General features: G+C 45.7%; 4 protein-coding genes across 12 annotated transcripts; 2 read left to right on the top strand and 2 right to left on the bottom strand.

Moving 5' to 3' along the window:
- Positions 1 to 36,004: 36,004 nt before the first annotated feature.
- On the bottom strand, positions 36,005 to 38,408 carry LOC137437458 (gem-associated protein 7). Of its 5 annotated transcripts, XM_078766856.1 has the most exons (3): positions 38,305 to 38,368; positions 37,475 to 38,193; positions 36,005 to 37,226 (listed from the first exon to the last, which is right to left on the bottom strand). In XM_078766856.1, exon 2 carries the CDS (start codon positions 38,154 to 38,156, stop codon positions 37,524 to 37,526), a length of 633 nt encoding a protein of 210 aa, XP_078622982.1. In that variant the 5' UTR covers positions 38,157 to 38,193; positions 38,305 to 38,368; the 3' UTR covers positions 36,005 to 37,226; positions 37,475 to 37,523. The 5 variants fall into 5 exon arrangements, with proteins under 5 accessions (XP_078622982.1, XP_078622981.1, XP_067987903.2 ...); XM_078766855.1 differs by lacking the exon at positions 38,305 to 38,368 and adding an exon at positions 38,383 to 38,408 and having other exon boundaries at positions 36,005 to 38,193; XM_068131802.2 differs by having other exon boundaries at positions 36,005 to 38,193; positions 38,365 to 38,394.
- Positions 38,124 to 179,398, top strand: MTR (5-methyltetrahydrofolate-homocysteine methyltransferase). Of its 3 annotated transcripts, none has more exons than XM_068131796.2 (33): positions 38,124 to 38,162; positions 39,675 to 39,951; positions 44,904 to 45,106; positions 45,224 to 45,313; positions 45,644 to 45,806; positions 52,535 to 52,641; positions 53,361 to 53,420; positions 53,614 to 53,708; positions 58,543 to 58,643; positions 58,940 to 59,001; positions 60,433 to 60,500; positions 62,158 to 62,237; positions 81,773 to 81,885; positions 84,351 to 84,491; positions 85,360 to 85,545; positions 90,977 to 91,156; positions 91,400 to 91,516; positions 135,113 to 135,253; positions 135,352 to 135,441; positions 145,634 to 145,783; positions 146,001 to 146,108; positions 147,057 to 147,157; positions 147,266 to 147,333; positions 151,207 to 151,327; positions 151,588 to 151,669; positions 151,833 to 151,931; positions 156,336 to 156,411; positions 159,617 to 159,772; positions 173,036 to 173,232; positions 173,334 to 173,534; positions 173,685 to 173,877; positions 174,011 to 174,123; positions 176,629 to 179,398. In XM_068131796.2, exons 1-33 carry the CDS (start codon positions 38,124 to 38,126, stop codon positions 176,725 to 176,727), a joined length of 4,077 nt encoding a protein of 1,358 aa, XP_067987897.1. In that variant the 3' UTR covers positions 176,728 to 179,398. The 3 variants fall into 3 exon arrangements, with proteins under 3 accessions (XP_067987897.1, XP_078622979.1, XP_067987898.1); XM_078766853.1 differs by lacking the exon at positions 38,124 to 38,162 and adding an exon at positions 39,503 to 39,582 and having other exon boundaries at positions 39,798 to 39,951; XM_068131797.2 differs by lacking the exon at positions 38,124 to 38,162 and adding an exon at positions 39,503 to 39,582.
- Positions 179,399 to 183,459: 4,061 nt separating this feature from the next.
- LOC137437456 (radial spoke head protein 4 homolog A) lies at positions 183,460 to 238,823 on the bottom strand. 3 transcript variants are annotated; one of them, XM_068131793.2, is made up of 9 exons: positions 238,596 to 238,823; positions 237,059 to 237,281; positions 229,361 to 229,640; positions 218,603 to 218,767; positions 212,192 to 212,367; positions 211,852 to 212,013; positions 195,233 to 195,365; positions 194,971 to 195,088; positions 183,460 to 183,896 (listed from the first exon to the last, which is right to left on the bottom strand). In XM_068131793.2, exons 1-9 carry the CDS (start codon positions 238,682 to 238,684, stop codon positions 183,659 to 183,661), a joined length of 1,584 nt encoding a protein of 527 aa, XP_067987894.2. In that variant the 5' UTR covers positions 238,685 to 238,823; the 3' UTR covers positions 183,460 to 183,658. The 3 variants fall into 3 exon arrangements, with proteins under 3 accessions (XP_067987894.2, XP_067987895.2, XP_078622974.1); XM_068131794.2 differs by having other exon boundaries at positions 194,975 to 195,088; XM_078766848.1 differs by lacking the exons at positions 211,852 to 212,013; positions 212,192 to 212,367 and having other exon boundaries at positions 229,329 to 229,640.
- A 16,157-nt stretch (positions 238,824 to 254,980) lies between these two features.
- On the top strand, positions 254,981 to 257,732 carry LOC137437455 (ADP-ribosylation factor 6). The gene is made up of 2 exons (XM_068131792.2): positions 254,981 to 255,086; positions 255,235 to 257,732. Exon 2 carries the CDS (start codon positions 255,455 to 255,457, stop codon positions 255,983 to 255,985), a length of 531 nt encoding a protein of 176 aa, XP_067987893.1. The 5' UTR covers positions 254,981 to 255,086; positions 255,235 to 255,454; the 3' UTR covers positions 255,986 to 257,732.
- Positions 257,733 to 271,458: the final 13,726 nt, after the last annotated feature.

The following is a 271,458-nucleotide window of genomic DNA, read 5'->3' as shown; positions in this document are numbered from 1 at the left end:
CTTCAATTTCAGGGAGGAGATTTAAACGAGAAAGTGGTGAAGAAGAAGAAGAAGAAGAAGGAAAAGATTATGTGATTGATGATGTTGGTGTCATTGACTTTAGTTAGTTTTTATTTGTAAATAAATGGAGGAGAGAGTGAAGGCATTCCTTAGGATTCTTTATGTTTTAAAAATAAAGATTGAAATGTATATGTTGAAAACCAAAAAGGTTTTGATACTCTGTCGGAATTTTTCTGATAAATAAATATGAGTTATTGTCTCAAATGTAAAAAGAAAACTAAATCTAAAAATATCTCTTATGTTAAAGCTAAAAATAATAGAGTTTATCAAAAAGGAATATGTCAAGTATGTGGCTCTAAAAAGTGCCAATTCATCTCTCCTAAAAGAGGAGGAGACATACAAAAGTTTCTGTCAGGAAGTAAATTTACAACAACTGGAATTCCAGGGGAATTACACCTTCCAGGGTATTCTTTCTGTGGTCCAGGAACAAACTTGGATAAAAGATTAGATGAGGCTGACAATCCTAAACCTTGGTCTAAACCTACAAATAGGGTTGACGAAGTGTGTATGAAGCATGATATTGCTTATGGGAAAACCACTACGTTGACTGAAAAACATAAAGCCGACAGCGAAATGTTGTATAATTTGTCTTTGATACAAAATCCAACGTTGAGAGAGAAAGTTGATAGGTTTATTGTGAGAAATTTGATAAATGCTAAATTGAAACTTGGTCTTGGTTATTCCTCAAAAAACTATTAGGCTCTAATGATGCCATCAAGACTGAGGAGCTTTTGGCTGAAGAATTACACAAACCTATAATCACAAAGTTTAAAAGAAGGAAGGTTTATTCTAAATACACTGACCACATATGGTCCGCTGATTTAATTGAATTGAATAATGACAGGGGATACAGGTATGCTTTAACCGTTATTGATTTGAGGAGTAGATTTGCCTGGGTTGTCCCTTTAAAAAATAAAAGGGGTGATACTTTAATGTTAGCCTTTAAGCTAATATTTGATCGGGATAAAAGGAAACCAAAGAAGTTATGGACTGATGAGGGAACAGAGTTCTATAACAAAATATTCATGAAATTTCTTAAGGGGAAGGGTATTAAATTATACAGCACCTTTAATGAAGGAAAGGCAGTTGTTATTGAGCGTTTTAATCGTACTTTAAAAGAGAAATTATATAAAAAATTCACACAACTCGGTTCTCAAAAATGGGTGTATTTAATTCAGGATATTGTAGATAATTACAATAATACAGTTCATTCATCAACACAATCAAAACCATCAGAAACATTTACAAAATTAGAATATGAAAAGGAGATTAATTTGAGAAAGCCCAAGTTTAAAGTTGGTGATATTGTAAGAATATACAAATGGAAAAGTCATTTTGAGAAAGGTTATACACAAAAATGGACTCGTGAATTATTTAAAATCATTGATGTAATGGATACAGTCCCTTGGACCTACAAATTATATGATTTAAATGGAGAAGAAATCTTGGGTTCATTTTACTCACAAGAATTACAAAAAACACAAGTAAGCAGGTAATACCCTTGAAAATAATAAATAAATAAATAAAATGTAATGGGGATACGTTTTTAAATCTGTGAACCCCAAACACAGAATCCCACAACTTTTTAGTTGGGGCTTAACTTTTGTGTGTGTATAATGGGGATACGTTTTTAAATCTGTGAACCCCAAACACAGAATCCCACAACTTTTTAGTTGGGGCTTAACTTTTGTGTGTGTATAATGGGGATACGTTTTTAAATCTGTGAACCCCAAACACAGAATCCCACAACTTTTTAGTTGGGGCTTAACTTTTGTGTGTGTATAATGGGGATACGTTTTTAAATCTGTGAACCCCAAACACAGAATCCCACAACTTTTTAGTTGGGGCTTAACTTTTGTGTGTGTATAATGGGGATACGTTTTTAAATCTGTGAACCCCAAACACAGAATCCCACAACTTTTTAGTTGGGGCTTAACTTTTGTGTGTGTATAATGGGGATACGTTTTTAAATCTGTGAACCCCAAACACAGAATCCCACAACTTTTTAGTTGGGGCTTAACTTTTGTGTGTGTATAATGGGGATACGTTTTTAAATCTGTGAACCCCAAACACAGAATCCCACAACTTTTTAGTTGGGGCTTAACTTTTGTGTGTGTGTGTATGTGCGAGTGAGTCATAATAATATACAAACCCTAACCCAACCCAAGCCCTAACCCAACCCCATCCCTAACCCAAACCCATCCCTAACCCAACCCATCCCTAACCCAACCCCATCCCTAACCCAACCCCATCCCTAACCCAACCCCATCCCTAACCCAACCCCATCCCAAACCCAACCCCATCCCTAACCCAACCCCAACCCTAACCCAACCCCATCCCTAACCCAACCCCATCCCTAACCCAACCCATCCCTAACCCTCACATTCAAAATCCCAACCCTAACCCAATCCCATCCCTAACCCAACCCCAACCCTAACCCTCACATTCAAAATCCCAACCCTAACCCAACCCATCCCTAACCCAACCCCATCCCTAACCCAACCCCATCCCTAACCCAACCCCAACCCTAACCCTCACATTCAAAATCCCAACCCTAACCCAACCCCATCCCTAACCCTCACATTCAAAATCCCACCCAAACCCTAACATAATCTTTCTTTTCTTCTTTTTTAAATACGTATTTCTTTTTTTTTTTTTCCTCTTCCTCCAATTCTGTCTTTCAAGGCTTTTAAGTTTGAAGAAGTAGAAATGGGAAGAAAGAATTTTCCAGCATTTTCTTCCTCGAACTTTCTTGATATTGCTTAAATCAAGCGTCATTAAATAAAGAACATTGTTCATTGCTTTAGAATCCAAAGAGTCTCCAAGAGGAACCCCACAGGTAGAGTCTCCAAAATAAAACCAACTTTCCAAGTTCCCAAGGTATAACCACATTCCTGTTGAGCCTCCAAGATAGGTATCACATTCCGAGTCATCAAAACAAAACCCCCATTCCGAGTCTCCAAAAATATAACCATCTTTCCAAGTCCCCAAGGTAAAACCACAATTTTCAGAAATATTGGGGGTTTCCGTGATAAGTCTCACATAGTATAACTGCGGACCATCAGGGAAAACTTCCCTTTCCCAATTTTTTAGGGTTTCTATGATGTGTCTCACATAGTATAACTGCGGACCATCAGGGAGAATTCCCATTTCACAATTTTTTAGGGTTTCTATGATGTGTCTCACATAGTATAACTGCGGACCATCAGGGAGAACTCTCCTTGCCCAATTTTTTAGGGTTTCTATGATGTGTCTCACATAGTATAACTGCGGACCATCAGGGAGAACTCTCCTTGCCCAATTTTTTAGGGTTTCTATGATGTGTCTCACATAGTATAACTGCGGACCATCAGGGAGAACTCTCCTTTCCCAATTTTCAGAAATTTGTGGGTCTCCAATGTATGACTTGTATTCTGGCTCATCAAGGTAGAACTTGTTCAGTGGGTTTTGTTTTGATAACTCACAACAAGTATCATCATGGTAAAACTCTTTTTCAGGATTTTGTGGATCTCCAAGGTATAACTCTTTGGCTGGGTCATCAAGGTAGAACTCGTTCTGGGGGTCTTGGTTGTTCAAAATGTCTTCAAACAAAAAAATAACTTCATCCCAAGTTGTGTTAAAAGCAGAATTTTCATTTCGTATCTCAGATACAATTTCCTGTGAAAGAAAATAACAATGTATTAATTTAATACAATATTTTTTATTTGTATAAATCAAGCTCTATGAATATTAAAATAAACTTTGTTAACTCTTACACGAGTCTCATCTTAAAAAAAAAAATTAAATAAATAAATAAATAAATAAACAAACTTACCTCCATTGATAAGAGGTTCGAGTCCAGTTCATCAATCTGAAGGTTGAGTTCTACACAGGTAGTAGGACTCCATGGAATAGCAAAGTTATCCCATTCCATTTCGGCATAGTAGTCCATTCTCAAGTGAAGCAGAAAGCGTGTTTGAAAAAGCCTGTGTGGTCGGTGCCTTTTATAAGGACTGGGTGTGTCTTCCTGTGGAAATTCCCTGGGCGTGTCTTAACTGGAAATGATGTGATGGAAATTCCCTGAAAATGATGTAATGTATTACCTGGAAATGATACAATGCTGAAGAGTTTATAAAGTGGGTGGGACTTAGCAAAAGTGGGAGGAGCTTAGCAAAAGTGGGCGGGGCTTAGTAAAAAGTGGGCGTGGCTTAACAAAAAGTGGGCGGGGCTTAGTAAAAATGGGCGTGGTTTACCAAAAAGTGGGCGGAGCTTACCAAAAAAATGGTATGTGGCACTGGAGGCGCTCAAACAAGAACATTGAGGGAGGTTTACCATTTTATCTTAGCTCAGTTAAAATATCTTAATAAAGAACCAAACTCAAACATATTTTTTGTTAATATATTAGATGGTGAAGAGAGTTGTAGGAGAATTAAATTATTTCCCACGCATAAACAAATATTTGTAGGGTCGTTGTTTGAGTGGGTTATATTCACCAGATGATATTAAGAGTAAAAGGTTAAAAGGTCCATGAGGTCAGAAGGATCACAGGTGTTTAAGTGGTCTAATGAATAAGGATAACATGTCAAAAGGTTAGAAGGTTCGTAAAGAACAGGGTGAGAGAAATATAGGTGTTTAGGGGCAATGAGGGAGGGAAAGAATTAATATGGAAGTGAATGGGTCAATGTTTGAGTGGGTCAAAGATTAATCTGCCAGATGATATGTAGAAGAAGGATGATAGGTCTATAAGAGAAAACAAATATTTGTAGTGTTTGAGTGGTCTAATGAACAACATTAAGGATAGGTACTACAGACAAAATGTTCATAAAGATGAGGGTGGGAGAAATAGAGGTGTTTATGATTTTTGAAAAAGACAAGGGGGTAAATGACATTAGATAGGGATTTCCCATGTTAAACGGAGGTGTCCCAGAAGCAACATTATTACACTACTACTATCACAAGTGCGAAAAGTGTTTTTTCCACACTAATACAAGTGCAAAAGTGGTTTCCTGCACCAACACAAGTGCAAAAAGTGGTTTTTCAACACTAACACAAGTGCGAAAAGTGGTTTTTCAACACTAACACAAGTGCGAAAAGTGGTTTTTCAACACTATCACAAGTGCAAAAAGTGTTTTTTCCACACTAATACAAGTGCAAAAGTGGTTTCCTGCACCAACACAAGTGTGAAAAGTGGTTTTTCAACACTAACACAAGTGCGAAAATTGGTTTTTCAACACTAACACAAGTGCGAAAAGTGGTTTTTCAACACGAACACAAGTGCAAAAAGTGTTTTTTCCACACTAATACAAGTGCAAAAGTGGTTTCCTGCACCAACACAAGTGTGAAAAGTGGTTTTTCAACACTAACACAAGTGCGAAAATTGGTTTTTCAACACTAACACAAGTGCGAAAAGTGGTTTTTCAACACGAACACAAGTGCAAAAAGTGGTTTTTCAACACTAACACAAGTGCGAAAAGTGGTTTTTCAACACTATCACAAGTGCAAAAAGTGTTTTTTCCACACTAATACAAGTGCAAAAGTGGTTTCCTGTACCAACACAAGTGCGAAAAGTGGTTTTTCAACACTAACACAAGTGCAAAAAGTGGTTTTTCCACACTATCACAAGTGCAAAAAGTGTTTTTCCACACTAATACAAGTGCAAAAGTGGTTTCCTGCACCAACACAAGTGCGAAAAGTGGTTTTTCAACACTATCACAAGTGCAAAAAGTGTTTTTTCCACACTAATACATGTGCAAAAGTGGTTTCCTGCACCAACACAAGTGCGAAAAGTGGTTTTTCAACACTAACACAAGTGCAAAAAATGGTTTTTCAACACTATCACAAGTGCGAAAAGTGTTTTTTCCACACTAATACAAGTGCAAAAGTGGTTTCCTGCACCAACACAAGTGCGAAAAGTGGTTTTTCAACACTAACACAAGTGCGAAAAGTGGTTTTTCAACACTAACACAAGTGCGAAAAGTGGTTTTTCAACACTATCACAAGTGCAAAAAGTGGTTTTTCCACACTAATACAAGTGCAAAAGTGGTTTCCTGCACCAACACAAGTGCGGAAAGTGGTTTTTCAACACTAACACAAGTGCGAAAAGTGGTTTTTCAACAACTAACACAAGTGCGAAAAATGGTTTTTCAACACTAGCACAAGTGCAAAAAGTGTTTTTTCCACACTAATACAAGTGCAAAAGTGGTTTCCTGCACCAACACAAGTGCGAAAAGTGGATTTTCAACACTAACACAAGTGCGAAAAGTGTTTTTTCCACACTAATACAAGTGCAAAAGTGGTTTCCTGCACCAACACAAGTGCGAAAAGTGGTTTTTCAACACTAACACAAGTGCGAAAAGTGGTTTTTCAACACTATCACAAGTGCAAAATGTGTTTTTTCCACACTAATACAAGTGCAAAAGTGGTTTCCTGCACCAAAACAAGTGTGAAAAGTGGTTTTTCAACAGTAACACAAGTGCGGAAAGTGTTTTTTCCACACTAATACAACTGCAAAAGTGGTTTCCTGCACCAACACAAGTGCGAAAAGTGGTTTTTCAACACTAACACAAGTGCGAAAAGTGGTTTTTCAACACTATCACAAGTGCGAAAAGTGTTTTTTCCACACTAATACAAGTGCAAAAGTGGTTTCCTGCACCAACACAAGTGCAAAAAGTGGTTTTTCAACACTAACACAAGTGCGAAAAGTGGTTTTTCAACACTAACACAAGTGCGAAAAGTGGTTTTTCAACACTATCACAAGTGCAAAAAGTGTTTTTTCCACAATAATACAAGTGCAAAAGTGGTTTCCTGCACCAACACAAGTGCGAAAAGTGGTTTTTCAACACTAACACAAGTGCGAAAAGTGGTTTTTCAACACTAACACAAGTGCGAAAAGTGGTTTTTCAACACTATCACAAGTGCAAAAAGTGTTTTTTCCACACTAATACAAGTGCAAAAGTGGTTTCCTGCACCAACACAAGTGCGAAAAGTGGTTTTTCAACACTAACACAAGTGCGAAAAGTGGTTTTTCAACACTAACACAAGTGCGAAAAGTGGTTTTTCAACACTAACACAAGTGCGAAAAGTGGTTTTTCAACACTATCACAGGTGCAAAAAGTGTTTTTTCCACACTAATACAAGTGCAAAAGTGGTTTCCTGCACCAACACAAGTGCGAAAAGTGGTTTTTCAACACTAACACAAGTGCGAAAAGTGGTTTTTCAACACTAACACAAGTGCGAAAAGTGGTTTTTCAACACGAACACAAGTGCAAAAAGTGGTTTTTCCACACTAATACAAGTGCAAAAGTGGTTTCCTGTACCAACACAAGTGCGAAAAGTGATTTTTCAACACTAACACAAGTGCGAAAAGTGGTTTTTCAACACTATCACAAGTGCAAAAAGTGTTTTTTCCACACTAATACAAGTGCAAAAGTGGTTTCCTGTACCAACACAAGTGCGAAAAGTGGTTTTTCAACACTAACACAAGTGCAAAAAGTAGTTTTTCCACACTATCACAAGTGCAAAAAGTGTTTTTTCCACACTAATACAAGTGCAAAAGTGGTTTCCTGCACCAACACAAGTGCGAAAAGTGGTTTTTCAACACTATCACAAGTGCAAAAAGTGTTTTTTCCACACTAATACAAGTGCAAACGTGGTTTCCTGCACCAACACAAGTGCGAAAAGTGGTTTTTCAACACTAACACAAGTGCGAAAAGTGGTTTTTCAACACTAACACAAGTGCGAAAAGTGGTTTTTCAACACTATCACAAGTGCAAAAAGTGTTTTTTCCACACTAATACAAGTGCAAAAGTGGTTTCCTGCACCAACACAAGTGCGAAAAGTGGTTTTTCAACACTAACACAAGTGCGAAAAGTGGTTTTTCAACACTAACACAAGTGCGAAAAGTGGTTTTTCAACACTATCACAAGTGCAAAAAGTGTTTTTTCCACAATAATACAAGTGCAAAAGTGGTTTCCTGCACCAACACAAGTGCGAAAAGTGGTTTTTCAACACTAACACAAGTGCGAAAAGTGGTTTTTCAACACTAACACAAGTGCGAAAAGTGGTTTTTCAACACTAACACAAGTGCGAAAAGTGGTTTTTCAACACTATCACAGGTGCAAAAAGTGTTTTTTCCACACTAATACAAGTGCAAAAGTGGTTTCCTGCACCAACACAAGTGCGAAAAGTGGTTTTTCAACACTAACACAAGTGCGAAAAGTGGTTTTTCAACACTAACACAAGTGCGAAAAGTGGTTTTTCAACACGAACACAAGTGCAAAAAGTGGTTTTTCCACACTAATACAAGTGCAAAAGTGGTTTCCTGTACCAACACAAGTGCGAAAAGTGGTTTTTCAACACTAACACAAGTGCGAAAAGTGGTTTTTCAACACTAACACAAGTGCGAAAAGTGGTTTTTCAACACTAACACAAGTGCGAAAAGTGGTTTTTCAACACTATCACAGGTGCAAAAAGTGTTTTTTCCACACTAATACAAGTGCAAAAGTGGTTTCCTGCACCAACACAAGTGCGAAAAGTGGTTTTTCAACACTAACACAAGTGCGAAAAGTGGTTTTTCAACACTAACACAAGTGCGAAAAGTGGTTTTTCAACACGAACACAAGTGCAAAAAGTGGTTTTTCCACACTAATACAAGTGCAAAAGTGGTTTCCTGTACCAACACAAGTGCGAAAAGTGATTTTTCAACACTAACACAAGTGCGAAAAGTGGTTTTTCAACACTATCACAAGTGCAAAAAGTGTTTTTTCCACACTAATACAAGTGCAAAAGTGGTTTCCTGTACCAACACAAGTGCGAAAAGTGGTTTTTCAACACTAACACAAGTGCAAAAAGTAGTTTTTCCACACTATCACAAGTGCAAAAAGTGTTTTTTCCACACTAATACAAGTGCAAAAGTGGTTTCCTGCACCAACACAAGTGCGAAAAGTGGTTTTTCAACACTATCACAAGTGCAAAAAGTGTTTTTTCCACACTAATACAAGTGCAAAAGTGGTTTCCTGCACCAACACAAGTGCGAAAAGTGGTTTTTCAACACTAACACAAGTGCGAAAAGTGGTTTTTCAACACTAACACAAGTGCGAAAAGTGGTTTTTCAACTTAATCACAAGTGCGAAAAGTGTTTTTTCCACACTAATACAAGCGCAAAAGTGGTTTCCTGCACCAACACAAGTGCAAAAAAGTGGTTTTTCAACACTAACACAAGTGCGAAAAGTGGTTTTTCAACACTAACACAAGTGCGAAAAGTGGTTTTTCAACACTATCACAAGTGCAAAAAGTGTTTTTTCCACAATAATACAAGTGCAAAAGTGGTTTCCTGCACCAACACAAGTGCGAAAATTGGTTTTTCAACACTAACAACAAGTGCGAAAAGTGGTTTTTCAACATTAACACAAGTGCGAAAAGTGGTTTTTCAACACTATCACAAGTGCAAAAAGTGTTTTTTCCACACTAATACAAGTGCAAAAGTGGTTTCCTGCACCAACACAAGTGCGAAAAGTGGTTTTTCAACACTAACACAAGTGCGAAAAGTGGTTTTTCAACACTAACACAAGTGCGAAAAGTGGTTTTTCAACACGAACACAAGTGCAAAAAGTGGTTTTTCAACACTATCACAAGTGCAAAAAGTGTTTTTTCCACACTAATACAAGTGCAAAAGTGGTTTCCTGCACCAACACAAGTGCGAAAAGTGGTTTTTGAACACTAACACAAGTGCGAAAAGTGGTTTTTCAACACTATCACAAGTGAAAAAAGTGTTTTTTCCACACTAATACAAGTGCAAAAGTGGTTTTCTGCACCAACACAAGTGCGAAAAGTAGTTTTTCAACACTAACACAAGTGTGAAAAGTGGTTTTTCAACACTATCACAAGTGCAAAAAGTGTTTTTTCCACACTAATACAAGTGAAAAAGTGGTTTCCTGCACCAACACAAGTGCGAAAAGTAGTTTTTCAACACTAACACAAGTGTGAAAAGTGGTTTTTCAACACTATCACAAGTGCAAAAAGTGTTTTTTCCACAATAATACAAGTGCAAAAGTGGTTTCCTGCACCAACACAAGTGCGAAAAGTGGTTTTTCAACACTAACACAAGTGCGAAAAGTGGTTTTTCAACACTAACACAAGTGCGAAAAGTGGTTTTTCAACACTATCACAAGTGCAAAAAGTGTTTTTTCCACACTAATACAAGTGCAAAAGTGGTTTCCTGCACCAACACAAGTGCAAAAAGTGGTTTTTCAACACTAACACAAGTGCGAAAAGTGTTTTTTCAACACGAACACAAGTGCAAAAAGTGGTTTTTCAACACTATCACAAGTGCAAAAAGTGTTTTTTCCACACTAATACAAGTGCAAAAGTGGTTTCCTGCACCAACACAAGTGCGAAAAGTGGTTTTCCAACACTAACACAAGTGCGAAAAGTGGTTTTTCAACACTATCACAAGTGCAAAAAGTGTTTTTTCCACACTAATACAAGTGCAAAAGTGGTTTCCTGCACCAACACAAGTGCGAAAAGTAGTTTTTCAACACTAACACAAGTGCGAAAAGTGGTTTTTCAACACTATCACAAGTGCAAAAAGTGTTTTTTCCACACTAATACAAGTGCAAAAGTGGTTTCCTGCACCAACACAAGTGCGAAAAGTAGTTTTTCAACACTAACACAAGTGTGAAAAGTGGTTTTTCAACACTATCACAAGTGCAAAAAGTGTTTTTTCCACACTAATACAAGTGCAAAAGTGGTTTCCTGCACCAACACAAGTGCGAAAAGTGGTTTTTCAACACTATCACAAGTGCAAAAAGTGTTTTTTCCACACTATTACAAGTGCAAAAGTGGTTTCCTGCACGAACACAAGTGCGAAAAGTGGTTTTTCAACACTAACACAAGTGCGAAAAGTGGTTTTTCAACACTAACACAAGTGCGAAAAGTGGTTTTTCAACACGAACACAAGTGCAAAAAGTGGTTTTTCAACACGAACACAAGTGCGAAAAGTGGTTTTTCAACACTATCACAAGTGCAAAAAGTGTTTTTTCCACACTAATACAAGTGCAAAAGTGGTTTCCTGTACCAACACAAGTGCGAAAAGTGGTTTTTCAACACTAACACAAGTGCAAAAAGTGGTTTTCCCACACTATCACAAGTGCAAAAAGTGTTTTTTCCACACTAATACAAGTGCAAAAGTGGTTTCCTGCACCAACACAAGTGCGAAAAGTGGTTTTTCAACACTATCACAAGTGCAAAAAGTGTTTTTTCCACACTAATACAAGTGCAAAAGTGGTTTCCTGCACCAACACAAGTGCGAAAAGTGGTTCTTCAACACTAACACAAGTGCAAAAAGTGGTTTTTCAACACTAACACAAGTGCGAAAAGTGGTTTTTCAACACTATCACAAGTGCAAAAAGTGTTTTTTCCACACTAATACAAGTGCAAAAGTGGTTTCCTGCACCAACACAAGTGCGAAAAGTGGTTTTTCCACAATAATACAAGTGCAAAAGTGGTTTCCTGCACCAACACAAGTGCGAAAAGTGGTTTTTCCACACTAATACAAGTGCAAAAGTGGTTTCCTGCACCAACACAAGTGTGAAAAGTGGTTTTTCAACACTAACACAAGTGCGAAAATTGGTTTTTCAACACTAACACAAGTGCGAAAAGTGGTTTTTCAACACGAACACAAGTGCAAAAAGTGTTTTTTCCACACTAATACAAGTGCAAAAGTGGTTTCCTGCACCAACACAAGTGTGAAAAGTGGTTTTTCAACACTAACACAAGTGCGAAAATTGGTTTTTCAACACTAACACAAGTGCGAAAAGTGGTTTTTCAACACGAACACAAGTGCAAAAAGTGGTTTTTCAACACTAACACAAGTGCGAAAAGTGGTTTTTCAACACTATCACAAGTGCAAAAAGTGTTTTTTCCACACTAATACAAGTGCAAAAGTGGTTTCCTGTACCAACACAAGTGCGAAAAGTGGTTTTTCAACACTAACACAAGTGCAAAAAGTGGTTTTTCCACACTATCACAAGTGCAAAAAGTGTTTTTCCACACTAATACAAGTGCAAAAGTGGTTTCCTGCACCAACACAAGTGCGAAAAGTGGTTTTTCAACACTATCACAAGTGCAAAAAGTGTTTTTTCCACACTAATACATGTGCAAAAGTGGTTTCCTGCACCAACACAAGTGCGAAAAGTGGTTTTTCAACACTAACACAAGTGCAAAAAATGGTTTTTCAACACTATCACAAGTGCGAAAAGTGTTTTTTCCACACTAATACAAGTGCAAAAGTGGTTTCCTGCACCAACACAAGTGCGAAAAGTGGTTTTTCAACACTAACACAAGTGCGAAAAGTGGTTTTTCAACACTAACACAAGTGCGAAAAGTGGTTTTTCAACACTATCACAAGTGCAAAAAGTGGTTTTTCCACACTAATACAAGTGCAAAAGTGGTTTCCTGCACCAACACAAGTGCGGAAAGTGGTTTTTCAACACTAACACAAGTGCGAAAAGTGGTTTTTCAACAACTAACACAAGTGCGAAAAATGGTTTTTCAACACTAGCACAAGTGCAAAAAGTGTTTTTTCCACACTAATACAAGTGCAAAAGTGGTTTCCTGCACCAACACAAGTGCGAAAAGTGGATTTTCAACACTAACACAAGTGCGAAAAGTGTTTTTTCCACACTAATACAAGTGCAAAAGTGGTTTCCTGCACCAACACAAGTGCGAAAAGTGGTTTTTCAACACTAACACAAGTGCGAAAAGTGGTTTTTCAACACTATCACAAGTGCAAAATGTGTTTTTTCCACACTAATACAAGTGCAAAAGTGGTTTCCTGCACCAAAACAAGTGTGAAAAGTGGTTTTTCAACAGTAACACAAGTGCGGAAAGTGTTTTTTCCACACTAATACAACTGCAAAAGTGGTTTCCTGCACCAACACAAGTGCGAAAAGTGGTTTTTCAACACTAACACAAGTGCGAAAAGTGGTTTTTCAACACTATCACAAGTGCGAAAAGTGTTTTTTCCACACTAATACAAGTGCAAAAGTGGTTTCCTGCACCAACACAAGTGCAAAAAGTGGTTTTTCAACACTAACACAAGTGCGAAAAGTGGTTTTTCAACACTAACACAAGTGCGAAAAGTGGTTTTTCAACACTATCACAAGTGCAAAAAGTGTTTTTTCCACAATAATACAAGTGCAAAAGTGGTTTCCTGCACCAACACAAGTGCGAAAAGTGGTTTTTCAACACTAACACAAGTGCGAAAAGTGGTTTTTCAACACTAACACAAGTGCGAAAAGTGGTTTTTCAACACTATCACAAGTGCAAAAAGTGTTTTTTCCACACTAATACAAGTGCAAAAGTGGTTTCCTGCACCAACACAAGTGCGAAAAGTGGTTTTTCAACACTAACACAAGTGCGAAAAGTGGTTTTTCAACACTAACACAAGTGCGAAAAGTGGTTTTTCAACACTAACACAAGTGCGAAAAGTGGTTTTTCAACACTATCACAGGTGCAAAAAGTGTTTTTTCCACACTAATACAAGTGCAAAAGTGGTTTCCTGCACCAACACAAGTGCGAAAAGTGGTTTTTCAACACTAACACAAGTGCGAAAAGTGGTTTTTCAACACTAACACAAGTGCGAAAAGTGGTTTTTCAACACGAACACAAGTGCAAAAAGTGGTTTTTCCACACTAATACAAGTGCAAAAGTGGTTTCCTGTACCAACACAAGTGCGAAAAGTGATTTTTCAACACTAACACAAGTGCGAAAAGTGGTTTTTCAACACTATCACAAGTGCAAAAAGTGTTTTTTCCACACTAATACAAGTGCAAAAGTGGTTTCCTGTACCAACACAAGTGCGAAAAGTGGTTTTTCAACACTAACACAAGTGCAAAAAGTAGTTTTTCCACACTATCACAAGTGCAAAAAGTGTTTTTTCCACACTAATACAAGTGCAAAAGTGGTTTCCTGCACCAACACAAGTGCGAAAAGTGGTTTTTCAACACTATCACAAGTGCAAAAAGTGTTTTTTCCACACTAATACAAGTGCAAACGTGGTTTCCTGCACCAACACAAGTGCGAAAAGTGGTTTTTCAACACTAACACAAGTGCGAAAAGTGGTTTTTCAACACTAACACAAGTGCGAAAAGTGGTTTTTCAACACTATCACAAGTGCAAAAAGTGTTTTTTCCACACTAATACAAGTGCAAAAGTGGTTTCCTGCACCAACACAAGTGCGAAAAGTGGTTTTTCAACACTAACACAAGTGCGAAAAGTGGTTTTTCAACACTAACACAAGTGCGAAAAGTGGTTTTTCAACACTATCACAAGTGCAAAAAGTGTTTTTTCCACAATAATACAAGTGCAAAAGTGGTTTCCTGCACCAACACAAGTGCGAAAAGTGGTTTTTCAACACTAACACAAGTGCGAAAAGTGGTTTTTCAACACTAACACAAGTGCGAAAAGTGGTTTTTCAACACTAACACAAGTGCGAAAAGTGGTTTTTCAACACTATCACAGGTGCAAAAAGTGTTTTTTCCACACTAATACAAGTGCAAAAGTGGTTTCCTGCACCAACACAAGTGCGAAAAGTGGTTTTTCAACACTAACACAAGTGCGAAAAGTGGTTTTTCAACACTAACACAAGTGCGAAAAGTGGTTTTTCAACACGAACACAAGTGCAAAAAGTGGTTTTTCCACACTAATACAAGTGCAAAAGTGGTTTCCTGTACCAACACAAGTGCGAAAAGTGGTTTTTCAACACTAACACAAGTGCGAAAAGTGGTTTTTCAACACTAACACAAGTGCGAAAAGTGGTTTTTCAACACTAACACAAGTGCGAAAAGTGGTTTTTCAACACTATCACAGGTGCAAAAAGTGTTTTTTCCACACTAATACAAGTGCAAAAGTGGTTTCCTGCACCAACACAAGTGCGAAAAGTGGTTTTTCAACACTAACACAAGTGCGAAAAGTGGTTTTTCAACACTAACACAAGTGCGAAAAGTGGTTTTTCAACACGAACACAAGTGCAAAAAGTGGTTTTTCCACACTAATACAAGTGCAAAAGTGGTTTCCTGTACCAACACAAGTGCGAAAAGTGATTTTTCAACACTAACACAAGTGCGAAAAGTGGTTTTTCAACACTATCACAAGTGCAAAAAGTGTTTTTTCCACACTAATACAAGTGCAAAAGTGGTTTCCTGTACCAACACAAGTGCGAAAAGTGGTTTTTCAACACTAACACAAGTGCAAAAAGTAGTTTTTCCACACTATCACAAGTGCAAAAAGTGTTTTTTCCACACTAATACAAGTGCAAAAGTGGTTTCCTGCACCAACACAAGTGCGAAAAGTGGTTTTTCAACACTATCACAAGTGCAAAAAGTGTTTTTTCCACACTAATACAAGTGCAAAAGTGGTTTCCTGCACCAACACAAGTGCGAAAAGTGGTTTTTCAACACTAACACAAGTGCGAAAAGTGGTTTTTCAACACTAACACAAGTGCGAAAAGTGGTTTTTCAACTTAATCACAAGTGCGAAAAGTGTTTTTTCCACACTAATACAAGCGCAAAAGTGGTTTCCTGCACCAACACAAGTGCAAAAAAGTGGTTTTTCAACACTAACACAAGTGCGAAAAGTGGTTTTTCAACACTAACACAAGTGCGAAAAGTGGTTTTTCAACACTATCACAAGTGCAAAAAGTGTTTTTTCCACAATAATACAAGTGCAAAAGTGGTTTCCTGCACCAACACAAGTGCGAAAATTGGTTTTTCAACACTAACAACAAGTGCGAAAAGTGGTTTTTCAACATTAACACAAGTGCGAAAAGTGGTTTTTCAACACTATCACAAGTGCAAAAAGTGTTTTTTCCACACTAATACAAGTGCAAAAGTGGTTTCCTGCACCAACACAAGTGCGAAAAGTGGTTTTTCAACACTAACACAAGTGCGAAAAGTGGTTTTTCAACACTAACACAAGTGCGAAAAGTGGTTTTTCAACACGAACACAAGTGCAAAAAGTGGTTTTTCAACACTATCACAAGTGCAAAAAGTGTTTTTTCCACACTAATACAAGTGCAAAAGTGGTTTCCTGCACCAACACAAGTGCGAAAAGTGGTTTTTGAACACTAACACAAGTGCGAAAAGTGGTTTTTCAACACTATCACAAGTGAAAAAAGTGTTTTTTCCACACTAATACAAGTGCAAAAGTGGTTTTCTGCACCAACACAAGTGCGAAAAGTAGTTTTTCAACACTAACACAAGTGTGAAAAGTGGTTTTTCAACACTATCACAAGTGCAAAAAGTGTTTTTTCCACACTAATACAAGTGAAAAAGTGGTTTCCTGCACCAACACAAGTGCGAAAAGTAGTTTTTCAACACTAACACAAGTGTGAAAAGTGGTTTTTCAACACTATCACAAGTGCAAAAAGTGTTTTTTCCACAATAATACAAGTGCAAAAGTGGTTTCCTGCACCAACACAAGTGCGAAAAGTGGTTTTTCAACACTAACACAAGTGCGAAAAGTGGTTTTTCAACACTAACACAAGTGCGAAAAGTGGTTTTTCAACACTATCACAAGTGCAAAAAGTGTTTTTTCCACACTAATACAAGTGCAAAAGTGGTTTCCTGCACCAACACAAGTGCAAAAAGTGGTTTTTCAACACTAACACAAGTGCGAAAAGTGTTTTTTCAACACGAACACAAGTGCAAAAAGTGGTTTTTCAACACTATCACAAGTGCAAAAAGTGTTTTTTCCACACTAATACAAGTGCAAAAGTGGTTTCCTGCACCAACACAAGTGCGAAAAGTGGTTTTCCAACACTAACACAAGTGCGAAAAGTGGTTTTTCAACACTATCACAAGTGCAAAAAGTGTTTTTTCCACACTAATACAAGTGCAAAAGTGGTTTCCTGCACCAACACAAGTGCGAAAAGTAGTTTTTCAACACTAACACAAGTGCGAAAAGTGGTTTTTCAACACTATCACAAGTGCAAAAAGTGTTTTTTCCACACTAATACAAGTGCAAAAGTGGTTTCCTGCACCAACACAAGTGCGAAAAGTAGTTTTTCAACACTAACACAAGTGTGAAAAGTGGTTTTTCAACACTATCACAAGTGCAAAAAGTGTTTTTTCCACACTAATACAAGTGCAAAAGTGGTTTCCTGCACCAACACAAGTGCGAAAAGTGGTTTTTCAACACTATCACAAGTGCAAAAAGTGTTTTTTCCACACTATTACAAGTGCAAAAGTGGTTTCCTGCACGAACACAAGTGCGAAAAGTGGTTTTTCAACACTAACACAAGTGCGAAAAGTGGTTTTTCAACACTAACACAAGTGCGAAAAGTGGTTTTTCAACACGAACACAAGTGCAAAAAGTGGTTTTTCAACACGAACACAAGTGCGAAAAGTGGTTTTTCAACACTATCACAAGTGCAAAAAGTGTTTTTTCCACACTAATACAAGTGCAAAAGTGGTTTCCTGTACCAACACAAGTGCGAAAAGTGGTTTTTCAACACTAACACAAGTGCAAAAAGTGGTTTTCCCACACTATCACAAGTGCAAAAAGTGTTTTTTCCACACTAATACAAGTGCAAAAGTGGTTTCCTGCACCAACACAAGTGCGAAAAGTGGTTTTTCAACACTATCACAAGTGCAAAAAGTGTTTTTTCCACACTAATACAAGTGCAAAAGTGGTTTCCTGCACCAACACAAGTGCGAAAAGTGGTTCTTCAACACTAACACAAGTGCAAAAAGTGGTTTTTCAACACTAACACAAGTGCGAAAAGTGGTTTTTCAACACTATCACAAGTGCAAAAAGTGTTTTTTCCACACTAATACAAGTGCAAAAGTGGTTTCCTGCACCAACACAAGTGCGAAAAGTGGTTTTTCCACAATAATACAAGTGCAAAAGTGGTTTCCTGCACCAACACAAGTGCGAAAAGTGGTTTTTCAACACTAACACAAGTGCGAAAAGTGGTTTTTCAACACTAACACAAGTGCGAAAAGTGGTTTTTCAACACTATCACAAGTGCAAAAAGTGTTTTTTCCACACTAATACAAGTGCAAAAGTGGTTTCCTGCACCAACACAAGTGCGAAAAGTGGTTTTTCAACACTAACACAAGTGCGAAAAGTGGTTTTTCAACACGAACACAAGTGCAAAAAGTGGTTTTTCAACACTATCACAAGTGCAAAAAGTGTTTTTTCCACACTAATACAAGTGCAAAAGTGGTTTCCTGCACCAACACAAGTGCGAAAAGTGGTTTTCCAACACTAACACAAGTGCGAAAAGTGGTTTTTCAACACTATCACAAGTGCAAAAAGTGTTTTTTCCACACTAATACAAGTGCAAAAGTGGTTTCCTGCACCAACACAAGTGCGAAAAGTAGTTTTTCAACACTAACACAAGTGTGAAAAGTGGTTTTTCAACACTATCACAAGTGCAAAAAGTGTTTTTTCCACATTAATACAAGTGAAAAAGTGGTTTCCTGCACCAACACAAGTGCGAAAAGTGGTTTTTCAACACTAACACAAGTGCGAAAAGTGGTTTTTCCACACTATCACAAGTGCAAAAAGTGTTTTTTCCACACTAATACAAGTGCAAAAGTGGTTTCCTGCACCATCACAAGTGCGAAAAGTGGTTTTTCAACACTAACACAAGTGCGAAAAGTGGTTTTTCAACAATATCACAAGTGCAAAAAGTGTTTTTTCCACACTAATACAAGTGCAAAAGTGGTTTCCTGCACCAACACAAGTGCGAAAAGTGGTTTTTCAACACTATCACAAGTGCAAAAAGTGTTTTTTCCACACTAATACAAGTGCAAAAGTGGTTTCCTGCACCAACACAAGTGCGAAAAGTGGTTTTTCAACAATAACACAAGTGCGAAAAGTGGTTTTTCAACACTATCACAAGTGCAAAAAGTGTTTTTTCCACACTATTACAAGTGCAAAAGTGGTTTCCTGCACGAACACAAGTGCGAAAAGTGGTTTTTCAACACTAACACAAGTGCGAAAAGTGGTTTTTCAACACTAACACAAGTGCGAAAAGTGGTTTTTCAACACGAACACAAGTGCAAAAAGTGGTTTTTCAACACTAACACAAGTGCGAAAAGTGGTTTTTCAACACGAACACAAGTGCAAAAAGTGGTTTTTCAACACAAACACAAGTGCAAAAAGTGTTTTTTCCACACTAATACAAGTGCAAAAGTGGTTTCCTGTACCAACACAAGTGCGAAAAGTGGTTTTTCAACACTAACACAAGTGCAAAAAGTGGTTTTTCCACACTATCACAAGTGCAAAAAGTGTTTTTTCCACACTAATACAAGTGCAAAAGTGGTTTCCTGCACCAACACAAGTGCGAAAAGTGGTTTTTCAACACTATCACAAGTGCAAAAAGTGTTTTTTCCACACTAATACAAGTGCAAAAGTGGTTTCCTGCACCAACACAAGTGCGAAAAGTGGTTCTTCAACACTAACACAAGTGCAAAAAGTGGTTTTTCAACACTAACACAAGTGCGAAAAGTGGTTTTTCAACACTATCACAAGTGCGAAAAGTGTTTTTTCCACACTAATACAAGCGCAAAAGTGGTTTCCTGCACCAACACAAGTGCAAAAAAGTGGTTTTTCAACACTAACACAAGTGCGAAAAGTGGTTTTTCAACACTAACACAAGTGCGAAAAGTGGTTTTTCAACACTATCACAAGTGCAAAAAGTGTTTTTTCCACAATAATACAAGTGCAAAAGTGGTTTCCTGCACCAACACAAGTGCGAAAAGTGGTTTTTCAACACTAACACAAGTGCGAAAAGTGGTTTTTCAACACTAACACAAGTGCGAAAAGTGGTTTTTCAACACTATCACAAGTGCAAAAAGTGTTTTTTCCACACTAATACAAGTGCAAAAGTGGTTTCCTGCACCAACACAAGTGCGAAAAGTGGTTTTTGAACACTAACACAAGTGCGAAAAGTGGTTTTTCAACACTATCACAAGTGCAAAAAGTGTTTTTTCCACACTAATACAAGTGCAAAAGTGGTTTCCTGCACCAACACAAGTGCGAAAAGTAGTTTTTCAACACTAACACAAGTGTGAAAAGTGGTTTTTCAACACTATCACAAGTGCAAAAAGTGTTTTTTCCACACTAATACAAGTGCAAAAGTGGTTTCCTGCACCATCACAAGTGCGAAAAGTGGTTTTTCAACACTAACACAAGTGCGAAAAGTGGTTTTTCAACAATATCACAAGTGCAAAAAGTGTTTTTTCCACACTAATACAAGTGCAAAAGTGGTTTCCTGCACCAACACAAGTGCGAAAAGTGGTTTTTCAACACTATCACAAGTGCAAAAAGTGTTTTTTCCACACTAATACAAGTGCAAAAGTGGTTTCCTGCACCAACACAAGTGCGAAAAGTGGTTTTTCAACACTAACACAAGTGCGAAAAGTGGTTTTTCAACACTATCACAAGTGCAAAAAGTGTTTTTTCCACACTATTACAAGTGCAAAAGTGGTTTCCTGCACCAACACAAGTGCGAAAAGTGGTTTTTCAACACTAACACAAGTGCGAAAAGTGGTTTTTCAACACTAACACAAGTGCGAAAAGTGGTTTTTCAACACGAACACAAGTGCAAAAAGTGGTTTTTCAACACGAACACAAGTGCGAAAAGTGGTTTTTCAACACTATCACAAGTGCAAAAAGTGTTTTTTCCACACTAATACAAGTGCAAAAGTGGTTTCCTGTACCAACACAAGTGCGAAAAGTGGTTTTTCAACACTAACACAAGTGCAAAAAGTGGTTTTTCCACACTATCACAAGTGCAAAAAGTGTTTTTTCCACACTAATACAAGTGCAAAAGTGGTTTCCTGCACCAACACAAGGGCGAAAAGTGGTTTTTCAACACTATCACAAGTGCAAAAAGTGTTTTTTCCACACTAATACAAGTGCAAAAGTGGTTTCCTGCACCAACACAAGTGCAAAAAGTGGTTCTTCAACACTAACACAAGTGCAAAAAGTGGTTTTTCAACACTAACACAAGTGCGAAAAGTGGTTTTTCAACACTATCACAAGTGCGAAAAGTGTTTTTTCCACACTAATACAAGCGCAAAAGTGGTTTCCTGCACCAACACAAGTGCAAAAAAGTGGTTTTTCAACACTAACACAAGTGCGAAAAGTGGTTTTTCAACACTAACACAAGTGCGAAAAGTGGTTTTTCAACACTATCACAAGTGCAAAAAGTGTTTTTTCCACAATAATACAAGTGCAAAAGTGGTTTCCTGCACCAACACAAGTGCGAAAAGTGGTTTTTCAACACTAACACAAGTGCGAAAAGTGGTTTTTCAACACTAACACAAGTGCGAAAAGTGGTTTTTCAACACTATCACAAGTGCAAAAAGTGTTTTTTCCACACTAATACAAGTGCAAAAGTGGTTTCCTGCACCAACACAAGTGCGAAAAGTGGTTTTTCAACACTAACACAAGTGCGAAAAGTGGTTTTTCAACACTAACACAAGTGCAAAAAGTGGTTTCTCAACACTATCACAAGTGCAAAAAGTGTTTTTTCCACACTAATACAAGTGCAAAAGTGGTTTCCTGCACCAACACAAGTGCGAAAAGTGGTTTTTGAACACTAACACAAGTGCGAAAAGTGGTTTTTCAACACTATCACAAGTGCAAAAAGTGTTTTTTCCACACTAATACAAGTGCAAAAGTGGTTTCCTGCACCAACACAAGTGCGAAAAGTAGTTTTTCAACACTAACACAAGTGTGAAAAGTGGTTTTTCAACACTATCACAAGTGCAAAAAGTGTTTTTTCCACACTAATACAAGTGAAAAAGTGGTTTCCTGCACCAACACAAGTGCGAAAAGTAGTTTTTCAACACTAACACAAGTGTGAAAAGTGGTTTTTCAACACTATCACAAGTGCAAAAAGTGTTTTTTCCACAATAATACAAGTGCAAAAGTGGTTTCCTGCACCAACACAAGTGCGAAAAGTGGTTTTTCAACACTAACACAAGTGCGAAAAGTGGTTTTTCAACACTAACACAAGTGCGAAAAGTGGTTTTTCAACACTATCACAAGTGCAAAAAGTGTTTTTTCCACACTAATACAAGTGCAAAAGTGGTTTCCTGCACCAACACAAGTGCGAAAAGTGGTTTTTCAACACTAACACAAGTGCGAAATGTGGTTTTTCAACACTAACACAAGTGCGAAAAGTGGTTTTTCAACACGAACACAAGTGCAAAAAGTGGTTTTTCAACACTATCACAAGTGCAAAAAGTGTTTTTTCCACACTAATACAAGTGCAAAAGTGGTTTCCTGCACCAACACAAGTGCGAAAAGTGGTTTTCCAACACTAACACAAGTGCGAAAAGTGGTTTTTCAACACTATCACAAGTGCAAAAAGTGTTTTTTCCACACTAATACAAGTGCAAAAGTGGTTTCCTGCACCAACACAAGTGCAAAAAGTAGTGTTTCAACACTAACACAAGTGTGAAAAGTGGTTTTTCAACACTATCACAAGTGCAAAAAGTGTTTTTTCCACACTAATACAAGTGAAAAAGTGGTTTCCTGCACCAACACAAGTGCGAAAAGTGGTTTTTCAACACTAACACAAGTGCGAAAAGTGGTTTTTCCACACTATCACAAGTGCAAAAAGTGTTTTTTCCACACTAATACAAGTGCAAAAGTGGTTTCCTGCACCATCACAAGTGCGAAAAGTGGTTTTTCAACACTAACACAGGTGCGAAAAGTGGTTTTTCAACAATATCACAAGTGCAAAAAGTATTTTTTTCCACACTAATACAAGTGCAAAAGTGGTTTCCTGTACCAACACAAGTGCGAAAAGTGGTTTTTCAACACTAACACAAGTGCAAAAAGTGGTTTTTCCACACTATCACAAGTGCAAAAAGTGTTTTTTCCACACTAATACAAGTGCAAAAGTGGTTTCCTGCACCAACACAAGTGCGGAAAGTGGTTTTTCAACACTATCACAAGTGCAAAAAGTGTTTTTTCCACACTAATACAAGTGCAAAAGTGGTTTCCTGCACCAACACAAGTGCAAAAAGTAGTGTTTCAACACTAACACAAGTGTGAAAAGTGGTTTTTCAACACTATCACAAGTGCAAAAAGTGTTTTTTCCACACTAATACAAGTGAAAACGTGGTTTCCTGCACCAACACAAGTGCGAAAAGTGGTTTTTCAACACTAACACAAGTGCGAAAAGTGGTTTTTCCACACTATCACAAGTGCAAAAAGTGTTTTTTCCACACTAATACAAGTGCAAAAGTGGTTTCCTGCACCATCACAAGTGCGAAAAGTGGTTTTTCAACACTAACACAAGTGCAAAAAGTGGTTTTTCCACACTATCACAAGTGCAAAAAGTGTTTTTCCACACTAATACAAGTGCAAAAGTGGTTTCCTGCACCAACACAAGTGCGAAAAGTGGTTTTTCAACACTATCACAAGTGCAAAAAGTGTTTTTTCCACACTAATACAAGTGCAAAAGTGTTTCCTGCACCAACACAAGTGCGAAAAGTGGTTTTTCAACACTAACACAAGTGCGAAAAGTGGTTTTTCAACACTATCACAAGTGCAAAAAGTGTTTTTTCCACACTAATACAAGTGCAAAAGTGGTTTCCTGCACCAACACATGTGCGAAAAGTGGTTTTGCAACACTAACACAAGTGCGAAAAGTGGTTTTTCAACACTATCACAAGTGCAAAAAGTGTTTTTTCCACACTAATACAAGTGCAAAAGTGGTTTCCTGCACCAACACAAGTGCGAAAAGTGGTTTTTCAACACTAACACAAGTGCGAAAAGTGGTTTTTCAACACTAACACAAGTGCGAAAAGTGGTTTTTCAACACTAACACAAGTGCGAAAAGTGGTTTTTCAACACTGGAACCGATGAGACACAGCATCAGAGGAAGACAAGGCGAGACGATCTCTAAAGGAAGTGCAAGACCGTTCGGCAGAGGCAGCAACACAGCAGTCTCAGCCAGGATTGGCTAATACCATACCTGAACCATTATTCCTTCGTCTGAATGTAACTTTTTGAAAATTAATTAATTAATTAATTAAATAATTGAAGAATTGAATAATTAATCGATTCATTGATTCATCAATAAATCCAAAATATCCTTTCAAGCCACATCACTTGGTCACTGTCGTGTCCATATATCAGCTTCCTACCTCAAAAAGAGCCCAAGATATTGCCCAGATGAGAAAGGAAATAAATAAGTACTTAATTCATCGCTCATAATTAAATAACTAATCAATGAAATGATTATTCAAAAAACAAAAGATACCGTTTTTGCCAAAGCACTTGCTCACTGTTGTGCCGAAATTTCAGTTTCCTCGCTCAAAGGGTGGCTGAGATATCGCCTGGACAAACAAACAAGAAACCCGAGTGAAAACTGACTTCACCCTTTCAGCGCGCGTCATCGCCCGGCCCCCTTTGGTGCCCGGCGATGACGTCATGCAGCGCCTGGAGATGGAATAGGAAATGAGGGGAAAAGAGGGATGCACAACAATCAAAATTACATGTATAAAAAACAGCCTTTATGGTCTTCCGAGGATCATGAGAGAAGCTTTCAGTGGTTTGTCGTTAATTTATACACCTTTCATTTATAGATCATCCATTATATACAACAGATCACTTACTGCAAGTGTGTTGCAGTGTGTTGGTGTGTGAGGCGAGGAGAGGTGTGTGTGTGTGTGTGTGTGTGTGTGTGTGTGTGTGTGTGTGTCATGCTTTCTTGTGGAGTTTTACTGGAGCTTTCTGATGTGGAGCGTGATACACCAAAATGATCGTTATGACCTCCCGAGTTGATGAGGCGAATTACAATTCAGCTACCATGGGCCTCCAAATATAATCTGGACCGGGCTGCTACAAAAAATTTTCGTGATTCTTCACCATTGAGAGATGAGACCAAAAACAATACATAGCAGCATATCTCAAAAGGTTGTAGACAGATTCGGCCAAAACTTGGTAGAGAGGTTGGGTGTGTGACGAGGATAAATCGATTCGATTTTAGTGAAGCAAATACCTTTTTGGCGGGCTCAAACCTGGTCTCACCTTGACCTCCGGTAGACCCCATTATATCACAATTTTTTTTAATGCCGTGAACAAATTTGAGTTGCAGCATACCAAATATACGATAATTTTAGCCAAGTTTGGTCACAATCCCATCAGCAGTTTCGGAGAAAAAGTTGCATATGTTTACTGACGGACGGACGGAGGACGTGCCATCGCATAAGCTCCCTGGAACTACGATTCAGGTGAGCAAAAAACTGTGGACGGATTATAACAAAACTAGATGGATGAGTTGGTTAGGTGACAGTAAAAAGTTGTTGAAAAAAAGAAAAACTTGTGGTTCTGATTAAAGCTGAATAACCTGTTTGTTTCATCATCAATGTTGTTTTATTTTGCGGATTTTGATTAGGTCAGCTAATCCATCTCAAACTATAGTCCGATGATGTAATTCCCATGTGCTTCACGGTTAAGGTGGCTGGCTTAAGATCTTCGGGTCTTGAGTTTGAGCGCCTGTCTTGATGAGTCTTTGCCATTTATTTAATTGCAATTTAACGAGTGGTCTTGATGAGTCGTGTTAATGTTGGTGATAACGGCAAGTTTGATGAATCCTTCTAAACTGAACTGTTTGAGCTTTTCATTTGATTTTTGGGTCTTTAGACTGTAGTATACGTCCGGCCTACAAAAGGCTCCATTTTCTTCATCTCCGAGACAGACTACAGGGAAAATCTAGCGGAGGGAAAATCTAGATATGAGGAATACTGTTCATCTGCTCCGATATTTGACAATGATCTGTTTTATATTTATTGTCTGCAGAAACATTTTGATGCACAGCAGTTTCAGAGTCGGCGCATCGATGAGAAATGGAGGCTGAAATGCGACGCTGCACCAACTATTTATTTTCACAAGAAATATCTCAAGCCAAGAAAGTCTCATAAGAAAAGAAGCACGAATGAGCTTACGACACAGAGAGTTTTCAAGAAGAAAGCCATCTTGCCAGACCACTCTTACTGTACTTCCCCACCAGCAGATTCCTCACCGAGGGAACGTAAGTTTTCATTAATTAGGCCTGCTGGCTTTTCCTCTTTGATAATGTTCCTGTTCTTTTGAACAATAAATAATAGATATGCAAGAATCCTCTTCAATGGAGGACTTGTCAGAAATAAGACAAAAATGTTAAATAACAAGAAGTAGGCACAAACAAGTGGTCTTCCGAGACCCTATAATTTGACATCACGCTCATGATAAAACAAAATGGCGTAAAATGACAAAGTCTTGCCGCTCCCTTTATCTGCGGTTCCGGTTTCCTATATTGAACCCGCAAAGCATGATGGTTTAATGAAACCCCAAACACTTGTTTTCATTTACCCATTGCTTGGCAAAACTGAGCTTGAGCCCCATGTTGTAGTTTAAGCAAGACCGCGCTGTAGTCACACTGCGAAAAAAATCCGGTAACAGGCCGATTGGGGAACGCATATCTAAAGCGATCTTGAACAGCGCACTTGGGAAACATACATTTAATGCGCTATAAAAAAATTAACTCAACACCTCTCATCCATGACAGCTTCCACTTCCGTTGTATCAGAACGAGCTGATTAATCACACGGCCATGGATTGTTTAACCACAATATGGGGCCGTTCAAAAATTATGTAACTATTTTTTAGGGAGTAGTACGGCAGATAGGTGAAATATTTGGGAGAATTGTGACTTTGATGATACAAGCATGAGAGTTGGCACACAGTCAGAGTATGTCCTAAGGAAGATATTTGGCTTTAGGGCCATCACAGATTTGTCCTGTGACAACAATGGCGGCCATTTTTCAAAAAAGGACAAATCTGCGATGGCCCTATAGCCAAATATCTTTCTGAGGACATACTCTGACTGTGTGCCAAATGCCATGCTTGTATCATCAAAGGCACAATTCCTGCACCTATCTGCCATACTAGAGGCACATACTTTACTAATAATTTATATTCGACATTGGTTTGATTTTTTGGGGGGGTCCGCCATGTTGAGTAACACTCGACCCAAACAAAGACAATGGAAATCTGATGCAACAAACCCGGGCAGTGTATAACCAGCAGAGGCCTACAGGCCCGATGTCTTCGGCCCACCAGAAAACCAAGATGGTGGCCATATTATTTTGTGTGGGTGCCATGGTGGGTGGAGTCGAGGGACAAATGTGGGTGGGGTCTGGCTGCTGCCTGACCAATGGGTGCATATTTAAAGAATCGACCCCCAATAAGAACCACAACAACAACAGCAACAACAACCACGCAGAGCTCTTGCAGACCTGCATTGAAGGAGGTAAAAATAATAAAAATAACGTTAGGCACACGAAGTGCTATCCTCTCATTAATTTTAAATCCTCATTATTTTGTTATGAGTAGTTTGTTTGAATGAAAAAATGAATGATCGTTTTAACGCCATTTTCTCCGCGGGAGCGGGGGTTAGCCTTGCGGGCCCCATGACAATCATGGTTCCCTGTTTGAGGCAATGTTTTTATTGACGAGATTGATTGACAATGATTGACGAGAAGAGGAAGAAGTTCAAGGAGTGGCAGAAGGCGAAGGGTACGGGGGCAGAAAAGGAAGAGCATGAAAGTTATAAGGCAGCCAAGAAGGCTGCAAAGAAAGAGGTAGCAAAGGCGCAGGAGGCATGTAGGAAAATGTTCGGAAAACGCTTGGATTCAGAAGAGGGTCAGAGAGCGGTATTCAGGATTGCAAAGCAGATAGCGAAAGAGAGGTGTGATGTGATGGGGGTGAGTTGCTTGAAGGATGAGGTGGGACAAATCATTGTGGACGCAGATGGAATTAAAGGAAGATGGAAAAGATATATGGAAATGCTGTTGAATACAGAGAATGAATGGGATGGCAACATAGAGAGTAACCCAGTTTTAGGACCGGCAGAGAAGATAACTGAGAAGGAAGTTGAGGAAGCGATAAAAGCAATGAAGGGTAGAAAAGAGGGAGGGCTGACGGGAGTTGTTGGAGATCTGTTGAAGGCAGCAGGAAGTTGGGGTGTGAAGAGAATGACAGAGATCTGTAATCTGGTGGTGAAAGAAGGCCGCATTCCAGTGGATTGGGAACTCAGTACCCTCGTCCCTCTATACAAGGGGAAAGGTGACCCTCTGGAGTGTGGCTCGTACCGGGCGATAAAGTTGTTGGAGCATGGAATGAAGGTATTGGAAAGGGTGTTTGAGAGGAGGATAAGGAAGAAAGTGAAGATCGACGAAATGCAGTTTGGATTTATGCCAGGAAGAGGAACGACAGATGCGCTTTTCATTGTGAGGCAGTTGCAGGAGAAGTACATGGATAAGAGGAAGAAGTTGTTTTTTGGGTTTGTTGATCTGGAGAAAGCATTCGATAGGGTTCCACGCAAAGTATTGACATGGGCATTGAGGAAGTTAGGAGTGGAGGAATGGTTGATCAGAGTAGTGATGGCAATGTACAAAAGAGCACGCACAGCTGTAAGGACGAAGGACGGGAACAGTGGTGAGTTTGAGGTGAAGGTGGGAGTGCATCAGGGGTCGGTACTAAGTCCACTACTATTTGTAGCTGTGATGGAGGTGCTGGCTCAGACCGTAAAGGAGGGTTTACCGTGGGAGTTGTTGTATGCAGATGATCTGGTGTTGATTGCGGAAAGTATGGATGGACTGAAGGAAAAGATGAACAAGTGGAAGGAATGTATGGAGACAAAAGGTCTGAAGGTGAATATCGGAAAGACAAAGGTGATGGCAAGTGGTAAAGCATGTGGTGAGGTGGAAAGAACTGGGAAGTGGCCGTGTGCTGTGTGCAGGAAGGGTGTCGGAGTGAACTCCATTCAATGTACAATGTGTGCTGAGTGGGTTCATCAAAAATGTAGTGGTCTGAGAGGGTCATTAACCAGTGTGGCAGCTACATTCAAATGTAAGGTGTGCACAGAGGGAGCTGCAGATGGAGGAAATGTTGAGTTGGATCTTGGAGACGGCGTGAAGCTGGAAGGTGTGAAAACATTTTGCTACCTCGGAGACATGCTGAATGGAGAAGGTGGATCAGACTCGGCAACGGTTGCTCGAGTGAGATGTGCATGGAAGACGTTTCGGGAACTGAGTGGTGTGCTGATGAGGAGAGTGTCGCTGAAGCTGAAGGGAAAGGTGTATGCTGCATGTGTGAGAAGTGTTATGATTTATGGGAGCGAGACATGGGTAATGAATGTAGAGCAGCAACGAAGGCTGGAAAGGGTGGAAATGCGAATGGTTCGATGGATGTGCGGAGTATCGTTGAGAGAGAGGAAGACAAATGATGAATTGCGAAAGATGATGGGAATATTGCCTGTGATTGATGCTGTGAAGAGGAACAGGTTGAGATGGTTTGGTAATGTATTGAGGAAGGATGAAAGTGACTGGTTGAGAAGAGTGATGGAAGTTAATGTAGAAGGAAGTAGAGGACGGGGAAGACCGAGAAAGACTTGGCTAAAGACGGTGGAAGAAGAAATGCGGGCAAGGGGGTTAACAAGGAGAGATGCAGAAAATAGGGCAAAATGGAGAAGATTGTCATGGGGACCGCAAGGCTAACCCCCGCTCTAGCAGGGAACATGGCCTTAAAATGCATGTTGTTGTTGTTGTTGAACCACGCTTTGTTTATCACGTACAGCCATACTCGAAAAATCTGAATTGGCCGACGTTGGGGCCAAAAAGCATCCGATTAACGGCCAATACGACGCCATCTTACGACGCCATCGTATTGGCGTCTGCTGGGTGAAGGCGCAGCAAGCCGTCCGCTGATTGGACAGTCGAAGGCGACAGCAAGCCGTCCACTGAGTGGACAATCCAGAGCATGCATTCCGCCATTTGTGCCGGTGTCATCGATCGCGGTGTGTGCTAACCTCATCAGGTGGGTTTAGCATAATTTCTTCCATATACTGTGATAACAACGAAGTGAAACCGATCAGCAGCCCATCAATATCATATAAAGCAATAAATAAGGCTTCAGCTTCTGAAAGCTTAAAACAAAGTGTACTTCGCCGAGTGACGAAACGTAGGCGTAGGCCTAGGCCCTACCTATCCAGTTGTGTTTCCGTTGTGGCCATGATCTCAACAAATGGCGTAGGCCATGTGGCGTCGGGTAGGTCATGATCAGCCCCCCCCCCCCCCCCTTTCGTTTCACCAACTCCTGCATCCGCCACCGTTCATGATTATCAAAGTAGGCTTTACCCTGTTCACGATAAGGTAGAAATCAGTGAGTTGTATACGAAGAGATAAAAGGATGGCATTGACTTCGAGACGGTACGTGATATTTTCAAAAGTATATCGTAGCGTTGTCCTTTAAGTAGATTGCAATAAATACGTTGTTCATATACGCACTCTTCATTCTCATCTTTCTTCCTAACTCTTACTCGGACAAGGAAATCCCCTATGCCATCCATAATGGTACACTATCCATACACCACATCCTCCCCTCCGTGGATGTTCCACGGGTTTCGGCGAGTAATAACATAATCGTCGAATAAATCGATATAGCAAGCGTTTGCTGAATCTCATCAATATGAGAAGCGATATAGTGAAGGAACTGCGCTCCAACGCGAGTTGAAAGAATTGACGCGTCCAAAGACGGAATTCGTCCGAGTTGCTTTATTGAAACAAAACAGCTCAGGTATTCTAACAAGCCCGTTTATCGGGCAACAATATATATACACATTTATGTCGGGAAGTTTGCCCGGCAAAAGCTATACCGGGCATGCCCGGGTATCAAGGGCGAGCCTTGGAAAGGCGAGTCTGGACCTGCCCGGGCGTGTTTGGCTGCGGCCTGGCAAGTCGAGGCTGGGCATGCCCGGGCGCTCTGGGCGAGCCCTGAAAAGGCGATAGCGGGCATGCCCGGACGCTCTGGGCGAGCCCTGGAAAGGCGATAGCGGGCATGCCCGGACGCTCTGGGCGAGCCCTGGAAAGGCGATAGCGGGCATGCCCGGACGCTCTGGGCGAGCCCTGGAAAGGCGATAGCGAGCATGCCCGGACGCTCTGGGCGAGCCCTGGAAAGGCGAGAGCGGGCATGCCCGGGAAAGACGAGACCGGGCGTGCCCGGGAGGTTCGGGCATGCCCGGGAGAGGCGCGTCTGGCCGTGTTCTGGCCGGTGTAAGGCGATTATGTACATCCAGCGGTAACCGCTACAATAGCAAGATATAGAAAATATAGATATAACAAATCGATATATAGATATATAGGCCTATCGATATAATCGATAAAGCATAATAATCGAATAATATATGATCATCGAATAATAATAATAACAATAACAACAATCATCGAATAAATCGATATAGCAAGCGTTTGCTGAATCTAATCAATATGAGAAACGGGGTTGAATGAGGGTCCGCATTATATGTGAAGAAGATGAATGAGGAAGTGGTTTTTTACTTTTTTAGGAAGAGAATTTATGGAGATTAAGCAAGGCACCTTTATTTTTATGCCAACGCCGACAAAGTCGCCGGAAGCATTATGTTTTTGGGTTGTCCATTTGTCCGTCCGTCCGTACGGGATAAACCTCGTTTTTCTCAGCAACCATATGTCCGATTGAGAGAAAAACTTTGAGGGTAGGAAGGACACCCATGCAGAATGTTTTTATGATAATTGTGACGTCTTAGGTCACGTGGTATGGCAGCCATCTTGGATTAAATGCAAATAATTAAATTATTTATTGGAAAACACTGAATGGAAAAATTTGAAACTTAGCACATTGTCAAGTACTCCCAATGGGGAACAAAAGAATGATAATGACATCAGAGGGAAAGTGGTATAAAAAAAACACCTTTAGAGGCCATTTTTCCCCGCAAAGCGGGGTTTGGCCTTTTTCGGGCACCGTGGTTGTTGCCGGTTTTTTGGTCCCCTTTTTGAAGCAATGTTTTACGGCCGGATGCCCTTCCTGCCGCCAACCCTGTTTGTCGCCTTTTACGACAAACAGGGAATTACCAGTGAACTGGTACTCAATTAGCCGACCTCGGAAGGATGAGCAGGCTGAGTCAACCCCCCTGGCGTTAATTCAGCGATCGACCGGGATTCGAACCCAGGATCCTAGGATCCTAAGCTGGCACCCTAGCCGCTAAGCCAACACCAGGCTGCATATGATTGGTGATAAAGAACACGATGGTGATGCAGTGGTTCCATTCACTGAACAGACATGGGGAACAGCTGCTGACATAGCCCAAGCCAGAGAACAGTATCAGAAGAGATCAAAGTACCTTGTTATATGTCAATCCTGTCAAATATGTCAAACAGGGAAAGTGGTATACCAGCCAAAAATGTTTTAATCTAATTCCTTATCCTAAAAATCAGAAATTTCATGCACATGATCTGACCCATTTGTATTGAAATATTAAATTTATGACATCATAGGTCACATGATTTGGCAGCCCTATTGGATTGAAGGAAATATTAAATAATTATATCTGTTAATTATTAGCACCCTTTTGATGTGAAATTTTACAAATATCATCTAACAGAACCGTTGCATCTAGTTTGAAAATGATGTCATAGGTCACGTGGTTTGGCAGTCATCTTGGATAGAAAAACGAACCGTATCCAATCGACACGAAACTTCACAAACGTGATCCCCTACTCATACAAATGCAGAACGATGGCATCTACCTGTTGTGGGACTATGCGGAGGCATGTTGGCGACACAGTGGCATTGTTCTCGTTTTTGTACGATTTGGATGATTTGGATTCATGGAGTTTGGAATCAACGTGGTGGATAAAACATCTTTGTAGGGAGAGGTAAAAGTGGTTATGTTTACTTCCTGAGAGTGGTTTCATTGAAATCCGATCTCAAGTTCACAAAGAAGGATTCCTGGAAGATCCTGCTCTCCGTGCAGGGATAACCAACGTCACGTGTTGACATTTGCAGCTTTGACACGCATGTCCACATACCCATAAAAAAAAAATTAATAAAAAAAATAATGAAATTTTGGATCACAAACACTCCTGGGAATTACACGAAACCACCATATAGTCCGGTTCACAATGTCAATAAAAAAAACTTCTTCAAAATTTATGGAGATTCGCAAACCATTACATTTTTGAGAAGGTTATGGCATCAGGAATCTGCAAATCAATGTTTACATTTGCGCAGATGCCTGCATAGCCGCCATTTTGGATTTTCAAAATGTCCGCCATAAATTAAGAATTCCCGAATATCTCGGCTTGTATTTGACGTAGAAACTTCATTCTAAATGCTAATCCTATGTCTCCAGGCCCAAGGAATCCAAAGCTTATGTGAAATTAGTTATTATGACACCAAAAACCAAGAAAAGAAGAAGTTTGTGAAATTATGTTTGTATTTTCATGAAAAAGAGCATTTTTGTTTCACTAAATGTTCACCGAATGCACTGTACGACGAATTGCACTAGATGGTGTGCACGGCGCCTGAAATACGCAAATACCTTGTGGCTTAGCCTTGGAGTTGTTCGGCTTCGGGTGCGGGTAGAGTTAGGGGAACTTGTCCGGCGTTATGGTTGGGTCTCGCGATGATTCCAGGACTTTTGCGTTTGCCCTGTATGACAAGTTGCAAGAGATGCCATGGACGGCGCCTGAAATAAGCGAAGTCGTTCACGGTTCTGCACAAACAGGTTCCAATGGCTGTGTTGAATGTGTTTAACCTGGTGAATCGGCTGAATGCGTTGAACCTGTTGTACATCCAAAGTACATCATAGTACGGCACATTGGTGGACATTACTAAACGTTGCAGAAGTTGTCGGTCTGATTGACACTCATGGGAGAGCATGGCTTCAGGCTAGTTCTGATTCGTTAGGCCTTCCTGAGAGATACTCTCCCAGGATTGGCAAAAAAAGAAGAATTTTTTTATTAAAAACTTTATCTTCCAAGTGTTTGACTTCCTCCTTCCGACCATCGCCACTGCAGTAACCGTGCACCGTTATTCATTTGATTTAAACAACGATAAAGATTGTGGGGGTACAACACCAGCAGTAAACACACACGATGAGGTTCGGTCGGCTGTTCATCCATCGTACATGGGAAGTTGCAAATCTGCAGAATAGATGAGCAGACATGAGATGAAACATCTGGATTTAAACATAGTCACGTGAAAAATTAAGCACACCCCATGTAAAGTTTTGACTTTTAACATATTTCAACATACAGCTATTTGATCTTCATTTCAACAATATTGATAGATAAAGGTGATATAACATAACAAATATCATGAAACATTTACATTTTGTAGTTCATTGTATAATTTAAATAAACATAAATGCAAATTTAGCATGTTGAAAAAGTAAGTACACCCCTACATTTATCACTCCTTCAAATACCTAAAATTAGAATCAGGTGCACCAGCTCAGGTGCAAATGATTAGAACATCGTTAGAGAGGATCTTGGAGGAACCTGTCTTATTTAAACCTCAGACATTTAGTTTGGTTTGCTCTTTGTTGTTGAAGTGTGCGGCATCACCAAGCCTAGATCAAAATAACTCTCTGAGGCCTTCAGAAAGAAGGTTATAGATGCCTACGAGTCTGGGAAGGGATTTTAAAAGATCTCCAAACAATGTGAAATCAATCATTCGACTGTCCAGAAGATCATCTAGAAGTGGAGAAGATTCCAAACAACAGCCAACTTGTTCAGGCCAGGCCTCACCAGCAAGTTCAGTCCGAGCGCAGACCGCAAGATGCTGAAAGAAGTCTCTAAGAACCCCAGAATGTCATCACGGGACCGACAGGTAGCTCTTGCCACTGTTGATGTCAAAGTGCACGAGTCTACCATTAGAAAGAGGCTGCACAAATTTGATCTACATGGGAGGTGTGCCAGGAGGAAACCTTTGCTGTCCAGAAAGAACATCAGGGCAAGACTAAAGTTTTCCAATGAACACCTAGGCAAAGACCAGCACTTCTGGAACAATGTGCTCTGGACAGATGTGTCAAAGGTAGAGATACTTGGCCACAGTACCAAAAGACATGTTTGGCGAAAACCAAAGACAGCATTTGACCACAAGAACCTGATCCCAACTGTAAAGCATGGTGGTGGAAATATTATGGTTTGGGGCAGCTTTGCTGCATCAGGGCCTGGGCAGCTCACCATCATATAATCCACTATGAATCCTACATTGTACCAGAGGGTGCTAGAGGATAATGTGAGCACATCTGTCGGAAAGTTGAAGCTCAACCGAAGGTGGACCTTGCAACATGACAATGACCCTAAACATACCAGTAAATCCACCAAGGAATGGCTGAAAAGAAAGAAATGGAGGGTTCTGGAATGGCCAAGTCAAAGCCCGGATCTAAATCCGATGTTGTGGAGGGATTTGAAACGAGCTGTGCATGCAAATGTGCATGCTGTGCAACAATTTTTTGTTGAATAAATTATTGCAAAGTCAATTTTTCATTAGTTTTTCTTCAATTATATCACCTTTATCTATAGATACTGTTTAAATTAAGATCAAATATTGATATGTCCACATAAGTTAAAAAGATTTTTAAAACATTTCATGGGGTGTACTTACTTTTTCCACATGCGAAATTTGCATTTATGTTTATTTAAATTATACAATGGACTACAAAATGTATATGTTTCATGATATTTCTTATATTATATCACCTTTATCTATCAATATTGTTCAAATGAAGATCAAATAGCTGTATGTTGAAAAAGTCAAAACTTTACATGGGGTGTACTTACTTTTTCACGTGACTGTACGTGTTATCATAAAAGCTCGGGTCGACGAGCATTCCTTGTTTTACGATATTTTACCTTCCGGTTGATAATGCAAGGCCTTTCTCGTTTCTTCATTTCAGGCAATACTTCATGCCGGCCCTTGCCTGGAGCAACCGTGACCTTCTGACCGCAGCATTTTCGGCAACACACGAGTACATTCATCAAGGGAATGAGTTCAATACCTCACATACACCACTTCCGCCACCGGTCAACCTGCCATCTTCCTGGATTGAAAACACTGGAACACGAGGTCACAGCTGAGGGAAATCTATTTATTATGTACATAGGGGAACGGATTGGGATAAATTGTGAAAAGCAAGAACGAAAGATAAAACGAATATGTGGGTGTGGGAGTCGGTGTGGTGCTAGATGCCTGTTCGGCCTCAGAGGCTACTAGGCCTGTATAATGTTGACATATGAAGAAGAAACCACAAGGGGTCGGAAATAATGAAATCACGAGAAATCAATTGATGACCCTTCAGAAATACCTTTTTGTGCGTGCGCACAGAACACCGTCAGCGTAAAATCAGAGAAACGTTTCTACGATTCAAATCTCCTATTGAATGTATGTATAAATAAATATTTATCAGCTGTAACGGCATGCGAATGATTATGGCAGTTATGATTTATGGGAGCGAGACATGGGTAATGAATGTAGAGCAGCAACGAAGGCTGGAAAGGGTGGAAATGCGAATGGTTCGATGGATGTGTGGAGTATCGTTGAGAGAGAGGAAGACAAATGATGAATTGCGAAAGATGATGGGAATAGAGCCTGTGATTGATGCTGTGAAGAGGAACAGGTTGAGATGGTTTGGTCATGTGTTGAGGAAGGATGAAAGTGACTGGTTGAGAAGAGTGATGAAAGTTAATGTAGAAGGAAGTAGAGGACGGGGAAGACCGAGAAAGACTTGGCTAAAGATGGTGGAAGAAGAAATGCGGGCAAGGGGGTTAACAAGGAGAGATGCAGAAAATAGGGCAAAATGGAGAAGATCGTCATGGGGACCGCAAGGCTAACCCCCGCTCTAGCAGGGAAAATGGCCTTAAAATGCATGTTGTTGTTGTTGTTGTCATTGTAACGGCAAATATTAAAATTGTGGATTTTAAAAACTTTGTTTTTTCAAAATTTGCATTTGTCTTGAGAATGTTTTATATACTTGTCATGCATGTTATACGTCTTTTGGGACTTCCTGGCAGTACGGACACTCGTCCGATCAGGTCGAACGTCCCAGACACGAGTGTCACAAACTCAACCTGGGGCCGGCCTGTCCCGTTCGGTAAGCAAAGGTTTCTCACGCCACAAGATCATCGAAGAAATGGAATCTTTCACACATTTCCATTGGGATTGGAAGCAAAAATGCTGTGAAAAGCAGGAAGTCCAATAAGGTAATAAAGTGGCAATGCTTCCTCTTCTTCCTCATTATTTCCGAACAGAAAATATTTCTCGACCTCCCCTCTGCCACAGAAAAGGCGGTCCTTGGAAAGAAAAAAAAAACCAAAGTATAATGTGATAGCAGAAGTAATGGGAACACAGACTTGTGATAATGAACTGAACTGCGAGGGATGGCTCGTGGCATCAAGAGGTGCAGCTTTGTTCAGAGCAAAACACACCTGAGAAATCGACCCAATAGAGCTCAATATTTAAACAGGTATTTACTGGATTTGGGACTCGAATGGGAAATCCACCAGAAATATATACAAAACGGACGAGGTAGAAACAGTACCGAGGTGTCCGATAAGAGGAGCGACCATGGCCACACCCACGGGTCCACGTCAACCCACGGCGGCCTCGGAATCTGCAAGCTGCACCTGGAACACGATGACGTCACTCGCGCGCAGCAGAGCTGCCGGCTGTTTGCCCAGGGGCGTCTCCAGGTCGTGAACGGCCACGCTGCTAAAAGGTACATCGGCGCAGGTGAACCGGGCGCGCATGCGCAATCGCTCGTACATGGTGAACTCGGCGGGCCGGCCTCCGAGGGCGAGCAGGCAACGCACGAAACGCTCACGCAACGTCGCACGCACCGCACGATCGTCAGATCGTGCAGAGTCTGCGTGACCCGCACCCAGCCCGGGTAGAGTGAACAGAGCCTTAAAGCGAGCCGAGCTCGGGTCAAATCCCTTTCCTCCTCCCTGTCCCCGTGGGAGCCGTAATATCGGCACCGGTCGGGGAAAGCTGCAGGAAAGCCTCGGACGCTGATTGGAAGCAGACTCGCTCTCTGTAGCACACCCACCGTCCCGCACCATCAGCACCACCCTGCCCGGCTCTTCGGCGCCTCCGAGGGCGGCGTTCGCTCCGTCTGGTGGATCCTCCGTCCGTACGGCGACCGTGAGAATCTCCACGGCTTCCCCACCCTCGCCAGCTCCATCACTTCCATGCGCCTCGTTTTCCTCCAGCACCCCAGCCATCCTTTTGTAGGTTGCGTTTACCACCTCACACAAGGTCCTGCACACAAAAGGCCTTTATAAGTACGATGAATCACCACAACACCTTCAACGGTAAAATAACAAATGAGGCGGTTAAAAGCAGTGACAAGGGCAAAGAAATAAACAGTACGTAATTATAGGCTACTTGGCGCGTAAATGTGTGACTGACAGGACAAGTTAGTAAACTCACACGTGCAAATGGTATTACCTTGATTTTGCCAAGATTAAGGTTTTTCTTCAGATTTAGAACAACAGTAACACACATATAACACTGAATAATCAATAACTTTATCATCAAAGTACCTTATTTTCCAATCAAAGCGAAAAACTAAACGACAGACCAGCTGAACTAAACTGACATGTGTCAATACACCATCTATTGTCAAGCCGTTATCTGCACCGCCATAATCCTCAAGAGATGATTTTAAAAAACGAGTATCGAGAAAGAAGAGATAAAACAATTAGGTAAAGGGTGCACGAAGAAAAAATAACAATAATGGGAAGATGGTAACTCAAAATACGTCCAACAATTCCGAACCATTTTTCCCCTCAGAAAGGGAATGTTTTTAGGATCAGATTGGAAAGTCCGTTTTTGTTCCACCTCGTATCAGAATATTATTTTAGTGATTGGGATTTCAGAATGAACGGTGTATCTATTTTATTGAAACATGTAAACAGTGCTCCGTTTTCTGTTAACATACACCGCTCACTTTGCCGCCTTCGAGTAAACAAACCAATGGGTCTGGAAGATATAATTATGCAGTAAAAAACAGTAAAGAAAAAAATAATTATGAGGAATCAATAAATGGTTGGAGCGGCCGCTTTGAGTTTGGGGAGTCGACGGTTCGAACCCGGTCGATTAATACCACAGACTTTATAAAGTGTCAACTGCTGCTTCATTTATTGATTCTCAGTATTAAAAGGGTAAAGAACGGACGTTTGTCGGAACCATAGGTTGGTAATCTTATACTAGCCTAGGCCTTGGTGGGCCCAATGGCCTTGTTCGTTGACGTTCCTTGTTGTTTTAATTATTATATATTTATCCAGGGTTCACTTGGACGAGTCCAAATCAATTACACGGAACTCGGTGCCATTTCAGCGTTTTGCAATGTCCGTGACCGCAAACATCATGGGATGGAAGCGCTCAAGCATCTTGATAACCTAATCCTCTTGAAGCTGTAAATAGATGGCAGCCCCCAAGTTCTTTCAGCCAATGAAAATAGATCTTTGGGGGGAAATGTCAACATGTACAGCCAATCAGGGAGCGAGTCGGGAATGAGGTTTGGACTCCACGGGAGTTCGCCGTCTGTCTTTCAGTTTGGCGCAGCCTGAGTGGACGGATTCGGCTTTATCACAATTTTTTAATATTTCTTTGCTATTGCCCATGCTTCTTCGGACTTTACCTCAAGTATTTATTTTCTCCACATTACCTTAACTTCATCATTATTTTGTGCTTTTCTGTTCCACTTCGCATTTAAACTTTTCCTTTGTAACGTCCAGCCCTCATCCCAGATTCGCTCCGCCCTCGTCCCGCATTCGCCCCGCCCTCATCGCGGATTCGCTCCGCCCTCATCGCGGATTCGCTCCGCCCTCATCGCGGATTCGCTTTGCCTTTTTCTTCAGCCCCGCCTCCATCCCGGCCTCGCCCCGCCTCCATCCCGCCTTGGCCCCGCCTTCATCCCAGCTTCGGCCCGCCTCCATTCCGGGTTCCCTGCTTTGGCCGCTCCACCGCACCTGTTCAGCGTGAAAGCTTCCACCATGAGTGTCTACCTACAGGGTAAAAGCTTTGCACACTGTGTTCGTTGATGTTAAGCGTATTACAAGATGTACACGTACAAATACCTACTGTATTAATATTGTAATTTGTCCATTATGTCAGCTTCACATCTAAACAGTTATATTAAAGCGCGGCGTTACGCGCGCTGCTTGTGAGCAAGGAAGGAGGAAGCGGACAAGCGGTAACATATAAACGTCTTTATTGTAAGACTACACTGTAACACTGTACTCCTCCGGGCTGGTCGCCCGGGGTATATCATGAGGCCACGCCTACCCCTCGGGCGTGGCCACCGCCCACTTGGTGCGTGGAATGATGTCACCACGCCAGTGGGCTTTTGTGTCCGCCACACGCGCCCCCCCAGAATTCCCACGCACCTGGAGGGCCAGTTTGCGGGGCAGACGAATGACCCGGCCGAAGCGCCCCCTGGCGATCGGCGGCGTCCGGGGTGCAGGGATGCCAGGTGGGATGCCCCTGGCTGCTCCTGGGATGGGTGCAGGACCGGGGGGCGGCGGGGCGGTGGGGCTGGGCGGTGCCGGGGGTCCGCCCGCAGGAGGGCGGCCCCGACGTGGGGGTCGGGCCACTGGCGGTGGATGGTCCACATCGAGGTGGGCCGGCTTGAGGCGGTCTACCGAAACGCGGTCAGGAGTACCGCCGATGTCCAGGGTGAAGTGCTTCGCCCCGGTCTCCAGCACGCGGAAAGGCCCGTCGTACGGGGGCCGCAGTGGTGTCCGATGGGCATCGTGGCGGACGAAGACGTACTCCGCCGTGCGAAGCTCCGGGGCGACGTGCGTCGGTGGGTGCCCGTGGCATGCCGTTGGCACCGGGGCGAACCTCTGGGCGGTCTCTTGCAGAGCGGAGCGCTGCTGTGCCGCGGACCATGGTGCCGTGGAGTCGGGGAGGAACTCGCCCGGCACCCGCAGCGGTTGCCCGAAGACCAACTCCGCCGCGGATGCGCGCAGGTCCTCCTTGGGCGCCGTCCGGAGGCCCAGCAGGACCCAGGGGAGCCTGTCGACCCAGCCGCCGTCGCGGAGGGTGGCCCGGAGCGCGGCCTTCAATGAGCGGTGAAATCGCTCACACAGGCCGTTAGCCTGGGGGTGGTAGGCCGTGGTTCGGTGCAGCCGGACCCCGAGCCCCTGCGCAACCGCCCCCCAGAGCTCCGAGGTGAACTGGGGGCCGCGGTCGGATGAGATGTCTGAGGGGGCGCCGAACCGGGCGACCCAGGTGGCGATGAAAGCCTGCGCGACATCGGCCGCCGTTGTGGACGCCAACGGCACGGCCTCCGGCCACCGGGTGGTGCGGTCCACCATGGTGAGGACGTGGGTGAAACCCCGCGAGGGGGGCAGAGGTCCCACCAGGTCCACGTGGACGTGGTCAAACCGGCGTTCCGGCACCGTGAACGGGGCCAACGGGGCCTGGGTGTGCCGGTGCACCTTGGCGCGCTGGCACGCGAGGCATGTCCTGGCCCAGCCGCGGACGGCCTTCCGGAGGCCATGCCAGACGAACTTGTCGGAGATCAGCCTTTGGGAGGCCCTCGCGCCCGGGTGGGACAGGCCGTGGATGGCGTCAAACACCTGGCGCTGCCAGCCCGCGGGCACAATGGGGCGGGGACGCCCGAGGGAGACGTCGCACAAGAGGGCCGCGCCCGCGCCGTCGAACGGCACCTCGGTGACGCGGAGGCCCGTGATGGCGGTCCGCAAGGCCTGGACGTCGGGGTCAGCGGCCTGGTCCGCTGCCATCCGGGCATAGTCGATGCCGAGGTGGACTGCGTGGGCGACGGCCCGGGAAAGGCAATCCGCCACCGGGTTGTCCTTCCCCGCGACGTGCTGGATGTCCGTCGTGTACTCGGACACAGCCGAGAGGTGACGCTGCTGCCGGGCCGACCACGGCTCGGTGACCTTGCCCATCGCGAAGATCAGCGGCTTGTGGTCGACGAAGGCAGTGAACGCCCGGCCCTCGAGCAGATGGCGGAAGTGCCCAGGTGAAGTCCGAGCAACTCGCGGTCGAAGGTACTGTAACGGCGTTCGGGCGGGCGAAGCTGCCGGCTAAAGAACGCCAGCGGTTGCCAAGCTCCACGCACCCATTGCTCGTGCACCGCGCCCACCGCGTAGTCCGAGGCATCGGTGGTGAGGGCGATCGGTGCATCGGGCGCCGGGTGCGCGAGCATGGTGGCGTTAGCCAAGGCGAGCTTCGCGCCCGTGAACGCCGTGTCCATCTGCTCGGTCCAGGTAACGTCGCCTTTGCCCGGCTTACCTCGGAGAGCTTCGTGCAGGGGGCGCAGGAGCTGGGCGATACGGGGCAGGAACCGATGGTAAAAGTTCACCATGCCCAGGAACTCCTGCAGCCCTCTGATCGTGCGGGGGCGCGGAAACCCCTTCACCGCCTCCACCTTGGCCGGCAGGGGGACGGCTCCGTGCCTGGTGACACGGTGCCCCAGAAAATCGATTGTGGCGGCGCCGAACCGGCACTTTGCGGGGTTCACAATCAGGCCATGCTGGCCCAGGCGTTCGAAGAGCGTGCGGAGGTGGCGTAGGTGCTCTTCGCGGGACGCGCTGGCGACGAGGATATCGTCCAGGTAGACGTAGACAAAATCCAAGTCGCGCAGGACGCTGTCCATCAGTCGCTGGAACGCCTGAGCCGCATTCTTCAGACCGAAGGGCATGCGCAGGAACTCGAAGAGTCCGAATGACGTGATGACCGCCGTCTTCGGGACGTCCTCCGGCCTGACGGGGACCTGATGGTAGCCGCGTATGAGGTCCACCTTCGAGAAGAAGGACCTGCCCGCCAAACGGGCGGAAAAGTCCTGAATGTGGGGGACGGGGTAGCGGTCGGGAGTCGTGGCGTCATTGAGACGGCGATAGTCCCCGCACGGTCGCCATCCCCCGCCGGGCTTCGGCACGATGTGCAGCGGCGACGCCCAAGCGCTCTCTGAGCGCCGAACGATGCCGAGTCGCTCCAGGGTAGCGAACTCCGCTTTTGCCACCGCCAGCTTCGTCGGCTCGAGGCGGCGTGCCCGGGCGTAGACCGGTGGCCCGACGGTGGGGATGTGATGGGCCACCCCGTGCTTGACGGCCCCCGCCGAGAAGGTGGGCCGCGTGAGGGCCGGGAAGCCGGCGAGGAGGCGGGTGAATGCGTCCGCTGCCGGAAGCGTACAGACCAACGTGGCCGGAACCGAATCGTTCGGCAAGCCGCTTGGCAAGCCGCTCGTTGAGCTGGGCAACGCACATGCGAGCGAGCTGAACGTCTCGGCCTGGACAAGCCGTCTGCGCTTGACGTCGACCAGGAGCCCATTAGCGCACAGGAAGTCCGCGCCAAGCAGTGCCATGGGCACGTCGGCGGTGACGAACGTCCATCGGAAAACCTGCCCTCCAAACCGCAGAGAGAGGCAGCGTTTTCCGTACGTACGGATGGGCGTCCCGTTCGCGGCAAGCAGCGCGGGGCCCCCACCCGCGGCGTGCTTGTCTGACGTGCCGGCGGGAATGACACTCACCTGTGCTCCCGTGTCGCACAGGTAACGGCGCCCGGAGAAGGTGTCCGTTATGAACAGCAGGCTGCTCGAACGGCCGGCGCTCATCGCCACAATTGAGCGCCGGCCCGGGCGTTTCCCGACCCGTTGAAGGAGCACGGCGGATGACACCGCCGAGCTTCGTGGCCGAACTTGGCGTGGAACCAGCACCAGGTGGTGGAGCTGGAGGAGCGCGGCTGGCTCCGCCAGGCCGGTGGAGTCGACGGGTTTCCCCGCGGTGGCGGTTTTCGCCGCGGCGGTGGGCGGGGCGTGGCGGCGTTCACGAGGTGCGTATCAGCATGCTGCTGAAACTCAGCGTGCTGTAGAAGATGATGCTGTGGAACAGCAGCGTCGAAGGCCGTGACGGCCACGCCAACGCTCGCCCGCGTGTCCGAAGCGGCGAAGTACTTGTCCGCCTCGGCCGCCAATGCTCGGGGTTCCGTTAGCCCGGTCCCGGCCAACGCGAGGCGAACCTGCGCTGGAAGTTGGCGACGGAAAAGCGCCCAGAATAGCGAACCGGGGGCTTCGTCGCCCAACAGTGACAGCATATGGTCCATTCGGACCGACGGGCGCGTCTCACCGAGCTCGGGGAGATCCAGGAGGCGGTCGGCCCGTGCGTCGTCCGTGAGGCTGAACGTGGCTAGGAGTAGCCGCTTGAGTGCCTCGTACTTGTGGCCGTCCGGTGGGTGGCGATTGGCGAAGGACGGACACAACTCGAGCGGCCGTGCCGGGCCCGAGGGAGGCGACGACGTGGCAGTAGCGCGTGTCATCGCCGGTGAGGTGCCGAAGCTGAAATTGGGCTTCGGCCTGGACGAACCAGACTTCGGCCTGAGCCTCCCAAAATTCCGGAAGTTTGACGAAGGCGGCCATGGCGATGGCGTCGCGTGTGGAAGGATCGCTCCGGCAGATCCAACGTCGAGGGTCACCAGTAAAGCGCGGCGTTACGCGCGCTGCTTGTGAGCAAGGAGGAAGCGGACAAGCGGTAACATATAAACGTCTTTATTGTAAGACTACACTGTAACACTGTACTCCTCCGGGCTGGTCGCCCGGGGTATATCATGAGGCCACGCCTACCCCTCGGGCGTGGCCACCGCCCACTTGGTGCGTGGAATGATGTCACCACGCCAGTGGGCTTTTGTGTCCGCCACAATATAATGTATTGCAGCTGAATAAATTTCACTTTAATAGTTAATCTGCACACGTGTGTTTCTCGTGGAGTGGTAGATGGAGGGATACAATGGATGGATGAAAATCGTGAGATTGAGGGATAGCGATTGGTTGGTTCAATGATTAATATTGTTCAGTGTTCGTAGCAAGACAATTTTGACGTCAACATGTGAACAGTTACTGCTGTTCTTAGACAGAGCTTAGACAGAAGACATTGTACAGTTCACGATATACAAGGATGTCCTGAAACTCGTGGGGTCCACGTGTTGTCCTCCCGCTGCAGGTGATTCGGAGGCCGCTCTGCTGGAGCTGCTACGACAACGGGTGCTCGTGCTTGATGGTGGAATGGGGACATGTCTGCAGCAGTTCAAGCTCCAGGAGAGTGATTTCCATGGGAGCGAGTTCTCTGAGCACAAATGCAACCTTCAGGGAAACAATGACCTTCTGACTCTCACCCGTCCCGATGTGGTCCGCAAGATCCACCGGGTGGGGGAAAAGTGCTGGAAACCTGTCACAAATGGCTCGAGATGTTACTAGGTCGAGAAAAATACTGAACTTTCTGAGTCTGTTCATGTAATAACATGTTGTGGTCGTGTGTGGCAGGATTACCTGTTGGCCGGAGCGGACATTATTGAGACAAACACGTTCAGCAGTACGAGTGTCGCACAGAGCGATTACCAGCTCTCTCACCTGGTCAGTCCGAGCAACTCGTTGAAATTGCTCACTTCAGTGACACGGATAAGATAATTTTTGAAACAGGAAATGGCCATTTGGCCCATCGCACTCATGTTGCATCTCAAACCCAAATCCAATACGATGTGGGAATGGGCAATTCACCAGAACATAGTAATACACAAATAAGTAGACAATTATTATGGACAAGTGTGTTTGTGTTTGTCGTTCCTCCATTATTATTATTTTTCATAATCTTGAAATAGCTATTGTGTGGATGACACCGTCATGCGGCACTTTCTGATCACCCCATCCACAATGACCTTTTCACTCCTCGATGCGCGTGCGCAGGCATACCGACTGAACCTTGAGGCAGCCGACTTGGCGAGGCGTACGGCTGATGCGGTCTGGGCCGAAACGGGCCACAGGCGCTTTGTGGCCGGGGCTATGGGACCAACCAACCGCACTCTCTCCATTTCACCGTCTGTTGAGCATCCAGACTTTCGCAACATCAGTAGGTTATACTCGTGATGGAGTTTGGGTGGGATCACATGGGAGGGGTCACATGACGGTGTACAGCTTTTTGAGTTGACATACAATGTTTCAATGTGGCATGTGACGTATGACATTAAAAATGTCAAATGCATGGGTGAAACGCCTTCCATATAGCACGGAACTCACTAACTAACAATACTAACTTCCATATAGCCAGGCAGCAGAAAGTCTGCCTTCGTCGATAAATTTGGAAATAGAGTCCATTGTTGGCTTTCTCTTCACCATTCCCTTCTGTGAACTTCACGGAAAATACCGAAATGCCATCTTTACATTGCATGAAGTAAAAACGCGATTCTGCTGCACACAAATACAAAACCTGATAATGTCTGTTGGTCACGGTGAAGTTTGTGACCACTTCAATCCCAGACCAATACATCTCACCAACGAACCTTGACGCAGGAGGGGACCATTTGGCCCGTAATGCCTGTGCATTTAAATCAAAACAAAAATCACATTAAATTTAATCGTCAAAACAAACGGCCTGCCGGGGCCGCCCAAAAGTCGGGCGTGAGGGGCGCGTCCACTAATGGAACGCCTCTCTCTTCCCAGATCGAGGGCCACGTGGTCAGGAGAACCTCGTCCCTTCTGGTTGCCCTGCCGTCCCGCCGTGGGCGCTGGCAGGGTGTACTTCAAACTAAGCTTAAGTGTCAAGTGTTAAGTTCCTCCTTGCCCTCGCAAGGGAAAGGCTAGGGTCAAGCTCTTCCAAATTTCCAAACACTAGAAATCGGACGTCTCAAATTAATTAATCATTTGTTAACACATCTCAGTCGCCCGCGACCTCTCTAGCGCGGGCGTCGAACCAGTTCATTCCCGGTGCGGCCGGGCCGAATATCGGCCCGGACGTGGCTGAAGCCGTTGATTCCGCCGTAGCCCGCTAACGCGTAGGCTCGCGCGTCCCCGGTCCGCCTGGGCTCCGCGGGTGCCCTACCGTGCCCGGCACTGCTGATCTCTCTTGCTTCCGGGAGTAGGTGCCGGTGCCCGGGGACGGAGTTCGCTGTCTAAACATGGTAGCGCTAGGCCAGTGGGACCGCCGGGACCCACGTGCACTCACAAGTTGTTCTGCGCGTGGGCGGCAGTATCAGACTGGGGCGCCCAAACGCTCCCCGGCTAAAGTTCATCCTGAAAGCGCCCACATTGTGCGGACAAACCAAGTCAAGGGCCACGTGGTCAGGAGAACCTCGTCCCTTCCGGTCACACTGTGCCTATCGGCCGGCCTCGAAGACCGAAATTGTGACGGTGTCACCCGAACATTAAATGATTAAATAAATTAAATAAATTAAATAAAATAATAAATCAAACACCACATTAAATAAATCTGTCGGGCTCTCAATTCAGTGATTCAGGAAAACCCCTCCAGTTTCACGAGTTTGAAGGGGTAGTGAGTGAATGCTCTGGTTTTGTACCCACCCTCACCCCCCTCGCCCATCTCCCACCCTGGCCCATGCATATCTGGGCCCAGTGAGAGGTAAGTTAATGCTCAAGCAGGCAAGTATGCTGCAAAACTGTGAAGGCTAATGAAAATTTGGACCAAACTTACCTCAATTCAACAAGAATGTCAATAGATTCCTCCTTTCTGTCAAATATTTATACTTTCCTTTGTGTGCCCCCCACCTCGTGTCCTTAAAGGCTTTGTGCCGGGCGATATCTCATTAAAAATAACAATAATAATACAAAAAGGGCCTACTAGTGTATCAAAAGTCCTTGAAAGGTATGTGGTATTCAGTGTTCATTAATTTTTTAAGATAATAAGATGCTGTGCACCACCTTTAGAGGCCATTTTCCCCCACAGAGCAGGGGTTGGCCTTTTTCGGGCACCGTGGACCCCTTTTTGAAGCAATGTTTTATGGCCGGATGCTCTTCCTGCCGCCAACCCTGTTAGTCACCTCTTGCGACACACAGGGAATTACCAGTGAACTGGTACTCAATTTGCCGACCTCGGAAGGATGACAGGCTGAGTCAACCCCCCTGGCGTTAATTCAGCGATGACCGGGAATCAAATCCAGGATCCGAGGATCCCAAGCCGGCTCCCTAACGTCATAATAGGATGCTGTATTAACTGAAAATAATCCTCCCGGCAATGGATGTTCAGGTGAAATAAACCAAAAATTCCAGTAATCTCTGTGTGTATGTTTGTATGTTTGTATGTTTGTATGTTTGTCTGTGACCGCTGTTTCTCGACAACCACGGGTCCGATATACTTGAAACTTGCCAGGTATATTGCTGGGGACCCGAGGATGTGCCTTTTCAAGGTTTGAAATTAATCGGACAAGTAGTTACCGAGCTATGGCGATTTAGCCGTTCGCCGTTCGCTTTGGCGTTGCGAATGGACCAAACCATTTCATGTAAATAGAGGGGGGGGTTCTGTGGTCGTTGCGAATGGACCAAACCATTTCATGTAAATAGAGGGGGGGGATTGTCACTGTACTCGCAAGCCGTTCGCCGTTCGCTTTGGCGTTGCGAATGGACCAAAACATTTCATGGACCAAACCATTTCATGTAAATAGAGGGGGGGGATTGTCACCGTACTCGCACCCACGTACCCACGTACCCACGTACGGGCATTGCACCCACGTACGGGCATGCCCTAGTAAACCAAATTCCTCCAATTATCACGTTTTTATTTGCTTAGTTTTTAAGTGTTGTCGCCGCTTCAGTATTGGGCTATATCCGTCCTTCCATCGAAAATGAAGAACCGTTCTAACCCACCATTTTTTATTCTAAAGGGTAATTGTGATGGGGTCGAAAGGGTAATTTTATAGGGTCCTAAAGGGTAAATCTAATGGGTTCTAGAGGGTAATTATTGAGGGTGATTCTGGAGGAGGATTCTAGAGGGTGATTCTAAAGGGTAATTCTAGAGTAAGTCTATAGTTCAATTCTAGAGGGTTATTCCAGAGAGTTATTCTCGAGGGCAATTCCAGAGGGTGATTCTAGAGTTTACTTCTAGAGGGTGATTCTAGAGTTTAATTCTAAAGGGCGATTCTAGAGGGTGATTCTAGAGTTTAATTTTAGAGGGTGATTCTAAAGGGCGATTCTTGAGGGTATTTATGGAGTTTAATTCTAGAGGGTGATTCCCAAGGGTGATTCTAGAGAATAATTCTAAAGGGCGATTCTAGAGGGTATTTCTGGAGTTTAATTTTAGAGGGTGATTCTAGAGTTTAATTCTAGAGCATAATTCTAAAGGGTGATTGTAGAGGATGATTCTAGAGTTTAATTCTAGAGGGTGATTCCAGAGGGTGATTCCAGAGGGTGATTCCCGAGGGTGATTCCAGAGGGTGATTCCCGAGGGTGATTCTCGAGAATAATTCTAAAGGGCGATTCTAAAGGGTATTTCTGGAGTTTAATTTTCGAGGGTGATTCTAAAGGGTGATTCTTGAGGGTATTTATGGAGTTTAATTCTAGAGGGTGATTCTAGAGAGTAATTATAGAGTGATTCTGGAGTGTGATTCTAAAGAATAATTCTAGAGGGTGATTCTAGAGTGTGAATCTAAAGGGTAACTCTTACACGATTTTAGCTCTTACACGAGCCTCGATTCTGTATACTAAAAAATGAATTTAAAAAATTAATAAATTATTGAGGGTAATGCTAGACGGTAATTCCAAAGGGTAATTCGAATGGGTTGTAAAGGGTAATTCTAAAGGGTTATAAAGTGTAATTCCAAAGGGTAAATCTAGGGGTTCAAAACTTTAATTCTTAAGGATTCCAAAGGATAATTTGAAAGCATTCTAAAGGGTAAATCTAAAGGTTTTCATTCATTTCTAGGCTGTGCCTATTTCATTTTTAAAATGCCAAACTGAACCGCTTACTTCGGACATGGGTGCAACATTTTTTTGTTTCAATTTGGACACAAATACCCCCAAAATGACAAAAACATTGACATGAATTTTTCAAATATTTCGGGGGATTCATGCCACCAAACCTCACCTAGTATGGAGTTGTTTTTCTCGCTACATTCCTTTTTTACACTGCGCTGAAAAGCGAGGTTAAGGGATCGGTCATGTACATGCATATGTATGTACGTATGTGTATGTCCGCATGCTTAAAATTCATTTTCTTGGCATCTGTTAGTCTGAGTGACACGGATTTTTACGGTGTAGCCCATAGGTCAAAGCCATCTAGAACAGTGTTTTTCTGTCTGTATGTATGTGTATATGTCCGTATGTATGTATGTATGTCCCTCACAAATGTACGCCAATCAGAGCTGAGGATCTGGCCACATGACAGGGGTGATGTCATTTTGACACCGCCATTTTGATTTCTATGCCATTCAGGCAGAACATATCGTCAACCCTGTCATGCATTACAATCTGCAAGCTCCTCTACCTTTAAATTTTTCATTCAGTGTGAAACACAAACAAACCGATTGTGAAAATGACCATCAAATATCGAAAGCATAGGCATTACGGATCTTCCAACGACACAGTACGTATAGGCCTTCGGCTTCATGCCTTCATCCCTCACCTTCAGGCCACTTCGGACAAATTAGCCCAGGTTTCTTAATACAGTAGTATCATTTTCGTAATAATAATAATAGTAATAATAATACAGTAAATATAATCGTAACGCTGCAATCCCTTTGTCGTGACTGCAAAGTTACTGGATTGAAGCTGTGTATGGTTGGTTCATTGTTGACTCGAAACATCCAGAATAAACCAGTGTCTGGATGCAATTGCTTCGTTTCCATGGTGACAGATATCTTGGAGACTTGCAGTACTTCAAAAAAAAATTAAATACTTGCATTATTTGCTAACTGGTGTCCCCACCCAGGTCATACTATCCTCTTCAACTAAAGTATCAAACATGCCCGGCTACACCGCTGTTAGACTTTCGGTCTTGTTCACCATAGTATGCGTCTACCCATGTATAATTGTTATGATATCATAGGTATCTATGTCTCTGAATCCGCTCCATGGAAAAATTGAAACATGGCACATTGTAAATAACTCCACATGGGCAATAAGTGATGTTAGCAATAACATCATTGGTGCCTTCGTTATGACATCATAATTCAACAAGTTCAACTCTTCGCCAGATCAGTTTGTAATTTCTTGAACGTGATATACGCAACAATTATATTGGAGAATGAAATTTATGACATCATCGGTCACGTGGTCAGGCAGGCATATTTGATTAAATTTTAAATAAAATTTGTGTTTTATGTGTCGGTTGCCTTTTTGTGTGATTAATATTCGCTCTTTCACGAGCCTCGATCTTGTATACAAAAAAAACAAAATAATTAACCTTAAAAAACAGAACAGTTGGCTCACACCAAGTTGACTGCGCAGGGTAAGTATTCTATGAATACCATCTAGTTTCAAAAGCTATGCAGTATCACCCGTGCAAATGTGTTTGAGAAGGTTGTCATTCTAAAATACGCAATTTGGTGTGTGGCTGTGTTTTTGACCACAATGTATTCGGTCATTACTTATCCAATCTCAACCAAGCTTGACAAGCCCACTAAGGGTCACATGATGGAGGTTGTAGCGACTTCATTTGCCCCTCTCCCCAAGGGTTTTTTTTCCATCTTGCACGAAATCCCTGTTAAGATGTATATACGTGTTAAGATAGCTTATCGTGACATTTCTCTATGGCCGCTTCTAATAACAAAAGTAATAACAACAATAATGGTAATAGCATCATATTAATGTTATTACAAAACAATATCAATGCTATTAATTTCAATCCTGACAAATCTCTCACTCTGACTTTGTCTCTCCGAAAAGACCGTCTGGAAAACCCTCCCATCTACTTTCTCAAAACAATGCTCTCCAAGAAGTTCTGTCGCTCAAGCTTTTGGGTCTCACTATCTGCCATGATCTTTCCTGGGAAAACCACATTTCCAAGCTGGCCTCCAAAGCCGGTCGCCGACTGGGCATCCTCCGTCGTGCAAAGTCCTTTCTAACCCCCGTTAAAACACCCCAAATCCACCTCTTTCAATCTCCAACTTCTTTCCTGAAATTCCGAGTAGTGTTAATTTGCTTTATACCGTGTACCCCTTCCCCCCCCCCCCCCCTCTCTCTTCCACAGATCTGCCGATATCCCTGTTCTCTGCTGTTGTTGTGCTTGTATGTTTTCCACTCCCACCCCCTTGTCTCCCGCTCCCTTATTTCTTATATGTTTTATGGGTCTGTGCCTGTTCTCGTGTCGTGTTAGCTCTTACACAAGCCTTGGCTCTGTATACGAAAACCCCCCAAAAAAACAACAACTAAAAAAAACCCCTACCTGAAGGAATATTATTATAAAACACAAACACGTATGATTACCTTTAAAAACAGTCGCTACCTGCCACGTCTGTCGAGAGTGGGTGCACTCGTCACTTAAATTGGTTATCTTCATGTCCTCCCTCCCCCCCAATTCTCTCCCTGGGTGTCATAGAGGAACTTGTGCAAATATTACATGGGTGTGGGACAACAGTAAGATATGTCGGTGTACTCTTGTATGAATTACAAGGATATTTATTAGACAATGCGATTTGAACATTGTATCGGCATCATGAGCTACGTGCTCCAGACAAGTCGAGCCATTTTAACCGGACACGTTTTCTTTTTTTCTAACTCTTCTATTCCTTCAGATGTCTACTTGTCCCTCGTATATGGTGACGAATGAGTATGAAGATGCGTCAGTAGTAATAACATCTGTTGTACGATTGATTATATTGACCAGTTGCACCATCTTTCTTTGTATGACAGCATTCGATGAACTTGTTGCTGCCTACTCGGAGCAGGCACGAGGCCTGCTCGATGGGGGAGTCGACATCCTGCTGGTGGAGACGGTGTTTGATACCGCCAATGCCAAGGTGGGATGGATACCGCATTTACTCCTCAGTCACATTTGCTCTACGGCTAGGATACGGCGGCCGTACCCCCCCTAAATTGACAGAAACGTGCGGCGGCCGCAGAATTTCTGAGGTGGCCTCAGGGTGGCCCTAGGGCATATGGCTATCTTTTACAGGCCGTAGTGGTCGCCGTGGAATTATAGCGCGGCGTTATAACTTTTTTCATTTCTAGGTCGGCCGTAGCAATTCGACAAGCCGTAGCCATGACAACTGTAAGTGCTGTTATACATATGAAAAAGAACTGGTATATATACCCACTCGTTACCGTCCGTCTGGCCGCACGTTCGCCTTAGGGCCCCCCTGCGGGCACCTTGAGGCTACCTCGCGTCTGCCTTGAAAATTCTATGGCCGCCACAGGGACGCCCTAAGGTCACCGTGCGACATCAAATCAACGACCGTACGGCACCCCAACGTTTTCGGTCTCCACAATTTCTAAATACCCCGTGCGGCTACCCGAAAAATAAAAACATATGTGACTGCTACATTGTGTGACCGTGGAAATACTGCGGCCGCCCTATAATTGCTAGTGGCCGTAGATTTTTTACACCCTACGGCCGCCGAGCCAAATGTGACTGAAGCATAAATCACTCCTTCAAGTTGGAGAGGACAGGTGGGCAAACCGACGCAGAGGACGAGCCCCATGGCGGCCTTTAGATGATGCGTGCTTTGTGTATTTTCAGGCTGCATTGTTTGCTCTGCAAGTACTTTTCCAGCAGCAGTACAAGTCAAGGCCGATATTTGTAAGATTTTGAACACCACAACATCCTGAATGGTGATAAAATGTTGAAGAGAAATTGATGTACAGTGCCCTGAAAATGGTTTATTTTGATGTTTTCGTTATTCGATAATCACATTGCTTTGTCCTTCATACATTGATATCATCGGAAATGTCAGAATTAATTATCGTGCATGGTGTGCGTGCTTGTCCGACAGGTATCCGGGACGATTGTTGACAAAAGTGGGCGCACGTTGTCCGGGCAGACTGTGGAGGCATTTGTCATCAGCATTTCTCATGCTAAACCACTCTGGTGAATGCTTTACTATCGGAGGGTCTTCCGTTATTCAAGTCAAGACCCGTAGAGATCATTACCTCGCACACGCAAAGTGAAAAGCCAGGTTAAACAATTGGCTCATTTATGTCTGTTTGTCTACAAATGTCAGTTTATGATCGAGGGACAACTTGATTTCAATTGGAATTCATATTTTGAATACGAATCGGAAAATAAACCTCCCGGTTTGAGAACGTGCTTGTGCAGACAACTCCCGGTTTGAGAACGTGCATGTGCAGACAACTCCCGGTTTGAAAACGAGTTACGTTCCTGGACCCTGTTCTCAGAGCGAAATGGGTCTGAAACCCGAACACACTGGAAATTGTTTGAAACGAACATGTATGTATATACCGTAACACTATATACATATATGTACATATATCACTATATTAATCAACAAAACAATGCAAAAAGTCATGAAGGACAATTAAAAACCATAAAGAGTGTAGTATGTAAAGGAAGTACAGCACAATAATACATGCATATGGACATAAAACAGTACAGAGGAACTTGGATAAATATATGTACATCAATCAGTCATGCAGACAAAATGGCATCCTTTGTTGTGGATATTCTTTGACCGAGAGTTGTCTGTACTTTGGCTCTGAATTTGACCCGATCGCACATGCACGGAGAGGAGATAGATGATCTTTACACACTGTCTACCTGTCTGGCAGTCAAACAAAATTGAAAATCATTCAAACAGGAAACTTACTGTTTTAAGCTCACCTGGAATGAAGTTCAGGGGAGCTTATGCAAGGCCGCGTCATCAGTCCGTCCGTCAGTCAGTCCGTCCGTCCGTAAACACTTGAAACTTCTTCTCCGAAACCGCTGATGGGATTGTGACCAAATGTGGCATAAATTATGTATTGTGTTGTGACTAAAGTTTGTTCACGGCATTGAGAAAATCGAAGTCTAAGGAGGTCTATGGGGGGACAAAGTGGGTCGAGGGTTGACCCCCAAAAATAGATATTTGTTTTCTTCTCAGAACCTACACACACGATTTCGATGAAATTCCACAACCCTCATCACCCGTGATGTACCAAAGTTTGTTTCTGGCATTTAAAAATTCGGGGTCTGAGGAGGTACACGGAGTGGGAGGGGGTAGGGTTGCCCCCCAAAATAGGTATTTTTTAGTTTGTTTGTTTAAAGTTTTATGATTATGTTGGTATGATTCTACATGCTGCCCTGTCTTCTCGAAACCATTTAAATTCGTTTAAAATACCTTTAGTCAGTGCAGTGTACTGTTTATTCTAACAGGTGAGCGCCAGGTGTATTGCCCCTATGTTTTAAGGAAGTCATAAAGGATACAAACAACAGGCACAGATAACTATTGTAAAGTATTAAATAAGGTGGTGTAAAAGATGCTGCATCAGCGGTGGTAAACTAATGCAATGTTTTTGTCTATGACCTTTAAAATCTTTATTTTATTTCAATTAAATGATATACTTAGACTGGAGGCACAATTCGCCTTTTTGGAAATTTCAAACAGATTCCGTTGAACTGAACTTGGAGAAAATATTACGGCATTTTATGTCATCACAACCAATCAGATTTGCCGCTCGTAGACCCCGCCCAAGTCCTTGTTTTTCAAGACACCTGGGGTAAGGTGTTCGACAAACTCTCTCATTTCTACGAGGTTTTTAATTTTCAGAGTCTTAGTTCGTAACATAGTAACTTCGAAAATGAAACAGAGAAACCAAGTAAATGAGGATGATATACATCGTTAGTGGATAGTGATGTGTACACGTGGCTTTTGTATCACTCACATTATGTATAGAATTACTAGTACCCGACTTCAAAGCCGCAATGAGCCGGCGAAGCCAAAGCCTCTTGCCACTATTTTACCCATCACGATGGCATCAGTAGGTTAGGTAGTTGGTAGTAGGTAGGTGTAGTAGGTACCGTACCTATTTCAAAATGACACCATTTGCATTCTGGATGAGATTAAAATTTATAAAATTTCCTTCTTGATTAATTCGGTGAATTCCGTCTCAACTCCGGATATTTGCGGCCGTGAAACACTATCCCCTACGGCCGCGAGATTTCTAAAAAATAATTCTTCGTCGATTTTAGAATATTTGACGCCGTTTTCAGCCTCCGAAACGCGGTAATAAGCTTTTTTGAAATATTTTTTCAAATGCTCGAATCTCATTGGTTCCGGTGTTTGGTGACGATTTTCGTTGAAGATAACCAGGCCCGTGCGGGCCCTGGGAACGAGGTTGGTCTTAAAGTATTTTAATTACAAATTAGAGGTGCATAAGATTGTGAATCAAACAGAGACGGGTGAAACAAACTCCTATTGAACTTTTTCGCAATTTTTTAATGCATACTTCCGCATCCGCAAGATGGCGGCCTCCATGGAGCGATTTGGTGCGTCAAAGCTTCGAAATTCTCAAAGGATCCAGCAAAATCTGGTTTTTCAATATAATACGTACGCGTTCATTCACAACACCGGCTTTGCCGGCTATAAACGCGTACGTATAAACGACGTCACAGAGGGCTAAAATGAAGCATTCAAATAAGCCAATAGAAAGGAGGGTATTACGGAGAATAAAGGGGAACGACAAAGCGAAGAGGAAGAAAGGAATTCACATTGGCAACATCATTTATGATGGTTATGGTCGTAAAAGGTTTAGTCAGCGAACAATCCACCAAGGTATAACTTAGTAGGAGAACACCCTGTGGTGGTCCAGCTCCCTGAAGGAAGACACACTTGATCAATTGCAACATGCTGCTGGTGAGTGCAAGAAACAGGCAGCCATGGTCAAAGGGGGCTGTAGCAGGAAGGTGTCTCAGTAGAACGGGTTGTTCGATCGCACCAAAGCATTCACAGTGTAGTATAGATACGGATTAAGATTCGGCACATGTGTTTGTTTTGTATTTGGTAGGATTGTGGCCAATATTTCATTGCTGGAGTGAAGCCAAAGTAATGGTGAGTGAGAAGAAAGCTGGGATCGAGCGGTGTTTCATGGAGATGTAACTGAGCAGCTTTTAGTATGCAGGGTTATAAAATAGCTAAACTAGATGGTATTCATAGAATACTTACCCTGCGCAGTCAGCCTGGTGTGAGCCAACTCTTCTGTTTTTGAAGGAGTTTTCTCTTTGATCCAATATGGTTGCCAGACCACGTGACTGATGACATCATAAATTTATATTCTCTAATTTAATTGTTGCGTAGATCACGCTGAATAAATTTCAAACTGATCAGACTAAGCGTTGTCCCTGTCAAATTATGACGTCATCGTTAACAACACTTATTCCCCCATGCAGAGTTCTTTACAATGATCCACTTTTCAATTTTTTTTCCATGAAGCTGTTTCGGAGATAGAGACGTGCAACGTTTTTCGGTTTTTCCAAGATGACACCTGCACTAGTGACCTATGACGTCATAATTATCATGAAAATATTCTACAGGCGAAGGCGCTCCTGGGGTGAAAATTTCGTATCCATCAGGCCAACTGTTGCCAGGAAAATGAATTTTAAAAATGCAGACGTATGACATACATATGTACGTAACCGATCACTTAACCTCACTTTACGCTTCGCGAGTGCAGGGTAACCACAGAATTCATAGAACACTTTACCCCGCACAGTCTTGAGAACAGGAGAAAGGAGACGGGTCTTTGAAGCTCTTGCTATGTGTTTCTGAGCATGATCTATATATCCTACAAGTCGCCATTTGGTCTGATATTCCCCAATGCTGAGAGCGTGGTGAGCAGCATATTTAATTGGTCAAGATAACATAAAATGGCATCATAGTTTGGCCCAGTATTGTTAAACTTGAGGTTTTTGAAAGTGCCAAGCAAGTGATTTGTGTTCTACAGTGTTCAAGTAAATAATTCGATAGAAATAAAATAGTTTCTAAAGGCTGTCGGGAAAAAAATTATTCGGAAGTTTACCGCCATTGACGCACCATCTTTTACATCACCTTATTTAACGCGTTAAATTAGTTATTTGAACCTGTTGTTTGTGTCCTTTATGACATCCCTAAAAACAGGAAGTTTCCCTTTCAAAATGATTTTCAATTTTGGTTGGCTGCCAGACAGGCGGACACTAAAACATCGAGAAGGGCACTCGGTAGAGCGCATACCTCCACCAGGCTGAACAGTTTAGGGTTTGTATCCCACTGATGGGCCAGATCTGGATTCGGACCTGAACAAAAATCTGATCGGCTTCTTCTTGTCAACAAACCAACCCTTTCACCAAGTTTTGTCATAATCCGTCGATACGTTTTTGCAATATATGTATCGTTTTTGGCCCTATCACTCAATGGTAAAGAATTGTTTAAAAACATTTAAATTCTCATATCCGGATCCGGATCTTCACTAAAATCGAATCATTTCGTCCGTGTCATGTACCCAACCTCTCCAGCAAATTTCATCCAAGTCCGTCCACAAAGTTTTGAGATATCCTGTCCACAGACAGACAGACAGACAGACAGGGGAGAAAAGATGACCAACGCCCACCTTCGGTAGCGGAGGTATTTACCTTAGTTCTTTATGTGCATACACCCTTGGAACAAGATTCCATCCCATTTTCCAAATGCAGAGCCAAAGTGCGGCTAAGCTGCAGGTGCGCGTTCTGAATAATATTCCGATTGGTTCTACAATGTTGAAGATGTAACATTCAATCAAGTTCTGTGATTCCTTGATCATGGACTGACGTCTGTAGGCAGATAGACAGAGTGAAGCAATAGTTGGAGTCAGACATATAGGTGGTGCAGGTGATGAAGGTAAGGAAAGTCACCACCTGTACCGCTCCATGTCATGGCTCTGATGATTAAACCCGTTTGATTTGTCCGATTATACAGTGTGGGCCTAAACTGCGCACTTGGGGCTGTCGAGATGAGACCATTCATCGAGGCCATTGGGATAGCGACCAATGCATACGTCATCTGTTACCCCAATGCAGGTAAGGGTCAGGTGAGGCCTGTAACAGAGCATCGCTCTCTTTAAACTGAATTCACGTGTGTTGGTCGTTGTACCTTTTTTTAATCCATCCGTTCATTCTTGTCCGTTTTCCTCTTCTTTTTCCTCTGTTTGCATCTGACTGCTACGTCCACACCTCTTCTTGTCCCGCCTCTACCTCTCTTCATTCAGGTCACTGTGATTGGCTTGCTAACTGATACGTGCATACAAATTAAGTGTTACATTTTAATTTCTCTTTTGGTTGTTTTTTCTTTTATGATCATTATTACCCAATCACAGGTCTCCCTAACACATTTGGTGATTACGATGAAACGCCGGAGGTTACCGCTACTCACCTCAAGGTAAGCTGTCTCTCTTGGGCAACCTTTTCTTCTCGCACATCGTTCACAACATCACACTAAATCTCAATTACATTGTCATATTTAATTTACTCACTTTTGGTGCCATGTATTCTTTAGTTTGGGGAGGGGAGTGCTAAATGTGAGAGGGTAAGGAGGAGAGGGAGGTGGAGGTAGAGAGAGGAAGGGAGGGAGGAGGAGAGGGAGGTGGAGTTGGACATGGCGAGAGGAAGGGAGGGAGGAGGGGATGGAGGTGGAGGTGGACATGGAGAGAGGAAGGGAGGGAGGAGGAGAGGGAGGTGGAGGTAGAGAGAGGAAGGGAGAGGGAGGAGGTGGAGGTAGAGAGAGGAAGGGAGGGAGGAGGAGGTAGAGAGAGGAAGGGAGAGGGAGGAGGTGGAGGTAGAGAGAGGAAGGGAGGGAGGAGGAGAGTGAGGTGGAGTTGGACATGGAGAGAGGAAGGGAAGAAGGAGGGGAGGGAGGTGGAGGTAGAGAGAGGAAGGGAGGGAGGAGGGGATGGAGGTGGACGTCGACATGGAGAGAGGAAGGGAGGGAGGTGGAGGTAGAGAGAGGAAGGGAGGGAGGAGGAGAGGGAGGTGGAGTTGGAGATGGAGAGAGGAAGGGAGGAAGGAGGGGAGGGAGGTGGAGGTAGAGAGAGGAAGGGAGGGAGGTGGAGGTGGACATGGAGAGAGGAAGGGAGGAAGGAGGGGAGGGAGGTGGAGGTAGAGAGAGGAAGGGAGGGAGGAGGACAGGGAGGTGGAGTTCGACATGGAGAGAGGAAGGGAGGGAGGTGGAGTTGGACATGGAGAGAGGAAGGGATGGAGGAGGAGGAGAGGGAGTTAGAGGTGGAGAGAGGAAGGGAGGGAGGAGGTGAGAGAGATGTAGGTGGAGAGAGGAAGGGAGGGAGGAGGGGAGAGAGGTGTAGGTGGAGAGAGGAAGGGAGGGAGGAGGGGAGAGAGGAAGGGAGGGAGGTGGAGGTGGAGTAAGAGAGAGAGGAAGGGAGGAGGGAGGGAAGTGGATGTGGACAGTGGAAGGGAGGGAGCAGGAGAATGAGGTCATAAATAGATGATCTTTACCCACACCACACCACCCTGCATAACACCCCTTCCTGACGAGACACATTCCACCACCACTTCCATTAAGCCAAAGGAAGACCCATTTAGAATGTGCTGAACGTAGTTATGTGGTGGCACGTGCTTTCCCTACCACCTCCTTACATCCATGGTCCATTTGTCTCACTGTCTCTTAAACAATAATTGTTTACAATACCTTCTCCTTAAGACCACGTACTAACCTTTCGCCTTTCAAGTTCAAGTAAATGTTTTCGGAACAACAAATTGGAGGCATAACACCTGTTGTCGCAAATGGTGGAAAATGTAATCCAGTAGATTGTCATCCGTCCTCTCCATGAATCCCCCACCCTTCACCTCCTCCCAGGCTTTTGCTCAGGATGGACTGGTGAACATTGTTGGAGGATGTTGTGGAACGACTCCAGAACATATCAGGTGATTTCATGTCCGCACTAATGATCCCGAGTCCTCCGATCTGCACCAAAGATGGTGCTTTGCATCCCACACTTCATCTTTTCATACCTGCACATCCTTGTTGTCCCACGCTTTGCTAACGCGTACCTTTGCTCCATTTTATTGTCCTATAAGCTACAACTATACCTGCATATCCTTACGTGGCACGTACCGCCATTGCTACCTGTGTGTTGTCTTCAATTGTAGTAGACTTCACGATCAATGGAAAAGTGGAATCTGATTCGAGGAAGAATCTCGGTTTGTACCTTGGCAGGTGGTGCTAAAGGGAGTTTTATTCTGAGCTTTCTCTAAACCAGACTCGGTGACGTCATAGTTAGAGCGTCTGCCCTGAGTCTGGGAGGGCAGCGGTTTGAACTCGGGCCTAGTCAGACCAAATCTTTTTTTAATGGTACGAGCTGCTTCCTTGCTTGATGTTGACCACTTAGAAAGATCAAGCACGGACAAACAACCATAGGTTGGCAAACGTAGCGCAGACTTTATGGACTGAATGGCCTTCACCTGTGTTAAAGTTCCTCGTAAGGTAACTCGTCTATTATTATTATTGTTATCTTTGTCGATTAGCTCATGCAACTTTGCTATGACGAGCTGTATCCTTATTTTCATGAAACAAGTATATGACTTTACATTTGCTTACCTGGCCACGTGACCAGCCACTGAATGAATAAGGCATCGCTGAATGAATTACATCATGACGCGTTTGGATGTCGCGGCATTGGGGTGTTAATGGGGGAGGGCAGTGAATACACCTGAGTATGATTGCTGATACCTTTAAAAAAACTTGTAAGCTTGCTTTTAAGAGTGGTACTACTGAAGAGAACTATTGTCGTGACCACTAGGCCCAAACAGGTGGGATGGCAAGCCATGTGTTGCCTTAACGGTAAAGGTGGCTGCCCGGAGATCTTAGGGTCCTGCGTTGTAGCTCCTGCCGGGCCGTTGTAAATAACACCAGGTGGGTTGACTCAGCCTGTCATCCTTCCGAGGCCGGCACAATGGGTACCAGCTTACTGGTAACGGGGGCACTGCATCAGCGGCACCGCCACGCCTCCAGAAAATGATGCCACGGGCTGCATATGAAATACCAATCTTTGCTGCGATGGATAATCTATGGGGGAAGAAAAAGAAAAAGGATTCCTGGGAGGTCCTGCTCTCCGTGCAGGTGTAACCAACGTGCAGGTGTTGGCATTTGCAGGTTTGACATGCGTGTTCATGTACCCATGAAAAAAATGAAACAAAAAGGATCTCAAACATTCCCGGGACTTACCCGGATCCACCATAGTTGGATTTTATTGAAATCCGTTAATCCGTTCTCAAGTTATAACACGACAGACAGACAAACAGACAAACAAACACAGACAGACAGACAGACAGACAAACAGACAAACAAACAGATAGACAGACAAACAAACAGATACAGACAGATAGACAGACAGATAGACAAACAGATAGACAGACAGACAGACAGACAGACCCGGCTCCTTTTATAATATAGATTTGTGAACTTGGGCCTTTTTGCATGCCTTGTGTATAGACGGTGCATCGTGGAGCATGCTGTGCTTTGTCATTATTAACACGTTACCTGTAGTTACCTGTAGTAATGGAATCTTATTTGTACGGTCAGGGCAATAGCAAATGCCGTGAAGACGTGTTCACCACGAGTGCCAGGCCCAGTCCCCTTCGAAGATTACCTGCTGCTTTCAGGTGCTGCTCTTCTGCAAATGCAAAAACACACAGTAATACGTACAGGTACTGCTTGATGTGTGTTTACAAACATCCAAATACCAGACTATCGGTGATGCCAATTGTTTCACATATCGACTTCCCTATTGCACCTTTTCCATGCACCCAATGCAGGTCTCTCATGGTAATGTGGTTTTTAGAGCTGAAAAATTTCCCATAATACCTGCTGCTTAAATGTTGTGATCTTCCATGTGCAGCACAAATCTGTGGAGCAGCATCATTGGCTGAGGGTGTGGAGCAGCATCATTGGCTGAGGGTGTGGAGCAGCATCATTGGCTGAGGGTGTGGAGCAGCATCATTGGCTGAGGGTGTGGCTGTGCCGCCGATGCAGTCTCCCCTTTAGGATAGAGCAGGAAATTTGCGATTAGCTCGCCTACTCTTCGCGAAGGACACCTTGGGATCTTTAACATCCACGAACTAATGGCGACAGATGAGATGCCGGTTAACGTCCATCTTGCGGACGGCACACACATTGATGAATCAGCCTGACTGCGAAACACCAGGGTGACAGTTTATAGCTGGGCCGGGATTCGAACCCAGGATAGACAACTTACAGGTGAATGTGCAGACCTCCAGGCCATCCTGCCAGCCCAGTGTTGTAATTATAATCAATAACTGTTGTTCAAAAAAGAAAAGTCAACTTGCACATGTAAACAATTTTGATCTACAGTATCTATATGTCCAAGATATCTATGTATTTATATTTATAGGGCGAATTGCAGTTATTATAGGGAGAGTTTAATTGATTATAGGGAGAGTTCCTGCCACTGATGTTCCGATCGATCAGGACTGTGCCAAAGAAGGCACCGGCCATCATTACCTGATGACCGTCGCAAGGTTCGCAACCAAGCACTGAAGGCGAACGGGGAACCTGCTATGGCGCCCGAACCTGCTACTTATAAAGGGGCGCCCCACATCTGGCAAATAAAATACATTTACTTTTTCATGTATCTGTATCAATCAAATTGGCGCCGCTTTATATGAACTTTTCTAGAGCATTACTTGGTTCCTCCTCAGAACACAAGGGTAGTCCAGCACGCAAACGAGATTTTTTTTGAATGTCCCTTATTTTGTATTGTTTGGCATTTTCTACAAGTTATGGAATGTCCCATCTTTTCTATAGTTTGCCGCATGGCACATCCCATATAAAGGGGCCTTTTCTATGCCCGTAGCATTTTACCCAATAATATATATATGTATCTATCTACAGTCATGTGAAAAAGTAAGTACACCCCATGTAAAGTTTTGACTTTTTCAACATATTTCAACATACAGCTATTTGATCTTCATTTCAACAATATTGATAGATAAAGGTGATATAATATAACAAATATCATAAAACATTTGCATTTTGTAGTCCATTGTATAATTTAAATAAACATAAATGCAAATTTCGCATGTAAAAAAGTAAGTACACCCTTGGCTCCAATATGTGGTATTGCCCCCTTTGGCAGAAACAACCTCAAGGAGGCGTTTCTTATAACTGTCTACCAGTCTCTGACGTCGACTGGGAGAAATTTTTGCCCACTCCTCCGTGCAGAATTCTTTCAGCTGTGCAATGTTTGAGGGGATTCTTGCATGCACAGCTCGTTTCAAATCCCCCCACAACATCTCGATGGGATTTAGATCCGGGCTTTGACTTGGCCATTCCAGAACCCTCCATTTCTTTCTTTTCAGCCATTCCTTGGTGGATTTCCTGGTATGTTTAGTGGCATTGTCATGTGCAAGGTCCACCGTCGCTTGAGCTTCAACTTCTCCGACAGATGGCCTCACATTATCCTCAAGCATCCTCTGGTACAATGAAGAATTCATAGTGGATTCTATGATGGTGAGCTGCCCAGGCCCTGATGCAGCAAAGCTGCCCCAAACCATAATATTTCCACCACCATGCTTTACAGTTGGTATCAGGTTCTTGTGGTCAAATGCTGTCTTTGGTTTTCGCCAAACATGTCTTCTGGTACTGTGGCCAAATAGCTCTACCTTTGACTCATCTGTCCAGAGCACATTGTTCCAAAAGGGCTGATCTTTGCCCAGGGTGTTCATTGGCAAACTTTAGTCTTTCCCTGATGTTCTTTCTGGGCAGCAAAGGTTTCCTCCTGGCACACCTCCCACGTAGATCAAATTTGTGCAGCCTCTTTCTAATGGTAGACTCGTGCACTTTGATATCAACAGTGGCAAGAGCTACCTGTAGGTCCCGTGATGACATTCTGGGGTTCTTAGAGACTTCTTTCAGCATCTTGCGGTCTGCGCTCGGACTGAACTTGCTGGGGCGGCCTGGCCTGAACAAGTTGGCAGTTGTTTGGAATCTTCTCCACTTGTAGATGATCTTCCGGACAGTCAAATGATTGATTTCAATTTGTTTGGAGATCTTTTTAAATTCCTTCCCAGACTCGTAGGCATCCATAACCTTCTTTCTGAAGGCCTCAGAGAGCTCTTTTGATCTAGGCATGGTGATGCCGCAAACTTCAACAACAAAGAGCAAACCAAACTAAATGTCTGAGGTTTAAAGAAGACAGGTTCCTCCAAGATCCTCTCTAACGATGTTCTAATCATTTGCACCTGAGCTGGTGCACCTGATTCTAATTTTAGGTATTTGAAGTAGTGATAAATGTAGGGGTGTACTTACTTTTTTCACATGCGAAATTTGCATTCATGTTTATTTAAATTATACAATGGACTATAAAATGTAAATGTTTCATGATATTTGTTATATTATATCACCTTTATCTATCAATATTGTTGAAATGAAGATCAAATAGCTGTATGTTGAAATATGTTGAAAAAGTCAAAACTTTACATGGGGTGTACTTACTTTTTCACGTGACTGTATATATACTACTGGTCAAAAGTTTTTGAACACCTCAATTTTTCCAGTTTTTATTGAAATTTACGCAGTTTAATGTCTCAATGTTCTCTGAAAATGAAGCATAGAATAAATAAACAATTGGAGATAAAAAAAATAAATCATAGAATCATTTTGTTTAACAAAATTTAATTTAAAATTTTAACTCGGCAAAGTAGCCACCTTTTACAGATAAAACCACCGAACACACTCGTGGCATTCTTTCTGCAATGGAAATCAAATATTGTTCGGGAAGTTCTTCCCAACACTGTTGCAGAAGTTCCCACAAATGTGTTGCACTTGTAGGTTGCTTTGCTTTCACCCTTCTGTCCAGATCATCTCAAACCAGCTCGATGGGGGTTAAGTCTGGAGACTGTGCTGGCTATTCAATGATTTGAAGCCTACCGTCTTGTTCTTTTCCTCGAAGGTAGTTTTGACATAGCCTGGAGGTGTGTTTAGGGTCATTATCTTGCTGTAGGATGAGCCCCTGACCAACTAGGCGTATACCAGAGGGTATTGCATGGTGCTGCAAAATGCTGTGGTAGCCCTTTTGCTTCAGGGTGCCAGTCACTCTGTGCAAGTCGCCGACTCTGGATCCAGCAAAAGAGTCCCAGACCATCACGCTTCCTCCTCCATGTTTGACAGTTGGTGTCACACACTGAGGAACCATCCTTTCGCCGACTCGACGGCGTACAAAAACCCTGCGTGATGAACCAAAGATTTAAAATTTTGATTCATCCGTCCATAAGGCCCCAGTCACACCGGCCTGCGACCAGGTTACGACCTAGCTGCGACCGAAAAATGTTGGAATCGCGGGCAAATCGTAGAAAGAGCGTGCGACTGGTCGCAGAGGTCGTTGGTGATCGCCAGACCAAAATCTGTTGCAGCAAGGTCGATGGTCATGTTCAAAGCTTCTGACCTGCGATTCCCAATCGTAAGAGGTTGCAGACAGGTCTTATATGGTCGTACCACCAGTCGCACATGGACGCACCACCAGTCGTGCATGATCGCGGGTCAAGTAGTCGCACGATTGGTCATGCTACTGGTCCTGCCACCTGTCGTACGACCTCACGATCGGTAGTGCGACCAGTCACGACCTGTCCCGACTGGTTGCACGACCTTACGATTGGTGGTACCACCAGTCTTTAGCTCGCAGCTCGCAGTCCTTAGCTTGCCAAGGCTGTGCACGTTTACCTCAAGCACTACTACAACAACGTCGGCAGTGTCCCATGGCAGGATAACATGATATAGGAACTGTTGTGTGAATGCTGGAATTTTGATATTTTTTTTGAGATATGTGTATCATATATTATATGCTATGTGTATGATCTATTTTTGCATATCTATTTTGCAATGAACTTGTACAATAAACATGCTATTTCATGGTATGTCAGGAGAAAAAGTAATAATTAGTTGTCTTTATTGTGTGTGTATGGTCTGAGTAATAAATGACTGGTTTATATTACAATGGAAAAAATTCTTATTTTAAGTACAAATGAAATCAATACACGTATACACAAACAAAGTTCTTTGTCAAAGTACAATCTTTAACACAATAAAGTAATGTGCAGAACTAAGCTGCCAGGCCACAGCTCGCTTCTTGGGAGGCATAGCGAATTATAGTTTCAGTTGAATAGTTCGACGAAGTGTACTCCTTGAGTGGTGGGTGACTACTGATGCTGACGCTGCAACTGGCTGCGATTGGCTGCGATCGATCGTGCGAGTGGTCGCACGTCGCCACGATTGATCGTATGATCGGTTGCTGATCGCCACCACTAGTCGCACGATTACCTACGATTGATCTTGCGATCGATCTTCTCCAATCGTTGGTGATCGCACGACCACGCGTACCACCAATCGTACGATGACCTGCCACCAGTCTTAAGAGCAATCGCAGTATGCGATCGCAAATGGAGATCATAGCAAACATTGCCGATTGGTCGTACCTCGGCCAAATTGCCACCAATCGCACGATCCAGAAAACGTACGATCCAGTGTGACTGAGGCTTAAGACCTTCTTCCAGTTTTCAGTAGTCCACTGGTGGTGCTTCATGGCCCAGGCAAGCCTCTTTTTCTTATTTTGCCATCTTAGCAATGGCTTTCTTACTGCCACTCGACCTGTCAAACCTGCAGCTCGAAGTCTTCTCTTCACAGTGGAAACTGAGACTTCCTTACTTCGACCAGTGTTAAGCTGTGCTTGAAGCTGTTGTCCTGTGAGCCGCCTATCACGCAAGCTGTTGACTCTCAGAAACTTGTCTTCTGATTCTGTTGTGACTTTGGGTCTGCCAGACCTCTTCCTGTCTGAGTTTCCTCCAGTTTCCAAGTGCCTTTTGATGGTGTAGGAAACTGTACTCACTGACACCTTGGCTTTCTTTGCAATTTCTCTAAAGGAAAGACCTACACTTTTAAGGGTTATAATGGTCTGTCTGTCTTCCTTTGTTAATTGCCTTTTTCTCACCATTATGACAGCAATATACTACTTCCTGCAGTGCAATATTGTCCAAATAATGCTTCAGAAGGTGTAATAACGGTCTGTTTCAATACTGCTTTTATACAGACAGGGGGTTTGTAATCGAGTAATCAGCAGAGGGACACCTGTAGGAATTGTTTGCATCAACTTTCAAGGCTTCATTTACTTACATTGCTGCAGAACAGCTGTAAGTTGTTAACCCATTACTTGTTCCCTGAAGAAGGCCTTTTTTTACAATATAACTGTGCAATTTACATTATTTCCCCGTTTTTGCGAACCTAAACTTTTTTTTTAACCTCGAGCAGTTTGCTTCCCTTTGTACCATTTCAGGTTATTCACTGGACAATAAACTACGTAAATTTCAATAAAAACTGGAAAAATTAATGCATTCTAAAACTTTTGACTGGTAGTGTGTGTGTATGTATGTATGTATGTATATATATATATATGTATGTATATATATATATATATATATATATATATATATATATATATATATATATATATTTCTATATATATATATATATATATATATATATATTTCTATATATATATATATATATATATATATATATATATATATATATATTTCTATATATATATATATATATATTTCTATATTTCTATATATATATATATATATATATATATATACAGTGGAACCTCGACTTATGAGTGCCCCAACTTACGAGTTTTTCGAGATACGAGCCGTCACTCTGGCAGTTTATTGCTTTGAGATGCGAGCCGAGATCCGAGTTACGAGCTTTCGCCACCCGGTCACGTGGTTATCTTGCCGTGCACGTACAGTATCTCTGTCGTAGTATAGCGCTGCATTTTAGTTTTCGCATTTCGGTTATTTTGAGTTTACGCCGCCAGGTGGGCTCCGGTCACGTGGTTATCTTGACGTGCACGTACAGTATCTCTGTCGTATAGCGCTAATGATATATAACGCCGCCGATAATGATATGATAATTTATGATAATCTATGCAGCACGACGTGGTCCTCACGTCACACAAGGCGCCTTTGCCGGCGCAAAACGGCTCTCTCAGGGTCAAACTCGGTATCGTTTTGAGCGCACGGTTCAGACCTTCAAGAAAAAGTTTATTTTGTAAAAATCGAGCCACGCGTTCAAAAGATATGACCGATTTTGTTCGCCGGCACGTCGGCGCTCGAATCGAATCGAGTTAAAACGAACACTGCCGTTGTCGGGTCCGTCTGAGACAACCACCGGGCCTAGAACGCTGGGACCGGTCTCGTTGGATAGGCCTGGATCAGATCTCGAAACGCTGGAAGCTGCACCTCTCTGTGATAATCTTGTGGACCATGACAAGAGATCGTGCGACACGTGGTTATCATGCCGTGCAAGTACAGTATCTCTGCCGTCAACTTGTTCAGAGTGCCGGCGATAGCTCGCCTTCTCTTTGTGGAAAACACGGTGAGATCCTTAACATCCAACAACTAATGGGACGCAAACGGGGCGCCCAGTTTAGCGGTACACACATTGATGAATCACCCTGCCTGTGATTCACCCATGACAGGTTATAGCTGGGTCGGGATTCAAACCCAGGCTGGACAGTTTAGACTTTAGAGTCAAGTGTGCGTACCTCCAGTCCAGGCCATCCTGCCAACTTGTATGCTGCATACAGGTGAAATATAAAGCGCGAGATATTTTTATATATACTGTATATTTAAAAAAAAATTGGTGTGTTTTTTGGCGGGCTGGAACGGATTAATAGCATTTCAATGGGGAAATTTAATTTGAGATACGAGCAATTTGAGTTACGAGCTCGGTCACGGAACGGATTAAACTCGTAAGTCAAGGTTCCACTGTACTGTATATATATATTTCTATATATATATATATATATATATATATATTTCTATATATATTTCTATATATATAAAATAAAGTTTTGGTTTGTTTGTTTGTTTGTCTGCACGCGCTAATCTGAACGGTGAAAGATAGAAGGAAACCTCTGACACAAAAAATGTCGGGACGGGCCCCAGGAAGGTTATAGGCTAGGTGGCAAGGCCGCCTCGGCTGGGCTGGGCCCATTTCGCAATTAAAATCTGAGCTGAATTATAGTAGTCAATCTTCTACGGCCGCGAGTAAAAGCTGAATTAAGTGAATTGTAGTTGTAAATTCATTCAAAAAGAACCCGGGCAACGCCGGTGCTTTCAGCTAGTATATATATAAAAGAAAGTTTTTGTTTGTTTGTCTGCACGCGCTAATCTCCTGAACAGTGAATGATAGGAGGAAACCTCCAAAACTAAAAATGTCGGGACGGGCCCCGGGAAGGTTATAGGCTAGGTGGTGAGGCCGGTTGAGGCCCCCTTGGCTGGACTGGGCCCATTTCGCAATTAAAAGCTGAGTTGAATAATTATTGTAGTCAATCTTCTATGGCCACGAGTAAAAGCTGAATTATAGTGGTAAATTCATTCAAAAAGAACAAAAAATGTCGGGACAGGCCTCCTGAAGGTTATAGGCTAGGTGGTGAGGCCGGTCGAGGCTCACCTCAGCCAGGCTGGGCCCATTTCGCAATTAAAAGCTGAGCTGAATTATTGTAGTCAATCTTCTATGGCTGCGAGTAAAAGCTGAATTGTAGTAGTAAATTCATTCAAAAAGAACCCGGGCAACACCGGGTGCATTCGGCTAGTATCTATATATATAAAACACAGTTTGTGTGTGTGTGTGTGTGTGTGTGTGTGTGTGTGTGTGTGTGTAATGTTACCGATAGACTCCTAAACGGAGAGGCTCATGTACTTGATATTTGGCACAGACATGGCCATTGAGCCTGGGAAGAACATGGCCGACCTAAAAATTTATTTCATAATATTTTTTTACCATATTTTTACCTCAGCGCATTTCAGCAAGGAATATTATGCACGGAATCTGACCGGTGGCAGAGCAGCGCGCTGATTCGCTCAGAGCGATCACGTGATGTTCCTTGCCGCCATTAACTCAGTTACGCGTTCGCACGTATTTCAGAGCGAAAAGCGATTGCGTTTTTTCACATTTCAGCGAGGAACATTGCCATTCACACCACATAGGTTTTTTTTCTTTCATCTTTAGATCCATATATTTTTTCAGCGAGGAATATTATGCACAGAATCTGAATCGGTGGCAGAGCAGCGCGCTCATTCGCTCATTCGCGCTCATTGATGACGATCACGATCACGTGATGACGCGATCACGTGATGTTCCTTGCCGCCATAAACTCACAGCAAGTAGCAGAGATTTTAGCATGATTAGCATTTAGCATGATTTAGCATGATTTAGCATAGATAGTAGCATGTTTCACATAGATTTTTTTTCAGCGAGGAATATTATACACGGATTCTGACCGGTGGCAGAGCAGCGCGCTGATTCGCTCAGCGATCACGTGATGTTCCATCCCCGCCGCCAGTGGCTTCACTTTTCACGGAGTATGAGCGTTCTATATATTTTCAATTCAGTGCGCCCGACTCACTCACGTACTTGATTTGTGGCATAGACATGGCCATTGGGCCTTCACGGTGTAATTTGTGCGAGGCTTTTGTCCGAGTGAGCTTGAGTCGAGAGGGCGAATGTACGGGTTGGGAATGTACGGGTCTCCCTTCCCCCACCCGGCAACGCCGGTACTGGAGGGCGTCACAGGATCGGCGAGTCTCCAAAACCCGCTTCGTGCTGTTGCGAAGATTCAGGACGATGTCGCGATTGTTGTGCTGCTCTCCGACCATGAGAACTGCAACGTCATTGTTGACTGGCCCTCCCCTTCCCTCGCCCTTCCCCCTCCGTCCTCCCCTCCCCCTCCCTTCCCCCTCCACCCTACCCCCTCCCCTTCTCCCCTCCCCTCCCCCTCCCTTTTCCCCCTCTCCCTCCCCCTCCCCCTCTCCCCCTCCACCTCCCCCTCCCCCTCCCCCCTCCCACTCCTCTCCTCTCCCACTCCTCTCCTCTCCCATCCCTCCCCCTCCCCCTCCCCCCCTCCCCTCCCCCCTCCCCCCATCCCCCTCCCCCCTCCCTCCTCTTCTCCCTCACATTTATACACGGAATGCCGGGTACTTCTCCCCCCTCTTCTCCCCTCCCCCCCTCTCCTCCCCTCCCCCCCCCCCCCCCCGTTCCCCTCCCCTCCTTTTCCCCCTCCCCTCCCCTCCCCCGCCCGGCAATGCCGGGTACTTCTGCTAGTATATATATATATATCGAAACGTCGAGAAGTTGTTTGTTTGCTCATTAAAGGTTGCAGAACTAAAAATGGATTTATTTGATTTTAATCCCAACCGCAAGTCATTATTTTATTTATATATATATATATATATATATATATATATATATATATATATATATATATATATATATATATATAATATATATATTATATATACAGACTTGGCATTTAATATGGAATATTATTTTTGTGGGGGTGAACCTACTTTTCAAGATGACTTAGAACCAAAAGTTCATTGGAATTATGTTGAAATTATTCTAGATTTTGTTAATGTGACCTTTAAAAGAAACAAAAACCACATTTGACATTTCGAAGCAAATAAATTGATCCTTGAAAGTGATGTAAACTGATATCGAACTCAATTCACGGACAGTTCCGTGTCAAACTTCTGTACGTTTTCCAGAAGTATCTCTTTATTTTGCACATTAGCCAAAAAAATTTCAACAAAAACAAAAGCTAAATTATGACTGGGATTACGGACAGTAAAATTACAGTTCAGTACTTCGTGTAACCCCCACGATCATTCAGGAGAGCACATACACGTCGAGGCATGCTCTTCACGAGATTTGCCAAGGTTTGGACAGGAATCGCTTGCAATGCAGTGACAATAGTCTGCTGCAATTCACGCACAGAGGCAGGCTGCTGGTCCAAGTGGTCGATTTGATGCGTTAATTCTGCCCACAAGTTCTCTATCGGATTCATATCCGGGGACATGGCAGGCCACTCCATATGCTCTACACCACGGTCAGCAAGAAAGTGTTGGATCATGCGAGCACGATGAGGCCGTGCATTGTCATCTTGGAAGACAAAGTTTCCTCGAAAGGCTGCACGAGCAAATGGAAGCAATGTTTCTTCCAGAATGACCCTGTACTTGAACTGGTTCAGGTTTCCATTCAGAACAACCAGGTCAGTTTTTCCCCCTGCATGAAAAGCATCCCAAACGGTCACCCCACCACCTCCAGCTTGGACTCTTGGCACTATACAATCTTCGTTGTGGGCTTCATGCACTTGGCTGCGCACTCGGACGCGGCCATCTTGACGATAGACCAGAAATCTAGAATCGTCACTGAAGGTCACGTGATTCCAGTGTCCTGGCTGCCATTGACGGTGCTCTCTGGCCCACTGCAATCGGCACTGGCTGTGTTGTCTGGTCAGGCGTGGCTTTCTCAGGGGATGCCTGGCACGATAGCCTGCTTGAACCAGTCGTTGGTTGACTAGCCTTCTGGATACAGGCACATTTGTCAATTGCTGCCACTCAGCCATAAGCCGATTAGCTGACTTGGTACTGCCATTGCAGACTAACCGGTGCAGCTGGCGATCATCTCTCCTTGTGGTTCTGCGTGGACGTCCTGGCCTCGGTATTGGAGTAGGGACACCCCTCTGAGCATTTCGTTTCAGGATCTTTGACACCTGACCTTGAGTGATGCCATACTTCCGAGCAATAGCACGCTGTTTCATGCCAGAATTTCGTAAAGCCACGACTCCATGACAAACAGCATTGTCAAGTTGATGGACCATCTCCAGCGGAAGCGGCAATAACTTTTGTAGACGTGCAGCAGTTGTTTTCCACTAATACAGAACGCAACAACCCTTATATACCCGATTGTGAAGCCAATCGTCAAATGTACCTGTCCATACATTTTGTCACGCCACCTGTGATATAATCCTGTTATTGACTTCTTGCTGCGAAAGACAATCAGTGACATGGTTCTTTCAACAAAGACATCACCGAAGGGTAAAAGAAACTCACCAGATTGATATACTGAGTTCAGAAAGTAAACCCAAGTCAAGAAAAAAAAAATATTCCATATTAAATGCCAAGTCTGTATATATATATATATATATATATGTATATATATATATATATATATATATATATATATATATATATATATATATATATATATATATATATATATATATATATATATATATATATATATACACATACATGTACATTGTACACATATACGCACACACAACTTTGAACTCTTATAGCACCTTCTTTCAGCAACACGGTACTTCTTCTTGTCTTCCCAGAGAAATGGATCTTTACTCTGCAGGTATGGACCACTTGCTTGGCCATGTCATTCCCCTGACCTGTCCTCATTGGACTTCATTTTATGGGGCTGTATAAAGTACTGTTTATTCATTAAAACCACATTCTTTGGAGGGACTTAAAGCTCGAATCACGAATGCAATTCCTGAAATTATTCAGCAGTAACTGGAGAATGTTTTCAACAAGCTGGAAAATCGGATTGAAAGATGGCGGATATGTTTTAGCTTACATTTGAACTGTGTTGAGTAAAAACTTTCATGCATCATTTATAGTTTGTTTCTGCCATGTGTCCATCAAACGTTGTAAAAGTTGCACAAGGCCTTTATGAACCATTTATAGACCATTTATACTTGATGGACCATCTTTACGGACATCCTATATATTGTTACAGACACGACTTTGATGTTAAGGTGGGCCGAGCGGAATGGCCGCCGTGTCCGCACAAATTACCCGATTGTACTCGAACGTCGACGAAGCCGCGCTACGCTGGCTCAATAGGAAAGAGAAGACACCCGGCTGGGTTATAATGACACAATACGACACCAATGTTTCAGTTCTCAAGACCTCCGGAGGAGATTATATTCGTACGGAAAGGTCAGATTACAGGGGCTAGAGTTATAATCACAGAAAGACAGGCACTTAGACACACTCTTATATTAACCCCGGACAGACGACGGACAAACGGGACAAGGCTGACTCACACGGGGGTTGATGAAAAGGTCAGCGGGTATCGATGGCTCAAGGTGCACTCTTGGCTCAAAGCAGGGTCCAGTCCAAAGATGCGGGGAGGTATCGTCGCGCTGGGGGTGGCGGTGGCTTCCTCTGCTCTCCGTAGTTCAGGCGCATCTGACTCAGCGCTCGCAGGTGGCTTTCCTTCTCCAAGCTGGGTGCGCATCTGACGTCACGTCCGGCAAGCGGCTGCGTATATCCGGCGGGGAGTCACACGCCCTCGGCTCGTTAGCTCCGCCCAGATGGAATCGGTCCGCCCTTCTTATTGGGTGCGGGGGGGGTTTACCAGGCTCCGCCCTTGATGAGGAGCTGACAGCCAGCCCCTTCGTGGTAACCCCGTGGGGCGCATGGATAATGGCGGCTAACCGAGCCGGAGGGAGGACGCACACTCCCCGCGCGCGCCGTTGTTGTAGTTGTTGTTGTTGTAGCTGTAGTTGTTGTTGTTGTTTGGGGAAGAAGATGGGAGGAGGTATGGGAAGGTCCTAAACTCACTACTGGTGCCATATAATCACATTCTGGTGCAACGAAGAGTCATAATTAATGGAAACGAGGCCTTAACTGACATAGATTAAGAATAACTAGGAAGATGTCCGAAAGTTGTCTACGTGTGGTGCGGTGGACCTGGGCACGACATTTAATGGGGGAATAAGGGGAAGGTCGGCTCTACTGATTGTTATTTACATGCAATGGGACTAGGGAATGGGGGACTGGGGAAAGTTGGGGAGTATTGGAGAAAATAGGGGAATATTTACAAGCGGATATGGAGGCCAAATTCCATATTCGCAACATTGCACCCTTCTCTACCCTCGGGGCGTCCCGACCCGATAAATTTTTACCTACTTTAGTGTGGCACGCAATGTAGTTCCCTCTACTATTAACTCTACCCTGAGTGCGACAGTTTTACAGATATTCACAAATGAGTAAATATGTCCCCCTGCGACGTTGCACCCTTCTCCTCACAGAAACACACCCACAGGATAACCGAATCCGGAAAGAATTCTCAAACTAAACATACAGCCGGTAGGGAGCATTATTTACAAGACTATGCTGCTATTTACACTACGATCCAGGACCTGTTTTTGGAGGAACACATGCAGATGTTATGCATAGAGAGAGCGCGCTTGCCAACATCGATACACCAACCCACGAGTGCTCTGTGGCCGACGGCCTTTAATAACGTGCAGAGCACCCTTCCCGAGCATCAACAGCACCACCCCACCACCAATCGGTGCAGTCACCATTGTTCATTGGAATAAAAATAACTTCAACAACCCCTAACCCTGCAGGTGTCTCTTGCTCTTCTTGTGGTGCACTTGGTGGTGTTAACTATTAGTGGTTCACCTGTATGGCATAGGTGCCACGTTGATCCATAGGTCCATCCCCGGGTGGTGCTTGGCCGCAAACGAACTGCGGTCCATTGTGGGTGGCCACAAACATTGCGGTCCATATGGTGTACCGATCCAGGCAGCGAACAGCGAAAGTGCAGGCCCACAACTGCGCAGCCAGCACCTCTCTCTCCTCTCTCTCTACCCCAAAGCCAGATCCTCGGAGGTGGGAGACAAAAGAAACAGACAAGTGAGTAAGGTGGTAAGGGCGCAAAAGTGCACGCAATGTAAGGTAATGCACACTGGGGGCACATGGGAACCAGGTGAGACAGGTACGTTCCTATCGTACGCCCCCCCCCCACCAGGTAACCTACATGGCCCCTCCCTTACCCCTTACTGCATCCACACAACACTACACTACTCATAAACATCTACTTTACAAATCAACAAACATCCCTACTGTCTTCCCCGTTCCTCCCATATACCAAATTCGTCTTCTCTCCCTCCTAACCAATCAAATTTGCCATTTTCAACTCTCATCAAAATTTGCCATCTCCAACTGAACATCAAAATTTGCCATCACCAATTCATCATCAGTCCCTCCTAGGGAGGGAGAGATGGAATCACCCCAATGTCTCATCCACGTCGTGATGCGTCTCACAAATCCTCACAGCAATCTCATTTCCTGCAACAAACAAAGAAAACACAGGTGTGGAGTCATCATCATCACCACAGGCAAGTGGCTGCGTATGGTGCGACAGGTTCATCAATCCTAACTATTTCCTAAATGACTTTAACAACTTTACACTACCCGGGGTCTTTCTCCGGCCAAACCATTGGCCCTCTTACACTATGGGTTCTAAAAACCAATTCCCATTGGCCAGACTGTGGTGCTCTTCAATTTGGGGTCTCACTCCCCCGATTCATCTCCCGGTGCCCTCGTACAATTTCTGGGCTGCGACGTGTACCTCTCCCAGTGGGTCTACCCACCTGCACACCTCCACCACTGCAGTTGCCTCCGAGCTTACCTGCTCCTCACCCTAACCTAACTACCTGGGGAAGGCCCTCTGGCTCTCTCCCCACTCCGTGCCCTCTCTGGCACTGGGCTGCCCGATCCACACCCGGGATCCTCAGGCACCCACTCACAACTACCGGCTCCCAGAGCCCACCTGCGGCCTCACCTGGCCGACATCCTCACAGTGGTGGAGTGCCCAACCAACTACACACACTAACAGGCTACACGCCCAGCCATTTCCACAACACTAATGCACCCATTCACAACACCATTCTGCAACCGCACCACAAATGCCAATATCCAACCACAATTTACCTGCACCCTCTACCTAACACTTACACTACCCGCCCCGGGTGCTCGTGAAAGGGGTCCACTCTTCCCCCATCCACACCTTCGCACCATGCACACCACTCCGTACCACTCACTCCAACTCTCTCCACACACCTGTACTTGCACACCTGTGCTCTCATTCTTGGTGCCGCCTGCACCCTTCTCTCCCCAAGCGCATTCGCGCTGATCCACACACTCACTACTCACTCACTGCTCCACACACCTGTCCAGTTGCACACCTGTGCAATCACACCTGTTCCATCCTCACACACACGGCATCATCTCAGCTAACTACTCCCTTCTGAAACTTGCGCTTCCCAGTCGTCCCTTTAAACTATTGCGCTCCCACGTCATTATCATCCACACTAATCTACCTGCGTCCCCACTACAGGTATCAGTCACTAACTAATCTTAACGTTACCTAATGTCAATCTTCGCTAGATCCCTACACACCATATCCTAACCCACCCGGGCTAGTTTTCACTGCCATACACCCCATAAGCTATTGCTCCTTTGCCCCACGCATGGGAAGGATGGTGGATTTGCCATCCCACCACATCGGGGGTCTCTCACTACCAATTTTGCACATCAAATTTCAACAAATCAAAAATTTGCCAATCACTACTCATCATCTGCCAATCACTACTGCCAATCCCTTGCCAATCATCAAATTTTGTTTTTCTCTAATTTTGGGGCCAAAACACTAACCTCATCACCCAGTCTACTCACTACTGCCTCTCGGTGCGCCAATTCCTGTCCAAAGCCCGGCTTCGTAAAGCCAAGCAATGGATGCTGGTTGTTTTGTGCCAGCGGCTGGATGCGTCCGGCACTCGGTGCAGGGACGGGGGCTTACCCGTGCCGAGATCCCACACACCACCTCGGCGTGGAGCCATCCAATGTCCCGATCTCGACCTGCCGGCGCGTCTCAACAAAACGTGGTCGCCATGACGACCCTTTCTATCGGGCTGCCAGCTCCGCCTAGTGGAGCCTGGACGCGACCGTTCAAAGCGAGGCCCGGCACGCACCGAGGGCCTGCTTCGGCTAAAAGTCGCTCTAACCTCTAACCCGTGTAACGTCGATGCTTCACCTGGACGCTTACACCCCGCAGCCCGTTCCTTGCTCACACATCCAGCTGTGCCCATGCTCCTCGTACCCTTCCTTACACACCCAGGTACACTCATTCCACTCACAGCCTTGGTCACACACCTGACCACCGAACACTTTGGCACACATTCGTCGCTCGCACACCTCACCAATACACCTCTTCGCGCCCCCTCCTCGGTCACCTCCTCTGTGACAATCACAGGTGTGCTCTCATTCGCACACCCAACCACGTGCCTCACCACCAACTCCAGCGTGCATTCCCACTCACGCTCTACCATTCCAGGTGTGCATCCTTCCATCCCAGGTGTACATCCTCGCTCACCTGTCACAACTAACTCACGCTCCATGTCACTCTCACTACTTTCACCTCCACTCGTGACAACGCACTCACCCTTACTCTTGACAGCACACTCTTTCCCCATGCACCTGTCCGTCACACACCTTTCTCGCGCACACTCTCCCGTTACACCCTCTGTAACACTCACCACAGGTGGACACTCTTCCTTACTTCTGACAGCGCACTCTTTCCTCATGCACCTGTCCGTCACACACCTTTCTCGCGCACACTCTCCCGTTACACCCTCTGTAACACTCACCACAGGTGGACACTCTTCCTTACTTCTGACAGCGCACTCTTTCCTCATGCACCTGTCCGTCACACACCTTTCTCGCGCACACTCTTGCGCACACTCTCCCGTCACACCCTCTGCAACACTCACCACACCGCGCTCCCATGTGCTCCCTCGCACACACGCTACGACCGACTCACTCTCGCCAGCACACTCACTCCTTGGTACACACTTTTTCCTCACACACCCCAGAGTCGGACTTTCTTGCACACCTCCATTTTCGCACACCAGACCTGTCGCACACTTCACCAACGGCCTCTCACGAACATCCGGGTCTATCTCGACCCCCAAGCTTATTAAATCACCTGGCGCATCATACGCACGACCATATTGGTCACCACTTACACCGGGTCCTCTTTCTTTTCGCTTCTCCTCCATCACCTGCGAATCCCTCATCCGGTTAATGAGCACATCATCACGATTCGAACACAGACTTTGGACCAATTCTTTTACTTCCTCCTTTATCTCTTTCTTATCCTCTCTCCGTCGCTTTTTAATTTCGCTCACCCCCTCTTCCACTTCTTTCTGTGTCGCTTTCAACCCTCCTAATACCGCAGTGTTCCTTTGAACCTGCTCCACTAACTCCGTCTGTCCCACCGTCAGCTGCTCCACCTCCTGCGTCAGGTCCTCTATGCCCCCTTGTAACTTTACAGTCCCCTTTCTCACCTCCTTCTCCATGTGCTCCTTACAGTGCCTCACCTCCTCGCGCACTCCTCCGACCCCCTCACTCACACCTCTTCTAATCTCCTCTCCCTCTACCCCATTTTTCACTCCCTCTATCTGATTCTCCTGGGCAGCCATTCTATTTTCTACCCCCATTAACCCATTTTTCACCTCCTTTATCCCGTTGTCTAACCCCTCAAAATTTTTGTCTACCTTCTCACCAGTACCCCTCGCTTCGTCCCTCATTACCCCCATCTGGCTTCCCATTACCCCCAATCGCTCACTCCGAGCCCTCGCTTCGTCCCTCATTACCCCCATTTGGTTTCCCATCCCTTTGAAATTATCGTCTGTTTTTACCATAAAGGCCATCATCTGTTTCATAAACAGGTTCCAATTCATTGGCATCTCGGGTTCGGCTACCGCGACCACGGCCGCGGCTAAATTTGGTGCCGCTACACCCACGTGCGCGACCACGCTATTTTGCGACCCTGCCGCCCTCACTGCTTCGCTCTCCTCGCGTCCCTCAATTTGGTCCTGGACCGACCCTGCTTCACTCTCCCCTACCGGACCCCAGCCGTCTTGATCCGCCATAGCGCGACTTGCAAAATTCGAGTTTCGTAAAACAAATACAAATTTCGGCCGCTCCAAATTTTGGCCAAATTTTTTTTTCCTCTATTCGTTTTTTTTTTTTTCAAAATTTGGTCGGGCCTCGAATCTCACTCCCGACACCAATTGTTACAGACACGACTTTGATGTTAAGGTGGGCCGAGCGGAATGGCCGCCGTGTCCGCACAAATTACCCGATTGTACTCGAACGTCGACGAAGCCGCGCTACGCTGGCTCAATAGGAAAGAGAAGACACCCGGCTGGGTTATAATGACACAATACGACACCAATGTTTCAGTTCTCAAGACCTCCGGAGGAGATTATATTCGTACGGAAAGGTCAGATTACAGGGGCTAGAGTTATAATCACAGAAAGACAGGCACTTAGACACACTCTTATATTAACCCCGGACAGACGACGGACAAACGGGACAAGGCTGACTCACACGGGGGTTGATGAAAAGGTCAGCGGGTATCGATGGCTCAAGGTGCACTCTTGGCTCAAAGCAGGGTCCAGTCCAAAGATGCGGGGAGGTATCGTCGCGCTGGGGGTGGCGGTGGCTTCCTCTGCTCTCCGTAGTTCAGGCGCATCTGACTCAGCGCTCGCAGGTGGCTTTCCTTCTCCAAGCTGGGTGCGCATCTGACGTCACGTCCGGCAAGCGGCTGCGTATATCCGGCGGGGAGTCACACGCCCTCGGCTCGTTAGCTCCGCCCAGATGGAATCGGTCCGCCCTTCTTATTGGGTGCGGGGGGGGTTTACCAGGCTCCGCCCTTGATGAGGAGCTGACAGCCAGCCCCTTCGTGGTAACCCCGTGGGGCGCATGGATAATGGCGGCTAACCGAGCCGGAGGGAGGACGCACACTCCCCGCGCGCGCCGTTGTTGTAGTTGTTGTTGTTGTAGCTGTAGTTGTTGTTGTTGTTTGGGGAAGAAGATGGGAGGAGGTATGGGAAGGTCCTAAACTCACTACTGGTGCCATATAATCACATTCTGGTGCAACGAAGAGTCATAATTAATGGAAACGAGGCCTTAACTGACATAGATTAAGAATAACTAGGAAGATGTCCGAAAGTTGTCTACGTGTGGTGCGGTGGACCTGGGCACGACATTTAATGGGGGAATAAGGGGAAGGTCGGCTCTACTGATTGTTATTTACATGCAATGGGACTAGGGAATGGGGGACTGGGGAAAGTTGGGGAGTATTGGAGAAAATAGGGGAATATTTACAAGCGGATATGGAGGCCAAATTCCATATTCGCAACAATATATAATTTTTGATTCCATGTAAAGCCCTGTTCAAGTGTTCTTGTTTTTAATGGAAGCGCTCACTCTGCGTAGTCTTTACGTTTGTGATATTTTGGTTGGTTACTATGGAAACCAGGGTGGCTCTTACCTGAAGTAACCTGATGAGATGATGAATGTCACAAAAATGCTACCTTGTGGGTTGTTATTAATTATGGGTTTATCTGTTTGCTGTTTGCCCATATTATTCCCTGCTGAGTTATTTCCTTGGTTTTCAGGCTTGGAGCCCTTCCGCATTGGGCCTTACACAAACTTTGTGAACATCGGTGAGCGTTGCAACGTGGCTGGCTCTCGGAAGTTTGCTCGCCTCATAACCAAGGGAAAGTATGAGGTTAGGAGAACGGAAGCTTATACGAACATTACTGAAATATCAAAAATGCACTCAAATTTTTAACAGGGTAAAGTGAAAGCGATATTTATTTATCAACAAAAAATGATCGAGATGGAGATGCAGCTTTTACAGAGGATGATTGTGGATGAATATTGCCATGATTGAGGCCTGTAATGCACTAATTTCTTCCTGCCCATTGAGCCAGGATTTCCTTTCCTTTGAGCAGATTCCATACCACGGCTATGTCCTGTGGAATCGATGTCGACCGTCATCGTCCTTCATTGCAGCTTGAACTCACGAATTACAATGTTCACTTAAGAAACGTTTAAGTGAATGAATGTTTTTATTTCTGTTTTCTATAAGTAGAAGTAATAGCCGTAATTTAGAAATAATTATATATTTATACCTATAAAAGGTAAAAATCTCTGTTTTCAGTTTGAACACTGAAAAACTTCAAATAAACACAGCCACTGGGCTTGGGGGAAGTGACTGAACTTATTCAAACAAACACATTCGCCGAGCTTGGGGGAAGTGACTGAACTTATTCAAACAAACACATTCGCCGAGCTTGGGGGAAGTGACACAACTTCCCGATGCACTCTGGGTACCAGTAATGCCATTTTTATGACTTCTATTTTTCTCTCCGCATTCAGCGGAGCAATTGGGAAGAAATTTCATCCTCCCTATTGATGCCAACCAAAGAGGTTTATCCATACCCTATCCTTTAAATGCTCGATGTCGAGCAAGGAAGCAGCATGTACCATTTTCGAAGTATTTGGTATACGTCAGCCATGGTCAGAATCAAACTACCAACCTCCCAGACTCAGAGAGGATGCTCTAACCACTGCACCACTGAATCTGGTAAAGTGAATGATAGAAACCCCGTTCCAGGTTCACGCCAAACAAGGCAGTAAGGGGGACAGCCTATGGCATCAGGTTCTGTAATGCTCATTAGTTTAGTTAGTAGGTTGGCAGGTCTCTTGACCTCCTCTCTGACAAAAGTGTAACAAAACACATTTCCTTCACCAAAGGGTTAAAGACTAGGGCCTGGTTGCATAAAGTATCCTTCAGGAAAAATTTTAGGATTTCCTTAAATTTTCCCGTAAGGACATCCTTAAGTTGAGGATGGTTGCATATATGAATATTCCATAATTTTTCCTTAAACCCTTCCATAAAGCTAAGGTAACGCCCTCCCCCAAACCCCCCCCCCCCCCCCCTCCTTCCTTAAACACGAACCTTTGAGTTTCCAAAAGGTGATCTTCATGGAAATTGGTCACAAAGAAGATGATTATTGGACCGCGACACCAGATTTTCACTGTTTCATAACATGCAGAATATTTTGCGTGTAGTTCCGTACTCCTATTTCACTTTCACCATTCTCGGAAAGTTTCCAAACATTTACTGCGCACATATTACACATTTACAATAAAATGCACAGTGAGAATCAAATGAATTTTCACAAGAATCGTTTTATTCCTCCTTCATCCGGAAGCACGTGTTCCCCATGCAACATATAACAAGTGTCATTTAAAATCACGTGTTCATTACGTGTTCTTGGTTTCGGATGAGGCGTCTTAACTCTAATCTGATTGGTTGTCTGGCATAGCAACGGCTCCTCAGGATTTCCTTTACCATAAGGAAATCCTTAGATAAAGGAAAAAATGGACCTCAAGGTAAATCTTTCCTAAACCCATAAAGTGCGCCGGGCCACGATTATGGGTGAGACGTGTATGCAAATGAGTTTAAACTGACATATAGTGATGTTTCTTACAATATATAATACCCGGAGTAACTTATGAAAGGTTTCTTCTAATTGGTGGAGAAAGGCTGATGATAAAAAAACATTTCTGGCCTAATATCCAGTAAATCCAGCACTTTATGGGTTATGGATGAGGGAATTTTTGCAACCGGGCCATTGTTTTATCAGTTTCTGGTGTCGTGCTGTGATAAATGTCCTCTTTGTGACCAATTTCCATGAAGAGCGCCATTTTGAAAACTCAAAGGTTCATGTTTAATGATGAGGTGATGCTCCCTTAACTTCAAGGAAGGTCTGAAGGAAAAACTTGAGGAATATTTGTATATGCAAGCATCCTCAACTTAAGGATGTCCTTCAGGGGAAATTTAAGGAAGTACTAAAGTAAATCCTTAAGGATGCTTTATGGAACCATACCTAGTTTCTTTCTCCATAAACTGTTGTGACTTGGATCGAGTATTCAAATTCGAACTATCTGGAGTCATCCATAATAAAGGGGAAATTGTCCTTTTTGTGACGTGAATACAGATATGTAGTATAAGATTGCTTGTTTAAGAAAATGTACTACCTGACTTTTTATGGGTCTGTATAAAATGGAGTTTTTATGAGGTGTACTATAAGGAACTTTATAGTTTTTTTTTTGTTTTTTTTTCAGAGAAATCAGATATTCTTTCAACTTGCTCAATATCCAGCAAATTCCACTGTTCCACAGGAGGCCTTAGCAGTTGCAAAGGCCCAAGTGGATTCTGGAGCCCAAGTCCTTGATATCAACATGGACGAAGCGATGCTGGATGGTTGCCAGGCCATGGAGCGGTTCTGTCGGCTCATCGCTACCGAGCCCGATGTCGCACGGGTAATGCGTTTAACGGAATGATAAATTATTCTCTCCAGCTGCTTTGCCTGTCAATGGATTTATATTTCACTTCTGTCGTTCAGAAATGTTGTTGAGCGGGATGTCTGATCCATTTACTGATCCCAAATTGCACTTGCCAAACTTCTGACAGATTTTGGATTCTTACCTTATGTCTCAGAATTGACCGTGTCAGAGAGACCTTCACCTTCTCTCTTTGCATTATTTGTATTATTTGTTATTACTAGCTGGCATTTCCACCCTCCGAGTGGGAGTGCCCTTCTTGGCCCATGGCTTCGTGTTACTATGAACATATTGTTATTGTAAAATAAGGGTTTTTAAAACAACAACATTAAGGCACCATACATATTGAAGTATTTACACGCGATTATTTACCCCTTGGTACTCAAAGTACCCGGACCGTACCCGGCCCCAGGGTTTATCGTAGCTGGGGCCGGAGTATTGCTGGAGTCGGGCTAAAGTACGTGCTCGTCTGCTGGTGCCTTGGGTGGCGACTTTAGGCCAGTATTGGGGTTGGAAGCAGAGGTAGAGCTGGGTTTGGAACAATAGGTCATAGGCCCAAAAACTGTTAAATGTCAATTTTGGCATGTTGGTGGCGTTCACGCTAGCTCCATTATAGTAAGATATTGTTAATTTTTATTGTTTTGTATCATCACTTGTGTAAAGTATATAATTTAATTTTTTGGCTTGCTTTGAAATTATCTGTTATATATCTGTAAATGTGGTGCTTTTGGGGGCAATAAGTGCATATCCCTCTGCAGACATTCATTAATGGTGAAAGTTGTTCTTTATATCATAAGCTATTTTATCGTTGATTAATTTGCCCCTTGTGTTATTCTTATCCTGGCAGGTGCCTTTGTGCATCGACTCCTCAAACTTCTCTGTGATCGAAAGCGGACTCAAGAACTGCCAGGGGAAGTCCATCGTGAACAGCCTGAGCCTCAAGGGTGGTGAGGAGAGTTTCCTGGAGCAGGCTGGTATTGTGCACCGATACGGGGGTGCAGTCGTCATCATGGCCTTCGATGAGGATGGACAGGTAAGAACACGATTTTCGTCTGCCTGTAATCCCTGTATGGCCCATAGTTGTTTTTATGCTGACCTGGCTTTTTGTCTCTGTCTACCTGTCTTTGTCAATTAGGCTCAAGCTCGGGAGATGTTTTTTTTGGAGAACAAGGCATTTTTTTCCTCGTTTTCTTATTAGTTGTATTTGCACTCATTTGTTGCATGCACAAGCGTTATTTTTTTATCGTCGTTGGTATATTTTAAAGTAAAAACAAACTTTTTCTTTCTCGTTTTCATTCGGATGTATATCAGGAGAGATGAAACCAAAGTTATTTACCCAATGTTAGTTGTTACAGCAGACCACGTGTGCATGCTCAATGACTGCCTTGATTCCGTTCCCCCAAAATGGTTACGTTGCAATACGTGTCATGGATGGATCAGCAAATGGCTTGTGGTCATGAGATTGTTTGCGATATCTTTCCGGCTTTATTGATGTGATTGTCAAAACAATCAGAGATGTATCGGAGTCCTTGCAATACCGAACGTACACCACAAATGCTATAGCAAACCGAGGGTTGACGTTCAAAGTGTTGTTGTTGTTTTCTTCTACAGGGTCAAAGGCTCGTGTTGAATGTGTTTGAATGTTTATTTTGATGTTAGAGTTGACTTGCTTTGGTGGTCGTCTCTGTGCTCATTATTCCAGGATCCCTCGAGCTTCAAATCCCATACTACTGTTTATTTGTCCATGGTCAACTAATGTCCTTATAATTAATCTAAAAGTACACTGAGGTCTTCACGTCCTTGTCGTACACGTAATCAGTGGCGTAGGCCTCAGATTGGGCCACCCCAGAGTTGGGTTAAACACAATTTTGGGATGGGAGACAATATTTTCATGAAGCTATATTGACCGAGTGATGTTACAAAGCATTGGTTCGGCCGAAGCAGGTTCTTGGCCAAGGGTCATGCGAGGCAGTTTGTCATCCCTCTCATAAAAGTACTTAGGGCAAGAATTTGGAATTTGTCCAGGGTGCCGACGATAGCTCGTCTACTCCCTTGCGTAGGACACCGTGGGATCTCCAATGTCCACCAACAAATACTGGCAGATAGCTGGGTCAGGATTTGAACCTAGGCTAGACAGCTTAGAGGTGAGTGTGCATACCTCTAGGCTATCCTGTCAGCCATAGGTTATATTATACAGTATAATCAACACTACAGAGTGGCCACAAAGCCCCTATGCATGCAGTTAGAATTTAGTTAGAACTTATCTGAATGCTCCCCTCCATTCTCCGCACAAATTTTAATTTTGCTCCATGTTCTTCTGGACATCTTCCATGTTGAGGGTTTGAGGTCATAAAAGCAGCTCCTGACAGCTGTTTTGAGGTCTTCAACTGTTGTTAGGCGGAGATGAGAAATTTCCTCTTTCACAATGCCCCAAAGTGAGTTGTCACATGTTGTTAAGTTCGGACTTCGAGGAGGCCACACTATCTCAGATCCACGTCCAATCCATCGTCCACTGAATTTGTCGTCGAGATATTCTCTAACTGCGAGATCATAATGTGTTGGTGCACCATCTTGTTGCAGGATATCTGTTGCCCCGAGAACTCTCTCACGCAGTTGTGGAACAAACCATGTCTGAAGCATCTTCAAATAAGCAGTGTGATTGACACTTGTATCGAAAAAATATGGCCCTATCAAGTGATCTTCTGAAATTGCTGCCCACATCATGACATGAGGAGGATGCTGTTCAATTTCCTCATAAAAATGAGGATTTTCTTTGCACCAAAAATAAACATTCCTGGATCGATTGCTGAGGTAAATAGCACACTCATCCAAAGAAAATACGCTTACTCTTGATTTAATGGTGGGAAATCGCTGCAGAAGAGCCTTGCTCTAAATCAAGTCAAATCAAGGACACTCCCTGTTGAAAATGCCTTCTCCTCCGATGCCCACATCATGTTGCGTGTAGGAGCTGGCTTATCGAATCTCTGCGAAAATCTTGTCCTTATGTCTACTAAACTTGCTCGTTCTCATGCGCGGTCATGAACCCAAAGACAAGTAATCAGCCTCTCTTCTATCGTGTACTCACTGGTGTCCGTCATGCTGAAGAAGTACCTGGAAAATAAATAAGTTAAAGAGGACACACTATTATGCATAGGGACTTTGTGGCCACTCTGTATAAATAAAATTAAATGTTTAACTTTAGTTAGAACTTATCTGAATGTTCCCCTCCAAATCCTTCCTCTTCTCCAATGGCTTGATCTCCAATCATCAATTTGGATTCAGACCAGGTCATTCTACTCTGGACATGCTGCTTCTGCTGTCTCAACAATGGATGGAGGTCCTCAATGCCAAACAGGAAATCAGAGCTGTCTCCCTTGACATATCATGTGCCTTCGATACGGTCTGGCACCCCGCTCTGGTCACCAAACTCTCCTCCTGTGGTATCCATGGAAATCTCCACGCATGGCTGGCGGACTTCCTCTCTGGTCATAGTCAACGTGTGGCCCTGAATGGATTTCTCTCACCTCCCCTTCCTGTTCAGGCTGGAGTTCCCCAAGGCAGTGTTCTGGGCCCTGTGCTTTTTCTGGTCTTTATCAATGATCTCTCAGACTCTCTGGAAAATCCTCTCTATCTCTTTACTGATGACTCCACTCTCTACAGCTCCATTCCTCTTCCCTCAGATCGGCAGTCTGCAGCCTCCTCACTCTCTGAAGACCTGGACAAAATCACAGACTGGTCAAACAAGTGGAACATGTCTTTCAATCCTGACAAATCTCACACTCTTACTATGTCTTTCCAAAAAGACCGACTGGACAACCCTCCAATCTACTTTCTCAACAATCCTCTCCAAGAAGTTCTGTCGCTCAAGCTTTTGGGTCTCACTATCTGCCAGGATCTTTCTTGGTAAAACCACATTTCCGAGCTGGCCTCCAAAGCCAGTCGCCGACTGGGCATCCTCCGTCGTGTGAAGTCCTTCCTTGGCACACCTGAGCTCCACACCACATACAAGGCTTTCATCCGCAGCTCAATGGAATACTGTTCTCCCCTATGAGCCGGTGCTCCTGCCTCACACCTAGCTCGGCTTCACGCTGTTGAAACCAAAGCTTTCAGATTCATTGGAATCTCCCACGATGAAGCTATCTCCGAGGGCCTTTCACTCACTCACCGCAGGCAGGTTGGTGGTCTTTCTGTCTTCTACCGACTCCTATTCGGCCTAGCTCCCCCAGCTCTATCTGTGCTCTGTCCCCCAAATATTCCTACAGGTCGCACAAGATCTGCCAGCAACCCTCTTCTGAAATTGCCAAAATCAAGATTCTCTGCTCATCTTCACTCTTTCATTTCTCTTTTTTCCCGCCTCTGGAACAAATCAATCAATTTTCCCGCCTCACTCTCTTCAATCCCACTCCTCCCTCCATGTCTTTAAAACAGCTGTTCACCACCATCTCTTCTCTTCCCCCATCCAAAACCTTGATCTTTTCTACCCCCATTAATTCACCCCAGATCCACTTTTTTGAAATACCGACTTCTTTCCTGGAAGTCCTAGCAGTGTCCATGTGTTTTAGACATCTCCCAACCCCCCTTCCCATTCCTCCTTCCCCAAATACCTCTCCCACCCCCCCCCCACCCCCCATGCCTCCACCCCCCAAGCCCTCTCCCTCCCACAGATCTCCCGATGTCCCTGCTCTCTGCTGTTGTACTTGTGTGGTTCCCTCTCCCTCCCCATCTTGTCTCCCGCTCCCTTTATTGTATGTTTTGTGTGTGTTTTTTTATTTTTGTGATTAATGTTAGCTCTTACACGAGCCTCGATGTTGTATACAAAAAAAATACAAAAAAAAAAACAACCGGAACCAGGACATTCAACTACCCCTGGTTCAGCCAGCCGAGCCATCACACGGGCACATGAGAGGCGTGAGGCCCCACCCCACGGGGTGGTGATTCGTCCGGTAGTATAGAGCGATGTGATGGCGGCCACTGATTGGAGCATGCGCGGACGTCATCGGATGACGTAAGAGCCCGGGGGGCAAAATAACTGTGCACCGGCATTTTCCACATCTTGGGGTCCCGAGTTGATGAAAGACTGTCGTGGCTCGTGTTCTCTCTTGGCTTTGGGGTTTTTACAAAATGCGGTGGCAGTTCGTGCACTCGCTCCCTCATGCTAGCTTCGTGGCAGGCGGACATTGTTACCTCTGGCTCTCGGCTGTGCCTGGCTCGTGTGCGCCTTTGTGAGGAGAACCTTTCGGAGCTTTGGGGAGCCTTTGCTGCATTGAAGGAGGGGAGGCTGTGCTACTTGGTGCTCTTCGGGGGAGCTGGGGACTGTGTTCTGCTGGCTAGCCTGGGATTGAACGCTGAGACGTTTGGCTGCCTGCGGCACGGCGTGCTCGCGTGATTGACCGGTGCCATTGGTTGAGTGCTTCGCCGCATGGTCCTCTCGTCGACCGATCCCATCAAAGTGCTCGTCGAGACCGGAGCTGAGTATCAAGCAAACACACCTCACAACATTTTGTTACTTTCGTTATTTTATCATCCCCTTGTGCTGTTTTACGAGTCCGTATGGAGGCGCTCCATTTAGGATTTTAGTTTTACCATGCATTTCTTGTTCCCTGGCATTCTTTTTTATTAAACCCTTTTATTGTTACATTTTAATTCCGTGTCGGTTTGAGTTGATTATCGTGGTTCGAGGACATCCAGTGGAATCCGTGCAGGTAAGAGCCTCACTACCCTTCGCTGCCCTCCTCCCCTGCACGTATTAACACCGCCATAGTTGGATTGAACACCTCGGAGGTAAGCTCGATCGGCTATTCGTCCCCAGGGGTATTCACCCCCGGGAACATGACAAAATAAAACCAAACAATGCAAACGGTTGTCTTGTTGTAAGCTTCTGTCATTGGTCACTGGAATGGCACTAAGGAAGTTGTCTTTGTTTTGTTTTATATTAAAGTTTTTTTAATTGTTGATGCTGCTGATCAGGTGGTGCATTTCCACTGCATTGTAGTGAACTTGTGATATCAGGAAGTGTCTGAAGTAACTTTGTTCTGTTCTGGAAAGGCAGCACAAAGTTTGTCTTTATCCAGACCCTACACGCTGCGTCTGTATCACTATGGTTGCTCTTTAGACTATAAACGGTTCACAAAAAGGAAATTTGTCAATGAAGTAATAATTTTGTTGTTTTTGTTTCTGATTAATGCTTCTCCTGTGAAAAGGGCAACTCTTTGTATATTCTTTCACATCCTTGCACTTGATGAAATGTTTCCTTTATAAATAATCTGAGTTCCTTTACAAGGAACTTCAGTGCAGCAGGGGGCCACTATCTTGTGCAATGGTTGCCAACCTATGGTTGTTTGTCAGTGCTCTGAGGTACATATACATATACATATGTAGTGATATATGTAACTACATACTGTACATATACATATATGAACTCTGCAAACGTTTTGGTTTCTGACTCGGACATTTCGACCCAACAGGCCACCGACACTCAGCAGAAGGTAGATATTTGTTCTCGTTCATACCACCTCCTGATTAACCACCTTGGATTTGAACCGAACGATATCATTTTTGATCCCAACATCCTGACCATTGCCACGGGAATCGCAGAGCACAATGGATATGCCCGAAGTTTCCTCGACGCAACGCGGGAAATCAAGGTGAAGCTTTTCCATAACATCTAATCACATGGGTTACCTGTGGCATGGCCAGATGGTTTAATTTGACCGTTTGTTTGGCTGCAGGTTAACACAATTTGCTTTCTCATCAAGCATGTTGTGATTAAATGCGGTTTTTTTTGGGTTTTTTGGTCGTGTAATAAAGATGAGAGATAATTTTTTTTGGTACACTAAGTCGAGCTCGTATAAGAGCGGAAGTGGTTTAACTTTGGACTTGTTTTCCAGCTCAATCTTGGAGGAGCCAGGGTGAGTGGCGGTATTTCCAACCTCTCTTTTGCATTCCGTGGGATGGATGCTGTTCGAGAAGCCATGCACAGTGTCTTTCTCTACCATGCAATCCAGGTATACCCACGCCCATGCATGCCCAGGGACACCCTGCCATGCCAAACATATACACAAACTGCCATAAAATCTTTTATCCACTTTACTTTTATATGGTGTGTGTGTGTGTGTGTGTGTGTGTGTGTGTGTGTGTGTGTGTGTGTGTGTGTGTGTGTGTGTGTGTGTGTGTGTGTGTGTGTGTGTGTGCGTGGATGGACACCTGGATTGTGCTTGCATGCTGCAGGCAGATAAATGCGGAATGTGTGCATTGTATGAGCTCTTTGTTTATGCACAGTCCAAGCTCAGCCCCTTTCCCAGCTAAGGAAGTGAGGCTTCACCGGTCAACTGTTTTTATGGATAGTTTAATCCATGCACGTTTGCAGTTTTGTGATATTTGCACGTTTGCAGAGCGGCCTGGTTGAAGCCTCCGGGTTGGAGGTGATGCTATGGTCTGAGCTGTGCAGACGTTATTGTCTGCGCATGCACAGAGATCGGGAGGAGTGCTCATCACGCTCCATATATCATATATATTGTTGTGGATCTGCCGCCGGCCTTCTCCCCTTATCAAGGGGGGATTAATCCCCTTTTCTTTACTGAACTGGCGCGACCCGAGACCTATTACGTCCCTTCCGGACAGCGCCAAATAGGGTTTCGGGACCAAATTCGCTCGTACCTAAGTACTAGCGCTGCCCTGGAAGCGAGGAAATAAGCCTCACACGAACCACGTGTGATGGTGATATGCCGAGCGGTTTGCGTACACGTGATCCGCGGTTATAGATAGTGGAACCCGATTCAAGCGGTTTTACCCGTGCCACGCTTAGTCAATGGAGAAATCACAAAGACGATCGAATTCAGAAGAAAAGGAAGAACAAATAGATTTAATTATGATGCACGTATTTACAGCTCAGGACGAAGAGACACAGGGAAGCTTAGACAGTCTTATGCTTAATACCCCAGGACAAACGGGCCCGTCTCACACACACTCACACGGGGTTTGCAGATGGGCAGGATGATGTTCTCCAGCGCCGCGGTGGTCGTCCAGGATCGGCCCCGTCTCACTCTCCACGGTCCCCGGCACGTCCCGCGAAGATGGAGGTAGGCGAAGGCAGGAACTCGTATCATGTCGCTCGAACAAACGGGTAATAATCTCAGGGCGAACGGTAGAGGGCGGACTTTGCGCGGCTGGCGGTTATTCAGCTGCATTCACTCGCTTTGGCTGAACCGCGCAAGTTATAACCGCCCTGGCTGCGCCGACGTATTCCTCGTAACCAAGTTCATACAGTGCGGATGATTCTCTTCAAGCGCGTCTCCCTTCTCAGCACTCAGCACTCACGACTTCTTTCAGCGCACCTCTCCCAATTTGACGAGCGCCTCTCCCTTCTCATAACTTGACGAGCGCGCAACTTAACTCCCGAACTCAACGAGCGCGCAACTGCTCAACTTGACGAGCGCCTCTCCCTTCTCATAACTGAGGTGGGGGCTTCGCGCGATCGGTTTTATTGCCACGCCCTTAGCCCGATCGATGTTCCAACCACGCCCTGTGACGCAGTGCTGCAGCCACATGCTGTGAGCCCTGATTGGTGACTCATGCTTACCGTCCCCACTGCCGCCGTGCCGACCTCAGCCCTCCTCCACCTTCCGAGGCCCACCTCGTGTTAACTCGCGCCCAGCATAACCAGGGCTTTTTAACCGCAATGGATCGAGCCTATGGACGTGGAATGGTTTGTAGAAGTAGGGCCTATCCTCCTGTCTTTACAACAACGCAGGATTAACATTGGAAGGGGCCTACTCTCACATATACTAAGACATAACTATACTACAAATGAGGCTACATGTTGCTCGTGTGACTAACTATGGGGGGAAAACCTTTAACCTTTATTAAATTTACTGTACAAATCTCAAAACCGCAGCAATATATATACATATATATATATATATAATAATATATATACGTATATATATAATAATATATATATATATATAATAATATATATATATATATATAATAATATATATATATATATATATATATATATATATATATATAATAATATATATATAATAATATATATAATAATATATATAATAATATATATAATAATATATATATATATATATACGTATATATATATATATATATATATATATATATATATATATATATATATATATATATATATATATATATAATATATATATATATATATATATATATATATATATATATATATATATATATATATATATATATATATATATATATATACAGTAGTGACCCCTAATTCCGAACGCCCCTCATCTCGAACTACTCTAATTCCGAACCGTAAATTCGAGAAAATTTTGTCCCTAATTCCGAATGTATTTCTATAACCGAACCGCCAACATAGCGTTAGCGTCGTTCATATTTCCCGCCGCGAGCGTCGAGATTTTGAAGGCTTTGAAGAACCTATTGTGCCTGCTATTGTAGCATTGGGTCAGTCCATGGGCTTGGAGGTGAGTGAAGAGGATGTGGAGGAGTTAGTGGAGGATCACAACAAGGAACTCACCACAGAAGAACTTCAGCACCTCCACAAGATGCAGCAAGAAGAAGTGGCAGTGGAAATTTATTCAGAGGAGGAAGAGGGAGCTAGTGGTAAAATTTCCAGTGCTGAAATTAAAGAACTGTGCTTCCATTGGTCTAAAACACAGGCCATTGTTGAAAGGTGGCACCCTAATAAAGCAGTGGTTAACAGGAGCATTAACTTGTTCGGTGACAATGTGATTGACCACTTCAGAAAAATTAAGAAAAGTCGCCAACACCAGGCAACTTTGGAGAGGTGGTTCTCTAAAGAAAGCAAGCCTAGTGAGCCCCAACCCTCTACAAGTGGTGTTAAGAGACAAAGAGAGCAAACACCAGAAGCACAGTCATCTGATGTTAGCTTGGAAGGTGCCTCACCTTCCAAGCAATAAAACCCTCTCCCTCCTTCCTCCTCTCCAGCTTCCACATGCACCATCAGAACTCTCCACTAAGGTAAATGCAGTTATTTTCATGTTAGTACATTTATTTCTTGTTTTTATTATTATTATTATTTGATATTTAGGGCATTTACTCATCTTATTTTACCTTGAATCATGTGTATTTGCAGTTAACAGTGTCTTGATAATGGATTTTTGGGGTCCAGGAACGGATTAATTCCCTTTCCATTATTTCTAATGAGGAAAATAGTTTCTAATTCCGAACTTTTCCCAATCCGAACTTCCGCTGGAACGAATTAAATTCGGATTTAGAGGTCCCACTGTATATATATATAATATATATATATATAATATATATATATATATATATATATATATATATATATATATATATATATATATATATATATATATATATATATATATATATTGTTGCGGTTTTAGAACCCACACTTTTTGTAAATAAATAACTTGTAAATGTGACATTAAAGGTTAAAGGTAGCACCCTTAGTTAGTCCACAAGCAACACGTAGGCCAGCATAGAACTCAGTTATTTCATTATCATGTGTTTTAGATCAGGCCGTGTTTCCAATAGTTGAATCTGCGTTGCATCAATCAAATAAGGAGTAGGCCCTTCTGTTCATTTTGCGATGTCCCTCTGCAAGCAATTCTGTTACGCGCCTTGGTTAGCGTTCGCTCAGGCACCGCCATTGACCATGCGGTCAGGCTTGAGGAAGAAGGGGGCGGGATGCCAATAACAAGGTGTGGCCACGTCAACTCACCATCAAGGCGTGGCCGGTAAGCCCCCACCAGCCAACCAGGGCTGATGTAAGATCACCGACGGGCGTGGCCTTTGTGGAGCACGGAGTGATCTTGGCTCGCGTTATAAAAGCGCGTGCGCAAAGCCCTTTGACAGGACTGCGTGGAGACGGCTGATTGAAAAGGACTATTGCGAAAGTCGTTTGTTGAAGGACTGCTTTCTATGGTACTGCGCAGAAGAACCTTTGTAACGGGACTGATCCAGGAGCGCACATTGCGTAAGGACTCACTCGCTGGCGTTATAAGAGAACCTTGGAGAGGGTGCGTTTGGCACAGCCATACAATTATTACGTACGCTGAAGCATCCCAGCCCCCCCCCCACCCCCCGCTATATGTAAGGTCCGCTCGCGTCCAACGATGCACGCGAAGCTGCCTGCCGGGTTTTCGCTCACTGGACGGAGTCGACTGGAGCCTGGACCATCTACCTGGACCTTCCACCCTACCAGCTACAATCTCCGTGTGAGTGCGTATGTTTGTCTGGGGTCGTAGAATAAGACTGTATAAGACTGCCCTGTGTCCTTCTCCTTCTTCTTCTTCCTGTACATTCTTTCCTTTCCTCTTCTTTTTGGTTTGTAAATAAATTACCTTGTTCTTTCTTGGTTTTCCCGAATCCAATCGCATCCGTCCTTTCTATCAATTGAGTACCTGTGGCATGATTAGGAGCGGCTCAGAATCGGGTTAGTCATTGTTAACGGCCTGAGTCGCGGCTCGCTTCGCTCGGCGTGTCCACTAACATCGCGGCTCGGGCGGGGCACATTTCCTCGCTTCCTGGAAGGCACTGGTAATTAGGTAATAGGAACAATTCGGCCTACCACCCTATTCAGCGCTAACTGGAAGTGACGTCATAGCTCCAGGACCCGGGATGGCCAGCTTAAAGGACAAGGGAATTAACCCCCCCCTTGATAAGGGGAGCGCCGACCCCTGAGATCCATAACAATATATGTATGTATATATATATGTATGTATATATATATATATATATATATATATATATATATATATATATATATATATATATATATAATTATATATATATATATATAATTTTATATATACTAGGGCATGCCCGTACTATATCTATATCTAAAATTATATCCCCCCCCCCTCTATTTACATGAAATGGTTTGGTCCAAAGCGAACGGCTTGCGAGTACGGTGACAATCCCCCCCCCCCCCCCCCCCCTCTATTTACATGAAATGGTTTGGTCCAAAGCGAACGGCTTGCGGAGTTTGGTAAAGAAATCGCCATAGCGTGCACAAACGCGCAGGAAAGCGAAAGAATCGCAAATTAGTTTTAATTAGTTTTAAAACATAGTTTAACGCCAACATAGCGGCAACATAGTTTGCCAACGTGAAATAAATGAATACGCTCTCAAATGTGCCGTCCGAGGCAGAGTCTGTTCGCCACGTTCGGCACACGTGATAACTCGCTGCTCTCTGATTGGTTGAATCGTTTTTTGGACATAGCTCGGTAACTACTTGTCCGATTAATATGAAACCTTGAAAAGGCACATCCTCGGGTCCCCAGCAATATACCTGGCAAGTTTCAAGTATATCGGACCCGTGGTTGTCGAGAAACAGCGGTCACAGACAAACACACAGACAAACACACAGACATACACACATACACACACACACACACACACATACACACACAGAGATTACTGGAATTATAGATAGATAGATAGATAGATAGATATATATATATATATATATATATATATATATATATATGTATATATTGTTGCAGATTCGGAGTACGGCGCTCCCCTTACCAAGGGGGGGAGGGGGGGGGGGTTAATCCCCTTGTCTTTTACACTGGCCGTCTCAGATCCTGAAAAACTATGACGTCACTTCCGGTCGGTAGTAGCCAGGGTCATTAGTCAATGAACTCCCAAATACCTGCGTACTAAGACCGGCCGTAAGCGAGGAGATAATTTCCACCCGAGCCGCAGCGTTAATGGATACGCCGAGCGAAGCGAGCTGCGACTCGGGCCGTTAACAAGAAGACTAAATCCGATCCTGAGCGGTTCTGCCAAATCGTGCCACGTATATCAATTGGGGACAGGACGAAAGCGATCGGATGAGAAGAAACCAAGGGGTAAAGAAAGAACAAATATGGTTTATTTTTACACTAGAAGAGGAAACGAAAGGGCAAGAATATACAAGTAGAGGAAATAAAAGGACACCGAGCAAGCTTAGACACTCTTAAATATCACGCCCAGGACAGAACAAACACACTTACACGAAAGGGTAGTAGTGGGAAGGAAGAGAAGGTTCATGCGGATGGTTGGGTGTTGAGGTCCGGCTCCGGTCCAGTCGAGTCCGGCTCCGGGTGTTGACTCGTGCCGTGGCGAGAACCTGGACAGCAGCAAGCACGTACCGTTGGCGCGCGATCGGACCTTATGCGTGGCGGTGGGGTAGTCCTTCGCACGGCCGTATGCGCAATTCTATATAATTGATGGTGCAATCTCGCCCACCTCCGCGCAGTCCATGCCCTCTCTTTCTCCTCTCTGTGCAACGACCTCTCACTCCCAACTCCCAACTGTCGAAGTAGTCCCAAGTGGCGCTTATATTGGCCGATCGCGTATCAAGCCCCCTGGTTTTAGGATACGCCCACCGGTGAGCTCGCCTCGGCCCTGATTGGTCGCGAGGGCTCACCGGTCCGCCCCTTGAGGAGGCGTTGAGGGGGCCACGCCTCATTCCTGGCGCTTGGGTAACTCCTCCCCCTTCTTCTCCAACTCTGCCACGTGGCTTATGGCGTCTTTAGACGGGCGCTGCGGCTGGCAGAGACGCGCCATATAATTTGGAGAGGGTAAAGCCGCAAAATGAATAGGATGGGAATTTGAGAAGGGGGCCTCGGTTATTTGATTAATGCAACACAGAGTCAAACTATTGTGAACAGATCCTTACCTGAAACACATACTAATGAAATAACTAAAGAAGATCCTATGGTGTTCTACGTGTTGCTCGTGGCCTAACTAGGGTGCTCTCGTTTAACATTAGAAAATGGGGATATTTACAGGGGATTATTTATAAGGGATTATTACAAATATTTACAAAGTGGAGGGTTCTCAAAACCGCAACACAGCACCCTCATTTCCTCCAGGGCCGTCCCGGCCCGAAAGAACTTTGACTTATTGTGACACTCGGGTGTGGTAACCCTCTACTATAACTTCACCCTGAGTGCGACATTTTAAAAACAATTAAGTATGTCCCGCCTGCTACGTTGCATTCTATCTATCAGACTCATGCCCACAGGATAACCGAATTACGGAATTAATTTTCAAGCTAAACATTGACGGTGGGGGGGCATTATTTACAAAGACACTAGTTTGGTATTTACAACGCGAACCCAGGACCTGTCATTTTGGGAAACAAAAGAAGATCTTTCGAAAAGAGGAAAGGCATGCACTGCACTGCACCGATACCACCAGCACCAATTAACAAAATAAGCACCAAAAGCACCAAAGCACGAAAAGCACCATCCAGTGCACAGTCATACACTTCAATATAACACAAAGCCTTGTGACGTCTTCTCAGCTGGGCCGATGGTTCGGGATGTTTTCTTTTCTTGCTGCCTATTTGATAATAAAGCAAAAAGGGGACAAAACGCGTCCACTTCTTTTAATTACGGCCAGCAGGGGCCAACTAAGGGTGGTCCACCTGCATGGCTTAGGTGCCACCTCAACCGTGGTCCGCAAGCAAGATTTCCACTGGCCACAATGGCCGGTCCCCAGCAGAGGTGCCAGGCCCCAAAATGTGGGGTCCATAAGTGGTGCTTGGCCACAAAAACGTGTGGTCCATAAAGTGGTGCTCGGCCACAATGTGTGGTCCATAAAGTGGTGTACCGGTCCAGGCAGGCAAGCAGCGAGGGTGCAGGCACACAACTGCGGGCACCTGCGCACTCCCCCCGGGCCCAAAATGAACAAATCCATGAGTGGGGAAGGAAGACAAAGCAGGGTTAGCGGGGTGCAAGGGCGCAAGAGTACACATCAACACAAGGTAATGCAGAGGTGAGGTGCGCAGGAGAGCGAGCCGAGAAAGCTCGTCCCTACCGTACGTTCCCCCCCTGTCACCTAATCTACCCTTGCCCCTACCCCGTATTTACACAATTTACAAATTCGTCGCTAACGTCCTGTCTTCCCCATATCTCCCCTAATCCAAATTCGTTATCAATCCCTCTATATCAAATTTGCCACCAATTCCAATTCCTCATCAATCCCTCCTAAGGAGGAAGAGATGGAATATAAACAATGTCACCCCACGTCATGATGCGTCTTACATCCCAGACATTTGCAAACAATGGTGGTGTGGAGTCCTGTCACCTTAGTGAGTGGATGCGGATGGTGCAAAGAGACTTTCAATCCTAACTACCTTCTAAATGACTTTAACACTTTTACTCTACCCGGGGTCTTTCCCTGCCAAACCATTGCCCATTTTTACTCTATGTGGTTCTAAGAACCGAACTTCCATTGAACATACCGTGGTGCTCACCAATTTGGAGTCTCACTCCCCCTATTCTACTCCCTGTGCCCTTGCACAATTTCCGGGCTGGGTCGTGTGGCGCTCCCAGCAGGTCCGCTCACCTGCACACCTCCGCCACTGTAGTCGCCTCCCGAGCTTGCCTGCTCCGCTCCCTAACCTAACTTGGGGGAGGCCCTCTGGCGCTCTCACCCCCTACCGCCCTCTCTGGCGTCGGGCTACCCGGGTCTGTCCTCCGGATCCTCGGGCCCCATTGAACAACTACTGGCTCCCAGAGCCTACCTGCGGCCTCACCTGGCCGACAGACTAACAGCGGCGGAGTGCCCATTTAATCACACACACTAACAGGCCACACGCCCAGCCAATTTACTCCACTAATGCACCCAACACAACACTTCTGTGCAACTACTCGCACCACAGATGCCAATATCCAACCACAATTTACCTACTCCCTCTACCTACTTTTAAACTACCCTCCCCGGGTACTCGTGAAGGGGTCCATCCTGTCCCCATCCACTCCTTTCGCACCAACCACTCCACTTCACGTATTCCACACCCCACTCACCCCACACCATCCATTCCATACTCCATTTATTCCAGACCATTTATTCCATGCAACCATTCTCCACACACCTGTATTGCACTTGCACACCTTGCAAGCCAACACACCTGGTGGCACTTGCACCCTCCTTTCCTCCAGGACCATTCACTCAATACAATGCAATGACACACATCTCTCACGAGCATTTCTTCACTTCATCACCCTCACCACAAACACATAGCATCATCTAAGCTGACTACTCCCTTTTGAAACTCGTGCTCCCCGTCTTCCCTTACACTATGCACTCCCTCGTCGTTATTATCCAACTAATCTCTCTACGTCCCCTCTACAGGTATGATGTCGCTACTTAAATCTACAGTTACCTATGGTCATTTCTAAACCTAACATTATAACCTAACCCTCCCGGGCTAGTTTACACAGCCATACCCCATAAAATTACTGCTCATGTGCCCCCAGATACGATGTGAGGGATGGTAAATCTACCATCCCTCTACACCATATACCATTTCCCATCAATTTCCCTACTACCATCAATCGTCCACTTCACTCAGAGCCTCTCGGTACGTCATTACATTTTCAAAGCTCGGCTTCGCAAAGCTGAACAATGAATTCGGGTGGTTTGTCTGCTGTAGGTTGGGTCCGTCCGGCATTCGATTCTGGGGAGGAAGTTTACTCGGGCCAAGGCTCAAGGCACCATCCCTACGCAAGGTCTTGCGCTGCCAAGCGCGATGGCCCAGCCTTGCCCGGGCGGAGCGCCGCCACCACAAGGGGGCGCTGCTCCGAGCCCTTCTCCTTCCCCTCGAACCGGGCCGCCCGCTTTGCCTGGCAACGCGCGGATTCGACCGTGCAGGGCGGGGCCCGGCCCGAATCGTGCATGATGCTCCGAACAGGAGCGACGCGACACCGATCCCCGCCGGCTCCCGCAGCACACAACGAACACCACGCACCGAGAGCTCGCGTCGGCTACCTGTCAGCCTAAATGCTGTCCCGGTCAACGTCGATGCTTTACTCACATGCTCACACGCATACGCGACCCCTTTTACACTCACATTCGCACACCAAGTCGTCCTCTCGCCTTCCATACACTTCAGGCATTCCATTATTGCACTTTCCCTTCGTGCATTCTCTTCCCTACTCGCACCTACACACTCAGGCGCACTCATAACGCTCACGCACTCCTCGCGTGCACTCTCCCCCGTTACGTACTCCGTAACCACCACGGGCGTGCACTCTTCCGTTACATCCCCTGTAACACTCCCCATCACGCGCTCCACAACCAACTCAGGTGTGCCTCCTCACACACGCTCCTCATCCGACTCACACTCCTGGTCACACTCACTCCTACTTCCACACTCTGTATCGCATTCATCACACATACACTCCGACGTGCGTTCGCTCACGCACTCGGTATCACACTCTCGCTCCGGCGCCATTCGCACACGCGTGCCATTGCCATTCACACAGCGCACCACGGACCTCCTACGAGCGCCCGGGTTACGCCTGCATCCCAAGCGCGCGAAAAATCTTTTCGCGGCAAACACTTTCCTGCCAAATCTCTTAGCCCCATATATCACCAGACTCACCTTTGGGATCCTCCTCTCCACACGCACCTGCAAATCTTTAGAAGGATTAGCAAGCACAGCATCAGGATGCGAATACAGACTTTGTGTATATTCCATTTCTTCACCCCGTGAGTGCTCTCCTAAGACTTGTCTTGTCTTTCCAATTTCCACTATTGCTTCGGTTATTTCTTTTTCTTTTTTCTCGACGACCGCTGGCTCTATTAAAATTTTCTTTTCTACTTCGGCGGTCGCCGGCTTCCCCATACCCCGGGTCGCGATCTCTACCCCGGTCCACGTAACTGCGCTTTGCTCCAACTCGCTTAACCCGCGCTCCTCAAGCCGCACTACCTCGTCATGTACAAATGCGCTTTTCCCGCTCGACCCGCGGTCTATGTTCTCCCCCAATGCTTTTATTTCACACCTGGATTCCTCCCTCATCTTTTCCCCGTCGCTCCTCCATTTTTTCATGTTTTCATCATGCTTGACCATTAAGGCCCTCATTTCAGCCATAAATAATTGCATGTCTTTAAGCGTTGGTACAGTCACAGTGGGCTCGGCTGCCGTGGCCATGTGCTAGGCGCCGCCATTTTGTGCGCCTGCAACCCCCACTGCTACACCCTCTTCAACCTCCTCTTCCATTACTCCCAATTGTTCCCTGGGGTCCTGGGTTGCCTCTAACCCTTCTCCTACCCCCTCATTCTCCCCTACCGGCATCCGATCGCCTTGATTATCCATGGCACGATACAATTTGGTTGTTAATAAAAATTTCAGCCGCTCGTAATTTTTTGACCAAATTTTTTAGATGGATTAAAATTTGGTTCGGGTCCCAAATCCCACTCCCGGACACCAATTGTTGTGGATTCGGAGTACGGTGCTCCCCTTACCAAGGGGGGGGGGGGTTAATCCCCTTGTCTTTTACACTGGCCGTCTCCGATCCTGGAAACTATGACGTCACTTCTGGTCAGTAGTAGCCAGGGTCATTAGTCAATGAAGTCCCAAATACCTGCGTACTAAGACCGTACACTAGAAGAGGAAAGGAGATAATTTCCACCCGAGCCGCAGCGTTAATGGATACGCCGAGCGAAGCGAGCTGCGACTCGGGCCGTTAACAAGAAGACTAAACCCGATCCTGAGCGGTTCTGCCAAATCGTGCCACGTATATCAATTGGGGACAGGACGAAAGCGATCGGATGAGAAGAAACTAAGGGGTAAAGAAAGAACAAATATGGTTTATTTATACACTAGAAGAGGAAACAAAAGGGCAAGAATATACAAGTATAGGAAATAAAAGGACACCGAGCAAGCTTAGACACTCTTAAATATCATGCCCAGGACAGAACAAACACACTTACACGAAAGGGTAGTAGTGGGAAGGAAGAGAAGGTTCAGGCGGATGGTTGGGCGTTGAGGTCCAGGTCCGGTCCAGTTGAGTCCGGCTCCGGGTGTTGTCTCGTGCCGTGGCGAGAACCCGGACAGCAGCAAGCACGTACCGTTGGCGCGCGATCGGACCTTATACGTGGCGGGGGGGGGGGGGGTGGTCCTTCGCACGGCGTATGCGCAATTCTATATAATTGATGGTGCAATCTCGCCCACCTCCATGCAGTCCGTGCCCTCTCTTTGTCCTCTCTGTGCAACGACCTCTCACTCCCAACTGTCGAAGTAGTCCCAAGTGGCCGCTTATATTGGCCAATCGCGTATCAAGCCGTCTGGTTTTAGGATACGCCCACCGGTGAACTTGGCCGTAAAACATTGCTTCAAATATATACTGTATATATATATATACAGTCACGTGAAAAAGTAAGTACAGCCCATGTAAAGTTTTGACTTTCTCAACATATTTCAACATACAGCTATTTGATCTTCATTTCAACAATATTGATAGATAAAGGTGATATAATATAACAAATACTAGCGGGGTCACCCGTGGGAATCCCACGGGCATGGATGTGTGTGACATTTCGACATATTGAGTTATATGCTGCACATTCATTTTTACAAAATGGTTACTGGCAAGTCATCAGATCCAGAAATGGTGTGAATTTAGTTATTTCACATAATATGTGACCCCTCACTCCTCTCCACCTGACACTCTCCTGTCTCCACCTGACACTCTCCTGTCTCCACCTGACACTCTCCTCTCTCCACCTAGCACTCCTCTCCTCTCCAAACCCTCACATCCCTCTCCTTTCCAATCCCTCACCTCTCCAATCCCTCACACTCCTCTCCTCTCCAATCCTTCACACGCCTCTCCAATCGCGCCTCACACTCCTCTCCAATCGCGCCTCACACTCCTCTCCAATCACGCCTCACACTCCTCTCCAATCGTGCCTCACACTCCTCTCCAATCGTGCCTCACACTCCCCTCCAATCACTCCTCTCCAATCGTGCCTCACACTCCTCTCCAATCACGCCTCACTCCTCTCCAATCGTGCCTCACACTCCTCTCCAATCGCGCCTCACACTCCTCTCCAATCGCGCCTCACTCGCCTCTCCAATCGGCTTTCCCCGTCTCGTTTCTCTCCTTTTTCTCCCGTCTCGTTCTTTTTCTTGCTCCAAATCGGCCCGTCGGAATCGGAAATCGGCCCGTCTCGCCCGTCGGAATCGGAAATCGGCCCGTCTTGCTTTTGTGCTTGTGCGTAAATAAATTGTGTTCATGACACCATTTCTGGTGTTGGGCTAGCGGCTAGGGTGCCGGCTTAGGATCCTGGGTTCGAATCTCGGTCGATCGCCGAATTAATGCCAGGGGGGTTGACTCAGCCTGTCATCCTTCCGAGGTCGGCTAATTGAGTACCAGTTCACTGGTAATTCCCTGTTTGTCGTTGAAGGCGGCAAAAAGGGTTGGCGTCAGGAAGGGCATCCGGCCGTAAAACATTGCTTCAAAAAGGGGACAAAAAAACAACAACTACCACGGTCCCCGAAAAGGCCAACCCCCGCTTTGCGGGGAAAAATGGCCTCTAAACGGTGGTTTTTACACCATTTCTGGATCTGATGACTTGCCAGTAACCATTTTGTAAAAATGAATGTGCAGCATCTAACTCAATATGTCGAAATGTCACACACATCCATGCCCGTGGGATTCCCACGGGTGACCCCGCAAGTTTGCATTGACGTTCGTCGATGGACTCGTTCGCCCGTCTCATTCGTTTTCTTGCTGCATCCTGTTCAAGTCTGCGTTCTTCATCGATCGTCTCATTCATTTTGGAAATAGAAGTTTCCACGCAGCGCATGAATTGTCACGATCCTCAAGAGGAATTTGTCTCGTAATCATCAAATGATAAATGGCAAGTAAATTATATTGTGGAAAATTAAAGATTTCAAATAAACCTATTTAAAGTGTATTCGCACATAACTAATTTTAAAAAACGAAGAAATATCTCTCGGTAATTTCCTGAAACATATTTTACTTCCGGCTAATAATGTTGAATTAAATAAAAACGAAGAAATATATGTCGGCATCATTGTTGACGTTTTTGTGACGACTGTCATCAAACGAAAAAGTAATATATCTTAACGGAAAAGCAAAAGCGAATTTTTAATATATATCGACACGTTGCCGTCGGTGTCATGTTGGGCGGTGTATGATACACCATGACGCGATTTTTAAAAATATATCTCTGCATTTTCCCGCGTGTGTGGAATGTTCTCAATTATTGCTGACACCGACTCCAAAACCATCGATAAAAATGAAATCATATGGTGAGTTAGATTGGAGATAAAGGCGTGAGAGAGACTCAATGGCCTTGAAGTTACAGGCATTTGAGAATTCATTTCGTTCTATAAACGGCAACTTTCATCGGATTTTCTTCTCGTTTTTTTTCAACCGAGTCTAAAACTATGTTAGCGACTGTGAAAAATGAAATGATATATCGAATTTAAAATAGATATCGACACATTGCCGTCGGTGTCATGTTGGGCGGTGTATGATACACCATGACGCGATTTTAAAAAATATATCTCTGCATTTTCCCGCATGTGTGGAATGTTTGTGGAAAATTAAAGATTTCAAATAAACCTATTTAAAGTGTATGCGCACATAACTAATAAAAAAAACGAAGAAATATCTCTCGGTAATTTCCTGAAACATATTTTACTTCCGGCTAATATGTTGAATGAAATAAAAACGAAGAAATATATGTCAGCATCATTGTTGACGTTTTTGTGACGACTATCATCAAACGAAATAGTAATATATCATAACGGAAAAGCAAAAGCGAATTTTTAATATATATCGACACATTGCCGGCGGTGTCATGTTGGGCGGTGTATGATACACCATGACGCGATTTTAAAAAATATATCTCTGCATTTTCCCGCGTGTGTGGATTGTTCTCAATTATTGCTGACACCGAGTCTAAAAGTAAAACCATCGATAAAAATGAAATCATATGGTGAGTTAGATTGGAGATAAAGGCGTGAGAGAGACTCAATGGCCTTGAAGTTACAGGCCTTTGAGAATTCATTTCGTTCTATAAACGGCAACTTTCATCGGATTTTCTTCCCGTTTTTTTTCAACCGAGTCTAAAACTATGTTAGCGACTGTGAAAAATGAAATGATTTATCGAATTTGATTTGAAATAAAACTGGGGGAGAGCAAGACACCACGGGCCTACAAAACAGGACTCAAAGCTATGCGAGTTAATAAAATGGTGGATATTTGTTTATAGCCACTCCCAGAATGGGTGGAGCTATGGGTGGAGCTACTCTGCAAACCGAGTAAGCCACACCCCGGACAGACACCCAACAGATAGACAGACAGACAGACAGAATCATCTACGGCTATTATAATATAGATCATGACACATTTACATTTTGTAATCCATTGTATAATTCAAATTAACATAAATGCAAATTTCGCATATGGAAAAAGTAAGTACACCCCTACATTTATGACTACTTCAAATACGTAAAATTAGAATCAGGTGCACCAGCTCAGGTGCAAATGATTAGAACATCGTTAGAGAGGATCTTGGAGGAACCTGTCTTATTTAAACCTCAGACATTTCGTTTGGTTTGCCCTTTGTTGTTGAAGTGTGCGGCATCACCATGCCTAGATCAAAAGAGCTCTCTGAGGCCTTCAGAAAGAAGGTTATAGATGCCTACGAGTCTGGGAAGGGATTTAAAAAGATCTCCAAACAATTTGAAATCAATCATTCGACTGTCCGGAAGATCATCTACAAGTGGAGAAGATTCCAAACAACTGCCAACTTGTTCAGGCCAGGCCGCCCCAGCAAGTTCAGCCTGAGAGCAGACCGCAAGATGCTGAAAGAAGTCTCTAAGAACCCCAGAGTGTCATCACAGGACCTACAGGTAGCTCTTGCCACTATTGATGTCAAAGTGCACGAGTCTACCATTAGAAAGAGGCTGCACAAATTTGATCTACATGGGAGGTGTGCCAGGAGGAAACCTTTGCTGTCCAGAAAGAACATCAGGGCAAGACTAAAGTTTGCCAATGAACACCAAGGCAAAGACCAGCACTTCTGGAACAATGTGCTCTGGACAGATGAGTCAAAGGTAGAGCTATTTGGCCACAATACCAGAAGACATGTTTGGCGAAAACCAAAGACAGCATTTGACCACAAGAACCTGATACCAACTGTAAAGCATGGTGGTGGAAATATTATGGTTTGGGGCAGCTTTGCTGCATCAGGGCCTGGGCAGCTCACCATCATAGAATCCACAATGAAATCTTCATTGTACCAGAGGGTGCTTGAGGATAATGTGAGGCCATCTGTCGGAGAAGTTGAAGCTCAACCGAAGGTGGACCTTGCAACATGACAATGACCCTAAACATACCAGTAAATCCACCAAGGAATGGCTGAAAAGAAAGAAATGGAGGGTTCTGGAATGACCAAGTCAAAGCCCGGATCTAAATCCCATCGAGATGTTGTGGGGGGATTTGAAACGAGCTGTGCATGCAAGAAACCCCTCAAACATCGCACAGCTGAAAGAATTCTGCATGGAGGAGTGGGCAAAAATTTCTCCCAGTCGATGTCAGAGACTGGTAGACAATTATAAGAAACGCCTACTTGAGGTTGTTTCTGCCAAAGGGGGCAATACCACCTATAAGAGCCAAGGGTGTACTTACTTTTTCCACATGCGAAATTTGCATTTATGTTTATTTACATTATACAATGAACTACAAAATGTAAATGTTTCATGATATTTGTTATATTATATCACCTTTATCTACCAATATTGTTGAAATGAAGATCAAATAGCTGTATGTTGAAATATGGTGAAAAAGTCAAAACTTTACATGGGGTGTACTTACTTTTTCACATGACTGTATATTGTTATGTCGATGGGGTAAAGGAATATCTAGAGTCAGGTAGATCTGAATAGGTAACATGCTTCGTCTGTCGCGATAAGGAATCAACCTTGGAATAAGTTCTGTGTGTTTAGCCCGGGTTGTCGGTTAAGGAGTGTACCTGTGAACATACCAGGATGTTCATGTGCTAGGTAGTTGTAGGGACTGAAGATAACAGCCCTTGTGTGTCACACCTGGTAATCAAACCTTTGTCCCTTATGGCAACGCACACCTGTAAACACTTAGGTAGGCCCTTTATTGCACACAGTAATTAAATTCCCTTCCCTGACAATGACTTTGGAAGAAAACGGACAGGAAACCAGGCCAGGACACCGCCGATGATGGCTGCCGCCGGTCGCATCACGAACTTGCATAGGAAGATGCCCAGGAGGCCTGTGATTGGTCAGCGTGGTAGGCGCGAACCTCCAACCAACCAGTGCGGGAGGCACGAAGACACAACTAAGAAGGAGGTTGTTCATTGGAGGGTAGTCGCTGGAAGGTTCGGTGGCTGGCGGGAAGCTACGCGACGCTGATTGGGGAGCGCGCCAAGATTGACGTCACCGGGAAGGTTATAAAAAGAACGCGCTTGGCTCGGAGCAGCAGCGCTCTTGGGTTTTCTTAGCGGTGCAGTCGCATTCCTCCCTGTGGCTTTCCTCGTCAAGACACTGTTCTTTCTCCTGTCTCTCCTCACGGTGGATCTCGTGTGGAGATCGCTGGCAGTGCTTTGGGCCGCGTGGTGCTTTTAGGGCGTTGGACGTGTGGTGCTTGGAGCGGTGCTCGGTGCTTTGGAGCTTGGAGCGAGGGACCTCGTGGTGTGCCGCTGAACAGACGAGGCCAGTGGCGAGCGGATCGCTCGAAGCCTGGTGGCGCACAAGCGGGGGCCGGACACCAGCCGCGTTGGTCGACTGATGCAAGACGACAAGACAGATAAGGACGCACCATTTCACAAATACACGACGAACGTGTTTCTTTGGTAACTCATTCCCTCGTCTCGTATCTGCAATCTGGTGTGTGGGATCCCAATTTAGATTTAGAATTAGTATCGCGTTTACCTGTCCCTACCTTTTATTTCAATAAACCCTTGTATTATTTTCCATTCCCTGCAAATCTTGTGCCCGTTTGAGTTCGTTCCCCTTCCACAGTTACGCGCTCCCGCTTCTTCCTCTTCCCTTCTTCTCTTCCCGCGTTTGATAGCACAATCCGTGTTTGGTCATCGCCTCAAGTAAGTCCGTTTTGGTCCATCCGCGGTCCCTGGTATTAACCGGAGGGTCCGTGTGACTATATATATATATATATATATATATATATATATATATATATATATATATATTGTTGTGAATATGAGAATGTTTTTTTATTTTGTTGTGGTGGTAAAATGTTGTAAAAGGTTGTTGTAAAAGGTTGTTGTAAAATGTCACCCCTCCTCCCTCCGTTGTGGTTGTATAAAGGTCAAAGGGCGTTCCCGTAGTTAGTCCATAAAAAAACATACATGCAGGACACGATATATCTTTTCTTTTGATAGTTATCTCTTTTTCTGTGTTTTAGGATAAGGCTGTGTCTCCCATTAATTGAAATACTCCATTGCACCAGTGAAAGAGAATAGACCCCCTTTCCTTCCCATCCCCAAAAATCTCCCTCTCCCTCCCCTCCAAAACCTCCAATGACCTCATATTACATCCCCTCTCGTCATTACTGAGCCCCCGATTCCCAATCACCTCCCCTCCAATAACCGCCATTGACCACGAGGCTCGAGTCAGGGAAGAAAGGCGTGTCTCCACCTCGTCAGAGGAGGGGAGGGGCGCGCCCGCCCGTCGTCGTCCGGGGCGGAGCCCGAGGGTCGTGCGACCAGCCAGGGCCGAGGTGAGCACCCCGATGGGCGTGTCCAAAGCGCCGGGGGCGTGATCGCTGGGGGCGCTATAAAAGGGCGCAACCGGAAGTGGAGCAAAAAGAAGAAGAAAGAGAGATGCACTCTGGGTTGGAAAAAGAAGGGTTGTGAAGAGAGGAGGAGTTGGTTGCAAGGAGTTGGTCACAGTCGGTTGCCAGAGAGAGGAGTCGGTGGTGAGAAGTGAGAGAAGCAAGAAAGAGTTGAGGGTTGAGGGTTGAGGGACCAGACCAGTGAGACAAGTCCTGGGAACGCAGCGGACGGAGGCCGCCGCAGCAGCGACACCCGGCAACCGCCAAAGGGGGCCTGAACGGCGGTTTGGAGCAGGGCCAACAAAAAGGAACGGCGGCTGCCAAACGCACGATTGAGCTGCAAGACCCCCCCTTGGACCTTTCCTCTCCCGCCAGCCATCCACCTTCTGCCATCCCTGGCATTCCCCGCGTGAGTCAGCGTTCTGTTTGTTCTGTCCTGGGATATAAGTTAAGTCTGTAGGTAAGCTAAATTTGCACTGTGTCACCTGCGTCTTGTGCTTGTAAATAAACGTGACATCTGTCTTTTTGCTTGTGTGTAAATAGTAGGAATAAATGTAGTAGTATTTCAAACCTTTTTTTGTCTCCGTTTTCCTCTTGCATTGCGTCGCTTTTGTCTTTTCCCTCATTGAGCAGCTAGGGTGCGATACAACCAACGTTCGGGTGGAATCGGGTGAGTTTTGTTAAGTCGCGGTTTTAAACCACCGCTCGGTCTATAACATCCTAACCGCGATCAGCAACAATTGGTGTCGGGGAGTGAGATCGACCCGGAGCGCGCTTCACGCGCTCAAAATTATAAAATATCGAAATTTGTTTTGTTTTAAAGGAAAAGCCCGAATTTTGAAATCGCGCCATGGCTGTCCAAGGCGACGGGATGCCGGTGGGAGAGATAGAGGGGTTAGAAGTAACCCAGGACTTCGGGGAAGAAAGGGAGGAGGAAAATGGCAATGTGGTTGCGGGAATTTCAGGTGCACAAAATGGCGCTCTCGCGCACGTGATTACAGCGGCGCCAAATTTAGCCACGCCCATGGTCGCGGTAGTCGAACCGGAGATGCCAATGGATTTGAACCTTTTTTTTATACAAATGAAGGCCCTTATGGCCCAGAATAGTGAGCGATTGGAGGGCCAAATGGGGGTAATGGGGAACCGGATGGATGCTCAGAGTGAGCAATTGGGGGTAATGGGAAACCAAATGGGGGTAATGGGGAACCGGATGGATGCTCAGGGTGAGCGATTGGAGGGCCAAATGGGGGTAATGAGGGACGAAGCGAGGGGTACCGGTGAGAAGTTAGACAATAATTTTGAGGGGTTAGACAACGGGATAAAAGAGGTGAGAAATGGGTTAATGGGGGTAGAAAATAGAATGGCTGCCCAGGAGAATCAGATAGAGGGAGTGAAAAATGGGTTAATGGGGTTAGAAAATAGGATGGAGGACAAATTGCGGGAAATAGGGGAACAATCCGCCCAGGAAATCGAACAGATGGGGAACCAGATGGAGGAAATACGACGAGGGGTGAGTGAGGAGGTCTCGGGGCTACGCGAGGAGGTAAAGCGAGGCGAAAAGCGTATAGAGAAAGAAGTGAGGAATAATACGGCTAAGTTACAAGGGGGAATAGAAGATCTGACGGAGGAGGTGGAGCAGCTGACAGAGGGACAAACTAAGTTAGTGGAGCAGGTTCAAAAGAACACTGCGGTACTAGGAGGGTTAAAGGCGACACAAAAAGAAATTAAAAACGAATTAATAGCGACGCAGAGGCAATGTCAGATGGTACGGGAGGAACTGACAATGAGGGTGGAAGAGGTGACAGAAGCAATGGAGACGAAGGACCGGGAGGTAAGGACGCACGTAGAAACGGTCACGGTAGCCTTAGAGGACGAACTTGAGGAGACGCACCAAGAAATAAAAGAGGTTAAACAAAAATTAGAGGAAGTGGGAGAAGAGGTGAGTGAAATTAAGAAGGGACGGACAGAAACTAAGAGAAATCCAGGAGGAGGTGATGGAATATGTGCAAGGTCGGTGCTCAACTCATGATGTGATGCTCACTAACCAAATAAAGAGTTTGCAGGTGGCAAAGGAGGTGCGAAGACGAAGTACGGAGGTGAGTGGCAATGTATATGATGTGAGGAAAGCTTCAGTCGGCTTGGGGATTGGTTTGGATCCGGGTGTTCGTGAAAGGCCGTTGGTGAAGTGTGCGACAGGTCAGGTGTGCGAAAAGAGAGGTGTGCGAGAATGTCCGACCATGGGGTGTGTGAGGAAAAAGTGCACGCCGAGGAGTGAGTGTGCCGTCAAGAGTGAGTTGGTCGAAGCGCGTGTGCGAGGGAGCACAGGGAAGCGCGGTGTGGTGAGTGTTACGGAGGAAGTAACGAAAAAGTGTGCGCGGGAGGACGCGCGAGAAAGGTGTGTAACGGACGGGTGCATGAGGAAAGAGTGTGCTGTCGAGAGTAAGGGTGAGTGCGCGACCGAGAGTGGAGGTGAGAGTAGTGAGAGTGAAACGGAGCGTGAGTTGGTTGTGACAGGTGAGCGAGGATGTACACCTGGAATGGAAGGAAGCACACCTGGGATCGTAGAGCGTGTGTGGGAAGGCACATTTGAGTTGGTAGTGAGGCACGTGGATGGGTGTGCGAATGAGAGCACACCTGTGATTGTCACAGAGGAAGTGACCGAGGAGGGGGCGCGAAGAGGTGTGTTAGTGAGGTGTGCGAGCGACGAATGTGTGCCAAAGTGTTCGGTGGTCAGGTGTGTGACCAAGTCGGTGAGCGGAGTGAGTGTACCGAGGTGTGAAAGAAAAGGTACGAGGAGAATGGGAACGGCTGCATGTATGAGCAAGAAAGAGGTAGCGTATGCATGTAAGCCTGCAGGTGAAGCGTCGACGGTAACCGGGTTAAAGGTTAGGTCGACTTTTAGCCGGATCGGGCCCTCGGTGCGTGCCGGGCTTCGCGTGCCGCGAGAACCAGCGGAGATCCGAGCCACGGCGGGTTCGAAAGGACCGCCGTGCGCGATCCACGCTGGGCCTCGCGTGGAGCGGCCGCGTCCGGGCTCCACTAGGCGGAGCGGGCAGCCCGATAGGAAGGGTCGTCATGGCGACCACTTTCTATTGAGACGTGCCGGCAGGTCGAGATCGGGACATTGGATGGCTCCACGCCGAGGTGGTGCATGGGATCTCGGCCCGGGTAAGCCTCCGTCCCTGCCCCGAATGCGGGACGTATCCAGCCGCTGGCACAAAAGAACCCGCGTTCATTGCTCGGCTGTACGAAGCCGGGCTGTAGATGTGAATTGGCGCACCGAGAGGACCTAATAAGTAGACGGGTGATGGTGATAGTGATAGTAGTGATTTGATACAAAATTTAGAAAAGTGAATAGAATTGGCAGTAAATAGAAAATTTTTGACTTGTGGAATCTGGACGAAAAAATTGATAGTGAGAGACCCCCGATGTGGTGGGATGGCAAATCCACCATCCCTCACAGAGTGGGGGCAAATGCGCAATAGTTTATGGGGTGGCTATGACAACCGAGCCAGGGAGGGCTTGGATAATGATAGGGATCTAGAAGAGATTGACATTAGGTAACGTTAAGTTTAGTTAGTGACTGATACCTGTAGTGGGGACGCAGGTAGATTAGTGTGGATTATAATGACGTGGGAGCGCAATAGTTTAAAGGGACGACTGGGAAGCGCAAGTTTCAGAGGGGAGAAGTTAGCTGAGATGATGCCGTGTGTGTGAGAATGGAACAGGTGTGATTGCACAGGTGTGCAACTGAACAGGTGTGTGGAGCAGTGTATGAGGGAGTAGTGGTGATTGCGTGTGGTGTTGACCAAATGGTCCAGGAAGAAAGGAGGGTGCAGGCTGCAGGTGGCACCAGGTGTGAGGGCACAGGTGTGCAACAACAGGTGTATGTGGCTGTGTGGAATAAATGGTAGTGTGGAATATCTGGAGTATTGGAATGGATGGTCGTGGAGTGAGAATGGTGGAAATTGTGGAGTGGAGTGGATGGTGCGAAGGTGTGAATGGGGGAAGAGTGGACCCCCATCACGGATACCCGGGGCGGGTAGTGTAAGTGTTAGGTAGAGGGTATAGGTAAATTGTGGTTTGGATATTGGCATCTGTGGTGCGAGGTGAAAGAATGGTATTTGGATGGGTGCAGTAGTGTTGTGGAAATGGCTGGGCGTGTAGCCTGTTAGTGTGTGTAGTTGGTTTGGGCACTCCACCACTGTGAGGATGTCGGCCAGGTGAGGCCGCAGGTGGGCTCTGGGAGCCGGTAGTAGTTGTTGTGGATGGGGCCCGAGGATCCGGAGGACGGACCCGGGTAGCCCAGTGCCAGAGAGCACCATGGGGTGACAGAGCCAGGAGAGGGGCTGCCCCCAGTTAGATAGGTTAGGGTGAGGAGCTAGGTAAGCTCGGGTGGCAACTACAGTGGTGGAGGTGTGCAGGTGGGTAGACCTGTTGGGAGAGCTACACGTCGCGGCCCAGAAATTGTGCGAGGGCACCGGGAGATGAATCGGGGGAGTGAGACCCCAAATTGAGAAGCACCACAGTTTGGTCAATGGGGATTGGTTGTTAGAACCCATAGTGTAAGTGGCCAATGGATTGGCAGGGGAAAGACCCCGGGTAGTGTAAAGTGTGTTAAAGTCATTTAGAGGATAGTTAGGATGAAGGATCTCCTCGCACCATCTGCACCCACTCACCGGAGGTGACAGGTAACTCCACACCATGCCATGGTTTAATTATTTTTATGATGCAAATGTTTGGATTGTGAGACGCATCATGACGTGGGCGTGACATTGTGCTTTGATGTTCCATCTCTGCCTCCTTATGAGGATTGATGATGACTTGATGATGGCAAATTTTGAAGTAGAGGGATTGTGGAGACGAATTTGGTATAGGGGAAATATGGGGAAGACGTGACAGTAGTGACGAATTGGTAATGTGTAGGTTTTGTACATATGGGGTAAGGGCAAGGGTGGGCTAGGTAACAGGGGGGTGACGTACGGTAGGGACGAGCTTTCTCACTTCGCCCTCCGTACGCATTTCGCCTTGCATTGCCTTTTTGATGTGTACCCTTGAGACCTTACCCCTCGCTCATCTGTCTTGTCCCCCCTTTTTGTCTCCCACATGAGGACCTGAGCGCCGTTGGGCGCCGAGGGGAGCGTGCGTGGGTCGGCCATTGTGCGCCCGAGATTCCCAGAACCAGCTGTCTGCATCGATGCACCACATTATGGCCCACATGTTTGTGGCCGAGCACCACGTATGGACCCCATGGGTTGGGGCATGGCCCCTCTGCTGGAACCGGCCATGAGGGCCCGAAATCTTGCTGGCGGACCTTGGCCACAGGGCACCGATGCCCCACAGGTGAACTACACTAGTCGGCCCTGTGGGCCATAAATAAAGTAAAAATGGACACGATGGGTGCATTTCATTTTATTGAAAATAGGCCGCCAGTAAGCAAAGCAAATGAAAATGACAACAACTGGAAGAAATAATAATAACCAGCAGAGGGAGCCGAAGAGCAAGAGACACCTGCAGGGTTGGGTTTTTTGGTTTTATTTTATTCATTGAACAATGGTGACTGCACCGATTGGTGCTTGGGTGTGTATTGGTGCGTTTTTGGGTGCTTTAATGGTGCATTGATGCAGAGCAGACTGTCCTCCCCCCAGAAAGAACAATTACAGGTCCTGGGTTAGTTTTGTAAATAAAAATAGCGTCATTGTAAATAATGCTTCCCACCGTCAGTGTATAGTTTGAAGACCATTCCGCAATTCGGTTAACTGTGGGCGTAAGTCTGTTAGGCAGGGTGCAATGGAGCAGCGGGACACATTTATTTATGTTTTAAAACCAGTCGCACTCAGGGTCAGGTTAAAAGTAGAGGGAACTACACCTACATGCCACACTAAGGTAAAAGTAATAGGCCCGGGACGTGCCTAAGGGGAGGAGGGTGCAGTGTTGTGAATATGAGAATGTTTTTTTATTTTGTTGTGGTGGTAAAATGTTGTAAAAGGTTGTTGTAAAAGGTTGTTGTAAAATGTCACCCCTCCTCCCTCCGTTGTGGTTGTATAAAGGTCAAAGGGCGTTCCCGTAGTTAGTCCATAAAAAAACATACATGCAGGACACGATATATCTTTTCTTTTGATAGTTATCTCTTATTCTGTGTTTTAGGATAAGGCTGTGTCTCCCATTAATTGAAATACTCCATTGCACCAGTGAAAGAGAATAGACCCCCTTTCCTTCCCATCCCCAAAAATCTCCCTCTCCCTCCCCTCCAAAACCTCCAATGACCTCATATTACATCCCCTCTCGTCATTACTGAGCCCCCGATTCCCAATCACCTCCCCTCCAATAACCGCCATTGACCACGAGGCTCGAGTCAGGGAAGAAAGGCGTGTCTCCACCTCGTCAGAGGAGGGGAGGGGCGCGCCCGCCCGTCGTCGTCCGGGGCGGAGCCCGAGGGTCGCGCGACCAACCAGGGCCGCGGTGAGTGACCCGGTAGGTGTGCCCTCGGAGTCGGCGGCTTGATTCCAGTGTCCTGGCTGCCATTGACGGTGCTCTCTGGCCCACTGCAATCGGCGCTGGCTGTGTTGTCTGGTCAGGCGTGGCTTTCTCAGGGGATGCCTGGCACGATAGCCTGCTTGAACCAGTCGTTGGTTGACTAGCCTTCTGGATACAGGCACATTTGTCAGTTACTGCCACTCAGCCCTAAGCCGATTTAGCTGACTTGGTACGGCCATTGCGGACTAACCGGTGCAGCTGGCGATCATCCCTCCTTGTGGTTCTGCGGGGATGTCCTGGCCTCGGTATTGGAGTAGGGACACCCCTCTGAACATTTCGTTTCAGGATCTTTGACACCTGACCTTGAGTGATGCCATACTGCCGAGCAATAGCACGCTGTTTCATGCCGTAATTTCGTAAAGCCACCACTCCATGACAAACAGCATTGTCGAGTTGACGGACCATCTCCAGAGGAAGCGGCAATAACTTTTGGAGACGTGTAGCAGTTGTTTTCCACTAATACAGAACGCAACAACCCTTGTATACCCGAATGTGAAGCCAATCATCAAATGCACCTGTCCGTACATTTTGCTACGCCACCTGTGATATAATCCTGTTGTTGACTTCTTGCTGCGACAATCAGTGACATGGTTCTTTTAACAAATAAATCACCGAAGTGTAAAATAAACTCACCAGATTGATATACTGAGTTAAGAAAGTAAACCCAAGTCAAGAAAAAAAAAAATCCATATTAAATGCCAAGTCTGTATATATATAATATATATATATATATATATATATATATATATATATATATATATATCTATATAATTATAAAATTGAAATCTTGCGTGTTTGTGTGTAACATTCGATCGGTCCGGGGGCGTGGCTTACCCCTTTGAGAGAGTAGTAATATCCACCATTTTATTAACTCGCATAGCTTTGAGGCCTGTTTTGTAGGCCTGTGGTGTCTTGCTCTCTCTCCCAGCTTTATTTCAAATCAAATTCGATATATCGTTTCATTTTTCACAGTCGCTAACATAGTTTTAGACTCGGTTGAAAAAAAACGGGAAGAAAATCGCGCCACGTTGATATACGAAAATACACCGCCTAAAATAACAGGCATACAGTATATATCTTCGTTATTTCATTCAACATTATTACCCGGAAGTAAAATATGTTTCAGGAAATTACCGAGAGATATTTCTTTGATTTTTTTTATTATTTATATGCGCATACACTTTAAATAGGTTTATTTGAAATCTTTAATTTTCACAATGTAATTTATTTGTCATTTGATGATCGGCAAAAATATGTTTCAGGAAATTACCGAGAGATATTTCTTCGATTTTTTTTATTATTACCGCTTCCATCTGATTTCATTTTTATCGATGGTTTTAGACTCGGTAAAAGAAATAATTGAGAACATTCACGCACACACGGGAAATTGCAGAGATATATTTTAAAAATCGCGCCACGTTGATATCCGAAAATACACCGCCTAAAATAACAGGCATACAGTATATATCTTCGTTATTTCATTCAACATTATTACCCGGAAGTAAAATGTTTCAGGAAATTACCGAGAGATATTTCTTCGATTTTTTTTTATTATTTATATGCGCATACACTTTAAATAGGTTTATTTGAAATCTTTAATTGTCACAATGTAATTTATTTGTCATTTGATGATCGGCAAAACGATAGCACAAAAACAATACTATTTGCAGGAAGAATGTCGTATCAACCCTCCGACGGCGCTACGGACGCGGACAACGAATCACACCTCACGTCTATGGACGCGAATAGCAACATTCCTTCAAGTTCTCGTGCGGAAGCAGTATCTCCGAGGGGTGCTGAAACAGACGATGGGAGATCACGACGTCTTCAGCAGCAACGAGAAAGCCAAAGGAAGAGACGACATGCTGAAACGCCTGAGCAAAGGTCACAGTGCCTTCAGCTGCAAAGACAAAGGGCAAGGATGAGAAGGAGTGCTGAGACGGAGGAGGTGAGAGCGCAGCGTCTTCAGGAGGAACGAGAGAGAGTCAGCTTGCGAAGGGATGCGGAATCTGCAGAGGAGACGTCACAGCGCCATCAAGAGCAGCAAGAAAGAGATCGTATGAGGAGAGATGCGGAATCTGCAGAGGAGACGGCACAGCGTCTTCAGGAGCAGCGAGAAAGAGATAGGATAAGGGAAGTTCTTGAGACAAGGCAGAGAAACGCGCAGAATGCAAGAAATTTCACTTCTGCTGACGTCGGTGCGATGGACAAGATTTGTCCACATTGTAGAGCGCTTCTTTTCCAAGGTGAAACAGCTCATTTTTGCTGCACGAATGGAAAGGTGTCCTTGGGAAATCTGGGACCTTTACCCCATCAATTACACAATCTGTTTGCCGGCGATGGACCCACAGCGAACGAATTCCGCAGGAACATCAGACAATACAACTGTCTATTTCAAATGACATCATTTGGAGGAAGCCAAGTTTCTCCTCGGCATGGTGCATGGAGCCCATTGGTCATAATTCAGGGTCAAATACATCATCGTATCGGTTCCTTCTTGCCAAATGCGGATGAACAACCGAAATTCCTCCAAATTAATTTCTTAGATCCACATGACAGCGTACAGTTGAGGATGCGGATACTCACCAATGCTGGTATTCACCGTGATGTAGTTGGAGCATTAGAGACCGTGCTGAGACAAGTGAATCCTTACGTTCACTCGTTCCGCATGGCACGCGAGGAAATAGGCAATTTGCCAGAGGCGTTCGTTCTTATTGATCCCAACAGGAGACCAGCTGGTGAACATGAGAGGAGGTTCAATGGTCAAATCGCTGATGAAGTGGGTGTCGTTGTGAAGAATACTGTCGATCCTCAAGCTACAGCGCGTCACATTGTATTGAAAGCAAGAGGAGGAGCGCTGCAAAGTATTTCTGAGTTGCACCATTCTTACGACGCACTCCAGTATGTTCTCTTCTTCCCATTCGGAGATGACGGATGGCAGCCCGAAATGAACATGACCAATGGCAGGAGATTGACTGCCATGAAATACTACTCCTACCGAATAATGAACCACGAGGATGAGTTCAACTACCTCCTCAGAGGGGGGCGTCTGTTCCAGCAGTATCTTGTTGATATGGCAGCCAAAATGGAAGGCACAAGATTGGCGTTTATAAGACTGAACCAGGCATCGCTGAGGTCTGCTACATACAGTGGCTTCACTGATGCTCTCAATGACAATGACGATTTGTCCAACATCGGACGCCGCGTACTACTGTCATCGACATTTGTAGGGGGGCCGAGGTATATGATGGAGCGATGTCAAGATGCCATGATGTACGTAAGAAAATATGGTAACGCGACCTACTTCATCACTATGACGTGTAATCCAAAGTGGCCTGAAATCTCCAATAACCTGTTTCCTCACCAAAGTGAGAACGACAGACCGGATCTCATTGCGAGAGTGTTCGAGTTGAAGAAAACGGTGTTCATTAAATACCTCACTGGATCAGAAGGCTTCTTCGGGAACTGTATCGCTCACGTTGTGTGTGTGGAGTACCAAAAGCGAGGTCTCCCTCACATACACTGTTTGCTGTGGCTCGATGAAGCTTCAAAGCCGAGACCACAAGACTATGATCGATTTGTACAAGCTGAAATACCAGATCCCGATGAAGATCCAGAGGGACACAGACTGGTGTTGACGCACATGATCCATGGTCCATATTGTTCCACAGCAACTGGATGCTGGAAGAATGGAGCATGCAGACACAGATACCCGCGGTCATATGCTCCGTACACACGGTGCGGAGACGATTCGTACCCCATATATAGAAGAAGATCCCCAGAAATGGGAGGATTTGAAGGGCACCAAGAAGGGAGGCAACGACGACCTGTTACAAATCAGTGGGTTGTTCCCCATAATCTCTATCTCCTGAAAACGTTTGATTGCCACATCAACGTTGAAATATGCTGCTCTATAAAGTCGATCAAGTATATACGATCAAGTATATATGTCGATCAGTGCATACGATCAAGCTACGTATGCACTGCGCACAAACGACGAGATAATGGAGTACTTGACGGGTAGATACATTGGACCTTCAGAGGCTGTTGCCTCCATTCTTGGATTCTCAGTCCATGACAGGAAGCCGGCCGTTATCCGTTTAGGAGTACATCTGCCAAATGAACAACAGGTATTTTTTGCTGGGAACGTTCGTGAACAAAGAAATAATCCCAATATGGCCAAAACCACGTTGACAGAGTTTATGGATCTTTGCAGACGTGACCATTTCGCTAAGACACTGTTGTACGTGGATGTTCCGAGATTCTATACATGGACCAAGAAGAGATGGCAACGAAGAAAACAGGGCAGACCGGTGGAGGGCAACCCTGGAATGTTTGAGGATGACATATTGGGACGAGTTTACACTGTTTCGCCGCGTACTGGTGACCTGTACTATTTCCGACTACTCCTCCACCACGTGAGAGGGCCGACTTCGTTCGAAGTCCTGAGAACGTGTGATAATGTCATTCTACCCACATTCAAAGACGCTTGCAGAGAAATGGGTTTGCTGCAAGGAGACGCTGTCTGGCGCGAGACTCTGGAGGATGCTGAGAGGACACGCCTTCCCAGACCCATGAGGGATTTGTTCGTTGTGCTCCTCACACAAAGTGAAGTCGACAATCCATTGGATCTATGGGAACGTTTCAAGGACGCTATGGCTGAAGATTATCTTCTAGCTCATCGACGATCTGCAAATGATCCCAATATTGCCATCAACGAGTGCCATCATGACTTGGCTCTATCGTATTTGCAGCAGAAACTGCAATTGTTGAACAGAACTGTTGCACATTTTCACTTGCCGACTCCAACGACTGTTCTTCGTCATGAAGGGATTGCCAACATTCACCTACTGAGAGAACTCCAATACGACACGGAGGAACAACAGCGAATCGTAGACGAAAGGCAGCTTCTGCTCAATGATGAGCAGAGAGTTGTCTATGACTTTGCGTGCGGTTGCATCCGCACGAATCAGTCATCAATTATTTTCATTGACGTGCCTGGAGGCACAGGGAAGACGTTTCTTATTAACCTGATTCTCTCTAAAGTGAGAGCGAGTGGAGAAGTTGCCCTTGTGGTGGCCTCATCTGGCATAGCTGCTACCCTCATGCCTGGTGGAAGAACAGCGCACTCAAGGTTCCAAATCCCTCTGACACCGAGGGAAGATGGCGTATGCAACATCGATAAAAATTCCACTATCGCAGACCTCTTTCGAAGTACAAAACTCATCGTGTGGGATGAGTGTCCTATGATCAGGAGAGAGAGTTTCGAGGCTGTGGATCGCACGTTGCGTGATGTATGTGACAAAGACGAGCCTTTTGGAGGGATCTTGACGATATGCTGTGGTGATTTCCGTCAACTTCTGCCCGTGGTGAAAAGAGGGTGTGATGCTGACGTTGAGAATGCGTGCATAAAGAAGTCCTACTTATGGCAGAGCTTTGGAATGTTTCACTTGAGAACTAATATGCGACTGACCGACGGAAGTGGGCAGTTTTCAAGATTTTTGCTCGACATCGGCGAGGATAGAATCGAGAAAAATGCGGATGATGAGATAGATTTGCCAGAGGATATACTGCTGACAGCGAGTGGGCTCGATGAGTGCATCGATACCATATATCCATCATTCGCCAATCCGATGGAGGTTTTTTCAGCAAGGTCTATATTAGTGCCCCTCAACGATATGATGCGAAACATCAATTCAAGATGCATCACAAGGTGTCCTGGTGCTAGCAAGGAGTATGCTGCGTTCAACAGTGTGACTGAGGGTACTGATGCGACGCACTTCCCAACGGAATTCCTAGAATCCGTTGAAGTCTCGGGATTGCCGCCGCACAACCTCGAGCTCATAAAAGGATCCCCTATCATTTTGATGCGGAACTTGGACCCTCCGAAACTTTGCAACGGGACGCGCATGATTGTTGAGGACATGCTTCGAAATATTATAGTTGCGAGGATCATAAGTTCAACGTTTGAAGGCGAAACTGTAATGCTCCCTCGGATCCGACTAAATCTGTCGGAAGCTGAGGATATCCCTTTGCAGCGCTGCCAGTTCCCCATACAATCCTGCTTCGCAATGACGATCCATAAGGCGCAAGGGCAAACTATGGAGAATGTGCTGGTCTACCTGGAGAAACCGGTCTTACAGCATGGTCAGCTGTATGTGGCACTCAGTCGAGGGAAGAGGAAAGAGAACGTGCGAGTTTATGTAAATGGAGGATCGTCGACAAAGAACATCGTCATCAGAAGTGTCCTCTGACAACAAAATCGTGGTAGTCCACGGGTCGCGTGTTTTTTCTAAAAAACAAACAAACAAAAAAAAAAAACACGTGATCGGAGATAAGGGCCGAAATCACGTGTCACAGATAAGTGATTTAGAACGCTGGAGAGGTGAGCCTTATGGCTTGCTGGCCCAAATAATCTCCCTGATGATGTCCAGCGTTCGCTTTAGTTCTATTCTCATATCTATTCAAACTGATTGACCCAACGGGTCATGGGTCATCTAGTATATATATATATATATATATATATATATATATATATATATATATATATATATATATATATATATATATATATATATATATATATATTGTTGCGGATATGGGATTTGGCCTCCATCCATATCCGCTTGTAAATATTCCCCTATTTCCCCAATACTTCCCAACTATCCCCAATCCCCCATTCCCTAGTCCCATTTTCTGTAAACAACACTCTGTAGAACCGACCTTCCCCTATTTCCCCCCTTAAATGTCGTGCCCAGGTTCACCGCATCTCACGTAGACAACTTTCGGACATCTTGCTAGTTATTCTTAGTCTATGTCAGTTAAGGACTCGTTTCCATTAATTCTGACTCTTCTTTGCACCAGAATGTGATTGTATGGCACCATTAGTAAGTTTAGGACCTCCCAATACCTCCCCGCATCTCTTCCTCATGGAACAACAACACCAACAACAACAACAGCGGCGCGGCGGCGGCGCGGGGAGTGCGCGTCCTCACTCCGGCTTGGTTAGCCGCCATTGACCATGTGCTCCGACGGGGTTACCACGCAGGGGCTCGCTGTCAGCTCCTCGTCAAGGGCGGAGCCCGGTAACCCCCCCGCACCCAATAGGAGCGGCGGACCGATTCCATCTGGGGCGGAGCTAACGAGCCGAGGGCGTGTCACTCCCCGCTGAGCATGCGCAGAGAGGGGGAGGTGACGTCAGATGCACCCACACCACGGAGAGAGAAGACGCCACCTCGAAGCGCTGAATACCTCCCCGCATCTCTGGACTGGACCGAGCTGTATCCTGTCCCTGAGCCAAGGTGCACCTTGAGCCATCGAATGCCTGCCCTTCCTTGCCATCAATCCCTGTGTAAGTCAGTCTTGTCCCGTTTGTCTGTGGTCTGTCGGGGATAAGATAAGACTGTGTCTAAGTGCCCATCTTCTGTGCTTTACCTCTGACCGTGTAATCTACCCGTTTCTGCATCACCAATATTATATCCTCCTCCGGAGGTCTTGAGAACTGTACCCCTTGTGTCGTGTCATTTAACCCAGCCGTTGTGTCCTTTCCATCATTGATTTAGCATAGCGCGACTTAGTCAACGTTTGAGTGGAATCGGGTAAACTGTGCGAACACGGCGGCCATTCCGCTCGGCCCATCATAACATCTTAATAAGTCGTGTCCGTAACAATTGGTTGTCAGGAGTTGGATTCGGACCTGGGACTAAATTTGTTAGGCCCAAATTTTGGAACACCAATTGTACTATTACAGTAACAATTGGTGTCGAGGAGTGAAATCGGACCCGAAGCGCGCTTCACGCGCTCGAAATTATTAACGGCGAAATTTGATTTTGTTTTACAAAAATAAAAACCCGAATTTTGAAGGTCGCGCTATGGCAGATCAAGACGGCTGGGTTCCGGTAGAGGAGAGTGAGTCAGGGTCGATCCAGGACCAAATTGAGGGACATGAGGAGAGCGAAGCAGTGAGGGCGGCAGGTTCGCAAAATGGCGGCCTCGCGCACGAGGGTGCGGGCGCGCAAAATGGCGCCTCGCACATACATAGCTCCGGCGGCCGCACCCGCTGCACAAGTGGGAGGGATGGCCCAAATGCAGGCCCTCATGGAGGAATTTATGGTACAAATGCAGGCGTCCCTCAACCTGCAGAAGGACGATATGAGGGCTAATAGTGAGCAAATGAGGGCTGATAGTGAGCGATTGGGTGAGCGATTGGAGGGCCAAATGGGGGTAATGAGGGACGAAGCGAGGGGTACCGGTGAGGGGTTAGAACAAAGGATGGGGTCCAATAGCGAGAAATTGAGGGAGGACATGGGGGCCCAGATCGGAGGGTTAGGGAGTAGAATAGAGGGATTAGGAAACAAATTTGAGGGATTAGACAATAGATTAGGGGAAATACAGGAGGGGTTAATGGGGGTAGAAAAAAGAATGGCCGCTCAAGAGAATCAAATGGAAGGGATGCAAAAGGGGTTAGAGGGGTTACAAAAAAGTATGGAAGGCAAACTGAGGGACATGAGGGACCAAGCGGAAAGGGAAGTTAAACAGATGGGGCAGCAGATAGAGGGGGTCAGAATGGGGGTAGAAACTAAATTGGATGCTCACAGGGAGGAAATGGAGCAGATGAGGGTGGCATCTGGGCAGGAGATGCAAGTGATGGGAGAAGAGATCAGGAGAGGTGTGAGTGAGGAGGTCGGAGGAGTGCGCGAGGAGGTGAGGCACTGTAAGGAGCGCATGGAGAAGGAGGTGAGAAAGGGGACTGTAAAATTGCAAGGTGGTATAGAGGAGTTGACGCTGGGACTAGAACAACTGACAGTGGGACAAAAGGAGTTGGGGGACCAGGTAAAGAAGAACACAGCGGTAATAGAGGGTTTAAAATCGACACAGAAGGAGATGAAAAAGGACGTAGGGGTAATTAAAAAAGAGTGTCAGACGGTACATGAGGACCTGGCGAGGAAAATGGACAAGGTGGTAGAGGTGATGGAGGTTAAAGAGCGGGAGGTGCGGGAGCACATTGAAAAAAATAAAGTGGAGTTAGAGGAAGAACTTAAAGGGGCGCACGAGGAGATGAAGGAGGTGAAGCAGAAATTAGAAGAAGTGGAAGAAGGGGTGAGCGAAATTAAGAAGCGACGGAGAGAGGATAAGAAAGAGATAAAGGAGGAAGTAAAATAATTGGTCCAAAGTCTGTGTTCGGATCGTGATGATGTGCTCATTAACCGGATGAGGGATTCGCAGGTGATGGAGGAGAAGCGAAGAGAAAGAGGACCCGGTGTAAGTGGTGACCAATATGGTCGTGCGTATGATGCGCCAGGTGATTTAATAAGCTTGGGGGTCGAGATAGACCCGGATGTTCGTGAGAGGCCAAGAGTGAGGTGTATGGCTGGTCCGGAGGGTATGGAACGAGAGGTGCGAGGTGTGGGTGAGCAAGGTTGTGGTGGTATGGAATGGGTAGCGGGTTGCGGAAGTGTGACCCATGCATCGACACCAACAGGGGTAGTTTTTAGAGGGACAGGGGAGGCACGAGAGCCCCTTGGGGGTAATGTACTGTGGGGGCCCGGCCGGTTCGGCCCCGCGCTGACCCCGCAAGGGGCGACGCACGGGGTCCGGCAGGCGGGCAACGACTCGCATACGAGGTGGTCCCACAAGGTCCCACTCGCGCCGTATGACGGCAAGAGTGATCTACGCGCGTACCTGGCGCAGTTTGACTGTGTGTGTAAGGGCAACGGTTGGGGTGAGGACGAAGGTGGAGTACACCTGGTGGCCGCATTGCGCGGCGCGGCGGCGGAGGTGCTGACGGCATTACCAGCGGGTGCTCTCACCCTGCCAGCCCTCCGCGACGCCCTAATTAATCGATTCGGCATTGAACAGCAGAGCGAGCTTGTTAAAGCTCAGCTCGCGCTGCGAAAACGCAAGCCCCAGGAAGCCATCGGGGAACTTGCCCACGACATTCGCCGCGCAGTGGGGATCGCACATGCTAGCATGGCAGCGGATTCCCGGGAAAGCCTGGCGCTGGACCATTTTATCCAGGCCCTCCCGGATATTGAGCTCCGGCAACAGCTCGCCATGTGGCGCCCGCAGACTCTGAGCCAGGCGGCTGACGCTGCGGCCCGTTGGGAAGCAGCGAGGCCCCTGGCCCAGGGGAGCGAGCGTCACGCAATGGCGGTCCGCCAGGTGGGACCTCCGATGGAGGGCGGACCCCTTAGGGGGCCCGCCCCCGACATGAGTCCTGACCTGGCGGGCATGGTCCGGAGGCTGGTGGACCAGCGCCTGGCGGAACCTGGACCATGGCAGGCGGCCCCGGAGGTGGCCCGCGGTGGACCACGAGCGGGTAATCCAATTCGGACCTTCAGGGGGGAAAATTTGGAATTCCGGAGACAAGCACCTTATCAGGTGAGGTGCTATACTTGCAACCGTCTGGGTCACCTGGCGCGGCACTGTCGAGCCACGCGCCGGGATGATCCCCGGCGGTTGGGGTCCTTAACTCCGCCCAGGGGGGAGCGGGTTAGCCGACCCCAGACACCCCCCCGCCAGACCCCGGAAACTAGAAGGCCTTACACCGGCGAGCAGGCGCCCCCGTGGATTGCCTCGGCTTTAGATGCCGAGGCGGGACCCAGTACCTCTGAATAAGGGGGGCTTATTAGTGCCAGAGGACTGGGGGATTGATGAGCGATGGGCCCGGTGGGTAAGGGTGGCATCCCTGCCACCCTTCCCATAGGTGGGGGCAAATGCGCTGTAGCTTATGGGGTTGATGGCAGTGAAAACTAGCCCCGGTGGGTTAGGTTATATTGTTAGGGATCTAGCGAAGATGACATTAGGTAACGTTAAGGTTAGTTAGTGACTGATACCTGTAGTGGGGACGCAGGTAGATTAGAGTGGATGATAATGACGTGGGAGCGCAATAGTTTAAAGGGACGACTGGGAAGCGCAGGTTTCAGAGGGGAGTAGTTAGATGAAATGATGCTGTGTGAGAACTGGACAGGTGTGTGGAGCAGTGTATGAGTAGTGAGTGTGGTGGATCAGCGCGAATGCGCTTTGGGGAGAGAAGGGTGCAGGTGGCACCAGGTGTGAGAGCACAGGTGTGCAAGTACAGGTGTGTGGAATATATGGAGCAGAGAATGAGTGGTGTGGAGAGAGTTGGAGTAAGTGGTACGGAGTGGTGTACATGGTGCGAAGGTGTGGATGGGGGAAGAGTGGACCCCTTTCACGAGTACCCGGGGCGGGTAGTGTAAGTGTTAGGTAGAGGGTATAGGTAAATTGTGGTTGGATATTGGCATTTGTGGTGCGGTTGCAGAATGGTATTGTGGATGGGTGCATTAGTGTTGTGGAAATGGCTGGGCGTGTAGCCTGTTAGTGTGTGTAGTTGGTTTGGGCACTCCACCACTGTGAGGATGTCGGCCAGGTGAGGCCGCAGGTGGGCTCTGGGAGCCGGTAGAGTTGTGGATGGGGCCCGAGGATCCGGAGGACGGACCCGGGTAGCCCAGTGCCAGGGAGAGCGCCAGAGGGCCTTCCCCAAGTAGATAGGTTAGGGTAAGGAGCAGGTAAGCTCGGAGGCAACTGCAGTGGTGGAGGTGTGCAGGTGGGTAGACCTGCTAGGAGAGCTACACGTCGCAGCCCAGAAATTGTGCGAGGGCACCGGGAGATGAATCGGGGGAGTGAGACCCCAAATTGAGAAGCACCACAGTTTGGTCAATGGGAATTGGTTTTTAGAACCCATAGTGTAAGTTGGCCAATGGATTGGCAGGGAAAGACCCCGGGTAATGTAAAGTTGTTAAAGTCATTTAGGAAATAGTTAGGATTGATGAACCTGTCGCACCATACGCAGCCACTTGCCTGAGGTGATGATGATGACTCCAGACCTGTGTTTTCCTGGTTTTGTGTTGCAGGAAATGAGAATTGCTGTTGGATTTGTGAGACGCATCACGACGTGGATGAGACATTGGGGTGATTCCATCTCTCCCTCCTTAGGAGGGACTGATGATGAATTGGAGATGGCAAATTTTGATGTTGAGTTGGAGTTGGAAATGGCAAATTTGATTGGTTAGGAGGGAGAGAAGACGAATTTGGTTTATGGGAGGAACGGGGAAGACAGTAGGGACGTTTGTTGATTTGTAAAGTAGATGTTTATGGGTAGTGTTGTGTTTTGTGGATACAGTAAGGGGTAAGGGAGGGGCAATGTAGGTTACCTGGTGGGGGGGGGGGCGTACGGTAGGAACGTACCTGTCTCACCTGGTTCCCATGTGCCCCTAGTGTGCATCACCTTGTATTGCGTGCACTTTTGCGCCCTTACCACCTTACTCACTTGTCTTCTTCTTTTGTCTCCCACCTCCGAGGATCTGGCTTTGGGGCAGAGAGAGAGGAGAGAGAGGTGCGGGCTCTGCAGTTGTGGGCCTGCACTTTCGCTGCTTGCTGCCGGGATCGATACACCATATGGACCGCAATTTTTGTGGCCGCCCACCATGGACCGCAGTCTTTTGCGGGCAAGCACCACCCGTTGATGGACCTCTGGGTCAACGTGGCACCTATGCCATACAGGTGAACCACTTATAGTTGGCCCCCCTGACGGCCACAATTTAGAAATGGACGCGGTTGGCGCCTTTCTTTATTTTTAAGGAAGCCAGAACACCAAGTGGGCTCCAAGGCAAGACCAGCGGCAGAACATCGGCCGGCTGCGACACCACCGGTGATTAATGAACAGTTTATTGGTGCACCGGATGGTGCTGACTGTACATGATGGGGTGGTGCTGTTTGGTGCTGGGATGGGGTGCTCTGCAATTTATTAAAGGCCGTAGGGCCACAGGGCACTCGTGGGTTGGTGTATCGATGCTGGCATGCGTGCTCTCTCTATGCATAACATCTGCATGTGTTCCTCAAAGAACAGGTCCTGGATCGTAGTGTAAATATCAGTGTAGTCTTGTGTAAATAATGCTCCCTACCGGCTGTATGTTTAGTTTGAGGATTCTTTCCGCGATTCGGTTATCCTGTGGGTGTGTTTCTGTGAGGAGAAGGGTGCAACGTCACAGGGGGACATATTTACTCATTTGTGAACATCTGTAAAACTGTCGCACTCAGGGTTGAGTTAATAGTAGAGGGAACTACATCTGAGTGCCACACTAAAGTAGGTAAAAATTTATCGGGTCGGGACGCCCCGAGGTAGAGAAGGGTGCAATGTTGCGGATATGGGATTTGGCCTCCATCCATATCCGCTTGTAAATATTCCCCTATTTCCCCAATACTTCCCAACTATCCCCAATCCCCCATTCCCTCGTCCCATTTTCTGTAAACAACACTCTGTAGAACCGACCTTCCCCTATTTCCCCCCTTAAATGTCGTGCCCAGGTTCACCGCATCTCACGTAGACAACTTTCGGACATCTTGCTAGTTATTCTTAGTCTATGTCAGTTAAGGACTCGTTTCCATTAATTCTGACTCTTCGTTGCACCAGAATGTGATTGTATGGCACCATTAGTAAGTTTAGGACCTCCCAATACCTCCCCGCATCTCTTCCTCATGGAACAACAACACCAACAACAACAACAGCGGCGCGGCGGCGGCGCGGGGAGTGCGCGTCCTCACTCCGGCTTGGTTAGCCGCCATTGAACATGTGTTCCGACGGGGTTACCACGCAGGGGCTCGCTGTCAGCTCCTCGTCAAGGGCGGAGCCCGGTAACCCCCCCGCACCCAATAGGAGCGGCGGACCGATTCCATCTGGGGCGGAGCTAACGAGCCGAGGGCGTGTCACTCCCCGCTGGGCATGCGCAGAAACGAGGGAGGTGACGTCAGATGCGCCCACACCACGGAGAGAGAAGACGCCACCTCAAAGCGCTGAATAACTCCCCGCATCTCTGGACTGGACCGAGCTGTATCCTGTCCCTGAGCCAAGGTGCACCTTGAGCCATCGAATGCCTGCCCTTCCTTGCCATCAATCCCTGTGTAAGTCAGTCTTGTCCCGTTTGTCTGTGGTCTGTCGGGGATAAGATAAGACTGTGTCTAAGTGCCCATCTTTCTGTGCTTTACCTCTGTACCGTGTAATCTACCCGTTTCTGCATCACCAATATTATATCCTCCTCCGGAGGTCTTGAGAACTGTACCCCTTGTGTCGTGTCATTTAACCCAGCCGTTGTGTCCTTTCCATCATTGATTTAGCAAAGCGCGACTTAGTCAACGTTCGAGTGGAATCGGGTAAACTGTGCGAACACGGCGGCCATTCCGCTCGGCCCATCATAACATCTTAATAAGTCGTGTCCGTAACAATATATATATATACACAAAGAATTAAGTTAAGCACCCCCCCCCCCGTTTTTTTACAACCTCGCACATTACAAGGTTGTTGTCGTCAAAACAGTGTAATATACCCATGATATTGCTATATTTTCTGGAGAAGTGATATTATGGTCACATAAAAACATAACAATCATGCCGTTTTCAATATTTTATTCTGAATAATTTAAGGTGAAATTTATTGGGAATTTTAGGCATCTTTTCACCTCAATTTAAGTATGGAGCTATAGGTCCATCACGGACAGTGTGGATGACGTTTATGTTTTCTAACGTACAGTCATTGTTCTGAGAAGACCTCTAGCGATCTTTGCGTCAATAACGTGTGTAGGACCCACGTGATCGGATCACTGACTCAACCCTACGTCTCATAGACCCTGTAAGCCGTCGTATGCGTTGCTGTGGCAGGTTGTTCCATTCCCGATGTAATGCACGTTCCAATTCATCCAGATTGGCTATTGGAGGGACCATCGTACATATACACAAAGGAATACATATACACAAAGAATATATATTAGGGGGTGCTTAACTTAATTCTTTGTGTAGGGGTGCTTAACTTAATTCTTTGTGTATATATTGTAATGAATTTGGAAGGTGTAAAGAATGTGAGAACTGGTTTGCTGTGTTTTAACTGACCCTCATAGAGTAAATAAGGTCGAAGGACGTCCCCCTATTTAATTCCATGAACCTACAGACAGGCCACGATATATCCTTTTAAATAGCTTATTTCCTTTTTCTATGTAGGCTAAATATGTGTTTCCCACTAGCTTGACTCTGCATTGTATCAAACGAAATAAGCGTAGGCCCCTTTCAATTTCCCCAATCATCTCCGCTCTCCAAAGATCCTTTCAAAAGCGGTGCGAGTGGTGTTCAATCCCGCAAGCCGCCATTGCCCATGTGCTAATCTCGGAGAAGAGGGGGGTAGGAGCCGCCAACTCACGGGCGTGGCACGTCGGCATGATCAAAGGGGGAATCGGACAGCCCTAACAGCCAACCAGCACCGCGGTGAGCGACCCGGTAGGCGTGCCCTCGCAGCCGGCGGCTTGATTCCGACCCGAGTAATAAAAGCGACTGGAAGGGACTGCTTCGGCAGATGAGATGAGAGATGAGCTGTGAGATGAGAGATGAGCTGTGAGATGAGAGATGAGAGACGCTCCAAAAAGGAGAGGTACTTGGAGATGAAACAAGCTTTGGAGAGACGTGCTGAGAGGAGGGAGACGGCTCCACCAGAAGGAGAGGAGCAGGTGTGACCGAGCCAGCGCGTGACGTCCACAGCATCAGCAGCGTCGACGCGACCGAGGGTTTTCCCGCCAAAAACGCGAAGAGTGGGAGCTGCTACCTCCAGCCCTGCCGGTTGCAGGGACCTGACCCTGCCTCCCTCTCCAGCAACCCACCTCCGCCATTCCTGCCTGCAATTTCCCCCGTGTAAGTGTGAACGTCGTCTGTCTTAATCGTTGTCCTGGGGTTAAGTAAACTGCATAGATAAGCCAACGATTCACTGTGTGACTGCTTCTTCCATCCCTTGCTTGTAAATAACTTTGATCGCTCCTTCTTTTTGCTTGTGTGTATAATAAATCCTGTTATTCCTCCGAACTCTGTCTTCTTCTCTCTTCCTTCTCTTTCGGTCGCTTTAGAGGTTTCCATATTGAATATCTGTGGCGCGATTTGGTCAACGTTGGGGGAGTCGGGCTAATCGGGGATCCTGTAACGGTCGTGGTTGACCATCCGCTCGGCCCAAAGTAACATCTTGTCCGCGACCCGTAACTATATATATATATATATATATATATATATATATATATATATAACCACCTTTAGAGGCCATTTTTCCCCGCAAAGCGGGGGTTGGCCTTTTTCGGGAACCGTGGTTGTTGTTGTTTTTTCGGTCCCCTTTTTGAAGCAATGTTTTACGGCCGGATGCCCTTCCTGACGCCAACCCTTTTTGCCGCCTTTAACGACAAACAGGGAATTACCAGTGAACTGGTACTCAATTAGCCGACCTCGGAAGGATGACAGGCTGAGTCACCAGATTGATATACTGAGTTAAGAAAGTAAACCCAAGTCAAGAAAAAAAAAAATCCATATTAAATGCCAAGTCTGTATATATATATATATATATATGTATGTATATATATACGGCCTGGCCCGACCGCACACCACGAGGTCCCGCTCCAAGCTCCGATCCTCTCGCCGCCAACGAGGTCCGTGCACCAAGTTCCAAAAGCACCAGCACCGCTCCACTCGGGCTACACCTCAGCCCAACTCGGGTCGGGATCTCTGAACGACTCGACCGGGCTGCTGAAGACAACTCCTCGTATCGACTCGACTGCCCAATATATATATATATATATATGTATATATATATATATATTGTCGTGCAACTCCGATTAACATCAGAGTTGTGGATAGCCTAAATGGTCTTATTGGAGGCAACTACCCAAACACGGATTCGGCTATGGCCGCGCGGGAGGAAGAAGGAAAATGAAGGCTGCGGCGAAAGCACTTAACTGCAGCAAGCCGGCGTAGCTCCGGTCCTGTGAGAGGAAATTAACTCACGCGGCACAGGTTTGAATGGGGGATGCAAAATAATACAAGGGTTTATTCAAATGAAAAAGGCAGGACAGGAAAATGCACGCCGATAATAAAATAAGGTAGCTAAATTGGGATCCCACACACAACAGATATCAAACACGAGACGAGGGAGATGGATTAAAGAAAGAAACACGACTTGTAAAATGTACACGCGGAGCTCGGCTTAGCTTGTCTTGTCGTCTTCTTCCGCTGCTGTCCAGCACCGCCCCGCCCGGCCCGACCGCACACCACGAGGTCCCGCTCCAAGCTCCGATCCTCTCAGGCTACACCTCAGCCCAACTTGGGTCGGGATCTCTGAACGACTCGACCGGGCTGCTGAAGACAACTCCTCGTATCGACTCGACTGCCCAATGGCGTTCGGCAAACTGGCGTTCAGCAACTCCCTATGGCTCAACTGCCAACTCTGCGAATCCAGCTGCTCTGGACTGCACCAGGAATGTCACTCAACTCCCTCACTCCTCCTGCTCAACTCAGGTCGGGGCTCTGATCTCATCTGAACTCAACTCAACTGCGCACATGAACTCTCATCCAAAACCTGCTCAACTCAGGTCGGGGCTCTGATCTCATCTCTCGATCCAACTCTCCGGACTCCTCTCTCAACTGCCGAAATGGCGTCTGGCCCCCGTTAATATCTCTGGCCGATGACGTCAGCATTGGTGCACTGCTCTGCCAATCAGAGCTCCACCGACTCGCCCCTGTGCACGCCCACTGCATCACTCCAACTCTCCCGCTCCTGCTCCTTGGTCACAGCATGTGCTATGCGAGGTGGATAGGCCTCTCGGAGGTGTAAATGGTGGCGGCCAATTGTGGCGGTGTTCTAGCCTGATTTCTTCCTAAGTCATGTCAGGGCGGAAAGGCGTCATTTAGTGTTGTACTAAAGGTCATAACTAATGTTTAAGTGGTCTGCCGTGCCATAATGGACAAGGTTTGACTACTAGGTGAGACATACAAGGGCTCTACTGATTAACCCCGACACTAATTAACACATTAATCTCCTGGTAGATTCACAGTTATACACCTTGACTGACAAAACGCCTAAACATGACTTATTACAGGTAGATTCCCTATCGCGACAGTCGAAGCATGTTACCTACTCAGATCTACTCTGCTCTACATATTGCTCTACCAAATTCGTAACAATATATACATACAGTGCCCTTCATAAGAAAGCATCCATAAATTATAATTTAGGTTAAAAAAAACAACCATAAGCACACGTTAAAAAAAAGAAAATAGAAAACGTAAATCAATATCCATTTGAAAATTGTAATTTCTATAACTGTAAACTGTGAAATAAAAATTTCAATGAAAATAAATAAGTGTCCATAAAATAAATAAATAAACCTAAATTGATATCTAGCAGCAGGTTGGTGATGCTTACCTATAATTATAAAGCTTCTAAACTTATTATGTACCTACGTATGTACGAAGCATGGTTTTTGTTGCTGTGTGTGTGTGTGTGTGTGTGTGTGTGTGTGTGTGTGTGTGTGTGTGTGTGTGTGTGTGTGTGTGTGTGTGTGTGTGTGTGTGTGTGTGTGTGTGTGTGTGTTTCATTGCATTGTATTGGACTTTAGAACAGGGTCTGTAGTTAAAAGAAAAACTTTCTTTTTTCCTCTTCAGGCAGGTATGGACATGGGTATAGTGAACGCTGGTTGTCTGCCAGTGTACACCGATGTCCCAAAGGACTTGCTGAGCCTTTGTGAAGATTTGATTTGGAATTTGGATCCCGATGCCACAGAGAAGCTACTGCTTTACACACAGGTAAGTCTTACACCTTTCCCACTTTCTCTTTCACAAGATCGCTCGTTGTCTATGGTGTGTTGCATGTGTCTATGGTGCATTGCATGTTTCTATGTCAGACGATGGGGAAAGCGGAGAAGAAAGAGCTGCAAGGAGAGGAATGGCGTTCATATAACGTGGACGACAGGCTGCAGTATTCCCTCGTTAAGGTAGTAGCAAATGCAATGAGGTAGTATGATGTCAGGTAGTACGTCGTAATGAGATTCTTCTGCTTTCTTATGAATGAATGAATGAATGAATGAATGGTTCCCTTCTTTTAAGGTATGACTTTCTTAATCATGTTCTCAATGGATAGAGAGGGTTGGCCATTTTGGTTGTGGCCAATCAATGAGGGATCAGATCTTGGTTTGATAAATTGGATGCTACATATAGTGTGCGAACTTGGATAATACATATTGTGTGCGAACTTCGATAATACAATAATACATATTGTGTGCGAACTTGGATAATACATATTGTGTGCGAACTTGGATAATACATATTGTGTGCGAACTTGGATAATACATATTGTGTGCGAACTTCGATAATACAATAATACATATTGTGTGCGAACTTGGATAATACATATTGTGTGCGAACTTGGATAATACATATTGTGTGCGAACTTGGATAATACATATTGTGTGCGAACTTGGATAATACATATTGTGTGCGAACTTGGATAATACATATTGTGTGCGAACTTGGATAATACATATAGTGTGCGAACTTGGATAATACATATTGTGTGCGAACTTGGATAATACATATAGTGTGCGAACTTGGATAATACATATAGTGTGCGAACTTGGATAATACATATAGTGTGCAACCTTGGATAATACATATAGTGTGCGAACTTGGATAATACATATAGTGTGCGAACTTGGATAATACATATAGTGTGCGAACTTGGATAATACATATAGTGTGCGAACTTGGATAATACATATAGAGTGCGAGCTGTGATAATACATATAGTGTGCGAACTTGGATAATACATATTGTGTGCGAACTTGGATAATACATATAGAGTGCGAACTTGGATAATACATATAGTGTGCGAACTTGGATAATACATATAGAGTGCGAACTTGGATAATACATATAGAGTGCGAACTTGGATAATACATATAGTGTGCGAACTTGGATAATACATATCGTGTGCGAACTTGGATAATACATATAGTGTGCGAACTTGGATAATACATGTAGTGTGCGAACTTGGATAATACATATAGTGTGCGAACTTGGATAATACATATAGTGTGCGAACTTGGATAATACATATAGTGTGCGAACTTGGATAATACATATAGTGTGCGAACTTGGATAATACATATAGTGTGCGAACCTGGATAATACATATAGTGTGCGAACCTGGATAATACATATAGTGTGCGAACTTGGATAATACATATAGTGTGCGAACTTGGATAATACATATAGTGTGCGAACTTGGATAATACATATAGAGTGCGAACTTGGATAATACATATAGTGTGCGAACTTGGATAATACATATAGTGTGCGAACTTGGATAATACATATAGTGTGCGAACTTGGATAATACATATTGTGTGCGAACTTGGATAATACATATTGTGTGCGAGCTTGGATAATACATATTGTGTGCGAACTTGGATAATACATATTGTGTGCGAACTTGGATAATACATATTGTGTGCGAACTTGGATAATACATATAGTGTGCGAACTTGGATAATACATATAGTGTGCGAACTTGGATAATACATATAGTGTGCGAACTTGGATAATACATATAGTGTGCGAACTTGGATAATACATACAGTGAGCGAACCTGGATAATACATATTGTGTGCGAACTTGGATAATACATACAGTGTGCGAACTTGGATAATACATATAGTGTGCGAACTTGGATAATACATATAGTGTGCGAGCTGTGATAATACATATAGTGTGCGAACTTGGCTAATACATAAAGTGTGCGAACCTGGATAATACATATAGTGTGCGAACTTGGATAATACATATTGTGTGCGAACTTGGATAATACATATTGTGTGCGAACTTGGATAATACATATTGTGTGCGAACTTGGATAATACATATAGTGTGCGAACTTGGATAATATATATTGTGTGCGAACTTGGATAATACATACAGTGTGCAAACTTGGATAATACATATTGTGTGTGAACTTGGATAATACATACAGTGTGCGAACTTGGATAATACATATTGTGTGCGAACTTGGATAATACATATTGTGTGCGAACTTGGATAATACATATAGTGTGTGAACTTGGATAATACATATTGTGTGCGAACTTGGATAATACATATAGTGTGCGAACTTGGATAATACATATTGTGTGCGAACTTGGATAATACATATAGTGTGCGAACTTGGATAATACATATAGTGTGCAAACTTAGATAATACATATTGTGTGCGAACTTAGATAATACATATTGTGTGCGAACTTGGATAATACATATTGTGTGCGAACTTGGATAATACATATTGTGTGCGAACTTGGATAATACATATAGTGTGCGAACTTGGATAATACATTTTGTGTGCGAACTTGGATAATACATATTGTGTGCGAACTTGGATAATACATATAGTGTGCGAACTTGGATAATACATATAGTGTGCGAACTTCGATAATACATACAGTGTGTGAACTTGGATAATACATATAGTGTGCGAACTTGGATAATACATATAGTGTGTGAACTTGGATAATACATATTGTGTGCGAGCTGTGATAATACATATTGTGTGCGAACTTGGATAATACATATAGTGTGCGAACTTGGATAATACATATAGTGTGCGAACTTGGATAATACATATAGTGTGCAAACTTAGATAATACATATAGTGTGCAAACTTAGATAATACATATTGTGTGCAAACTTAGATAATACATATGGTGTGCGAACTTGGATAATACATATAGTGTGCAAACTTGGATAATACATATAGTGTGCGAACTTGGATAATACATATAGTGTGCGAACTTGGATAATACATATTGTGTGCGAGCTGTGATAATACATATTGTGTGCGAACTTGGATAATACATATAGTGTGCGAACTTGGATAATACATATAGTGTGCGAACTTGGATAATACATATAGTGTGCAAACTTAGATAATACATATAGTGTGCAAACTTAGATAATACATATTGTGTGCAAACTTAGATAATACATATGGTGTGCGAACTTGGATAATACATATAGTGTGCAAACTTGGATAATACATATAGTGTGCAAACTTAGATAATACATATAGAGTGCAAACTTAGATAATACATATTGTGTGCAAACTTAGATAATACATATAGTGTGCAAACTTAGATAATACATATTGTGTGCAAACTTAGATAATACATATAGTGTGCAAACTTAGATAATACATATTGTGTGCAAACTTAGATAATACATATTGTGTGCAAACTTAGATAATACATATAGTGTGCAAACGTAGATCATACATATTGTGTGCAAACTTAGATAATACATATAGTGTGCAAACTTAGATTTTTTTTTTGATTTTTTTTTTTATTATTATTATTTTTTTTGTATACAAGATCGAGGCTCGTGAAAGAGCGAACATTAATCACACAGAAAGACAAACAGACACACAAAACAAATAACATCGGGAGCGGTAGACAAGATGGGGAGAGAGGGGGAAGGACACAAACACAACATTTGAGAGCAGGGACCGAGAGACATGGAGACATCGAGAGAACTGTGGGAGGGAGAGGGCTTTGGGGGGGAGGCATGGGAAGGGGGGGGGGGTGGGAGAGGTATAAAACATATGGACACTGCCAAGACTTCCAGGAAAGAAGTTGGAATTTCAAACAAGGTGGATCTGGGGTGAATTAGTGGGGGTAGAAAAGATCAAGGTTTTGGATGGGGGAAGATAAGAGATGGTGGTGAACAGCTGTTTTGAAGACCTGGAGGGAGGAGTGTGATTGAAGTGAGTGTGGGAGTTTGTTCCAGAGGCGGGAGAAAAGAGGAATGAAAGAGTGAGGGTGAGCAGAGAGCCGAGATTTCGGCAGTTTAACCATCAGAGGGTGGCTGGCAGATCTTGTGCGACCTGTAGGAATATTTGAGGGACAGAGCACAGAGAGAGCTGGGGGAGCAAGGCCGGAGAGGAGTTGGTAGAAGACAGAAAGACCACCTACCTGCCTGCGGTGAGTGAGTGAAAGGCCCTCAGAGATAGCTTCATCGCGGGAGATTCCAATGATTCTGAAAGCTTTGGATTCAACAGCGTGAAGCCGAGCCAGGTGTGAGGCAGGAGCACCAGCCCATAGGGGAGAACAGTATTCCATTGAGCTGCGGATGAAAGCCTTGTATGTGGTGAGGAGCTCAGGTGTGCCTAGGAAGGACTTCGCACGACGGAGGATGCCCAGTCGGCGACTGGCTTTGGAGGCCAGCTTGGAAATGTGGTTTTCCCAAGAAAGATCATGGCAGATGGTGAGACCCAAAAGCTTGAGCGACAAAACTTCTTGGAGAGGATTGTTGAGAAAGTAGATGGGAGGGTTGTCCAGTCGATCTTTTCGGAGAGACATAGTAAGAGTGTGAGATTTGTCAGGATTGAAAGACATGTTCCACATGTTTGACCAGTCTGTGATTTTGTCCAGGTCTTCAGAGAGTGAGGAGGCTGCAGACTGCCGATCTGAGGGAAGAGGAATGGAGCGGCAGAGTGGAGTCATCAGCAAAGAGATACAGAGGATTTTCCAGAGAGTCGGAGAGATCATTGATAAAGACCAGAAAAAGCACAGGGCCCAGCACACTGCCTTGGGGAACTCCAGCCTGAACGGGAAGGGGAGATGAGAGAAATCCATTCAGGGCCACACGTTGACTACGACCAGAGAGGAAGTCCGCAAGCCATGCATGGAGATTTCCATGGATACCATAGGAGGAGAGTTTGGTTAGCAGAGCTGGGTGCCAGACCGTATCGAAGGCACGTGATATGTCAAGGGAGACAGCTCTGATTTCCTGTTTGGCATTGAGGACCTCCATCCATTGTTGAGACAGCAGAAGCAGCATGTCCAGAGTAGAGTGACCTGGTCTGAAACCAAATTGATGATCAGAGATCAAGCCATTGGAGAAGAGGAAAGATTTCATATCCGAAGCAATGATGGATTCCATGACTTTGCTGATAATTGGGAGCAGGCTGATTGGTCTGTAGTTGCAAGGATCTGTTTTTGCACCTTTTTTGTGTAAAGTGGTAATGTTTGCTGATTTCCAGGATGCTGGCAGATGACCTTGAGCAAAAGATAGGGTGAAAAGAACAGAGAGAGGGTGAGATAGAGCGGCAGAGCAGGATTTTAGGACCCGTGGGCTGATGCCATCTGGTCCAGTTGCAGAATCAGAGTCGAGGTTTGACAAAAACTCCTCCACCTTGTCAGGAGAGAAGGTCACAGAGTCCAGGAGCAGTTTGGTTCGACTGGGAAAGGTGGGAACAGAGAGAGATGGGTTTGGGACTAAGGATTTTGAGGCAAACACAGAGTTGAGGCATTCGGCTTTGTCACGTGCGATGTCAACTGTGTGGCCATTTGAGGTAAGGGAGGGGATGGAGGGGGAACAAACACCAGAAACGGATTTGACCAGACGCCACCAGGATTTGGAGGAAGGAGACAGGTTTGAGAGTTCATTCTTGAGTGAGGAGAGATAGTGCTTCCTGGCAATCCTGAGGGTAGACACACACTTGTTCCGAGCTTGGTGGAAGGAACTGAGATTTCCTTCAGTTGGATTAGCCTTCCAAGAGGCAAAGGCAAGTTGTTTCAGGGCAACTGCCTCACCACAAGATTCAGTGTACCATGGACGGGAGGAAGGGTAAGACAACTGAAGGCGAGATGGGATAAATCTGTGCATGAGAGAGATCAGTTTGCTTTGGAAGAATTCCCAGGAAGAATTGATGTCAGAGGCAGTGGAGATGGGAGACCAATCCAGACGATTGATGGCTGCTTGAAGACCGTCCCAGTCGGCCTGAGTGAAATGCCAGACTCGTCGACGCTGAGGAGGCTCTCTGAGAATGGCCAGAGAGATGTCCACTTTGACAAGCACATGATCAGAAGAACCGATTGGAGCAGAAGAAGAGCAGCAGACATTAGCAGGGAAGTTAGTCATAACCAAGTCTAGAAGAGAAGATACTCCATTGGCTGAGATCCGGGTCGGGAAATTGACAGATTGTGTCAATCCCAGTGAGTCACAGAAGTCCTTTGCTGAGGTGCCATGACTGGTGAGAGAGGAACCCACACCCAACCAGGTGGCATGATGACAATTGAAGTCACCACATATGAGGAAGAGAGAGTTGGGATGAGTGGATAGAAGTTGGTCCATGTTGTCAGACAGTGAAATGTAGATGGAGTCATCACTGTTTGGGGGACGGTACAGAACACATATGAACAAAAGGTGGGAGCGGAGAGGAAGCCGTAGCCAGAGGTACTCCTGGGGGTGAGGAGGAGAGAGGGCAGTGCAAGGAGAGTGAGGAAGAGAGTTTTTGATAAAGATAGCCACCCCACCACCAGGCCGAGGCTCAGGTCTATCATACCGGAGGAGGGAGTAACCAGGAAGAGATATTAAGGAATCAGAGACATCTTGAAGGAGGAAAGTCTCTGTTAAGCAGATCAAGTCTGGATTGTCAGAAGCAACCTGTATGGAGAGATCAGTCAGGTTTGAGCGAAGGCCCCGGATGTTTGAGGTCCATACCGTTAATGAAGAGAGAGGGGGAGCATCGGGTACAGGACAGGGGAGGGGAGGAGTAGGGTAAGATGAAGGATGAGAGGGGGAGGTAGGGAGAGCAGTTGTTAGTGTGTCAGCGATTGCAGAAGAGTTCCAAGAAAGGGAAGGATGAGGAGGATGAAAGGTTTGAAGGTGAAGGGATGAGGCACAGAGAGGGGTTGTTTGAGGGGGGGCAGAGGAAAGAAGAAGGTTGGGGGGGGTGGAGGTATGAGATAGAAGGGAGACGAAGTGGGGAGGAGGCAGCTTTGAGGAGGAGGGGGGAGGAGGGAGAATTGGAGAGGAATGGTATGGGGGGAGATTTGAATGGGAGGGGTTGGGGTGGAGTTTTGAAGGGGAGGAGTGAGGGGGGAGTTTAGGAGGGGAAGGGCAAGGGGGGAGTTCAGGAGTGGAAGGGCAAGGGGGGAGTTCAGGAGTGGAGGGGTATGGGGGGAGTTTAAGAGTGGCGGGGCAAGGGGGGAGTTTAGGAGTGTAGGTGCAAGGGGAGGGATTTGGATGGGAGGGGCAAGAGGGGAGTTTAGAAAGTGGATGATTAATGAAAGACGAACATTGAAAACAAATTGGGTTTGTTGTGATTTTCAAGTTAGCATTCCGGTTCAGAATGATGGAGGAGGGATGGAATGAATGTGAATTTAGACCATGTAGTGAGGGAGACGTATAAGATATTGAATTTCTTTTTTTTGAGGTGGAATGAGTTGGAGAGGAAATTGAGAAAAGCCTTTTAAATAGGAAGAAAAACAGCGTGTTGTAAAATACCACTGAGTAAAACACTGAAGGGGAAAGGTTATACATATTTAAATAATATTTAAACAGAACCGTGAACAATCTTATGTGCACAAAAATACCAACGGGGGGAGAGCCGAGAGGGACCACCACGAGTCACGTGAAGGGCAAACGGTGGATGGCAAGGAGTTAATGGGGGCGGGGCGAACAGCACACCTGGACAGAAAATACAGGATGAGTCAACAGTACACGTGGAGAAAGGAAAATAAATGTTTTTGGTTTTTTTTTTGTTTGTTTGGTTTTTGGGGGTGGGGGTGGGGGGGGCGGAGGTGGGGATTTAGAACGTTAGACAGAGTATTATGTTCGGGGTAGAAGGGAAAAAAACTAAGAGCCAAGCAAAACACGATTAAGATAACAAACACCGACGGGGGTACAACTACAAGGCCGCACACGAGGAGCAGAACACGATTAAATAATTACAAGTTACAGGAAATTCAAACCAAAAGTAACTATAATCAAAACAATAACGCATGGACGATAAAATAACGAGTTGAAATTTGACAATCTATCTGGGGAAATGGGGGAGAAACACGTGGTCGAAGAACGAACGACCGAACGAATAAGAATGAATAAACGAATGAGAACAGAGAAGGAAATGTTTTTTTTGGGGATTTTTTTGAGTTGTGATTTACACAAGGAAGAGGGCTATGGGGTGAAAAGATTGGGAAAACAGAGAACGAAAGTTATTGGATCACAAAAGCACGGACCGCTGAGAGAAAAGCAAAGCCTCAAGGTTGTACAGTGTTCACTGTACAACTACAAGGCCTCAAAACACGACCCGAATTAACACGATTTTCAATACAGGTATGAAAGATTTGCACCGAAAATCTTCGTCGGGAGACAATATATACACCATAAAATAAATAGTTATAACGAAAATACAAATGGGAACAATTACTTAACTTCGATTTCGATGGATAGCATGGAGAGCTGCGAATAAACGAACTCTCGCCAGCAAGACCGGAAACGGAAGTGATAATACATATTGTGTGCAAACTTAGATAATACATATAGTGTGCAAACTTAGATAATACATATTGTGTGCAAACTTAGATAATACATATTGTGTGCAAACTTAGATAATACATATTGTGTGCAAACTTAGATAATACATATTGTGTGCAAACTTAGATAATACATATAGTGTGCAAACTTAGATAATACATATAGTGTGCAAACTTAGATAATACATATTGTGTGCAAACTTAGATAATACATATTGTGTGCAAACTTAGATAATACATATAGTGTGCAAACTTAGATAATACATATAGTGTGCAAACTTAGATAATACATATTGTGTGCAAACTTAGATAATACATATTGTGTGCAAACTTAGATAATACATATAGTGTGCAAACTTAGATAATACATATTGTGTGCAAACTTGGATAATACATATTGTGTGCGAACTTGGATAATACATAAAGTGTGCGAACTTGGATAATACATATTGTGTGCGAACGTGGATAATACATACAGTGTGCGAACTTGGATAATACATATTGTGTGCGAACTTGGATAATACATATTGTGTGCGAACTTGGATAATACATATAGTGTGCGAACTTGGATAATACATATTGTGTGTGAACTTGGATAATACATACAGTGTGCGAACTTGGATAATACATATTGTGTGCGAACTTGGATAATACATATAGTGTGCGAACTTGGATAATACATATTGTGTGCGAACTTGGATAATACATACAGTGTGCGAACTTGGATAATACATATTGTGTGCGAACTTGGATAACACATATTGTGTGCGAACTTGGATAATACATATTGTGTGCGAACTTGGATAATACATATTGTGTGCGAACTTGGATAATACATATTGTGTGCGAACTTGGATAATACATATTGTGTGCGAACTTGGATAATACATATAGTGTGCGAACTTGGATAATACATATTGTGTGCGAACTTGGATAATACATATTGTTTGCGAACTTGGATAATACATATTGTGTGCGAACTTGGATAATACATATTGTGTGCGAACTTGGATAATACATACAGTGTGCGAACTTGGATAATACATATTGTGTGCGAACTTGGATAATACATATTGTGTGCGAACTTGGATAATACATATTGTGTGCGAACTTGGATAATACATATTGTGTGCGAACTTGGATAATACATATTGTGTGCGAACTTGGATAATACATATTGTGTGCGAACTTGGATAATACATATTGTGTGCGAACTTGGATAATACATATAGTGTGCGAACTTGGATAATACATATTGTGTGCGAACTTGGATAATACATATAGTGTGCGAACTTGGATAATACATATAGTGTGCGAACTTGGATAATACATATAGTGTGCGAACTTGGATAATACATATTGTGTGCGAACTTGGATAATACATATAGTGTGCAAACTTAGATAATACATATGGTGTGCGAACTTGGATAATACATATTGTGTGCGAACTTGGATAATACATATAGTGTGCAAACTTAGATAATACATATTGTGTGCGAACTTGGATAATACATATAGTGTGCAAACTTAGATAATACATATTGTGTGCGAACTTGGATAATACATATAGTGTGCAAACTTAGATAATACATATGGTGTGCGAACTTGCATGCTACATATTGTGTGCGAAACTGGATACGACATATTGTGTGCGATCATCGTTCCCTATATTGACCCAGCCAAACCTTCCAAGGATTTAAATTACCTATTTGAACACGAACACAAAATGGGAAACTAATTATTGTGTTGTTAATTAAATATTTATTTTGATTTGCTTTATTCGTTTCCACCATTGTTTGCTTATTTGCTCCAACACCAGGGTATAGACAAGTATGTGGTGGAAGATGTTGAAGAGGCGAGGACAAGCCCCCAGTACCCTCGGCCATTGCACATCATCGAGGGTCCCTTGATGAGCGGCATGCAGATCGTTGGAGATCTTTTCGGTGTTGGGAAAATGTTCCTTCCACAGGTGATCATTATTTTACCTTAACAAGAGTTTTGTTTGAGTTTGAGCAATATTGATGTTTGTTTGATATTTATTTTGGAAGCACAGTCGAAGTTAAACAACTGTTGAATTAATTTGCTGTTTCTCGTAAATATTTTTTTAAATTAATTTTTGCCTCTTTTTATAAAGTTTGTCCATCCCTGTTTCTTGTTTTTGTGATAAAGCTCTCATGTATTTGCAGGTGATAAAATCTGCACGAGTGATGAAGAAGGCAGTGTCTTATCTTTTTCCATTCATGGAGATTGACCGTCAGGCACGGAAACAAAATGGTGTTTCTACCTTGGACGAGGTGAGGGATCCCTTTATGGTTTACATTCAATATTGATTATAAATTGGTGATAAGGATGCAAGGAAACAGGTGAGGGGTTTAGAAAAGGGCTTGGGTATGTAGAGACTGTGGTCTTGGATGGAGGGTGTCTATGCAGAGACTGTGGTCTTGGATGGAGGGTGTGTATGCAGAGACTGTGGTCTTGGATGGAGGGGAGGGTGTGTATGCAAAGACTGTGGTCTTGAATGGACGGTGTATATGTAGAGACTGTGGTCTTGGTTGAAGGGTGTGTCTGCAAAGACTGTGGTCTTGGATGGAGGAGAGGGTGTGTATGCAGAGACTGTGGTCTTGAATGGAGGGTGGGTATGTAGAGACTGTGGTCTTGGGTGGAGGGTGGGTATGTAGAGACTGTGGTCTTGGTTGAAGGGTGTGTATGCAGAGACTGTGGTCTTGAATGGAGGAGAGGGTGTGTATGCAGAGACTGTGGTCTTGAATGGAGGAGATGGTGTGTATGCAGAGACTGCAGTCTTGGATGGAGGGTGTATATGCAGAGACTATGGTCTTGGATGGAGGGGAGGGTGTGTCTCCAAAGACTGTTGTCTTGGTTGGAGGGTGTGTATGCAGAGACTGCAGTCTTGGATGGAGGGTGTATATGCAGAGACTATGGTCTTGAATGGAGGAGAGGGTGTGTATGCAGAGACTGTGGTCTTGAATGGAGGAGATGGTGTGTATGCAGAGACTGTGGTCTTGAATGGACGGTGTATATGTAGAGACTGTTGTCTTGGATGGAGGGTGTATATGCAGAGACTGTGGTCTTGGATGGAGGGGAGGGTGTGTCTCCAAAGACTGTTGTCTTGGTTGGAGGGTGTGTATGCAGAGACTGCAGTCTTGGATGGTTGATGTTTTGCTAAGTCATGGATTCCTACATACGAGTGTATTTGCTAAGATACAGCGGTGCGGTTGTTTCAGGATCCATATAATGGTACTGTGGTGCTGGCAACCGTAAAGGGGGATGTCCACGACATCGGAAAGAATATTGTCGGAGTTGTGCTTGGCTGCAACAACTACAGGTTTCACCACACACCTTGGCACAATTCGAATTATATATTACTGTATGCACCACGGAATAATGTACTCACAGTGCCATCTGTTTTGTCGTTTGTTGTTGTTTCACCCAGGGTTATAGACTTGGGAGTTATGACTCCATGTGAGAAGATCCTCAATATGGCCATAGAGAGCAAGGCTGGTAAGTAAACTACAAAGTCGTGCAGCATGGTGCACAGAGGTCGTGTGCTTACCTTTGATTTGTCTCGTCTGGGTTCAATTCTGGACCCACATATAAACTATTGGATCTGTGCTTCGCAGGCAATGTGTTGCATCCCTAAGTGCACCATCCCTAAGATGGAGATTTGTTTACTTGCAGTAGTTCATGGATGTTGAAGATCCCACTGTGTCCTTCACAAGGATTAAGCGAGATGTTGAACAAATTCCAAATTCTCGCTCTAATCTACAAGGACACGTGGCACAGACACAGACACAGACACGCTCCCAGGAATGAAGCAAACCCATGGTCGCATCCTGCACACGAACAAATGAAGTAAACTAGATGGTATTCATAGAATACTTACCCTGCGCAGTCAACTTGGTGCGAGTGAACTCTTTTGTTTTTGAAGTGTTTTTTTTCTTTGATCCAATATGGCTGGCAGACCACGTGACATAAATTTATATTCTCTAATATAATTGTTGCATAGATCACGCTAAATAAATTTCCAAATTATCAGACTAAGCGTTGTCCCTGTCAACTTATGACGTCATAATGAAGGCACCAATGACGTCATCATTAACATATCCATGGGGAGTACTTGACAATGAGCCATGTTTAAATTTTTTCCATGGAGCAGGGTCAGAGATATAGAGGGGCAAAGTTTTTCGGTTTTTGCAAGATGGCGCCTTTATCACTGAACTATGACGTCATAATTATCATTAAAATATTCTACAGGAGGAGGCGCTCCGATGGTGAAAATTTCGTGTCAATCGGTCCAAGAATTGCAGAAAAAAAAAATTCATACTGATCGAATCCAGCGTTGTATTTGCCCAATTATGGTCATTATTTCAGTAGTGATGACATCATCATTAACATATCTTATTCCCCAAGGTGCGTGCTTGACATTGAGCCATATTTCAATTTTTTCCATGGAGTCGTTTCGGAGATATAGAGGTGCAACTTTTTTCGATTTTTCCAAGATGGTGCCTGCACCACGTGACCAATGCCGTCATAATTATCATTAGAACAATTCTACAGGAGGAGCCGCTCATATTCTGAAAATTTCGTGTTCATCAGACTAACAGTTGCAGAGGAATTTTTTTTTCATAATCAGATCAAGCGTTGTACTTGTTGAATTATGATGTCATAATGGAGGAACCTATGACATCATCATTAACATATCTCATTCCCCATGGGGTGTACTTGACAATGAGCCATATTCCAAATTTTTCCATTGAGCGGTTTGGGAGATATAGAGGTGTAACTTTTTTTCAAGATGGCGGCCATACCACTTGACCTATGACGTCATAATTAGCAGCAAAAAAATCTACAGGCAGAGGCGCTCCTACGGTAAATTCTCATGTCAATCGGACCAATGGTTACCGAGAAAATGAATTTTTAAAATGCACACACGGCACACACACAGCACACGTACGTACCCAATTGCTTAACCCCACTTTTAGCTTTGCGAGCGCAGGGTAACTAGAACGGCACTCGGTGGAGCGCATACCTCCGCCAGGCTGAATCGTTTGTTTTGTGTCCCACTGATAAGCCGGATCCTCATCCGGACCTTTACCAAAATCGAATCGGCTTGTTATTGTCACCAACCCAACTCGTCCACCAAGTTTTGGCTGAATGCGTCCATAACTTGTTGAGATATCATGCTGTATATCATTTTTGGCCTCAATGGTGAAGAATTTGGCCTCAATTTTTGGCCTCTCCGGCCTAGCTCCCCCAGCTCTTTCTGTGCTCTGTCCCCCAAGTATTCCTGCAGGATCCACAAAATCTGCCAGCAACCCTCTTATGGTGATACTGCCAAAATCAAGACTCTCTATTCACCTTCACTCTTTCATTCCTCTTTTCTCCCGCCTCTGGAACAAAGTCCCTCACTCTCTTCAATCCCACTCCTCCCTCTAGGTCTTTAAAACAGCTGTTCACCACCATCTCTTATCTTCCCCCATCCAAAACGTTGATCTTTTCTACCACCATTAATACACCCTAAATCCACCTTTTTCAATCTCCAACTTCATTCGTGAAATTTCTAGTAGTGTTCATTTGCTTTATACTGTGTACCCCTCCCATCCCCCCAGCCCTCTCACTTCCACAGATCTCTCGATGTCCTTGTTACCCTGCGCTCACGAAGCGAAAATCAAGGTCAAGCAGTCGGGCGCGTACGTGTGCCGTGTCTGCATTTTAAAAATTCATTTTTTCGGCAACTGTTGGTCCGATTGACACGAAATTTTACCATAGAAACGCCTCCGCCTGTAGAATTTTTTTTATTCACAATTATGACGTCATAGGTCACGTGGTACGGGCGTCATCTTGGAAAAAGGTAACACCTCTATATCTCCCAAACCGCTCAATGGAAAAAATTGAAACATGGCTCATTGTCAAGTACTCCCCATGGGGAATAACATATGTTGATGGTGATGTCATCGGTGCCTTAATTATGACGTCATAATTCGACAAGTACGACACTTGATCTGATCAGTATGAATAAAACAAAAATTCCTCTGCAACTGGTAGTCCGATGGACACGAAATTTTCAGAATATGTGCGGCTCCTTGTGTAGAATTTTTTAATGATAATTATAACGTCATAGGTCACGTCGTACAGACGCCATCTTGGAAAAATCGAAAAAAAGTTGCAGCTCTATATCTCCGAAACCGCTCCATGGAAAAAATTGAAACATGGCTCATTGTCAAGTACTGCCCTTGGGGAATAAGATATGTTAATGATGATGTCATCAGTGCCTTCATTATGGCATCATAATTTGACATCCGATCATTGCGAATTCTTTTTCTCAGCAACTGTTGGTCTGATGGGCACGAAATTTTCACCATAGGAGCGCCGCCTCCTGTTGAATATTTGAATGATAATCATGATGTCATCGGTCATGTGATACAGGCACCATCTTGGAAAAACCGAAAGACGTTGCACCTCTATATCTCCAAAACCGCTGTATGTAAAAAATTGAAACATGGCTCATTGTAAAGAACTCCATATGTTGTTAACGGGGAATAGGTGTTGTTAATGATGACGTCATTGGTGCCATAATTATGACGTCATAATTCGACAGGGACAACGCTTTGTCTGATCAGTTTGGAATGTATTGAGCGTGATCTATGCAACAATTAAATTAGAGAATATAAATTTATGATGTCATCGCTCACGTGGTCTGGCAGCCATATTGGATCAAAGAAAAAAAAAATGTTCAAAAACAGAAGAGTTGGCTTGCAACAAGTTGACTGCGCAGGGTAAGTATTCTATGAATACCATCTAGTTCTCTGCTGTTGTTGTGCTTGTGTGCTCTCCTCTCTCTCCTCGTCTTGTATCCGCTCCCTTTCAGATATGTTTTATGTGTCTGTTTATGTTTTTTTGTGTTTAATGTGTTAGCTCATACACGAGCTTCAATTCTGTATACAAAAAAAATCACTTAAAAATTATTGTATCCTGATCCATCTTCAGATATCTGATATCTTCAGATATCTGATCAGGATATCTGATATCCTGATCCATCCATAAGCAAAATCGAATAATTTCGTCCTTGTCACACACCTCTCATACACTTTAAGCTCTTACACAATCCTCGACTTTGTATACAAAAATTAAATAAATAAATAACCCAACCTGTCCACTAAATTTTGTCTGAATCCATCCATATCTTTTTGAGATAACCTGCTCACAAACAGACAAACAATTATATAGGGGTGAAAACGTAACCTCTGTCCACCTTTGGTGGTGGAGGTAATTACAGCTTTGGGAAAGACCAGATTTATTCTCAAGAGAAACTAACCAATTTGTTTATTCTCACCTATTACTTGCACTCTTCTTCTTCGCCTTCTCGTGCCGCAGACATTGTGGGCTTGTCTGGACTCATCACACCTTCCCTTGATGAGATGATCCATGTTGCTAAAGAGATGGAGAGGATCGGTCTTACCATTCCGCTATTGATTGGTGGTGCAACTACTTCGAGGTGGGCCATTCTTCCACCACCTTCTCCACCCAAAATGTCCAGCTTTCTCTTCTGGTCTTACAATATTTCCTTTTACACTGGATTCTTCGTTAACATCATCGTAGGTTGTGGCAAATTTATAACTGAACCGACCTTCTCTCAAAATAGTAGCTGCTGTGTTTAACTGAAAAAGTTTCCATTTAAAAAACAATTTTGGTCTTGTGTTCATATTTTCCTGGCGCTCTGTTTACTCCAAAACACCACCACCAATCTATCCCTAGAAAGCACACAGCTGTGAAGATCGCTCCACAGTATTCCAACGTAGTGGTGCACGTGCTCGATGCCTCACGGAGTGTTGTTGTGGTACGGAAGTGAAAGTGCATGCAGTCATGAGTGCAACCTTTTCTACAAAAATTAACTTGGTCCACATCACCTCGATTATCACTTTTAACATGTAACCTTGCTCACATTCAATAGAATAAGCATGTTGGGGGCTCGGTGTGTTATCCGGTTGTTGTCGTTGCAGTGTTCGAGTCTGCTCGATGAAAATCTCAGAGACGATTTTTGGGAAGACTTGTCGGAGGAGTATGACATATTGCGCCAGGAGCATTACGACTCATTAAAGGTAACATGAGAGACTGAGGGGGGGGGGGCAGGTAATGGGGAGTTGGGGAGGGTGTTGAGGGATGGTAGTGATTACAAATACTGTATCGGTAACATGCTGACAAATCATTTACCATTGTCACCAACTTTTACTCCACTTGCATTAATGATGAAGCTCAAAGGCCATTTTGATGCTGCATGACAACAGGTCCTGCATCCTACCTGATGACCAACTTGATGTTGGCCATTGATAGATTTTAAATTGATTTTTAAAATTTTTATATATACAAAGTCGAGGCTCATGTAAGAGCTAACACATTAACCACAAAAAACATAAACGGACACATAAAACATATAACATAAAACGTATAACATATAATAAAGGAAACAATACAACACGTAAGTTATAATAATAAAATCCCTCTCTGTACCCACCGTACCCAGTCCTACCCAGCTGCTCCTGGACTCTGTGTCCTTTCCTCCTGACAAGGTGGAAAAGTTTCTGTCAACCCTCGAATCTGATTCTGCAACTGGACCTGACGGCATCAGCCCACGGGTCCTAAAATCCTGTTCTTCCGCTCTTTCACTCCCTCTCTCTGTTCTCTTCACCCTCTCTTTTGCTCAAGGTCAACTGCCATCTGCTTGGAAATCAGCCAACATCACCGCTTTGTACAAATAAGGTGCAAAAACAGATCCCAGCAACAACAGACCAATCAGCCTTCTCCCAATTATCAGCAAAGTCATGGAATCCATCATTGCTTCAGATATGAAATCTTTCCTCTTCTCCAATGGCTTGATCTCTGATCATCAATTTCGTTTCAGACCAGGTCACTCTACTCTGGACATGCTGCTTCTGCTTTCTCAACAATGGATGGAGGTCCTCAATGCCAAACATGAAATTAGAGCTGTCTCCCTTGACATATCACGTGCCTTCGATACGGTCTGGCACCCCGCCCTGATCACCAAACTCTCCTCCTTTGGTATCCATGGAAATCTCCACGCATGGCTGGCGGACGTCCTCTCTAGTCGTAGTCAACGTGTGGCCCTGAATGGGTTTCTCTCATCTCCTCTTCCTGTTCAGGCTGGAGTTCCCCAAGGCAGTGTTCTGGGCCCTGTGCTTTTTCTGGTCTTCATCAATGATCTCTCTGACTCTCTTGAAAATCCTCTCTATCTCTTTGCTGATGACTCTACTCTCTGTCACTCCATTCCTCATCCCTCAGATCGGCAGTCTGCAGCCTCCTCACTCTCTGCAGACCTGGACAAAATCACTGACTGGGCAAACAAGTGGAACATGTCTTTCAATCCTGACAAATCTCACACTCTTACGATGTCTCTCCGAAAAGACCGACTGGACAACCCACCCATCCACTTTCTGAATAATCCTCTCCAAGAAGTTCTGTCACTCAAGCTTTTGGGTCTCACTATCTGCCATGATCTTTCCTGGGAAAACCACATTTCAAATCTGGCCTCCAAAGCCAGTCGCCGACTGGGCATCCTCCGTCGTGCGAAGTCCTTCCTTGGCACACCTGAGCTCCTCACCACATACAAGGCTTTCATCCGCAGCTCAATGGAATACTGCTCTCCCCTCTGGGCTGGTGCTCCTGCCTCACACCTAGCTCGTCTTCACGCTGTTGAAACCAAAGCGTTCAGAATCATTGGAATCTCCCGCGATGAAGCTAACTCCGAGGGCCTTTCACTCACTCACCGCAGGCAGGTTGGTGGTCTTTCCATCTTCTACCGACTCCTCTCTGGCCTTGCCCCCCCAGCTCTCTCTGGGCTCTGTCCCCCAAATATTCCTACAGGTCGCACAAGATCTGCCTGCAACCCTCTTATGGTTAAACTGCCAAAATCAAGACTCTCTGCTCACCTTCACTCCTTCATTCCTCTTTTCTCCCACCTCTGGAACAAACTCCCTCACTCTCTTCAATCCCACTCCACCCTCCAGGTCTTTAAAACAGCTGTTCACCACCATCTCTTATCTTCCCCCATCCAAAAACCTTGATCTTTTCTATCCCCGCTAATTTCACCCCAAACCACTTTTTTTAAATACCAACTTCTGTCCGGGAAGTCCTTGGTGTCCTTGTGTTTTATACTTCTCCCACCCCCCCCCCCCCCCCTTCCCACGCCTCCTCCCCCCAAGCCCTCTCCCTCCCACACATCTCCCTGCTCTCAAATGTTATGTTTGTGTGCTTCCCCTCCTCTCCCCCATCTTGTCCTCCGCTTCCTCTTTTTATACATTTTGTTTGTCTGGTTGATTTGTTTGTGAAATAAATGTTAGCTCTTTCACGAGCCTCGATTCTGTATACAAAAAAAAAACAAAAAAAAAACATAACACATATAACTAGAGGTTCCAGGGAACCTGAACTCAACTGGTCTATATCAATATGGTTGGAATATGCATAATAGAACCACAAACTATATAGTTTATATGTGCTAAAGAGGTACAGTAACGTTGAAGGTATCTCATGTTTAAACAGGAAACTACAACAAATTGAGTTTTAAGTGAGGCATGAAAAGTAAAACTACAATTACTTTTCTCAGATTTCAGACTTGAATTTATTTAGAAAGACATGGCCAAACAATATACATGTATGGTATTGAATCAAGATATGTTGAATATTTTAATAGATGTGTTCAACAGGGTTTAAGTATTCATTCATTAAATACACACACACACACACACACACACACACACACACACACACACACACACACACACACGCGTTTCATCAAATTTGATCAGTATTTGTGACTTTTAGAGCTTGGACGTCGTCCAAACTGATGTTTATGGGTCGTCATGTCATAGGTCACGACGAGGTCATTTTTCGGACATCGTCAAAACCCGTAATATATGTGTTGAGGTTTGTTACATATTGTCTACACACCAAGTTTCAGCCTTCTAGCTACATTACGAAGTACCAGATTGACAAAAATTGATTTTTCAATATGGCCGCCCTGCCACGCCCATTTTTGTGCGTGCAACGCCCAAATGCAATCCCAAACTAGTTTATGTCTTAAAGATGCTGCATAACAAGTTTCATCAAATTTCATCAATATTTGTGACTTTTAGAGCATAGACGTCGAATTGTTTACAGACGACAGACAGACAGACAGACAGACAGACAGACGACAGACGGACGCGGACGATGGACACTGGGTATCGACAAAAACTCAGCTGGACATAGTCCAGTTGAGTTAATAAAGGGAACAATATAACACATATAATAATAAAACATGTAACATAAAACACATAACACAGATAATAAAGGGAACAATAGAACACATATAATAATAAAACATGCAACATAAAACATATAACACAGATAATAAAGGGAACAATATAACACATATAATAATAAAACATGTAACATAAAACATATAACATAATAAAGGGAACAATATAACACATATAATAATAAAACATGTAACATAAAACATATAACACAGATAATAAAGGGAACAATATAACACATATAATAATAAAACATGTAACATAAAACATATAACACAGATAATAAAGGGAACAATATAACACATATAATAATAAAACATGTAACATAAAACATATAACATAATAAAGGGAACAATATAACACATATAATAATAAAACATGTAACATAAAACATATAACATAATAAAGGGAACAATATAACACATATAATAATGAAACATGTAACATAAAACATGTAACACATATAATAATAAAACATGCAACATAAAACATATAACACATATAATAAAGGGAACAATATAACACATATAATAATAAAACATGTAACATAAAACATATAACACAGATAATAAAGGGAACAATATAACACATATAATAATAAAATATGTAACATAAAACATATAACACAGATAATAAAGGGAACAATATAACACATATAATAATAAAACATGTAACATAAAACATATAACACAGATAATAAAGGGAACAATGTAACACATATAAAAATAAAACATGTAACATAAAACATATAACACAGATAATAAAGGGAACAATATAACACATATAATAATAAAACATGTAACATAAAACATATAACACAGATAATAAAGGGAACAATATAACACATATAATAATAAAACATGTAACATAAAACATATAACATAATAAAGGGAACAATATAACACATATAATAATAAAACATGTAACATAAAACATATAACATAATAAAGGGAACAATATAACACATATAATAATGAAACATGTAACATAAAACATGTAACACATATAATAATAAAACATGCAACATAAAACATATAACACATATAATAAAGGAAACAATATAACACATATAATAATAAAACATATAACATAAAACATATAACACATATAATAAAGGGATATTGGAGAACTATTCATGAGTTGGATTAGAGGAGTAACTCCTTTTTTGCTTTTCTTTACAACTGATATCTGCAGGACCGCAGGTATCTTCCTCTGGAGCAGGCCAGGCAACATGGCCCACGTATTGACTGGACAGCAGACGTTAAGCCTGGTAGGCTTGGGGAAATGTAGATGGTGTGTGTGTTGGGGGCATAATCCTGATTTTATTGTTCCTTCTTTTTCTTCAGAAGACCACACCCAGTGTGTACCCTGGATAAGAATAGGTACGCCGTATCCCTGCGTGTCGTAAGAGGCGACTAAGAAGGTTGGCGTCAGGAAGGGCATCCGGCTATTAAAACATTGCCTCAAAAGAGAACCATGACAATTGCAACTGCATATGGGCAGGGTACAGCCCGAAGTGGAGATCGGTTTCTGAGGTTTGGGACATGGAATGTAGGGACAATGACAGGGAGATCAGGAGAAGTGGTGGAAGTATTGGTCAGAAGAAGAGTAGACATATGTTGTGTGCAAGAGACGAGATGGAAGGGAAATGGTGTGAGAATGGTGAAGGGTAGGCAGGGACAGAAATACAAGTTTGTGTGGCAAGGGTGCCTGGAGGGCGTGAATGGTGTTGGTGTCCTGTTTTCTGAGGAGTTTGTAGACAGTGTGGTGAGTGTGACTAGAGTGAGTGATAGGTTGATGATGGTGAAAATGATGATTGGAAAGCTCTTGGTGAACGTCATCTCGGGATATGCTCCGCAGGTTGGTCGGAGCGATGAAGAGAAGGACACGTTCTGGTGTGCGATAGAGAAGCTGATGGAAAACGTGAAAGTTGAGGAAGTTGTTGTGGTTGGAGGAGACCTAAATGGACATGTGGGAAGGAGTATGGATGGTTTTGACGGAGTTCATGGGGGTTACGGATATGGTGTGAGAAATGGAGAAGGTGAAAGGATTTTGGAGTTTGCTGATGGAGCTGATTTGTTGATTTGTAATACTCAGTTCCAGAAAGAGGATAATAAGCTTGTTACATACACGTCAGGTGGGTCGACGACAACCGTTGACTACCTGATGGTGCGTAGGCGAGATAGGGGGCACCTCCGGGACACAAAGGTGATCCCGGGGGAGGAGGCTGTTTCACAGCACCACTTGGTTGTCTGCGACGTAAGGGTGAAAGGTGCGAGGAGAGCTCGGCGGGTGAAGTACCAACCGAGAATGAAGGTTGAAAGAGGTGACAGTAAGGGAGGCATTAAAAGAGAGGCTGAGTAGGGTCGAGGATGATGTGGTTGAGCTTGAAAGTGGTTGGATGTCAATGACAGCTAGTCTGTTGGGAGCCGTTGGTGAGGTATGTGGATGGACAAAAGGACCACCGAGGCACTCGGAAACATGGTGGTGGGATGATGAAGTTGGAAAGAGGATTGATGAGAAGAGGAAGAAGTTCAAGGAGTGGCAGAAGGCGAAGGGTACGGGAGCAGAAACAGCAGAGCATGAAAGTTATAAGGCAGCCAGGAAGGCTGCAAAGAAAGAGGTAGCAAAGGCGCAGGAGGCATGTAGGAAAATGTTCGGAGAACGCTTGGATTCGGAAGAGGGTCAGAAAGCAGTATTCAGGATTGCAAAGCAGATAGCGAAAGAGAGGTGTGATGTGATGGGGGTGAGTTGCTTGAAGGATGAAGTGGGACAAATCGTTGTCGACCCAGATGGAATTAAAGGAAGATGGAAAAGATATATGGAAATGCTGTTGAATACAGAGAATGAATGGGATGGCAACATCGAGAGTAACCCAGTTTTAGGACCGGCAGAGAAGATAACTGAGAAGGAAGTTGAGGAAGCGATAAAAGCAATGAAGGGTAGAAAAGCGGGAGGGCCGACGGGAGTTGTGGGAGATATGTTGAAGGCAGCAGGACGTTGGGGTGTGAAGAGAATGACAGAGATCTGTAATCTGGTAGTGAAAGAAGGCCGCATTCCAGTGCATTGGGAACTGAGTACCCTCGTCCCTCTATACAAGGGGAAAGGTGACCCTCTGGAGTGTGGCTCGTACCGAGCGATAAAGTTATTGGAGCATGGAATGAAGGTATTGGAAAGGGTGTTGGAGAGGAGGATAAGGAAGAAAGTGAAGATCGACGAAATGCAGTTTGGATTCATGCCAGGTAGAGGAACGACAGACGTGCTTTTCATTGTGAGGCAGTTGCAGGAGAAGTACATGGAGAAGAGGAAGAAGTTGTTTCTTGGGTTTGTTGATCTGGAGAAAGCATTCGATCGGGTTCCACGCAAAGTATTGACATGGGCATTGAGGAAGTTAGGAGTGGAGGAATGGTTGATCAGAGTAGTGATGGCAATGTACAAAAGAGCACGCACAGCTGTAAGGACGAAGGACGGAAACAGTGGTGAGTTTGAGGTGAAGGTGGGAGTGCATCAGGGGTCGGTACTAAGTCCACTACTATTTGTAGCTGTGATGGAGGTGCTGGCTCAGAACGTAAAGGAGGGTTTACCGTGGGAGTTGTTGTATGCAGAAGATCTGGTGTTGATTGCGGAAAGTATGGATGGACTGAAGGAAAAGATGAACACGTGGAAGGAATGTATGGAGACAAAAGGTCTGAAGGTGAATATCGTCGGAAAGACGAAGGTGATGGCAAGTGGTAAAGCATGTGGTGAGGTGGAAAGAACTGGGAAGTGGCCCTGTGCTGTGTGTAGGAAGGGTGTCGGAGTGAACTCCATTCAGTGTACAATGTGCGCTGAGTGGGTTCATCAAAAATGTAGTGGTCTGAGAGGGTCATTTACCAGTGTGGCAGCTACATTCAAATGTAAGGTGTGCACAGAGGGAGCTGCAGATGGAGGAAATGTTGAGTTGGATCTTGGAGACGGCGTGAAGCTGGAAGGTGTGAAAACTGGTTGAGAAGAGTGATGGAAATGAATGTAGAAGGAAGTAGAAGACGGGGAAGACCGAGAAAGACTTCGCTAAAGATGGTGGAAGAAGAAATGCAGGCAAGGGGGTTAACAAGGAGAGATGCAGAAAATAGGGCAAAATGGAGAAGATTGTCATGGGGACCGCAAGGCTAACGCCCGCTCTCGCAGGGAAAATGGCCTTTAAAATGCATGTTGTTGTTGTTGTTGTTTTTCTTCAGTTCTTTCTCTGCGTCTTGAATGAGACACAAGCCAGGAACCTAAGCGTTTTTCTTTTTGGTCTAAAGTACAGCATAAAACACACCAATTACGTGATTGTGATTCTGTACAGCTTTCGATTTTGAAGACTTAAAATCTTCATTGCTAATTGGGATTGTTCAGAGAGAGGAAGCAAGTTTAAATTGGCCCTTGGCCCAGGTCTGAACTCCTTTTGACAGAGCAAGGTGCAAACTACTGTTGTACTTCCCCTTGTGCACCAGTGCAGCCGCAGATTCTGGGCACACATGTGTTCGAGGATTACAACATGCATCAGGTCGTGCCCTACATTGACTGGAGACCCTTCTTTGATGTGTGGCAATTGCGAGGGCGGTACCCCAACCGCTCTTACCCGAAGATCTTCAAAGACCCCACAGTTGGTGAGTCAGCGTGTTTGTAAGTGGATAAAAGGATGTGTGATACTTCATTAAGCACATTGTGTTTCATGTGTTGTCGGGGAGACTACAAAATGTGAACCACCATTGTATCATATATACAGTGCATTCAGAAAGTATTGTTATGTCGGGGGGTAAAGGAATATCTAGGGCCAGGTAGATCTGTACAGGTAGGTATCCAACTGTCATGATAGGGAATCTACCTGTAATAAGTTCTGTGTTTTTAGGCGGTTTGTCAGGGTACATACAAGGATGTTCGTGTGTTAAATAGTTGTAGGGAATAAGATAACACCCCTGTGTGTCAGACCTGGTAATCATTCCTTTGTCCCTTATGGCAACGCACACATATAAACACTTACATAGGCCCTTAGTGCAACAGTAAATAATTCACCTTCCCTTACAATGACCTTGGAAGAAGACCAGCAGGAAGCCAGATCGGCGCACCGCCGGATGGCTGCCGCCAGCTGCACCACCAGCTGGCCTAGCAACATCGTGTGAGACGAGTTGTAACAACGCCACAGGGAACGTGTGATTGGTTGGCGCCGAAGGCGCAAACCTCCAGCCAATCAGGGCGAGAGGCGCGAAGACGCAACTGAGAAGGAGGTTGTTCATTGGAGGGAAGGCACTTGAAGGTTCGGCAAATGGCGGGAAGCTATGAGGCCCTGGTTGGTGGCGCGCCAAAACTGACGTCAGAGGGAAAGTTACAAAGGGGCGTGCTGCACGACATTTTGTCTCTTTGCTCTCTTGGACTCTGCGCACTGAACCCCTTCGTATTGGAGATCTCTCTGTGCTTGAAGCCCTTCCCCTTCTTCGCTTGCCCCTGGTCTTCATTGGCTCTTCCTTCACGCATGCTGGACCTTCGTGCTTCGTGCTGGGTGATGTTGGTTTGTCATGGTGCTTGGAGCGGGATCCGGTGCTGTTGGTACTGGAGCGAGGGACCTCGTGGCGTGCCGCGGAGCGAGTCGCATCGAAGCCTGGTGAAGCGTGCGAGCGAGCGGACGAAGGGTTTCGTCGCGCCGGAGCTTGGAGCCGCGTTGGACGGCGGACACGACTACAGACAAAGATAAGACGCACCACATTTCCCCAGTACACGACGAGACATTTATTTTATTAATTCAGTCCTTTGTTCATTTCTGAAGTGAGGGGTGCGGGATCCCAATTTAGGATCATTATTAGATTTATCATCGCGTTTCCTTGTCCCGACCTTTATTTAAAATAAACCCTTGCATTACTTTCCATTCCTTGTTAAACCCGTGTTCGTTTGAGTTCATTCCCTCTACAGTTAAGCGCTTTGGCCTTTTCCTCCTCTTCCCTTCTTTCTCCCGTGCTGTGATAGCAAAATCCGTGTTTGGTCGTCGCCTCCATTAAAGCCGTTCGGTCTTCCGCGATCCCTGGTGTTAACCTTGAGGGATTTGCACGATAACTGGTAGTCAGGAGTGGGATTGAACCCTGTTATAAATTTGGTGTCAAGAGTGTGGAGAATTTGGACGCAAAATTTTCGTAGTCGGAGGCGATAAATTTGCATCGTCGATCGGTGCGCGGGACGCGAACAGCGCGTCAGTTAAAATTAAATCGGTTCCTGTTGTAAAATCTGCGCGGGAAAGCGACCTCTTCTTTACGGATGGAAGAGGTGAGCAATATGGAAGAAAGGATGGAAGAGGCGGGGAGCATTGGAAGTGAGTCGGACGTAGTTGGGGTTGAGCATAGTGGTGGAGCTACCCCTGCTATCAAGATGGACCCGATGGATTTACATGCTATGTATGAAAACATAATGAAGGCAATAAACGATAGGGAGGAGCGATTTATGGCCGACATGAATGAATTGAAGGACGGAATGAAAAGGGAATTGAAGGGAGAAATGAGGGGATTGAATAACATCATTAATGCCCAGGGTGAACAGATCAAAAGAATGAGTGATAGTTTGAAGGAACAAACAAATGAATTGAGCGAAGGACAAAAGAATGGTGCCGATGGGGCCCAGGAGAAGCCAAGGGTGGCAGAAATTTAATCGGAACAGGGGGAAGCCAAATTGGGAATGGCAATTGAAGGAAATGTGGAAGGTAGGGAAGGAAATTTGGAAGGAAATGGGGAATGTGAAAATTGTAATAGGGAATGTTTCCCACCTGCTGGCCTGGAGGTGTATCGGGGCCGGGTGGATGCCACAACACCTCAACAGGGGGATGAATTTGGAATGGTGCAGCACAAGGGCGGTTGTGCAGTGCAACAGGGGGTAGAGGTATTGGGGGTCCGTGTGGCGGAACCGGACCAGGTGTGTAATGATGAAGATCTGTGGGGGCCGCAAATTATTGATGTGAATAATTAGGATGATGTGATACAGTGGCTGGAGACCTGGGACAGTCCCATGGAGGCAAAGGTTGACCAGTTCCAAAGGAGCTTGGGGGAGGAGGTGAGTCGGTCCAAGGAGGTGGTTGAGGTGACCGAGGGGACCCTCACCATGCATAACAATTGGGTACAAGAAGAACCACCTTTAGAAGCCATTATTCCCCGCAGAGCAGGGGTTGGCTTTTTTTGGGGCACCTTGGTCCCCTTTTTGAAGCAATGTTTTATGGCCGGATGCCCTTCCTGCCACCAACCTTGTTAGTCACCTCTGGGTACAAGAGGCTCCGAAATTGCAGAACCAGTTGGGGGAGTGTGTTGGCTCCGTGCTGGATTTGGACCTTGGAGAGTCGGGAGATCGAGCCTCAGACAATTTGGTCCCCATAGCGAATGTGGAACAGCTGCAGGGAGGGGCAGAACAACTTGTGGTAGGGGTTGTTACCTGCAGCTGCGGTGATTGGACACCTGGGGCCAAAATGTTTAAAAGGAAATCTAAAATAAAATTACAATGGGAATGTGATTTGGAACAGCCTTGGTGGGAGTTGGTCCCTGGGCTGCGGGATTTGGACCAGGAGAGGTCATTGGGGATGGCCTCGGGCAAAAGTTGCCCCTTTCGAAATTTGGTGATGCCAGCAAGTTGGGGGGCTGTGCTGGCGAGATTTGGACGTGGGGTCCAGCCATGGGTGTCGTGGTACGACCTGGGCCCCACTGGGGGTATGGTGGAGTGTGGCGTCCCTTGTCCGTCGGGGCGCCGCCCGAGCGGTGGCTCGGGCCGGCAGGGTCACCGGACCCTGGTGGGGGTTAAGACCTCCAGGGGGTCCGAGGTGGTTCCTCACAGGCCTGGGATGGCGTATATTGAGGACCACTAGGGGGAGGTGTTGTGGGTCGCACTTTGGTGGTGGCACCACGGACGGCCAACGTGGGCCTGATGTGGTGACCACCCGGGCATGCGGCCTGACACCCTCCTCCTGAGACTCTGGGACAGCCAGCATGTGGTGACCTGCCATGCTGTGCTGGGCTATGGACGCGGGTCGAACTGCATGGACAGGGATGGATTATAGCCAACTGGACAACCACTGGGGCATCTGTGGAACGTGATGGTGTGAGAGTGACCTTCCACAGATGTTCCGTTATGATTTATGGACTCTCGGTTTGGGAAGAGAACCATGGGGATGAGAACGGTTATGTGTAACGTGCCGAGTATATGGGCCTTGCTCGGCTGGCATGTGCATGGCAAAGCATCTTTCTTTGGTGAGATTAGTGAATTGAAAAAAATGTTTGGCATGGGTAATCTAAGGTTAGATGCAAATTTAAGGGTGAATTTTGAAATGGCATGGTGGATACTGAGAGCAGTGTCACCATTATTGATCCAGGTGTATCGACCAAAGTGTTGGAGGCTGTGATAAAATTGATAGGTTAGCAGGACACAGCCTTCAACTGGTTGCGGGGGCGATTGCGCTAATATTTGGGACGCGGGGTTATGGGGATGTAGTTGTGTAGTCTGAGGGTCAACGTGGTGCTGTGCGTGTCCGAGGTGTGTGGACCATGTCTTTTGGGTGGGTCTCCTGGTGGAGCATGGCTGTTGACTGGACCTTGGTGTGGTCAAGTGTGGGTGGGCACTCGGGGGGGCTGCAGTTCTGTGGACTGGGGGACGAGAGCGGCGTAGGTGACGTGAGGGGAATGCCACGCACTGCGACCGTCTCCCCCAGGGCCGAGGTTGTGCGTGTGGTCGTGGTTGTTGGCAGCAGGTGCTCACCACATTGGCCAGCTGGGGCTGGTGCAGCCGTGTTCCTCGCAGGGGGGCCAAAGGATGGATGGTGGGTCGCACCCTTGTGGACACTCATGGGCCATGTTGGCGTTTTGACTGCTCACCTTGTCCCGATGACCCTTGCACGGTGGAGGTGCGGATCTGTCGTAGCCACAGGTAGTTGTTTAGAACAGTTCACCGTTGGATGCGGATCCACATACCTGCCAGTATAGTGGGGACATTAGTGAAATTTGGAAGAATTTGAGTGGTCCAATGATAAATTTTGGGATTTTGAGGGTGGATGGCACTTTGGACCTGACCAACCGGAAATTACCTGCAAATCAAGGTAAAGGTAAGGCCTTGATGTTTGCTGTCCCAGGCTTCAAGACTTGCTTATGTAAATTGGGGACAGGTAATTTGGAGTTGGGGGGCGGGTGAGGGTGATGACATGGCCGGTGAGGGGGATGGAATGGTGCCACAGAGTCTTGTGGGTGGCGTTTGTTTTTGTGTTGTGGTTATGTGTTTTTATGTGGCCGTGGAGAATGGAAATATGAGTGAGTAGTAATCATTGAGAGTTTTGAAATGTGCTTGTGGAAATGTAATGGTAAAATGTGAACCAGGGATTTCACAAAGGCAGGCCAATGGCAACTCTTGTAACATCTTTTTGGTACCATCTTCTCCGAAATGTGTTGAGAATGGAATGGCAGCGGTGAAGGAAATGTGTTTTGGGATCTTGTGGGTGGGGAAGGTGTGTGTGTCCGCAGGTACAGATCAAGCTCTGAGGAGCGATGCCTGCGGCCCCCCCTCTGCGGCAATTACCCCTGGCAGCCAGTGGTATCTGAAAATTGGAGCTCGTCGGTGGAGGGTCTGGTTGGGTGCCGTGGGGTAAAGGAGACTCCCGGTGACCCGTGTAGCTGCACTGAAGCAGGAGGCAACGGAGCCTGGTGTGTGGAGACCCTCACCGGCGGGGTAACGGCGGAAAGGGCTGTTGGGCTGTCACGGGGCCAAGAGGTAAAGGGGGGGGGGGGGCAATGAACTTGTGAGCCGGTTGACTTGTGTTTGGGACTGCGGGCACCACAGCCTGAAGCGCCCCCACCATCTTACTTGTGCGGTACCTCCCCGCTGCCGAGTTGAGAAATGCACACATGAATATGACATCTATGCCATGGTCCTGCAGGGAGGTGAAATAAGTGCTTGTAATGATTTTGTGTGTGATGACTTATGGAATGTGTATGAGCGGTTAAGGGGTTGTGTTGTATGAATGTGGGCGAAATCCACCGAGCCATGTCACTCACCTGTAACACCTGGACAGGGCCCGTGGAAATTTAGGGGTGCATTGGGATAGCCCCGCAGGTAAGGTTACGTCTTGTGGCATCCACCGGGGGATGCGGTCTGTAGACCGGGGTATGTACAAATGTATAATAGAATTTTGGAATTTTTGAAGTTTTGGTTAAGGTTAAGTTTTGTGGTTAAGGTAGATTTTGAGTGTTTGTTTGTTTCCTCCCACCACAGGAGCGACGAATTGAAATCATTGTACATATTTGCATGATTGTTAAGGGGATTAGCATGTCAAGGAGAATACGTAGGAAGTCCGGCTCACTTCCCACAGCCCTCCTGATTTATTTCATAGGTTAATTAAGTGTGAGACAGTAAGTGTTAAGACTGGAATGGTAGCGCCTGCAGTGAACTTAGCAGGAGCTATGGTTCCAGGGGGTGGGGGGGCTGTTATGTCGGGGGGTAAAGGAATATCTAGGGCCAGGTAGTTCTGTGTAGGTAGGTATCCAACTGTCGCGATAGGGAATCTACCTGTAATAAGTTCTGTGTTTTTAGGCGGTTTGTCAGGGTAAGAGTATACCTGTGAACATACAAGGAGGTTCGTGTGTTAAATAGTTGTAGGGAATAAGATAACACCCCTGTGTGTCAGACCTGGTAATCATTCCTTTGTCCCTTATGGGAATGCACACATATAAACACTTAAATAGGCCCTTAGTGCAACAGTAAATAATTCCCCTTCCCTTACAATGACCTTGGAAGAAGACCGGCAGGAAGCCAGATCGGGGCACCACCGGATGGCCGCCGCCAGCCGCACTACCACCTGGCCGAGCAACATCGTGTGAGACGAGTTGTTACCACCCCACAGGGAATGTGTGATTGGTTGGCGCGGAAGGCGCGAACCTCCAGCCAATCAGGGCGGGAGGCGTGAAAACGCAACTGAGAAGGTGGGGAAGCGCCTGTTCATTGGAGGGAAGGCGCTAGAAGGTTCGGCAAACGGCGGGAAGCTACGAGGCCCTGGTTGGTGGTGCGCCAAGACTGACGTCAGAGGGAAGGTTACAAAGGGGCGCGCTGCATGACATTTTGTCTCTTTGCTCTCTTGGACTCTGTGCGCTGGACCCCTTTGTATTGGAGATCTCTCTGTGCTTGAAGCCCTTCCCCATCTTCGCTTGTCCCTGGTCTTCATTGGCTCTTCCTTCTCGCGTGCTGGACCTTCGTGCTGGGTGACGTTGGTTCGTCGTGGTGCTTGGAGCGGGATCCGGTGCTGTTGGTACTGGAGCGAGGGACCTCGTGGCGTGCCACGGAGCGAGTCGCATTGAGGCCTGGTGGAGCGTGCGAGCGAGCGGACGAAGGGTTTCTTCGCGCCGGAGCTTGGAGCCGTGTTGGACGGCGGACACGACTACGGACGGACGGACAACCCGAAAACATCATGCCTCCGGCGACAAAAATCAAATCTCATTGCTCCATTTTAGTACTTTCCATGATCTGCAAAATGGGAAGGAAAGCAATAAAGAAGAGGGGGTAGAGGAGAGGAGGTGCTAGAGATTGTTTGTCATTGGGGAAATAGAGACTTTCTAAGGAGCCATCTACATATTACATACACAAGGGAGAGGGGCATGGGAACATACAGACTTGGCATTTAATATGGAATATTTTTTTTGTGGGGGTGAACTTACTTTTCAAGATGACTTAGCACCAAAAGTTCATTGGAATTATGTTGAAATTATTCTAGATTTTGTTAATGACCTTTAAAAGAAACAAAAATCACATTTGACATTTCGAAGCAAATAAATTGATCCTTGAAAGTGATGTAAACTGATATCGAACTCAATTCACGGACAGCACTGTGTTAAACTTCTGTGCGTTTTCCAGAAATATCTCATTATTTTGCACATTAGCCAAAAAAAATTTCAACAAAAACAAAAGCTAAATTATGACTGGGATTACGGACAGTAAAATTACAGTTCAGTACTTCGTGTAACCCCCACAAGCATTCAGGAGAGCACGTACACGTCGAGGCATGCTGTTCACGAGATTTGCCAAGGTTTGGACAGGAATCGCTTGCCATGCAGTGACAATAGCCTGCTGCAATTCACGCACAGAGGTCGGCTGCTGGTCCAAGTGGTCGATTTGACGCGTTAATTCTGCGCACAAGTTCTCTATCGGATTCATATCCGGGGACATGGCAGGCCACTCCATATGCTCTACACCACGGTCAGCAAGAAAGTGTTGGATCATGCGAGCACGATGAGGCCGTGCATTGTCATCTTGGAAGACAAAGTTTCCTCGAAAGGCTGCACGAGCAAATGGAAGCAATGTTTCTTCCAGAATGACCCTGTACTTGAACTGGTTCAGGTTTCCATTCAGAACAACCAGGTCAGTTTTGCTCCCTGCATGAAAAGCAGCCCAAACGGTCACCCCACCACCTCCAGCTTGGACTCGTGGCACTATACAATCTTTGTTTGGGGCTTCATGCACTTGTCTGCGCACTTGGACGTGGCCATCTTGACGATAGACCGGAAATCTAGACTCGTCACTGAAGGTCACGTGATTCCAGTGTCCTGGCTGCCATTGACGGTGCTCTCTGGCCCACTGCAATCGGCGCTGGCTGTGTTGTCTGGTCAGGCGTGGCTTTCTCAGGGGATGCCTGGCACGATAGCCTGCTTGAACCAGTCGTTGGTTGACTAGCCTTCTGGTTACAGGCACATTTGTCAGTTGCTGCCACTCAGCCCTAAGCCGATTAGCTGACTTGGTATGGCCATTGCAGACTAACCGGTGCAGCTAGCGATCATCTCTCCTTGTGGTTCTGCGTGGACATCCTGGCCTCGGTATTGGAGTATGGACACGCCTCTGAACATTTCGTTTCAGGATCTTTGACACCTGACCTTGAGTGATGCCATACTGCCGAGCAATAGCACGCTGTTTCATGCCAGAATTTCGTAAAGCCACCACTCCATGACAAACAGCATTGTCAAGTTGACGGACCATCTCCAGAGGAAGCGGCAATAACTTTTGTAGACGTGCAGCAGTTGTTTTCCACTAATACAGAACCAACAACCCTTATATACCCGATTGTGAAGCCAATCGTCAAATGTACCTGTCCTTCCATTTTGTCATGCCACCTGTGATATAATCCTGTTATTGACTTCTTGCTGCGAAAGACAATCAGTTTGTTTTTTTTGTTTTGTTTTGTTTTTTGTATACAAGATCGAGGCTCGTGAAAGAGCTAACATTAATCACACAAAAAGACAAACCGACACACAAAACACAAAAAACAAGGGGAGCGGTAGACAAGATGGGGAGAGAGGGGGAAGGACACAAAAGAGAGGGGGAAGGACACAAACACAACATTTGAGAGCAGGGACATCGGGAGGACTTGGGGGGAGGTGGGAGAGGATTAAAACATATGAACACTGCAAGGACTCTGGGGTGAATTACCGGGGGTAGAAAAGATCAAGGTTTTCGATGGGGGAAGATAAGAGATGGTGGTGAACAGCTGTTTTAAAGACCTGGAGGGAGGAGTGGGATTGAAGGGAGTGGGGGAGTTTGTTCCAGAGGCGGGAGAAATGGGGAATGAAAGAGTGAAGGTGAGCAGAGAGCCTAGACTTTGGCAGTTTAACCAGAAGAGGGTTGCAGGCAGATCTTGTGCGACCTGAAGGAATATTGGGGGGACAGAGCACAGAGAGAGCTGGGGGAGCAAGGCCGGAGAGGAGTCGGTAGAAGACAGAAAGACCACCAACCTGCCTGCGGTGAGTGAGTGAAAGGCCCTCGGCGTTGACTACATCGCAGGAGATTCCAATGATTCTGAAAGCTTTGGCCTCAACAGCGTGAAGCCGAGCAAGGTGTGAGGCAGGAGCACCAGCCCAGAGGGGGGAACAGTATTCCATTGAGCTGCGGATGAAAGCCTTGTATGTGGTGAGGAGCTCAGGTGTGCCAAGGAAGGACTTCGCACGACGGAGGATGCCCAGTCGGTGACTGGCTTTGGAGGCCAGCTTGGAAATGTGGTTTTCCCAAGAAAGATCATGGCAGATAGTGAGACCCAAAAGCTTGAGCGACAGAACTTCTTGGAGAGGATTGTTGAGAAAGTAGATGGGAGGGTTGTCCAGTCGGTCCTTTCGGAGAGACATTGTAAGAGTGTGAGATTTGTCAGGATTGAAAGACATGTTCCACTTGTTTGACCAGTCTGTGATTTTGTCCAGGTCTGCAGAGAGTGAGGAGGCTGCAGACTGCCGATCTGAGGGATGAGGAATGGAGCGACAGAGAGTAGAGTCGTCAGCAAAGAGATAGAGAGGATTTTCAAGAGAGTCAGAGAGATCATTGATGAAGACCAGAAAAAGCACAGGGCCCAGAACACTACCTTGGGGAACTCCAGCCTGAACAGGAAGAGGAGATGAGAGAAACCCATTCAGGGCCACACGTTGACTACGACCAGAGAGGAAGTCCGCCAGCCATGCGTGGAGATTTCCATGGATACCAAAGGAGGAGAGTTTGGAGAGCAGAGCAGGGTGCCAGACCGTATTGAAGGCACGTGAAATGTCAAGGGAGACAGCTCTAATTTCCTGTTTGGCGTTGAGGACCTCCATCCATTGTTGAGAAAGCAGAAGCAGCATGTCCAGAGTAGAGTGACCAGGTCTGAAACCAAATTGATGATCAGAGATCAAGCCATTGGAGAAGAGGAAAGATTTAATATCTGAAGCAATGATGGATTCCATGACTTTGCTGATAATTGGGAGAAGGCTGATTGGTCTGTAGTTGCTGGGATCTGTTTTTGCACCTTTTTTGTGCAAAGCGGTGATGTTGGCTGATTTCCAAGCAGATGGCAGATGACATTGAGCAAAAGAGAGGGTGAAGAGAACAGAAAGAGGGAGTGAAAGTGCAGAAGAACATGATTTTAGGACCCGTGGGCTGATGCCGTCAGGACCAGTTGCAGAATCAGAGTCGAGGGTTGCCAGAAACTTTTCCACCTTGTCAGGAGGAAAGGACACAGAGTCCAGGAGCAGCTGGGTACGACTGGGTACGGTGGGTACAGAGAGGGATGGGTTTGGGACACAAGATTTAGAGGCAAACACAGAGTTGAGGCATTCAGCTTTTTCACGTGCGGAGTCAGCCGTTAAGCCGTTTGAGGTGAGGGAGGGGATGGAGGGGGAACAAACACCAGAAACAGATTTGACCAGACGCCACCAGGATTTGGAAGAGGGAGACAGATAAGAGAGTTCGGTCTTGAGAATGGTGAGATATTGTTTCCTGGCTCTCCTGAGGGTGGACACACACTTGTTTCGGGCTTTGTGAAAGGAAATGAGATTTCCTTCCGTTGGATTTGCTTTCCAGGAGACGAAAGCAAGTTGTTTCAGGGCAACAGCCTCACCACAAGATTCCGTGTACCATGGACGGGAGGAAGGGTATGACAACTGAAGACGAGATGGTATAAATCTGTGCATGAGAGAGAGCAATTTACTTTGAAAGAATTCCCAGGATGAGTTGATGTCAGAGGCGGTAGAGATGGGAGACCAGTCCAGATGATTGATGGCTGCTTGAAGACCGTGCAAGTTGGCCTGAGTGAAATGCCAGACTCGTCGACGCTGAGGAGGCTCTCTGAGAATGGTCAGAGAGATGTCCACTTTGACAAGCACATGATCAGATGAGCCGATTGGAGCAGAAGAAGAGCAGCAGACATTTTCAGGGAAGTTTGTCATAACCAAATCCAGAAGAGAAGATGCTCCGTTGACTGAGATCCGGGTCGGGAAATTGACAGATTGTGTCAGTCCCAGTGAGTCGCAGAATTCCTTTGCTGAAGAGCCATGGCTGGTGAGAGAGGTACCCACACCCAGCCAACTGGCATGGTGACAAATGAAATCACCACATATGAGGAAGAGAGAGTTGGGATGGGTAGATAGAAGTTGGTCCATATTATCAGACAGTGAGATGTAGATGGAGTCATCGCTGATTGGTGGACGGTACAACACACATATGAACAAAAGGTGGGAGCGAAGGGGAAGCCGTAGCCAAAGGTATTCCTGGGGGTGAGGTGGAGAGAGGGCAGTGGAGGGCGAGTGAGGAAGAGAGTTTTTTATAAAGATAGCAACCCCACCTCCAGGACGAGGCTCAGGTCTATCATACCGGAGGAGGGAGTAACCTGGGAGAGATACCAAGGCATCAGAGACATCATGAAGGAGGAAAGTTTCTGTTAAGCAGATCACATCTGGTTTGTCAGAAGCAACCTGTATGGAGAGGTCAGTCAAGTTTGAGCGAAGGCCCCGGATGTTTGAGGTCCATACCGTTAATGAAGAGGAAGGGGGAGCATCGGGTCCAGAACAGGGGGGGGGAGGGGTAGGGTAAGATGTGGAAGAGGAGGAAGAGGTAGGGAGAGCTGTTGAAGGTGTGTCAGAGATTTCAGAATAGCTTGGAGAAAGGGAAGAATGGGGCGGACAAAAGGTTTGATGGAGATTGGGTGAGGCACAGTGAGGTGTTATTTGAGGAGGGGGAAGAGCAAGGCAGAAGGTTTGGGGAGATGAAGGTGAAAGTTGGAAGGAGGAAGAAGCAGGGAGGATGCTTTGAGGAGGAGGGGTGAGAGGGGAGTCTAGGAGGGGAGGAGCGAGGGAGAGTCTCGGAGGGGAGGGGTGTGGGGGGAGTTTAGGAGGGAGGGGAGGGAAGGGGCAAGGGGGGAGATTTGAAAGGGATGGGTGATGGGGAGGATTTTGAGGGGAGGGGTGAGATTGGATTTTGAAAAGCGTACGATTCATGGGAAACGAACATTTTTTGCAAAATGAGTTTGAGACCTTCAAGTCAAAAATACGTTTGAGGACACTGGAGGAGGGATGGAGTTCTGGATAGTTTAGGGAATGTAGAAAGGAGGAACTGTAAGAGATGGTATTATATATATTTTTTGGAATGAATAGATTTGGTGAGCAAGACGAAAGCATCCTTTTGTAGGAAAAGAAGAAAAGGGTGTTATAATATATGAGAGAAAATAGTTGTTCAGGGGAGAGATTATACATTTCTAACCGCGTGATCGCGAACGAAGAACGAACGAACAATAAGAACAAATAAACGAATAAGACCTGGGAAGGAAATAGTTTTTTTGGGGGTTTTTTTTTTTTTTTGTGAGTACAGATATTAAACAAGGAGGTACAGGGTGAACGACTGGTACAAAACAGAGAACGAAAATAATTTCAGCGCATTCGACGAATCGCTGAGAGAAAAACAAACCACAAGGTCGGAGACGGTATGGTAGTCCAAGCCTACGAGTACTAGGCCGCAGAATACTCGATACCATTAACCGACGATTGTGTATACATGTACGAAAAATTAGCACAGAAAATTTTCCAAAAGATACGCTATAGGTACATACACCGAAAGATAGATACAGTCTCGACAAAAACACGATTGAGAAATATCACTTAGCTTCGAAAGCGTGAGCGCATGGAGCAGCTTCGAAAAGACGTGACCTCGCCGTGATCTCGCGAGACTATAGTCTGAACCAGTGACATGGTTCTTTCAACAGAGACATCACCGAAGGGTAAAATAAACTCACCAAATTGATATACTGAGTTCAGAAAGTAAACCCATGTCAAGAAGAAAAAAAAATTCCATATTAAATGCCAAGTCTGTATATTGGGAAAACCAAGGGAAGGGAAAGTTTCAGGAAGAAAAAGAAGGGTAGAGGAGTTGGGTGGAAGCTTTAGACAAAGGAAAGAAGATTTGGAGGAGAAAGGAGTAGCAGTGGAGGCTGTAGAGTTGAGATGGAATTATGGAGTACGTAAATCGGGGAGGAGGTTAACCATTTTTGTGCTTGGCAACAACAATCCTTGGGAGAGGACGAGATGGGTGTGGGGATAATTTGTAGTTTGAAAGCTCTCCCATTTCCAATGCTATCCTTTCACACAAATCTATAGGAGAAGAGGCACGGCGGGTGTTTGAAGATGCGCAAGCCATGCTCGCCCATCTCCTGGATGAAAAACAGCTCACCGGTCGTGGCCTTGTGGGTTTTTGGCCTGCTTGTGCGAGAGATGATGACGTCTGGCTGTTCGCTCATGACGTCATGCCACGCCGTGATCCCCCAGTTGCTGTATTGCATGGATTGAGGCAACAGGTTGATTTTATTTGTTGTTTAGACTTTCACTTTTGTTTAATACCGTCAGGATAAAAGATGATTCATTTTATCCATCTTCCATTCTCCCACCACCTCGGCAGGCAGAGAAGGACTCTTCGGACCCAGAGGCCTACCTATGCTTGTCAGATTTCATAGCACCACAAGAGTCTGGTGTTGCAGACTACATCGGCCTATTTGCAGTTGCCTGCTTTGGAGCAGAGCGTTTGAGCCGTGATTTTGAACAAAACCTTGATGATTACAGCAGCATCATGGTGAAGGCCTTAGCTGACCGTCTGGCTGAGGTTAGTAAAAAAAAGTGTTGTTGCTATTATTTTTTCAAAGGCACACACAAACTTGAGAACATGTTTTGGGTGAGTGTACATGCAAAAGCTTTATTTTGAAAAGGAGCACGAATGGCATGTGTAAAGCACAGGATGATCCTGATGTTGCAGGCCTTTGCTGAAGAGCTCCATACGCGTGTCCGCCGTGAGTTCTGGGGTTATGCACAACAGGAGCAGCTGGATTCGGCAGATTTGCTACGTGTGCGCTACAAGGGAGTGCGCCCTGCGCCTGGTTATCCGAGCCAGCCGGATCATTCGGAAAAGCTCACCATGTGGTCATTGGCAGATATTGAGGCTGCTACTGGTACGATGCAGCATTTTATGGCACAAAACGCCTGCTTCCTGTTCGATACAGGAAGTACTCTTTAACCTCCAGATGTGTGCATGCTTACTGGCACAGAATGCGCCAATGCGGCACGTCCTTGTGTTTTTCGCAGGAATAGTTTTGACCGAATCCCTGGCGATGCTTCCAGCAGCTGCTGTTTCTGGCCTGTACTTTTCTCATCCCAAATCGAGCTATTTTGCAGTGGGAAAAGTGGCACAGGATCAGGTATGAGGGAGAATGTAGAAATGTGAAATCATAATGATGGTTTTAATGATCTCATGGTCAATATTGTTCATAGGTATTGAAAGAATGGTTTGGAGACCAGTCAGAAGAATGTTGTTTCTTGGTATACTTTTTTATTTTCATTTTTATTTATCCTCCACCTTATTTATGTTTGTAATTTGCCCTTTTCCACCTTTTAACGTTTACCTCACCTCACCCTGCTTGGATGTGCTTCATCTGAGCTGTCTCGTTTGATAGAGAAATGGGCAAACTAGGAAAAGGAGGCTGGCTTGCAAGATGGGGACAAGCCAATTGAAAGGATGAAAAACATCAAATTATTTCACAAACCCAACTCGTGTGTTTCCCTGAGATCATGTTAGATCAAGGAGACTGCTACTGTGTATCCACATGTAAGCAATTGCAAGATGAGGCACTTTCGACAATATCCTTCTAAGGGCCCTTATTGTGCCTGTGCACATCCCCAATATTGTTATTTGGGGGGGGGGGGGGGGGGGAGGAAGTATCATTATGTTATTCAGTGATATATCCGCAAGCAGATGCTTCACGTAAGCTGTGCAGTGAACATAATGCAATGATACTCTGATGGGGGGACGGAATAGAATTCAAAACAAGAAAGAGCAATCAGAGATTGCAGACCCTCGCCAGGATGTGTTTTCAGTGGTTTTTAAGGCTTTTGTGTGAAAACAAATATTTCGGCCGAACCACGTGACCGATGACGCCATCATTTTTTTCTCCACCAATTAATGCCTACATGATGCTCAAGAAATTTCATCTTGATAGGATGAAGTTTTGTACATGTCGAATTATGATGTCATAATGGAGGCACCTATGACATCATCATTAACACATTTTATTCCCCATGGAGAGTTCTTTACAATGAGCCATGTCTCAATTTTTTTCTATACAGTGCTTTCGGAGATATAGAGGTGCAAAGTTTTTCGGTTTTTCCAAGATGGCGGCCGAACCACGTGACCTATGACGTCATAATTATCATTAAAAAATTATACAGGTGGAGTTGCACCTATGGTGAAATTTTCCTGTCAATCCGACCAACGGTTGCAGAGAAAATCATATTTAATCTGTGCAGACAAACAGACAAACAAACAGACAAACAAAGAAGAAGACGTCATGCTGGAGCACGATACTTGAAAAATCCACTCCACACCCCCAAGAAAAAAAATTCCATTGATACAGCAAATTGTCCATTTCATCAAGATTAAAATTGACAATCTTGATCAAAGCTCGGACAGGATGAAAAGTGACGATTTTTCAGATGAAAAATGATTTTATAAGGTTGACCTTGAGTTGACCTTTGACATTTTGACCTCAAAATAGTTAGTTTCCCTATTTAGTGACTCAATGTGCAAATGCTGTTCAATTTTCAAGTTAATCGGATGAAAATTGAGGATTTAAAAAACTTGGCCTATGTTGACCTCAAAAACAGTTGGTGGTTGAATTCAATGACCATATATGTAAATCCTCTTAGAATTTAAAGTCAATCAGATGAAAATTGGTGATTTTAGAAATTCGGCCTATGTTGAACTTTTGGCCTATGTTCACCTAAAATATAATTTGTGGTTGAATTCAGTGACCAGATATGCAAGTCCTCTTCAAATTTGAAGTCAATTGGATGAAAATTGAGGATTTTAGAAATTTGGCCTATGTTGACCTTTTGGCCTATGTTGACCTCAAATATACTTGGTGGTTGAATTCAGTGACCAGACATGCAAGTCCTCTTCAAATTTCAAGTCAATCGGAAGAAAATTGAGGATTTCAGAAATTTGGCAAAGTTGGTGACCTTTGGGCTATGTTGACCTTTTGACCTTTTGACGCCAAAAACAATAGGTTTCTCAATTGGGACGACCTATACAACTTGGTGAAGTTTCGTGACGATCGGTTTCGAATTGTGACCTGTAGGCCGGTGACAAACAAACAGACAGACAAACAAACAGACAGAACCACAAACGCAACCGACCACTATACTTGAAAAATCTTCGATTTTGCAAGTAACAAACGGACTCAAATCCTCAGGCGAGGGTAACTAGGCCAAAGTTGTATCCCAATAGAACCCAGAAGTGTGAGACAATGTTTGATTTTACACATGACAAAATGGGCTGACAGAGCTCGGAACTTGCCTTTGAGATGTCTCATCTGTTTTCGATTCAGATTCGGATTGTAAATGGTCCACAGGCATCGTGTTGCATCAATGAGTACACTGTCCAATCCGGGGAACCATCTCCCACTATTTTGCAGCTGGTAGATGTTAAAGATCTCATGGCATCTCTCACGACAGTGGGTCATTGGGTGCCGATACCCTGGCCAAAATTCAAATTCCATGACCTAATGTACGGGGGCACTGCATCGACTGCAATACCACATCCTAGAGGTGATGCAACCAGTATTACTATTGGCACGATGCACGGGGGATGGCGGGGAGACGCAACGTCGTTTTGAATCCATGAAGATGAGTCTTGTTTGTCTGTGCAGGTGAAGGAATACGCCTCGAGGAAGAAGGTGTCCTTGGCAGAGGTGGAACGATGGCTGTCACCTTGTCTGGCATACGACGCAGAGAGCTCACCTACATGATCTTACAGGGCCCCATAAAAAAAAGAAGACGAATTGTCTGATTTCCCACTGATGATGTGCAAATCTTGTTTTTGTTGCGTCTTCCATTCTGACACTGAGGATGTCTCTTCATTGTAGAACAACACAAATCTGTATTATTATTATTATTATTATTTTATTATAATAATAATTCCAGCAATCTCTGTGTGTCTGTGTGTCTGTGTGTCTGTGTGTCTGTGTGTCTGTGTGTCTGTGTGTCTGTGACCGCTGTTTCTCAACAACCACGGGTCCGATATACTTGAAACTTGCCAGGTATATTGCTGGGGACCCGAGGATGTGCCTTTTCAAGGTTTGAAATTAATCGGACAAGTACTTACCGAGCTATGTCCAAAAAACGCTTCAACCAATCAGAGAGCAGCGAGCTATCACGTGTGCCGAACGTGGCGATCAGACTCTGCCTCGGACGGCACATTTGACAGCGTATTCATTTATTTCACGTTGGAAAACTATGTTGCCGTTAAACTATGTTTTAAAATGAATTCAAACTGCGATTAAATTAAAACGATTCATCGTAACTGCGATTTGCGAACTTCCGGACAGTGACGACTTCACTTCCGGCAGCCAATCACAGAACGCTTTGTTGCGTAGGCGTGGCCGATGTGAGACGAGCGGAGCTGAGCGCGTTACGAGCTGACCGCCATTACGGTACGTAATTCGATTTCTTATGCGCATTATTTCTCCCAATTCAGTCAGAGCGAAGGGCGGAAGCGAAGAGCGTTGTTTTTTTTGTTTACGGGCGTACGGGCGGGGTAGAGCGTACGGGTAGCGTTTTTTTTTTTTTTTGGCAAGGAACGGGCACCCACGTACGGGCAATGCCCTAGTTATAATAATAATGATAATAATATAGTGAATAATTAATCTGCCAAGAAACAATTTTACAAAATCAACTCCGAAATGCATTTAATGTTACGTTTTGTTTGTTCAAACAAATATATTTTGATTGTTTTATGTTTGTTTTGTTTCTGTTGTTTTATGTTGTAAAAGCATTTCATTCCTGGGAGTGGAACTAATGCCAGGTAGGCCTTTGGTAGGCCTTTGAACGTATTTTAAAATTGAGCTCACTGATTATGAATGCGCATCCCTGACGAAGGCTAACCTGTGGTGGAAAAACACCTTTTTCTGAAAGGTAGAATTGGTGGCATTGAAGATCTTGAAGATCAGCCATTCTGAGTCTGGGACGTCAGCGGTTTGAACCCCGGCTGAGTCATGCCAAAGACTTTTAAAATGGTACGTGCTGCTTCTCAGCTTGACACTCAGCATTGAGAGGATAGAGTATTGACATTCCGCACGTGTTGGAATCCCTTGGATGTGGAGTCCTTCAAAGTGCCCCACTGATTATGGAGAAAAGTGCCGCCACGAGATGACGCCACATTCACCCAATGTGTTCCGGGAAGTAACTTTCACATCTGATGTCACATCCTGTGCTGTCTGCTGTCTCTATTTGCTGAGGTTGTGTGAGTTGTGTCCTCTTGTGGAGTTGCACTCATTGTGTGTCCTCTTGTGGAGTTGCATTCATTGTGTGTCCTCTTGTGGGGTTGCACTCATTGTGTGTCCTCTTGTGGAGTTGCACTCATTGTGTGTCCTCTTGTGGAGTTGCACTCATTGTGTGTCCTCTTGTGGAGTTGCACTCATTGTGTGTCCTCTTGTGGAGTTGCACTCATTGTGTGTCCTCTTGTGGAGTTGCACTCATTGTGTGTCCTCTTGTGGAGTTGCACTCATTGTGTGTCCTCTTGTGGAGTTGCACTCATTGTGTGTCCTCTTGTGGGGTTGCACTCATTGTGTGTCCTCTTGTGGAGTTGCACTCATTGTGTGTCCTCTTGTGGAGTTGCACTCATTGTGTGTCCTCTTGTGGAGTTGCACTCATTGTGTGTCCTCTTGTGGAGTTGCACTCATTGTGTGTCCTCTTGTGGAGTTACACTCATTCTGTGTCCTCTTGTGGAGTTGCACTCATTGTGTGTCCTCTTGTGGAGTTGCACTCATTGTGTGTCCTCTTGTGGAGTTGCACTCATTGTGTGTCCTCTTGTGGGGTTGCACTCATTGTGTGTCCTCTTGTGGAGTTGCACTCATTGTGTGTCCTCTTGTCGAGTTGCACAACATTGTATGTCCTCTTGTGGAGTTGCACTCTGTGGGTGTCCTCTTGTGGGGTTGCACTGTGGGTGTCCTCTTGTGGAGTTGCACTCATTGTGTGTCCTCTTGTGGAGTTGCACTCATTGTGTGTCCTCTTGTGGAGTTGCACTCATTGTGTGTCCTCTTGTCGAGTTGCACAACATTGTATGTCCTCTTGTGGAGTTGCACTCATTGTGTGTCCTCTTGTGGGGTTGCACTCTGTGGGTGTCCTCTTGTAGAGTTGCACTCATTGTGTGTCCTCTTGTGGAGTTGCACTCATTGTGTGTCCTCTTGTGGAGTTGCACTCATTGTGTGTCCTCTTGTGGGTTTGCACTCATCTTCTGTCCCTCCATCTGCTGTGAAATTCCATCAGTGTGGTTGGTGCTCTGTAGGATTTTCATCCCAAGTGTGTCATATCTGTCCATTTTGACATTGGTGGAATTTCTCAATTTGTTGTCGACCATTGACTTCTTATTGCCTCTTTCACTTGTTTTTGAAAAAAAATAAAAATGGAGGGTTATTGTAATCTGCTTTGCCTGTCTGTCTGTCCGTCACACTATCTTCTCCTAAACAGTTGTACACAAATCCACCAAACTTGGTCATTATGACCACCATAGGCAAGAAGCTGTGAGAGCAATGTCATTTTGGCCCCACCCCTTGGGGCAGGGTCAAAAGGTCAAGAACAAAAAAAATGCTCATTTTCGAACATTTTTTAATGAAACTTTGTATTTAATGAAATCAACATTGGGGGACACATGAAATATGCAACGATTTCTTTGGATTTGACCCTGCTTCCTGCCCCTCGGTGGGGAATTTGGGTCACGAGGGTCAAAACGGGAAAAAACTTGAACTCAAAATTTGATATTAGGTCATTCCTGCTGGACCCTTTTGCCATCTTTCAACTTTTCCGTAGTTGGGAAGTGTGGGGATACGACTTGGCTCTCGTTTTTTGTGACTGAGTTTGAGTGGCTGAACTTCCTCAAGAGAATTCTTAAGAAAGTAGATGGGAGGCTTTGCCTGACTGTCCTTTCAGAGAAAGATGGTGAGAGTGTGAGATTTATCAGGATTGGAAGACATATTCCAAGTGTTTGACGAGCTTGTGATTTTGTCAAGGTCTGAAGAGATGGAAGGGGATGCAGCCTACCTGTCTGAAGGATGAGTGACGCCACTGCAGAGGGTGGAGTCATCAGCAAATGGATAAAGGAGATTTTCCAGAGTCAGAGAAATTATTTATGAAGAGCAGGAGCAGGAGTAGGACTGGGCCCAGAACACTGCCTTGGGGCACTCCAGCCTTGACAGGTAGAGGAGATGAAAGGATTCCATGGAGAGCACACGTTGGCTACGAGAGGAGAGAAAGTCAGTAACGGTAAGCAACAATAAGCCATGTGAGGAGTTTGCCTTGAATACCACAGGCAGAGAGGTTTGAGAGTAAGGCAGGATGCAAGACTGTATCAAAAGCAAGAGATGTGTCCAGAGAGACGGCCCTGATCTGATGTCTAACATGGAGAACCTCCATCCATTGTTAGGAGTAGAATCAGCATGTCCAAGGTGAAGTGACCTGGTGTGAATCCAAATTGATGATACGAAATGAGGCTGTTGGAGAAAATGAAGCATTTCATATCGACTCCGATGATGGATTCCATGACCTTGCTGATGATAGGAAGTAAACTAATTGGTCTGTACTTAAGTGGATCGGTCTTTGCACCTTTTTACCTCCGCCAACGAAGGTGGATGGAGGTTGTTTTTTCGCCCCTATCTGTTTGTTTGTTTGTGTGCAGGGATTCAGATGGAATTTGGTGGACAGGTTGGGTGTGTGACAAGGACTAATTTATTAGATTTCAGTGAAGGTCAGAAAATGTTTTAATTGAATCTTCACCATTGAGCGATGGAGCTAAAAACGATACGTAGTATGACATTTCAAAAGGTTGTGGACGTGTTAGGACAAAACTTGGTGGATGAGTTTGGGAGGTGAGAGGAAAAGCTGATTCGATTTTGTTTCAGGTCCGGATCCAGATCCATCCTATCAGTGGTAAACAAAACATAAACTGTTCAACCTGGCGGAGGTGTGCGCTCTACCGAGTGACGTTCTAGTTACCCTCACCAGAAGAGAGGGTATTGTATTTGGGTCCGTTTGTCTGTCTTTGTCCACACAAAACATGTGTGTATTAATTACATTAGACCCTTTATGACCCCTAAAACATTCTCAAACATTTACAACCACTGAAACCCATTAAGACCACAAAGACCCTAAGGACCATGAAGACCCAAAGACCCATACAACTCTTAGGACCCCTAAAACCACTAAGACTCTTTAAGACACTTTAGGCCCTTTGTAAACCTAAGACCATCTAAGATCCTTTAGAACCGTAACACCTTTTAAGACCTTTAGAACCCGAAGACCCTTAAAGACCCCGAACACCAAAAGGACCCCACGGACCCAAAAGACCCAACGGACAAAACCACAGGTTCTGGTGAGGATCTGCAATCTCTGATGGCTCTTTCTTGTTTTGTTTGCTTTCTCTATCTTAAGGTGTTGATCGTGATCATCTCGTAAATATTCACTTTCATTTCGCTTTATCTTATTTATGACCCATGTCCCCCTGGATTTTCAGGATGGCCTAGAGGTACGCACACTCGCCTCTGAGCTGTCCAACCTGGGCTATGGATCTCAGCCCAGCTATAAACCGGCACCCTGGTGTTTCACAAACGGTGATTCATCAATTTGTGTGCCGTCCCTCGCATGGACGTTGAATTGGTCGTCCCGTACTGGGATATGTAACGTCCACAAATTAATGTAGGCAGACAGGACAGCGGCATTAGTTTGTGGACGGTACAGATGATCCCATGGTGTCCTTAACGAGGATTAAGAAAGGTATCACCGACACCCCCTGGCCAATTCCAAATTCCTGAACCTAACTGACTTCCTCCATCATAATGCAGACCCTACAGGATTGTAAGTCTAGCCTGTAAGTCTAGTCTGGTACATGGTTACATGTCCTTCTACCCCTAATCCCCATTTGCATTGCCATAGAAACCCCACTACACATTTAATTGAAAAGATCTCTTTTTTAAGAAAGTAGATAGGAGGCTTTGCCTGACGGTCCTTTCAGAGAAAGATGGTGAGAGTGTGAGATTTAGTCAACGTGTGGCCCTGAATGGATTTCTCTCATCTCCCCTTCTTGTTCAGGCTGGAGTTCCCCAAGGCAGTGTTCTGGGCCCTGTGCTTTTTCTGGTCTTCATCAATGATCTCTCCGACTCTCTGGAAAATCCTCTCTATCTCTTTGCTGATGACTCCACTCTCTGCCGCTCCATTCCTCTTCCCTCACATCGGCAGTCTGCAGCCTCCGCACTCTCTGCAGACGTGGACAAAATCACAGACTGGTGAAACAAGTGGAACATGTCGTTCAATCCTGACAAATCTCACACTCTTATTATGTCTCTCCGAAAAGACCAACTGGACAACCCTCCCATCTACTTTCTCAACAATCCTCTCCAAGAAGTTCTGTCGCTCAAGCTTTTGGGTCTCACTATCTGCCATGATCTTTCCTGGGAAAACCACATTTCCAAGCTGGCCTCCAAAGCCAGTCACCGACTGGGCATCCTCCGTCGTACGAAGTCCTTCCTTGGCACACCTGAGCTCCTCACCACATACAAGGCTTTCATCCGCAGCTCAATGGAATACTGCTCTCCCCTCTGGGCCGGGCTCCTGCCTCACACCTTGCTCGGCTTCACGCTGTTGAAACCAAAGCTTTCAGAATCATTGGAATCTCCTGCGATGAAGCTAACTCCGAGGGCCTTTCACTCACTCACCCGCAGGTAGGTTGGTGGTCTTTCTGTCTTCTACCGACTCCTCTCCGGCCTTGCTCCCCCAGCTCTCTGGGCTCTGTCCCCCAAATATTCCTCCAGGTCGCACAAGATCTGCCAGCAACCCTCTTATGGTTAAACTGCCAAAATTAAGGCTCTCTGCTCACCTTCACTCTTTCATTCCCCTTTTCTCCCGCCTCTGGAACAAACTCCCCCACTCCCTTCAATCCCACTTCTCCCTCCAGGTCTTTAAAACAGCTGTTCACCACCATCTCTTATCTTCCCCCATCCAAAACCTTGATCTTTTCTACCCCCGCTAATTCACCCCAGATACACTTTTTTGAAATTCCAACTTCTTTCCTGGAAGTCCTTGCAGTGTCCATATGTTTTATACCTCTCCCACCTTCCCCCAAGCCCTCTCCCTCCCACAGTTCTCTCGATGTCCCTGCTCTCAAATGTTGTGTTTGTGTCCTTCCCCCTCTCTCCCCATCTTGTGTACCGCTCCCCTTATTATATGTTTTATGTGTCGGTTTGACTTTTTGTGTGATTAATGTTCGCTCTTTCACGAGCCTCGATCTTGCATACAAAAAAAAAAATCTCTAATGATTGTTTGCTTTCAAACACAAATGTGCATTTTCATCAAAATTCTTCATGACTGGTGGATGGATGAGTTTGGTGGGTGAGAAGAAAAGCTGATTCGGTCTTCGGAAGAAACCTAAGCTGAGATTTTGTCAAACCTCGTGCACACAAACCTGAACCTGTGTACACTCAACATGCTGCACATATGTTTTGATGAGTTTATTGCTCTCAAGTGAAGTTAACCTCAATCATCCGCATTTAAACATACTGGAGCAGTAACTTAACGCAAATAACTGGCTAACTTCGTTGGGGTTGAATATAATCAAACTTCACAAAAGCAAACAAAGTTTACGCCTCCACGACGAAGTTGCCAAACACATTTTTTTTTATACTTGTGTTCTTTCTAATTATCTTCCTCTTCTGCGTCTTCCTCCTCCTCCTCCTCTTCCTCTTCCTCTGTTTGCTCTGCTTCATGTGCTTCAAGTTGTTTGAAAGCAAGCTCCTCTTCCACAGTAGGATCTAGCACCTCGGTGACATCCAAGCCAATCTCGTACTCTTTCTGCGGTGCTGGAGGAAGCGTTGGGCAGAACGGCTTGCCCGTGTACTTGTGCCCCCAACCCACGTAGATGTTTTCAAACCTCCTGTGAATCAATTTGTGTCAATTATTCAAACAGAAACCTCCTGGTGCACTTTATTAACGATCTATATTTTAAAAGGTTCCTATCAAATGTCATCCATCCTGATAATTTCGCTCAAAAGTATGATCCTGTTGTTATAGAGTCCTTTCTGATTTGGTTTTTCCATACCCTGTGGCAGTTATAAGTTATAAGGCAGCCAGGAAGGCTGCAAAGAAAGAGGTAGCAAAGGCGCAGGAGGCATGTAGGAAAATGTTCGGAGAACGCTTGGATTCGGAAGAGGGTCAGAAAGCAGTATTCAGGATTGCAAAGCAGATAGCGAAAGAGAGGTCTGATGTGATGGGGGTGAGTTGCTTGAAGGATGAAGTGGGATAAATCGTTGTCGACCCAGATGGAATTAAAGGAAGATGGAAAAGATATATGGAAATGCTGTTGAATACAGAGAATGAATGGGATGGTAACATAGAGAGTAACCCAGTTTTAGGACTGGCAGAGAAGATAACTGAGAAGGAAGTTGAGGAAGCGATAAAAGCAATGAAGAGTGGAAAAGCGGGAGGGCCGACGGGAGTTGTGGGAGATATGTTGAAGGCAGCAGGAAGTTGGGGTGTGAAGAGAATGACAGAGATCTGCAATTTGGTGGTGAAAGAAGGCCGCATTCCAGTGGATTGGGAACTGAGTACCCTTGTCCCTCTATACAAGGGGAAAGGTGACCCTCTGGAGTGTGGCTCATACCGAGCGATAAAGTTATTGGAGCATGGAATGAAGGTATTGGAAAAGCTGTTGGAGAGGAGGATAAGGAAGAAAGTGAAGATCGACGAAATGCAGTTTGGATTTATGCCAGGAAGAGGAACGACAGATGCGCTTTTCATTGTGAGGCAGTTGCAGGAGAAGTACATGGATAAGAGGAAGAAGTTGTTTTTTGGGTTTGTTGATCTGGAGAAAGCATTCGATAGGGTTCCACGCAAAGTATTGACATGGGCATTGAGGAAGTTAGGAGTGGAGGAATGGTTGATCAGAGTAGTGATGGCAATGTACAAAAGAGCACGCACAGCTGTAAGGACGAAGGACGGGAACAGTGGTGAGTTTGAGGTGAAGGTGGGAGTGCATCAGGGGTCGGTACTAAGTCCACTACTATTTGTAGCTGTGATGGAGGTGCTGGCTCAGACCGTAAAGGAGGGTTTACCGTGGGAGTTGTTGTATGCAGATGATCTGGTGTTGATTGCGGAAAGTATGGATGGACTGAAGGAAAAGATGAACAAGTGGAAGGAATGTATGGAGACAAAAGGTCTGAAGGTGAATATCGGAAAGACAAAGGTGATGGCAAGTGCTAAAGCATGTGGTGAGGTGGAAAGAACTGGGAAGTGGCCGTGTGCTGTGTCTAGGAAGGGTGTCGGAGTGAACTCCATTCAATGTACAATGTGTGCTGAGTGGGTTCATCAAAAATGTAGTGGTCTGAGAGGGTCATTAACCAGTGTGGCAGCTACATTCAAGTGTAAGGTGTGCACAGAGGGAGCTGCAGATGGAGGAAATGTTGAGTTGGATCTTGGAGACGGCGTGAAGCTGGAAGGTGTGAAAACATTTTGCTACCTCGGAGACATGCTGAATGGAGAAGGTGGATCAGACTCGGCAACGGTTGCTCGAGTGAGATGTGCATGGAAGAAGTTTCGGGAACTGAGTGGCGTGCTGATGAGGAGGAGAGTGTCGCTGAAGCTGAAGGGAAAGGTGTATGCTGCATGTGTGAGAAGTGTTATGATTTATGGGAGCGAGACATGGGTAATGAACGTAGAGCAGCAACGAAGGCTGGAAAGGGTGGAAATGCGAATGGTTCGATGGATGTGCGGAGTATCGTTGAGAGAGAGGAAGACAAATGATGAATTGCGAAAGATGATGGGAATATTGCCTGTGATTGATGCTGTGAAGAGGAACAGGTTGAGATGGTTTGGTCATGTATTGAGGAAGGATGAAAGTGACTGGTTGAGAAGAGTGATGGAAGTTAATGTAGAAGGAAGTAGAGGACGGGGAAGACCGAGAAAGACTTGGCTAAAGATGGTGGAAGAAGAAATGCGGGCAAGGGGGTTAACAAGGAGAGATGCAGAAAATAGGGCAAAATGGAGAAGATTGTCATGGGGACCGCAAGGCTAACCCCCGCTCTAGCAGGGAACATGGCCTTAAAATGCATGTTGTTGTGTTGTTGTATACCCTGTGGCAGATCCTGGAGGATAGTCAGTTACCAAAACAGCAGACAGGTGTGACGATGGGCCATCTTGAATAAACTGACGTTTGTATCGGCCGACTTGCCTGGTTCCTAACGTTGACTAAGCTATGATCGTCGCCACAAATATTAGCACACTTCCCCTTTTTTCAAATAACTCTGATGAGTTGAACTTGCACAAAATAAAAAACCATTTTCTCCAAAAATAAGTTGAAATTGACATAAGTCAATTTATGACGTGGAGATCTCGCGAGATCTCGGAGACGTTGGTAGGGATTTTCGAAGCTCCACACGGTCTCCACGTTTTTCGAAGTTAAGTCTGTTCACAATTGTATTTTGTCGAAACTGTATTTATCTTTCGGTGTGTGAAGTTATTGTGTGCAACTTTGGTTGTTTCTCGGTGTTTATCTTTCATAAATTGATCGTCTGTTTGCCGTGTCGCGAGCAAGGCCTTTGCCGCGTCGCGAACGATTTGAAATCGAAGTTAAGTGATTGTTCCCATTTGTATTTTCGTTAAAACTGTATTTATTTATGGTGTTGTACGTATATTGTGTCCCGACGAAGATTTTTCGGTGCAAATCTTTCATACCTGTATTGAAAATCGTGTTAATTCGTGTCGTGTCTTGAGGCCTTGTACAGTGTGCACTGTACAACCTTGAGGCTTTGTTTTTCTCTCAGTGGTCCGTCGTTTGAGATCCAATAACTTTCGTTCTCTGTATTCCCAGTCTTTTCACCCATTGCCTACTTCCTTGTGTAAATCTCATCTCAAAAAAATATATAAAAATAAAAAAAATATTTCCTTCTCTGTTCTCATTCGTTTATTCATTCTTATTCGTTCGTTCGTTCTTCGACCACGTGTTTCTCCCCCATTTCCCCAGATAGTTTTCACTCATTAACCTTCAATGTTTACACTTTCCCCTCAAGTTATGTATTCCGTCATATTTTATAACACCTTTTTCTTCTTCTTCTTTAAAAGGCTGCTTTCGACTTGCTCACCAAATCAATTCATCCCAAAAAAAATATCCATCTCCTATAGTGCCTTTTTTCTACATTCCCTAAACTCTCCTGCACTCCATCCTCCATCCAGCATCCTTAAACGTATTTTTAACTCGAAGGTCACAAGAAACTCATTTTGCAATAAATGTTCGTTTCCCATAAATTGTACACTTTCAAAAATCAAATCTCACCCCTCCCCTCCAAATCTTCCCCACAACCCCTCCCCTCCAAATCTTCCCCATCACCCCTCCCCTCCAAATCTTCCCCATCACCCATCCCTTTCAAATCTCCCCCCTTGCCCCCTCCCTCCTAAACTACCCCCTCACCCCTCCCCGCCAAGACGCCCCCTCACCCCTCCCCTCCTTGACTCCTGCCTCACCCCTCCCTTCCAAATCTCCCCCATATCCCATCCCTTTCAAATCCCTCCCCTTGTCCCTTCCCTCCCAAACTCCCCCCTCACCCCTCCCCTTCAAATCTCCCCACCCTCATTGCTTCTCAATTTCCCCCCTCTCACTCCCCCTCCTCAAAGCGTCCTCCCCGCTTCTTCCCCCTTCAAACTCTCACCTCCATCTCCCCCAACCTTCTGCCTCGCTCTTCCCCCTCCTCAAATAACACCTCATTGTGGCTCACCCAATCACCATCAAACCTTTTGTCCGCCCCATCCTTCCCTTTCTCCGAGCTATTCTGAAATCTCTGACACACCTTCAACAGCTCTCCCTACCTCTTCCACCTCTTCCACATCTTACCCTACCCCTCCTCCCCCCTGTTCTGTATCTGATGCTCCCCCTTCCTCTTCATTAACGGTATGGACCTCAAACATCCGGGGCCTTCGTTCAAACTTAACTGATCTCTCCATACAGGTTGCTTCTGTCAAACCAGACGTGATCTGCTTAACAGAAACTTTCCTCCTTTATGATGTCTCTGATTCCATAGTATCTCTCCCGGGCTACTCCCTCCTCCGGTATGATAGACCTGAGCCTCGTCCTGGAGGCGGGGTTGCTATCTTTATCAAAAACTCTCTTCCTCACTCGCCCTGCACTGCACTCTCTCCACCTCACCCCCAGGAATACCTCTGGCTACGGCTTCCCCTTCGCTCCCACCTCTTGTTCATATGTGTGTTGTACCGTCCACCAAACAGTGATGACTCCATCTACATCTCGCTGTCTGATGATATGGACCAACTTCTATCTACTCATCCCAACTCTCTCTTCCTCATATGTGGTGATTTCAACTGTCATCATGCCAGTTGGCTGGGTGTGGGTACCTCTCTCACCAGCCATGGCTCTTCAGCAAAGGACTTCTGCGACTCACTGGGACTGACACAATCTGTCAATTTCCCGACTCGGATCTCAGTCAACGGAACATCTTCTCTTCTTGACTTGGTTATGACTAACTTCCCTGAAAATGTCTGCTGCTCTTCTTCTGCTCCGATCGGATCATCTGATCATGTCCTTGTTAAAGTGGACATCTCTCTGACCATCCTCAGGGAGCCTGCTCAGCGTCGACGAGTCTGGCATTTCACTCAGGCCAACTGGCACGGTCTTCAAGCAGCCATCAATCATCTGGACTGGTCTCCCATCTCTACCACCTCTGACATCAACTCATCCTGGGAATTCTTCCAAAGTAAATTGCTCTCTCTCATGCACAGATTTATCCCATCTCGTCTTCAGTTGTCATACCCTTCCTCCCGTCCATGGTACACGGAATCTTGTGGTGAGGCTGTTGCCCAGAAACAACTTGCCTTCGTCTCCTGGAAAGCAAATCCAACGGAAGGAAATCTCATTTCCTTTCACAAAGCCCGAAACAAGTGTGTGTCCACCCTCAGGAGAGCCAGGAAACAATATCTCTCCGTTCTCAAGACCGAACTCTCTTATCTGTCTCCCTCTTCCAAATCCTGGTGGCGTCTGGTCAAATCCGTTTCTGGTGTTTGTTCCCCCTCCATCCCCTCCCTTACCTCAAACGGCTACACAGCTGACTCCGCACGTGAAAAAGCTGAATGCCTCAACTCTGTGTTTGCCTCTAAATCTTGTGTCCCAAACCCATCCCTCTCTGTACCCACCATACCCAGTCGTACCCTGCTGCTCCTGGACTCCGTGTCCTTTCCTCCTGACAAGGTGGAAAAGTTTCTGTCAACCCTCGACTCTGATTCTGCAACTGGACCCGACGGCATCAGCCCACGGGTCCTAAAATCCTGCTCTGCTGCTCTATCTCACCCTCTCTCTGTTCTCTTCACCCTCTCTTTTGCTCAAGGTCAACTGCCATCTGCTTGGAAATCAGCCAACATCACCGCTTTGCACAAAAAAGGTGCAAAAACAGATCCTAGCAACTACAGACCAATCAGCCTTCTCCCAATTATCAGCAAAGTCATGGAATCCATCATTGCTTCGGATATGAAATCTTTCCTCTTCTCCAATGGCTTGATCTCTGATCATCAATTTGGTTTCAGACCAGGTCACTCTACTCTGGACATGCTGCTTCTGCTGTCTCAACAATGGATGGAGGTCCTCAATGCCAAACAGGAAATTAGAGCTGTCTCCCTCGACATATCACGTGCTTTCGATGCGGTCTGGCACCCCGCTCTGCTCACCAAACTCTCCTCCTTTGGTATCCATGGAAATCTCCACGCATGGCTGGCGGACTTCCTCTCTAGTCGTCGTCAACGTGTGGCCCTGAATGGGTTTCTCTCATCTCCTCTTCCTGTTCAGGCTGGAGTTCCCCAAGGCAGTGTTCTGGGCCCCGTGCTTTTTCTTGTCTTCATCAATGATCTCTCTGACTCTCTCGAAAATCCTCTCTATCTCTTTGCTGATGACTCCACTCTCTGCCGCTCCATTCCTCTTCCCTCAGATCGGCAGTCTGCTGCCTCCTCACTCTCTGAAGACCTGGACAAAATCACAGACTGGTCAAACAAGTGGAACATGTCTTTCAATCCTGACAAATCTCACACTCTTACTATGTCTCTCCGAAAAGATCGACTGGACAACCCTCCCATCTACTTTCTCAACAATCCTCTCCAAGAAGTTCTGTCGCTCAAGATTTTGGGTCTCACTATCTGCCATGATCTTTCTTGGGAAAACCACATTTCCAAGCTGGCCTCCAAAGCCAGTCGCCGACTGGGCATCCTCCGTCGTGCGAAGTCCTTCCTCGGCACACCTGAGCTCCTCACCACATACAAGGCTTTCATCCGCAGCTCAATGGAATACTGTTCTCCCCTACGGGCCGGTGCTCCTGCCTCACACCTAGCTCGGCTTCACGCTGTTGAAACCAAAGCTTTCAGAATTATTGGAATCTCCCACGATGAAGCTATCTCTGAGGGCCTTTCACTCACTCACCGCAGGCAGGTAGGTGGTCTTTCTGTCTTCTACCGACTCCTCTCCGGCCTTGCACCCCCAGCTCTCTCTGTGCTCTGTCCCCCAAATATTCCTACAGGTCGCACAAGATCTGCCAGCAACCCTCTGATGGTTAAACTGCCGAAATCTCGGCTCTCTGCTCACCTTCACTCTTTCATTCCTCTTTTCTCCTGCCTCTGGGACAAACTCCCTCACTCCCTTCAATCCCACTCCTCCCTCCAGGTCTTTAAAACAGCTGTTCACCACCATCTCTTATCTTCCCCCCATCCAAAACCTTGATCTTTTCTACCCCCGCTAATTCACCCCAGATCCACCTTGTTTGAAATTCCAACTTCTTTCCTGGAAGTCCTGGCAGTGTCCATATGTTTTATACCTCTCCCACCGCCCCCTTCCCATGCCCCCCCCAAATCCCTCACCCTCTCTCAGATCTCTCGATGTCTCCATGTCTCTCGGTCCCTGCTCTCAAATGTTGTGTTTGTGTCCTTCCCCCTCTCTCCCCATCTTGTCTACCGCTCCCGATGTTATATGTTTTATGTGTCGGTTTGTCTTTCTGTGTGATTAATGTTCGCTCTTTCACGAGCCTCGATCTTGTATACAAAAAAATAAAAAAATAAAATAAATAAATAAATAAAAAACACTTTTGTCTCCACAATTCTTTATTTCACTGTTAATATTACAGAACCTTTGTTTTTGATTCAGAACTTAATATTTCCTTTTAAATCAGAAAATAAAAATAAATGGCATTGACAAATTATTGACACCCGAGAATTAATATTTGGTATCACGGCCTTTGGACAAAATAACTGCAGTCAAACGCTTCCTATCGCCACGAATGAGCTTCCTCCACCTCTCTACTGGCAGTTTGGCCCATTCTTCATGTGCAAACTGCTCCAGTTCTCCCAGATTTGAAGGGTGTCTTCTCCCAACTGCTGTTTTCAGATCTCCCCACAGGTGTTCAATGGGATTTAGATCTGCACTCATTGCTGGCCACTTCAGAACAGTCCAGTGTTTTGTCTTGAACCATTCCTGGGTGCTTTTTGAAGTGTGTTTGGGGTCATTGTCCTGCTGCAAAACCCATGACCTTTGATGGAGACTCAGCTTTCTGACACTGGGTTGAACAGTGCGCTCCAAAATGGCTTTGGTAATGGCAAAATTACCAAAATGATTGGTAATCTGATTTCATGATGCCATGCACACATTCGAGGTACCCAGTGCCAGAGGCAGCACAGCAACCTCAAAACAGCACTGAATTTCCTCCATGTTTGAATGTAGGAAAGGTGTTCTTTTCTTTGAAGGCTTCATTTTGTTTTCTGTAAACATAGAGATGATGTGCTTCACCAAAAAGCTCTAATTTGGACTCATCTGACCACAGGAAATTCTACCAGAAGGATTTTGGTTTGTTCAGGTGTGTTTTGGAAAACTCCACTCAGGGTTTCTTAAATCTCTCTCTCTCTCAGCAGTGGGGTCCTCCTGGGTCTTTTTTTTGTTTGTTTTGTTTTTTGTATACAAGATCAAGGCTCATGAAAGAGCTAACATTAACCACACAAAAAATCAAACAGACACATAAAACATATAATAAGGGGAGCGGTAGACAAGATGAGGAGAGAAGGGGAAGCACAAACACAACATTTGAGAGCAGGGACATCGGGATATCTGTGGGAGAGGGAGGGCTTGGGGGGAGGAGGCGTGGGAAGGGGGGGGGAGGGTGGGAGAAGTATAAAACACAAGGACACTGCAAGGACTTCCAGGAAAGAAGTTGGTATTTCAAAAAACTGGATCTGGGGTGAATTAGCGGGGGTAGAAAAGATCAAGGTTTTGGATGGGGGAAGATAAGAGATGGTGGTGAACAGCTGTTTTGAAGACCTGGAGGGAGGAGTGGGATTGAAGAGAGTGAGGGAGTTTGTTCCAGAGGCGGGAGAAAAGAGGAGTGAAGGTGAGCAGAGAATCTTGATTTTGGCAGTTTAACCATAAGAGGGTTGCTGGCAGATCTTGTGCGACCTGTAGGAATATTTGGGGGACAGAGCCCAGAGAGAGCTGGGGGAGCAAGGCCGGAGAGGAGTCGGTAGAAGACAGAAATACCACCTACCTGCCTGCGGTGAGTAAGTGAAAGGCCCTCGGAGTTAGCTTCATCATGGGAGATTCCAATGATTCTGAAAGCTTTGGTTTCAACAGCGTAAAGCCAGGCTCGGTGTGAGGCAGGAGCACCAGCCCAGAGGGGAGAACAGTATTCCATTGAGCTGCGGATGAAAGCCTTGTATGTGGTGAGGAGCTCAGGTGTGCCAAGGAAGGACTTCGCACGACGGAGGATGCCCAGTCGGCAACTGGCTTTGGAGGCCAGCTTGGAAATGTGGTTTTCCCAGGAAAGATCATGGCAGATAGTGAGACCCAAAAGCTTGAGTGACAGAACTTCTTGGAGAGGATTGTTCAGAAAGTAGATGGGAGGGTTGTCCAGTCGGTCTTAAACCCCCTTTACCATAGAACCCCCTTTCATTGAGTTGGTGACGGATGGTGCGAGTTGAAACTGTCATACCTTGTATCTGAAGATCAGCTTGAATCTGTTTGGCAGTTGATTTTGGTGCTTTCTCCACCATTCGAGAAATCCTTCGCTGCAATCTTTGATCAAGCTTTCTCTTGCGGCCACGTCCAGGGAGGTTGGCTACAGTGCCATGGGCCTTAAACTTCCTGATAACATTGCGTACGGTGGACACAGGAACATCAAGATCTCTGGAGATGGTCTTGTAGCCTTGAGATTGTCCATGCTTGGTTACAATCTTGTGTCTGACCTCCTCAGACAATTCTCTGGTTTTCTTTCTTTCCTCCATCCTCATTGCGGTACACACAGTGACACAAAACAGCAGAATGACTCCTTTTCTCTATTAAAACTGGTTGAATGATTGATTTTTATATTGCAGGCAGGTGCAACTCACCATAGGTGAGTTCAATTCCAAAGTAAAGGAGAATCACCTGCTTGAAATCTAATTATTTGTAACAACTTCTAAAAGGTGCCAATAATATTGTCCGGGCCATTTTAGGATTTCTGTGCGGAATAAGCTAAGATTTAGTATTTTTTGCACTTTTCGTTTTGTTCCACTGCAAACAAAAGAAATACGAATGTCGATAACAATTTTTTTTTTATTTCAACAATTCTCTGGAAGAAATGGTGCATTACTTGAAAAAAGTGCAGGGGTGCCAATATTTTTGGCCACGACTGTATGTAACCACCATGGCCCGTGGGAAGCATGGGAGAGCTGATGTTTCAGGGGGTTTAACCCTACGTCGGAGCAAAAAGGTTAACAACTGAAATGTCAGCTTCTGTTTTCCATGGTGGTTATCATTCCTCAATCAACGATTTGTTGATTTAATCTATGGATCTACCCACTAACGGATGTAGATGGAAACTATTCTTCACCAGCAAGACTTGCTCATTCTACAGGGAGCAGTATATGTTCTAATTTCCATTCTTTGAATCCCAGAAGGTATTGTTGAACATTAATTCGACTGTTCTCTTGTGAAAATGAAAGTTACATTGTGAGCATGAAAGGTTATTTATTCCACATGATTTGCGAGCATGAAATATTGCCATTCCACAATGTAACATTTATGGAAACAATTGCACAAATTGTTGATTTGACATTTATTGAGAATTGCTATCTCCATATTGCACAAGCAGTTTGTGAAAATGTCAACTTTGTCCTCTTTAAATGGAATGACGCATCTAATTTGGTAGTTTTCTTACACCTGAATGTATGGGCTCAGAGATAGCACTCACCCTTGAGATGTCCCATCTGAGTTCAACATCATATGGTGATATGATTCCCCTACAAACTGTGGCTCTGGTACTTCATCAGCAGGGCACTGGATCATAGAGTGTGCTGTTCTTTCAGAGGGGACGGTGAGCCAGATATCCAAACTGCTGGCATTTGTTGATGGACTTTAAATATTCCATGATGCCATTTGGGCAGAGGTTAGAGTATTGTGTTTCAAAGGTCGAACCGTTTTAGATCATCCCGGTGTTTCATGGGCAGGGTGATTCATCAAAGTGTGTGCTGTCCCTCGGATGGATGTTAAACTGGGTGTCCCGTCTGCTGGCATTAGTTGGTGGATGAGCTGTCGTTGGCACCCAGGCCAAATTTAAAAGTTCCTGCACACTTATTCCTGAGTATCTTGCATCAGAATGACCTGTCCAGGATTGTAATCCGAGCCAAGAAACTTTCGGCAGAACACACACTGGTACATGTATGGATGGTACATGATGATTAATTGTAAGTAAAACGGATTCTTTTTGAGACCTTCAAATTTGATCCATATCTCATGAAAGAAATGGGATTTAAGATAAATCAGATTGTTATATGAAGCTTCATTTGATAAATAAATCTGTGGCTTTGCGTACACATCAACCAATAAATGATCTCACTTATCATTGCATCACCGTGTTTGAAACCATAACTGAAAGGTTTCGCACAGTGACCGGAATACGAGTCCATTTGGGTGGAATGACCCAAGTCAACAAAAATGCAACTCTTACTTGCCAATGCTGAAGGTGTAAGCACCAGGCCACAGGTTGGACGTGACCACCGCGAGGGCAAACTGCGGCAACAGGCTGCTGGTGGCCCGCAGGGTCCACGGTGGGTGTCCGTTTAGCTCTGCGGAGCACCCGGGCATCCCATAAGTGTCTGAACTTCAACTTCATTACAGACAGAATCATGAGGTCTACTTCTGGGAATCGACTAGCCTCATTGTGAGCAACATTTCTCACGATTTGTTTTGCCCGGCACAAGCAAACTCACCTGCATCCTCAGTAAGTGGGGTGAGTAATGGTGGCGCAACCTGTGGTTCAGGATGATTTGATTCACTGTCCTCGTCCTCCTCTTCCGACATTTCATCCTCGTGTTTTAAAGGGTTCCACCAGGAACAGCGACCCTGCAGAAAGCCAGAGGAACCTGTTCAATCTCGACCATGAACATGGTACACAAAATTATTTCAATCCGCACTCAAGACTGGTTTATTGATGAATGTTTTCAAAATCTCAAGAGATCAAGGCCATTGGCGGTTTGGCTCAGGTTTAAGAGGTCGATGGCATATGCAGACCTTTTTGTACTGGCTACCTGTGGGGATCTCTGTGGATAAAGCACTCACATATTTTACTATTTTAATCAGGTTTCTGTCATTCAAATCATTTGGCCACATTAGTAGTTGATGGAGACACATGAGCTACCAAGAAGAATGCTGCATTTACTTTTTCTGTCATCTACGTTTCTTGTCCTATTTCCTCATCTATTGTTGCCAGGTATTTTAGCTTCCTCTTCCTGTATCTACTTTTGCTTCTACCCTATTTGCTAGGTAAAGGTGGATTGCTTCGCATTCTGCTGTTAACCCTTCGAGGCATGCTAATAGTGATCGCAAGTTCAAATCCTATTGTTACTGTCCTTGTAATTCACAGATGGGACACAACACAGAAGTACCAATCTTCTTCTTCTTCTTTCATATGCTGTAAGTTGGATTGAAACAAATTAAAATCGAATATGAAGATAAGATAACGATTTGACGGCATCTAACAAAGGTTAGATACCTACCACGGCTTACCTGCCTACATAAAACAAAAAACCGACGTCACATTTTTAACAAACAGCTCAGCTGATCAATGCCAATGGACCAAACCCTCAATGACGTCACATAGTGTTTTATTTTTGTAAAAGGTAAGACAGACGTAAATACTGTACCTGGTAAAAACTAATATTATATGAACGTTTAAATCCTATTTCGATATATTTAATTACTTATCAGTACAATGTAATGACTTTTGATAACCGCATACTATTTGTATTTTCACAAGAACTTTGAAATTGACAAAGCTGACTATCAACAACAACACCAACACCACCTCCATTCAAATCAGGTCAGTCTCTTGACTGCCACTGGTAACACGTAACCCAGTGCTACCTGTCGGGTAGTCGGCGACTAAGCCGACTACCCTCACTGGTTTTCCAGTGAGGAGGGGGACTGCGACACCTGCAGTACTAAAAACAATACCTGTAAAAGGGTGGATGAGCTCCTTTAGGGAGCCAACGACCATCCAAGTAAGGAGATGGTGTCTGCTAAAACACACCCATCTGGTTTTGGACTGTTTTTTTAGGTAGTAGGTTGAAGACAGCAACTGCCCAGGGTGGTACCACTGTTCGCACTTCAGAACGTTAAAGTAATTCCCGGAACCATCTTGCACTCTCCATGTCAGGATTGCTGGTCTTACTTTCTGTCTCACTCAAACTACAGATACCGGACTAGCTTCAATCTCTCTTTCTTACAAATAAACATCACACACTTTTCATCACACTCTTTTAATCACACTCTTTTCATCACACTCTTTTCATCACACACTTTTCATCACACACTTTTCATCACACTTTTCATCACACATCACACTTTCAACAATCCTCTCCAAGAAGTTCTGTCGCTCAAGCTTTTGGGTCTCACCATCTGCCATGATCTTTCTTGGGAAAACCACATTTCCAAGCTGGCCTCCAAAGCCAGTCGCCGACTGGGCATCCTCCGTCGGGCGAAGTCCTTCCTAGGCACACCTGAGCTCCTCACCACATACAAGGCTTTCATCCGCAGCTCAATGGAATACTGTTCTCCCCTATGGGCTGGTGCTCCTGCCTCACACCTGGCTCGGCTTCACGCTGTTGAATCCAAAGCTTTCAGAATCATTGGAATCTCCCGCGATGAAGCTATCTCTAAGGGCCTTTCACTCACTCACCGCAGGCAGGTAGGTGGTCTTTCTGTCTTCTACCGACTCCTCGCCGGCCTTGCTCCCCCAGCTCTCTCTGTGCTCTGTCCCCCAAATATTCCTACAGGTCGCACAAGATCTGCCAGCCACCCTCTGATGGTTAAACTGCCGAAATCTCGGCTCTCTGCTCACCTTCACTCTTTCATTCCTCTTTTCTCCCGCCTCTGGAACAAACTCCCACACTCACTTCAATCACACTCCTCCCTCCAGGTCTTCAAAACAGCTGTTCACCACCATCTCTTATCTTCCCCCATCCAAAACCTTGATCTTTTCTACCCCCACTAATTCACCCCAGATCCACCTTGTTTGAAATTCCAACTTCTTTCCTGGAAGTCTTGGCAGTGTCCATATGTTTTATACCTCTCCCACCCCCCCCCCCCTTCCCATGCCTCCCCCCAAAGCCCTCTCCCTCCCACAGTTCTCTCGATGTCTCCATGTCTCTCGGTCCCTGCTCTCAAATGTTGTGTTTGTGTCCTTCCCCCCCTCTCCCCATCTTGTCTACCGCTCCCGATGTTATTTGTTTTGTGTGTCTGTTTGTCTTTCTGTGTGATTAATGATCGCTCTTTCACGAGCCTCGATCTTGTATACAAAAAAAAAAAAAAAAAAACACTTCATCACACACTTTTCATCACACACTTTTCATCACACACTTTTCATCACACTCTTTTCATCACACTCTTTTCATCACACACTTTTCATCACACACTTTTCATCACACACTTTTCATCACACACTTTTCATCACACACTTTTCATCACACACTTTTCATCACACACTTTTCATCACACACTTTTCATCACACACTTTTCATCACACACTTTTCATCACACACTTTTCATCACACTCTTTTCATCACACTCTTTTCATCACACTCTTTTCATCACACACTTTTCATCACACACTTTTCATCACACACTTTTCTTACTCATTTTCACTCCTTACATTCTCTCTTTCATTTCTCTTTATATCTTCAAACACTCTCTTTTCTTCACTTTTCTATCGATGCAGTTATTTTATTGAAGGCCTGGCCTCAATGACGACTGGAGTCCGTGACTTGAGCCTTCAATAGAATAAACGAGATAGTGAAGGAGCTGGGGCTCCCACGTCGATCGGAAGAATGGACGCGACAAAAAGCTGGAATTCATCCGAGTTGCTTTAATCAAACCAAACACTCAGGCACTCTAAAAAGCCCGTTTATCGGGCAGCAACATATATACATATTGTTATGAATTTGGTAGAGCAACATCTAGAGCTAGGTAGATCTGAATAGGTAGGTATTCGGCTGTCGTGACAGGGACTCTACATGTAATAAGTTCTTGATGTTTAGGCGTTTGTCGGGGGAAGATGTATTATTGTGGACCTACCTGGAGGTTCGAGTGTTAAATAGTGAGGGATTAAAGGTAACGCCCCTGTGAGTCTCACCTAGTAGTCAAACCTTTGTCCATTATGGCACTGCAAACCACATAAACATTAGTTAGGTCCTTAGCGCAACATTAAATAATTCCTTTCCCTGACAATGACTTCGGAATAAATGGACAGGAAACCAGGCCAAAAACACCGCCACAATTGGCCGCCACCGTTTACACCTCCAAGGCCTACAAACCTCGCCTGGCACGTGTTATAACACAAGGACCGCGGGGGTCGGTGAGCGAGAGTGGAGCATGCCGCAGAGGGCGTGACCGGGGCGAGCCGGCGAGTTGGGAGGCTATGATTGGCTGAGGAGTGCGCCAATGTGACGTCGTCGGCGAGAGATATATGGACGGTCGGACGCCATTTCGTGACACACGGCGACACACACGGCAGCACACGGAGTTCGGCGCAGTTCGTTGAACAGTTGGCACTGAACAAAGCAGTGAACAGTTGGCACTTGGCTGCCAGCACTCCCGCAGAGAGTCGAGTCGAGTGGAGTTCAAAGGAGTCCTTCCTGGCCCTGGTCGAGTGGAGTTCGTTTGCTTTGTGCAGCCCTGCGTGGGACCGTTGGAGCAAGGGAGCTCGTGGTGTGGGTGTGCCGTTGAACCGACGAGGCCTGGTGGCGGTTGAGCGTGGCCGTGTTACAAGAAGACGAAAGGAGCCAGATAAGCCCGAGCTCCGCGTTTACACTTTACCTGACGAGACGTGTTATTTTCGTACTCATAATCTCCCTCGTATCGTGTTTGGTATCTGTTGTGTGTGGGATCCCAATTTAGGCTTATTAGAGTTATTAGTATTACCGGCGCGGGCTTTTTCACTGTCTTTACTTTTCAATAATAAATCCTTGTATTATTTTCTGTATATATCTGAACGCAGTTTTCCTGGGTGTTTGATTTTAATAGATAAGGCGGCGGGGGGGGGGGAGCTTCGCCGTGTCCGCCATTCCGCGCGTTTAACTTTGTGTTGAGCTTGAATCCGCCATTGAGTTTTCGCCTCGGGAGTTAAAGTCTCGTAATTGGTCATCCGTAACTGTGGTGTTAATCACGGTTGCGTAACAACCAGGTTTATGGGAGGAACGGGGAAGACAGTAGGGACGTTTGTTGATTGGTAAAGTAGATGTTTATGGGTAGTGTTGTGTTTTGTGGATACAGTAAGGGGTAAGGGAGGGGCCATGTAGGTTACCTGGTGGGGGGGGGGCGTACGGTAGGAACGTACCTGTCTCGCCTGGTTCCCATGTGCCCCCAGTGTGCATTACCTTACATTGCGTGCACTTTTGCGCCCTTACCACCTTACTCACTTGTCTTTTCTTTTGTCTCCCACCTCCGAGGATCTGGCTTTGGGGCAGAGAGAGAGAGGAGAGAGAGGTGCTGGCTCCGCAGTTGTGGGCCTGCACTTTCGCTGCTTGCTGCCTGGATCGATACACCATATGGACCGCAATGTTTGTGGCCGCCCACCATGGACCGCAGTTCTGTTGCGGCCAAGCACCACCCATTGATGGACCTCTGGGTCAACGTGGCACCTTTGCCAAACAGGTGAACCACTTTTAGTTGGCCCCCTGACGGCCACAATACAGAAATGGACGCGGTTGGCGCCTTTCTTTATTTTTGAAGGAAGTAAGAAGGCCAAGTGCACCACATGAAGGCAAGACCAGCGGCAGACCATCGGCCGGCTGCGACACCACACCGTGATTTATAGACACTTTATTGGTGCACCGGATGGTGCTGACTGTGTGATGGGGTGGTGCTTTTGGTGCTTGGAAGGGGTGCTCTGCACGTTATTAAAGGCCGTAAGGCCACAGAGCACTCGTGGGTTGGTGTATCGATGCTGGCATGCGTGCTCTCTCTATGCATAACATCTGCATGTGTTCCTCCAAAAACAGGTCCTGGATCGTAGTGTAAATAGCAGCGTAGTCTTGTGTAAATAATGCTCCCTACCGGCTGTATGTTTAGTTTGCGAATTCTTTCCGCAATTCGGTTATCCTGTGGGTGTGTTTCTGTGAGGAGAAGGGTGCAACGTCGCAGGGGGACATATTTACTCATTTGTGAATATCTGTAAAACTGTCGCACTCAGGGTAGAGTTAATAGTAGAGGGAACTACATCTGAGTGCCACACTAAAATAGGTAAAAATTTATCGGGTCGGGACGCCCCGAGGGTAGAGAAGGGTGCAATGTTGCGGATATGGCATTTGGCCTCCATATCCGCTTGTAAATATTCCCCTATTTCCCCAATACTCCCCAACTATCCCCAATCCCCCATTCCCTAGTCCCATTGTCTGTAAACAACACTCTGTAGAACCGACCTTCCCCTTTTTCCCCCATTAAATGTCGTGCCCAGGTCCACCGCATCTCACGTAGACAACTTTCGGACATCTTGCTAGTTATTCTTAGTCTATGTCAGTTAAGGACTCGTTTCCATTAATTCTGACTCTTCGTTGCACCAGAATGTGATTATATGGCACCAGTAGTGAGTTTAGGACCTTCCCATACCTCCTCCCATCTTCTTCCCCAAACAACAACTACAACAACAACTACAACAACTACAACAACGGCGCGCGCGGGGAGTGTGCGTCCTCACTCCGGCTCGGTTAGCCGCCATTACCCATGTGCACCGACGGGGTTACCACGAAGGGGCTGCCTGTCGGCCCCTCGTCAAGGGCGGAGCCGGTAACCCCCGCACCCAATGAGAAGCAACGGGCCGATTCCATCTGGGGCGGAGCTAACGAGCCGAGGGCGTGTCACTCCCCGCCGGATATACGCAGCGACTTACCGGACGTGACGGGAGATGCGCCCCCAGCTTGAGAAGACAAGTCACCACCTCCGAGCGCTGAGTGAGACCTCCCGCATCTTTGGACTGGACCGGGTCGATTTTGCCCCTGAGCCAAGGTGCACCTTGAGCCATCGAAGACCTGCCCCTCCTTGCCATCAATCCCCGTGTGAGTCAGTTTTTGTCCCGTTTGTCTGTCGTCTGTCGGGGCTAATATAAGAGTGTGTCTAAGTGCCTGCCTTTCTATGCTGTCCCTCTTGTCGTTGTAATCTGACCTTCCGCCCTAATATAACCTCCTCCGGAGGTCTTGAGAACCGTATCCCTGGTGTCGTGTCATTTTAATCCCAGCCGTTGTGTCCTTTTCCTTCATTGATTTAGTGTAGCGCGACTCGGCAACGTTCGAGTATAATCGGGTAACTTGTGCGGACACGGCGGCCATTCCGCTCGGCCCACCATAACATCAAAGTCGTGTCTGTAAAAATTGAAAAAGCTGGAATTCATCCGAGTTGCTTTAATCAAACCAAACACTCAGGCACTCTAAAAAGCCCGTTTATCGGGCAGCAACATATATACATATTATCCCAGAGCGTTTGCCCAGGAAAGGCGAGAGGGGGCGTGGCCCAGCGTCCTGGCTCCGGCCTGGCAAGTTGAGGGCGAGCCTGCCCGGGCATGCCCGGGTGTCCCGACCGAGGCCTGGCAAGTTGAGCGCGGGCCTGCCCGGGCGTCCTGGACGAGCCCGGCATGGTGATCGCTCCGCGTCCTTGATAGGTGCAAGGCGATTGTGAAAACCCAGCGGTAGCCGCTACACACGTCCCCCCAGAATCGACTTGCACCGGCAGGGTCAATTTGAGAGGGGTCCTGATGACCTGGCCGAAGCGACCCCTGGCGGGTCGTGGGAGGGGGTCCAGTGTGGTGGTGGGCGGTCGAGTGGGGGGCACCGTGGACGGGGGGCGGCCTCGCCGCGGCGGAAGGGCCACCCGTGGTGGGTGGTCGACGTCCACGTGCGCCGGCTTGAGGCGGTCCACCGCAATCCGGTCCGACCTGCCGCCGATGTCGATGACGAACGACTTGTCGTCCCGTTGCAGCACCCGGAAGGGCCCGTCGTACGGCGGCCGGAGTGGCCCCCGATGTGCGTCGTGACGCACAAAAACATACTCCGCTGTGCGAAGTGCTGGGGGGACGTAGGACTGGGGGTCACCGTGGTGGGATGTTGGCACGGGGGCAAACCGTCGGGCGGCCTCCTGGAGGTCCGAGCGCTGGTGAGCTGCGGACCAGGGACTGGTAGCGTCGGGCACGAATTCGCCCGGGACGCGTAGCGCCTGGCCATAGACGAGCTCGGCGGTGGATGCCTGGAGGTCCTCCTTGGGGGCCGTGCGGAGGCCCAAAAGGACCCACGGCAGCCGGTCGGCCCAACCGCCGTCTTGAAGGCCGGCCATGAGCGCGGCCTTCATGGAGCGGTGGAATCGCTCGCACAACCCGTTTGCTTGGGGGTGGTAGGCCGTAGTACGGTGGAGCTTGACCCCCAGGTTGCGGGTGACCGCGCCCCACAGCTCGGAGGTGAACTGTGGTCCGCGGTCTGACGAGATGTCCGCCGGTGCGCCAAAGCGGGCGACCCAGGTGGCGATGAAAGCCTGCGCCACGTCGGCGGTGGTGGTGGAGATGAGGGGAACGGCCTCCGGCCACCTGGTGGTCCTGTCCACCATGGTGAGCAGGTGTGTGAACCCCCGTGACGGGGGGAGGGGGCCCACCAGATCCACGTTGACGTGGTCGAAACGTCGTTCGGGCACGGTGAAAGGTGCCAGCGGGGCCTGGGTGTGTCGGTGGACCTTGGCCCGTTGGCAGGCCGTGCAGGTGCTGGTCCAATCGCGGACGTCCCGACGAAGGCCGTGCCAGACGAATCGCGCCGACACCAGCTTCTGGGAAGCTTTCCGGCCCGGGTGGGAAAGGCCGTGGAGGGAGGCGAAGAGGCGGCGTTGCCAGGTGACGGGCACGATGGGGCGAGGCTGGCCTTGGGAGACGTCGCAGAGCAGGACAGTGTCCGCGAAGGGGATGTCGGCCAGGCGGAGGCCCGTGTCCGCCGCCCGGAGGGCTTGCACCGTGGTGTCGGTGGTTTGGTCCGCCGCCATAAGCGCAAAGTCCACGCCCAGGTGGACCGCGTTCGCGCTGGCCCGGGAAAGACAGTCGACCACGGCGTTGTTTTTGCCGGCGACGTGCCGGATGTCCGTGGTAAACTCCGACACGGCGGAGAGGTGGCGCTGTTGGCGGGCCGACCACGGCTCCGTGACCTTGGCCATGGCGTAAACCAACGGCTTGTGGTCGACGAACGCCGTGAAAGGTCGGCCCTCCAGGAGGTGGCGGAAATGGCGGACGGCCAGGTGTAGACCGAGGAGCTCCCGGTCAAATGTGCTGTATTTGAGCTCGTTCGGCCGGAGCTGCCGGCTGAAAAAAGCGAGTGGCTGCCAAACCCCGTTCACCCATTGCTCATGTACGGCGCCCACCGCGTAGTCGGAGGCATCCGTGGTGAGGGCGATGGGAGCGTTGAGCACCGGGTGAGCGAGCAGTGTTGCGTCGGCGAGGGCCCGCTTTGAGCTTTGGAAGGCCGCATCCATTGCTGCGGACCAGGCGATGTCGTGCTTGGCCGGCTTGCCCCGGAGGGCTTCGTAGAGGGGCCGCATGAGTTGGGCAGCGCGGGGCACGAAGCGGTGATAAAAATTCACCATTCCCAGGAATTCCTGCAGGGCCTTTATGGTGCGGGGACGCGGGAACGTGGTGATGGCCTCGACCTTGGTTGGCAGCGGCACGGCCCCATTCTTGGTGATGTGGTGGCCCAAAAAATCAACGGCCGAAGTGGCATTTGGCCGGGTTGACGATGAGGCCGTGCTCGCTGAGGCGCTCGGACAGTGTTCGGAGGTGGAGGAGGTGCTCGGCCCGGGACGTGCTGGCGACGAGGATGTCGTCCAGGTAAACGAAAAGGAACGGCAGGTCACGCAGCACGCCGTCCATCAAGCGCTGGAATGCCTGAGCCGCGTTCTTGAGACCAAACGGCATCCGCAAGAATTCGAATAAGCCGAACGGCGTGATGACTGCCGTTTTAGGGACGTCGGCCGCCCTGACAGGTACCTGGTGATATCCCCGTATGAGATCAATTTTCGAAAAAATGACCCGTCCCGCCAGACGGGCGGAGAAGTCTTGGATATGCGGGATCGGGTACCTGTCAGGGGTGGTAGCGTCATTGAGACGGCGGTAGTCGCCACACGGGCGCCATCCACCCCCCGGCTTTGGCACGATGTGCAGTGGCGATACCCACGCGCTATCGGAGCGCCGCACGATGCCGAGGTGCTCCAACGCGTCGAATTCGGCCTTCGCCACGGCGAGCTTGGCTGGGTCGAGGCGGCGGGCCCTGGCGTAGACCGGCGGGCCCGTGGTTGCTATGTGGTGCTCGATCCCATGCCGTACTGCGACGGCCGAAAACGTCGGCCGCGTGAGGGCCGGGAACTCCGTGAGCAGGCGAGCAAACTCGTTCGCCGCCGGGACGGCGCATGCCAGCTCGGTCGGCGCGGAGCTGCTCAATGTGCATACCAGGGAGCTGAAGGTTTCGGCGTTGATTAAACGACGCCGTTGGACGTCCACCAGCAGTCCGTGTGCGCAGAGGAAGTCGGCGCCTAGCAGAGCCATGGGCACGTTTGCGGTTACAAACGTCCAAGCAAAGCGTTGGCCGCCGAAGCAGAGGGTGACGTTGCGCGGGCCGAAGGTGCGGATGGTCGATCCGTTGGCCGCAACCAAGGAGGGGCCGCAAACCGCGGATTGCCTGTCCTGGTCAGAGGCGGGTATGACGCTCAGTTGGGCGCCGGTGTCGCACAGGAAGCGCCGTCCGGACGCTTTATCCGTGATGAACAGTAAGTTGCCCGTGTGGCCGGCGCTCATGGCTGGTAATGAACGCCGGCCCGGCCGTTTCCCGGCCTGCCGAAGGTGCACGGGGGTCGGCATGTCCGGGCCTTCTGTCCGAACCTGGCATGATAGTAACACCACGCTTGGTCAGGTGGAGGCCCCGGTCGTCGTGCTGGAGGTGGTCGGCTCGGTGTAGCGGCCGCCAATTGCGTCGGCAGTTCGGTCGTCGACCGTGCCGGGTGCTCGGGCGCCATGGGTGTTGCGTCGGACGGCGGTGGGTCCCATGTCGCCGCTGCGATGCGCTGTCCTGCGGCGGAGATCTTGTCGGCTTCTCTGGCAAGGGCCCGGGGATCTGTGATCGTCGTGCTTGCCAGGGCGAGGCGTACCGGGTTAGGCAGCTGACGGAGGAACAGCTCCCGGAACAGGAATGCCGGAGAGTGCTCGCCGAGCAGTGAAAGCATGTAGTCCATTCGCTCGGAAGGGTGCGTGTCGCCGAGCTCGGGCAGGTCGAGCAGGCGCCGTGCGCGTTCCGCCGATGGGAGGGCGAAAGCGTCGAGGAGAAGCTTCTTAATCGCGCCGTATTTGTCAGCGGCTGGCGGGCTCTCGAGGAGGCTCAGGGCGCGGGCCGCGGTGGCCGAACCGAGCGCTGCTACCACATGGTGGAAGCGGGTGTCGTCGGCCGTGATGCCTCGCAGGGCGAACAGGGAATCCGCCTGTGCGAACCAAACCGCCGCGTGAGCCTCCCAGAAGGTAGGCAGTTTAAGGGCGACTGCCGTGTCCATGTCGGTAGGTCACCAATGAAGGAGCTGGGGCTCCCACGTCGATCGGAAGAATGGACGCGACAAAAAGCTGGAATTCATCCGAGTTGCTTTAATCAAACCAAACACTCAGGCACTCTAAAAAGCCCGTTTATCGGGCAGCAATATATATACATATTATCCCGGAGCGTTTGCCCAGGAAAGGCGAGAGGGGGCGTGGCCCAGCGTCCTGGCTGCGGCCTGGCAAGTTGAGGGCGAGCCTGCCCGGGCGTCCCGACCGAGGCCTGGCAAGTTGAGCGCGGGCCTGCCCGGGCATCCTGGACGAGCCCGGCATGGTGATCGCTCCGCGTCCTTGATAGGTGCAAGGCGATTGTGAAAACCCAGCGGTAGCCGCTACAATAGAACACTTTTCTTGTTTTTGTTTTTTTTACAGCTTTTAAAACCTATATTTTATTTTATTTGAATCATATACCGGTACACACCCGGACCCGGTGTGTACCCCGGTTTAGAATAGGTACATCGTATCCCTGCGTGTCGTAAGAGGCGACTAAAAGGGTTGGCGTCAGGAAGGGCATCCGGCCATAAAAACATTGCCTCAAAAAGAGAACCATGACAATTACGACTACATATGGGCAGGGTACAGCCCGAAGTACCCCGTGGGGGAACCCACTCTCTCTCGTCAAAACTCAAGGTGGGGAACCCGATCGAAGCAAGGGTGGAAATCATTCCATTTATGACGACGAAACATCTGATGCCCGACGTGGAGATGGGTTTCTGAGATTTGGGACATGGAATGTAGGGACAATGACAGGGAGATCAGGAGAAGTGGTGGAAGTATTGGTCAGAAGAAGAGTGGACATATGTTGTGTGCAGGAGACGAGATGGAAGGGAAGTGGTGTGAGAATGGTGAAGGGTAGGCAGGGACAGAAATACAAGTTTGTGTGGCAAGGGTGCCCAGAGGGCGTGAATGGTGTTGGTGTCCTGTTTTCTGAGGAATTTGTAGACAGTGTGGTGAGTGTGACTAGAGTGAGTGAAAGGTTGATGATGGTGAAAATGATGATTGGAAAGCTCTTGGTGAACGTCATCTCGGGATATGCTCCGCAGGTTGTTCGGAGCGATGAAGAGAAGGACAAGTTCTGGTGTGCGATAGAGAAGCTGATGGAAAACGTGAAAGATGAGGAAGTTGTTGTGGTAGGAGGAGACCTAAATGGACATGTGGGAAGGAGTATGGATGGTTTTGAGGGAGTTCATGGGGGTTAAGCCCCAGTCATACCGGATTTGAGTAGCCACGAATCGCCCCGATCACCCCCGATCTGGCGATTCCCCACACCAACACGACTTTTCGGCAAGATCGGCTGTAAACTTTCCCACAGTCATACCAAAACACCCCTGCCACGACTCCCGTACGATCGCGCCGTGACTGCCGTGCCGACAAAGCCCGATCCGCCAAGTGCGCGGAAAGATCGCCACAAGTCCTAGCCCGTGCCCACACGTCTCCGCCCCGATCCCACTACGACGGCACTACGACCTCACTACGACCGCAGTACACACGCGTACGTGCCCACCCGTCCGAGCCCGACTGCGTGGCGGCCGTCCTTGCCCTATATAAGAACGGCCAAGAATCACGCCGACCTAACTACGATCTTAAAATTCAGACGACGCTAATTCACGTTATTTTTGTATGTCGTTTATATAAATCATCAACTCCAAGCCTTCCAATGATGCCGCCAGCCAGGAAGAGGGGGGGGAGGGGATCCAGGAAGACGTGCACAATCACGCGGCCGCCGTGACCAGCTTGGATGTGATCGATGTGACCAGCTTGGAATCAGGAGATGAAATGATTTCGCCGCCGGGGATCGCCTATATATACCCGGTCTTGTGACAGGTCGTACTGGCGCCTACTGGTGCTTACTGCATGCTTACGGCAGTCGGCGGAGTCTTGTTAATTCGTGAGAGATCGGCAATGATTGTGAGTCGTCGAACTGCTGCGCGAACGTGGTCGGGACGGATCGGGGCAATTCTTGGAAGATCGTGATGGCAGTCGTACGGCGTCCATGTGAGGACATACGGCGGTCGTATCAGTGCTTGCTGGATGCGGAGCGAATCATGGCAGCCAAGTTTCCCGACCGCCGCAAGACACTCCACGACCATTTTCCCGATGCCCACACGCGCCCATACGACACCCTCCAGACAGCAGCAAGAGTTTGAAAAACGCCACGAATCGCCACGATAATTTTGAACAGTTCAAAATTGTCGGGGCGGCTTCCCGTCTCGACCCGAACTGCCAAGTACACCCCCGATCATCCAGGAATCGCCAGGACCCCAATACGATCTGGCCAAGAATGTCGCCCCGATCTTAGGTCGTGGCGAATCGTGGCCTGAAAATGGCCGGTATGACTGGGGCTTTACAGATATGGTGTGAGAAATGGAGAAGGTGAAAGGATTTTGGAGTTTGCTGATGGAGCTGATTTGTTGATTTGTAATACTCAGTTCCAGAAAGAGGATAATAAGCTTGTTACATACACGTCAGGTGGGTCGACGACAACCGTTGACTACCTGCTGGTGCGTCGGCGAGATAGGGGGCACCTCCGGGACACAAAGGTGATCCCGGGGGAGGAGGCTGTTTCACAGCACCACTTGGTTGTCTGCGACATAAGGGTGAAAGGTGTGAGGAGAGCTCGGCGGGTGAAGTACCAACCGAGAATGAAGGTGTGGAGGTTGAAAGAGGTGACAGTAAGGGAGGCATTAAAAGAGAGGCTGAGTATGGTAGAGGATGATGTGGTTGAGCTTGAACGTGGTTGGATGTCAATGAAAGATAGTCTGTTGGGAGCCGTTGGTGAGGTATGTGGATGGACAAAAGGACCACCGAGGGACTCGGAAACATGGTGGTGGGATGATGAAATTGGAAAGAAGATTGACGAGAAGAGGAAGAAGTTCAAGGAGTGGCAGAAGGCGAAGGGTATGGGGGCAGAAAAGGCAGAGCATGAAAGTTATAAGGCAGCCAAGAAGGCTGCAAAGAAAGAGGTAGCAAAGGCACAGGAGGCATGTAGGAAAATGTTCGGAGAACGCTTGGATTCGGAAGAGGGTCAGCGAGCGGTATTCAGGATTGCAAAGCAGATAGCAAAAGAGAGGTGTGATGTGATGGGGGTGAGTTGCTTGAAGGATGAAGTGGGACAAATCGTTGTGGACCCAGATGGAATTAAAGGAAGATGGAAGAGATATATGGAAATACTGTTGAATGCAGAGAATGAATGGGATGGCAATATAGAGAGTAACCCAGTTTTAGGACCGGCAGAGAAGATAACCGAGAAGGAAGTTGAGGAAGCGATAAAAGCAATGAAGAGTAGAAAAGCGGGAGGGCCGACGGGAGTTGTGGGAGATATGTTGAAGGCAGCGGGAAATTGGGGTGTGAAGAGAATGACAGAGATCTGCAATCTGGTGGTGAAAGAAGGCCGCATTCCAGTGGACTGAGAACTGAGTACCCTCATCCCTCTATACAAGGGGAAAGGTGACCCTCTGGACTGTGGCTCGTATCGAGCGATAAAGTTATTGGAGCATGGAATGAAGGTATTGGAAAGGGTGTTGGAGAGGAGGATAAGGAAGAAGGTGAAGATCGACAAAATGTAGTTTGGATTTATGCCAGGAAGAGGAACGACAGACGCGCTTTTTATTGTGAGACAGTTGCAGGAGAAGTATATGCAGAAGAGGAAGAAGTTGTTTCTTGGGTTTGTTGATCTGGAGAAAGCATTCGATAGGGTTCCACGTGAAGTAGTGACATGGGCATTGAGGAAGTTAGGAGTGGAGGAATGGTTGATCAGAGTATTGACGTCAATGTACAAAAGAACACGCACAGCTGTAAGGACGAAGGACGGGAACAGTGGTGAGTTTGAGGTGAAGGTGGGAGTGCATCAGGGGTCGGTACTAAGTCCACTACTATTTGTAGCTGTGATGGAGGTGCTGGCTCAGAACGTAAAGGAGGGTTTACCGTGGGAGTTGTTGTATGCAGATGATCTGGTGTTGATTGCAGAAAGTATGGATGGACTGAAGGAGAAGATGAACAAGTGGAAGGAATGTATGGAGACAAAAGGTCTGAAGGTGAATATTGGAAAAACGAAGGTGATGGCAAGTGGTAAAGCATGTGGTGAGGAGGAAAGAACTGGGAAGTGGCCATGTGCTGTGTGCAGGAAGGGTGTCGGAGTGAATTCCATTCAATGTACAATGTGCGCTGAGTGGGTTCATCAAAAATGTAGTGGTTTGAGAGGGTCATTAACCAGTATGGCAGCTACATTCAAGTGTAAGGTGTGCACAGAGGGAGCTGCAGATGGAGGAAATGTTGAGTTGGATCTTGGAGATGGCGTGAAGCTGGAAGGTGTGAAAACATTTTGTTACCTTGGAGACATGCTGAATGGAGAAGGTGGATCAGACTCGGCAACGGTTGTTCGAGTGAGATGTACATGGAAGAAGTTTCGGGAACTGAGTGGCGTGCTGACGAGGAGGGGAGTGTCATTGAAGCTGAAGGGAAAGGTGTATGCTGCATGTGTGAGAAGTGTTATGAATTATGATTTATGGGAGCGAGACATGGGTAATGAACGTAGAGCAGCAACGAAGGTTGGAAAGGGTGGAAATGCGAACGGTTCGGTAGATGTGTGGAGTATCGTTGAGAGAGAGGAAGACAAATGATGAATTGCGAAAGATGATGGGAATAGAGCCTGTGATTGATGCTGTGAAGAGAAACAGGTTGAGATGGTTTGGTCATGTGTTGAGGAAGGATGAAAGTGACTGGTTGAAAAGAGTGATGGAAATGAATGTAGAAGGAAGTAGAGGACGGGGAAGACCGAGAAAGACTTGGCTGAAGATGGTCGAAGAAGAAATGCGGGCAAGGGGGTTAACAAGGGGAGATGCAGAAAATGGAGAACATTGTCATGGGGACCGCAAGGCTAACCCCCGCTCTTGCAGGGAAAATGGCCTTAAAATGCCTGTTGTTGTTGTTGTTGTTGTATATACCGGTACACAAACACTGTAATACATAAATTGCCGTCTTGGCACGCTCCAATTGCAGAACTCGGACGAAATAGTCCGACATTTTACACCGTGTTGACCAATAAAATGGGCCGCTTGTCCTCTCAACGTTGGACATATCGAGATTCAGACAAAATGGTGGCTCATAGGAAATATATATACATCGTGCTCGGAAACGCAAAGCAAGAGTTGAAAAGCCCCTTCCCATGCATGTCCTGTTACTCAAGACTGCGTGGGGTAAGGTGTTCTATGATCTCTCTGTGTTTTTTTTTGTTGTTTTCATTCACAAGCATCTTTACACATAACCTGGCTGGTTACAATCAGCGATCACGCAACTCTGTAAAATATCACCATTCATATCTCTCTCTCTGATCCCGTCTGATGTCCGTCGTCCTGAAATAAACTGCTTCACTCTTTTCCACAATCCCCTGCGGTAAACGTAACCGAATTAGGTCTGGATGTCTTTCAATGTTGATCTCGAGTTCAATGCAAAGTCTAGGATGTACACGGAGAATGTCACCTGGATCCTTATTCTATTCTTAAAGCCAAATATGAAAATTCCCCGAAAAGCTGTTAAACAAAGACAAGTTCTCGTAAACGTGTGCTAACCTACCTGAAGAGCCGGCACGACTTTTTAATGATACTGTGACGTAAAGATTCATTGGAATAAGTGATGTGCTGGTTATGCAATTTATTTGCTGAAATCGATTTATCTCTGACATTTACCTGCAGTAAAATCAAAAGAAGAAAAAGGAAATGCTATAAAAGATTGTCCCGTTCCCACCTGGGGCAATATATACTGGGTATGGTGTACCCAACTGCTGAGAGACTCCACCATTTCCCCGATCTCGGGCTCTTCGTATTCTGGATTCTCCATTATTTCGTTTTGTTCTTCCTCTTCGTCTTCTTCTTCTTCTTCAAAGTGGTAGAATCCAAGAGGGCTCACCTGCAGCCAAAACCAGGTGCATGTGGGGACATCAGCGTGGGACTGTGATGTCCAGATGTAAAGAGAGGTGCCCCAGGCCACGCCACGGATAACGTGATACTCACCTGTACCCCTGTACCGGTACAATAATGGCGACTTTGAAGAAGGTTCAGTTGCCACGTACACACCGGATATTTACCTGCGTGGCGGCTGAGATGCGTGCAATTTGTGCTCGCAGAAGGTGCTTTTCATTTCCGGCGAATGGTGGGTAGCTTTCCACGGGTGCGTTCAGTTGACCGGTGAATAACCTTTTGATGAGACGTGCCGATACGATGTCTGAAGGCCTCACCAAGGGCAGACGTTCCCACGGCTGTCCTGGAGATGCACAACATCGCACGGTCCGCACCACCAACCACGATTCAAGTTATACACCACCTTCAAGCTCTCCAGACGTCCAATGCATTTGTCGCCCTGTGTATTTTCCATATCAGAGAACGTTCACAGTAACACTCTGGGTAAATTGATGGGTTTTATAGTAACTTTGTCAACAAATGCGCTACTTATACACATTCACTCCAAGCGCCATTGCTCAGATTAACTTTTTTGTAATATTCCAAAATGCATGAAAAATGGGAAGTGGGTGCGGGTATGGTGTCCCCATCATGTACTGGTGGAAAAACAAACCAGGGATGCTTTGAGTTTGTACTGTGAGGTTTTCGCGTGGGAAAGTCTCGCAATAAGCTCGAACCTGTATCGGCTCAATTGGCCATGAGTCGTGATTACGCGATACGCGGGCTGCCCCGCAGGACCATGTTTCCTCGTTTGACCCCTCACCCCTCCCTTTTGTAAACCCTCCTCTGTTCAAACCTCCCCTCAGTACCCACTGTGCTGCAAAAGTTGAATCTCCCATTTGAGCTGCGTGGCGTGGCGTGCTCTCCTCTCGCGAGATCTCACGCGATCCCGATCGAGTCCTAAGGACATGTACATGTTGTACCGTATATGCTATCTATCTATAATTCCAGTAATCTCTGTGTGTATGTATGTATGTATGTATGTATGTATGTATGTATGTATGTATGTTTGTATGTCTGTATGTCTGTGACCGCTGTTTCTCGACAACCACGGGTCCGATATACTTTAAACTTGCCAGGTATATTGCTGGGGACCCGAGGATGTGCCTTTTCAAGGTTTCATATTAATCGGACAAGTAGTTACCGAGCTATGTCCAAAAAACGATTCAACCAATCAGAGAGCAGCGAGCTATCACGTGTGCCGAACGTGCCGAACAGACTCTGCCTCGGACGGCACATTTGAGAGCGTATTCATTTATTTCACGTTGGCAAACTATGTTGGCGTTAAACTATGTTTTAAAACTAATTAAAACTAATTTGCGATTCATCGTAACTGCGATTTGCGACCTTCCGGACAGTGAAGACTTCACTTCCGGCAGCCAATCACAGAACGCGTTGTTGCGTAGGCGTGGCCGATGTGAGAGCGAGCCGAGCGCGTGCGCCATTACGGTTCGTAATTCGATTTCTTCCGGAGAAAATAATAATTTCTCGATTTCTTATGCGCATTATTTCTCCCAGAGCGAAGGGCGGAAGCGAAGAGCGTTGTTTTTTTTGTTTACGGGCGTACGGGCGTACGGGCGGGGTAGAGCGTACGGGTAGCGTTTTTTTTTTTTTTTGGCAAGGAACGGGCACCCACGTACGGGCATGCCCTAGTTTCACACAATGCGGAACCAAACGGGTTTGTCTCGATCATTCCCGGGCTTTCGGCGACTGTTACACAAACCACACATGGAGTAGGAGCTGCATTACATTACAGGATTAGAGGGGCTGCTTTTTTTGACGTGGGTGATCACGCTGTGCATGGGGGTAACACATGCTCGAGCAGCTAAGGATGTTATACTGGTACAGTAAGAGATACACGGGAGAAAATTTACAATGAAAGAAAGACACGTCGTCCCTCTCTTCGATCATGACCACAATGTCATTGCTCTTTTTGACCAAGACCTCGTCGATCATGACCATGACCATTCCCGCATCCCTCTTTTGGACCATGACCACAACAACGACCTCAACCCTCACTTTGACGATCTCATCCCTCTCTTAGCCTGTGATGGCATCCCTCTCTTAGCCTGTGATGGCATCCCTCTCTTAGCCTGTGATGGCATCCCTCTCTTAGCCTGTGATGGCATCCCTCTCTCAGAATATGATCTCATCCCTCTCTAAGACTATGATCTCATCCCTCTCTTAGCCTGTGATGGCATCCCTCTCTTAGACAATGATGTCATCCCTCTCTTAGACTACGATGTCATCCCTCTATTAGACTATGATCTCATCCCTCTCTTAGCCTGTGATGTCATCCCTCTATTAGACTATGATCTCATCCCTCTCTCAGACTATGATCTCATCCCTCTATCAGACTATGATCTCATCCCTCTCTCAGACTATGATCTCATCCCTCTCTTAGACTATGATCTCATCCCTCTCTCAGACTATGATCTCATCCCTCTCTCAGACTATGATCTCATCCCTCTCTCAGACTATGATCTCATCCCTCTCTCAGACTATGATCTCATCCCTCTCTCAGACTATGATCTCATCCCTCTCTCAGACTATGATCTCATCCCTCTATCAGACTATGATCTCATCCCTCTCTCAGACTATGATCTCATCCCTCTCTTAGACTATGATCTCATCCCTCTCTCAGACTATGATCTCATCCCTCTCTCAGACTATGATCTCATCCCTCTCTCAGACTATGATCTCATCCCTCTCTCAGACTATGATCTCATCCCTCTCTCAGACTATGATCTCATCCCTCTCTCAGACTATGATCTCATCCCTCTCTCAGACTATGATCTCATCCCTCTCTCAGACTATGATCTCATCCCTCTATCAGACTATGATCTCATCCCTCTCTCAGACTATGATCTCATCCCTCTCTCAGACTATGATCTCATCCCTCTCTCAGACTGTGATCTCATCCCTCTCTTAGCCTGTGATGGCATCCCTCTCTCAGACTATGATCTCATCCCTCTCTCAGACTATGATCTCATCCCTCTCTCAGACTATGATCTCATCCCTCTCTCAGACTATGATCTCATCCCTCTCTCAGACTATGATCTCATCCCTCTATTAGCCTGTGATGGCATCCCTCTCTTTGACGATGATCCCATCTCTGTCTTGACCATGAACACCACCTCACCCCCTCTTCGACCACGACCCCAACTCTCCCTTCCAACTTCCACCACAAGCAAGACCTTGATCTCGACCTCAACCCTCACGATGATTATGACCAGTGCCGTGTATATTGAGAGTCTGGCCAACTGAAATACTGGCGCCATGTTGCATACCTAACTTCGCGCGCTAGCACTACGAGGGAATTGATGTTATTACTGTTTGGTCGCAGATTTAATGAGGAACAACTAATTCAAGTTAAAGTGACGTGTTGTTTGTTATTGGAACAATAAAATCTGCAAGCGGCATCGTTTATCCACACGAATTGTTTGCCTGTCGCGGCACACGATTTATTGTCGGCTGCATACAGCATACTGATACATTTTATTTCTCTTGGCATGAAATTGTAATTTGATAAAATGGAGCTTGAATACTAGTTTTCATCTATTATCTGGAAACGTAACATACAATATTCCCATAATGCTACGAAAGCACAATGTCTATTATTTTATTCATTAGCTTGGGTTCACAAATGTTGTTATAACTTGACTCGCACCATAATCAGCAATAAAAAAGTAAACAGACTCAGAGGTACATTGTTTATTTGTTATTCTTGAAGAAATCCGCCATTAAACATTATAACCTTGGTGATATATTTAGATAAAATAGATATATATATATCAAATGTGTACGTGTATATACATATATCCTATTTCAATTTCTTGACAAGCGCTCACATTGCCATACTTTTGCTGCCATGCTCTCCGGTCATAACCTTACGTTGTGTTTTACGGCTGTGTGCTTGTCCTCTTGCAAAAATATACAAACCGACAGGGAAGAATCTCACTGACGGGCGGTTTTTGGCGGTTATATATACCCGAAACACTGCATATGTACACGAAAAATGTTACAGGGAATATGTATAATATATATATATATATATATATGGTTGACTAAATAAATGTTAAGCTCACCAGAGACCTAATACACACGTGTCGTCACTTTTGATTTGAAACCAATATATATTAAGCGATTTCACTTACCGAACATAAATATGAGAAAGGTGATGGATTCCATCCAACTCGGCGTATTTTAACCGCCCAAATAGCACTTCGTTCCTTGTCTCGAGGAAATCTGTGCATTATACGACCTTGTCCTGGTCTAACAGAACATCCCCAAGCGGCACAACACACCATATTGGTTGATTTTATTGAAATATTACTCAAATGAAATATGCAACGATACCAAGCAATGGCATGGAATGGGTGCAGCGGGAAAGCTGCTCGGCTGAGGTGGTATGCAAAATGGCGCCTGTAAACCACGTGACGCGGGCTCGACCAATCACGGCGGTAGTTGAGCAGATCAAAGGCTGGCCAGACTCTGTTAATACACGGCACTGATGATGACGACAACACTCGTGCTGTTTTTTTTTTTGTTTTTTTGTTGTTTTTTTTGTATACAAGATCGAGGCTCGTGAAAGAGCTAACATTAATCACACAAAAAGACAAACCGACACACAAAACACAAAAAACAAGGGGAGCGGTAGACAAGATGGGGAGAGAGGGGGAAGGACACAAAAGAGAGGGGGAAGGACACAAACACAACATTTGAGAGCAGGGACATCGGGAGGACTTGGGGGGAGGTGGGAGAGGATTAAAACATATGAACACTGCAAGGACTCTGGGGTGAATTACCGGGGGTAGAAAAGATCAAGGTTTTCGATGGGGGAAGATAAGAGATGGTGAACAGCTGTTTTAAAGACCTGGAGGGAGGAGTGGGATTGAAGGGAGTGGGGGAGTTTGTTCCAGAGGCGGGAGAAAAGGGGAATGAAAGAGTGAAGGTGAGCAGAGAGCCTAGACTTTGGCAGTTTAACCAGAAGAGGGTTGCAGGCAGATCTTGTGCGACCTGAAGGAATATTGGGGGGACAGAGCACAGAGAGAGCTGGGGGAGCAAGGCCGGAGAGGAGTCGGTAGAAGACAGAAAGACCACCAACCTGCCTGCGGTGAGTGAGTGAAAGGCCCTCGGCGTTGACTACATCGCAGGAGATTCCAATGATTCTGAAAGCTTTGGCCTCAACAGCGTGAAGCCGAGCAAGGTGTGAGGCAGGAGCACCAGCCCAGAGGGGGGAACAGTATTCCATTGAGCTGCGGATGAAAGCCTTGTATGTGGTGAGGAGCTCAGGTGTGCCAAGGAAGGACTTCGCACGACGGAGGATGCCCAGTCGGCGACTGGCTTTGGAGGCCAGCTTGGAAATGTGGTTTTCCCAAGAAAGATCATGGCAGATAGTGAGACCCAAAAGCTTGAGTGACAGAACTTCTTGGAGAGGATTGTTGAGAAAGTAGATGGGAGGGTTGTCCAGTCGGTCCTTTCGGAGAGACATTGTAAGAGTGTGAGATTTGTCAGGATTGAAAGACATGTTCCACTTGTTTGACCAGTCTGTGATTTTGTCCAGGTCTGCAGAGAGTGAGGAGGCTGCAGACTGCCGATCTGAGGGATGAGGAATGGAGCGACAGAGAGTAGAGTCGTCAGCAAAGAGATAGAGAGGATTTTCAAGAGAGTCAGAGAGATCATTGATGAAGACCAGAAAAAGCACAGGGCCCAGAACACTACCTTGGGGAACTCCAGCCTGAACAGGAAGAGGAGATGAGAGAAACCCATTGAGGGCCACACGTTGACTACGACCAGAGAGGAAGTCCGCCAGCCATGCGTGGAGATTTCCATGGATACCAAAGGAGGAGAGTTTGGAGAGCAGAAGCAGAGCAGGGTGCCAGACCGTATCGAAGGCACGTGAAATGTCAAGGGAGACAGCTCTAATTTCCTGTTTGGCGTTGAGGACCTCCATCCATTGTTGAGAAAGCAGAAGCAGCATGTCCAGAGTAGAGTGACCAGGTCTGAAACCAAATTGATGATCAGAGATCAAGCCATTGGAGAAGAGGAAGGATTTAATATCTGAAGCAATGATGGATTCCATGACTTTGCTGATAATTGGGAGAAGGCTGATTGGTCTCCAAACTCGCAGTTTATGCTCCAAACTCGCAGTAGCATAACTATCAGTTCATTTAATGAGAAGCCACCATGGTGCTAGAGGGGATTGGGGAGGTATAAGCCCATATCTGCTTATTGAGTGGACACACCCAACCTTCAGCAATCATCCCGCCTAGCTTCTAGCAATTTAACTCTTCTCTACTGCCAATAACACAACAATAACTCTCATAAGTTACACGATAAAACTTCAATGATTGCAATGCCCAATGCAAACTGGTTAGTCGATCATTGCTGCACAAATACAAGTCCTATGGAACCAATTCCACAACATACCAGCATATTTTCATGAATTTCCAACCTTGCAGTCACTCTGATTGTACAAAATAACACCGTGAGATACAGCATTGCACTGCAAAACACACCAATTATTACATCTGCACCTGGTTCACTGCACACAAAGTAGAGATACTTGTTGGCCCCCGATTGGTATGGCTCCTTTGGGATGGACAACGGTGCTTTGTATTTCGATTTAGGGAGTTCGTCATTCTTATCCTCCTCATTTTCTTCTGCAATTCCATCTTTCTCTGGCATCTCCATCTTTTCCTCTGCCAGCATGAGATGTGCACGCACCAAACAAAGCAGGAATACAAATTAATGATTATCTCTCATCAAATGCTATGAATGATTACTGTCTTTGTCATTTGGAAAACTGGCCTGCTCAGTAACTTACACAAATATATATATATATATATATATATATATATATATATATATATATATATATATATATATATATATATATATATATATATATATACAGACTTGGCATTTAATGTGGAATATTTTTTTGTGGGGGTGAACTTACTTTTCAAGATGACTTAGAACCAAAAGTTCATTGTAATTATGTTGAAATTATTCTAGATTTTGTTAATGTGACCTTTAAAAGAAACAAAAACCACATTTGACATTTCGAAGCAAATAAATTGATCCTTGAAAGTGATGTAAACTGATATCGAACTCAATTCACGGACAGTACTGTGTTAAACTTCTGTACGTTTTCCAGAAGTATCTCTTTATTTTGCACATTAGCCAAAAAAAATTTCAAAAAAAACAAAAGCTAAATTATGACTGGGATTACGGACAGTAAAATTACAGTTCAGTACTTCGTGTAACCCCCACGAGCATTCAGGAGAGCACGTACACGTCAAGGCATGCTGTTCACGAGATTTGCCAAGGTTTGGACAGGAATCGCTTGCCATGCAGTGACAATAGTCTGCTGCAATTCATGCACAGAGGTCGGCTGCTGGTCCAAGTGGTCGATTTGACGCGTTAATTCTGCCCACAAGTTCTCTCTCGGATTCATATCCAGGGACATGGCAGGCCACTCCATATGCTCTACACCACGGTCAGCAAGAAAGTGTTGGATCATGCGAGCACGATGAGGCCGTGCATTGTCATCTTGGAAGACAAAGTTTCCTCGAAAGGCTGCACGAGCAAATGGAAGCAATGTTTCTTCCAGAATGACCCTGTACTTGAACTGGTTCAGGTTTCCATTCAGAACAACCAGGTCAGTTTTGCCCCCTGCATGAAAAGCAGCCCAAACGGTCACCCCACCACCTCCAGCTTGGACTCTTGGCACTATACAATCTTCGTTGTGGGCTTCATGCACTCGTCTGCACACTCGGACGCGGCCATCTTGACGATAGACCAGAAATCTAGACTCGTCACTGAAGGTCACGTGATTCCAGTGTCCTGGCTGCCATTGACGGTGCTCTCTGGCCCACTGCAATCGGCGCTGGCTGTGTTGTCTGGTCAGGCGTGGCTTTCTCAGGGGACGCCTGGCACAATAGCCTGCTTGAACCAGTCGTTGGTTGACTAGCCTTCTGGATACAGGCACATTTGTCAGTTGCTGCCACTCGACCGATTGCAGTGGGCAATTGCAGTAAGCCGATTAGCTGACTTGGTACGGCCATTGCAGACTAACCGGTGCAGCTGGCGATCATCTCTCCTTGTGGTTCTGCGTGGACGTCCTGGCCTCGGTATTGGAGTAGGGACACCCCTCTGAGCATTTCGTTTCAGGATCTTTGACACCTGACCTTGAGTGATGCCATACTGCCGAGGAATAGCATGCTGTTTCATGCCAGAATTTCGTAAAGTCACCACTCCATGACAAACAGCATTGTCAAGTTGACAGACCATCTACAGAGGAAGCGGCAATAACTTTTGTAGACGTGCAGCAGTTGTTTTCCACTAATACAGAACGCAACAACCCTTATATACCCGATTGTGAAGCCAATCGTCAAATGTACCTGTCCTTACATTTTGTCACGCCACCTGTGATATAATCCTGTTATTGACTTCTTGCTGCGAAAGACATTCAGTGACATGGTTCTTTCAACAAAGACATCACCGAAGGGTAAAATAAACTCACCAGATTGATATACTGAGTTCAGAAAGTAAACCCAAGTCAAGAAAAAAAAAATATTCCATATTAAATGCCAAGTCTGTGTATATATATCTATATATATAAAGCAGTAAAGTATGTTTGTTTGTCCTCTTATAACTCGAGAACTACTCATCGCAGAGAAAACCAAAGACATATTCAGAATCAGTACATCTCAGAGCAACTACAGCACACCTTAAATTTAAAAAAACTTCGGGTTTTAAAATTAGCGTATTAGTGCAGAAGCGCTAGCAGAAGAGTGAGGGAATCGAAGGGAGGGAGCGCAGCGCTCCCTCTAGCGCTTCGCAGCGCCAGCGCTTCTGTTAGCGTAATTAGCGTATTTCGGAACGTTAATTTTTCAACTTCATTATTCGGAATCAGTACATCCCAGAGACACTTCGTAATGTTAATTTTTCAACTTCATCCGATTGACATGGGACCAACGGCATGTGACAGAGAGTAAAACATACATGCTACATTTATTTGACGACAATGTGTTCCGACTTCCGGGTTCGTGCCGCCAACCCTGTTAGGCGCCTCTTGCGGCACACAGGGAATTACCAGTGAACTGGTACTCAATTTGCCGACCGCGGTAGGATGACAGGCTGAGTCAACCCCCCTGGTGTTAAGGGGGAGGAGGAGGGGAGGGGGAAGAGGAGGGGAGGGGAACGGGGGGGGGAAGGGGGAGGGGGGAGGGGGAAGGGGGGGAGGGGGAGGGGAAGGGGGAGGGCGGAGGGGAAGGGGGAGGGGGGGAGGGGCCCTTCTTCCCCCGGGCACCCCCACACCCTCCCCTCCCCCCTTCCCCCTCCCCCTGTTCCCCTCCCCTCCTCCTCCCCCCATTCCCCCTCCCCCCCTCCCCCCGTTCCCCTCCCCTCCTCTTCCCCCTCCCCTCCCCCGCCCGGCAATGCCGGGTACTTCTTCTAGTATATATATATAGAGATATATGTATATATATATATATATATATATATATATATATATATATTTTTTTTTTTTTTTTTTTTTTTTTTTTTTTTTTTTTTTTTTTTTTTACGGATCCGGGGGACGGAACTCCCCTTACCGACGGGGGTTTAATCCCCTCGTCTTTTTAAGCTGGCCGTCCGACCGGTCCTGGTACTTGTAACGCTCTTTTGCGGGGTGGGATTGATCAGGGTTATTGGTCCAGGTATTAGCCCGAATACCTTTATCAATCCCTCCGCAAAACAGGGAGAACAGTACCGCTCGAATCCCGGACAAGATGGTATTTGCCGAGCGGTTTAGCAATCCGGAATCCGAGCCGTTAGCAATGGAATAAACCCGATTATAAGCGGTTCTGCCGAAATCACACCATAGGTACTCAATTGGGAAAAGACAAAGACGATCGGACGAGAATGAAAACCAAGCATAAGGAGGAACAGGTATTTATTATGAATTATGTACAAAACCAAAGAAACCAAAGGAGAAAGGAACGAAAGTAATTTACAGTGAAGAGGAAGAAGACACAACGCAAATCCTTACACAAGCTTAATTATGGAACCCCAGACAACACAGACAGCACAAACTCATGTACATGAATGGGGAATTGCAGGCAGGAATGACCAATACATCCCCCAAACCAAGACATCCGCAAAACTAACACATCCTCCAAACCAACTCATGCGCCAAACCAACACATGAGCCAAACCAACACATCCACCAAACCAACACATGCGCCAAACCAACACATTCGCCAAACCAACACATGCACCAAACCAACACATTCGCCAAACCAACACAATCGCCAAACCAACACATTCCCTAAACCAACAAAGCACCAAACCAACACATCCGCCAAACCAACACATTCGCCAAACCAACACATTCGCCAAACCAACACATGAACCAAACGAACACATGCGCCAAACCAACACATGCGCCAAACCAACACATCCCCCAAACCAACACATTCGCCAAACCAACACATCCGCCAAACCAACACATCCCCCAAACCAACACATCCGCCAAACCAACACGTGTGCCAAACCAACACGTGTGCCAAACCAACACATGCGCCAAACCAACACATTCGCCAAACCAACACATTCGCTAAACCAACACATGCACCAAACAAACACATCCGCCAAAACAACACATTCACCAAACCAATACATCCGCAAAACCAATACATCCCCCAAACCAAGACATCCGCAAAACTAACACATCCCCCAAACCAACGCATGATGCAAAACAACACACCTGCCAAACCAACACATCCGCCAAACCATCAATGATTGTTGTATGCAGATGATCTGGTGTTGATTGCGGAAAGTATGGATGGACTGAAGGAAAAGATCAACAAGTGGAAGGAATGTATGGAGACAAAAGGTCTGAAGGTGAATATCGGAAAGACGAAGGTGATGGCAAGTGGTAAAGCATGTGGTGAGGTGGAAAGAACTGGGAAGTGGCCATGTGCTGTGTGCAGGAAGAGTGTCGGAGTGAACTCCATTCAATGTACAATGTGCGCTGAGTGGGTTCATCAAAAATGTAGTGGTCTGAGAGGGTCATTAACCAGTGTGGCAGCTACATTCAAATGTAAGGTGTGCACAGAGGGAGCTGCAGATGGAGGAAATGTTGAGTTGCATCTTGGAGATGGCGTGAAGCTGGAAGGTGTGAAAACATTTTGCTACCTCGGAGACATGCTGAATGGAGAAGGTGGATCAGACTCGGCAACGGTTGCTCGAGTGAGATGTGCATGGAAGAAGTTTCGGGAACTGAGTGGCGTGCTGATGATGAGGGAAGTGTTGTTGAAGCTGAAGGGAAAGGTGGATGCTGCATGTGTGATAAGTGTTATGATTTATGGGAGCGAGACATGGGTCATGAATGTAGAGCAGCAACGAAGGCTGGAAAGGGTGGAAATGCGAATGGTTCGGTGGATGTGTGGAGTATCGTTGAGAGAGAGGAAGACAAATGATGAATTGCAAAAGATGATGGGAATAGAGCCTGTGATTGATGCTGTGAAGAGGAACAGGTTGAGATGGTTTGGTCATGTGTTGAGGAAGGATGAAAGTGACTTGTTGAGAAGAGTGATGGAAATGAATGTAGAAGGAAGTAGAGGAAGGGGAAGACCAAGAAAGACTTGGCTAAAGATGGTGGAAGAAGAAATGCGGGCAAAGGGGTTAACAAGGAGAGATGCAGAAAATAGGGCAAAATGGAGAAGATTGTCATGGGGACCGCAAGGCTAACCCACGCTCGAGCAGGGAAAAATGGCCTTAAAATGCATGTTGTTGTTGTTGTTTTTAAGTAGAAACCCTTTAGGACACGAAATGAGCATTCAAAATTTTATATACAGTAGTGATACCTTGTGAAGCAATATAAAAATATATAAAACAACACAGAACAACCCACAAACAACAACAACAACAACAACAGCCACGATAAGAATCCTTCCTGTTCAGGCTGGAGTTCCCCAATGCAGTGTTCTGGGCCCTGTGCTTTTTCAGGTCTTCATCAATGATCTCTCCGACTCTGGAAAATCCTATCTTTTTGCTGATGACTCCACTCTCTGCCGCTCCATATCTCATCCCTCAGATTGGCAGTCTGCAGCCTCCTCACTCTCTGCAGACCTGGACAAAATCACAGACTGGTCAAACAAGTGGAACATGTCTTTCAATCCTGACAAATCTCACACTCTCACTATGTCTCTCCGAAAAGACCGACTGGAAAACCCTCCCATCTACTTTCTCAACAATCCTCTTCAAGAAGTTCTGTCGCTCAAGCTTTTGGGTCTCACAATCTGCCGTGATCTTTCTTGGGAAAACCACATTTCCAATCTGGCCTCCAAAGCCAGTCGCCGACTGGGCATCCTCCGCCATGCGAAGTTCTTCCTTGTCACACCTGAGCTCCTCACCACATACAAGGCTTTCATCCGCAGCTCAATGGAATACTGTTCTCCCGTGATGATCGGGAATCTCCCGTGATGAAGCTAACTCCGAGGGCCTTTCACTCACTCACCCGCAGGCAGGTAGGCGGTCTTTCTGTCTTCTACAGACTCCTCTCTGGCCTTGCTCCCCCAGCTCTCTCTGGGCTCTGTCCCCCAAATACTCCTACAGGTCGCACAAGATCTGCCAGCAACCCTCTTATGGTTAAACTGCCAAAATCAAGACTCTCTGCTCACCTTCACTCTTTCATTCCTCTTTTCTCCCGCCTCTGGAACAAACTCCCACACTCCCTTCAATCCCACCCCTCCCTCCAGGTCATTAAAACAGTTGTTTACCACCATCTCTTATATTCACCCATTCCGTTTCCGGTCCGGTCGTGAGAGGACGCTGGCGTCACTTGCTCGCCGCTTCTCTGACTGGACCATTGTCCGTATCTTGCTTTCCTGGTGGTCGTGGCGGATTTTTGGCCATTGAGTCTGCCCTCTGCACGGTTCCGGCTCTGCTCTGCTGCTCCTGGCTTCACCTGCTCGGCTCCTTCGCTGTTTCCTCGGGCTCACTCTCGTGGGTTGTGCCCATTGTTTGCAGCGGCGGTGGTGGCGGTTTGCCGCCGTGATCTTGATTAGCGGCGGCGGTCGTTTGCCGCTGCATTTGCCGCTTTGCCTCCTCAACCTTGGCCTCGTGCTCGTCTCTTCGCTCCTGTCTGCCCTCTGCATGGTCCCGGCTCTGCTCCTGGCTTCACCTGCTCGGCTCCTTCGCTGTTTCCTCGGGCCCACTCCCGTGGGTTGTGACGATTGTTTCGCCTCCTCACCCTTGGCCTCGTGCTCGTCCCTTCGCTCCTGCTGGCATGGCTCTGCGGTACTCCGCCGCAAGGCTTCTCCTGCTTAAAACCCGCTCCACCCCATCATGCATCTCTGCAATCAAATCGAATGGACTCCTGCGTCGACCCAGGTACATTCACCGTGGCTCCGGTCGTAAGTTTGTTTATTTACAATCAGGTCACTCCATCCCCATCCTCTGGTCGGCTCAGTGCACTCCCACTCATCGTCCCAACACACCTGGTCACAACAACGCACAAAATCGCACCTCCTGTCTGCGAACCCTGGCCAAATCACCTGGATTCATACCCGCCGTACAAAACAACATCAAGCTCACCCTGTTCAATACCCGGTCCCTCAACAACAAATGCCTCATCCTGAACGACTACATCCTGGAAAATAAACTGGACTTTCTCTGTCTCACTGAGACCTGGCAACAACCACTGGACTACTACACGCTCAACCTCACCACACCCAATGGATATTCTTACATCAATAAACCACGCTCGGAGGGCCGAGGTGGTGGAATTGCCGTTATTCACCGACAAGACATCAAGACCAACCTCATCTCCATCTCATCTGCTCCATCATTTGAACACCTGGCTTTTAAACTCTCTGGTCACACACAGTCAGTCATGGCTGTTGTCTACCGCCCTCCCAAACCACACCCATCATTCCTGTCTGACTTCTCCTACTTTCTGACCCAGCTATGTTCCCTCTCCCCCTCAATCCTCCTCCTTGGTGATTTCAATATCCACATGGACTCCACTGACTCCACACTAACCACTGACTTCACTGATTTACTCACCTGCTTTAACCTCACTCAACATGTCAACTTTCCTACCCATAACCGTGGTCACATTTTGGACCTTGTCTGCTCTACTGGACTAATTTTGCACCATCTCTCTGGCTCCGACCTCACTCTCTCTGACCACCTAGCCATCACTCTGACCATCAACATCCCCACCCCAGCACCAAGGCATTATCGCACTATCAACTTCCGTAAGCTAAACGCTCTTTCACCGACCTCATTCTCATCGACCCTCTCTGAAAAAATGTCCACTTCTCCCTTCGTTGACCTCCACACCCCTTCTGACCTCACTGACTACTACAACCACACTCTCTCCTCCTGCCTTGACCAACTTGCGCCTATAAAAACCAAAACAGTTTCTTTCACCCATTCTGCTCCCTGGTTTACCCCTGAACTCCGCCTGATGAAAACTCGTGCTCGCCAACTTGAAAGACTCCGCAATAAAACAGGTCTCACAGTTCACTCCCAGGCCTACAAGGACCACATACAACACTATAAAGATGCCCTCTCCCGTGCCCGCTCCGCCTACTACTCTCAAATTATCCACTCTGGCTCCGGAAACCCAAAAGCACTCTTCTCTACAATAAACAAACTCCTCAGCCCCCTGAACACCACCACCCAGTCATTCACAATAGACAACTGCATCTCCTTCCTTTCATTCTTCCAACGCAAAATTGAAAACATCTACAACAGCTTGACCACCGCCGCACCCGCTCCCCCTCAAACCACCTGCCCCCCCTTATCCTGCCATCCCCTGTCTCAATTCTCCCCAGTCTCCCCTACTGACCTCTCTGAACTCCTCATCGGAATGAAAACTGCCACCTGCACTCTTGACCCCATCCCCTCCAGCTTTGTCAAGGCCTCCCTTCCTGCTCTCTCTCCACTTATCATTGCAACAATAAACTCCTCCCTGTCTACAGGCATCGTCCCACCATCCCTCAAAATTGCTGCTGTTACCCCCATTCTGAAAAAACCTGGACTAAACCCTGACACCCTAAATAACTTCAGACCCATCTCCAACCTACCCTTTCTGTCAAAGGTTTTGGAACGCGCTGTAGCCACTCAACTCAAACATCACCTCTCTGCCAATAACCTGTATGAAACATTCCAATCCGGATTCCGCTCCAACCACAGTACTGAAACTGCTCTCCTCAAAATCACCAACGACCTTCTCCTCTCCTCTGACGCTGGCAACCTCAACATTCTCATCCTCCTCGACCTCAGCGCCGCCTTTGACACCATCGATCACACCATCCTCCTCACCCGACTTGAAACCACCTTTAACATTACCGGCACTGCCCTCTCTTGGATTAAATCATACCTCTCTGACAGACGTCAGTTCATCTCCATCAATAACTGCAAATCCCCTACTGCTCCCCTCCCCCAAGGTGTCCCCCAAGGTTCAGTTCTTGGCCCCCTCCTCTTCATCCTTTGCCTGTCCCCCCTCGGTCACTTAATCCGCCGTCATGGTCTCCAATTCCACTGCTTCGCCGATGACATCCAGCTTTTCATCTCCACCAAGTCCATCTCCACCGCCACCCACTCTATCCTGACAAACTGCATCACTGAAATAAAATCCTGGCTTCAAATCAACTTCCTCAAACTTAACTGTGATAAATCTGAAATAATCATCATTGGCCCAAAAACGCTCACCAAGTCCACCCATAACTTTGCCCTCAACATCGACAGTTTCCCAGTATCCACCTCCCCTCACATCCGGAATCTTGGCATCATCTTTGACCAAACCCTCTCCTTCGACAAATACACTAAACAGATCACAAAGACAGCCTTCTTTCACCTGAAAAACATCGCCCGTCTCCGTCCATCCCTCTCCTCCGTGGCTGCAGAAACCCTCATCCACGCCTTCATCACTTCCCGTCTGGACTACTGCAATAGCCTCCTTTATGGTTCACCCTCAACAATCACCAATAAACTCCAATACATTCAGAACTCCGCTGCCCGTCTACTCACCCATTCCCGGACCCGTGACCACATCACCCCCGTCCTTTACAAGCTTCACTGGCTCCCCATCTCCCAGAGAATCCAGTACAAAATCCTCCTCTTGACCTACAAAGCCCTCCATAACCTGGCCCCATCCTACCTGGCTGACCTCCTCTCCAGACACACTCCCACCCGCAACCTCCGCTCTGCTGGTACCAACCTCCTGACCCCCCCCCCCCCCCCCCCCATCCGGACCAAATTTAGATCCTGGGGGGACAGGGCCTTCTCCATCGCTGCTCCCACCCTCTGGAACTCGCTACCTCACACCATCAGAGACTCCTCCTCACTCACCACATTCAAAACATCACTCAAGACCCACCTGTTCAACACTGCATTCAACATTTAACCCACAGCATCTAACCCCTGACTATCTCCTCTCCTTCTCCCTCCTTTGTGCTTTGAATATTTCCCTATTGATTCTTCTTTTTTTGCAATTGTTTTTATGTTTTGCTATGCATTATGTTTTGCACTCTGTCAAAGCGTCTTTGGGCTTCCTGAAAAGCGCTATATAAAATAAATGCATTATTATTATTATTATCCAAAACCTTGATCTTTTCTACCCCTGTTAATTCACTCCAAATCCACTTTTTTGAAATAACTTCTTCTTTCCTCGAAGAAGCAGTGTCCATGTGTTTTCTACCTCTCCCACCCCACACCCCCTTCCTTCCCATGCCTCCTCCCCCCAAGCCCCCTCCCTCCCACAGATCTCCCGATGTCCCTGATCTCTACTGTTGTACTTGTGTGCTTCCCTCTCTCTCCCCATCTTGTCTCCCGCTCCCTTTATTGTATGTTGTGTGTGTCCATTTTTATTTTTTTGTGATTAATGTTACAAAAGCCTCGATCTTGTATGCAAAAAAACTTCAATATCGTGTTCTAAAAGATCCCTATTTTCACGTGTTTTGCTTCGTGTGTTTCACGTGTTTGTTTGTGTTTCACACTGAATGAAAAACGTAAAGGCATAGCATGCAGATTGTGATACATGACAGTTTCAACGTTATGTCCAGCCTGAACGCATAGGAATCAAAATGGCGGTGTCAGCCGTCGTACTGCCATAATGACATTACATCACCCCTGTCATGTGACCAGATCCTCAGCTCTGATTGGTGTACGTTTGAGGGGACATACATACATACATACATACGGACAGACAAACACTGTTCTAGACGGCTTTGCCCTATGGGCTATGCTGTAAAAACTTACACATTCTGTGTGATGATTTTGAGATGAAATACCTTCTTCATATGTATCATGTGCACCCAACTCTTGCTCCTCCTCTTCCTCCTCCTCCCAGTCCGTCATTTCAACCTCAGCCACAAGATAATTGCTGTTTGTGCCAAGAATCTTGCCCCAGAAGCGACAGTGGTCCATTGGGTGATTTTGAGTGAGCTCTTTCAGGGACATCATTACACGAACAGCTTCATTTTTGTCCAGCATCACCCCGGCCTGTTCAAAGTAGTTGGCTATCTCGAGCAAGTTTGGAAGTGGCAGTTCCATGGCATCTGGCAAAGGGGGCTGAGCAATAGCAGGTGTTTCCACTTATTGTCATCTCACAATCATGATAATAAAATACCAATTATATTTTATAACTTATAAATAATCATGCATTAGTCTTTGTAAACTTGGAAAAATTGGAAAAACAATATAGCCTATTTTACTCCCAGGGGTCCCAGGACCTTCGAACGGACAGACGGACATTTGGTGAATTATAGTAAGATAAATCGGGCAAAATTTAAGCCGAGCTCCTTCCCACATATACTTGGCAAAAAAAGAAACGCAAGTTTTTATGTCAAACCCTATCCTACCCAACCCTACCCTAACAACTCGTGGCATTGTCGTCTGCTGAGTGAATTCGGTTCAAGCCTCCATGGACCATAGACTACCACAGGAACATCAACATTCTTATGCAATTTAGCCTTGGAAGCCACAGTAAGTGATTGTTTGAAAATCCATTCAACCCCCATTGTGGTGGTTCAGTGAGGCATGATGCTCAAGAAATGTGGTTTGAAAATACAGGTGCTAAAAATGGTATTACAAATCTTTGTCATTGATAATTTGTGCACAACAATGCACATTAAAAAAATGCGTCTTCTCAACTTGTGTTTCTTTTTTTGCCAAGTATACATTCCCCTTTTCTTCTGCCCACCCCTCCCAACTTCTGTCCCTATTCTCCAACTTTACTTGTTTTTTTCTCCATATGAAACATGTAAATAATCCACTCTCAGAGTGGATTATTCATAAATTCCTAAATTCCACTCTCAGAAAGCCTCAACAATCAATATTTCGAACACATAAAACAAGGGGAGCTAGAATGAGCAATCAAAGATTGTATATCATCTCCAGGATTTGTTTTGTGTGGTTTTATAGTATGTATTACATAGACATACTCACATTCTATTTGTAAAATACGTACCACACTTTATATACACATGTACTCACATTCTTATTGTACATACTTTATAAAGGTAATTGGTTTTAAAAAAAGTGTACTACTGGCTACCACTTGGTGGCATTGGTGACCGAGCATTCTGTGCAGACAAACAAAACAGACAAACAAACAAACAATAAATATGTTGTGCATAGCACGATACTTGCAAAAACCATAAAATAAGTTGTTGGCCCATGAAGACCTCAAAAATACTTGGTGGTTGCATTCATTGTCCAGATATGCAAATCCTCTTCAAATTTCAAGTTAATTGGATGAAAGTTGAGCATTTTAGAAACTTGGCCTATGTTGACTTTTTGGCCTAGGTTGACCTTTTGGCCAATGTTGACCTCAAAAATACTCAGAAGTTGAATTCAGTGACCATATATGCAAGTCCTCTTCAAATTTCAAGTCAATCGGATGAAAATTGAGGATTTTAGAAATTTGAAAAAGTTGGTGACCTTTAGCCTATGTTGACCTATTGACCGTTTGACCCCAAAAACAATAGGCTTCTTGCTCATCACCAACTCTCCCATTTGATGAAGTTTTGTGAAGATCAGTTGAAAATTGTGACCTGTAGGCGACTGACATACAGACAGACAAACAGACAGAATGAAAAATCACTCGTAGAGCGACACTTGGCAAAATAGAACAAAGTAGAATGGCACTCAGTAGAGCATCCTTTTTACCGTACAAATAATTGGTGGTTTAATTCTGTGACCTGATGTGCAAATCGTCTTCAAATTTTAAGTTCATCGGATGAAAATTGACAGTTTTAGAAATTTGACCTATGTTGACTTCAAAAATAGTTGGCAGTTGGTTTCAGTAAGCTGATATGCAAATCCTATTCATATTTCAAGTCCTTCCGCTTCCGGTTCCTCGGGCGAGGAAGCGTCCGTCAAGCTCTCCACGTCATCAAAGTAAAGTATTTTCCCATTCGTGTCTTTGTCAAATTTCCACTGATTATTTTTACTGTGTATGTGTTACTGTGTGTTTCTAGTTTGGTCTTGGTTTTGTAATTCGTGCAAACTTGTGTGTAATTAGTCAATTCTTTGTTCACACCGCTTGTGCAGCCTGGTCCCTCGAGGCTTCCCTCCCCCGTCGGTATTTTGTAAACTTAAGTTATTTCCTTCGCTGTATTGCTTTTTTCTTTGATTTGATTTTCTCCCCCTACCTCTCACGAACATCTTACCCTTTGTCTAACGTTTCAAATACATATATTTTTTTTTCCTCCTCTCCTCGTGGTCCCGCCCATGACCGGTCCCTGCATGTTGGCTCGCCCCGCCCCCTTCATCTCATTTTTCTTCTACCTCTCCAGCCGATACTCACCTTTCCAATTCTAGTTTCCACCATACTCATTCAACCCTTTCTCCTTTCTCAGATCCATGTCCTCACTTCAGGGACTTTTTCCCAGATTGTTTTTTATGGTTGTGTTTAAATTCCCCTGCCGTGTTTTATTCAGTGGTTTATTACAACAAGCTGTTTTTCTTCCGACTTAAAATGCTTTTTTCAATTTCCTCATCAAATCATTCCATTTCCAAAAAAAATTAAATCTCTTACAGTTCTTCCTTTCTACATTCTCTAACCTCACCTTCATTCTACCCCTCCTCTATCATTTTCAAACGGATCTCTGACTTGAAAATCACAATAAATCCAGTTTGTAATAAATGTTCGTTTGTCATTAATCGTCCACTTTCTAAACTCTCCCCTCACCCCTCCCTTTGAATTCTCCCCCCTCCCCTCCTAAACCCCCGCGCCTCGCTCCTCTCCTCATAAACTCCTCCTCGCCCCTCCCCTCCAAATCTTCCCCCTTTCCCCTCCCATTCTAATCTCCCCCCTCCTCCTCCACTTCAAATCTCCCCCCTCACCCCTCCTCTTCAGATCTCCCCATTCACCTCTCCTCAGTGAAAGACACATGAAAGCCCACTTGGAGTTTGCAAAAAAGCACCGAAAGGACTCTCAGACTGTGAGAAACAAGATTTTGTGGTCTGATGAAACCAAGACTGAACTGTTTGGCTTCCGTCTGGCCACTCTGCCATAAAGCCCAGATCGGTGGAGTGTTGCACTGATGTTTGTCCTTCTGGAAGTTTCTCCCATCTCCACACAGGATCTCTGGAGCTCAGCCAGAGTGACCATCTGGTTCTTGGTCACCTCTCTTACCAAGGCCCTTCTCCCCCGATTGCTCAGTTTGGCCGGGCGGCCAGCTCGGGGAAGAGTCCTGGTTGTTCCAAACTTCTTCCATTTAAGAATTATGGAGGCCACTGTGCTCTTGGGAACCTTCAATGCAGCAGAATTTTTTTTTGTAGGCTTCCCCAAATCTGCGCCTCGACACAATCCTGTCTCTGAGCTCTGCAGGCAGTTCCTTCGACCTCATGGCTTGGTTTTTGCTCTGATATGCATTGTCAGCTGTGAGACTTTATATAGACAGGTGTGTGCCTTTCCAAATCATGTCCAATCAATTGAATTTACCACAGGTGGACTCCAATCAAGGTGTAGAAACGTCTCAAAGATGATCAAGAGAAATGGGAGGCACCTGAGCTAAATTTCAAGTGTCATAGCAAAGGGTATGAATACTTATGTCAGTGATATTTCAGTTTTTTCTTTTTAATAAATTTGCGAAACTTTCTAAAATCCTGTTTTCTCTTTGTCATTATGGGGTATCGAGTGTAGATTGATGAGGGAAAAAAATCAATTTAAACGATTTCAGCAAAAGGCTGCAACATAACAAAATGTGAAAAAAGTCAAGGGGTCTGAATACTTTCTGAATGCACTGTATCTCTCTGAAAAAACCATCTGGACAACCATCCTATCTACTTTCTGAACAATCCTATTGAAGAAGTTCTGTCATTCAAGCTTTTAGGTCTCACTATCTGCCATGATCTTTCCTGGGAAAACAACATTTCCAAGCTGGCCTCCAAAGCGAGTCGTCGTCTGGGCATCGTCCATCATGCAAAGTCCTTTCTGGGCACTTCTGAGCTTCTCACTACATACACAGCTTTCATCCGCAGCTCAATGGAATACTGCTCTCCCCTCCAGGCTGGTGCTCCTGCCTCACACCTAGCTTGGCTTCACGCGGGTGAAACTAAAGCATTCAGAATCATTGGAATCTCCCACGATGAAGCTGATTGTGAGGGCCTTTATCTCTCTCACCGCAGGCAGGTTGGTGGTCTATCTGTCTTCTACCGACTCCTCTCCGGCCTTGCTCCCCCTGCTATGTCTGTGCTCTGCCCCACAAATATTCCTGCAGGACGCACAAGATCTGCCAGCAACCCTCTTCTGGTGAAACTGCCAAAATCAAGACTCTCTGCTCACCTTCACTCTTTCATTCCTCTTTTCTCCCGCCTCTGGAACAAACTCCCACACTCTCTTCAATTCCTCTCCTCCCTCCAGGTCTTTAAAACAGCTGTTCACCACCATCTCTTATCTTCCCCCATCCAAAACCTTGATCTTTTCTACCCCGTTAAAAGAACCCAAATCCGCCTCTTTCAATCCCCAACTTATTTCCTGATAATCCTAGTAGTGTTCATTTGCTTTATACCGTGTACCCCTCCCTCCTTCCCCAGCCCTCCCTCTTTCACAGATCTACCGACGTCCCTGTTCGCTACTGTTGTTGTGCTTGTGTACTTCCCTCTCCTTCCCCCTCTTGTCTCCCACTCCCTTCATTATATGTTTTATGTGTCTGTGCATGCTTTCATGTTCAATGTGTTAGCTCTCACACGAGCCTCGATTCTATATACAAAAATAAAATCGGATGAAGATAAGAGTATATTAGAAATTTGAAAAAAGTGGTTGACCTTTGGCCTATGTTGGCATTCTGACCGATGTTGATCTCAAAATAGTTGGTTGAATTCAGTTTGCTGATCTCAAAATCCTATTCAAATTTCAAGTCAATCGGATGAAGATTGAGGATTTTAGAAATTTGAAAAAAAAGTGGTTGACCTTTGACTTATGTTGACCTTGTGACCTATGTTGATCTCACAAATTGTTGGTGGTTGAATTCAGTTCGCTGATATGAAAATTCGATTCAAATTTCAAGTCAATCGGATGAAAATTTATGATTTTAGAAATTTGAAATGGTTGTTCACCTTTGGACAATGTTGACCTTTTGGCCTATGCTGATCTCAAAAATAATTGGTGGTTGAATTCAGTTAAATGATACGTTAATCATATTCAAATTTCAAGTCAATCGGATGAAAATTGAGCGTTTTAGAAATTTGATGAGCGTTACGCCTAGGTCCCCCGTCGGTGAAGTCATCTGAGTTGACAAAGTGGAAGACGCAAGGCGGCCATCTTGGATTTTGACGTGGCGACCCCATTTTCAATAGCGTTCTCCCTTATGCGTAGATACACCCACACACCAGATTAGAAGTTAGTAGTTCGTTTATTTTTCAAGATATTTCGCTCACAAGGTTCAGACATATATATGGTGGCGGCCATCTTGGATTTTGACGTGGCGACCCAATTTTCAATAGCGTTCTTCCTTATGCCGAGATACACCCACACACCAAATTAGAAGTTGGTACTTCGCTTATTTTTCAAGATATTCCGCTCATAAGGTTCAGACATACGTGGCGGCGGCCATCCTGGATTTTGACGTGGGTTGCACCCACACACCAAATTAGAATTTGGTCCTTCGCTTACGCACGCATGCACGCACATACGCACGCATGGACGGACGCACGGACGCAGGGGAAAACCATAGTCCCCCTTTCGCTCCGCGGTGCGACGGGGGACAAAAAAGTTGGTGACCTATGGCCTGTGGTGGCCTTTTGACATATGTTGACCTTTGGCCAATGTTGATCTCCAAAATAGTTGGTGAATCCAGGTAGCTGTTTTGTAAATCATCTTCAAATTTCAAGTAAATCTGATGAAAATTGAGGATTTTAGAATTTTGAAAAAAGTGGTTGACCTTTGGCCTACGTTGACCTTTTCACCTCTTGACCTCAAAAATAAATAGGATTTTTCGGACCATGAGCTCTACTGTTTGGTGAAGTTTTGTGAAGATCGGTTTAAAATTGTGACCTTTATATATAGTATAAGTGAGGCAAGTATAAGTGAGCGGACAGACACACACACACACACACACACACACACACACACACACACACACACACACACACACACACACACACACACACACACACACACACACACACTCAAACCGGAGTGATCAACATACCTATCCCAAAAACATTTTGTTGCCAAGTAATTATGCACAAGACCGACCAATATACTTGAAAAATCTTCGATTTTCGCAAGGAACAAGAAATATGTCATGCATACTTGCTGCGAAATCCCGAAAATACGTTGGCGACCGTTGGCCTATTGTTGACCTCAAAAATAATGGTTGAATTCAATGACCTGATCCTCATCAAATTTCAAGTCAATCAGATGAAAATTGAGGATTTTATAAATTTGACAAAATTTATTGACCTTTGACCTTTGTTGACCTTTTGCCCTCAAAATCAATAGGCTTCTTCCTTATGACCAACTCTACCGTTTAGTGAAGTTTCATAAAGATCAGTTTAAAATTGCGACCTGTAGGCGATGAAAATACAAACAGACAAACAAGAAAGGCGTCGTGCAGAGCACGATTCTTGCAGAGCACGATCCTTGCAGAGCACGATCCTTGCAGAGCACGATTCTTGCAGAGCACGATTCTTGCAGAGCACGCTTCTTGCAGAGCACGATTCTTGCAGAGCACGATTCTTGCAGAGCACGATTCTTGCAGAATCCACACCCACCCTACTTCCCCCAAAAACGTTTCCATGGATACATCAACTTGTCCATTTCACTAGGATTAAAATTGACAATCTTCATCTAATAGAATCTCAGGGCAATCGGATGAAAATTGATGATTTTATAAGTTTGACCTTTGAACTTAAAATATTTGGTTTCCCAATTCAGTGAGACACTATGCAATTGGTGTTTAATTCTCAAGCCAATCAGATGAAAATTAATGATTTTAAAAGTTTGACCTTGAGCTGATCTTTGACCTTAAATAGTTGGTTTCCTAGTTGAAAGAGACCCTATGCAATAACTTTAATTTTCAAGTCAATCGGATGAAAAGGGATGATTTTCAGATGAAATTTGATGATTTTAGAAGTTTGACCTTTGACCTCAAAATAGTTGATTTCCCGATTCAGTGACTCAATATGCAAATGCCATTCCACTTTCACGTCAATCAGATTTTAGAAATTTGATGAAGATGACCTTTGACCTCAAAATCAAAAGGCTTCTCGGTTGTGACTATCGCTACAACTCGGTAATGTTTCAAGACGATCGGTTTAGATTTGCGACCTGTAGGCAAGCGACAAATAAACAAACAGGCAAACAGACAGACAAACAAATACAATAACACACAAGACAAACCAATATACAGTACTTGAAACATCTTCGATGAGATACTTCGCAAGTATCAAAGTGACCCAAACGTAATACACTTTCCACAGGCGAGGGCAAATACCCACACGTTCTAAGTGCTCAAGAGCTCATGCAGCATTCGTACCAAGTCCTCATCGAAGACTTCTTCTTCCCGTTTCCCAAAAATTCTGCACCAGGCCTTCGCTTGCTCCAAACCCACGACACAGGGTGCTTCGTCTCGCGGTGACGGCGAGGGACACACGAGTCTCTCTCGTTTGGCATCGCTGGATAGTGTTTCGAAGATGTCCGCAGCATCCGGTGTGCGCTCATCCAATATTCGAGTTAACACCTGCGTGACGTGCTCATACCTACAGAGGGGTGGGCACATCCATGCAGGTATCATTTGAAAACAAAATGCTAAAGGTACGAATCATGAAAAAATACACAAGAAGACGTCATGTCGAGCACGATGCTTGCAAAATCCACCCAGTTTATTGACTTAAACCAGTTTATTGACTTAACCCAGTTTATTGACTTAACCCAGTTTATTGACTTAATCCAGTTTATTGACTTAACCCAGTTTATTGACTTAACCCAGTTTATTGACTTAACCCAGTTTATTGACTTAACCCAGTTTATTGACTTAACCCAGTTTATTGACTTGTGTTTAGTAAAGATGGCTGAACTTCACCTCTGTGTTCAAATATTTTTCATTTTTGCGCGGAGGATTTCAATGAGTCCTTCAAAAGATTTGATACGTTTCTTTTGATGTTGAGTTTAGTTATTCTTATCCCCTCAGGTTTTTCGCTCCGCCCCTCCCCTCGCCCATAGGCGGGGCCGCTTTCTTGGCGCGATCTGCTTCGGGAGTCGCTCGTGAAACGCGCCCGACAGCTACCCTCAGGGCACTCGTGAGGCTAATCGATTCCGAGTATGGATTTATGGCGTCATCTTTGATCAGACTCGCTTATGAAATGGTTAACGGGGGGCTGAGGGAATAATGCCTTCTTGGCTGAGGGAATAATGCCTTCTTGGCTGAGGGAATAATGCCTTCTTGGCTGAGGGAATAATGCCTTCTTGGCTGAGGGAATAATGCCTTCTTGGCTGAGGGAATAATGCCTTCTTGGCTGAGGGAATAATGCCTTCTTGGCTGAGGGAATAATGCCTTCTTGGCTGAGGGAATAATGCCTTCTTGGCTGAGGGAATAATGCCTTCTTGGCTGAGGGAATAATGCCTTCTTGGCTGAGGGAATAATGCCTTCTTGGCTGAGGGAATAATGCCTTCTTGGCTGAGGGAATAATGCCTTCTTGGCTGAGGGAATAATGCCTTCTTGGCTGAGGAAAATATTCCGCAGATGATCGGTAAAAAACGAATATGGATTGATAAAAAATGATATTTGGGGTTCCTAATATTTAATAACACAATCGCAACGCAGATCTTTCAACACGGACTTTCGACAGTTAAACTAAACATTATGGAAGGATTTATTTGGGACTCATAACCACAACGATATATTTAAATATACACACTTATTATTTCATGAAGAAGGTTTTTTAAACTTCAATGTTTTACTTTTACCTCAACATAATAATACACATCACGGTAGAGTTTGTTTGTAAACTTGTGCACACCGTAGATACATTAATAAAATTACACTTCTTAAGAGTTATAATGAAGGAACTTACACACTAAGGCCGCTAGAGGAGCTTCCTTTCATCAGAAAAGATTTACCCCGCCTGACCGCTTGTTCCATCGCGCCATCATTGTCCGCCATCGACAAATCAATATCTCTATTCGCAATTTCACTTCTGCTGTTCACTTTATCGTTTAATCTCCTTTTAACGAGGAACGCCGCCACGTTATGCCTATGGTTATACCATCGTCATTGCAACCTGCCTTCGTCACGCAGTTGTAGTTGGTTAAAGGAAGCCGAAAATTATGTATTCTATGTAAGCTTTATTACATCTCACAGTTCATTAAAGATGTACTTTTGTGTATATTTATATGTTTATAAATTATCAAGGTAGGAGCGGCGGTCAGCCTATACACCGCCTCATTCAGCATTTCGTGCTATGTATTGTTACATTATATATATAACGAGTCATGTCGTTATAAACTTTCGTACATAATGAAGAAATAAGTAAATAACGTGTCATAAAGTAAATAATGACAACATTGGCACTAAAATCATCTGGGTTCGTCGTCGAAGCGGGGTCAAGGCCAGACAGAGCATTCTCCAGTTGGTCCAGGGGAGAGAATGCGAGATATCTGTTTGGGGAATGATCTCATAATTGTAAACACTTGGTTCAAACAACACAAGCATCGACTGTAGTCTGTACACATGGACTTCACCCCACGGGCAGCATGGAAATCAGATTGACTGCATTCTGATCAATAGAAGATGGAGAAATGGAGTGCAATCTGCCAACACTTATGGCTCGAATCGATGAGAGCCTCCATCATTGTGGCTCGAATCGATGAGAGCCTTCATCATTGTGGCTCGAATCGATGAGAGCCTCCATCGTTGTGGCTCGAATCGATGAGACCCTCCATCATTGTGGCTCGAATCGATGAAAGCCTCCATCATTGTGGCTCGAATCGATGAGAGCCTCCATCGTTATGGCTCGAATCGATGAGACCCTCCATCATTGTGGCTCGAATCGATGAGACCCTCCATCATTGTGGCTCGAATCGATGAGACCCTCCATCATTGTGGCTCAAATCGATGAGATCCTCCATCATTGTGGCTCGAATCGATGAGAGCCTTAATCGTTGTGGCTCGAATCGATGAGACCCTCCATCATTGTGGCTCGAATCGATGAGACCCTCCATCATTGTGGCTCGAATCGATGAGACCCTCCATCATTGTGGCTCGAATCGATGAGACCCTCCATCATTGTGGCTCGAATCGATGAGACCCTCTATCATTGTGGCTCGAATCGATGAGACCCTCTATCATTGTGGCTCGAATCGATGAGACCCTCTATCATTGTGGCTCGAATCGATGAGACCCTCTATCATTGTGGCTCGAATCGATGAGATCCTCCATCATTGTGGCTCGAATCGATGAGACCCTCTATCATTGTGGCTCGAATCGATGAGATCCTCCATCATTGTGGCTCGAATCGATGAGACCCTCCATCATTGTGGCTCGAATCGATGAGACCCTCCATCATTGTGGCTCGAATCGATGAGACCCTTTATCATTGTGGCTCAAATCGATGAGACCCTCCATCATTGTGGCTCGAATCGATGAGACCCTCCATCATTGTGGTTAATCGATGAGAGCCTCCATCCTTGTGGTTAATCGATGAGAGCCTCCATCCTTGTGGTTAATCGATGAGAACCTCCATAATTTTAGCTCGAATCGATGAGATCCTCCATCATTGTGGCTAATTTATGAGATCTTCCATCCTTGTGGCTCGAATCGATGAGATCCTCCATCCTTGTGGCTCGAATCGATGAGTTCCTCCATCATTGTGGCTAATCGATGAGAGCCTCCATAATTTTAGCTCGAATCGATGACATCCTCCATCATTGTGGCTAATTGTCGAGATCCTTCATCATTGAAGGATCGACAAGGCTTTCATCCGCAGCTCAATGGAATACTGTTCTCCCCTATGGGCTGGTGCTCCTGCCTCACACCTGGCTCGGCTTCACGCTGTTGAATCCAAAGCTTTCAAAATCATTGGAATCTCCCGCGATGAAGCTATCTCTGAGGGCCTTTCACTCACTCACCGCAGGCAGGTAGGTGGTCTTTCTGTCTTCTACCGACTCCTCTCCGGCCTTGCTCCCCCAGCTCTCTCCGTGCTCTGTCCCCCAAATATTCCTACAGGTCGCACAAGATCTGCCAGCAACCCTCTGATGGTTAAACTGCCGAAATCTCGGCTCTCTGCTCACCTTCACTCTTTCATTCCTCTTTTCTCCCGCCTGTGGAACAAACTCCCACACTCCCTTCAATCCCTCTCCTCCCTCCAGGTCTTTAAAACAGCTGTTCACCACCATCTCTTATCTTCCCCCATCCATAACCTTGATCTTTTCTACCCCCACTAATTCACCCCAGATCCACCTTGTTTGAAATTCCAACTTATTTCCTGGAAATCCTGGCAGTGTCCATATGTTTATACCTCTCCCACCCCCCCCCCCCCCCTTCACATGCCTCCCCCCCTTCACATGCCTCCCCCCTTCACATGCCTCCCCCCCAAAGCCCTCTCCCTCCCACAGATCTCTCGATGTCTCCATGTCTCTCGGTCCCTGCTCTCAAATGTTGTGTTTGTGTCCTTCCCCCTCTCTCCCCATCTTGTCTACCGCTCCCGATGTTATTTGTTTTATGTGTCTGTTTGTCTTTCTGTGTGATTAATTTTCGCTCTTTCACGAGCCTCGATGTTGTATACAAAAAAAAAAATTGTGGCTCGAATCGATGAGAGCCTCCATCCTTGTGTCTAATCGATGAGAGCCTCCATCCTTGTGGTTAATCGATGAGAGCCTCCATCCTTGTGGTTAATCGATGAGAGCCTCAATCCTTGTGGTTAATCGATGAGAACCTCCATAATTTTAGCTCGAATCGATGAGATCCTCCATCCTTGTGGCTCGAATCGATGAAATCCTCCATCCTTGTGGCTCGAATCGATGAGATCCTCCATCCTTGTGGCTCGAATCGATGAGATCCTCCATCCTTGTGGCTCGAATCGATGAGATCCTCCATCCTTGTGGCTCGAATCGATGAGATCCTCCATCCTTGCAGCTAATCGATGAGATCCTCCACCTCCATCCTTGCGGCTAATCGATGAGAGCCTCCATCCTTGTGGTTAATCGATGAGAACCTCCATCATTGTGGCTAATCGATGAGATCTTCCATCCTTGTGGCTCGAATCGATGAGATCCTCCATCCTTGTGGCTCGAATCGATGAGTTCCTCCATCATTGTGGCTAATCGATGAGAGCCTCCATAATTTTAGCTCGAATCGATGACATCCTCCATCATTGTGGCTAATTGTCGAGATCCTTCATCATTGTGGCTCGAATCGATGAGAGCCTCCATCCTTGTGTCTAATCGATGAGAGCCTCCATCCTTGTGGTTAATCGATGAGAGCCTCCATCCTTGTGGTTAATCGATGAGAGCCTCAATCCTTGTGGTTAATCGATGAGAACCTCCATAATTTTAGCTCGAATCGATGAGATCCTCCATCCTTGTGGCTCGAATCGATGAAATCCTCCATCCTTGTGGCTCGAATCGATGAGATCCTCCATCCTTGTGGCTCGAATCGATGAGATCCTCCATCCTTGTGGCTCGAATCGATGAGATCCTCCATCCTTGTGGCTCGAATCGATGAGATCCTCCATCCTTGCAGCTAATCGATGAGATCCTCCACCTCCATCCTTGCAGCTAATCGATGAGAGCCTCCATCCTTGTGGTTAATCGATGAGAACCTCCATCATTGTGGCTAATCGATGAGATCTTCCATCCTTGTGGCTCGAATCGATGAGATCCTCCATCCTTGTGGCTCGAATCGATGAGATCCTCCATCCTTGTGGCTCGAATCGATGAGAGCCTCCATCCTTGTGGTTCGAATCGATGAGAGCCTCCATCCTTGTGGTTAATCGATGAGAACCTCCATCATTGTGGCTAATCGATGAGATCTTCCATCCTTGTAGCTCGAATCGATGAAATTCTCCAACCTTGTGGCTCGAATCGATGAGATCCTCCATCCTTGTGGCTCGAATCGATGAGATCCTCCATCCTTGTGGCTCGATTCGATGAGATCCTCCATCCTTGTGGCTCGAATCGATGAGATCCTCCATCCTTGCGGCTAATCGATGAGAGCCTCCATCCTTGTGGCTCGAATCGATGAGCTCCTCCATCCTTGTGGCTCGAATCGATGAGCTCCTCCATCCTTGTGGCTCGAATCGATGAGAGCCTCCATCCTTGCGGCTAATCGATGAGATCCTCCATCCTTGTGGCTCGAATCGATGAGATCCTCCATCCTTGCGGCTAATCGATGAGATCCTCCATCCTTGTGGCTCGAATCGATGAGATCCTCCATCCTTGCGGCTAATCGATGAGAGCCTCCATCCTTGTGGCTCGAATCGATGAGATCCTCCATCCTTGTGGCTCGAATCGATGAGATCCTCCATCCTTGTGGCTCGAATCGATGAGCTCCTCCATCCTTGTGGCTCGAATCGATGAGATCCTCCATCCTTGTGGCTCGAATCGATGAGATCCTCCATCCTTGCGGCTAATCGATGAGAGCCTCCATCCTTGTGGTTAATCGATGAGAACCTCCATCATTGTGGTTAATCGATGAGATCTTCCATCCTTGTAGCTCGAATCGATGAAATCCTCCATCCTTGTGGCTAATCGATGAGATCCTCCATCCTTGCGGCTAATCGATGAGATCCTCCATCCTTGTGGCTCGAATCGATGAAATCCTCCATCCTTGTGGCTCGAATCTATGAGATCCTCCATAATTGTGGCTAATCGATGAGATCCTCCATCCTTGCGGCTCGAATCGATGAGAGCCTCCATCATTGTGGCTAATCGATGAGATCTTCCATCCTTGTAGCTCGAATCGATGAAATCCTCCATCCTTGTGGCTAATCGATGAGATCCTCCATCCTTGCGGCTAATCGATGAGATCCTCCATCCTTGTAGCTCGAATCGATGAAATCCTCCATCCTTGTGGCTCGAATCGATGAGATCCTCCATAATTGTGGCTAATCGATGAGATCCTCCATCCTTGCGGCTCGAATCGATGAGAGCCTCCATCATTGTGGCTAATCGATGAGATCTTCCATCCTTGTAGCTCGAATCGATGAAATCCTCCATCCTTGTGGCTCGAATCGATGAGATCCTCCATCCTTGCGGCTAATCGATGAGATCCTCCATCCTTGCGGCTAATCGATGAGTCGGATTGAGAAAAGTTTAAAAAACAAAAATCTCTAACCAGATATGACCTTAAAAACATTCCTACAAAATATGCAATAAATGTTTTTTAAAAACGGATTTGCAGAGCTGGACATGGTTGACAGAATCTCAGACAAATTGTGGCAAAAAAGTTGAAGATATTGTAAAAGAAGAAGCCAAAAATAACATCCCAAAAGCAAATATAAAGAAAGTGAAATAGTTGTTACAATAACAAATAACAAGAAACTTTGACACAGGGGGAGACCATTGAGGCCATCATGCCTGTGGCTACACCAACACCAGACCAAACAAATCCACCTCAAACTCAACGGGAGGACAAAGGGAGGTTTCGCTATGCCAACAAAAAATATATATACACGAATTTTTATTATTTCACTCCAGTTTCTTTCTTGCTTTCTTTCTTGTCATTTGGCAAAAAAAAAATTTTTGACAAGTATGTTGATCACTCCGGTTTGTGTGTGTGTTTGTCTGTCCGCTCACTTATACTTGCGTACAGGTCACAATTTTAAACCGATTTCCACGGAACTTCACCAAATGATAGCGTTCATGGTCCGACAAAATTCTATATATTGTTGTGGTCAAAAGGTCATCATAGGCCAAAGGTCAACCAATTTTTTCAAATTTCTAAAATCCTCAATTTTCATCTGATTTACTTGAAAACTGAATAGGATTTACATTTCAGCTAACTGAATTCAACCACCAACTATTTTTGAGGTCAACATAGGCCAAATTTCTAAAATTATCAATTTTCATCTGATTAACTTAAACTTTGAAGACGATTTCCATAACAGGTCACTGAATTCAACCACCAACTATTTTTGAGGTCAAAAGGATGCTCCACTGAGTGCCATTCTACTTTGTTCTGTTTTGACTAGTGTCGCTCTATCAGTGATTTTTCATTTATTTGTTTGTCTGGGCGATATCTCAGCTAGATCCTTTGAGCTCGGAAGCTAAAATTTGGGCACAATAGTGAGCACGAGTTGGGGAAAAAACCGGCATTTTTTTTTTTTTGGATTAATCAATGAATTGATTAATTACTTAATTATTATCGATTTATTGAATACTTATTTATTTTCTTTTTCAGCTGGGCATATTCTCAGGCACCTTTTGAGCTAGGAAGCTGATATTTGGATACGACCGTGATGAAGTGATTTGGCTATAAAGGATATTTTTGATTTATTCATTAATCAATTAATCGATTAATTATTTAAAATTTTAGATTAATTATATATTTATTTAATTTTCAAAAAGTTACAGCTTCGGATGAAACACTGGTGGTTTGGGTATGCTATTAGCCAATTGATTAAGAAATTAATTATTTTACGATTACTCTTTATTGATTATAATTACACAATTAATTAATCAATTATTGTGCACCGTACCCTCCCAATACCGTCTATATGTGCCGCACACTAGAAGAGATGTTATTTATTTGTTTGGCATGGGGGCGGTGTACTTTGAATGTATCTGTACTTTTTGTTGTTGGTGGTGGAGGGGAGGACGAATGCATAAAGACTGACCAACACTCATCCACAGACATCACAATGACTACACATATGTATACCATCACCCATCCACATGTAAGATACCTACAAGTCCTGTCAATAGTCCCATACCCCTCTTCACTCCGATGATTCCAAGTATCTATCTAATTCCAATGTAAAACTATCCATTCTTTCTGCTGCTACTACCTTTCTAGGGAGACCATTCTATGCATAAACTGAACTACTCTGACTTGTTGTTTCGTATGCAGCCTGTAGCTGCTGGTTGCATCATTTCTCTGGAAGCGCGTTTGTGCCGCTGATGCAGTGCCCCAATTACCAGTGAGCTGGCACTCAATTTGCCGACCTCGGAAAGATGACAGGCTGAGTAAACTGAGAAAAGATCAAGGTTTTGGATGGGGGAAGATGATAAATGGTGGTGAACAGCTGTTTTACAGACCTGGAGGGAGGAGTGGGATGGAAGAGAGTGAGGGAGTTTGTTCCAGAGGCGGGAGAAAAGAGGAATGAAAAAGTGAATGTGAATAGAGAGCCTTGATTTTGGCAGTTTAACCATAAGAGGGTTGCTGGCAGATATTGTGGGTCCTGAAGGAATATTTGTGGGACAGAGTACAGACAGAGCAGGGGGAGCTATGCCGGAGAGGAGTCGGTAGAAGACAGAAAGACCACCAACCTGCCTGCGGTGAGTGAGTAAAAGGCCCTCGGAGTTAGCTTCATCGCGGGAGATTCCAATGATTCTGAACGCTTTGGTTTCAACAGCGTGAAGATGAGCTAGGTGTGAGGCAGGAGCACCAGCCCAGAGGGGAGAGCAGTACTCCATTGAGCTGTGGATCAAAGCCTTGTATTTGGTGAGGAGCTCAGGTGTGCCAAGGAAGGACTTCGCACGACGAGGATGCCCAGTCGGCGACTGGCTTTGGAGGCCAGCTTGGAAATGTGGTTTTCCCAGGAGAGATCACGGCAGATAGTGAGACCCAAAATCTTGAGTGACAGAACTTATTGAAGTGGATTGTTGAGAAAGTAGATGGGAGGGTTTTCCAGTCGGTCTTTTCGGAGAGACAAAGTGAGAGTGTGAGATTTGTCAGGATTGAAAGACATGTTCCACTTGTTTGACCAGTTTGTGATTTTGTCCACGTCTGCAGAGAGTGAAGAGGCTGATGCTTGCTGATCTGAGGGTTGAGATATGGAGCGGCAGAGAGTGGAGTCATCAGCAAAGAGATAGAGAGGATTTTCCAGACAGTCAGATAGATCATTGATGAAGACCAGAAAAAGCACGGGGCCCAGAACACTGCCTTGGGGAACTCCAGCCTGGACAGGAAGGGGAGATGAGAGAATTCCATTCAGGGCCACATGGAAGTCTGCAAGCCATGCGTGAAGGTTTCCATGGATACCAAAAGAGAAGAGTTGGTGAGCAGGGATCAGGGTGAACAGGAAGAGTTTGGCCAGGCCATATTGAAGGCACGTGATATGTCAATGGAGACAGCTCTGATTTCCTGTTTGGCATTGAGGACCTCCATCCATTGTTGAGACAGCAGAAGCAACATGTCCAGAGTAGAGTGACCTGGTCTGAATCCAAATTGATGATCAGAGATCAAGCCATTGGAGAAGAGGAAGGATTTGATATCTGAAGCATTGATGGATTCCATGACCTTGCTGATAATTGGGAGAAGGCTGATTGGTCTGTAGTTGCAAGGATCTGTTTGTGCACCTTTTTGTGTAAAGCGGTGATGTTGGCAGATTTCCAAGCAGATGGCAGATGACCTTGAGCAAAAGAGAGGGTGATAAGAACAGAGAGAGGGTGAGATAGAGCGGCAGAGCAGGATTTTAGGACCCGTGGGCTGATGCTGTCTGGTCCAGTTGCAGAATCAGAGTCGAGGATTGACAGAAACGTGTCCACCTTGTCAGGAGAGAAGGACACAGAGTCCAGGAGCAGCTGGGTTCGACTGGGTAAGGTGGGTGCAGAGAGCGATGGGTTTGGGACACAAACATTTTGAGGCAAACACAGAGGATAGGACATGCAGATGTAATAGGGGTCATTGTTTGGAATGGGTGTCCCACAATCACATTCAGGTGTTGACCTCGTCATCCATTGAAAAACCTTTTTGTGCACATTTCCCATGAGATGTCCGTATCGGGTTAAGCTTGCACCACTCTTTGTATATATACACACACACACATTAGTATGCCATGCAGCACACGTGGAAACCCCATGGTCATAGACATGTATGACATTTTATCATATAGAGTTAGATCAGACGCTGCCCACACAGTTTTCCAAAATAGGTACTGGCAATGCTGCAGATCTATAAATGTAATGTAAACAACTTACTTACTTTACATAATGTGTGAATACATGTCCATGCACATGTGAAACACAGTTTGGTTATTAATCCTATATTTGCACACTATTCAGCCTTAAAACTCGGGTAAAAACCAAAATTGTGCACAAAATTAATGTTTTCACTGGTGGCGGCTGATGGTTTCAACATAAAAGGGACAGGTTGGAGTTATTTTATTATTATTATTAGAATCTTCACATATTAATCATGACTACCTTCTTTCCTCTGCATGGGTTGCAATCAAAACATACCTTTATTTCATGATGGACAGCGCGTTGTTCAGTTTTTAAATCAACATCAACTCAGCAATCCTCTTGAGTGTACAAAGGTTTTATTCATGTTGTGTCGAGAGCAACGCATCGCTGTACCATCCTGACAAGCCCCTAACAGGGCGAAACTAGTCGCTGGCTTCACTTTTCATCTGCTTGCTGATATCATTTGATCTTGGCACCTTGGCATATTGGCATCTTGGCATATTGGCACCTTGGCATATTGGCATCTTGGCATATTGGCATATTGGCATATTGGCACCTTGGCATATTGGCACCTTGGCATATTGGCACCTTGGCATATTGGCACCTTGGCATATTGGCCTCTTGGCATATTTAGTCTAGTAGGAAGACTAGGTCCCCCTGCACCCCCCGGAGATATACTTCTAATCAGTGTTTCTAGATTGGAAAAAATGTGTAGAAAATGACTAGCTATGGCCCCAAGCTGAAAAATGTCCCACATACCATTTTTATGCAAATTACTGCTGCAAATTTTATGCAAAATTATGCAAATTTTATGCAAATTTTTGATGAGGAGTAGAGTTGAGGGGTCTTTGAGGGCTTCATCGAGGTGCTCTCGGTTGCAAGACTGGGTCATTCTGAGAAGCACAGCAGGGTCAGAGATCATGATGTTCTCCTCCTCAGTGAATCTCTCCATCAACAGCCTCTCCATTGCCTCACACACTGTTTTGAGGCAAAAGAGGGACTTTGCGTAGGCCTTTCCACTGAGAACACCTTTGAGAGATCCACTTGTTACTAGTTGTGCCTCAAAGAGAATCTCTGCATATCCAGAACCACGCATCTTGTGTCCAGTGAGCATCCCGATGTAGTTCATGGATGTGTGGAAGGGTCCAATCGTTACTACATGACTAGCAAATTCATTTGGCCAGCGCCAGATGATGGGAAGGGCTTTCATGCAGACACCCAGATCAAATGTATTCAGGACCCATCTCTGACCCACCTCAGCAGTTGCTGCCTCGGAACGCTTCAGTAGCTCACGAACAACTGCGTTGTCTGTGATCGGTTGGTGGATAGGCGTGCAGTAGTCGACTGTTGATTTGCTGGGTGGGGGAGAACCAGTTGCAGAGGTGAAACCCCCTAGCCCAGGCACAGGCTGCAGGCCATTGCCATGCCATGCAGGCACCAGGCACAGACCGATCACAGACAACGCAGTTGTTCGTGAGCTACTGAAGCGTTCCGAGGCAGCAACTGCTGAGGTGGGTCAGAGATGGGTCCTGAATACATTTGATCTGGGTGTCTGCATGAAAGCCCTTCCCATCATCTGGCGCTGGCCAAATGAATTTGCTAGTCATGTAGTAACGATTGGACCCTTCCACACATCCATGAACTACATCGGGATGCTCACTGGACACAAGATGCGTGGTTCTGGATATGCAGAGATTCTCTTTGAGGCACAACTAGTAACAAGTGGATCTCTCAAAGGTGTTCTCAGTGGAAAGGCCTACGCAAAGTCCCTCTTTTGCCTCAAAACAGTGTGTGAGGCAATGGAGAGGCTGTTGATGGAGAGATTCACTGAGGAGGAGAACATCATGATCTCTGACCCTGCTGTGCTTCTCAGAATGACCCAGTCTTGCAACCGAGAGCACCTCGATGAAGCCCTCAAAGACCCCTCAACTCTACTCCTCATCAAAAATTTGCATAAAATTTGCATAATTTTGCATAAAATTTGCAGCAGTAATTTGCATAAAAATGGTATGTGGGACATTTTTTCAGCTTGGGGCCATAGCTAGTCATTTTCTACACATTTTTTCCAATCTAGAAACACTGATTAGAAGTATATCTCCGGGGGGTGCAGGGGGACCTAGTCTTCCTACTAGACTAATTGGCATATTGACATCTTGGCATCTTGGCATATTGGCACTTTGGCATATTGGCACCTTGGCATATTGGCATCTTGGCATATTGGCATATTGGCATATTGGCACCTTGGCATATTGGCACCTTGGCATATTGGCACCTTGGCATATTGGCACCTTGGCATATTGGCCTCTTGGCATATTGGCATATTGACATCTTGGCATCTTGGCATATTGGCACTTTGGCATATTGGCACCTTGGCATATTGGTGCCTTGGCATATTGGCACCTTGGCATATTGGCATCTTGGCACCTTGGCATATTGGCACCTTGACACCTTGGCATATTGGCATATTGGCACCTTGGCATATTGGCACCTTGGCACCTTGGCATATTGGCACCTTGGCATATTGGCACCTTGGCATATTGGCACCTTGGCACCTTGGCACCTTGGCATATTGGCATATTGGCACCTTGGAATATTGGCACCTTGGTACCTTGGCATATTGGCACCTTGGCATATTGGCACCTTGGCATATTGGCACCTTGGCACCTTGGCATATTGGCACCTTGGCATATTGGCATATTGGCACCTTGGAATATTGGCACCTTGGCATATTGGCACCTTGGGATATTGGCACCTTGGCACATTGGCATCTTGGCATATTGGCATATTGGCACCTTGGCATATTGGCATAATGTCATATTGGCACCTTGGCATATTGGCACCTTGGCATATTGGCACGTTGGCATATTGGCACCTTGGCACATTGGCATATTGGCATATTGGCACCTTGGTATATTGGCACCTTGGCACCTTGGCATATTGGCATATTGGCACATTGTCATATTGGCACCTTGGCATATTGGCACCTTGGCATATTGGCATATTGGCATATTGGCATATTGGCATATTGGCACCTTGGCATATTGGCATATTGGCACCTTGGCATATTGGCATCTTGGCATATTGGCATATTGGCATATTGGCATATTGGCACCTTGGCATATTGGCACCTTGGCATATTGGCACCTTGGCATATTGGCCTCTTGGCATATTGGCATCTTGGCATATTGGCACTTTGGCATATTGGCACCTTGGCATATTGGCGCCTTGGCATATTGGCACCTTGGCATATTGGCATCTTGGCACCTTGGCATATTGGCACCTTGGCACCTTGGCATATTGGCACCTTGGCGTCTTGGCATATTGGCATATTGGCACCTTGGCATATTGGCAACTTGGCATGTTGGCACATTGGCATATTGGCACCTTGGCATATTGGCATATTGGCACCTTGGCATATTGGCACCTTGGCATATTGGCACATTGGCATGTTGGCATCTTGGCATATTGGCATATTGGCACCTTGGCATATTGGCGCCTTGGCATATTGGCACCTTGGCATATTGGCATATTGGCACCTTGGAATATTGGCACCTTGGCACCTTGGCATATTGGCACCTTGGGATATTGGCACCTTGGCACATTGGCATCTTGGCATATTGGCATATTGGCATATTGGCATATTGGCACCTTGGCATATTGGCACCTTGGCATATTGGCACCTTGGCATATTGGCACCTTGGCACATTGGCATATTGGCATATTGGCACCTTGGTATATTGGCACCTTGGCACCTTGGCATATTGGCATATTGGCACCTTGGCACCTTGGCATATTGCCACCTTGGCATATTGGCATATTGGCATATTGGCATATTGGCACCTTGGCATATTGGCATATTGGCACCTTGGCATATTGGCATATTGGCACCTTGGCATATTGGCACCTTGGCATGTTGGCACATTGGCATATTGGCACCTTGGCATATTGGCATATTGGCACCTTGGCATATTGGCACCTTGGCATATTGGCATGTTGGCATCTTGGCATATTGGCATATTGGCACCTTGGCATATTGGCGCCTTGGCATATTGGCACCTTGGCATATTGGCATCTTGGCACCTTGGCATATTGGCACCTTGGCATATTGGCATATTGGCACCTTGGCATATTGGCACCTTGGCACCTTGGCATATTGGCACCTTGGCATATTGGCACCTTGGCATATTGGCACCTTGGCACCTTGGCATATTGGCACCTTGGCATATTGGCATATTGGCACCTTGGAATATTGGCACCTTGGCACTTTGGCATATTGGCACCTTGGCATATTGGCACCTTGGCATATTGGCACCTTGGCACCTTGGCATATTGGCACCTTGGCATATTGGCATATTGGCACCTTGGAATATTGGCACCTTGGCACCTTGGCATATTGGCACCTTGGCATATTGGCACCTTGGCACATTGGCATCTTGGCATATTGGCACCTTGGCATATTGGCATATTGGCACCTTGGCATATTGGCACCTTGGCATATTGGCACCTTGCCATATTGATATCTTGGCATATTGGCATCTCGGCCCTTCTGTTACTGCAGTCGTGACGGTATCGTCACGGCATTCGTGCAGTTAGGCCAACTTCGTTAATCATCTTCATGGAACTCCCGACCACTAAAAAAAATGATGGTTCCTCCTGGTTTTGAATCGTGGGCGGACAAGATGTATGGACCATTTAGATGTATGGAATTTAGATGTACAAGATGTATGGAATCCTGCACAGGATTCTATTTCGAGTGATTGAAAAATCCGAAAATAGTTTTCTTTTTCAGAATCGTGGTTAAAGTAGTTGTTATCAGAGATCATGTGATGCAATATAAGATGGCGATTGAGAAGTGACTTCATTTTGTGGGCTTGTTAGGGACAGTTAGTACTGAAGGTTGAATTGAGCAACTTTTAATGATGGGCAGTTCCTTTGATGCCCTATCAGTGAAACTATTTGGATGGTACTTTGTTCAACAGGAAAAAATGAAAATAAATAAATAAGAATATTTCTCTGCGTTCATTTGACATTTGTGCTGAATATATTTCAGTCCTTTAATAGTACCCAATCCTGTGGCTCTCGCTGACATGTTTCAATAATAATTCACAAAGGTACTCCGGTGATCCAAACCATTTATATGGCATGACCTCATGACCCTGACTTTGTGAATTTTTATCTACGAATTCCATTCTCTGTCATGCTGCCATTTTGAATCCTCATTGACTCGAAATGGTTAGTCACATCGAAAATAATGTATTGTTGTTATTAATATGCCACACATATCCCAGGGTTCCATCTATTTATTACGTGTGCATAACAACGGTGTTATTTAGCCACTACCCTATACCCACTCCCTTCCCAACTACACACCTTGACTGCTAACTCCACCAACCTTATTTTCCTTCTCCACCCACACCACCACACCCCCTTACCCACTCCTTTGCTTCCAACCCTTCCCTTTCCCTTCTTTTCTGAAATTTCTTACATTTTGGGGTATCGGGTATGATATCACAGCTTGGGTATGTTATCGGAGATCGGGTATGCTATCAAAGATCAGGTATGTTATCACATATTGGGTATGCTACCACAGATCGAGCATGCTATTAAATATCAGCCATGAATGTTATCAGAGATCGGGTATGTTATCACAGATCATGTATGCTATCAGAGATCGGGTATACTATCAGAGATCGAGTATGTTATCACAGATCATGTATGCTATCAGAGATCGGGTATGTTATCACAGATCATGTATGTTATCAGCGATCGGGTATGTTATCACAGATCATGTATGCTATCAGAGATCGGGTATGCTATCAGAGATCGAGTATGTTATCAGTTATCACAGATCAGGCATGTATGCTATCAGAGATCAGTTCTGTTATCAGAGCTCGAGCATGTTATCACAGATCAGGCATGTATGTTATCAGAGATCGGGTAGGTTATCAGGGTTTGGGTATGTTATCAGAGATCAGATATGTTATCAGAGATCGAATATGTTATCACAGATCAGGCATGTATGTTATTAGAGGTCGGGTATGTTATCACAGATCATGTATGCTATCAGAGATCACGTATGCTATCAGAGCTTGAGCATGTTATGACAGATCATGCATGTATGTTATCAGAGATCGGTTCTGTTATCAGATATCGGGCATGTTATCACAGATCAGGCATTATGTTATCAGAGATCGGGTATGTTATCAGAGATCGGGTATGTTATCAGAGTTTGGGCATGTTATCAGAGATCAGATATGTTATCAGAGATCAGATATGTTATCAGAGATCGAGCATGTTATCACAGATCAGGCATGTATGTTATCAGAGATCGGGTATGTTATCAGAGTTTGGACATGTTATCAGAGATCAGATATGTTATCAGAGAGCGAGTATGTTATCACAGATCAGGCATGTATGTTATTAGATTTCGGGTATGTTATCACAGATCATGCATGCTATCAGAGATCGGGTATGTTATCAGAGATCGGGTATGTTATCAGAGTTTGGGCATGTTATCAGAGATCAGATATGTTATCAGAGAACGAGCATGTTATCACAGATCAGGCATGTATGTTATTAGAGGTCGGGTATGTTATCACAGATCATGCGTGCTATCAGAGATCGGGTATGTTATCAGAGATCAGATATGTTATCAGAGAACGAGCATGTTATCACAGATCAGGCATGTATGTTATTAGAGGTCGGGTATGTTATCACAGATCATGTATGCTATCAGAGATCGGGTATGCTATCAGAGCTCGAGCATGTTATGACAGATCAGGCATGTATGTTATCAGAGATCGGTTCTGTTATCAGATATCGGGCATGTTATCACAGATCAGGCATTATGTTATCAGAGATCGGGTATGTTATCAGAGTTTGGGCATGTTATCAGAGATCAGATATGTTATCAGATATCGGGCATGTTATCACAGATCAGGCATTATGTTATCAGAGATCAGCTATGTTATCAGAGATCGAGCATGTCATCACAGATTGGTTATAAGCTATGTTAGAAGAAATCAGAGATCAGGTATGTTATAAGAGATCTTATTTCAACTTTTAAAGGACTATAGAGATCAGGTGTCTCATCAGAGATCAAGTATGCTTGCGGCGTTTACGGCCAAATCAGCACACCTGGGTAATTCGGACCTTGAATGACCCTGGACGGTAAACCAAAAGACTAAACCGTGTTAACATTTGTTCCTCAACAAATGCGTATTTATTTATTTATTATTTTGCTCTTGAACAGCTTTGCTCAGTTGGCGAACGAATGCCACGCCCATACAAACAGACGACCTCATTAACTATTCCATCCCTTCTCGTACGAACTGACGTCACAGCCATACGTCACGTGCTACGAGCCGAGCCACGGAGGGAGTTCCCAGGAGTTACGTTGGTGCGGATGCCACGGGGCACTCACTCTACCTCTGCTTTGTAAGGTAGGTACTTGTTATTACACTGTAGCTGTATATGCTGTTAACGTTTACGTTGTATGTAAGTAGTTGTATGGCGGCAAGAAGCCGACCCTCGTTTTCAAAGCTCTTTCGCTCCTCGGTTAACCGGTTAACGCGTGTTCTTGAATTGCAGATAATCACACGGACAGGACGAGCAAAGGGAGGAAAAGTTTGTTCGGAAAGTTTCTCCGGGCGTTTGCGAAACGTGTGTTTGGTGTCGCTGGTGGAGACGCCGCACCCGGGCAAGTCGGGGCTCGTTAACGTGCACGTCGCGCTACCTGTGCCGTCGAGGTGTGCGCGGGGGGGCAGAGAGGCCGCCAACGCTCCAGCGTCCACCCACACCCGCCCACGCCATGGGGAAACTCTTCTCCAAGTCCTGGGGCTCCAAGGAGATGCGCGTTCTCATGCTGGGGCTCGACGCCGCGGGGAAGACCACGGTCTTGTACAGGCTCAAGCTGGGAAACACGGTGCAGACGACCATTCCCACGGTGGGCTTCAACGTCGAGACCGTATCGTACAAGAAGTTTCGTTTCAACGTTTGGGACGTCGGCGGACAGGACAAGATCCGACCGCTATGGCGTCACTACTACACGGGCACGCAGGCTCTGATCTTCGTGGTGGACAGCACGGACAAGGACCGCGTGGAGGAGGCTCGCCAGGAGCTGCATCGCATCATAAACGACCGTGAAATGCGAGGAGCCACCCTGCTGGTGTTCGCGAACAAGCAGGACGTCCAGGGCGCCATGAGACCGTCCGAGGTCCAGGAGAAGCTCCAGCTGACGCGCCTCCGCGACCGCATCTGGTACGTGCAGCCATCTTGCGCCACCAAGGGCGACGGTCTCCAGGAGGGCCTCAGTTGGCTAGCGTCCGTCCGCAAGGGATGATCGACCCTTCCCGGGACCCTTGGGCTCACTCGCTCGTGCGTCCTGCCGTCCCATTGGTCGGGGCACCTTGCGTGGTGGAAATGGCTTGGGTTCGATTCCCATACTTTGTTACATTTTTCGCTTCCATTTTCAGGTTTCATTCTTTTTTAATGTAATTCTATTCAAAGCTCTTCAGCGAGTTAGCACTGGGGAGAAAGTTGTGGGTTAAGCCAGATAAGATCACGTGACCATGCTTTTTCCTTCTTCGTATCAGATACTTCACTAAATAATGACTGGGGCACGAGAAAGTATTGTGATGCTATGTTTTGATTCTTTTTGAAGGTTGGTAATGGAAGCAAAGAGAATCTGTTGTAATTTATTTTACTCCATTGATTTAAGACCATACCTTGATATAAAAAGAACCCCCATAAAAGTGATTTCCCATATATATATATATATGCGGTACATGGTGTTTAAATGGCCCACCCTGTGACCAAGGTTTTACCACCTGGGACAACATCTGATATGTACAACTATCGGGGACACCTCTTCGTGAGTCGAGGGCCAAATCTTCCCCATTCTTCCCTGCTGCCTGGATTTCTCAGGTCAGCGCGGTCACGGTCAGAGTACCAATTGGTGACCATGGACCGGCCCTTTCCCTCTTGTCTCGCTCTCTTTCACTCTTACTCTAACTCTGTTGTGGCCCTGACTTTGTGAAGGTGGGGGGTACACCATCCCTGATGTGGGGGATCTCTGGGTCGCTCCTGCGACATCGATCAGCTGTCTCCGTGCCGTGACCTTGTTCAAGAGAAATGTCCGGGGCTATACAACAACATCTGACGTGACCTAAAACCATTTGGCATCTATAACATGGAATCGTCTCGATGGTTCAAGTCAGATAAGCTTTAACGAGACTTCGGGGGATAAGGAAAAGCCACTTTTGGTTCACGGTTTATGATTCTGAGAAAGCCACGTCGTGGACTTTAACCACTAGTCTTCTCTTTCTTTAACACCCTCAGCAGCACAAGTTGGACCTCGCGGCGGACAGTCTAGGGGTGTATAACGTTGTTACATGCAAGTGGGGATGGGGCTTACAGACCATTTTGTGTCACAATGGACTTCTTTGTCACAATGGTCTTTTGTATCTTCATTTGATGTGGAATGCGTGATTGGAAAAAAAACACCAAGATGTATTTAATTGTAGATCATGGGAGGAAAAACAACAACAACATCCCAGTTTTATCTTGTGGCTCGTCCGCGTATTCGCATTAACACCTTCGGCTTTGAATTTGCTCTTTTATACATTATCTCCAGTCTGTCACTGTATGTATTTGAAAGCATTTAAATGCTTCATTTTCCTGAACATTCCCTCTTTCCGTAAGAAGCTTGATTATGTTCTCCTTTCATCACTTTTGAATGTTGAGCTAACATCAAATTGACCGTTCTCAAGAGTGAGGCCTACAAGAGGTTCCTCTGTTCTTGGATTTCCAAACAGCTGCGTTTTGTGGCGTTGAGACACGAAAAGCTTCACTGTGCCCTTTTGAAACTTTTCCAAACCATTCCTGATCCGATTATCCGATTCTGCGCCGAGCTCACGTCGTGCACTCCGGTTTTATCTGAACTCTTACCCGCAACCTTCGATCTATCACACACAGTATTAACCCACCTCTATATACACTGCTGTCGTTTAAAGCTTAACCCCAGGTGCGGTTTGTGGTGTCCGATCCTGCACGAACATGTGTATAATTAATAAATTGTGTACTTTCTGCATAGTTGTTGATTTTGCTTTATTCTGTACATTGTATTAATTTGTGTTTATGGATGATTGATCAGTATGGGGTTATGTTTGAAGGTGTTTGCTGCGCACTATCCCATTTCAGGGTCCAGCACGGATACCTGTTAGACGTGAAGGGCTTTTTAATAGGAGTTGGCGATCTGAAAGTTCAGTAGAGGTTTAAGGAATTATGTAGATATCCTCCCTCCGCATGTTGATAATTACACAGAGGTCTCTCCCGAGGAAGACATTCACGTTGGAGTGGAAATTGCTTTCATAGTTTTCTTTCTAATATCGTTGAGTTCACCTGTTTGTGTTCTCATTTGAATTCTTGCTCATGATACATTCATTGACCCAGGTTCAAATCCCTTATACCATATATTTGTCCATCGACTATAAATGAACCACGCCCTTCATTTCACATGCTCGCAAGATATTACTAAAGATTATTCAACATGGAATGGAAGACTTTAGTTAGCAATAAAAGCCCAAGTAGGTTTCAGAAGTGGAAATCATGGAAAATCCGAGGTGGGTCATGGAAAATGCAAAGGGAATATCAAAGGAAGGTGAATCTCGGTTTCATAAGTTATAGCAAAACCTTCGATTGTGTTGATCATGAATTGATGTGGATTGTGTTGAGAGAAATGGGGATATTGGAGCACTTGATGCATCTGATAAGAATCCAGCGCACCAAACAATAATCTACAGTAATAACAGAGAATGGAGAGAGAGATAGAGAGATAGAGAGATAGAGAGAGAGAGAGAGAGAGAGAGAGAGACAGATAGAGAGATAGAGAGACTGACTGTTTCTTCCTTTTATTACAAGAGTACAAAAAATCAGTTATGTTCAGTCACAAAGAAACAAAACACAATAAAATGGTCTCAAGGAAAGGTTATTTTCAAATCATCATCATCAAGTGTGCATATGACATCATTAAAAACCCACTTTTCTTTAAAACATGTTAAATTATTGTTCATTTAAAAAAACCGGTACTCTAGCTTTAGTCTTGCATTTACAAGAGCCTTAAGGGTGAGCAGTACATCACATGACGAGTCAGAAGCGTTTCCCATTTTTTTCTTCCTGGATTTATAAATTGCAAACTTGGCCTGGCCAATTAAAAAATTCATTAAAACCACATTCCTAAGGGAAGACGGTCCTAAAACACCATAAATAAAAACATTGTGATTGAAGAGGGAACCAAGCTTCACAAAGCGTTCCTGAAGGAATGTAAAAAGAGGTTGCAATCGTTCACACTCAAGGTATATATGCGGTAGGGTTTCAATGGATGCACAGAAAGGGCATAGATTAGAGTTAGCAGTAGAAAACCGGTTCAGTAAAACATTATAAGGTAAAATCCAGTGTACAAGTTTCCATTGAATATCTCCAACATACTTTGGAGTAGGCAAGAGATAAAAACTTCGCCAATTGGGGCAATTGGGGGGTATTGGGGGTAAAACATCCCGCCATCGAAGCCTCGGGTGCTCAGAAAATGTTTTTGCGTATAAAATTTTAACGTACGCGTTGTACAAAGTTTTCTTTGGAAAGGCGGGAAGGGATAATGCAGTATCATCAGGGCTGTTCAGGCCAGGGGACAGATTAAGTGGCGGGCTGAAGACTAGGAGTTTGGGGAAGTCACCCGTTGTTTCCTCGGGGGAAGGGCCAAGTTCCTCGCAGGTATTATGATACGTTGTGGATATCCCTTGAAGGAACCGAGAGATGATCCTGACAGATTTTATTCCTGTTTTTTGTGCCACAGCGGCAGCACTCAGCCGGCAGCTCCCAGACTCTGTCATGAGGTCTTTCACTCGCAGCAGCTTGGCATCAACAAAACGTTGAACGAGTCCCCTATTATTCAAGCTGTTTTCCAGGAAGGGGTTGTAGCATAGGGGCTCGTTCAACAACATTTCCATGTTGTATGTTGCCATTTCACGGGAAAAGGACAGGGCTTGCCAGGCGTTCATCACCCCTTGGTAAAAGGTGGGCAGCAAGGATGAATCGATTTGATGAGGGTTCATCAAGAAAAGTTCTCGGTCGTAACCCAGCTTGCATGTAAGCTGTAATATGCAGTTAGCCAGAGGCCTCCAGAGTAGGGCTTCATCTCCATATACAAGTTGGCGCACGATATGAAGCCGGAAGACCATAATCCGGCTGCGGATATCAATAAGACCTTGGCCACCTTCAGCGAGTGGCAAGTATGCCACGGGGGGTTGGAGCCAGTGTTTCCCGCTCCAGAAAAAGTCGACAATGCTCTTTTGCAGTGTAATAAGAAGGCTCCCGGGCGGTTGTAGGCATATCATCTTATGCCATAGCATAGAGGCGACAAGATTGTTAATGACGAGAGTTCTTCCGCGGTACGAAAGTTGAAAAAGAAGTCCTTTCCGGCGGGCCAGTTTTGCCATTACCTTGTCTGGTAATCCCACCCAGTTCTGCTGCTCAAAGGTGTTGTCTCCGAGGAAAATACCGAGGTATTTAATGCCACTTTTCTGCCAGTTCACTCCTCCTGGTAGGACAATTGGCGGGCAATCTCCGGGTCCTATCCAAAGGGCTTCACTCTTCTTCCAGTTTACCTGGCCTGAACAAGCCTGACAATATGTTTTTAGTGCCTGAGCCACCGCAGTGACGTCAGTACTATTTTTTATATAAATACAGACATCATCTGCATAGGCAGAGACTTTTAGCGGTGTGGTAAGAATTGATCCAGTGAAGCCAGAAATGTGCGTACGTAATTGGAGCAGAAGAGGTTCGATGGCAAGAGAGTATAAAAGTCCAGATAGCGGGCAACCTTGCCGTACTCCCCGTTGTACAGCAATGGGGCTACACAATACTTGATTAATTTTAAGAACACTGGATATATTACAATACAAAAGTTTAACGTACGAGATAAAAATAGGTCCAAACCCAAAATTCTCTAAAACTCTAAAAAGGTACATGTGGTCAATACAGTCAAAGGCTTTTCCTTGGTCAATAAAAAACAGACCAACATTCATATTAAAATTGTTACAAAACCGAATGGTATCACGGATAAGAAAGATATTATTAAAAATAGTACGTCCAGGAATACAAAAGGATTGATGTTCTCCTATTAGTACATTCATAAAAGGTTTCATTCGATTAGACAAGGCTTTGGCTAAAATTTTATAATCCGTACATAAAACAGAAATAGGACGCCAGTTCTCTATAAGTTGAGTGTCCGCTTTCTTAGGAATTAAGGTGGTGACTGCTCTCCGGCAACTCCACGGCAGTTGTCCATCCTCTAAACATTCATTCAATACCCGCAGTAGGTGAGGTCCAATGGTGTCCCAAAAAAACTGGAAAAATTCACTAGTCAGCCCATCCAGTCCAGGGGCTTTATCAGGTTCCAAGGCCTTCAAGGCAGCGGTGAGCTCAGGTAACCTAAGAGGATCCTCCAACTGCTGCTTCTGATCCTCCGCCAATGTTGGAAGGTTAGAAACAAGTTCCGATATTGCATCCTGGTTAATGTCATGCCGCATAAACCGTTGTTTAAAATGTTTCCGGGCACATTCCCTGATTCTGCCATCTTCAAAAAGGAGTTCCCCATCATGGAGCAAGCGTGTAATCATTGACGAAGAGGTCCCCCTTTTAAGGCTGAAGAAGAATTTGGTTGGAGCATCAAGGTCGTGTATGTACCTCATCTTCAGGCGCAATAAAGCATTTTGTGCTCGCCTTTCGGATATGGAATTCAGTAAGGCCGTTTTTCCATGGATTTGTTGCCTCATTCCCTGGTAGCTCACACTTGCAGTTCCCTGAAGCTGTTCCTGTAATTCCAGGATTTCATCTTCAAGTAAGGTTGTGGTTTTTCTTTCCTCTTGAACACCATACGCACGATATTGTTGGCAGAACAGTCTGATGTGCGTTTTGGCATTATCCCACCATTGTCTGAGGTTTGAGAAATTCCCTTGGGAGGCAACCAGAATATTCCAAATTTCCGGAAAAATGTCCTTAAAGGTACTATCATCAAGTAAGTTGTTATTAAATTTCCAAAAAGCACTCTTGTGTTTCGGGCAGGGGGCAGAAATTTTGAGAAATGTTGCGCTGTGGTCCGAGAATCCTGATGGGTAAATTTTGGATGACAGAACGAGGCGTTCAAGTGGAGGATTAATATAAAACTTGTCCAAGCGAGCAAGTACAATATTACCCTGAATACATCGACACCATGTGTATTGCCTGATTGATGGGTGCTGTACCCGCCATATATCTGTCAAATTCATTTGTTTTAAAAATTTGGTGAGAGGGATTGTGGAGGCAGGATGGGGCTCTGCACTGTTCCTGTCGAGTTGGGGTTGGAGGGTGCAGTTAAAATCTCCACCAATACAAACATGATTGTCTTGGTTTTTTAGGGCGTTTTGACTGTCGAGGGACGTTAGGTGTGTCCCAAGGTCATTAAAAAAAACTCGCCGAGCTACAGGCGTACTTGGGGCATAGATATTAAAAATAGTATAGAATTTTCCACAGTAGTGGAATTCTAGGGATGCTAGGGATCCCTTGTGTATTTCGTCGAATTTAAGCGATGAAGGCGAAAAGGAGGGGCTAAGAATTATTGCGACACCGCCTTTGCGGGAGTCACCGTTACTAAAGAAGGACAGGCCGGGGAAGAGCCTACACCACTCTGCGACACAGCAGTCGTTGGCATGGGTCTCTTGTAAGAGGGCAATGTCAACTTTCTTCTGTAATAAAAAATCCCTTACTTGAACTTTACGGACAGAGCTACATCCTCCGTTAATATTCAGGCTACAAATGGAAAAACTCATTACAGCTATAAGGAGGAGTGACCACCACTCAATTTTTTGATAGCAGTTCATTCTTAGCTTTTTGCAACCACTTCTTTAAACGGTGACGTTGGGAGGAATTGAAATTAAAAACGTGGGGCCGTTTTACCATCAGTTTAGCGGAATGTATAAAATCAGGTAGCTCCGGAAAAAAGGTTTCTATTACAACATTCCTTTTTCGGAATGTGTCCTTAAGAAACCTTTTTATCTCGGAGGGAGGGATTGGAGGGATTTCTTCTTCCTTAAGGCTACCACATTCACTAACAGAGTCATCTATATCAGATGGCTCAGATGGTGTGTCACACTGGTTTTCATCATTTATCTCCTCACCGTCATCACATCCCTCCACGTTATCGGATGGGGCATAGTCCATAGAGGGGGGGGGACGGGGAGGGAGAGAAATGAGCCATCTTCAGGGGAGGGGGGGGGTACTAATTTTTGTGGTTCAACCATATCAGTTTCTAGGTCAGTAGACAAGGGCGAGGATTCATCCACATCTATGTCCTCCAATACCGAGAAACGATTTTCTGTGACGAGGGACAAATCTAGGCCAGAGAGGAGGGGCTGTCGGTTTTCAGTTGTAGGTTTTTTAAAGAGATGACCGTTTTCATCTGTTGTTTGCAGATGTCTTTTTCCTTTTGGGCAGACTAATTGAAACTCGTCCTGGTTAGTGGGAAGAGATTGCAAGGGTTTGGGGGGAGGACGTGATCATCGGGAGGGGGATCCCATCGGCTACCACGGCGGGAGAGGTAGGATCAGTTATAGCAGGCAACAAGCTGTGATTGGACGATGTCGCCTGGGGGGTGAGATCTATAGTTAACAGGAGATGGCTGCAATTAGATCCTTCAGTAGAGGGAGGGGCCCCTGTTTCAAGGGGAGGGGAGGGGGGTACGGCGGGGGGGTTTGGATTGGTGGTAAGAGGGCTTGGGTCGGTGGTGGACAGATTGGGATCAGTGGTGGTAAGGCTTGGGTCGATGGTGGGAAGGTTCGGGTCGGTGGTGGGAGGGCTTGGTTCGGCGGCGGGAGGGCTTGGTTCGGTGGTGGGAAGGTTTGGTTCGGTGGTGGGAAGGCTTGGGTCGGTGGTGGGAAGGCTTGGGTCAGTGGTGGAAGGGTTTGGACCGGTGGTGGGAAGGTGGGGGGGTTGCTTATTCCCGGCTCGGAGGGGAGGTTGCACTTGTGGAGAATTCTCTTTTCGGGGGCAGTCATGCTTAACATGCCCAAATTGTCCGCAGCCAAAACATTTTAGAACGTTGGTGGACACGTACACTGTATATTCGTTCTGTTGATGTTTTAATTTTATTATAAGGTTTAAATCCTTCTGGGAATTTTTTAAAATCATAAACACTTGCCGCCGGAATGAGACCACGTGCCTTAAATCGTTGTTTCGTGACCCGAAGGGAATCATGGAGATACGAGACACGATGGTACCGTATCGGGACAACTCTTTAATTAGTACATCGTCGGATACAAATGGGGGGCAATTTGATATCACGACTTTTATCGCTGGGCTATCTAGTGGGGAAATCATTACAAATAAATCTGGATCGATTGTCAAACCCTGTTCGACAATTTGTGGGACACAATCCACGTCGGACAAAAAAATAACGATCCGCTTGTTCATCCGCGAAGCGGCAACAACCTTGTCGATCCCGACAACACGACCGGTTGCGAGGACAACGTCCTCGACACTAACCTCACGTTCCGGAGGTACACAAAAGAACCCGTGCTTACGGGTCAGGCTCTGAAAGGCCGTAAATCGAGATAGTGCAGCTGCCATGCTGGAACAGCTGCACTTACAACCCCTCCCCAACTCGGGGAGGGTGAATATATAATACAATCTTCCCTACCCGAACTCCGGGAATGGGAAGCAATCAGACCTCTCCGATTTCCCTAACTTCGGAAAAGGGAGGCAACAAAACAAACTGAAGGAAGGATAAACGAAAGGAAATAAAGAAAATAGAGGTTTAAGATGAAGGAGCAAACACCGATCGGGCGACGCCCAAAAACGGCGAACCCTTACCAGCGATCACCCTGTGCTCTCCGGCTCTCTCTCCCATCTCAACGTATATGGGAATCACCAGGAAGACTCCACGAACAGGTACAAGGACACAGAGGGGGGAAAACGGGGGGGGAATGGAGCAACAACACAGAGCACTCACAGGCCTCCACAAGCAGACGCCATGACAGTACAACCAGCATGCAAACGACCAGCAGGGGGCGCGAGAGAGAGAGAGAGAGAGAGAGAGAGAGAGAGAGACAGATACAGAGACAGAGAGAGAGAGAGAGAGACAGATATAGAGACAGAGAGAGAGAGAGAGAGAGAGAGAGAGACAGATACAGAGACAGAGAGAGAGAGAGAGAATGGTTTGGAATTGGAAAAAGGGGTCACACTAGGATTCATTCTCTACCCTTACTTGTTCAATATGTATAGTTATTACATCACGAGGAAATTAAACTTGGATGACATGGAGGCTGGAGTCAGGAATGAAGGAAGATGTATCAACAACCCAAGGTATGCTGTTGATACTCTGTTGGCAGGAAGTAAAGAGGACTTGACGAAAAAAAACAACTGGTCTTTATTTAAACATAAAAAAGGTTAAAATATTGTCAATGGAAGAGATCGATGTGTTCAGATTGGGAGATTATCAGGTGGAAATAGTGGTGGTGTTGGAGATGAATGTTGAATGTTCCATGAATTCCAAGACGAACTAGAACGGCCCTTGGTAGAGTGCATACCTCCGCCAGGCAGAACAGTTTATGTTTTGTAACCCCCATTTGTATCCCAGACTGCATCTGGATTCGGACCTGAACCAAAATCTAATTGGCTTGTTCTTGTCACCTAACCAACTCGTCCAGCAAGTTTAGTCATAACTCGTCCATAACTTTTTTAAATATCATGTTATTTATCACTTTTCACCATATCTCCCAATGGTGAAGAATCACTTAAAAAATTAAATAATACTCGTATCCGAATCCATATTCAGATCTTCACCAAACTCGAATCGATTAGGTCTTGTCACACACCCAACCGGTCCACCAGGTTTCAGCCAAATCCGTCCATAACTTTTTGAGATATCCTGCTATATATCGGTTTTAGCCCTATCTCTCAATAGTGAAGAATCACTTTTTAAAAATTACCTGATCCGGATTCGAATCGTCACCAAAATTGAATCAATTCTTCCTTGTCACACACCCAACCTGTCCACCAAGGTTCGTCCAAATCCGTCCATAACTTGAGGTATCTTGTTCACAGACAGACAGACAAATGAAAAATCACTCACAGAGTGACACTTGGCAAAACAGAACAAAGTAGCATGGTACTCAGTAGAGCATCCTTTTGACCTCAAAAATAATTTGTGGTAGAATTCAGTGACCTAATATGGAAATCGTCTTCAAAGTTTAAGTTATTCGGATGAAAATTGACAATTTTAGAAATTTCGCCTATGTTGACCTTTTGGCCTATGTTGACCTCAAAAATAGTTGGTGGTTGGTTTCAGTAAGCTGATATGCAAATCTTATTCAGATTTCAAGTCAATCGGATGAAAATTGAGGATTTTAGAAATTTGAAATAGTTGTTGACCTTTGGTCTATGTTGACCTTTTTGCCTATGATGCTCTCAAAAATAGTTGGTGGTTGAATTCAGTTTGCTGATATGTAAATCCCATTTAAATTTCAAGTGAATCGGATGAAAATTGAGGATTTTAGAAATTTGAAATTGTTGTTGACCTTTGACCTATGTTGACCTTTTGGCCTATGATTCTCTCAAAAATAGTCGGTGGTTGAATTCAGTTAGCTGATATGTAAATCCCATTTATTTTTCAAGTGAATCGGATGAAAATTGAGGATTTTAGAAATTTGAAATTGTTGTTGACCTTTGGCCTATGTTGACCTTTTGGCCTATGCTGATCTCAAAAATAGTCGGTGGTTGAATTCAGTTAGCTGATATGAAAATCCTATTCAAATTTCAAGTCAATCGGATGAAAATTGAGGATTTTGGAATTTGAAAAAAATAGTTGACCTTTGGCCTATGTTGACCTTATGAATTATTTTGACCTCAAAAATAGTTGTTGGTAGAATTCAGTTACCTGATTCGTAAATCCCATTCAATTTTCAAGTCAATCATGAAAATTGAGGATTTTAGAAATTTGAAATGGTTGTTGACCTTTGGCCTATGTTGACCTTTCGGCCTATGCTGATCTCAAAAATAGTTTATGGTTGAATTCAGTTCGCCGATATCCAAATCCGATTCAAATTCCAAGTCAATCGGATGAAAATTGAGGATTTTAGAAATTTGAAAAAACTGGTTGACCTTTGGCTTATGTTGACCTTTTCACCTATGTTGACCTCAAGAGTAGTTGGTGGTTGGTTTCAGTAAGCTGTTATGCAAATCCTATTCAGATTTCAAATCAATCGGATGAAAATTGAGGATTTTAGAAATTTCAAAAACGTGCTTGACCGTTGGCCTATGTTGACCTTTTAGCCCTTGCTGATCTTAAAAAATAGTTGGTGGGTGAATTCAGTTAGCTGATATGAAAATCCTATTCAAATTTCAAGTCAATCGGATGGAAATTGAGGATTTTTTAATTTGAAAAAAGTAGTTGACCTCTGGCCTATGTTGACCTTGTGACCTTTTAAACTCAAAAATATGTAGGATTTTGTCGGACCACGAACTCTACCGTTTTGTGAAGTTTTGTGAAGCTCGATTTAAAATTGTGACCTGTAGGCAAGTATAAGTGAGCGGACAGACAAACACACACACACAGACCGGAGTGATCAAACTTGCACAATTTTTTTTTTTTTTTTTTTTTGCAAGTAACAAACACAGACAGGGGTGAAAACATAACTTCCATCCACCTTTGGTGGCGGAGATAAGAAACAAATCAGTGTTTGAAGAAGTTAGACCACCATGTTCATTAGAAGTGTTGATGTTAAAACAGAAACTGTCTTATTTTGGAGACACCAGAAAATGAAGGTCTGGTGGAAAAAAAAAAACTATGCTCGGAAGAGGCAGGCCTGTACGTCCCTGATGGATGGGGTAAATGATGCAACCAAGCTGCCATTCCCACTTCTGCCAGAGCTTCGGGATGTTTGGAGATATCTGAACAAGAATGTCACCAGAAGTCGGCCTTGACTTGACGAACTGGATAACTATACTAACGTCCTTGTAATTGGACTTGATGTGTACACTCCTGTCTGCTAATATATTTGTCCGTCGTGTGGTACGTACGTACAAGCCCCACCAAGAACCTTATGTCAAGGTAAGATAAAATTGGAATTGTTGCAACTGGTTTGGGTCACAATGGCTGATGAACCCGCCAGCGAAGGCCCCATGATGGATTCGCTCCAGCAAATCTTTCATTAATGGAAAATGGAGCACACAAAGCAGCCTTTCTGTCCCTGACATTGTACATCAGCGTAAAGTGAACCGGTCGCACATGGTCGAGGAACTTCCGCAAACCTCTGTGAAAAAGTTTTCTTGAAGCATTGCCCGTCCGTCGGGTGGTGATGTGTGGATCGTCATGGTGACACCGTGTTGGTTTCAATGATAGGCCGAGAGTCATGGTGTTAGGTAGGGGTCGAGGCCTATACAGGCCTTGATTTAGAATCGTTTTCACGAGTTTCAAAAAGGCACGTCGCATCCACATGAAAGGATTTTGGGGGGTACAGGAAGGATAACGATGTTTAAATTGTCTGGGAAACCAATTAGGTGGAACAATTTTGCTGTTGCTTAATGAGCTTTGGTCCGAATTGGTGAGAAATCCGAGTTCATTCTCACCCGATGTCTAATTACAAAGTCCTTGTGAATCCTTACAAATCATTTTGCAAAAAATGTTCGTTTCCCATGAATCATTGAATCGTACACTTTTCAAAATCCAATCTCACCCCTCCCCTCCAAATCCTCCCCATCACCCATCCCTTTCAAATCTCCCCCCTTGCCCCTTCCCTCCCCTCCCTCCTAAACTCCCCCCACACCCCTCCCCTCCGAGACTCTCCCTCGCTCCTCCCCTCCGAGACTCCCCTCTCACCCCTCCTCCTCAAAGCATCCTCCCTGCTTCTTCCCCCTTCCAACTTTCACCTTCATCTCCCCCAACCTTCTGCCTCGCTCTTCCCCCTCCTCAAATAACACCTCACTGTGCCTCACCCAATCTCCATCAAACCTCTTGTCCGCCCCATTCTTCCCTTTCTCCAAGCTATCCATGGAAATCTCCACGCATGGCTGGCGGACTTCCTCTCTGGTCGTAGTCAACGTGTGGCCCTGAATGGGTTTCTCTCATCTCCTCTTCCTGTTCAGGCTGGAGTTCCACAAGGCAGTGTTCTGGGCCCTGTGCTTTTTCTGGTCTTCATCAATGATCTCTCTGACTCTCTTGAAAATCCTCTCTATCTCTTTGCTGACGATTCTACTCTCTGTCGCTCCATTCCTCATCCCTCAGATCGGCAGTCTGCAGCCTCCTCACTCTCTGCAGACCTGGACAAAATCACAGACTGGGCAAACAAATGGAACATGTCTTTCAATCATGACAAATCTCACACTCTTACGATGTCTCTCTGAAAAGACCGACTGGAAAACCCTCCCATCCACTTTCTGAATAATCCTCTCCAAGAAGTTCTGTCACTCAAGCTTTTGGGTCTCACTATTTGCCATGATCTTTCCTGGGAAAACCACATTTCAAATCTGGCCTCCAAAGCCAGTCGCCGACTGGGCATCCTCCGTCGTGCGAAGTCCTTCCTTGGCACACCTGAGCTCCTCACCACATACAAGGCTTTCATCCACGGCTGAATGGAATACTGCTCTCCCCTCTGGTCTGGTGCTCCTGCCTCACACCTAGCCCGTCTTCACGCTGTTGAAACCAAAGCGTTCAGAATCATTGGAATCTCCCGTGATTAAGCTAACTCCAAGGGCCTTTCACTCACTCACCGCAGGCAGGTTGGTGGTCTTTCCGTCTTCTACCGTCTCCTCTCTGGCCTTGCCCCCCCAGCCCTCTCTGGGCTCTGTCCCCCAAATATTCCTACAGGTCGCACAAGATCTGCCTGCAACCCTCTTATGGTTAAACTGCCAAAATCAAGACTTTCTGCTCACCTTCACTCCTTCATTCCTCTTTTCTCCCGCCTCTGGAACAAACTCCCTCACTCTCTTCAATCCCACTCCACCCTCCAGGTCTTTAAAACAGCTGTTCACCACCATCTCTTATCCTCCCCCATCCAAAACCTTGATCTTTTCTACCCCCGCTAATTTCGGTCCCCTTGTGTTTTATACCTCTCCACCCCCCCTCCCCCTCCCATGCCTCCTGCCCCCAAGCCCTCTCCCTCCCACACTTCTCCCTGCTCTCAAATGTTGTGGTTGTGTGCTTCCCCTTCTCTCCCCATCTTGTCTTCCGCTCCCTCTTTTTGTATATTTTGTTTGTCTGGTTTGTTTTGTTTGTTTGTTTGTGAAATAAATGTTAGCTCTTTCACGAGCCTCGATTCAGTATACAAAAAAAAAATAATAATAATAATAATAATAATAATATAATACTGTACTGTACATATCGGGTGGAGGGAAATTGTTGTGGTTTTCTGTGTAAGCTTTTGTAATCCACCATAGATATGTTTGGAGTTGAGTGTTTAAGAGGCATGAAAACGATTAATCCATGGTAAAGCTTTTCCTGGTCTCTTATGTCCAAAGAAAATAAAATCCCCTGGTGACTGGACTATTCTCCTCCCATTCCCACTTCTGCGTCCAAATAAAATAAATGAACTTACAAATCCAATTGATTTGGTGTTGATAAAGCACAGGCATGAAGGGCCAAATGCCCTTCTCCTGTATGCACCTGTATGCAAGTTCTTTATACGTTCTTGTATATCTTGTTCCTCGCCGCATATCATGATTCATACGTGTAAAAGGAGAAATTGCCTGTTTTCTTTTTCTCTACAAGACCGACACTCACGGAAGAGCTAAGCTATAGAAAAAAAATCATGTTACTTGAAATTATTCAGAGCCACGAGTTTAAGGGAAGGTGGGTTTGTGCAATGTAACTGATTTGTGTGCAGGTGAGGGTTAATGAAGGAATTGGAGCGGAGTAATAAATGTTACAACATCTCATCTATATTGTCTTTCAAATCGAGGGGAGTTGCTACTGGGTTGGAAGGAGTTGAAGTCCCTCTGAAGGTCTACTTAGCCGCAAAACTACTTAGCCGCAAAACCGCTAAACTACGCAAACAAAACTAAACAAAACTAAACTTCTACTCATCCGCAGCTCAATGGAATACTGCTCTCCCCTCTGGGCTGGTGCTCCTGCCTCACACCTAGCTCGTCTTCACGCTGTTGAAACCAAAGCGTTCAGAATCATTGGAATCTCCCGCGATGACGCTATCTCCGAGGGCCTCTCACTCACTCACCGCAGGCAGGTTGGTGGCCTTTCCGTCTTCTACCGACTCCTCTCTGGCCTTGCCCCCCCAGCTCTCTCTGGGCTCTGTCCCCCAAATATTCCTACAGGTCGCACAAGATCTGCCTGCAACCCTCCTATGGTTAAACTGCCAAAATCAAGACTCTCTGCTCACCTTCACTCCTTCATTCCTCTTTTCTCCCGCCTCTGGAACAAAACTAAATTAACACAAAACGGTGCTAAGTTAAAAACCAAAACAACACAAAATGGTGATAATTTAGAAAAACTAAAAACAGAAAACGGTGCTAAGTTTAGAAAAACCAAAACAACACAAAACGGTGCTAGGTTTAGAAAAACTAAAAACACAAAAAAACACACAAAACACAAAAACACAAAATTTTTAGAAAAATGGTGCTAATGGTGCTTTCTGTGTGATTAATGTTCGCTCTTTCACGAGCCTCGATCTTGTATACAAAAAAAAAAAAAAAAACTCCCTCACTCTCTTCAATCCCACTCCTCCCGCCAGGTCTTTAAAACAGCTGTTCACCACCATCTCTTATCTTCCCCCA

This window comes from Myxine glutinosa, chromosome 12, assembly GCF_964187855.1.
Source record: "Myxine glutinosa chromosome 12, kmMyxGlut1.1, whole genome shotgun sequence".
Classification (NCBI taxonomy): Eukaryota; Metazoa; Chordata; class Myxini; order Myxiniformes; family Myxinidae; genus Myxine; species Myxine glutinosa.
This window is presented reverse-complemented; position numbering and strand designations above follow the sequence as displayed.

What these genes read in the sequence shown, in the direction of transcription:
- MTR (XM_068131796.2), top strand. Translation starts at nt 38,124, where the DNA reads ATGCGCCTCGTTTTCCTCCAGCACCCCAGCCATCCTTTT. An exon ending in ACGACTCCAGAACATATCAG is followed by an intron (nt 60,501 to 62,157) that starts GTGATTTCATGT and finishes TTGTACGGTCAG; the next exon opens with GGCAATAGCAAATGCCGTGA. An exon ending in TGCAGTATTCCCTCGTTAAG is followed by an intron (nt 135,442 to 145,633) that starts GTAGTAGCAAAT and finishes CTCCAACACCAG; the next exon opens with GGTATAGACAAGTATGTGGT.
- LOC137437458 (XM_078766855.1), bottom strand. Translation starts at nt 38,156, where the DNA reads ATGGCTGGGGTGCTGGAGGAAAACGAGGCGCATGGAAGTGATGGAGCT.
- LOC137437456 (XM_068131793.2), bottom strand. Translation starts at nt 238,684, where the DNA reads ATGGCGGACAATGATGGCGCGATGGAACAAGCGGTCAGGCGGGGTAAA. An exon ending in CTTTGTGTGCAGTGAACCAG is followed by an intron (nt 212,368 to 218,602) that starts GTGCAGATGTAA and finishes GTGCATCTCCAG; the next exon opens with GACAGCCGTGGGAACGTCTG. An exon ending in CCCACTTACTGAGGATGCAG is followed by an intron (nt 195,089 to 195,232) that starts GTGAGTTTGCTT and finishes GGTGCTCCGCAG; the next exon opens with AGCTAAACGGACACCCACCG.
- LOC137437455 (XM_068131792.2), top strand. Translation starts at nt 255,455, where the DNA reads ATGGGGAAACTCTTCTCCAAGTCCTGGGGCTCCAAGGAGATGCGCGTT.